This window comes from Chiloscyllium punctatum, chromosome 38 (assembly GCF_047496795.1).
Source record: "Chiloscyllium punctatum isolate Juve2018m chromosome 38, sChiPun1.3, whole genome shotgun sequence".
NCBI classification, from domain to species: domain Eukaryota; kingdom Metazoa; phylum Chordata; class Chondrichthyes; order Orectolobiformes; family Hemiscylliidae; genus Chiloscyllium; species Chiloscyllium punctatum.
In genome coordinates, this window is record NC_092776.1 from 18,335,671 (window position 1) to 18,624,028 (window position 288,358).

The 288,358-nt window shown below is 42.1% G+C and overlaps 1 protein-coding gene and 1 long non-coding RNA gene across 2 annotated transcripts; one reads left to right on the forward strand and one right to left on the reverse strand.

The window, feature by feature from the left end:
- Positions 1–65,400: 65,400 nt before the first annotated feature.
- LOC140463416 (uncharacterized) lies at positions 65,401–69,446 on the reverse strand. The gene is made up of 2 exons (XR_011954670.1): positions 69,309–69,446; positions 65,401–65,732 (listed from the first exon to the last, which is right to left on the reverse strand). It is a non-coding gene; the product is annotated as an uncharacterized lncRNA (long non-coding RNA).
- Positions 69,447–69,529: 83 nt separating this feature from the next.
- cacul1 (CDK2 associated cullin domain 1) lies at positions 69,530–188,774 on the forward strand. The gene is made up of 9 exons (XM_072557324.1): positions 69,530–70,081; positions 93,075–93,201; positions 117,730–117,832; positions 145,912–146,007; positions 157,437–157,539; positions 160,084–160,173; positions 163,079–163,217; positions 172,735–172,778; positions 187,330–188,774. The coding sequence occupies exons 1-9, from the start codon at positions 69,754–69,756 to the stop codon at positions 187,377–187,379; spliced, it is 1,080 nt and encodes a 359-aa protein (XP_072413425.1). The 5' UTR covers positions 69,530–69,753; the 3' UTR covers positions 187,380–188,774.
- The last annotated feature ends 99,584 nt before the right edge of the window (positions 188,775–288,358 follow it).

The following is a 288,358-nucleotide window of genomic DNA, read 5'->3' on the forward strand; positions in this document are numbered from 1 at the left end:
CCTTATTTATTAAATAATAAAGACAAGTATTCCATGTACCTTCTTAGCTACCTTACCTATCTGTTCAGCTACCTTCAAGAACTTAGGGATATACAGTAGAACCTCGATTATCCAAACGAGATGGGCAGGGAGTATTTTGTTCGGATAATTGATGTGCTGATAATTGAGGCTCTACTGTATTCATCAAGACCCCTCTGATCATCTTTACTTCCTAGGGTCCTACCATTCAATATATTAGCCCTCCTAACATGCACCACCTCATATTTTCAGCTTTAAATTCCATTCATCACTGTCTGTCCATCTGACCAGCCCATCCATAACACCCTGTAGTCAAAGGCTCTTCTCCTCACTATTTACCATACAACTGATCTTCGTGTTATCTGTAAATATACTGAGTCACAGAGAGTTGTACTGCACAGAAACAAACTCATCCATGCTGACCAGATATCCTAAATTAGTCTAGTCCCATTTGCCAGTATTTGGCCCACATTTCTCTATAAACCCTTCCTATTCATGTACCCATCCAGATCTTTTTAAATATTGTAATTGTATTCACCTCCCCCACTTCCTCTGGCAGCTCATTCCATTCACACACCACCCTTTGCATGAAAGAAGTGCCCCTTAGGTCCCTTTTAAATCTTTTCCCCTCTCACTTTAAACCTATGCCCTCTAGTTTTGAACTCGCCTATTTTCGGAAAATGATCTTGGCTGTTCACCCTTTCCCTGCCCCTCATGATTTTATAAACCTCGGTAAGGTCACTGCTCAGCCTCCGACGCTCCAGGGAAAATAACTATTCAGCTTTTCCCTATAGCTCAAACCCTCCAACCCTAGCAACATCCTTGTAAATCTTTTCTGAACCCTTTCAAGTTTCACAACATCCTTCCTATAGGAGGGAGATCAGAATTTAATGCAGTATTCCAAAAGTGATCTAACCACAGTCCTGTACAGCTTCAGCATGACAGCCCAACTCCTGTATACAATTCACTGACAAATAAAGGCAAGAGTACAAATGCCTTCTTCACTACCCTGTCAATCTGCGACTCCACCTTCAAGGAACTATGAACGTGCAATCCAAGGTCTCTGCCCAAGACCCTACCATTAACTGTATAAGTCCTGCCCCGATTTGCCTTTCCAAAATGCAGCATCTCACATTTATCTAAATTAAACTCCATCTGCCACTCCTCAGCCCATTGGCCCATCTGATCATGGTCCCATTGTACACTGAGGTAACTTTCTTCACTGTCCACTACACCTCCAATTTTGGTGTCATCTGCAAACTTACAAACCATTTCTCCTACATGGAAATTGAACCTCCTATATTTATATGTAGATCATTAATGTGCACCGCATTACATGTACATGACACAGTACTGAACCCGGGTTATGTCACTGGCCACAGGCTTCTAGTCACTAAAACAATGTTTAACCATCACCCTCTGCCTCCTTCTGCTAAGATAATTCTGGATTCAATTTACAAATTGCTCTGGATCCCATGAACTGTCTCTTTCTTAACCAGTCTCCTATGGGTTACCTCATCAAAGCATGACTGAGGTCCATATAGACTACATCAACAGCACTACGGTCATTTACATGCTTAGACAACTTTTTTAAAAACTCAATAAGAAACCTGTCAGATATGATCTTACTCTGACAAAGCCATACTGATTGTCCTTGATTAATCATTGCCTTTCCAAGTGGAAATTAATTCACCCCTCAAAAAAAAGTTTCCACACCACTGATCTTAGGTACATCAGTCTATTATTCCCTGGTTTATCCTTATCACCCTCCCAGGAGAATGGTAACACATAAGCCAGCCCCCAGACTTTTGGAATCTCTCTTGGGGCCAAAGTATTTGAAAATTAACATCAGGGCTCCTGCAACCTCCTCCCTAGCCTTCCACAGCAGCAGGGATACAACTTATCCAGCCTTGATTTCAAGCCTGTTAAAAATGTGACTACTTCCTCTCTGTCAATTTGTTCACATGTATCACAGTCTTCCTCCCTGATTTCTATACCTACATAGCTCTTCTCTCACATGTGTACAGATGTAAGTTACTCAGTTAAAACCTCATCTATGATGTCTGGCTCCACACACAATTTGCCCTTTAGGTGCATAATGGGCCTACTCCTTCTGTGATTATCCTCTTGCTCCTAATATACTTATAAAATGTCTTTGGATTTTTCTTTATTCTACCCATTGCCATGGCTCCTTTTCACTTTCCTAATTTATTTCTTTAAAAACCGTTTGTATTTTCAAGGTAGCCAATCAAGCTTACTAAGAGTTAATTATGGATGACCAATTTCCACTCAGCTTCTGGCTTCCCAGTGATCCATTTTGATTCCTCCAACTGGAAGAGAGGTAGTGTTTCGGGCAGCTGTGGAGAAATTCCCTGGGTTTTGCGGGAGTCACCCCTCTTCCTACTCTTCCTCTTCCAACCACCCACCCTTAGCATACAGTGGCATGGGTTACAAGAGGGAGTTTTTATTTAAAATCTAGGCAGGTTGGAATCAAGAATGAAGTGCTTCCACTTTGGAATGCCCTTTCCCTCACTTACCTTCCATTACATCCTGCTGCCATTTTCAGGCTGGAAAGTCTCTGATTATACTGTCATGCATCAAGGTGGAAGCTACCTCATAGGATAACAAGCCTGGCCTTTGGTTATGAATTAGACGCCCCTGAGGAAATTCACAGTCATGTGACTGTACCCTACACAGTGTGGATGTCTGACCCAAATTTGAGCCTAATGGTGAAGTTCAGAGGGCTATGAGGAAGATTCTACCCTGGGACAAGTGACCCCATAGAGGCATATCGTCATGCAGCATGGAAACATACCCTTCAGTCCAACTCGTCTGTGCTGACCAGACATCCCAACCTGAGCTAGTCCCATCTGATAGTACTTGGCCCATATCCCTCTAAAGCCTTCCTATTCATACACCCATCCAGACACCTTTTAAATGTTGTAATTGTATTCACCTTCACTGCTAGAACTTCAAAAATTCAGATTTGAAGCGGTGTACAGTATTTATGGAAACACTGGTACGGGCTAATCACAGGTGTTTAGCATGAATATCGCAATTAAAAATCTTGTCATTTCTTTGATTTTTGACTTTTTGTTTTCAAATGTTATCATTATGAAGTGAAGGTGTAGTGATTGTAACGAGGTCAACCAGTTGGACCTCATAGAATACGAGTTCCCCAATTGGGGCTGTTAATCCCGTCCAATCAGGGAGCCCCACCTGATAAATATAAACAGGAGTGAGTGTCGATCACACAGCATTGCCCTTTGATGTGAAGGGCAGTGCTTGTCACTGGCCACTCGGGTGTTTTTCATATCTTCCTGGTGGTGGAAATTGAATAAAGATTTGTGCACTTTGTGTCTTTCACTGTGTCGCACATCTACACACACGCACACACACCATGGGTGCTGGGGAATAAAAATAAGCACTACCGCACTTAGGCGGTAGTGTGGGGGTTAAATTAAAAAAAAAGAGCTGGTTGGGGGTGTGTGTGGATGGTTGAGTTGTTTGTGATCATGGGTGATTTTGTAGTGAGGGGTTTGTTCCCTAAAAAAAAAAAAAAAATAATCAGAGCTGTCCCTACCCTTCCCTAAAAAAAAGAAAGAAAAAAAAAAAAAAAAAAAATAAACAGGAGTGAGTGTCGATCACACAGCATTGCCCTTTGATGTGAAGGGCAGTGCTTGTCACTGGCCACTCGGGTGTTTTTCCTATCTTCCTGGTGGTGGAAATTGAATAAAGATTTGTGCACTTTGTGTCCTTCACTGTGTCTCACACCTGCACACACAAAAAAAAAGAAAGCAAAAGAAAAAAAATAATAAAAAAAATAAACAGGAGTGAGTGTCGATCACACAGCATTGCCCTTTGATGTGAAGGGCAGTGCTTGTCACTGGCCACTCGGGTGTTTTTCCTATCTTCCTGGTGGTGGAAATTGAATAAAGATTCGTGCACTTTGTGTCCTTCACTGTGTTTTACACCTGCACACACACACCATGGGTGCTGGGGAAAAAAAATAATAAGCACTACCGCACTTAGGCGGTAGTATGGGGGTTAAATTTTTTAAAAAAAGAAAAAAAAAAGAACACGAGTGTCTGATCACACAGTGTTGCCCTCTGATGTGAAGGGCAGTGCTTGTCACTGGCCACTCGGGTATTTTTCATATCTTCCTGGTGGTGGCAATTGAATAAAGATTCGTGCACTTTGTGTCTTTCACTGTGTCTCACACCTGCACAAGAAAGAAAAAAAAATAAAATAAATAAATAGAGGATTCACCAACGCCCTGGAGTTGTTCAGGGAGAGGTGGGCGCCGCAGGGAGTGGAGTGCATTATTTCCCCCTCCAACTCTATAGAAAAAAAATATATAAACAGGAGTGTCAGAAGTTTGGTTCAATCTGAGAGCTGGCTATGAGGAAGCCAGACCAGTGTCAAGTAATATGCATGTGTTTATAAAGAGTGACTTGGTGACAGGATACCGACCTCCAAGGAGTTATTTCAGAAGGCGTCTGGTCTGGGCAGGTTAAAATCCTGCCAGACTCCAGACCTGGGACAACTGTTCTTAGAGAAACATAGAAAGTGGCTACATGTTTAGCTTCGGAAGTTTAACTTAACTTCAATCTAGAAACTTTGACTGGTGGCGTTAATAAACACACATATTCAGATACTTTAAAGGAATTTGTTTTATAATAGGTTAAAATTTTCATTTAACAGTGGACGGCAGAATGTCATTTGAATGCATTAAATGTTCATGTACTGTTACTGCCACTAAGGCTTCTGAATTAATAAGCAGTGTGAGGAGGTCCAGAATATGATGTGTTTCTCTTATCTCCTTGCTTTTGTAGCAGTTAATTTCCATGTAATTCTACATTGACATGGAAAAGGGCATGGAAGCTGTTGAATTTTCCAACCAATCTCTGGCGAAAAGAAGGTTGCCTTGAGTTTCTGAGGGACAAGCTAAATGGAGTTCTAATTTTTCTGAAATGATTGAATAGCTGAAAATGAATAAAACTCATCACACATAAGGATGGAACATTCAGGCATTTAAGAAGCCCTTTAGGATACAAACAAATTACTTCTCAAATCACTTTCAAAGTTACAGAGCAGTTTTAACAATATATTTGTGCCCTCTTCGGCCAAAAATTCATCATGTTGCGTCTTCTCTGTCTCAACAATGTAGCTATTCTAGTCAACTGTGGAAGGCATCATACACAAGTTAAACATGCCCTTACCCAATGTTTAATTGTGTATCATTTCAGTAGGAGTGAAAGAATATTGATCAGGAGCCTTGCAGTTTATATTTCCAATTTCTCTTCCTCACTGCTCCAAGAACACGCCCAGCTGAAATTTATGGATTTTGTTCAGATATTAAACCAAGGATCTTTCCAATTTCTAAGCTTTAATGGGAATCACGCAGTGCCTTGCTCAGACCAAGCTGTCAGATATGTGCACACCACTGCCTTCGGTCAATGTTGACTGTGATTTTCATTGTTGGTGCAGAGGTTTAGTGAGAGTTAAGCAGATATCTGGGATAATAGATAACCCTTTTTTATGCAACAATACCGTGCTATTTTGGAGCATCAGCATACAACACTTGAGAGCATTGTTGATTCCTTCATTTAGCTCCTACATGGGGAAAGAGGCAACATTAATGTGAAAGATAAAGCCTTTCTTGAGGAAGCAGAGGGAGAGAGAGAGATTTCCTCTGTGTGTAACAAGAGGTTGTCAGCTCATTCATGCAGACCCCCTTTTTTGGCACATATTATATGGAAGTCTATTCTGATTGGAGCATAGATGAAGGTAGTCTGGCTAAAGGAGATGCATTGGTTGGAGGTAGCACGCTGAGGGAGACTTTATGTAAATAATTACTGAAAAAAATCTTCCAGCACTATTTAAAAATCTAAGTTACTTACTCTGACATTTTGTCAATTGAATTAATGTAGTTAGGCAGCAAGACAAAATGGGTAGTGAGCCAAATACAATCCAAGATACCAAATGGTTTGTTTACACTGTGTGGTTGCAGAATGACAGCAGGATAGAATTGCACAATGTTTCTACCAAATAAATTTGAATATTGTACTCTTGAGAAAGGTACATTGTATTGTTATTTGCCGGCTTATTCAATGTCATCATCAAGCTAAAAATATACTTATTTTAAAGTCAGAGTAACAAATAGACTCTGGTAGATTCTATAAAAAACTTCTCTTTTTTTTTGGCATAAACAAGAAGTGTACCATTCTGGAATGCTCAACAAGTACAAAAGCCTCCTGTGTTACTTTCGGGCTGGAAATAGTGTCTGAGACTCTGGGGCACAGCATCATTTTTGCAAACTAAGCAGGTTTCCATGACTCAAGGAAATGTCTAGGTAGTTTGAACATGGCACTTGAGAATGGACAAATAACTGTAGCAGGCTTTGTGAACATTACAGTGGACCAGCTGGGGGCCTGGCAACTCTCCAGACAGTATAATGGCTCTCTAACAGGAGGAGAGAAAATCACTTCCAAGGAAAAGCAAAACAGACCTCACTTGTTCACAAAGTATCTCAAGCTCATTGCAAACACTTCACGTGGCAATCATGATCTATCCAAGTGATTATTTATACACTCAAGTAGAAATATACAGGCTGGTCTCAAAAATGCCCACAATGAAGCTCAAAATTCAAAATATATTTCTACAGTTTGGATTGGAATGAAATACACATTCCTCCACATAGGAGTATGTTAGTTTTGATGGGGATTAGACTCATGAGAACAGGCAATTATTTTCTCCCAAGTTTTCGTGTCAGTTACCAGAAGGAACAAAAGCATCTGTTGGTAGGTCTCACCTTAGTTCTCCCTTTCTTCTTCATGAGAAGGCATTTGGAAAACCACAGTTGCTTGGCTTAGATGAAGAATTTAGGCAGCGGAGGAAGATTAGTGCTGTATTATCTATATTGTTATGCCCTCCATTGGGTAACTATCTACCAGAGCTGTTTTTATGTGTAAAATAAACAAGCCTATTTCATGATATATAATTTAATCAAAAAAATGCCTTTGGTGATGACTTGTGTGCTGATAACAGTAGGTGATGTCATTGTTAGAGATTGGATTATTTTCTCCATTTAAAGAATTGTTATCAGGATCCATCCCTCTTGGGTTAGGTGCAACAATGCTTCTTCTATATCACTATAATGTTCTCATTTTTCACACAGTCCAGCTGACTCCCTAGTCCATGCCAAGTATGGAATATTAGCGTCCAATTTTAACTCACTCAAAACCTAATCACTTCCATAAAGTTAAAATCAGGACTTTTTGTGTTTTAGGCCTGTACCTATTTCCATCTATATTGAGCTGGCAAACACATTTGGCATGGACCAAATGTTGGGAGATGTGAGGTTTGTGGAAAGGTGGAAAGAGTTAATTTATTCATTCAACTGTGTCACTTCCAAATTTTAGCCACAGAAATGAACGTACGGTCATTTAGCTTGAAGTGATAACTGAAAACTGTTAAAATTCCATGCGGAGAGGTACGGTTATGGGGAAAAGGTTGAACTCTGCATAAATCATTTATACATAATTTATACATAAACAAAAAACTTTTCTTTTTAAAATTGGTGCATGAATTAAATGCTTAAATATTGCATGAAAAGTTAAATTAATGAAATGGAATTGGTATAAATAACTAACCTCTGAAATGGAAATATATTTCTAATCATTAATGACTTATAGCACACTGCACAGCAACAATGATATCAACTACTTACGAATTGCAAGTCCATAAATACTGTGTCCTCCAAAGTACTGAAGTTTTCAATGATCAATTCTGGATGGTAATTAACATGACAAATTCCTGGTTTTTGCAATAGTCAGCATAATCAAATCTGCTTTGTAATTATATTTTCCTTGTCTATCTTGGTAATGCTGTAGGCTACATATATTCTTTTCATTTCTTTGTCTGCATTCCAATTTTAATCGAATGGGTGGAGTTTTCTTTGACAGGGTGGATTGCTGAGGTGTCTGTGGGTTAAATGAAAAGTGACAAGAAATTCCAAGTATTGTGTTGAAGTTTGCTGTCAATTCAATTTATCTGATAGTTTAAAACCTAAACATTTACTGAGCCATTTACCTATTTCAAATTATTGAGTATTTTTGGTTCTTTCGGTAATACTAAAGATGACATTGATGTACCAGGTTTAGATTAAGGTTTCAAACCCATAGGTAGAGATGTCCCCGCCCTGGTGTGGTGGGAGCTATGGCGAGAGTGCTGACATTTCCCAGTGAGAATGAAAAATCAGTTTCTTGGCAAGCCTTAAGTAGATACTTCAGAATTTTGCTCTTGTGTGGCTACTACCTTATTTCAGAGCACTGCATCTCACTAAATCCCCAATTCGCCCTATTTACATCCCACTTCCAATTTCCCTCTCCATCACCGAGAAAGTAGACAGATTCAGAGTGGGGAGCTGGCACCTGCAGCCTAATGAATGCACTGCTTCTTCACCACTACAACCGTGTGTGTTCCAAGACCCCCATCCTCCTCAATACTTCATCCAATGCAACTCCGCATCAGAAAACTGTATCACTGGGTGATCATGCCGACTGTCAGACCAACTCAATCACCGCTTTGTGCCACTGCTGATTCAGTAGTACCACCACATGCCTCAATCAGGAGCATTACATTATATCCACTAATTAAAAGTGGAACCTGGAGTTTCCATCAGCCAATGATATTCCATCCTGAGTTCTGATAGATAGTTCTTTACAGCTGATGGATTCTCACATTCAAGAAACTTGACCCCACCCAGGTCAAAGTTTGACTGGCACCACATCTACAAACCTTCACTCCCTCCACCACTGAAGCTCAGTAGCAACAGTGTGTACCATCTTCAAAGATGCACTGTAGAAATTCACCAAGGCTCCTTGGACGGCATCTTCTAAACCCACAGTCACTTTTCTCTAAAAGATCAAGAGCAGCAGATACACCATGTGCAAGTTTCCCTCCAAGTCATTCACCATCCTGGCTTGGAAATATATCAATGCCCCTTCATTGCTGCTGTTGCACAGCATCCAGAGAGAGAAACAGCAGATGGAGATTCCCCAGTAAGGCAGAAGTGGATGATGAGATAGTGGATCTAAGGGCTGGCCGTCATTTTTTTCAGCTCTCTGAAAGACAGGGCAGGTGCTGAAAACGAATGTCTCACCTCGTCTACACCAATCTGAGCAATCTGCCGGAGCAGGATGTTAATACATCTCAGTCAACATCACCAAAGACAGCTCAAGCTTTGTGGGAGATTGCTGTGCACAAGAAAATGGAGCCTATGGTTCCAGAGTTATAAACTATGGCAACACTTTGAAAAGTACTTCATTACCTGTAAAACATCTGCAACACCTCTTCCACCTTTTGACATTCCAACTCTATTAAACCCTTGTTCTGCTGTATGCTCTCCCACACTACAATCCTGTCATGTATTGCACTGAGACCATTGGCGACCCCTTTATCCTTTGTTTATTGACTGCCTCTGGTAAAACTGGCAGATATACCTGCGCCTGTCTCGGCAGTTTGACCAGGTCATTAATGGCTGAGAACTGGGGCACGTCTTCTGCCTTGGACTGTGCAGCAGACTAGTCTTTAATAGTCCGAGGAATTTCAGAGACCTGGAGCGTTTCTTCCTCGACCATGCATGGAGATGTGTCAGTGATGTTCTGATCAGATTGCGCAGCCAAGTCTATCAAGTGAGAAAGTCCACTGAGGTGAAAAGCATTGAGTCATAGAGTTCTACAATATGGAAAGAGGGCCTTCAATCTCTTGTGACTGCCCCTGTCATCAAGGGCCTGTTTACTTTACACCCACTATCCAGCACTTGGCATTTTATGCCATCGAGTGTAAAGTATTTTAATTCCATGTTAAGTCCACTTAAACTGTTAATACCTCCTGCCTCTGAATTATACTTGGTTGAGATATGTCACAGTCATCCTCCCTGACCTTTGTACCTATATCATAGAACATAGAACATAGAACATAGAACAATACAGCACAGAACAGGCCCTTCAGCCCACGATGTTGTGCCGAACTTCTAACCTAGATTAAGCACCCATCCATGTACCTATCCAAATGCCGCTTAAAGGTCGCCAATGATTCTGACTCTACCACTCCCACGGGCAGCGCATTCCATGCCCCCACCACTCTCTGGGTAAAGAACCCACCCCTGACATCTCCCCTATACCTTCCACCCTTCACCTTAAATTTATGTCCCCTTGTAACACTCTGTTGTACCCGGGCAAAAAGTTTCTGACTGTCTACTCTATCTATTCCTCTGATCATCTTATAAACCTCTATCAAGTCACCCCTCATCCTTCGCCGTTCCAACGAGAAAAGGCCGAGAACTCTCAATCTATCCTCGTACGACCTACTCTCCATTCTAGGCAACATCCTGGTAAATCTTCTCTGCACCCTCTCCAAAGCTTCCACATCTTTCCTAAAGTGAGGCGACCAGAACTGCACACAGTACTCCAACTGTGGCCTAACCAAAGTCCTGTACAGCTGCAACATCACTTCACGACTCTTGAATTCAATCCCTCTGCTAATGAACGATAATACTCCATAGGCCTTCTTACAAACTCTATCCACCTGAGTGGCAACCTTCAAAGATCTATGTACATAGACCCCAAGATCCCTCTGTTCCTCCACCTGACCAAGAACCCTACCATTAACCCTGTATTCCGCATTCTTATTTGTTCTTCCAAAATGGACAACCTCACACTTGGCAGGGTTGAACTCCATCTGCCACTCCTCAGCCCAGCTCTGCATCATATCTAAGTCCCTCTGCAGCCGACAACAGCCCTCCTCACTGTCCACAACTCCACCTATCTTCGTATCATCTGCAAATTTACTGACCCACCCTTCGACTCCCTCATCTAAGTCATTAATAAAAATTACAAACAGCAGAGGACCCAGAACTGAACCCTGCAGAACTCCACTTGTAACTGGGCTCCAGGCTGAATATTTACCATCTACCACCACTCTCTGACTTCGACCGGTTAGCCAGTTTTCTATCCAATTGGCCAAATTTCCCTCTATCCCAAGCCTCCTGACTTTCCACATAAGCCTACCATGGGGAACCTTATCAAATGCCTTACTAAAATCCATGTACACTACATCCACTGCTCTACCCTCATCCACATGCTTGGTCACCTCCTCGAAGAATTCAATAAGACTTGTAAGGCAAGACCTACCCTTCACAAATCCGTGCTGGCTGTCCCTAATCAAGCAGTGTCTTTCCAGATATCATCTTTCTCCGTAGTGAATACATCATCAAAACCTCACTACATCATCAGGCTCCAGGCAGTTTGTCACTTTGCTCCCTAATGGCCTTGCTCATTCCCTATTTATTCCTTTGCCTCTAATATGCCTGTAAAATACCTTTGGGTGTTCCTTTATTTTACATCCATATTTTTTCATGACCATTGTCATGTTCTTAATTTTTGTTTTAAGGAACCTCCTGGATTTTCTATCTTCCTCTAGTGGGTATCTACCATAATCTTCCCTTTATCCTTAGTCAACCGTATACATTCTCCTCACCCAGGGTTCTCTGCACCTTTTTTTCCCCTTAACCTTTACAGGAAGAGATGTATTATCACTAATCTTTTTTAAATATCTCCCACTGCTCTCTATACATTTTTCTGCAAATAGCTGCTTCCTATCCACTTTATCCAGACCCTGTCTGATCACATTAACATCAGCCTTCCCCTAATTCAAGAACCTTTAGTTTTGGTCCATTTCTTTCCTTTTCCATGTCTATTCCCGGTCTAACTGAGCTGATGGAAATGAGAGGTAAACATCATCGGAGCATTCTGTAGCTTTCTTCTCAAAGGTGGGGGTGGTGCTGAGGGTCTCTGCGACTTTTTGAGTAGAAATTCCCTGACCGATGCTACTGCCTGCATGAGAGAGGACAGACAATTGGAGAAGATGCTGAAAAACTTGAACAGAATAACAATGTGTGAACACTGGTGTTCATGTGGAAGTAGTATAACACAATGAAGCTTCTTGGGTTTATGGTTCATTGGTGTCTCATCCATCACCATATGAGTTTCTCCTAAACATATCTAGCCAAAACCCAGAATTCTTTCCTCCCAGAAAAGGAGGAACTGGTGTTTATTGCCACCAGCGCCTCCCCCTGGTAGGATTGCCCCTCTCATCCTGCTTATGGGCCACTTGTTCCTGTGATGAAGCAAAGGGAGGGATCGAGTATGATGGGAGTGGCCACTTTGCAGTTAGTGGTGATGCAGGTGTGGGAGAGATAGTGTGGTATTTCCAGTCAGGGAGTAGAAGGCACTGAGGGCAGAAAGGTTTTGTAGTTTCTGAAGATGAGCTGGGTGTGAGTCATTGAGTGGACATGATACACCAATAGTGAGAGCTGTAGTGAGATGTGAGTGGAGAGGCACAGTCAGAGTGAGTGCTTAGCTTGTGATTGTGAGGTAGCATAGAGAAGATGGTAGCACCTACCCTAGCAGAGAGCAGTGGATGACTGACCTTTCCATCCTGCTGGACATCCCATTTGCTCGGGGTCACAGCACTGGGGCATGCTGCAATTGCATCGAATCCAATCTGGAATAGTCTGTTGCTGTGGTCTCCTCTGGCATGTGTTGTGGAAAAGGATTGTGTTCCCCTCCATCAGCATCTCCAGATTATTGTGCTTGAGGTGGACTCTTAGCTTCCCTTCTGCACTGTGCAACACAATGTCAGAGGGCGTTCCTGACTTGTAACATCCAAGGTGGTGTGCTCAACAAGCCTTTCATTATGGGTCCAGTAAGTGGGTTGGTCCCAGCAGCTGGAAACATGTTCATCCCTGCTAACCACAGGGTGGTGGGGGTTCCCCGAAATACACAGCTCAACAGCTCAACAGCTCAGTGAATGAGAGAAAAAAACAGAGCATAATATGAGAAAGGTCAGCCTGGGCCATAATGGACTGAACACCATGCAACTCACTCACCACCACCACCACAAAAACTTCAAATGGGAAAATTCAGCCCCATCTGTGTCAATAACTGGCATTCAGACCTAGAATGATTGTTATTTAGTCAACCAGGTGCAAACGAAAATAACTCTGGGAGATAACAAGGAGTGAAGGAGCAATGAGATAACTGATTGAAAGTAAATAATTAACAACTTTAATTGATTGCTGTGATCAACAGGAGGTGTTGTCAATTTGACTGTGTGTCATCTCTGTTGAAACAAGTCAGACTCAATGGCTTCACATACACTATGGATCCTGACTCACAGATACAATTTGAGTCAGATTGTAAACAGTGAAATTATTTCTGTACTGCATATTGCTGGTGAAAATGATAAATAACAGGGATTTTACCAGAAAGTATCTGCTAAACAAAGAAACAAATAATATAAATGATATATTGCTAAACAACAAAGAGTAGTAAGCTGTGGTACATCATGGCATCACACTATTTAGTATCTCTGATTCTTTTGTGGCAAATTTCTGATACCAAATAGCAATTATGTTTCTCTCTCCACAGGGATGTTAAGAAAATCCATCTGGGCAGAACCTTTTTGTCCAGTATTAGGAGAGGCTTGGAAGCAACCTTCCTTGTCCTATTGCATTTAGGAAATGATGTGTTTTGAGATAGAAGTTTAAAGAGCAAATATATACGTATATACATTTCTTCTAAATTGCTCAGAAATGTACCGTGACATGGGATCTTCACAGATCTATCCTTTATTGAGTGTCTCTCTTTACCTATGTTTCAGTGAGGCCAATTGAGGACTGTCTAACGGGATACATTTTACACAGAGACTGCATCATGTGACATGCTGGACCAAATGATCATGATTTTAATGGAAACATTCTGTTTTATGAATTTGACTTACAAATCTGATTTTTCAAACTATTTTCTAATTAAGCTGTTCAGCAATGTTATTACACACCTGTAACATCAGTAAGGTGTTTGACAAGGTTCCCCATGGGAGACTGGTTAGCAAGGTTAGATCCCATGGAATACAGGGAGAACTAGCCATTTGGATACAGAACTGGCTCAAAGGTAGAGGTCAGAGGGTGGTGGTGGAGGGTTGTTTTTCAGACTGGAGGCCTGTGACGAGTGGAGTGCCACAAGGATTGGTGCTGGGCTCTCTTCCTTTTGTCATTTACATAAATGATTTGGATGTGAGCATAAGAGGTACAGTTAGTTAGTTTGCAGATGACACCAAAATTGGAGGTGTAGTGGACAGCGAAGAGGGTTACCTCAGATTACAACAGGATCAGGACCAGATGTGCCAATGGGCTGAGAAGTGGCATATGGAGTTTAATTCAGATAAATGTGAGGTGCTGCATTTTGGGAAAGCAAATCTTAGCAGGACTTATACACTTAATGGTCAGGTCCTAGGGAGTGTTGCTGAACAAAGAGACCTTGGAATGCAGGTTCATAGCTCCTTGAAAGTGGAGTCACAGGTAGATAGGATAGTGAAGAAGGCGTTTGGTATGCTTTCCTTTATTGGTCAGAGGATTGAGTACAGGAGTTGGGAGGTTCTGTTGCGGCTGTACAGGACATTGGTTAGGCCACTGTTGGAAAATTGCATGCAATTCTGGTCTCCTTCCTATCGGGAAGATGTTATGAAACTTAAAAGGGTTCAGAAAAGATTTACAAGGATGTTGCCAGGGTTGGAGAATCTGAGCTACAGGGACATTCAAAGTTTGTGAGAAGATTTGTAGCTCGGGTGCTTGTTGTTGTAGTTGTGTTCGCCGAGCTGGGAATTTGTGTTGCAGACGTTTCGTCCCCTGTCTAGGTGACATCCTCAGTGGTTGGGAGCCTCCTGTGATGTTTCCTCCGGCATTTATAGTGGTTTGAATCTGCCGCTTCCGGTTCAGAAGCAGCAGATTCAAACCACTATAAATGCCGGAGGAAACATCACAGAAGCGCTTCACAGGAGGCTTCCAAGCACTGAGGATGTCACCTAGACAGGGGACGAAACGTCTGCAACACAAATTCCCAGCTCGGAGAACAGAACCACAACAACTACAGGGAGAGGCTGAACAGGCTGGGGCTGTTTTCCCTGGAGTGTCGCAGTCTGAGGGATGACCTTATAGAGGTTTACAAAATTATGAGGGGCATAGATAGGATAAGTAGACAAAGTCTTTTCCCTGGGGTCAGGGAGTCCAGAACTAGAGGGCATAGGTTTAGGGTGAGAGGGGAAAGATATAAAAGAGACCTAATGGGCAACTTTTTCCAGCAGAGGTTGGTACGTGTATGGAATGAGTTGCCAGAGGATGTGGTGGAGGCTGGTACAATTGCAACATTTAAGAGGCATTTAGATGGGTATATGAATAGGAAGGGTTTGGAGAGATATGGGCCGGCAGGTGGGACTAGATTAGGTTGGGATATCTGGTCGGCATGGACGGGTTGGACCAAAGGGTCTGTTTCTATGCTGTACATCTCTATGACTCTATGACCTCTGGAGTAGGTGGGTCTTGAAATCTGTATCTATCTCTCTTACAGCGCCTTGTTTGCAATTCCAATTAAATTTCTATACCACACCTTCCACTCAAAATAAAACAATGGTATGGTCCAAAGCATAGTCACCATGTAGTTTTAAGGTAGTTGTAGTGCATTATCCCTCATCATCCCCTTTGGTTATCTGATACTATCAACCATACCATTCTCTTTCAATGCCTAATCCAAGCAAACCTCCAAATGTGGTGTTAGAAGCTGCCCTTCAGATTAGATGTTAAATTGAGGACTCTTTCCAGTGCTTCAGGTGAATGATAATACAAATCATGGCACTATTCAGCAAAGATTATCCTAAGCAATACTTCACCTCTAGTGCCTGACAGTATCAAAATATTTTAAATCAATTAAATCATGTCAGTTCTCCAATACCTGATGAATACTGATTTAGCATTGATGAGCAAGGATACTGCTTTGGGGAGTGCAATATCTGGTGGGTAAATCTTCATTTTATTAACTCATTCCCCTTGCCTCCAACAAAGTCAAGCCTGAAGCAATGTTGTTTGAGCAGTGCTCTTTTTAAAACAAAAATAGAAATAGAAGATATTAATTAAGTTTATATACATCCAAGAAAGGAATGCCTGTTCTATAGTATGCAATATTGTCAAACAACTATAAAAAGAATCTCATTTTTTTTGGAGCCAATTTTTTCTTTTGTTTGGAACACATTGACTCCTTGCTGGTTTTTGGACACTCTTATTTGAGGACAGCAGCAGCAATTTTTAAGAAAATTTTACATCAATGCTTACAACGTAATAAGAGATGAAACATTACACATATACCAGGCATTGCACTAGATGTATCACATTCTCTATTTGTATGTAGAAAGAATATCGGTTTAGCAGCAACTTGCAACTGGAAAGCACCACTCACATGTTTACTGCAAACACAAGATGATAAGTTTTATTCTTTACTTAAATGTTTGGGACACCTTCTGGGGTAACTTACTATGCTGAGCACCAACCAGGCCTTAGGCCCTTCTATTACCTTATGTGGTATATACTGACAATTGAATTTTTTTTATGCCTTACCTATAACAAATTGCTCAAACTCTGCTGAACCTCCCTAAAGAAAGCCATCATAAAGATATCTGCAAATTTCTCTTTGCCACACCAGTAAGTTCCACCAGGATATACTTTTCCCAAACCTACCTGCAGTATCGTAACAGCTTTTATTAGCATGGTATGTCCTCATCAGAAGTTTTAATCAATATGCCCAGAGATGTTATGACACACCACTGGCAAAGGTGGGCCTTGAACCCAGGTCTTGTCCCTCTGAGGTGGGGACACTACTAATGTACCACAAGACCATTCCTATGTCCGCTTAGATTTTTATGACATGTTTCTGGAGCAGACAGGACTTGAACTCAGGTTTTCTGGTCCAGTGGCAGGGACACTACCATTGTTCCATTAGAATGTCCTATGTTCTCTTAAGATATTTTTGAATCAACTTGCTCAGTGATGTTATTACCCAACACTGAAGCAGTTGGGACGTGAACATGGGACTTGGCCTAGATGTAGGAGTACTATCCTTTGCCACAAAAGATATGTTCCCTTAAATATTTTATAATCAGCTCATTCAGAGATGTCATGACACGCCTCTGGAGCAAGTGGTATTTGAACCCAGGCAAAAGTGAGGACTGCAGATGCTGGAGATCAGAGTCTAGATTAGAGTGGTGCTGGAAAAGCACAGCAGGTCAGGCAGCATCCGAGGAGCAGGAAGATCAACGTTTTTGGCAAAAGCCCTTCATCAGGAATGAGGAAACCAGGCCTCCTGCCTCAGAGGTAGGGATGCTACCATTGTTCTATAAGAGACCCCCATCTATGTTCTCTTAGTCCTTAATCAACTAATGACAATCACTTATGTATCTTTAACAACATAATCACCCAACCATTCATATCCAGGTCCAGCTGAAACTCCGTGTCAAATGTAAATTCAGTTGGCAATCTGCACAGTTCATGAATATTTATATCTCTCTCCCATTGAGAACTGGGACTCAACAACAATCTTCAGCTTTACCCTTTTGAACAGCCCTCTGCTGCTTTGTGCGTGACATCCATTTAGTATAATCAGCCTTCTTCACATTCCATTACGTATCCTGCACACAGGAGTATTGGGGGTTATTTGCACCTCACATCCAACAGCTGATGCAACCAATCCCAGTGAGACAAGGGATTCAACTCCTTTCAGGACACAATGGTTCGTTCCAGGCCAACATGTCATCCAGTATCACAAGCAAACAAGACTGTCGAAAAGCTTTGTTTTTCCCTATAAATGCAGCTCCCAGACCTCATTTGAAAATGTCACTTGACTAATCTGATTGGAGCGACCATCCTTGGTTTGCAAATCCCAAAGGAAACTCATTAGAATTTTGCGCATTGTGAATATCAGACGTAATTTTCATCATCTATGAATGTGATTACATTCACATACTGCTGACAACAAGGCCAGATGCTTGCATCATTTCATAAGCATCAGTTCCACACATCAGAGAACGGCAGCACCTTAATTATTAATTGTTGTCCTTTTAGTGACAAAGAAACAATTAACAAACAAAGAAATAATTAATGTACAATATTGGAGGAAGTGATAACACTATTGCTAACACAGTGCACTAAGTAAGCATTAAATAAGTTGAGTAAATGATTTTCATTTATACCTTAACACGTTGCAATTTCTTGTAACTGAATGAATCTTTTCTAACCTTTTAGCATCCTTTTGCAAATTATAGGGTAAGAACCTGTTACACGGTTACCTTAGCAGTAAGACCATGCTCAGGTGAATTTTAGAATTCAATGCCAATGATGCACTTTACCTCTGGCAGCCTTCAACAGCTTGTTGGGAATGCTGGTGCTGAGAGAGCAAACTACCAGTGTTGTGAAGGTGGGGGAGCAGTTTGGTGTCTGTTGTATACTATTAAAAGAAAATTCAAATCAAATCTTGCAGTCCCAGTGGTGCACAGAGCTGTCTAGCAATCTGCACAGTCACTAGATAATTGAATCCAACTTTGATGCAACAGCAGCTGTTGACTGAGTACTTGAGGTGGACTATCAGCAGCATATACAACAACAACAATGTACATTTATACTGCAGCCTTGACATTGTGAAATGCTTCTGTGCCTTTCACCAAAGAGTTTTGATGCCCAGCCACATCAAGAGATATGAGGACAGGTGATGAAAAGTTTGGTCCAAAAGGCTGTTTGTAAGGACCATCTTAAAGGAGGAGAGAAAGGTAAACAAATTGATTGACTTTGGGAAGGGATTCCTGAGCTTAGGATTTAGATACCTGAAAGTTTGGCTGCCATGGGTAAAAATCGGTGATACACAAGATGTCTCTAACACACCACAGATTCAGAAATGTAACTGTTTGGATTGATATGAAATTATGTACATTTTAGGCTACCATAATCATGTGACCTCTATCACAAGGTATGTACCCTGTGGACGGACATCATAAGCTTCACTGCAATAAAGTCCTCGTGTTGAACACACCATTGTTTTGTACACAGAGCTGAAAAAAAAAGCATAGCTGCAGAGCTACGAGACGCCACTAAAAAGAATAAATAAAGATCACAGTTAATAACCACTTAAGAGAAAATAGTTGCAGCTTTTCCCTTACCATCTCCTGTTCAAATTACTGGTGATATGAATCAGAACTGGGAACTCTTCCAAGAACAATGACAGATTTCTGCAATAGTTACAGATTTGTTGAGCAAACCACAACAAATACCAAGTTAAAAATCACACAACACCAGGTTATAGTCCAATAGGTTTAATTGGAAGCACTAGCTTTCGGACCGCTGCTCCTTCACAGCAGCATTCCACAAGCTAGTGTTTCCAATTAAATCTGCTGGACTGTAACCTGGTGTTGTGTGATTTTTAACTTTGCCCACCCCAGTCCAACCCCGGCACCTCCAAATCACAACAAATACAAGTAACCACACTCTTGTCAGTGTTGGGACATAATATATTCCACACTAGATCTCCCTGAAGAACAAAAAAAATAGAAATTTTAAAAGGTTTGAAGGCAAACTTTCAGCTTCAAGTGAATGTTACATACAAACAGTATGTATTAACACTAGTGATCAAAGTGAAAAGAAATCCATTAATTAATACATAACTTCATAAACTCAACTCGCAGAAACTTGTGAATTTGTGCATTTAAAAGATGAACTAATTAGGAATAAGGGATCCAAAAGTGAAAGTACACTTCCTAAGAGAAAACAAACTCAAGCTGAGAATATCCAACCTGCACAGACGTGCTGAAGTTTCAATCAACAGCTGGAGCATATTCATGAGAGAACAGACCAGGTCTTGCATTATGGCAACAGATACTGCAGACACACAGGAAACACAGTCACAACCAATAGCAGGATGCAAATGCTGTAGTAAACACAATGAAAAAGAGAAGGATGCCCAGTGTAGAGAAATCTGTATTCTCACTGAAAGAATCATTCTGCACACAAGGGCATGGCTGAACAAAAAGTAAAACAAATAGGTACAGACAGCCATTGAAGAGATAGTGGCTGAAGATTCCAACAAATATATACTCCGTGTAATAGATTGGTTCAGTCACGTCGAAAGGTCAGGTATGATTTGTGACGGTTGGAATGAAAACTGCAGAAGGAGAGCATCAAATGTCAGATGGACATTGGTGCAACATCAGGACCTCCATGGACCTGTGCAAAGTGACTCAACAATGAAGCCCTTGAGAGTAAGGTTACGACTATATGATGGCACCATACCCTTGCCTACTCTGTGTGCCATTACGATAACATGAAAGAGGATTTGGAGTTCCTATCATAGATTGCAAGCAAATACCACTCATCTCAGCCAGTGCCAGTGTAAAGTTTGATCTGAAAACCCTCAATGTGCCAAAGGAGATTTGCAAATTGCAGCAGCACACTAAATAATTGATTGTGGAACATATCCTGGATGAGTTCAAAGATTTGTCCAAGAGAATGTCATTTCAACAGAGATGAGAATTCAAGATCAGCTCAGCATCTGCCAAGGAAAATTTCAGCTGCTCTTCATAGCAGCTTGAAAGACAAGATCAAAGCGCTGGAAAAGAATGGGTTAGCAATAAAGCTGACAGTATGCATTGATCCACAGAATCCCACGAAAGAGATCTCCCTACCCTATGGCAACCATAGAAGGAATGTTGCCACAACATGGAAAGGCAAAACTCTCCATCACCCTCGAGGCAAATGATGGTGACTGGAAAGTGAAGCCAGATGACCTAACCACATTCAAGATGTTGTTACGGAGGCATCGATGGCTACACATACCATTTGGCATTTCCACCGCTTCAGAAGAATATTAATGCAGACAACTGGAGATAGTTGACAATCTTCCTGAAGTGGCGTCAATATGATCTCCTAGTTAATGGATGCAGAGACACAACAGATGAAGCCATTATTGGTCATAATCAAAATCTAACCCAGAAGGAGATCATTTGGCCCAAATTATTGGCACTGGTTCTCTAAGCATCTTTACTTCTGTCTTTTCACTGAAACCTTGTTTCTATTTAAATAATGCCCTCTTCAATGTCTCAATTGAATCTGTCTCCACTACATACCCAAGTAGTGAATTCCATACATTCTTGGGCCAAATTATTCCAAGCATCTGTTAGCAAAATTTAATCAAAACTAATAATTTAAAAGTATATTTTATTTTCTCATTTGTCATAAGTTTGAATGCATGGTAACTCATAAAACCTTTGGCTCATTTTATCTTTCATAAAAATGAAATGCTTTTTAAAACTCACTACAGTAACTTTAGTAATGCTACTGCTAAACCTATACGTTCTGCTGTATATTTTCTGTCAGGTACAGCTGCTTTTGAGAAGTTTCTCCTGCATTCCTGAGAATTTGCAGAGGTGACGGCTTAGCGATGTTGTCCCAAGCTGCTTTCTAAACTTGATTTCTATCAGTGGCAGTAAACCCAATTCTGTAGGTGCCATACTGAAGTGTAACATGGCAATTAAAAGACCTTGTTTTGTTTCTCAGCTTCACAATTAATGTCTGAGAGGAGGGAACCATTTATTGAGCAAAACTATAAGATGTGGAATGATGTGGTGAGGCTGTAACATTTAGCACACTTGCCTCTAAAAGACACACCGTAAACTAATTTGTAACACTCATCTGGTTTTCTTAGAACTAGGTGAAAATGAGGACTGCAGATGCTGAAGATTAGAGTCAAGATTAGAGTGGTGCTGGAAAAGCGCAGCAGGTCAAGCAACATCCGAGGAGCAGGAAATTTAATGTTTCGGGTAAAAGCCCTGGTTTTCTTAGAATATTACTGCTCCTAAACCTGCTGTTGGAGCTGCAGAATGACGTATTATTGGAAATGTCGAATTACAATGCACTAAGGCACCTGCAGACATCAACATTTCTTTAATCTTCTGAAAGGCATTCTCTTGATGGAAATTCCAACACTAAGCTTGCGTCTTCTTAAGCAATTGTTTCACAAGAATCTCTGGAGATGCTGAAGTTATTTTGAACTTGGAAATTCTTTGATAAGGCCTGAGTCTTCTTCAGATCCTCGACTATTCATCATCGACTAAAATCATTCATGGATTCACATGGATGTTACGCTCTTTTGTTACACTTTACTATTCAAGAATTTTATTAATGCTGACATCAAACTCATTGTGAAAGGCTTATGATACCTCTTTGAGTTTGTCTAATGTCGCATCGATCCCTTGAGAACATAACATCATCTGCTATGTGCCCAACCATACACTGAAACATATTTTCTTGTTCAGCTTTTGTCTTTGTATCCAGTTTAGAAGTTATTCTATCCCTCAAGAGTTGTCTTCTCCAAGATGTTCAATTTGGTGTTCCAATTAGCCCATCTCTGAAATTAAATCTCCCTGGCAATATTGTTTCTGATACCATAGAGTCCTTGTATGTTTCAATGTTTTATCTTCTTGAGAGATTTTTACTCTACACTAAAAGTGGTCCTACCATGGGTTGCTACTGTGCTCAATATCTCTCTGGCTCTTTCTGGCTATCTTGGGGGATTTGCTGCCCTACATGATCTGTAATGGAGGTTTAGCCATGCTTCAGAGCCTCCCTAAGACACCTGCTGCCCAACAAGTCCACAGCGACCTGCCGAAGCGCAACCCACCCTACATTTACCCCTACACCTAACACTATGGGCAATTTAGCCAGGCTAATTCCCCTAACCTGCACATTTTTGGATTGTGGGAGCAAACCAGAGCACCCGGAGGAAACCCACGCAGACATGCGGAGAATGTGCAAACTCCACACAGAGAGTCGCCTGAGGCGGGAATTGAACCCGGGTCTCTAGCGCTGTGAGGCAGCAGTGCTAACCACTGTGCCACCGTGCCACCCACAGTGCATCCCTTGGCAGCAATCCTTTACTGGAGCTGCAACTTGTTTTCATTTTACTAACTGACAGTCTGAATTTCTGTAGAAGGAACTTTTAACTTTGACTCACACAATCCTTGATATCTGCCAGCTCCCTGACTCAACATGGGCTCAGGACCACTTCCACAGCCTTATGATATAACCTGTATCCTTGCCTTGGAGCTGTAGATTTTGTTCTGTTCCTGTGCATCTTCTGTCTACTCTGAAATGCTTCTGTTCCATTCTCTGAGGTATTTATTCCTTTGTGTTGGGTTATTGCAAGTAGGCCATCTGTAGCTTTCTGATTCATGCTGGGGAATTTGTGCCCATCTTCCTGATGTTCCCAGTCCTTTACAGATACTGCTGTCTTACAGAGTATCTTAAACTCTGTACTCCATGGTAAAATTCAGCAATCCTGCTGCTTTAGCCCCTCTTTTTTAAGCTGCAATTTCCTTTTCTGCCACATTCATCCCTGTTTTGCTGTTAATTTGTTTTGCACAGTTTTTTTTTGTGTGAGAATAAAAGGACAGCTCATTGGTCTGGAGCTAATATTCATCATTGAAAAATGATGGCGTAGGACTGCGATGCATCAATTTGTTGCTCCAACCCAGTTATGCCAAAATGAGGTATTCACTGTTCTGCAAAGTATCTTCTGCAGAGGGATTCAGCCCATTGGGGTTTCAATGCAGAAGCGGCCTCTGTATTGTGTCAGATCTTGATTGAAGCTCCTCCTGTGGTCTTCAAACTCATAATACAGCTGCCATGTGGTGTTTCTGTCTTGTGTTTATACAAAATCTCACATACATGATTGGTGAATTGTAAATAGGTTTGATTTATCTGAAGGTTATAACTAATGTATACAAATAAAACAGGATCATTCAAAAGACAGACCTACACTCAGGAGTCGGCAGTCATAATTACTCATAGCAATCTGCACTAACACACTGCTGGTCACATGATGCTTTACAGCTTGGTTTCTCAATGACATCCGTATGTCGTTTGCATGTTGCCTTAAAGTGATATCAAAATGCAGCTCACTCAGTTCACAAGGATGAAGCCACGCATCCCAATTTAAGTAGACTCTCAAACAGATAGATTAAATCTGTAAAGAACCTATTGCTTGTTTCATATGCAGATCATGGGTGCTTATCCCAGAGCATTTACCAATATGTTGCTGTCCACATTTGCTGCATGGGTGCCCATTTTAAATTGAGAAGATGGTGTGGTGTAAATGAATTTCACTTTGGGGACCATGCTGTCTTATAGTTAGAGACCTACTGTGCACTCCAATCATTTTCTGTTTTAATTGCTTGAAAAGAATGGATTTGCTATGCTTGAAATAGGACCAGGACATTCAAGGACGACCTCAAAACCTCAGGGATTAACATTTAGCAGTGATACCAAATAAAAACTTCAAAATAGATTAATCGTCTCTGTGTTGCAGATTTTAGTGACTTCTCTTTCCAGACGACTGGAAGAACTAAAATGTCTGATCTGCCTGTGCATGAAATCAAACCGAACTTTCCAAATTCCCTAGATCACTCTCAATATCAATAGGTTTGATTCTTCTTTTCATTTTATCTGTTGTGCACTAAACTGAATTGATTCACATTTGACTTTATAATTAAAAGATGTAGTGAGACACTCAAATTTTGAAACAAATAAGTGAACTGGAGGACTTGTGCTGCATAAGGATGCAAACTAACTTGCATTAAATTTTATTTTCCGACACTATTTAACAAATAGTGCAAATAATGCATCATAATTAATTAAGGAAACCTGAAGTTTGTAAAAAGCAATGGGCATTTACAATAAGTAAAAGCATCATCCGACTTGTAATCTGGAAATGAAGGTGATCAGGAACATGAATAAATTAATTAGCTGACTTTTCAACTATACTGTTTCCATAACTGAAGAAAAAGTTTAGAATCAATCCTTAATAATGCTTGTAAATGATTTATGCCGAAACATTTATTGATTTCTTCAGTTGAATAATGACAAGGTTCTGGCATGATAAAAAATATAGAAAATGTTCAAAATAGAAAGCAGTTTAGGCAGCACCTGTGCGGACTAAAAAAACAAAGCTAATGTTTCATATTTGTGACCTTTCACCAGGCCAGCATCCAGAATCATGATGCTAAAGACTGAATTCAATTTCTCACTGACACAATAGGTTAATTGATGCTCTGATGTGTTATTCTAACAGACCCACCTTATTCTGCATTTTTGAGATGCTGCCAAATATTTTTTAAATTGTTGTGGAAGTTAAAGTTTAACCGTTGTGAAAAATTGAAATCACTTCTCAAAGTATTCCACCCACCATGTGGGATTTGCTCTATTTGCACATGTTTACCTGGTCTCAAAGTAATGTCTGTGGAATAAACCTATTGAAATGAGTTGACTGATTTATGTTTTACCAGGGGCATGCATGCTACTTACATGTCGAAATGAATCAATTTTTCAGAGTGTAAATAAAACCACGTGAACTCTGGCACTGCCCCAGTACAAGAGCCTTGACTGTAACACTAACAAACTTAAAAGTGCTTTCATTGGGCAGTTTTTACATCTCCTTGGGGCCACTGATCATACCATTCATGCTCATAATATGTATTTCTTGATGGAGATACAATAGCTAGGAGTCAAGCTTCACAGTATTCAATGCTCAGCCTTTTCCCTGCTCCAAATGAATCACAAACTATATACTGTACAATAACTCCTGAACCTTTTCTAAACCCGAGACCCTACCTTTGTAGGGCCTCCCGCCCAACCACCACCTCTAAACTTAAAGACCAGGGACACATTAGGTAAGCGTCTCTTCTTTTTTATTTTGTGATAAGGGGACCAACAGGGATGGCAGTGCAGGGGGAGGAATGTTCCTCCTGCATGGTGTTTGAGGTGAGGGACGCCATTAGTGTCCCATCCATCTGCAGGAAGTGCACCCAACTCTCACTCCTCCAAGACCTTATTAGGGAACTGGAGTGGGAGCTGGATGAACTTCGGATCATTCAGGAGGCAAAGGCTGTGATAGATAAGAATTACAGAGAAGTAGTTACTCCTACGCATAAAGAAAGCTAGGTGACAGTTCGAAGGGGGAGAAAACAGTCAGTGGAGAGATCCCCTGTGGTCGTTCCCCTGAAAAGCATGTATACCGTTTTGGTACGACTTACTAGGGGTAAGCAGTGGGGCCTAGGTCTCTGGCATGGAGCCTGTCCCTGTTGAACAGAAGAGAAGGGGGGGAAAGGAGGAGAGTGTTAGTCATTGGGGACTCAATAGTTAGAGGGTCAGATAAAAGGTTTGTTGGGAAAAAAACGAGACTCACGGTTGGTGTGTTGCCTCCCAGGTGCCAGGGTCTGTGATGTCTCAGATCGTATCTTTGGGGTCCTGAAGGGAGATGGTGACCAGCCTCAAGTCATGGTCCAAGTAGGTACCAATGACATAGGTAGAAAGAGGGATAGGGATATAACGTGGGATTTCAGGGAGCTAGGGTGGAAGCTGAGAGCTAGAACAAAGAGAGTTGTTATCTCTGGTTTGTTACCCGTGTCACGTGATAGTGAGGCAAGGAATAGGGAGAGATATCAGCTGAACACGTGGCTGCAAGGATGGTGCAGGAGGGAAGGTTTCAGGTACTTGGATAATTAGGGCACATTCTAGGGAAGGTGGGACCTGTACAAACAGGGAGGACTTCATTTGAACCAGAAGGGTACTAATATCCGAGGTGGGAAATTTGCTGGTGCTATTCAGGTGGGTTTAAACTAGCTCAGCAGGGGAATGGGAACCTGAGGTGTAGTTGCAGTGCACAGGAGGGTGAGAGTAGGGAGGATAGGAACAGGATTTCAGGGTCACGGGAATGTGCTGACAGACAGCAAGCTGGTTTGAAGTGTGTCTACTTCAACGCCAGAAGTATCTGAAATAAGGTAGGTGAGCTTGCAGCGTGGATAGGTACCTGGGACTTCGATGTTGTACCATTTCGGAGACATGGATAGAGCAGGGTGAGGAATGGATGTTGCAGGTTCCAGGGTTTAGATCTTTCATTAAGAACAGGCAAGGTGGTAAAAGAGGGGGAGGTGTGGCCTTGTTAGTCAAGGATAGTGTAACGGTGGCTGAAAGGACTTTTGACGAGGACTCGATAACTGAGGTAGAGTGGGCTGAGGTTAGAAACAGGAGGAGAGGTCACACTGCTTGGAGTTTTTTATAGGCCTCTGCAGAGTTCCAGGGAGGTGAAAGAGAGGATTGGCAAAATTATTCTGGGTAGGAGTGAAAGAAACAGGGTGGTCATTATGGGGGACTTTAACTTCCCCAACGTTGACTGGAAATGCTATAACTCTATTATGTCAGATGGATCAGTTTTTATCCAATGTGTACAGGAGGGAGGAGGGTTTCCTGACACAGTATGTCAAAGGGCCGACAAGAGGGGAGGCCACACTGGATCTGGTGCTTGGTAATGAACCAGGCCAGGTGTTTGATTTAGTTATAGGTGAGCACTTTGGAGAGAGTGACCATAATTCAGTTAGGTTTAGGTTAGTAATGGAAAGGCATAGGTTCATGCCACAGGTCAAGAGTTATCGATGGGGCAAGGGCAATTATAATGTGATTAGGCAAGAATTAGGATGCATAGAATGGGGTAGCAAAATGCAGAGGATGCTGACAATGGAAATGTGGAGCTGGTTTAAGGAACAGATATTGTCCTTGATAGGTATGTCCTGTCAGGCAGGGAGGAAGTGATAAGGTCAGGGAACTGTGGCTTACTACAGAAATTGCAAGTCTTGTTAAGCAGAAGTAGGCAGCTTTCATGTTGATGAGGCAAGATGGTTCAGATGAGGCGATGGAGTTACAGACCAGCTAGGAAGGATTTAAAGATAGAGTTAAGAAGAACAAAGAGAGGACATGAGCAGTCTTTAGCAAATAGAATAAAGGAGAATCCTAAAGCTTTCTATAGGTATGTGAGGAATAAAAGGATGACTAGGGTAGGAATAGAACCAGCCAAAGTCAGAAGTGGGAAGTTGAGTGTGGACCCTGTGAAGATTGGAGAGGTGCTAAATGAACATTTCTCATCAGTTTTCACTCATGAAAAGGAGAATATTGTAGAGGAGAAGAATGAGGTACGAGATATTAGACTAGAAAGGATCAAGGTTAGTTATGAACAGGTGTTATCAATTCTAGAAGGACTGAAAGTAGACAAGCCCCCTGGGCCGGATGGGATTTATCCGAGAATTTTCTGGAAAGCTAAGGAGGAGATAACAGAGCCATCGGCTTTGATATTTGAGTCATCATTGTCTACAGGTTTAGTACCAGAGGACTGGAGGATTGCAAATGTTGTGCCCTTGTTCAAGAAGGGCAGCAGAGATGACGGAGGTAATTATAGACCAGTGAGCCTTACTTCTGTTGTAGGAAAGGTTTTGGAAAGCATTATAAGAGATAAGATTTATAATCATTTAGCAAGTAATAATTTGATTTCAGATAGTCAACATGGTTTTGTCAAAGGCAGGTCGTGTCTCACAAACCTCATTGAGTTTTTTGAGAAGGTGACAAAGCATGTAGATGAGGGTCGGACAGTTGATGTGGTAAACATGGACTTCAGTAAAGCCTTTGATAAGGTTCCACATGGTAGGCTGTTGGAGAAAATGCTGAGGCATGGGATTGAGAGTGATTTAGCTGTTTGGATTAGAACCTGGCTTTCTGAAAGAAGGCAGCGAGTGGTGGTTGATGGAAAATATTCATCCTGGAGTCCAATTACTCGTGGTGTGTCACAAGATCTGTTTGGGACCACTGCTGTTTGTCATTTTTATAAATGACTTAGATGCAGGCATAGGTGGATGGATTAGTAAATTTGCAGATGACATTAAAATCGGTGGAGTAGTGGACCGTTTGGAAGAATGTTATAGGTTGCAGGGGGACTTGGATAAACTGTAGAATTGGGCTGAGAGGTGGCAAATGGGGTTTAATGCAGCTAAATGTGAGGTGATGCACTTTGGGAAGAATAACAGGAAGGCAGAGTACTGGGTCAATGGAAAGATTCTTGGTAGTGTGGATGTGCAAAGGGATCTTGGAGTCCATGTACATAGATCCCTGAAAGTTGCCACCCAAGTTGATAGTGCTGTTAAGAAGGCATACAGTGTGTTAGGTTTCATTGGTAGAGGGATTGAGTTCTGGAGCCGCAATATCATGCTGCAACTATACAAAACACTAGTGCGGCTTCTCTTCGAATGTTGTGTACAGTTCTGATCCCCATATTTCGGGAAGGATATGGAAGTATTGGAAAAGGTGCAGAGGAGATTTAGCAGAATGTTGCCTGGTCTGGAGGGAAGGTCTTATGAGGAAAGGCTGAGAGACTTGGTTCTGTTCTCATTGGCAAGAAGAAGGCTAAGAGGGGATTTGATAGAGACATACAAGATGATCAGTGAATTAGATAGGGTAGACAGTGAAAGTCTTTTTCCTAGGATGATGACGTTAGCTTGTACGAGGGGGCATAACTACAAATTGAAGGGTGATAGATTTAAGACAGATGTCAGAGGCAGGTTCTTTACTCAGAGAGTGGTAAGGGCGTGGAATGCCCTACCTGCCAATGTTGTTAACTCAGCCACATTAGGGAGATTTAAACAATCCTTGGATAAGCACATGGATGATGATGGGATAGAGTAGGGGGACAAGCTGAGAATAGTTCACAGGTTGGCGCAACATCGAGGGCCAAAGGGCCTGTTCTGTGCTGTATTGTTCTACGTTCTATCTGTAATTGTCAACATCGGCAATTGTATGTACATTAATTATTGACTGCAACATTTAGACTATAGAATAGGTATTTTGACCCCTCTTTAGAAACTCTGAGTTTACTCTATCATGCATTATCCTGGTTCCTGATTAACAATGAAACCAAAGGAAATCAAACTATTGCACATACAGTAAACCTTGTCTTACAGTGAAACCATAGCATGAAAAGTAATGCTTGGCTGCAATACTTAGGCTTTGTACGATATAGAGATTACATATTTCCTTACTTCCCATGATGGGTACGTTTTATAATGAGAAAAAATTTCTTTTTTGACCTTGGAATTTGGGAGCCAATTAAAGAATTTTGGTAGCAAGCTTTTATGAGTTTAAATAAAGACCATACTTTTCTCACGCCGTGTCCTGAAAGTCATGTAATCTTCACTTGCTCATCTCACACTCAATCTCACATATACAACATTTATACGCACACATGGTCTGACCATAATGTGGGTTTGGCAATCCTTGGCTTAACACCAAGCAGCAAATAGCACAGTACATCCTGACTGCACCAATCAGTCTAAGTATAGGGGTTTTTGGAGTATAAGAGTAGGTACAATAACCATTGAATGTGTCCAATTATGGAATCTGCCATGAGCCCCCTGTACTTGGGTGCTATAATGGGTTCAACAACTGACTTCATGACAATATTTTAGGAACTGAATATAACTCTATTGCAAATAAAAAACCTTTATAAAATATTATCTATAAAACAGCCCCCAAGTTATGATACGTATTTTCTGACTCTCAAAGAGAGCATCATGAAGTAGATTTATTGTGCGTAATTCAAGATTATGCATACAATCATGATTTAGCTAATTAAGGTCATTGGAATGGAAAAATGAGGCTGGAATCATAGGAATATAGGAATAGGAGTAGGCCATTCAGCCCCTCGAGCCTTTATGTGAGCCTGTATAAATTTTCAACTCTCTTATGCCTTTTAATCCCTCCCTCTGTTACATTGCTCTCCCTGCCCCTTGAAGGAAGAAGCCAGTGTATCTTCACTGGCTTCCTCCTTTGAAGAGCAGGGAGAACTATGAGTCTCTGGCACTGGCCTCTTCTTATTGGAGGTTTGTTGAGTGCTTTTTTTGCATAAGAGAGGGAATTAGTAGGAGAGTTTCATAAAACTAATGCAAGTGAAGAATAAGTTGGCATTGTTGGTAAAGGGAGAGCAATGTAGCATAGTGAAAGTGACTTTGTTGGTCACCCAATGATAACTTCCCATCCAAATGTCCTGTCATGCTCTCCTCTGGTCATATTGAGTATTTTATTCCTATGGCAGTGAGCAATCTGATACTCCAGCACTGCCCCTCCAGTCTTGGACCTGTTATGGATTGAGTTTTGCCTGCAATGAGACAGAGGGAGGGATTGACTCTGATGGAAGTGGATGCAAGAGCAGTGTTCATGTATGAGCAGTTGAAATGATAAGGTGTGCCCATAGAATGAATAGGAAGGGCACAGGGAAGAAATAGTTATCAGTTCAGGAGGTTCTCACTCTTGCAGGATGCAGGACATCATTAACCCTCTTGCAGCATTGCTGAATGCCCCTTGTGGTGCAGGGTGCAGCATTGAACTGTGTAACTTCATTGGTCCAAGCTCTCTGCGTCCGATGGTAGAGACCAAGGCTGCTGTCCTCTTCACAACCTGTCCATCAGTACCTCCAGGTCCATGTTCTGGAAGCAGGAAGCTAGCTTGCCTTTCCTCAGCAATCTCTTTAAACTTCTGAGTTGAGCAGTGCAGTGTGAGAGGTGGTTTCTGCCTTACAGCAGCTGAACTGGGTTGCAGCTGGACTTTAAAGAGGGCACTAGAGATGTGTAAACCAGAAGGTCATACCAGGGGTGTGATCCTCCATCCATGCAATTGCTCAATACCTGGATCCAACAACTCATTAATGTGCATCGTTAAAGTGGCGAAAAGCAGAAAATCATAGGAGAAAATTGGTCCTGGGCCAAGGTGGACTGGGAAACTCACATGCAATTACACTTTTACTGCAAATGGGAAATTTCAGCCCAGGTTATCTGTTTACACATGATTATGAAGTATGACAGGAAATGTGCAAAGCTACAGTATTTCAACAAACCAGAGATGCAAATATGTTGGCAGCATTGAAGTGTTCCATGATAGAAGCTGGGAAGATCCCTATTTCTGCCAGGTTATCAGGAACAGTGCCATGTGGAGCATAAACACTTTCTCAGACATTACACAGATGGAATATTAAAGTGGAGACATCTTTGAAGCTGGTGGAATTTAAATCCAAGCCTCCAAGCCCAGAGATATGGACATTACCATTGTGCTACTAAAGCCCTAATTGTTCAGTGTGTGATTGTATTAATTGGCTGGTGTACCTTACACTTACTGACCATCTACCAATGCACTGGGTTTTTTGAAGGCATAAATGATGTCAAAATACATTGCTTTGATGTATGTTGAATCATGGGTGCTATGTTGACTTAGTTAAGAAAAAGGAAGCAAAAGTCAGGTATAGACAGGAGAGATTGAGTGAATCCTTAGCAGAGTATAAAGGCAGTAGAAATATACTTAAGAGAGAAATCAGGAGGGCAAAAAGGGGACATGAGATAGCTTTGACAAATAGAGTAAAGGAGAATCCAAAGGGTTTTTGTAAATACATTAAGGACAAAAGGGTAACTAGGGAGAGAATAGGACCCTTCAAAGATCAGCAAGGCAGCCTTTGTATGGAGCCGCAGGAGATGGCGCAGACACTAAACGAGTATTTTGGATCAGTATTTACTGTGGAAAAGGACATGGAAGATATAGAATGTAGGGAAATAGATGGTGACATCTTGAAAAATGTTCATATTACAGAGGAGGAGGTGCTGGATGTCTTGAAATGCTTAAAAGTGGATAAATCCCCAGGACCTGATCAGGTGTACCCGAGAACTCTGTGGGAAGCTAGGGAAGTGGTTGCTGGGCCTCTTGCTGAGATATTTGTATCATCGATAGTCACAAGTGAGGTTTTGGAAGACTGGAGGTTGGCTAACGTGGTGTCACTGTTTAAGAAGGGTGGTAAGGACAAGCCAGGGAACTATAGACCAGTGAGCCTGACGTCAGTGGTGGGCAAGTTGTTGGAGGGAATCCTGAGGGATAGGATGTACATGTATTTGGAAAGGCAAATATGTATAGTCAACAATCTTTGTGTATGGGAAATCATGTCTCACAAACATGATTGAGTTTTTTGAAGAAGTAACAAAGAGGATTGATGAGGGCAGAGCAATGGATGTGATCTATATGGACTTCAGTAAGACATTTGACAAGGTCCCCCATGGGAGACTGGTGAGCAAGGTTAGATCTAGTGGAATACAAGGAGAACTAGCCATTTGGATACAGAACTGGCTCAAACATAGAAGGTGGTGATGGAGGGTTGTTTTTCAGACTGGAGGCCTGTGACCGCTGAAGTGCCACAAGGTTCGGTGCTGGGTCCACTGCTTTTCATCATTAATATTAATGATTTGGATGTGAGCATAAGAGGTATAGTTAGTAAATTTTCTGACGACACCAAAATTGGAGGTGTAGTGGACAATGAAGAAGGTTACCTCAGATTACAACGGGATTTTGATGAGATGGGCCACTGGGCTGAGAAGTGGCAGATGGAGTTTAATTTAGATAAAAGCATTTTGGGAAAGCTAATCTTAGCAGGACTTATACACTTGATGATAAGATCTTAGGGAGTATTGCTGAACAAAGACACTTTGGAGTGCAGGCTCATAGCTCCTTGAAAGTGGATTCGCAGGTAGATAGGATAGTGAAGAAGGCGTTTGGTATGCTTTCCTTTATTAGCCATGTTATTGAGTACAGGAGTTGGAAGGTCATGTTGCATCTGTGCAGGACATTGGTTAGTCCACTGTTGGAATATTGCGTGCAATTCTGGTCTCCTTCCTGTCAGAAAGATGCTGTAAAATTTGAAAAGATTCAGAAAAGATTTACAAGGATGTTGCCAGGGTTGGAGGATTTGAGCTATAGGGAGAGGTTGAATCGGCTGGGGCTGTTCTCCCTGGAGTGCCAGAGGCTGAGGGGTTATCTTATAGATGTTTATAAAATTATGAGGGGCCTGGGTAGGATAAATAGACAAAGTCTTTTACCTGGGGTGGGGGAGTCCGTAACTAGAGGGCAGATGTTTAAGGTGAGAGGGGAAAGACATAAAAGAGCTAAGTGGTGGAGGCCAGCACATTTGCAACATTTAAAAGGCATCTGGATGGGTATATGACTAGGAAGGGTTTGGAGGGATATGGGCCAGGTGCTGGCAGGTGGGACTAGATTGGTTGGTATCTGGATTAGTGGTGCTGGAAGAGCTTGAAGCCTGAAGGGCTTTTGCCCGAAACGTCGATTTTGAAGCTACTTGGATGCTGCCTGAACTGCTGTGCTCTTCCAGCACCACTAATCCAGAATTTGGTTTCCAGCATCTGCAGTCATTGTTTTTACCCTAGATTGGTTGGTATGTCTTGTCGGCATGGACGAGTTGGACTGAAGGGTCTGTTTCCTTGCTGTACATCTCTATGACTATATGACTTTGGTGTCAGACGTCCAAGGAAATAAATAAGCTTCTCCTTCATTGTAGTAAAAAAAACAATTAATTTCGTTATTGTCTGTTTATAGCATTTATAAAGATTAGTGTCCAAAATATTAAATGTTTATTTGTTTAATGTGAGGATCAAAAAAGGAGCAACATGCATATTTCTGCTTTAAGATAAATCACATAGCATTGCTCAGTAATCTGTTTACCATAGATGTGTCATGTCAATTTTTCCAAATACTGCACAATAGGTCTATTGATCAGCTCCTTTGCCTCAAAATCCCATGCAGGACTTCTAAGTTGTGATAATATACAAACCAATGCTAGTTGCCATAACAGCCATTAAGTGGGTATCAGTGGACTAACCAATCAACCTGTCTATCAGCATTGTTGCTGTAACAATAGCCCATTTAGTTCATATTGTCCTGTAGCTGGTTTTGTAAAAATAGATCCATGAATCATATTCTGTAGTCAGCAATTAGATCCTTTTCTTTTAAAGTTTATGAAAAAAGTAGCAGACATGCAGCTTATTACATATAGAGTATAATGTGTGAGATGTTGATGAATTGTGAAGTCAATATGACTTTATTTGTCAATGTCTAAATGGCTGCTTCCACCATAAATGTACTTCCTTCCATACAATATCATGGCCTTCCTGTATCTCAGACACAGGACACATAACTTGAGATGTCATTAAAAGGGTGTCATTCCATGAATATTTAATAGCATGGTAAAATAGCTGTATGTAAGTTCCTTTATTATTCTCTAACAAAGTTTTCTTCCCAAATATAATAAATTCTAACTGGAGTCCATAGTCACATGTTCCAGTATCCTTCAAATAATTTGTCCAAATGGCTATCTTGCAGGTGTATCTTTTGCCCGAAATGTCAATTTCGCTGCTCTTTGGATGCTGCCTGAACTGCTGTGCTCTTCCAGCACCGCTAATCCAGAATCTTGCAGGTGTAGCTTAGCCAATGAATGTTAACTAGTTCGAGACTGTGTAAGAAGTTCAAAGGACACATGTCTATACATGTGCCATTATCTGGGAAGTGTCATTGGATAGTCATCAGGAGTGAACTGTTCACAAAGGCGCCCTATGAATGTTGAGGTCATTTCTTTAAAATTTCGTTAAAATTGCCTACCTCAGCATAGACCAGTTTTATTCATGGTCTTTCTCAGTTCAATTGCTCAGCTCCATATCTGCAGTTCATTTACTCACTAACCAGGCAGGTGAGTTCATACTGTTTTTATAATGTGACTTTAAAGATGATGATTGATGGTGGTCCCCCCTACAAGGCTCAGCAGGAGCCTATGATGTTCAATTGTTTGGTGTTTGAGTTTTCTGTGTCTGTTCCCTATTCACTGTGTGTGATTAATTAGGCCTGGGTGTGGTCACTGAGAAAGGGAAGCTAAATTGTAAGTAAGTAGCTTCAAGCACAAGGGCAGACATTATAAAACGCTGAATCCAATTTCTCCTGTTGACCTTTAAGCTGGAAAGGATCATTCTGTACATTGATAAGGTACAAGACACAACAGATCCTATACAACAATGAGTTTTACTATTTCCCTCTATTTCCCAGATTCTGCTGGTTTGTGGCCAGCAGGAGATCTGAAAGTCACCATAGTCTTACCAGACTCTGACTTGTTAGAGAGAATTGACTGATGGTGGTTTAATTGAGGGTCATTGCCACAGGCAAAAGGAGAGGTTGTGATGGAGAGTCCTTCATTGTAACTTCAGCTGGCACAGCAGCTGAAGCTATGCTGTTGGCATTACCCTACTCCACAAACCAGCTTTCCAGCTAACTGACCCAGCAGCAGTGAGTGTGGCACATCAGGACCATTTTCTCCTCCAGGACATTCAGTGTATTTCTTCCCTAAACTGGTGTGTTAAAATATGAACTGCCAGAGGAAGTGGTGGAGGCTGGGACAATTATAACATTTAAAAGGTATCTGGATGGGTATATGTATAGGAAGGGTTTAGAGGGATATGGGCCAAATGCCGACAAATGGGCCTGAATTAATTTAGGATATCTGGTTAGCATGGACAAGTTGGACTAAAGGGTCTGTTTCTGCCCTGTACATCTCTATGACTCTATGAACCTTTGATTAAATGACCAGGTTGTACAAAAGAATTTCTTCCTACATATTTTTTCCCAGACTTGCACTAGCTGAAGTACCCAAGATGTTGATTTTTGACCCGATGATGTACAGTGCAGTCATGATTAACAGGCTGAAACAGCACTGAAGAAAAATGATTTATTCAGAAATGTGGCATTTTAACAATTTACAAAAATGAAATATAACAAACTATTCCCAGTAAGAGAAAATGCTACATGTAATAGTTTGATTCTGATCAGTAATTATTTTTTCACTTTGGTTATGTTAACCAGATCAGAAAAAGATAGTAAAATAGTGAGGTACATGCGATAGCAATGAACTGACAGTGATATCCAATACAGTGAGCTGTAACTTCCTATCATGATGTTGGTGTCTTGGGGAGGTCCTGACTGCAAATAAAGTGTTTCCAAAAGGGAAGGGAGAGGTAATCCTGGAATGTTTTCATTCATCTGCTTGTTTACAGAAGTCCATTGGCAGAAGCTGAAAGTGAGTTGTTTCTCCAATCTATTGGCCAGAGACTTAATGGAGGAAGGAATGTTGAAAACTAAGGGTCAAGGGTCACGTGCAATCAGAATCTTTAAAAAAAAACAACTTTTTAATATCTATGCATAAGTTCAACTTTTCCTGAATTTCTTTTGAATTTCCTCATGCCCATGTTTATAGGATTGTTGAGTTGGATTGTAAGTTTGATTAATTTATTAATTCGTAATCTACCTTGTTAACCATTTACTCTCACCATGTTGGCAATAAATAAAACTTCAATAGCCTGCTTTGATTTAAGCCATGACACTAATCATGGTTGCTAAGTGTATGAGATTAAGCAGTTCCACCACAGTGAATAAACATTAGTCTGCAAGTACTGTTCTGTGCCTGGTACAGTTACTGAGTAGCGGTATGTTTCTCATGTTAAAGATCCATTTTAGTTCATGTTAAGATTAGTTCAATAATTGACAATTTAATTTGAAGCCAGGTTTGAAGTTTGAATTGTGTAGAGGACAAGTGGTGGCAAATCTTCAAACCAAAACAGTATCAATATTGTACATGTATGAATGGTGGTTACAGGGTGGGGAAATTCAGTAGCTTGCTGTTGAGATAAGGGGAGGGTGGAGGTGAGGCATAGTGGATTGTTTTTCCACAGATTGGGCTGACCCTTACAGGCTTTTTGGCTGAGGCAGCTCAGTGGTTACCACTGCTGCCTCAGCGCTGAGGACCTGGGTTCAATTCCACCCTCAGGCGACTGTCTGTGTAAAGTTTGCACATTTTTCCTGTGTCTACATGGGTTTCCTCCCACAGTCCAGAGATGTGCAGGTTAGGTGGATTGGCCATGCTAAATTACCCATAGTGTTCAAGGATGTGAGGCTAGGCGCATTGGCCATGGGAAATACAGGGTTACATGGACAGGGTATGAATCTGGTTGGGATACTGTCAGAGGGTCAGTGTGGATTCAATGGGCTGAATGGCTTACTTCCACACTGTAGGAATTCTATGATTCTAAGTACATGATGCTTTGAGTTTGTTGAAGGATGTTTGCCATGAGGCTGAGTGAGATTTCTCACAAATTTTACCAAACTTGCTGCATTAATTGCCATTTTCACCCTCTGAGGCATGTATCAAATCTGATTGCTGTCTCACTTTGTCACGTGCCATTCACATATCTACTCATCACACACCAGAGGTCCCAGAATTGACTGATATCCCTTGCATCTACGCTGTGTTTCAAAGGCCATTGTGCACACAGACCAGCCTGGAGCTGCCCTGTACAGTCCCTGACATTTGCTCTGGTTATGGCAGACAGGGGAAATTGGTGTCTCACTTCAAAGGTAAGATGCTGGAGGTCCTGCGGGATGGCAGGGTGCAACAGATGGGACTTCCTCTTCCACAGGACTAGCAGTGAAAGCCATGACACCAGACCATGCCAGCCTGGTTCAAGTCTGCGCAAGTCTCAGCCATTTGGATGGATGCCCAGCAAGGTGGGAAGAAAGTGCACTGAGGTGCAGATGGGTCCTGTAAATGGGTTGGAAATATGCCATGAAGGTTCAGAAAGGCTACCATATATCAGATGCCAATGTTCATGGATATATGGGGCATTAACTGGTCCCCTAGATATAATAGTGTCAGTGTCCAATATGGGGGTCAATTGGAGCAGGTGGGAAGCTCAACCTGCCAAGCACCCTCTCTGCATTCCACATTGGGTTGTCCAACGTCTAGTTTGTTGGGTGTGTTTGGTAAGACTGGAAGTGAGGTGAGCTGGGCCATCAACAAGCATAAATCACTGTCAATTGGCAACTAACTGCTGTCCGGCAAGTATTGTGCCACGTCGATTGTAAAAAGCATATGAGATGGGAGAGGATGCAGCTCACTGAATGAATTGCTCGATTTGGTCATACACCTTGCCATAGGCCACGCACATCTGACACCAGGAGGATTCTACGCATTGTGTCACCAGATGCGATGATGCACTGCCAATTGACCATATGGCAGACTATGCTCCCAAATTAGGTAGTGCCTGGACCTCCGTGAATAACCACAATATCAGGGTGCCTGATGTGGACCTTCTCTGGGTGCTAAACTGACAGGACGCAATCCTGAAACAGCCAATTTGTATTGGTCAGTAATCTGTCTATATAAGCAAATTGTTCTGCTTTTCCACTGTGAGGCAGCAGAGTATTTGGCAATGCTTGTGGCTTGATCCTTTATATTGGCAAACCCAATTCCTGGAAACTAACAGATTACAGGACAATTGGAAATGTTTCAGAATCTATTTAGAATCAAAATAAAACCAGCACAAAGTTCCAAAAGCTCAAAATGGAACTGAACAAACCCAGAAGGTGTGTGGAGTTGGTTTATCTCAATGGTGTAGCTTATAATGTTGTTAAGGAAGATTAGTGGTGGAAATGATTGCTTCTTGATATATTGTCTAATATGTTCAGTGGTTATGTACTTTTGATTCTGGTGTTCATTTGTAGCCTCTTTATCTTGTTTCATAATGAAATGGAAATTCCAAGTGCCTATTGTTGAAATTATGCAAGTACAATTTCTAATGTGATTGCCTTGAAAATTATTCTGGAATGTGGTTCAATTGTTAAGCACATTGGCAAATGTCAAATAGACCTCAGCAAACCTGGGTTGTCAAGCTGAACTGCTGGCCTCACAGACAATGTGATCTCAGCTTGGCCAACATTTTGAGTGCTAAACTTGGACAGATTAGCCTGGCAAAGGAAACCAGCAGACATTCTCCTTTCTGAGTGTCATAAAAATGGAAAATGCTGGACAAAGCCAGCAGGCCTGGCAGCATCTTTAGAGAGAGAAACAGAGTCACAATTTTGAAGCAAATAAGGCTCTTCTTCAGAACTGAAAGGGGTTGAAAAATGGTGTTTTTTAATGTTCTGATGGCTGGGGGCGGGGGGAACAAGGGGAGCAGATGGTGTCAGTGCCCAAAGCAAAAGAAAAAGGCAGTGATGATTGTATAAAGGAGAACTAGCGATGTAAAACAGATGTAAATGATCAGTGTGAATAGGAGACAATGGGTCTGCTCTGCTGAGAGTTAAACCAATGAGACACAGTCAAGTATGTGTGTAAGGAGAGAATGACAGAGTGTGTATATGTAAGGAGTGTGAATGTGTTTGTCTGAATGTGTATGTGTGAGAGAGCGAATGTTAATGTCTATGTGTGTATTTTTTGTGTATGTACATTTGTATGTGCATGTATGTGCGTGTGTGTGTACACGTGTGTTCATGTATTTGTTTGTGCTTGTGTGTTTGAGTGTACATGTGCATGGCATGCATGTGAGTATGTGTTTCTGGCTGTGTACCTGTGCATGCTTTTGTCTGTGCATGTGCATGTGTGTGTGTATATGTGTGCATGTTGAGGGGAGAATGTGTGGAGTGGTGTGGTGTTGGTGGTGGTGAGGGATTTGTAATAAAAATGGAAGACAATGGTTGTGTTCTGAAGTTATTGAGGTTTGTTACTGAGTCCTGAAGGATGTAAAAAGTGGCAAATGAAGTGTTCATCTTCTAGCTTGCTTTGAGTCTCATTGAACTCATTACAGTGGCACAGTGGTTAGCACTGCTGCCTCACAGCGCCAGAGACCCGGGTTCAATTCCGGCTGTCTGTGTGGAGTTTGCACATTCTCCCCATGTTTGTGTGGGTTTCCTCCAGGTACTCCGGTTTCCTCCCACAGTCCAAAAATGTGCAGGTCAGGTGAATTGGCCATGCTAAATTGCCCATAGTGTTAGGTGAAAGGGTAAATGTAGGGGAATGGGTCTGGGTGGGTTGCTTTTCGGAGGGTCGGTGTGGACTTGTTGGGCTGAAGGGCTTGTTTCCACAGTGTAAGTAATCTAAATCTAAAATCATGAGAGAACTTTACAGCAGGCCTAGAAATATTAGCATGAGAGGAACAGGGTTTATTGATATGGCCAGCAACTGGAAGGTTGAGGTCATTCTTTTGGATTGATCAGAGGCATTGTACACAGTGTTTACCCAGTCTGTTTGATTTTGCCAGTGTAAAGGAGACCAAGTCCTGAGCAGCAAATACAAAATAAAGTGGTGCATCACCTGGAAGGTGTGTTTTAGGGCTTTGGACAATGAGGAGGGAAGAGGTGAAAAGGCAAGTATTACTTCTTCTGCAATTGTATGAGAAGGTGTGATGGAGAATGAAAAAGGATTAGTTCTAATGGAGGAGTGGACCAGGGTTTCACTGAGGGAATGGTACCTACAGAATGTTGACAGTGGAGGAAGGGGAAGATGTGTTGGTTGATGATATCTTGCTGGAGTGGTAGAAAGGCCAGATGATGATCCTTTGAACGTAGAGACTGATGGGGTGGAAAATGAGAATGGGGGAACCTTCTTGTTCTCAAAGGGTGGGAAAGGAGTGAGGGCAGAAGTGTGGGAGATGGGGTGGATATAGGATAAGACACTATCAAATAGAATGAGGGAAATCCTCAGCTGAGGATAAAGAAGGTCATATTAGAGGCAGCCTGGTGGAACATTGTATTGTTGGAACAGATATGACAGAGACAGAGAAATTGCGCAAATGGAATGGAATCTTTGCAGGAAGCAGGGGGTGAGAAGGTGTACTCAAGGTAACTGTGGGAATCAGTGGGTTTGCAATGGATATCAGTGGATGGCTTATATTTAGAAATGGAATCAGAGAAACCAAGGAAGGGGAGGGAAGAATGATGGACCAGGTGATAGTGAGAGTAGGCTGGAATTTGGAAGCAGAACTAATGATTTTTTTTTCTCCCAATTCCAGATTGTTGCTGCTTCTTGTTCCAATGTCACAATTGATGTATCTGTAGAAGAATTGTGAGAGGTGATCAGCCTAGTTCTGGAATAAGGAGTGACTCATATAACCCACACAGGTAGACATAACCATGCAGGTTACCCTTAACCATACCTTTTCATCTGTAGAAAGTGCAAGAAGTTAAAGGAATTGTAGTTTAAAGTGAGAAAGATCTTAGCCAGCTGAAGGAGGGTGGTGGCAGATAGGGACTGTTCTGGGCTCCTTCCAAAGAAGAAATGGAGAGCTTTCAGACTATCCTGATGGGGACTGGAACTTATAGAGGGATTATGTTTCCATGTTGAAGAGGCGGCTGCTGGGGCCAGAAAACTTCAAATTGTGCATCTGATGAAAAGTATCAGAAAAATCAAAAATATAAGTGGGAATAGATTAAACAAGGGGTCAACCCAGGAAGAAATAAGTTCAATGGGGTAGGAACAGGCTTAAATGATGGGTCTGTGGATTTTGGGAAGGAAGCAGAAATAGGGTTGGGGCGACTGAGGTTGGAGACCGTGGAGGGAAGATCTCTGGAAAAGATGAAGTCAGTGACAGTCATGTTTGAGGTTCAGTGGGAGGGTCATGGTTAAGGAGGAGATAGGAGGAAGTGTCTGAAATTGGTCCCCAGACAACAACAGCAGCACCACACTTATCAGCAGTTTCAGTAACAAAGTCAGGGTTAGACCTGAGTGAACGGAGTGCAGCAAATTCAGAGGGAGACAGCTTGAAGTGGCAGAGTGGAGCAGAGAAATTAAATACATCAGTAGGACTCAAGTGAAGAGATCAAGAGCCGGTAAAAGGCCAAAGAGAAGGGTCCAGGTAGAAGGAGAAAGGGAAATCCTATATAGAAAAGGAAAATGCTGGAGAAACTCAGCAGATCTGGCAACATTTGTGGAGAGAGAAACAGAGTGAATGTTTTATGTCTGATGTGACTTCATCAGAATTGTAAAGGGCTGTAAAAATGGTGGATTTTATGCTGTTGACAGATTTCTCTTTCTGATTGTCATCTGGTGACCCCTACTGGAAAGTGCACATCTGTGTAAATGCAGTACTGTGCTTGGCAGGGGCAATGCTCAGTATGGACAGAATTCTTCCACAGTACAAACAGCTACAGAGGAACTTTGATTATCTGAAGAACACGGCGGGGAGTATTTTGTTTGGTTAATCGAATTCCGGATAATCGAATGCTGGATAACATAGTTTAACCAAGTATTGGGACCTTGCGATCTTGCCGGATATTCTGATATTTAGATAATCAAATGCGGGATAATCAAGGTTCCTCTGTACTTGGTTGAGATGTTGGGGAAGGGCAGCTGGTATTTTTGGAATAGTGGCTTAACATAACCCGGAAATAAGCAGGGGAAGGTTAATCTACCCTCGGAAGATTAAAACTAGCCATGGAAGCTTAACGTTCTATTTGCTCATCAATGATCAGTATGCAATTGAGATCCTCTTTATTTCATAAAGACAATTTTAAAAAAGATTCTCCTTCATGAACAATGTTTGAAGTCAAGGTCTGGGTATGATTTTGGAAAAATATTTTCCTTTGTTTAAGATTTTAAAGGCAGCCCTGAAGGAAACCATTCATCTTGGGATGAAATTCTCTGTTTGTATTCATTGTTTTGTACTGGGCAAGCTAATAATTTATGTCTGGTGACATTTATTTAATAGAGAATTTTAAGACTTGTTAGGTGACAGCTTTCAATTCTGCCAAGCAATAGGTGAGAGGCTTATCGCAAGGTTTTTAGTAGGTCATCAAAGGAGTGTTCAAAGGTCACAGACATGGACTAAGTGTGGGAGATGCAGAAGCAGAGAGATGTGGACTTTATATTAGAGATATTGCAGTTAGCTATACTGCAGGAAAGACTACACAGATTCAATTTAGGGCACTCAGTAAGAAGGCAAGAGTAGTTGGATGGTGCTCTTAAAATGCAGGAAGAAGTACTAGGAATTAGTAGGTAGCTAAGTGTTGTCATCGGGACTGTAAAGAAGTCCTGGTGAGCCAAAAACAAGGAAGATCATTGATGGCATTGGGGGACCTGTGAGAAGCTTGGAAGAAGCCTGTGAGCATTAGTATTTGAATGCAGCTACGAAGGTTGGGGTTGAAAAGCTGACAAGCGTGATGCAACTGAGCAAGACTGAAGCTCTGGGAAAATCCACAGAATTATACCAACTGTTGGAGAGGGATCTGCGACCAGCAGGGCTGAGTGAACATTGAGATGACAGCCGAGCTAATCCTTTATGAAAATGACTGCTTGAGCATCCACTGGGGATCTGTATGTGATCTATCAATGCAAAAACTCACAAATATATCAAGGCTGTTACTGTTACAATTTTTGGCCAATGATATGATTTCATCTCATTTCTCAGTGACGAGGTCAGTGCTGTAGCCAGGCGGTAGACTGTACCAAAATAGCTGGCTTCCTCCAGGCTGTACATGCCTCCACCTGAGGACTAGAACATAATGCTGTAGACTTCATGAATGGAAAGGTATTCCATTAATTCAATGTCCAAGTCATCAGTTATCATTGATTCCACATCTTGGTTTGTGCCAGGTATCTTGGGAGCTGCCACAAGGCCAGTGTCCATGAGAACTCTCATGTTCCTGCTCTGTTTTGAATATTGAATGCTTTACAAGGATGGTTAATGAGTGGCAAAGGATACCCTGTGTAACTGTGGCTGATAACTCCATAATGCAACTCCCTGACTGAAGCTGAGCATGATACAATGCAACAGAGTGGTAACACAGAAAAATAAGGACATTGATGAGGTGGAACATCACCTAGTGTATGATAACACACTGCAGTATCAAGCACAAGCCAGACAAGACTTAATTGACAACTCATTCCAGTCGGTGTGAGCCTGATGTAATGATCAATCATTGACTGCAAACTTCTTACTGTTTGAAATGTAAATGATCCCTGTCTATTCCCAGAAGATAAGGCAATTTCTATTTGTTTTTTTACCCCCCTAGTTCCAGTGTTGCTGAATAAAAGTGAACATTTTCAACTATCTGAAGGCTTTCCAGTGTGTGATGGTCCCTTTGAGAATAATGGCATTATGGAAAGAGTTAAATAAGGTTCTAAGATGGGCTGATATTAAGGATGGGTAAACTGTGTAGCTGGGTCCTTAACTAGTGATGTATTTATGAGCACGCTGTTCGATTTTACAAGGAAGTCTCAGCTGTGCCAACTGTGCACTCTCAGAAATTTAGTTTTTGATTGCCCTCACCCTGTGCGCACTGTGCTGGTGGCACATGATCTGGCGCACAACTGAGCTTTATAGTTAGCACTAAGAATCCTAGAATGTTTCCCAGCAGTGGCAAATACTTTCACCATTATTGAGTGGAAGACCTGGCAAATGGGGAATGAGAGATATGGTGCATCGTTAATAAGGTGAGCTGAGGAGAATAGTGTGAGAAATCATGCTTGGGCTCATGGAGATGAATCCTCCACGAAACTAATGCAAGTTGACACTTCACCCATTTTTTGTAAAATTCAATCTGTAGGTTTCACCTCCAAGTTCTATATATGGACCAGACTACCGGAATATAAGCCTTTTGTTTTAATGAATGGAGTGATAGTTCTAATTGCAATGAATTTTGGATACTTCAATTTGGCTCCTGTTTAGCATGGATACACAGTTCAAACTTCCCAGAATGTTGTACTATTGATTTGAAACTAGTTGTGTCACATACAGCAACAACAAGATTGATTTGGTGTGTGCAACTGGAATATTATATATCAGTAGGGGCCGTGATAATTGGTAATCATTGAAAATGTTTTTTTAAAGGAGTTTGAGCCTTCAATAAAGGGTGCTTCTTGCAATAGAACAACATAGTGTACAGTATCCTCAGGGTTCTTCCACATTAGCTGTCAAAGAGTTGACCTTCATTGTTCTGATTGCAGCATTGACCTAGATTTCTTTCCCAAGAGGTAGTCTGGCATTTCTATTTAAATATAAAGCAGCCAGATTGCCTCATTTTTCTTTTAGCAGTGGGAATTGTGGTTCTACAGCTTTAACAGGAATGGTGACATGAAAAACAACAAAAACAAAACTTCACGTAAAACTTACAGACTGGCATCCCTTCACAAACGCCAAAGTACCATGTCGTGTACCTGACAGCATTTGATGCTGAGATGTACAAGTCCATTTTTGCCTTTCGGAGCTGGGAATGTAATATTTATCCATTTATTACCATGCTAATAGCAGATTACTACTCAGATTTTATATTCATTGAAAATTCCACTCATGTTATTAATATTTTAACATAATGGCCCAGATATAAGAAGATTAGAAGTGAAGAAAGATTTTCAATAAAATCCAGGAATTTTTAGCCATGGAAGTGGGTGGTGAAGGAGAGAAGAATTCATAAAGAAATTTAGGATTGCCAGTCACGTCAAAAAAATCTAAATCTGGGACATCAGTATATTGTGACATTAGAATAAAGGGGAAGTGGTAGACATTCTGACATCATTCCAAATTGTCTATCATCACACAGAATGATGAACAAGTGTAAAGACAGGAAGGGATGGTCAATTGCTTAATGTTGTGTTACAAGAGACAGCTGAATCAAATGAGACTTCCACCCTCTGTATTGACAACACAGTAAAACTGAACCTGTTAAAGACCCTAATAATTACTCAAATAGTTCCTAACCAGACATTTGTCCTGAAGAAGGGTCACTGGACCCGAAATGTTAACTCTGCTTTCTCTCCACAGATGCGGCTGGACTTGCTGAGTTTTTCCAGCAATTTTTAATTTTGTTTTTGAATGACCAATCCAGATGTTGTAAATAATTAATTTCCAGACATTGGTTTCAAAGAAAAAAGAATAATTTATTAATTACAAAATAACGAGCATGAGAAAAGTTAAACAACAAGGTAATCTGATTGATATATGTGCTTTAAACCTGAAATGTTTTCAACCCCCATTCACACAAAAGACAGACAAAAAACAGTTAAAGGATACATAAAAGAAAATAACAAAACTGACCAGATTACTTAAATGATTTTCATAATCTATTATTTTATAGGCATAGATGTGCACTTCCTGTTGCTTTTCAGTTCATTCAGATAAAGGCAGTCATTCTGTAATTCAGCTTTCTATTCTTTGGGCTTCTGGAAGCTGATGTGGGAGATTAGATTAGGCAGGGAACTTTCAAATCTTCATGCTGTGCCATCAGCTGCCTAGTTCATTTCCTCGAAAACATTATTCAAAAACCTAAATTCAAATATGGTTCGGTCCTGAGAGACCGACTGTCTTTTCAGGAGGCCTCAATTATCATTGGAAATCTACCAACTGCTTGAATGTAGGGTCTCTTCCAGACTTTCTAGAACCAATTCCCTGGTTATTGATCTTGTTAATAGCTAAATTCTGCTATCTGTTTAAACACAATGCTCTTTCCAGGTTGCAGTATATGTAGGAATCTTTTTTAATCAAGACTCTGCCGGCAATGACCTCCACACCTGGCCTCGCAAACAAACAATCAAAAACTTGGTAGATCTGTCCTTTTTATTTTACCACAAACTGCTTCAAAGTCCACAAGTCATCTCCAGCTCCAAACCAAAACTGATGGAAGAATAAAAAAATTAGAAATAATGAAAACTCAGCAAGCTGCAATGGGAGGTTAGGCAACTATGTTAGCTATCAATTAATGAGCTTTCTTATGTGGAAAACCAATATTACAATTAAATATATAGGCTGAGGGATGTGTCTGATGACTGGGCTATCATCATGTGATGTTAACTGGATAATTGAAAACTCTTCATGATCTTTGTCTATTGCAGGATGTAGAGTTCAACATTGCTAAATGAAGACAAAAAGTCAAAGCTTTTCACCTTGCACTCATAGAACTTGGATGCAAGAAATCAAAATAAGGGTCACCATTTCATACAGCATAAGAAAGGTGCTGTAGATTTCACTTTTAGAAGGTAATTACCTTAATTACAAGGGACTACTTTAAATAATGCCCACTGGTTATAAATGTTTTTCTCAAAATGGAAAACAATTCTTGATTGATTGAGCAGATTAATTGTGATTGCAAGAATATAATGATAATCAAGCCCCAGCACTTCATCAGTTTTGCCAGTAATATGTCTGTTGATTCAATGACCAAAATGGACAATTGTTTTTACTAAACTATTAGAAAAAAAGCAAGTTCACTAGGGTTCTTTAATGACCTCAAGATAATCCACTTATTATAGCAGAAACCTTATTCTAAAAGGAATGGCAAACATTGGTTAACATCTGAGATATAATGCTGATTTAAAATGATGCCAACTTAATCCCAAACATTGACACATTCACACAATATAAAAGGTCAACAGGTTCAGTATAGATGATAGTTTTAAAAAAGGCAAAAGGGAAAAGAACATTGGTCCTGAAGGTAAGCTGGAGCTGTCTGTAAGTTATTTTAGTATTCCAGTAGATAATTAACTTCTATTTATATTAATGATTCTGGCTCTAACAGTTTTAGTGGGGGCCAAATTCAACCTAAACACAACTTTGAATTTTCCCTGCCCCTCAATGACATGGGCCATGGTGAGACTGTGGGAAAAGTATGACGGGATCAGGGAGCAATATTCTGAAATGGCCATTGAGAAGGTGGAGATGAGTTGCCTTGTTGAACCATTGCTGTCTGTATAGCGTGGAGTCAAAGTATTGTCAGAAAGAGAGATCCAGGATTTTGATCCATTAACAGTTGAGGAAAGGCACCATGGGTTCCAGATGGTGGATAGCTTCGAGGGGGAATTCTGACAGTCACTGATCTATTTATTTAGACATCACTAGGATCACTGAGTTGAGTACAATGCAGGGAGGGACGTGAAACTGACGGGTTACGACATTTCTATTCAGTAAAACCAAAGAGTTCCAGTCCTGACCAGATGGGAATCTACTGTTGTTGGCATTCTTTCTCAGAATATTTTCAAGTGCTGATTATCCAATTCTTGGAAGTTACTTCATTCACCTTCATCTGCATTTCCCTACTACTAGATTTCACCTTCATTACGGCATGGGAGCAGCTTATCTGGTTCCCACTTACACCTTTGATGAAGATCAAGAGAAACAATGCTACACAGAGAACTGCAGCAGGAATAGTATCAGAATTCTTCTCTTTCAATCTTATGCAGTTCTGCTGTGCAGAGAGGATGGGCACAAAGATTGAATCCAAAGGAGGGGAAACTTTTAACAAAGGGTCTAGGGGCAGGATATCAATTCTCACACCAGTGAGTCAGAAAGTTCAGGTTTTTATGGCAAATCACTGTTAATCTTTGCAGCCTCCTTTCTAATGGGTTAGTTGGTTTCCAATATTAGTTGGCTGTCAAGGTATCTACCCTGAAAAATGTGTTGCTGGAAAAGTGCAGCAGGTCAGGCAGCATCTAAGAAGCAGGAGAATCGACATTTCGGGCATAAGCCCTTCTTCAGGAATTCTTCAGGCTTATGCCCGAAACGTCGATTCTCCTTCTCCTTCTCCTTCTCCTTGGATGCTGCCTGACCTGCTGCGCCTTTCCAGCAACACATTTTTCAGCTCTGATCTCCAGCATCTGCAGTCCTCACTTTCTCCAAGGTATCTACCCTTCCTAGGTTTTCTTTCGATTTCAAGTAATTGTTCCATTCAAGATCCATGAATAGGTGTATCTGAATTTAGTAACCCGAGAGTTTTAGTAGGGGCTAAATCAACCTAAACACAGATTTGAATTTTCCCAGCCGCTCAATGACATTGGCCATGATGAGTCTGTTGGAAAACTATGGTGGGATCATAGGCCAGCATTTCTGCACATTCCTAAATGGCCATTGGGAAGGTGGAGATGAGCTACCTTCTTGAACTATTGCTGTCTATATAGTGTACAGCCAAAATATTGTCAGAAAAAGAGATCCAGGATGTTGATCCATTAACAGTGAAGGAAAGGCACATGGTTCCAGATGGTGCATGGGTTGGAGGTGAAGTTTTAGGTGACATTCCTATGGTTCTGCTGCCCTTGTCCTTCTCGATGGTAGAGGTCATAGCTTTCGAAGCCGGTGTCAAAAAAGGTTTGAGTTCCGATTGAGAAGCTGTTGTATCCCATCGTCCGGTTAAATCTCAAACACTTCCTTTGCACATGGGGTCTCTATGTCTGGCTCTCTCAACATATACCTAAGCTCTTTGGACTCAGATATCCAAGACAAATTTGTTTGGGAAAACATACAGATTATAGTTGGAAATTTCTCAGTGACTTGCCACGCATCAATGATCCCCCTCCATCCACTCATCAATGTCTCACCTTCATCCCCCTCTGTCCACGCATCAATGAATTTAATACACGCCGTGACGTCAAACAATTCTTCCGTCGCCTCCGCCTCCGAGCTTACTTTCACAATCAGGACTCCCGCCCACCTTCCGAGGACCCCTTCGCCCACCTCCGAACACACTGCATCCACCTGGACACCCCGCGCTGGCCTATTACCTGCCCTCGACCTCTTCATTTCCAACTGCTGCCGGGACATTAACCACCTCAAACTGTCTAACACCCTCCCCCACTCCAACCTCTCACCCTCACAACGCGCAGCCCTCCAATCCCTCTGCTCCAATCCCAACCTCACCATCAAGCCAACGGATAAAGGGGGCGCAGTGGTAGTCTGGCGCACTGACCTCTACACCGCTGAAGCCAAACGCCAACTCGAGGACACCTCTTCCTACCGCCCCCTTGACCATGACCCCATCCCCCATCACCAAACCGTCATTTCCCAGACCATACAGAACCTCATCACCTAAGGAGATCTCCTACCCACAGCTTCCAACCTCATAGCCCAGTTCTACCTCCTTCCCAAGATCCACAAGCCTGACCACCCTGGCCGACCCATTGTCTCAGCATGCTCCTGCCCCACTGAACTCATCTCTACCTACCTCAACACTGTCCTATTCCCCCCTAGTCCAGGAACTCCCCACATACGTTCGAGACACCACCCACGCCCTCCACCTCCTCCAAGACTTCCGTTTCCCCAGCCCTCAATGCCTCATCTTTACCATGGATATCCAATCTCTCTACACCTCCATCCGCCATGACCAGGGCCTCCAAGCCTTCCGTTATTTTTCTCTCCCGGCGTCCCCAACAGTACCCTTCCACCGACACTCTCATTTGTTTGGCCGAACTGGTCCTCACCCTTAACAATTTCTCCTTTGAATCCTCCCACTTCCTCCAGACCAAAGGGGTAGCCATGGGCACCCATATGGGCCCCAGCTATGCCTGTCTCTTTGTTGGCTACGTAGAACAGTCGATCTTCCGTAATTACACCAGCACCACTCCCCACCTCTTCCTCCGCTACATTGATGACTGCATTGGCGCCACCTCGTGCTCCCGCGAGGAGGTTGAGCAATTCATCAACTTCACCAACACATTCCACCCTGACCTTAAATTTACCTGGACCATCTCTGACACCTCCCTCCCCTTACTGGACCTCTCCATCTCCATTAATGACGACCGACTTGACACTGACATTTTTTACAAGCCCACCGACTCCCACAGCTACCTGGGTTACACCTCTTCCCACCCTACCTCTTGCAAAAATGCCATCCCGTATTCCTAATTCCTCCGCCTCCGCTGGATCTGCTCCCAGGAGGACCAGTTCCACCACAGAATACACCAGATGGCCTCCTTCTTTAGAGACTGCAATTTCCCTTCCCACGTGGTTAAAGATGCCCTCCAACGCATCTCGTCTACATCCCGCACCTCCGCCCTCAGACCCCACCCCTCCAACCGTAACAAGGACAGAACGCCCCTGGTGCTCACCTTCCACCCTACCAACCTTCGCATAAACCAAATCATCCGCCGACATTTCTGCCACCTCCAAACAGACCCCACTACCAGGGATATATTTCTCTCCCCACCCCTTTCCGCCTTCCGCAAAGACCGTTCCCTCTGTGACTACCTGGTCAGGTCTATACCCCCCTATGACCCACCCTCCCATTCTGGCACTTTCCCCTGCCACTGCAGGAACTGTAAAACCTGTGCCCACACCTCCTCCCTCACCTCTATCCAAGGCCCTAAAGGAGCCTTCCACATCCATCGAAGTTTTACTTGCACATCCACTAATATCATTTATTGTATCCGTTACTCCCGATGCGGTCTCCTCTACATTGGGGAGACTGGGCACTTCCTAGCAGAGCGCTTTAGGGAACATCTCCGAGACACCCGCACCAATCAACCACACCACCCTGTGGCCCAACATTTCAATTCCCCCTCCCACTCTGCCGAGGACATGGAGGTCCTGGGCCTCCTTCACCGCCGCTCCCTCACCACCAGACGCCTGGAGGAAGAACGCCTCATCTTCCGCCTCAGAACACTTCAACCCCAGGGCATCAATGTGGACTTCAACAGTTTCCTCATTTCCCCTTCCCCCACCTCACCCTAGTTCCAAACTTCCAGCTCAGCACTGTCCCCATGACTTGTCCGGACTTGTCCTACCTGCCTATCTCCTTTTCCACCTATCCACTCCACCCTCTCCTCCCTGACCTATCACCTTCATCCCCTCCCCCACTCACCCATTGTATTCTATGCTACTTTCTCCCCACCCCCACCCTCCTCTAGCTTATCTCTCCACGCTTCAGGCTCACTGCCTTTATTCCTGATGAAGGGCTTTTGCCCGAAACGTCAATTTCGAAGCTCCTCGAAGCTGCCTGAACTGTTGTGCTCTTCCAGCACCACTAATCCAGAATCTGGTTTCCAGCATCTGCAGTCATTGTTTTTACCTCTTAAACATGGTTATGGATCACTAAATATGCCAGTTACCTGGGTAATCAAAAAAAAGCAGCAAAATTAGTCATTTTTTTATTATCAGTTTGGAATAAACTTTACCCATTTCTTACTACTTTGATATTTTTCATAAAAGCAGACACGTATTTTCATCATAATTGGATTACACTCTGAAGTTTGACCATCATAAAGTTCCTGAATCAATTCTTTCCATTGTAAGCATTTCCTGATACGTAATCAGCAATTTTGCACATAAGGACTTATTACTCAACTTGTTTTAGTCTCAGTGGTTAGCATTGCTACCGCAGTGCTAGGGACCCAGGTTTGACTCCATCTTTGTCTGTGTGGAGTCTGCACGTTCTATCTGTGTCTGCGTGGGTCTCTGCCAGGTACCCTAGTTTCCTTTATAAGGTCCAATGATGCGCAGGTTAGGTGCATTGGCCATGTTAAATTACCCCACGACATGTAGGCTGAGAATGCATTTGCCATGGTAAATGTGAGGTGGTAAGGAAGGGGCTGGGTCTGGGTAGGCTCCTCTTTGGTGGCTCAGAGCAGACTTGATGGGCTAAATGACCTCTTTTTGCATTGTAGGCATTCTATGATTCTAGTCAGAGTATTTCTGTATTTATTTTAAAATTGAGACTATTGTTGATCATCTTGTAAGTGGTAGCTTGAGGTTTAGCAAAATCAAAGCTTCCTACATTTTTGGGTTGTGTGTGTATACAGCTACCTTTTAAATTCCTGAAGAAGGGCTCATGCCCAAAACGTCGATTCTCCTGTTCCTTGGATGCTGCCTGACCTGCTGCGCTTTTCCAGCAACACATTTTCAGCTACCTTTTAAATAGCCATGGTATTTCTGCAGAATTGGGGCTATAACATTATTGAAGTTAAATTGCTGTCAAGCTATTTATATACGTCTCAGAGAGTTTGCAGACACTGAAAGTCAGATCCTGAGGTCATTAGTCAATTACTACTGGCAGCGCTGAAGTACTTAGCACATTAGCTGGAGGATCTTTGGCAATTTTTTTTAAAAAGGAGTTCCAATTACTATATTGGATTGTGAGAATTGTCAGCTGGTTAAGGGTTTAATTTGCTGGACATAGTTGTCCTATAAAATGCGAGTGTTTGCATCATTAGCCCTGTCAAATTTTTGGTTTTGTTATGAGGTGCTTGTTAGTTATTGTTAGTTCAGACAGGCCTCTGAATATTTTCAAAAGTACTACACAGTTTACAAGGGAAATGCTTAGACGGTCCTTATATTCGCCATGAAATTGCACAAATTAATTTTATTTTCTTTCCCTGTCTCACCTGTGTTGTAATAATAATAATAGGAAAATTATCAAAATTCACCAGCAATACTCCTCTGAAACTGATAGCAACTTCTGGAGTTCCTCTCAGTAACGTGACGGTTCCCTATAGGGTTGGTAATTGAAGAACTCACAGATTGCATTCAATTAGAAACTAGCAAACTAACAAGAACTTGCCCTTTCACATTACTAGTCTCATTCTAAAATCCCTTGAAAAACACTTGAAAGGGTTCAGAAAAGACTTACAAGGATGTTGCCAGGGTTGGAGGATTTGAGCTGTAGGGAGAAGCTGAATAGGTTAGGGCTATTTTCCCTGGAGAGTCGGAGACTGAGGGGTGACCCTATAGAGATTTTTAAAATCATGACGGTCATGGATAGGATAAATAGACAAGGCCTTTTCCCTGGGGTGGGGGAGTCCAGAACTAAAGGATTTAGGGTGAGAAGGGAAAAATTTAAAAGGGACCTATGGGGAAACTTTTTCACAGAGAGGGTGGTGCGTGTATGGAACGTGTTAGCAGAGGAAGTGGTGGAGGCTGGTACAATTACAACATTTGAAAGGCATCTGAATGGGTAAATGAATAGGAAGGGGTTGGAGGGAATGCTCGCAAATGGGACTAGATTAGGTTAGGATATCTGGTCGGCATGGACAAGTTGGACTGAAGGGTCTGTTTCCATGCTGTACATCTCTGTGACTCTACATACAATACAGTATATATTGAAAAGTCACATATATTAAATGGGATGGAACTGGGATTTTAAATGGTGCAAGAGGTTCATAATTGTTACTCTACATTGGTGAAACCAAACGCCAACTCACAGACACCTCCTCCTCCTGCCTCCTCGACCATGACCTCACCTCCCATCACCAAACCATCATATCCCAGACCACAGCCTCATCACCTCTGGAATCTCCCATCCACAGCCTCTAACCTCATAGTTCAGGAACCTCACACTGCCCGATTCTACCATCTACCCAAAATCCACAAACCCGACTGCCCCGGTCAACCTTTCTGTCAGCTTGCTCCTGCCCCACTGAATATGTCGCTGCATACTTTGACATCATCCTGTCCCCCTTAGCCCAGAAATGACCTTCCTATGTTTGGGACACCACCACCGTCCTCCACCTCCTCCATGATTTTCATTTCCTCAGCCCCGAATGCCTTACCTTCACCATGGATATCCAGTCCCTGTACACATCTATCTGCCATGACAGAGGCCTCCAAGCCCTCTGTTTCTGTCCCACATGCTAACCCAACCAGTACCCCTCTATTGCCACTCTCATTCACCTGGCTGAACTGTTCCTCACCCTCAACAACTTATTTTTTCAATCCTCCCATTTGCTCCAGACCACAGAAGAAGCCATGGGCACCTGCATTGGCCCTAGCTATGCCTACCTCTTCGTCGGGTATGTGGAACAGTCCATCTTCCAGAGCTACACTGGAACCATTTCCCACCTTTTCCTCTGCTACATTGATGACTGTATCGGCGGCACCTCATGTTCCCACAGGGAGGTTGAACAGTTCATCACCAACACCTTTCACCCCGACCTCCAGTTCAGCTGGACGATCTCAGACACCTCCCTCTACTTCCTGGACCTCTCCTTCTCCACAAAGACCCACAATTTCCCCTCCCACGTGGTCAATGATGCCCTCCAGCACATCTCATCCACTTTCCACCCCTCTGCCCTTGAACCCCACCACAACAATGACAGAACTCCTACCCACACCCCTGACCCCGGTGCTCACCTTCCAACACCAAACAAAAGGTGGAGGATAATACACCGCATCACCCTCTGCCATTTTCTCCACCACCAGAGATATTTTTCCCTCCCCATCTCCATCTGCATTTCAGAGAGACCATTCTCTCCATGACTCCCTTGTCAGGTCCATGCCCCCCACCAACCCACCCTCACCAGCACCTTCCCCTGCAATTGCAAGAAGTGTAAAACCTACGCCACCTCGCCCCTCACCTCCGTCCAAGGTCCCAAAAGGATCCTTGAACAGAAATTTACCTGTACTTCCACACATGTCATGTACTGCATCTGTTGCACATGATGTGGTCTCCTCTACACTGGGGAGACAGGACGCCAACTTGAGATCATTTCAGAGAACATCTCTGGGAACTGGCTTAACCAACCCCACCGGTCTGTGGCTGAATCCTTTAACACCTCCTCCCACTCCGCCAAGGACATGCAGGTCCTGGGCCACCTCCGTTGCCAAACTCTAACCACCCAACGCCTGAAGGAAGAAAACCTCATCTTCCATCTTGGGACCTTCCAACCACATGGGATCAAGGTGGATATGACCAGTTTCCCCATTACCCCTTCCCCCACTTTATCCCAGGATGGCACCGACCTCTTGAACGGGCCTACCTGCCCATCTTCATCCCAGCTATCAGCTCCACCCTCCCCTTCAAACTAATACTTTCACCCCCACCTTCATCTACCTATTGCATTCCCAGCTACCTTCCCGCTCTGCAGCCCCATCCCTTCCCATTTATCTCTCAGCCCCCTTCGCCGACAAGCCTCATTCCTGATGAAGGACTTATGCCCAAAACGTCGATTTTTATGCTCCTTGGATGCTGCCTGACCGGCTGTGCTTTTCCAGCACCACAATCTTTGACTCTGATCTCCAGCACCTGCAGTCCTCACTTCCTCCTGAATAACATTTCCAGCCTAAAAATGAAGTTTTATATTTGTAAAATGGCAATTTTCTACATTATGATAAAATAACATTTTAAAAGTGTGTTTGCTATTTCAGCCTCAACCTTACACATATATGTTCCAACCAGTTACATAAGAACATAAGAACTAGGAGCAGCAGTAGGCCGTTTGGCCCCTTAAGCCTGCTCTGCCATTCAATAAGGTCATGGCTAATCTTTTTGTGGCCTCAGCTCCATTTATTTGCCTGCTCACCATAACCCTTAATTCCTTTATTGTTCAAAATAATCTATCTGAGCTTTAAAAACATTTACTGAAGTAGCATCAACTACTTCACTAGGCAAGGAATTCCACAGATTCACAACCCTCTAGATGAAGAAGTTCCCTCTCAATTCAGTTCTAAATCTGCTCCCCCTAATTTTGAGGCTATGCTCCCTTGTCCTAGTTTCACCTGCCAGTGGAAACATCCTCTCTACATCTATCTTATGTATTCCCTTCATATTTCTATAAGATTCCCCCTCATTCTTCTAAATTCCAATGAATATAATCCCAGTCTACTCAGTGTCTCCTTATAAGCCAACCTCCTCATCTCCGGAATCAACCTGGTGAATCTCCTCTGCACTCCCTCCAGTGCCAGTACATCCTTTCTCAAGTAAGGAGACCAAAACTGCACACAGTACCCCAGGAGTGGCCTCACCAGTACCCTGTACAAATCGAACATAACTTCCCTGCTTTTACGCTCAACCTCTTTAGCAATGAAGAACAAAATTCCATTTGCCTTCCGAATTACCTGTTGTACCTGCAGACCAACCCCCTGTGATTTATGCACAAGGACATCCAGGTCCCTCTGCATAGCAGTGTGCTGCAACTTTTTACCATTCAAGTAATAGTCTTTTTTACTATTATTCCTATCAAAGTGAAGATTTTCACACTTATTAACATTGTTCTCCATCTGCCAGACCTTTGCCCACTCACTTAAAGTATCTATGTTCCTCTGCAAAGTTTCACAGTCCTCTGCACACTTGGCTCTGCCACTCACCTTACTGTCATCCGCAAACTTTGACACACTAAATGAGGTCACCAACTCCAAACCATCTGTGTAAATTGTGAATAATTGTGGTCCCAATACTGATCCCTGAGGCAACCACTAGTTTCTGATTGTCAACCAGAATAGCACTCGTTTATCCCCACTCTTTGCTTCCTGTTAGTCAACCAATCTCTATCCATGCTAATACTGTATCCCTAACGCCATGCATCTTTATCTTATGCAGCAGTCTCATTTGCAGGAGCTTGTTGAAGGGCTTTTGGAAATCTAGGTACATCACATCTACTGGGTCCCCGTTGTCCACCTTTCTCATGATGTCTTCATAGAATTCCAAAAGAATAGCTAACCATCACCTGCCCTTCATAAACTCATGCTGCGTCTGCCCAATAGGTCAATTTCTATCGAGATGCCTTGCTATTCCTTCCTTGAGAAACTCAAACATCTTCCCCACTACAGAGGTTAGGCTAACCGGTCTATAATACCCCATCTTTTGTCTACAGCCCTTTTAAAACAGTGGCATCATATTTACTTTTTTCAATCTGCTGGAATGTCCAGCGAATTTTGGAAAATTACTGCAAATGCACTTGCTATTTTTCCCGCCATCTCTTTAAGTACCCTGGGATGCATTCCATCAGGGCCAGGAGACTGGTCTATACTTAGATCCATTAGCTTGCCCAACACTACCCTTCTGTAATAATGATTGTTTCCAGGTCCTCATTTACCTTCGTCTCTTTGTCATTTACTGGCATGTTATTCATGTTCTCCACTGTGAAGACCGATACAAAATACTTGTTCAATGCCTCAGCCATTTCATCATATCCCGTAACTAAATGCCCCTTCTCATCCTCTAAAGGACCAACGTTTACCTTAGCCACTCTTTTTTTTTTGTTTTATATATGTATAGAAAGGTTTGCTATCTGTCCTTATATTCTGCGCTAGTTTTTTCTCATGTTCTATCGTACTTTTCTTTATTGCTCTTTTTGTGGCTTTCTGTTGACCTTTAAAGTTTTCCCAATCTTCTAGTTTCACGCTGATCTTGGCCACTTTGTCTGCTTTCTCTTTCAATTTGATGGCGTCCCTTATTTACTTAGACACCCATGGCAGATTACCCCTTTTCTTACAATCCTTCCTTTTTACTGGAATACACTTTTGCTGACCGCTTTGAAAGTCCTCCAATGCTCATCAACTGTCCCACCTTAAATACTTTGTTTCCAGTCAACTTTAGCCAAGTCCTCCCTCATCCTATTGTAGTTTCCCTTGTTTAAGCACAGGACCCTGGTATTGGATTTTATCATCACACTCTCCATTTGTATTCTAAATTCAGCCATACTGTGATTTCTCCTTCCAAGAAGATCCCTAACTATGAGGTCATTAATTATTCCTGTCTTATTACACAGGACCAGATCCAGGAATAGCTTGTACCCTCATCGGTTCCATTACATACTGTTCAAGAAAACTATTACGGATACACTCAATAAACTCCTCTTCAAGACTACCCTGACTCAGCTGGTTCGACCAATTGTCATGCAAATTAAAACCCCCCATGATAATACCCATACCATATTTACAGCTATTAGTTATTTCTTTGTTAATTGCCTGCCCCAATGTGATGTTATTATTTGGTGGCCTATAGGCTATGCCTATCACTGACATTTTTTTCCAACCGCTCCCCACAGACTGCTCCCTGATCTCAGTGAGGTTTATACTCACCCTGTGCTGCTGCTGGACCCTTCAACCGCTCCCCACAGACTAGGCCACGTTCCCTGAGCTCAGTGAGGTTTATACTCACCCTGTGCTGCTGCTGCACCCTCCAACACTCCCCACAGACTAGACCGCATTCCCTGAGCTCAGTCAGGTTTATACTCACCCTGTGCTGCTGCTGCACCCTCCAACACTCCCCACAGACTAAGCCACACTCCCTGAGCTCAGTGAGGTTTATATTCACCCTGTGCTGCTGCTGCACCCTCCAACACTCCCCACAGACTAGGTCGCACTCCCTGAGCTCAGTGAGGTTTATACTCACCCTGTGCTGCTGCTGCACCCTCCAACACTCCCCACAGACTAAGCCACACTCCCTGAGCTCAGTGAGGTTTATATTCACCCTGTGCTGCTGCTGCACCCTCCAACACTCCCCACAGACTAGGCCGCACTCCCTGAGCTCAGTCAGGTTTATACTCACCCTGTGCTGCTGCTGCACCCTTCAACCGCTCCCCACAGACTAGGCCACACTCCCTCAGCTCAGTCAGGTTTATATTCACCCTGTGCTGCTGCTGCAACCTCCAACCATTCCCCACAGACTAGACCGTGCTCCCTCAGCTCAGTCAGGTTTATATTCGCCCTGTGCTGCTGCTCCACCTTCTGATCGCTCCCCACAGACTAGGCCGCGCTCCCTGAGTTCAGTGAGGTTTATATTCACCCTGTGCTGCTGCTGCACCCTCCAACCATTCCCCACAGACTAGACCGTGCTCCCTGAGCTCAGTCAGGTTTATATTCACCCTGTGCTGCTGCTCCACCTTCTGATCGCTCCCCACAGACTAGGCTGCGCTCCCTGAGCTCAGTGAGGTTTATATTTACTCCGTGCTGCTGCTGCACCCTCCAACACTCCCCACAGACTAGACCGTGCTCCCTGAGCTCAGTCAGGTTTATATTCACTCCGTGCTGCTGCTGCACCCTCCATCACTCCCCACAGACTAGGCCACACTCCCTCAGCTCAGTGAGGTTTATATTCACCCTGTGCTGCTGCTGCACCCTCCAACCATTCCCCACAGACTAGACCGTGCTCCCTGAGCTCAGTGAGGTTTATATTCACTCCGTGCTGCTGCTGCACCCTCCCAACACTCCCCACAGACTAGACCGTGCTCCCTGAGCTCAGTCAGGTTTATATTCGCCCTGTGCTGCTGCTCCACCTTTTGATCGCTCCCCACAGACTAGGCCGTGCTCCCCTTTCCTGAGCTCAGTGAAGTTTATATTCACTCCGTGCTGCTGCTGCTCTGTCTTCCGACCACTCCCTGTAGTTATTCTGTTCCATAAAATATACTAAATTCTGAAGGGTATACTGTGGTACTGAGTTTGCTGCTATAAGAACATGTGATTTCCTGTTCATGCTGCATGATGATATTACTGTCACCTTCATATTGTTTTGATTTTGTGGCAAACACAAACTGAAGATCGGAAAGGGGTAGTCTATCCGACAGGTATTGCTAGACCTTTGTGGCAAGCTTTCTTTCAAGTCAGCAGCAAGCATCATCTCTGCACCACTCACTGAGAAATCCTGATCATCAGTTATTCTACTGAAAAATTGGGATTCTTTTTAAAATTACCTTGTTGCAACCAACTGAGGGAGGGTTAAGTAAAGACGGGATCGAGTTCATCCTTCCTCACCAGGATCATAATGAATTGGAGACTCTTGCCTTGGGACTGTTCATAACACTTCTTTCTGGGTTAGGGTGCCAAATCCCAATAATTTATTCATGATGGACTTGACTGGCATGTTGTGGTCATCTCTTAAAATCTATGACCTTCCAAGAATTATGTGTGCACAGCTTTTCACAGAACTAGAAAGAGGGTTAATATTGGCCGTTTCCACAAATGGGTTGTCTGCCTTTGGTTTTCAAGATGGCAATTATTACTCGACAGATCCAAATGTATGTAATGACCTCCTGCTCCTAGACACTGAAAGTTCCATTGCGAAAAGCTTTACAACATGCTTCCTTCCTTTAGACCTGCTGAATATGCTGGTCTTAAAAGAAGGCTTCTATTTCAAATATGCTTGGCTGAACATAGGATTGGGTATGACTTCATTTACTGATTTACAGTATTTCTGAGATCTTTGTTGGAGGAAATTCTCAAGGATTTCAAATCAGCTCTTTCATCTTTCCACTCACTGACCTGATTGATTTACATTGCCCACAAAATTTACATTACCTTAATATAAATTACAAATAAATTCTGGTTGTAACGAACTTGACAAATGACATCTGTAATTATTTTTAGGAATGCTAAAGTAAGGGGAAATCATCAGAAGAATTGTACACAGAAATTGTTTCAGTTCTCTTTGATTTTAATCCCAACATTAACCTTAACCAAGAATCAACCTTAAGCTGAATATTTCGTGAGAAAATTACAAAGTATTAGGTTAGATATAAGACTGTCTACTGCAGATAAAATATGAAAGGTTAGGACACTTCGTGAGCACTCATTTAACCAAGACACATGTGTAGATCAGAGATGTGATTGGAATGAATATGCAACAAATATGCCCCCTAGTGGTTAAGATCATATTTTACATTTACACAGTGAGCTAAATCTTACCATATTTTTGCAGTGTCACTTTTGTCAAGTTTCATGAAAGGTTTGCAATTTTTGAGAAAATTTGTAGCTCAGGTTAAGGTTCAGGTTGAAAGTTTGCTCACTAGCTGGTAGGTTTATTTTCAAATGTTTTATCACCATGCTCGGTAACATCATGTAGTATTTGATGCAGTCCTTGCAGGGTACTTTGTAAACGACATTCGTTTGCTGGTTGTTGGTACTGGGTCCTTTAGATTCATCAGTAGCTGTTTCAGTGTGTTGGTAGGTTTGTGGGCTGCCATGATGCCAAGGGGTCAGAGTAATCTGGTAGTTATCTCTGAGATGTTTTTGATGTATGGTAGCGTGGCTAGAGTTTCTGGGCATGTTGTGCCTTCTTGTTTGGGTTTGTTCTTTAAGAATCGCTGAACCACGTTCATTGGGTACCCGTTGTTCTTGAATATGCCGTATAGGTATTTTTTTTCTGCTGCTGCTGCTAGTTCCTCGGTACTGCAATGTGTTATGGCCCGTTTAAATAGTGTCCTGATGCAGCTGCGTATGTGGGTGTTGGGATGATTGCTCCTGTAGTTAAGTATTTAGTCTGTGTGTGTTGCTTTCCTGTAGATGCTGGTCTGCAGTTCTCCATTGACTGTTTGTTCCACTGTGACATCTAAGAAGGGGAGTCTATTGCTGTTCTCTTCCTCTTTGGTGAAATTTATGCCAGTAAGGATGTTGTTAATGATATTGTAGGTTTCCTCTAATTTGTTCCATTTCATGATGACAAAGATCTCATCCACGTAATGGATTGTGGGGAGGGCTGTTTATTTGAGACTCTGCATCACAGCTTCTGCTAAAAATCCTAAAATTGGTGATCCTGTGGGTGTCTTGTTGACTTGTTTGTAAGTCTTGTCATTGAAAGTGAAGTGGGTGGTGAGGCACAGGTCTACTAGTTTGAGGATGCTGTCCTTGCTGATGGAGTTGGTGCTGTTTGATGTTTGTGTCCTTGGTTCGTCTAGTAGTGAGGTCAGTGTTTGTTTGGCTAGGACAGATGAAATAGAGACACGCACTGGAATTCCTAGAGGCCTGGCATTCAAAACAGAACTCAATCAATAAACACATCGATTTGGACCCCATATACCAATGGAAATGATATCAACCACCTTAACAGACCAAGACACATAAACAGAAAGTAGGACAGAACACCAGTGCTTCACCGGAGGCTCACTGATGATGTTACCTAGCATGGTGATGAAACATCTGAAAACAAACCTTCCAGCTCAGTGAGCAAACTTACAACCTTCATGAAAGGTGTCTATCTATGAGGCCTAACAAGTATTCTTGTACAATCATCCCAAACTCACCCCATTAAATGTCCACCACATTCCTCTTGTCCAATGCTAGTCCGATTCTCCCACTCATTGTGACTGGAGGTACTTGCTGTTGTTGGGATATTGGGATATTATCCTTTTAAGAAGATATTGTACACCCAATCAAGCACTGTCAGTGCGGAGCTACCTTGTGTAGTTTCCTGGACATAGTGGACAGGCACCTAATGGCTAAGATGATGTAGAGTGACATCTCTTCCACAGGACCACACCATTCTGGTCCATGGTTTCCACCAGCGATCTCAGCTGTCTGAAGGAACACCCAATAAGGTCAATGACCTTCTCCGCTCCAGTAGAGTTAAGTGCCACACTCTTTTCTCTTTGCTATCTCACACTCAGTTACTACACACTATTCTGCCAAGACGCATGCTGTCACTCTTATGATAGTCTGCAATAACTTCATTCACACACCCTCACCCATTTAATTTTCCCATATCCCAACCCTGCATGGCTTCCATGCTGCATAGTTACTCACTCAGGATACCTCACCATCTTTCACTTCCTGCACTAGCAATAACAACTGTGTCACTCATTTTCATTTTACTCAATCCTTCCCTTCTTGAATTTCAGGGGAAAGTGGCCCATAATAGGACAGAAAGAGCCAACACTGGTGATGGAGTGCCTGATATTTAGTTCCTCACCCCTTAGGGTAAGAAGGTCCCGATCTCGACTACGTTGGGTAGCTGAATGACTGTGCCCAAGGAGTTTATCCTTGACGTACTGCGTGAGGATCCCTTGACTGAAGGCCATCTCCCTTGACTTGACTGTGGACTATTCGTTTAGACTTTGAGACATGGCCATTTATTTGAAGCACAGTCGGTGTGTTTATTGTATAGGGTACTGGCACATGGTGTAGATGGGAGACAGGTATAGGATGAAGCTGTGCAGCAACATGTCCACCTGCGTGACTGTTGAATACTGACAACTGTGATAAATCTCCTGGCTTTGTGCTTGTGCTAAAAGGGACAACAGTACTGTGAGCCTGTTAACTCTGGCTGAGGGCGCACAGTGCTGAAAGGCAAGGTGGAAATGCTGTGAACATCTAGTTAAGTGAGAAGTGAGGATGCACTAATAAGGAAAGTGAACAGCCCTGAGCAAAAAACACACTCTCTTAGTGGATTGGAAGTTGCCGTGATGGTGTGAAGAGGCTGGCTTGTGTTGAATGTCCGTCTGTGGACATGTGGTGCATATAGCAGCTGCCTATACAGCTTTTCCTAAGACACTGGTGCTGGGTGTACAAGATGGAGGTCTAGAAGAGCAAGCAATGAGCTAGAGTTCAGCTAACTTGATGTGACTTTCATTACAAGAATTCTCACTGTCCAGTTTCTAACTGGCAGGTAGGAGAATGGGAAAATGCATCTTAATAGAGTGAGATTAAGATTGAGGGTGATAAGAAAAACGATAATCCACATTAGTAGACCTCTTGCTGTTTATTACCAAGAATCTGGTTTTGACAGCTGGAATTTGGTGGGGAAATGCATCTTGTTGCTCTAAACGTTCACAATGGCCTTGCTTGACTTCTCATGTGATTCTTCTAAAATTTCTCCCATATTTTTTGGAGTCTGCGAAGTTTCTGCCCAGTGTTTAAGATAGATTTTATAATGGGATTCAATTTGCATAAACTTACATTTTTGGAAAGAAGTGCAAATAAATTAATTAGTAAGGACATTTCACAGTGCTAACAAATGGACTTATACAAAAACAATTCCTGTATCTGGATTCGTGATACTGCATCATGTCATTCATAATACCATGGCTAGGGAGGAGTTTCAGCCTGCTCGAATGCCCAGAAATACCCAGAATGAAGGTGACTCTAAGTTGCTCAGGTACATAGTGCTGCTGTGGTGGTCTTTTGTACAACCATCTTTTAGCATAATAGAATTAAGGTCTTAAAGTAAATCAGAATCCCACTGGCTTATGTTGGCAGTTTAGTGCTTCTTTATGAACAATGAACCTTTACTCATACTAACCATTTTGAAACAGGGTGGATAGTTATTTTCCTAAATGGCCACACACATTGAGAGGAGAAAATACTAATGGAAGCAAAGATGGCATCAATTTTGTGTCTCAAGTATACCTGTCATAATATTAGTGTAGCAGTTAGTTAATAGCTTTACTCAGAACTACAGTAAAAATTTGAAAGATTTTTTCTTTAATTCTGTTAACATTAGCAGTGGACAATTGTGTCTTTTTACTGTAGAGCATCTGACTAAATTTTGTTTCAATAATTGAATTGACATTGAGACTTGCTGTTACAGGTAGTTCTCCTATAACGCAGTAGTTGCGTTCTCGTGCGACACTGTCTTATAGAAAATTGCACAACATAAATAAGGGCCTATGGGAAAAACAAGGTTGGGGCGAACCATCAAAATTATCAGTAAAAATCCAAACAAAAATAGTAGTTAACCTAATACAAACGATAGCACTGTCTAAGTAAATCTTTAAGTCATATATTTTAATGAAATAACACAGTAAATTTTTAACACGTTAACACTAAAATCACAGACTACAGCACTGTACATTTCACAAAGCTCATCAGCAGAAAGTGCACAACCCAACTGAACACATGATGCCAATGTGGAAGTCCAGTCCTCCTGAAGATTCTCTCCCAGTTTGAAATAAAATTCCTTCTAAATGCACACTGCAATTCCCAGTTTCAAGCTACATTTCAAGGCTTGCAGAGCTGATTGCATTCCTGTTTTAGCTGAACACATTGAACGTGCATTGTGTAGACGGGGGATCCTGAGGCTGGGTTTTCCTGTTCGGCTAGTGCCAGGGATGGAATTGCATAACAGCAAATGAAAATTAACTTTATTTTAAAAAGTCTACAATTCACAAATCACGTTACAACCAAATAGCATTTAATAAATATAGAACTACCTGTATCATTCATACAATACTACTATTTTGTTTTTAATAATCTAGTTTGTACAATAACAGGTAGCCTTATTGTTGTCTTCTATCCACATGGTATGGTATTCCAATGGGAAACCAGGCTTTCACAATTATGTGCAAGGAGATAATCCTTTAACAGAATAAAAAGAGAAGGTGTTTGATTGTTTCATACTTTGCATATGTCCACCTTGCCTCCAGACTGAAAAGTCCATTGTTAACCCACTCATCCAAATCATGGCTGTTCCACTGTGACATTACACTGAGAGAAATCTTAATTGATTCAGAGTGGGATTTCCCCCTCATCTAGGAGAAAGACCAATTTGACTGGCCTGCAGCTCTGTAGTCCTGGCAGTACAAGGATTGAGAAGTAGCCACTGCTGAAACTACATGCAGTCTGAGAAGAAATGTCGTGCATCTAAGACTTCAGGAAAATTCAGGGATTTTCGAGAAACCTGCCAGACTTCAGAGTGAGATCTGTGTTTTAGAGGTTGTGGGAGGCTGCCTGCTATGAACACAGGGCATTCCTCTGAGACCCCACTCTCTGAAAGGAAGTACCTTACCCAGTTACCTGACAGCAATCCTTGCAGTGAAAGTTACTGGGATACTCACCTTCTCACTACCATTTCCTAGCTAAAATAGTAGCACAGCTGAAATGAGAACTTTAACTGGTCTGTAATTGGCCACTTAAGAATTACGATAAGCTTAAGAGCAAGCAAACTGACTGACACCTCACCCAGGCACTGTAATATGGGAGATTCATTGAGGATGGGAGGGTAGACCACAGATTTTGTGCACCCCCATTCAAAAATGTCAGGTGGCAGTGCTGGGCAGAAAATGGAAGCAGGTTAAATATTTAAATGTATGTACACCTACAATGTTCACCAGTAGCACTGGAGTAGCTTCCACAGCTAAAGATAACAGCCAACATAACATTCAGGCAAGTTTCATGATGTTGCATCTCATTAGCATTACTCAACAATAAAACTGGCTCCAGTGGAGTGGGTGTGTAGGTTACATTAAACACAGCTGAGGGATAATATAACAAAACAGAAACTCAAAAATCCATGCAGTCTTACACTAATATTGACATTATCTAATTGTTTTTGACAATTTTTAGTTTGCACGATTGAAAAGTTGCATCACAATGTACCATTATCACAATATAGTTTATACAAGATATCAGTCACAAAAATATCACATTTTTATTCTACATTTCTCATGTAGAAATCCCTGCTGAACTTGAGGACATAGTTAAGTAAAATGCTGACTAAGATTAATAATACGTTATTTACATGTCTTTTACAATTGTGCTGAAAATGTGTTGCTAGAAAAGCGCAGCAGGTCAGGCAGCATCCAAGGAACAGGAGAATCGACGTTTCGGGCATCAGCCCTTCTTCAGGAATGAGGAAAGTGTGTCCAGCAGGCTAAGATAAAAGGTAGGGAGGAGGGACTTGGGGGAGGGGCGTTGGGAATGCGATAGGTGGAGGGAGGTCAAAGTGAGGATGACAGGCCGGAGTGGGGTGGGGCAGAGAGGTCAGGAAGAAGATTGCAGATTAGGAAGGCGGTGCTGAGATCAGGGCTGAAGGGCTGATGCCCGAAACGTCGATTCTCCTGTTCCTTGGATGCTGCCTGACCTGCTGCGCTTTTCCAGCAACACATTTTCAGCTCTGATCTCCAGCATCTGCAGTCCTCACTTTCTCCTTTTACAATTGTGCAGCATACCAGCTGTTGGGCATGGTATTGCTTCAGAAAATTATGTAACATTAACATTGGCTGACTCGCTTGCAAGTAGACATGCATTATTTTTGTATATCCTCCTTCTGTGGTTGATACCGAAAATCAGGGACAGCTTAGACTGATCTTACATGTGAATAAAAATCAGTGATATGTTTTAAGGTCCATTGAAAAGAAATCCAAGATCAAAAATGAATTTCTTTTTAAAAGATCAACAATATTGGTAGGGATAGAATTTTAAGGGATTAATACTCATACCCTTATTGTTCAAAAAATTAAATTTATCAGCATCAAGCTAGTTGATATTATCAATAGCAGCTACAGTGGCAAGTTGTTAAGAGTCACCACATTTTAAAAAAAGCTCACTAAAGTTAATTGAAAATAATTATAATGACTACACTCATTATAATTATTTGCAAGTTCTGGCTGCCATAGTATAAAAAAACTTGAAGACACTGGAAAAAATGCAACAAGGATGTTATCAGAGGGTGAGAGGAATATGGAATTTATTGCTTTTAAGGGTGGTAAAGGCAGAAAACCTCATAATATTAGGAAATATTTAGATATGCATTTATGATGCCAGGACATACAAGACTATTGGCAAATGGAGTTAGAATAGTCAGGTCTTTTTGACTGGCATGGACATGATGGGCCAAAGCGCCTTTTTCTGTGCTGTAGATCTCAATGACATGAATTGTAAGCCTATGTGAAAGGGTAAATAGGCCAATTCTGTTTTCTCTTAAAAACAGAAGGCTGAGAGGTGAACTAAGTCTTTTTTTAATTATAAAGGGTTTTGGTGGAGTGGCATCAATTATTTGCAGTTGTGGTAATGAGCAAAACTCCAGGCCATCAATGTGAGATGATCACTAAGATTTCAAAAACGTAATTTAGAAGAAATTTCCAGTGTGGTGCGAAATTTTGGAACTTGACCAAAAGGGTGTTGTTGAAGCAAATAGTATGGACACAATTAAGAGGAAGCTAGGTAAAGTGCAATAGGGAGAAAGCAATTGAGGATTACACTAATAAGAGTTGGATGAAGTTAAAAATCACAACACCAGGTTATAGTCCAACAGGTTTATTTAGAAGCTTTTGGAGCGATGCTCCTTCATCAGGTGGTTGTGGAGTATAAGATCATAAGAGGTAGAATTTACAGCAAAACTTTGCAGTGTGTTGTAACTGAAATTATAGATTGAAAAAGAGCTGGATTGTTTGTTAAACCTCTCATCTTTTAGAATGAACATGTTGGCTTCAGTTCTTTCAAAGGTGAATCACAGAACTTTTTTTTAAAGTTACATTCTCAAGTGACCTTTAACAAACTGGTGTCATGTCGGCCCAGATAATGCATTGAAGGTGTGAGGTTTTAACTGTGGGGATCTCCAAATCAAGAGCTAGATGAGTGAGGAAGCTGGAGTGTAGCAGAGGTCAGTATGGGCTGGTCTGGCCAACTGGTCTTTATCTGTAAAATTAGCAGCACAATGGGATAGTAATTCGAAGAGTTCCAAATTGGGAACACACAAAACTGCGGAAAAGTTTCTACTCGTGAACAAGCTGACACTGAGACAGGCGGATAAACCGCTGAGAGCAGGTGCGGGCGGAATGACGCCCAAAATTCCGACACACGTCTTATTTTTTTTCGGCCGATACCAAAAAAAAAATCAACCGGGATTTGCGGGAGGCATTTCATGGAGAACCAGACGGAAAAGCTTTACTAACCGGCGACATCCCCGGGGGATGGGACCACTTCTCCGCAGCCAAGGCCCAGCTCACAACGGCGAGGTTCCCCAGGCGACCGTCACCAAGGGCGGGGTTCCCCGGGCAACCGTCACCAAGGAACGCCGCCGCCTCCCGGCAGGCGCCGGACCGAAGCGTCGTGAAAGTGCCGCAAAACGCGACGTCGAGCTGATCGGCGGCAAAAGGCCGTAAAGGAGAGTCCCGTCGCTAGGGGGTGGGGGAAGGGAGGAGGAGTTGGGTCGAACGAGGAATTCAGTCCGTTTGAGGGAGTGGGCAAGGCGCTGGTATTCATGTAGGAGGAAATACATTGAAATATAAAAGTTCAGCTGCAGATCTGGCTTAAACATCCCTTTCCCACCCCCTCCCCCCCCCCCCGTCCCCTCTCCCTTCCCCCACCCCTCCCTGACTCCTGTCCCCACCGTTAACGATGGAGGAGAACATGGAAGAGGACCCCAGCTACCAGCCCCTGATGATGGACGATCACAACCACAACAACTGGGAGGCCAACGCGGACGCTTATCACCATCAGCAACAGCAACATCGCCATCAACACCACAGCCACCATCACCCCAGCCAGCCCGCTCTGTCCGAGCCGGGGGGCACGCCGCGAGCACAGCAGGATCCCAAAGTGCTCCTTCCGCATCCCATGCCTCTTAATGGGGAAGAGCGAGTGCCGGCATCGCACAGGGAGCCTGACGCCGAGCCTGTGGCCGGCAAAGTAACCTTGAATATCAACAGCTCGGCCTCCAAGTTCTGTAAGTCAAGCAGGGAGAAACCTGAGTGTGAGACAGAGAGATAAATGCGTCGATAATCGATCGTTAAACCAATTAGGATTGCATTTTTTTAGATGGCTGTGTATGTTTGAAATCTACGATTAATCTTTTGGAGACCGTAGATTTTGCGTACTTTTTGGTAACTAGTGTTTGCGTTCTTCTGTCAGTTCTACAAGGGGCATGAGCCTCATTTAACTGCAGTGTGTATGTAACTTATTGTGATTGCAATTATGCAATCAAAAACTAGAATAGAAATGCAATTCAATTGGAAGGCCTAGTTTCCCAAATGTTAGTCATGAACTGAGTGCAAACGTGAATTAACAGCCCATTTGTAAACTTTAAAAGACTAATAATTTTATGTGTAATTTTAGTTTGAGTTATTAGGAATAAATCACTATCAGTATTGGATTGAAATGAGAAAACAGATTATTTTCAGCAGAATAGATTTTGCTGCCTTACAAAATGTTTGGATGTTTCCTACAAGTAACTTGTCTTTAGCATTAATTTAGATATTTTGGACATGTTGGATTTGCCTCATTGATGATTGATAAAGTGTAATTGATAACTCGAAGTGATTCAATAAGTTGACTCTATTAATGTAGTGTGAATGGTGTACTATTCTTTAAGTGGCATCAAAACCAGGAGATTGAAATTGCCTTAAGATCACTGGCGTCCATTGTAATTTTTTTTTGTTTTCTTAACATTTTAGGTGAGCTACGTTGTGAATAAGAAAAAGCATAATTATAACCCAGAATTAGGGGAGTTAGCTAATCTTGCTATATGTTATCCTGATGTTTGTGTCTCACTCCACTCTGACATTTAAATCTGCAGCTTCAAAATCCATTGTGGTGGTGAAACACACAGAACTGAAGGATTTGGGTTGATCCCCTACACTCTGTTGATTTACTCATTCCCCTGATTTTCCAGAGCAGAGATATAATCAATGGAATGAAGGCAAAATACTGTGGATGCTTGAAATCAGGAGCAAACACAGAGAATGCAGGAGAAACTTCGCAGATCTGGCAGCATCGCTGGAGAGAGAAACATTTAACATAGCAAGTCTGGTATGACTTCTTAAGAATGTTAACTTGCCACAGATGCTGCCAGATCTACAGAGTTTTTTCTGGCATTCTCTCATTTGTTTAGGTGTCATAAACAAAAACAGAAATTGCTCAGACACCTCCACAGATCTGGTAGCATCTGTGGAGAGAAAGCAGAATTAATGTTTTGGGTCCAGTGTGGCCCTTCAGAATGTTCTGAAGTAGTTCATTGGAGCCTAAACTTTAATTCTGCTCTCTCTCCATACATGCTGCCAGGCCTACTGAGATTTCCAAGCAATTTCTGTTTTTGTTTGCGAAAGAAGAGAGTATTATGTGATTTGGAAGTTACTTTTAAGGTTTTGAAAAGTGACTATAGTTTCCTTCTGCAGTCATTCAGTGCCAGTAAACATTCACTGTGTAGGCATTAGAATCGATTCTGTGGAGCTAGTTGAAATAACCCATGTGTGTTCAGGTCTTTTGGAGAGGTCTGTGACTGTTGTTCCACTTACACTAAACTTATTTATTATAGTTTACTCTTGAATAAGTAAATGAAAATTCAGACTGGTTACATCATTATATAATCTAGCAGTGAAGTACAGTGAATTCCTGTTGCAGTACTATAGGTTTAAGAAAGAAACAAAATAGTATTTTCTTCAGATGAAATGTGAATTATTTATAAAGCATTATTTATAAAGCATCTTGGGGGTCTCAAGGTGCTTTGTAGACAATTAGCAATTTTGCTGTAGTTACTGTTGTAAAACGGAGAAGCATGGCAGCTAACTTGTGTACAGTAAGGTCACGCAAACAGCAATGAGGTAATGGCAGTTATCAATAATGTTGGTTGGGGGCTAAAGATTGTCCACAATACTAAATCATGCGCCCCTGCTGTTCTATGTAATAGTACTTGAAGTCTTCGTTCGCTTGAGACCACAGGCCAGGCATCAGTTTAACTGCCTTAACTAAAAGATGGCACGAGCTGTGTAGTATTCCTTTGGTATTGCATGGGAAGAGACCACCTAGATTAGGTGAACAATATGCTAGATTAGGAAAAGAACCTGCAATTTTCTGACTTGGGCAAGAATCAGTTCAAAGCTTGAAGGAACTACTTGTTTCAGAATTACTTCAGTCATAGAGTTATAGAAGACCCTTTTACATTTTTCCCTTCTCACCTTCAAGTTTGGGCTCCCCAATCCTTGGTAAAAGATCTTGGCTATTCACATTATTTATGCCGCTCATGATTTTATAAACCTCGACAACTTTATCCCTCAGCTTCCGACAGCCCCAGCCTCTTCTTATAGCTCAAATCCTCCAACTCTGGCAATTCTTGTAAATCTTTTCTGAACCCTTTCAAGTTTCACAACATCTTTTCCTATAGCAGAGAGAAAGTCCTTGAAATGTTTTGGAGTTTAAACAATGGCTGGACACAAAGAAGATATTTTGTACCAATGATGTCTGTTCTTTTCTTGATGTATCCAAATTGAATATTTTGAAATGTTGTTTACTTCATCCGAAATTTTAAAAATTGTCTCTTATAAAATACTTTTTGACTTTTTACTTTTGCATGGAGCCTGTGACCAGTGGAGTGCCACCACGATTGGTGCTGGGTCCACTACTTTTCATCATTTATATAAATGATTTGGATGTGAGTGTAAGAGGTACAGTTAGTAAGTTTGCAGATGACACCAACATTGGAGGTGTAAAAGGTTACCTCCGATTACAACAGGATTTTGATCAGATGTGCCAATGGGCTGAGAAGTGGCAGATGGAGTTTAATTCAAATAAATGTGAAGTGTTGCGTTTTGAGAAAGCAAATCTTAGCAGCAATTATACACTTAATGGTAAGGTCCTAGGGAGTGTTGCTGAACAAAAAGACCTCGGAGTGCAGGTTCATAGTTCCTTGAAAGTGGAGTCACAGGTAGATAGGATAATGAAAAAGGCGTTTGGTATGCTTTCCTTTATTGGTCAGTGTATTGAGTACAGGAGTTGGGAGATCATGTTGCGTCTGTACAGGACATTAGTTAGGCTACTGTTGGAATATTGCGTGCAATTCTGGTCTACTTCCTATGGGAAGGATGTTGTGAAACTTGAAAGGGTTCAGAAAAGATTTACAAGGTTGTTGCCAAGGCTGGAGGATTTGACCTATAGGGAGAGCTGAATAAGTTAGGGCTGTTTTTCCTGGAGCGTCGGAGGGTGAGGGGTGACCTTATAGAAGTTTATAAAATCATGAGGAGCATGGTTAGGATAAATAGATAAAGTCTTTTTCCTGGAATGGGGGAGTCCGGAATTAGAGGCCATAGGTTTAGGATGAGAGGGGAAAGATATAAAAGGGTCCTAAGGGCAACTTCTTCACGTACATATATGGAATGAGCTGCCAGAGGAAATGGTCAAGGGAGGTGCAATTGCAACATTTAAAAGGCATCTGGATGGGTATATGACTAGGAAGGCTTTGGAGGGATATGGGCCAGATGCTGGCAATTGGGACTAGATTGGGATATCTGATTGCATGGAGTTGGACCGAAGGATCTGTTTCCATGCTGTACATCTCTATGACTATGTTCTTTTCCAAAAGTTTACTATTGCATTTGCTACAAGAAAGAAGTTTTTTTCCTCTATACTTGAAGGAATAAAATACTTAATGAATTGTTGACACCTACAGTGGAATATAGAACAATTAATATTTTTGATTTTCTTGTATTTTAGAGTATTCGAAGTTGGGGTATGATAACTGACTGCTTACTTGCCACTTTTCAAAGAGGAATGATATGTGGTTTCAAAGCATTGAAATTATGAGGTAGGACAGTGGATGTTGGCTGCATGGACTTTACTTAAACATTTGACAAGGTCCCTCAACCTTGTCAAATGCTTTTGTAAGATTAACTCATATGGATTCACAGTGAGTTGGTCAAAGAATAGTTGTGGAGAGGTGTTTTTCTAATTGGAGATCCGTGACTAATGGGTGTTCAGCCAGAATCTGTGTAGCAACTTCTGTTGTTTGTAATATACCTAAATGATTGGATGAAAATGTAGGTACTCTGATTAGTAAGTTTGCAGACGACGAAAATTGTTGGAGCTGTGAATAGTCAGGAGGAAGAAAGGACCCTGAACCCATCATGTGCAAGACAACCATAGTTTACAAGATTCCAAGCAAAGAGTGCATGAAACACTATGTAGGACAAACAGACAGACAGCTAGTAGTCCGCATCCATGAACACTAACAAACCATTAAATGTCACGGCCAGCTGTCCCTAGTAGCCATACACACAGATGACTAGGACCACAGATGTGACTGGGACAATACAACAATCATAGGAGAAGCTAAATAGAGGACAGCCAGACAATTTCTAGAAGCATGACATTTATGCACAGAGCTTAAAAATGTGTTGCTGGAAAAGCGCAGCAGGTCAGGCAGCATCCAAAGAGAAGGAGAATCGATATTTCGGGCATAAGCCCTTCTTCAGGAATGAGGAGGGTGTGCCAAGCAGGCTAAGATAAAAGGTAGGGAGGAGGGACTTATCCACAGACTCCATTAACAAACACATAGACCTAGACAAATATACCAGCCACTACAATGAACAACCGGAAGCAGCAGGAATGGAACCAAATAAGCTCCAGAAGACACAGTACAGCAGTGCTTCACAGGAGGCACCAAAGCACTGAAGATGTCACTGAGACAGGGGGGAAACATCTGCAAATCAACTTCCCAGCTCAGCGCACATACCCACAACCATGACAACTGGCACCTGAGCTACAAATCGTTACGCAACCCTTGACTGAGTAAGATTGTCAAAGGATACAGCAAGATATAGGTTAGTCGGAAAGGTTTGGCAGAAAAATGGCAGATGGATGGTGTGAGGTGATGCATTTTGGGAGTTCAAATGCAAGAGGAAAGCATATACTTAATGCCAGGACCCTAAGGAGCATTGTTATAGAGAGAGATCTTGGGATGCAAGTCCATAGCTCCCTGAAAGTGGCAACAGAAATGGATAAGGTGGTAAAGAAAATTTAATGGCATGCTTGCCTTCACTGGTCGGAGCATTCCTTATACAAGTTGGCTAGTCACGTGGCAATTGTGTAAAACTTTAGTTCGACCACATTTGGAGTATTGTGTGCAGTTCTGGTCACTGCAGTTAAGGAGGGATGCGGAGGTTTTGGTGAGAATATAAGAGGTTTGCAAGGAAGTTGCCTAGATTGGAATGTATTAGCTATAAGGAGAAGTTGGATGAACTTCGATTGTTCTTTCTAGAGCATCAGAGGGTGAGGAGACAACCTTATGATAGAAGTATACAAAATAAGAGGCATTGTTAAAGTGGATAATCAGTTTTTTTTCACCATGGTGGAAATGGGAAATACTAGGGCACATTGGTTCAGTGAGAGAGGGGAAGTTTAAAGGAGATGTGAGATAAAGTTTTTTTTTATTACACAGGGTTGTAGGTGCTCCGAACACACTGCCAAGGGAGGTGGTAGATACAGATATGAGAGCAACATTTGGACAGATACATGAACAGACAAGGAATAGGGGGATACAGACCATATGCAGGCAGATTGAATTAGTTTGGAATAGCATCAGAATGTTTGGTTGGAGGGCCTGTACCTGTGCTTTACTGTTCTTTGTGAGTAAAGATAAAGAGAAAGCAACTATAGAAAGATGATGTTGGTATGTTAATATTCCTTTGTGAGATTCTGCCAGATCACTTGTAATTCTACGAATGTCCTCGGCCCATTCCTGACTACTGCTGTCTTTGTGTTTATTTACTTCTGTCTGGAAGAGTGTAGTTGCTTCATTTCTAGCATCTTTACTTTTTTGTTTCTTTTATTCCCATTATTTTAATGGTGTCTTTAGTTCTGGTCATGGAGCTTGGTAAGTGAAGACACTTGGTGAAGAAATGAATCACAGAGGAGAGAAAGTGAATCTTATGATTAAAGAGATTATTTAAACAAAGATGACATTTGGACAAGAGACGGGGAAAAAGTAGTACTGGGGTCCAAGCTTACAGATGCAACTACTGCAGTTGAACAGCCCACAAAAAAATCAACAGATTGTTGAGAAGTGGGGTCTCTGGGGTCTTGAATGTGGAGATGGCTGAAGAATAGGTGCGAGGCGACAAGATCGAAAATGAAGCAAAAAAGTAAGCTAAAAATCTTGAGATCTATGCCTCTTCTGTTCTTGGTTGATTGAATTGGTTTGATTGCTGTGTGATCTGGCAGAATCTCACAAAGCAATATTAAGTCCTCCTTTCACCTCCCAGAATCACTTACTATTCTAAAGACATCTTGAAATAGAGATAACCATGTTCACTTATCTCTTCCAACTATAGTTTTAAACCCTCTCCAGCCTCCTCTAACAAGTCCTCTAACGGCCTCTCCTCTAACAAGTCCGAGTAACTCAGGGGTTTCTTATCAATAAGTGACAGACTATCTGATCAGTTGCCTCTGCCACTTATTTGGTAGCAAATTTAGTGCAGAAACAGTATAGTAGTGACCTGTCCATTCCATACTAATGTTTATGACCCACTCAAACCTCTTCCCATTTTTCTCAATTAAATCTACTATCATAACCATTTATTCTCTCTATGGATTCCCCTTAAAACGATTGTATTCTGTTCACCTCAGACAGTTACTGTGTTTGCAAGCTCCACATTCTTCAATTCTTCAGGTGAAGAGTTTCTTGTAAATTCCCTATTGGATTTCTTGATAAATGTGCTATATCAACTATTTCTAATTGTTCTGTTCCTCATGAGAAGAAACGGTCCCTCTGCATGCACTCTATCAAAATCTTTCCTTATTTGAAAGATGTCTATTTGTTCATCTCTCAGCCTTTTTTCTTCAACAGAAGAGACCCAATCTGTAAATCCTTTCTTAAAATGCATACCCACACACATCTGGTAATATTCTTCTAAATTTTAAACTGCACTGGCTTCACTGTCTCCAAATCACTATAATATGGTGACCATAATTATATGCATTTCCTTCCTTTTCCAAGCCAAATTTCCTAGGTTTCAATGTGTAACTTTTTCTCTTAATTTCTATCTTCCCTCGTGCCCTCATGAGCCCAGTCTCATTATGTATTCTTCACTGAGAGAACCATTTAAATTGTTGAAGCAGCTGCACTCTAGCTGGGTGCTCTCCCCCTCAGATTTATCAGTTTCACCAGGTTAGTTTGAAATGTTCAGTGGTTTCAAATATATTGTGACTTCAGATATTAAAACTTTAAAGGGTTTGGTTCATTGCTTTATTTTAATGTTTATTATTATCCAGTGAATGATTCTTTTAAAGTTCTAGTATTACCCATTCAGCTGCCATCTAGTATTACCCATTCAGCTGCCATCTAAACTGTGAAATGGATGAATTGACATGGAAGGGCCTGAAGAACCATGGGGATTGAAGAAGGGTTAGTTTGGAGCATGAGGAGCCACGAAGGTTTTGGGACCCCTTATAAGGTATGGTGAACATGGTGGCCCAAGGGCAGTTGAAGGAAGTAGCATATTTTGGCATGGTGGGATATTTGGGGTGTATGATGAGGCAAGGGACTGTCGGGAGTGTGAAAGCTCTGGCCTCTTTTTGCATATTGCAGTTGGGGTGAAATCCTAAAATGACAAGATAACCCTTTTAAGCAAACCATCTCTAATAGCCCTTGGTTCTCTGTCCAAAATGTTTCTCAGATAGAATGCCTGACTTCATCTGGTATCTGGCAATGAAGATCACATTTTTGGTGTAGGTGTCTCCCAAGATGGCTGTGCATAGCCAGGAAACACTCTCAATTTGCTTCCAGCTGAAAATCTGGCCTTGCATATCATAACAGGCACATTAATTAATTAGTAAACATTGGGTATTGTTAATGTTGATAACAAGCAAATAAAATAACAACAGTTGGGTGTCATTGAATTTTCAATATTGGGTTACTTCTGAATATTTTTAGAAATAGGAAACTTTCATTGAGCCCTGTCCTTTCTTGCAGTCAAACCATTATCAATCCATTGTCTTAAGATATCCCTCAATCCCTTCTTTTGCACCTGAAATGCATCATTTAAGGGCACGTGATAGCATAGTGGTCATATCACTGGATTTATAATCCAGATTTCCAGATTAGTGCTTTGGGGACATGAGGTCATATTACTCCATGGCAGATGATGAAATCTGAATTCAGTAAAAAAGCTAGCCTGATAGTGGCTGTGTAACTGTGTTTGATTGTTGTAAAAACCCATCTGGTTCACTAATGACCTTTTAGGGAAGGAGATCTGCTATCCTTACTTAGTATGGCCTGCTTGGCTAGACCCAAAACACACAGTTGACTCCTGAAATTGCTAATTTTTCAACTCTTGATTGCTGTAAGCTAGTTTAAAGAAGTTTGATAAGTCAGGGGTAGGAAGAAAGGCATAAAAATCCTACAAGATTTTCAGTTGTGAAAGGAAGCAGGATGGATAGAAGAGTGGATGCCACGATGGGGACGCATTTTACATGGGGGAGCTAATATGAGTCCATGTTAACTTATTTAAATGTTTCAGTTATTGTCACTATTCTTTTATCATGCGATTACTCCTAATTTCTCATTCTCCCTATCTCAGTTTACATTTTCAGATTCTCGGTGGTTATACATTTTACCTTTGTGCTATGAATGTTTACTTTCTCTCACTGTTCAGAAATGGGATTTTGTAAATTGCATGATGAATTGTTATCTTTTTGTCCATTTATATAGTTATGTTTGTTTTGAGTTTGATTAATATGCATCCAATAGTGCCCTTCTAATATCTCCACCACCAGCTATAGCAGGAGAATATAATACATTTAGAGGCATACCTCTGAATGAGAGAGAGTACAGTACATGGAAGGAGCTTTGTGTATGATACATAAAGCAATGCATGAATTTTTACTTGAGTATGAAAAGTATTATGTAATGGAAAGATTAACTCATTTCTCTAATTTTAACGTTTTTCTTTACCCAAGTTGTTTTATATGGATTTATTTGAAACCATTTTTCTTTCATTTCAAAAAGCAGTGCTTTCTGTTTCTGCTCAGATTCAACTGTGAAGATGACATTTTATTTTCCCCCTTGACTTCCACCAGACTTCAATCCACTTTTAAAACTGAACTTGAAATGTCATAGTGTCATAGAACTGTACAGAGTGGAAACAGACCCTTCAATCCCACTTGTCCATGCTGATAGGATATCTTAAATTAATCTTATCCTGTTCACCAGCACTTGGCACATAGCCCTCTAAACCCTTCCTATTCATTTACCCATCCAGATGTCTTTTAAATGTTGTAATTGTATCAGCCTCCACCACTTCCTCTGGCAGCTCATTCCATACACACACCACCCTTGGTTTTCTCTCCAAAATTTAAAAATGCAAATGCAGAACTTAAATGATAAGTTGATTCCCTCCAGAATGGCATTTTAGTCAACCCTCAGTAGGTGGATTGCAGTAGTTCAGGAAGGCAGGTCACAACCATCCTCTTAAAGGCACCTGGGATGGGGATTAAATACTGGCCAGCTCGCAATACCCACGTCTCAAGAATGAATTAAAAAAGAGCAATGGTTGTGAATTAATTCCCACCTCATTCTACCTTGAGCAGGACTCCCAAAGACAAACCGTAAAATACTGTGGAGAATGAAAATCTGAAATGAAAACAGAAAAGACTGGAAATACTTAGCTGTTTTGGCAGCAGCAGTAGACAGAGAAACAGAATTGTAGTTTTGAGTCAAGAACTAATTCTGATAAAAGGTAATCAACCTGGTTTGTTTCTCTTTCTTCCCAGATGCTGCCAAACTATTTCTAGTGGTTTTTTTTATTTTTCTCAAATGTGGCAGCAAAATATGCCATAACCCATTTGGTTGCAATTATGTTCTGATTTTTGAAGATAAATATGCTTTATTTTCTCCTTCTGCAATGTTAAAAGGAGATATTTGACACACATTTTCCAAGGGATCATTTTCATCCATGTCCAAAACCAATTTTCCTGGCTATTATCATGGTTGTGACCATACAGAAATTGGTGGATCTGTGGATTGTGAGGAAGGTTGTCAAGGGATACATCACACTATAAATCAGTTGGAAAATTGGTGGGAGAAATAGCAGATGGAGTTTAAATCTGGACAAGTGTGAGGTTGGGTTGTCAGATGAAGAAGAAAGTACTGTATACAATCAAGGGCAGCACCCTGATTATCATTGATATGCAGAGAAATCTTGAGGTGCAAGCCCATAGCTCCCTAAAAGTGCCAATAGAAGTGGATAAGATGGTAAAGAAGGCATAAGGCATGCTTGCCTTCATTGGTTGTCAGGTTTCTGGTTTGTGGTCCCTAATTTGCTGATTTTTAGGTGTGTTTGAATCACCCCCAGATCCCTGGTTCTAACACTGGACTTGTTTAGGGAATGTGAAATGAAGAAGGCAATAGACAGGTGTTTTAGGGCAAAATAATTATTTAACTATGAAAAGGTAAGTATAATACAAGAAATAAGGAAAAGGAAAATACAATAAAACAGTGAAATTGACACAATTATACAGAGGACATGAATTAGATACACGATCAAGTTAAACAGAGGTTTAAAACACTGTTCAAAGCTAAACAGCAGTTTTAACCACAGGCACTTTCTTGAGGCTTCCTACCCCTGGGGTCCCTGCAGTGTCACCACCTGCCTTCCCCTCCCTGCTAGCTAGGTTGGAAACTTTGGGGTCTCTGGAGTTTCAGCTCACCACTGGGGAAAACACCGTTTTAAAGACTGTCCAGTTGCTGAGGTTCTTGCTGTTGGTTCTCTTGGCTTGGAACATGCCTGTATCTGGAAGCTCTTCTTTGGATAGGGCTTGGTTGGCTTTCTAATCTCTTAGATGTCCATTGTTGCAATGATGCTCTTGATTTGGCATCCTGATTCAGCTTCTCGGTTCGCCCCCTGTGGTTCTTGGTTCCAAAGCTGCTTTCTGGGGCTAGAGCCTGTGGGAAAGCTGTTCTGCAGGAGCTTGATGTTGGGAAAAAACTCACTCACTCTCTCTCCCAGATCAGGGCGAGCAGTTATAAAGACTGTCTGCTCCTTATCTCCTCTCAAACCTGTGTTTGATTACAGAACATTTGTTACTCCTCTCTGGGCTGAATGAGCCTCCTGGTTACTGGATGAGATGTGAATGGGTTTCCGTTAGTTTTGAATGCCCCTTATTTCTCTTGGATGGAAGTAGGTTAAAGTTTTGCTGATATTAAAGGACTTCACGTTCAGAGGCACACAGGTTCGCATGTAGTAGAATGGTGTGGAATGTTCAGTATGTCTGGTCTGAGCAAATTGATTAGAAGTTGAATGGTTTGATATTCTTGTAGGCTCCAGAATGTCTCGGTTGTTTGGTCTGCAGGCTGGTGCTCATTGTCTGTAACTGAGATGTATGTTATGGGCTTCCTTTAGCGTTACAAGCTAAACCCCTGTTCTAGACAGCTGCCCATAGGTTTGCATATTGCCTTGTCTGTCTCAGCCAGAGAGCACAGTAAGTCTTGGTTCAAATGTGAATTCCACAAACTCGTGTCCCAAGCTCCGAGGGTTTGAATTCAGAGTATTGGATGGGGAGTTTTACCCCACTTTACAGTTGGGACATTGAGTATAAAAGATGGTGAGTCATGTTGAAGCTATATAAAACTTTAGTTAGGCCACATTTGGAGTATTGAGTAGAGTGTATGGTGCTGGAAAAGCACAGAAGGTCAGCAAGAATCTGAGGAGCAGGAAAATCGAGCAGGAAAAGAGCCCTTCATCAGGAATGAGGCTTGCGAGGGGGCTGAGAGATAAATGGGAGAGGGGTGGGTTTGGGGAGAAGGTAGCTGAGAGTTTGAGAGATAGGTGGGGGTAATGGTGGTAGATTGGCGAGGAGGGTGAAGCAGATAGGTGGGAAGGAAGATGGACAGGTCACGAGGGCAGTGCCGAGTTAGAGTCATAGAGATGTACAGCACGGAAACAGACCCTTCGGTTCAACTCGTCCATGCTAACCAGATATCCTAACAAATCTAGTCCCATTTACCAGCACTTGGCCCGTATACAAGTTGAAGTTCTAAATTGGAGAAAGGCAAATTTTGATGGTATTAGGCAAGAACATTTGAAAGCTGATTGGGGGCAGATGTTCGCAGGTAAAGGGACGGCTGGAAAATGGGAAGCCTTCAGAAGTGAGATAATGATAATCCAGAGGAAGTATATTCCTGTTCGGGTGAAAGGCAAGGCTGGTAGGTACAGGGAATGCTGGATGACTAAAGAAATTGAGGGTTTGGTTAAGAAAAAGAAGGAAGCATATGTAAGGTATAGACAGGATAGATCGAGTGAATCCTTACAGTATAAAGGCAGTAGGAGTATACTTAAGAGGGAAATCAGGAGGGCAAAAAGGGGACATGAGATAGCTTTGGCAAATAGAATTAAGGAGAATCCAAATAGTTTTTACAAATACATTAAGGACAAAATGGTAACTAGGGAGAGAATAAGGCCCCTCAGAATCAGCAAGGTGGCCTTTATGTGGAGCCACAGAAAATGGAGGAGATACTAAACGAGTATTTTGCGTCAGTATTTACTGTGGAAAAGGATATGGAAGATATAGACTGTAGGGAAATAGATGGTGACATCTTGCAAAATGTCCATTTTACAGAGTAGGAATTGCTGGATGTCTTGGAATGCATAAAGGTAGATAAATCCCCAGCACCTGATCAGGTGTCCCCTAGAACTGTGGGAAGCTAGAGAAGTGATTGCTGGGCCTCTTGTTGAGATATTTGTATCATTGATAGTCACAGGTGAGGTGCCGGAAGAGGTTGGCTAACGTGGTGTCACTGTTTAAGAAGGATGGTAAGGACAAGCTAGGAAACTACAGACCAGTGAGCCTGACGTCGGTAGTCAGCAAGTTGTTGGAGGGAATCCTGAGGGACAGGATGTACATGTATTTGGAAAGGCAAGGACTGATTAGGGATGGTCAACATGGCTTTGTGCGTGGGAAATCATGTCTCACAAACATGATTGAGTTTTTTGAAGAAGTAACAAAGATGATTTATAAGGGCAGAGCAGATGATGTGATCTATGTGGACTTCAGTAAGGCGTTCGACAAGGTTCCCCATGGGAGACTGATTAGCAAGATTAGATCTCATGGAATACAGGGAGAACTAGCCATTTGGACAGAGAACTGGCTCAAAGGTAGAAGACAGAGGGTGGTGGTGGAGGGTTGTTCTTCAGACTGGAGGCCTGTGACCAGTGGAGTGCCACAAGGATCGGTGCTGGGTCCTCTACTTTTTATCATTTACATAAATGATAGGATGTGAGCATAAGAGGTACAGTTAGTAAGTTTGCAGATGACACCAAAATTGGCGGTGTCGTGGACAGTGAAGAGGGATACCGCAGATTACAACAGGATCTTGACCAGATGGGCCAATGTGCTGAGAAGTGGCAGATGGAGTTTAACTCCGATAAATGCAAAGTGCTGCATTTTGGGAAAGCAAAATGTATATACACCAAAATGGACAGCAAAGCTGAACTGCATATTTCAGTGCATTAATCTCGACTGGGGGCCCAGGTTCTGTCCTCTCTCTTCCCCTAGCCGCCACGGAAGTTGCAGCTCACAAAATACCACTGACTCAGCGCTATGGAAACGTGCAAGGTTTGGTATCAGCTACGGATTAATCCATTTTTCACGTTCAATGATTATCATGAAAGCAATCTCCATTCTAAAGCATTGAATAACTGATTACTTCAAGCAAAAAATAACTTTTTCAACATTCTGCCAGTGTTGACACTGTTGGTGAGGCCAGTAGTTATTGTGCATTCAAAAAATGTTGGTGAGTTGCTCTCTTGAACCATGACGGTGCATCTGGTGTAGGTAGACCCACAGTGCTGTTAGGGAGGGAGTTTCAGGATTCTGACCCGGCAACACTCAATGAATGTTGATATCGACCCTTATCAAGATGGCATGCCCCTTTGGAGGGAACCTAGATGAAGTGGCATTTCCATGTGTCTCCTGCCCTTATCCATCTGATTTTCGAGGTCAGGGGATTGGTAAGAACTGCTTCAGAGCCTCTGAGTTGCTTCAGTGTATCCTGTGGATGGGGCACACTGCTGCTACTGACTGTTGGTGTTCAATGGAGTCATTGCTTGTGGATGTGGTTCCAGTCAAGTGGGCTGCTTTGTCCTGGGTGGTGTCGAGTTTTCTGAGTCTTCTTTGAGCTACACCCATCCAGGAGTATTCCATCACACTCCAGACTTGCGTCTTGTGAACAGGCTTTGGGGATTCAAGCAGTGAGTTACTCAGTGGTCGGTTCTGACCTGCTCTTGGAGCCACAGTGACTGGATTGATGAGGTGGCTGGCTGGTTTGGGCTTGTTCTGTCTTTTGTCACAGCACAGAAACAGATAAGTAAATAGTTTTAAGTATAACCTTGCTGTAAATTTGTGATAGTGAGTAGAGTGGGAGCCTTCCACATCCATCAAAGTTGCACCTGCACATCCACCAATATCATTTATTGTATCCGTTGCTCCCGATGTGGTCTCCTCTACACTGGGGAGACTGGGCACCTCCTAGCAGAGCGCTTTAGGGAACGTCTCCGAGACACCCGCACCAATCAACCAAACCGCCCCGTGGCCCAACATTTCAACATTTCAACTCCCCCTCCCACTCTGCCGAGGACATGGAGGTCCTGGGCCTCCTTCACTGCCGCTCCCTCACCACCAGATGCCTGGAGGAAGAACGCCTCATCTTCCGCCTCGGAACACTTCAACCCCAGGGCATCAATGTGGACTTCAACAGCTTCCTCATTTCCCCTTCCCCCACCTCATCCTAGTTTCAAACTTCCAGCTCAGTTACTGTCTCCTTGACTTGTCCGACCTGCCTATCTTCTTTTCCACCTATCCACTCCACCCTCTCCTCCTTGACCTATCACCTTCATCTCCTCCCCCACTCATCCATTGTACTCTATGCTACTCTCTCCCCACCCCCACCCTCCTCTAGCTTATCTCTCCATGCTTCAGGCTCACTGCCTTTATTCCTGATGAAGGGCTTTTGCCCGAAACGTTGATTTCGCTGCTCGTTGGATGCTGCCTGAACTGCTGTGCTCTTCCAGCACCACTAATCCAGAGTGGGTTCATTGTTGATTATATGTCTTTATTGGGATCTGTCTCTTGTCTAAATTTTAAAAATACAAGCCGTAAGTATTAAGCTAGCCTGGAGCAGTGTTTTGCAGAGCAATGAGACGGTGCTATTTTCTGGATCTGTAGATTGGAAGGAGCAAAATGGCCTAATGAGTGCTATGCTCTTCTTTGCAAAAGTGAGGACTACAGATGCTGGAGACTAGAGTTTAGATCAGAGTGGTGCTGGAAAAGCACAGTAGGTCAGGCAGCATCCGAGGAGCAGGAAAATCGATGTTTCGGGCAAAAGCCTTTCATCAGGAATATGCTCTTCTTGTCGGATGTGGGAGTTTCAGGAGAGTTGAAGGGTTACTGAGGATTATATCTGCAATAAATGTCGTTGGTTGTGAATCTTGTTGGATCAAATGGATCTTTTGGAGCAACAGTTAGAGGCAGTGAGGAATTTACAAGAGCAAGGGAGTGTGATGGAAGGCAGTTATAGGAATGGAGAAAAGCTGCAGATACAGTCAAATAGATGGGTTAACTCCAACAAAGGTATGAGAGGTAGGCGGGGAGTGCAGGAGTCTTCTGTGGCTATCCCCATTTCAAACAAGTATACTATTTTGGAAAATGTAGGGGGTGATGGACTTTCAGGGGAATGTAGCATGAACAGCCAAGTTTCTGGTATCAAGACTGGCTCTAATGTAATGAGGGGTACAATGAGTTCCAAGCAATCGATTGAGTTAGGGGACGCTCTAGTCTGAGGAACAGACACGTTTCTGTGGCCAGCAGCAAAAAAATCAGAATGGTGTGTTACCACCCTGGTGCCAGGGTTAAGGATGTCTCCGAGAGGGTGCAGGATGTTCTCAAAGTGGAGACGGACCAGCAGTAGGTCATTGTATACATTGGTACCAATGACATAGGAAGGGAAAAGGATGAGATTCTGAAGGGAGAATATAGAAAGGCTCAGCAGGAATTTAACAAGAAGGTTTTCATGGGTAGTAATATCTGGATTACTCCCCGTGCTACAAGCTAGTGAGGGTAGGAATAGGAGGATAGAGCAGATGAATGCATGGCTGAAGAGCTGGCTTATGGGAGAAGGATTCACATTTTTGGATCTTTGGAAGCTCTTCTGGGGTTGAAATGACCTGTAGAAGAAGGATGGATTGCACCTGAATTGCAAGGGGACTAATATACTGGCAAGGAGATTTGCTAGAGCTGCTTAGAGTCATCGAGATGTACAGCATGTAAACAGACCCTTCAGTCCAACCTGTCCATGCCGACCAGATATCCCAACCCAATCTAGTCCCACCTGCCAGCACCCGTCCCATATCCCTCCAAACCCTTCCTATTCATATACCCATCCAAATGCCACTTAAATGTTGCAATTGTACAGCCTCCGCCCTTCCTCTGGCAGCTTATTCCATACATGTACTACCCTCTGTGTGCAAAAGTTGCCCCGTAGGTCTCTTTTATATCTGTCCGCTCACCCTAAACCTATGCCCTCTAGTTCTGGACTCCCCAACCCCAGGGAAAAGACTTTTGTCCATTTTATCCTATCAATGCCCCTCATAATTTTGTGACCCTCTATAAGGTCACCCCTCAGTCTGTGACACTCCAAGGAAAACAGCCCCAGCCTGTTCAGCCTCTCCCTATAGCTCAAATCCTCCAAGCCTGGTAACATCCTCTTAAATCTTTTCTGAACCCTTTCAAGTTTCACAACATCTTTCCGATAGGAAGGAGACCAGAATTGCACGCAATATTCTAGCAGTGGCCTAACCAATGTTCTGTACAGCCACAACATGACCTCCCAACTCCTGTACTCTATACTCTGACTGATAAAGGAAAGCATAACAAATGTTGTCTTCACTATTCTATCTACCTGTGACTCCACTTTCAAGGAGCTATGAACCTGCACTCCAAGGTCTCTGTTCAGCAACACTCCCTAGGACTTTACCATTAAATGTGAATTTCACTGTTTGTTTAGTTTTCCTAAACACACTCCGATGTCCAGAGATACATGATTTCAACTGCGCAGATTCAAGACTGTATCGGTTAGCAGTTTGGGTTTCTCTCTCTCTCTCTATCTGTGTCTCTCTGTGTGTCTCTCTCTCCCTCTCTCCCAGACCATGTGCTTGCTGCCTTTGTCTGTCTCTCAAAAAAGGAGCAGCCTGTTACAGCCAAAAAAAATTCCCATTTTCCATCTTAGAGTTGGAAGGTTGGAACTGGGATAAGATGGGGGAGGAGAAATGAGGAAACTGGTGAATCCACATTGATGCTGTGTGGTTGGAGGATCCCAAGGCAGAAGATGAGGTGTTCTTTCTCCTGGCGGGTGGTTAGGGTGTGGCGATGGAGGAAGCCCAGGACCTGCATGTCCTTGGTGGAGTGGTAGTGGGAGGGGGAGTTGAAGTTTTTGGCCATGGGGCGGTGGGGTTGGTGGTGTGGTTGTCCCAGAGATTTTCTTTGAAGCGCTCTGTAAGTAGGCATCCTGTCTCCCCAATTTAAGGAGACCACGATGGGAGCAGCGCTTACGGCAAATGACATGTGTGGAAGTGCAGGTAAACTTTGATAGATGTGGAAGGCTCCTTTTGAGGCCTTGCACGAAGGTGATGGGGGAAGGTGTGGGTGCAGGTTTTGCAATTCCTGCGGTGGCAGGCGAAGGTGCCGGGAGGGGAGGGTGAGTTGGTAGGGGTGTGTGGACCGGACAAGGGAGTCGTGGAGAGAATGGTCTTTACGGAAAGCTGTTAGGGGTGGGGAGTGAAATATATCTCTGGTGGTGGGGTCTGTTTGTAGGTGGTGGAAATGGCAGAGGATGATGCGATGTATACGGAAGTTGGTTTGATAGAAGATGAGGACCGGGGCATTCTGTCCTTATTGTTGTTGGACGGGTGTAGTTCGAGGGAGGAGGTGCAGCATCAACCATGTAGGAGGGGAAATTATGGTCTTTAATGAAGGCGGCCATCTGGTGTGTTCTGCGGTGGAACTGGTCCTTCTGGAACAGATGCGGCGGAGGTGGAGGAGTTGGGAATAAGGGATAGCACTTTTGTAGGAGGCAGGGTGGGAGGAGGTGTCGTCCAGATAGCAAAGAACACCTCTGGGACACCCGCACCAACCAACCCCACCGCCCCACCTGAACACTTCAACTCCCCCTCTCACTCCACCAGGGACATGCAGGTCCTGGGTCTCCTCCATTGCCACACCCTAACCACCCAACACAAGCGGAAGAACATCTCATCTTCCGTCTTGGCATCGATGTGGATTTCACGAGTTTCCTCATTTCTCTTCTCCCCCACCTTATCCCAGATCCAACCTTCCAACTTGCCACTGCCCTCATGACTTGTCCTATCTGTCCATCGTCCTTCCCACCTATCTGCTCCACCCTCCTCTCCAACGTATTGCCATTATCCCTCTCAGCTACCTTTCCCCCATTTATCTCTCTGCCTGCTCAGCTCACATGCCTCATTCCTGATGAAGGGCATTGCCTAAAACATTGATTCTTCTGCTCCGCGGATGCTGCCTGCTCTGCTGTGCTTTTCCAGCACCATACTCTTGACTCATCTCCAGCAACTGCAGTGCTCACTTTCTCCATATTTTGGAGGATTGTGTGCACTATAGGAAAGATATGGAAGCTTTGGGGAGTCTGCAAAAGAGGTTACCAGGATGTTGCCTGGACTGGAGTGTATTAGCTTCAAGGAGAGGTTGAGCAACCTGGATTGTTTTTCCTAGAGCAACAGAGACCGTTGGGCTGACCTGGCATGGATAGGGTGGATAGACAGTCTTTTGCATCTGGTGGAAATGGGTCAAAGACTAGGACCGTAGGTTAAGGTGGGGAAGGGAAAGTTTAAAGATGTGCGAGGCTTTTTTTTTAAACACAGATGGTAGTGCCAGGGAGGTGGTAGAAGCATATGCAATAGTAAGACTCATATAGGCAGGGAACAGAGGGATATGGACTTTATGCAGGTAGGTGAGTTTAGTTTAGAATGGCATCGTGGTCGGTGCAGGCATGTTCCTGTGCTGTATTGTTCTATGTTCTGTGTTTGATAGAAGTGTCCTCATTGTTAGCTTGATGAAGTATTGCTTTTCATGAGGAAATGATGCAAATTTAAGGTATATTAGAGCTGAGGAAAATTTGTTTTAGGCAGAGTTGATATGGTCTGGAATGCATTATGAAAAAAGCTGATGGGAACAAATGTGATTGTAACTTCCAAAGGGTGATTAGGTGTGTATTCAGTAAAAGAAAGAATGCACTGGTAAATGGTGTCAGAGATGGGAAATAGAACAAGTTAGATTGCTTTTTCAAAGATCCATAACAGGCTCGATAAAACAAATGGCTTCCTGTGCTTTGTAGGTCTGAATTTGAAGTCATGTGATAGCTGCTGGAAATTGTGATTTGTGTGCCAACCTACAGAACTGAACTTGACATGGAGTTGATCCAGTTCTTTTAGATCTGCTGCTAAACCAACTAACTTGGGTCCAGTGTTTGTTCTTGCCTGCTTTAAGCTATGCCAATTCTATCTACTGGAGATACAAACTGCTGTAACCTGTAATTGTGGAATTTGCGGAATAATCTCTCAAGTTTTGAGATTTGTAGCGGACAAGATGTCACACCTTAGTTGAAGTGTATGAATTAGTTTGAATTGTTATGTCCATATGATTATAGGTGTGACTGAAATGTGGTGGCTTACGAGACATATTGTGTACAGTTCTGGCCACCACACTACCAGAAGAATGTGGATACTTCGGAAAGGGTACGGTGGCACAGTGGTTAGCACTGCTGCCTCACAGCGCCAGAGATTTGGGCTCAATTCCCACCTCAGGCGACTCTCTGTGTGGAGTTTGCGCATTCTCCTTGTGTCTGCGTGGGTTTCCTCCGGGTGCTCCGGTTTCCTCCCACAATCCAAAAATGTGCAGGTGAGGTGAATTGGCCATGCTAAATTTCCCGTAGTGTTAGGTGAAGTAGTAAATGTAGGGGAAAGGGTCTGGGTGGGTTATGCTTTGGCGGGTCGGTGTGGACTTGTTGGGCCGAAGGTTTACCAGGATATTGCCTGGTATGGGGGATTTTTGCTATGAAGGAAAAGGTTGGACTGGGTTTGTTTTCATTGGAATGCAGGAGTTTGAGCGGCGACCTAATAGAAATTTCTAAGGTTGTGAATGCTGTGGAAAGTATGAAGCTTTTTCCCAGGGTGGAGGTGTCAATTACTAGGAGACACAGGTTCAAGGTGTTGGGGGAAAATTTAAAGGAGATGTGCAAGGTAAGTTGATGGTCAGAGATGGTGGTTGAGGCAAACAAAATAGCAGTATTCTAGAAACACCTGGACAAATATACGAATGGGAAGGGAAAAAGGTATACAGATTCTGCAAGTGAAGAGAGTTTTAGCATGGAAGGGCAAAATGTGTTGGTGCAGGCTTGAAGGGCTGAACGCCCTGCCTCTGCTATAAAGTTCTTTGTTCGAAAGGAGCAATTAACTGAACTCCTCAGTGTCTAAGACTGTAAATTCACCGTGTTGTATGAGGCTAAGTGAATCAGACAAGGATTGTGTCGATTTTGTACTTATTTACTGAATTTGGTTGAGGTTATGATTGCTTTACTTGGCTTCAGGATCTTTGAGCCCAGCTTGTTTGTTGCAATGGGAGAAAGTGAGGACTGCAGATGCTGGAGATCAGAGCTGAAAAATGTGTTGCTAGAAAAGCGCAGCAGATCAGGCAGCATCCAAGGAGCAGGAGAATCGACGTTTCGGGCATAAGCCCTTCTTCAGGAATCCTAAAGAAGGGCTTATGCCCGAAACGTCGATTCTCCTGCTCCTAGGATGCTGCCTGACCTGCTGCGCTTTTCCAGCAACACATTTTTCAGCTTGTTTGTTGCAATCCCTTGTGGAAGTGGGCATGACTGAACATCGAATGAGGAAACAATCAAAACTTGATCTGGTGTGCCACATGCTTAATTAGGAGTGTCACTGAACAGTTGCTGACATGTATTGAGTCAGGGCTTTTTGTACAATGAGTTCGTAAATTCAGTCGAAACTCCATTGTTATCATTTGTCTCCTGATTATTTGACTGGGAATTTTATGGGATGAAACCTTAGTCAGGACATGACCTCATTGTTAACCCCAACGTGCTTGCTTTGAACATAAACCTAATGTGATTGTACAATTTTTATTTCAGTTTAGATTTGCTTTGTGACCAGGCATTATAGTACCAAATGTATGAAAATAAAATCTGGAGACTATTGATGACTCAATTCTGTATCCAATTCTGATACTGCAGTTTAGGAAAGATGTAAAGGATTTAAAGGAGGGTGAAGGCAATATCATAGAATCCCTACAGTGTGAAGTAGACCAGTCGGCCCATCAAGTCTACATTGACCCTCTGAAGAGCATCACACCCAGACCCACTCCTTTACTCTCCCCTTTAACACTGCATTTCTCATGACTTACTCACCAAGCCTTCATATCCCTGGATGTTATGACCAATTTAACATAGCCAATCCACCTTTCCTGACTGTGAGAGGAAACTGCAACCCCTGGAGGAAACCCATGCAGACCCTGGGAGAATGTGTAAATTCTGCACAAGCAATAGCCGAGCGTGGAATTGAACCTGGGCCACTGGTGCTGTGAGGCAGCAGTGCTAACCACTGAGACACCTTTATGAAAATGGTTCCCAGGAAGATAGATTCAAATTGGTTGGTCTTAGGGAAGAGAATGTTAAGAGGGGATTTAAGAAACGATGTTGGAAATCATGGAAGTGTAAGCAGAGTAGAAGGGGGAATATTATTCCCATTGACAGAGGGGAAAAGAAGCTAAGGGCTCAGATTTAAGGTGTTTGGCAAAAGTGGAAAAGCTCTTATTAATTCACTGCCTGAAAATGGTGGAAGTAGATTCAATCATAGCTTTCAAAAGGGCCGACACCAGAAGGAAAAGAAACTGCAGGGCCATGGGAAAGATTGGGGAAATGGAACCCGCTGAATTGACACAGATTTGACTTGCCAAATGGCCACCTTTTGTGTCCTAACCATTCTAGGATTGATTCTATTCAAGTTGGAACTGAAGCCTCTTGTCATGTTTACTTAACAATTTTTCTTATTTCAAGACATTTAACAAGTACCTATATTTGAGTGTTTATTTGCAAATTGAGCAATAGAGGATAGATGAAATTGTCCTTGTTTAACAAATAAGATATTTAATAATTAGCGCAGCAAATGATAACTAGCTTTAGGTTTAATTTCATGCAACTCCCATTTTAAGCAGTAAATCATTGATTTGAGGGTCTAAGCTGTACTAGAGATCACTTGGTCATCGCCATAGATAGTAAGGTTTAACTGTTTAAATGTAACTTTTGTGAAATGAGACTGGTTGTTAGAAAGAAATGGAATATTAATTTTCTTTTTCAGAAGAAACATTCTGACTGGAGTCAGTGTATAGGGGATTCTTTATTAATAACCTGCTAATATCAAATTGTTGTATCACAAACTCTATAGTTATTTTCTTGACTATAATTAATTTTAACATTTTAAAAAATGAAACTTGTGTAATCTTATCAGTACTTATCTTAAAATCCAATGCAGCAAATTTAATTGTCAAGTAGAAAGTAATATTTTGGTTAATGTTAGAACTATGTACATTGAATTAGAAGTTGTTTGGAGCGTTGTAATAATAATATTTCTTTATTATTTTTGCTACTACTGAAGTCACATCACTCACTCTTGTGACTTTCATGTCTGTCAGTGAGCCAGATAGCAGTCTTAGTTGTTAAGATTGGATGACCATTAGATAATAGGTCGCTCAAAGTACTAGAAATGATTATTAAAGTTTCTTGCACTCTTAAATTTCTTGTAGTCTGTGTCTAATTTGATAAATTGTGTTTGTATTTTTGATATTCTGTTTAGTGATGAACATTATAACAACAGAAGACTACCAGCGTACTTACTGGCCAAAATTGGACAGTGCCATTGATCAGCTTTTGACACAGTCTCCTGGAGACTGCATACCTATATCTTACGAGCAAATCTACAGGTGAGAAAAAGAAAATTTTAGGCATTGTTAAGACTGCAGTTAAAGAAATGATCAGAATTTAATGAGTTTATTTTATAAAAGTAATACTTCTGATGCTTAATTTTACAATGAAGACCAAAAATTAGTCATTTGTAATAAGTTTGAGAAACCCATTTATATGTGAACTTGAAAATGTAAACAAAAATGACAAATCTAATTCCCAAATAACCACAGAAAACAATGTTTTTTGCACTTATTTGCTCCTGCGATTTTCTTTAATTCTGTGCTCCCAAGTCGTGCCCCCATCCCTTTGCAGTGCCACCTTCGCATACAGTCCTTTGATAGTTGTGTTCTTTGTGATTCTGAATTGATTCCCAGACTGGTCTGAAGTTCTAACCCTGCACTGCAATGACTGGAGCTGACATTATTTGCTGTATACCCCTGGTGCATTTCCTCTATGTTCGAACTTATTTAAGCGATTTTCTTGATTGATAGACCATCCCATATTTGTTTTTAATCAACTTTTTTCTGAGATCCCATACATTTTGTTCACAAGTCTCTCTGAGCTGCTCAAATGTTATTAACATGCAACAACTCAAACCAAACTTAATTTGAACAGTAACAAAGATTGATCAGTTGTAACAAAGTGACAACTGAGCAGCCAAGTTATTCAAACTATAAAATCATAAATACTTTTCACTTTTATTTTGAACTTTTACCCATTTGTTTGCATGATAAGTGACAGCGTTTCAAAAGTAATTTGTTTGCTGTGAAGGCTTTAGAATATCTTGCATAATTTATTGAAGTACTGTGTAAATGGTGAATACTTAACATTGTTTGTTCACCTTATTCACCTGTTTTAGCTGTTAACTCAAATCTAAATTTTGTGTGGACCCAGCCTTTGCTTATGATGTTTCATTTGAATCCTGGGATTTACAAAAAAAGGAACAGATAAAATTGAGAGAGCAGTTAAATTAAAATTTTAAAGAATAAACAAAGTTGCTCTTTTATGACAATATATAATTTAAACTCAAAAATAGAAGCACATTCCCAGAAAGTTGTGTACTTTTATTCTTTTCTTCTTTCATGGATGTGGGTGTTGCTTGCAAGGTCAGCATTTGTTGCCCATCCCTAATTGCCCTTGAACTGGGTGGATTGCTCAATCATTTCAGAGTGCATTCAAAAGTCAGCCACATTGCTGGGGGTCTGCACTCTGATGTTCACTGACATTAGTGAAAGTAACTCATTTTATTTAAATGACAATGAATAATAGCAATCACTGAGACCAACTTTTCATAGAATCATAGAATTGCCAGACAAGGATTTTAATTCCAGATTTTCTTTAAGTTCTACCAGCTGCTGCGGGTTTATTGAATCACTGAAATTATTGGCTCTGATTAACTTGATATTAATTGCATATGCAATTCCATAAAACTTACAACCATTGTAACCAATGGCATAGGATATCTGGTTTGCTTATTGTATGTGCCTATGCCGAGCACGCATCAGAGGCCGTACAACTTCATGCACAAATTTGTTAAGTTCACACCTGAATGAATTAGTTTTGTATTCCTAGGGCTCAATTGAGCATTTAGTTTGGTATTCAAGAAATATAAATTGATCTCTGCCTATCTGTAGGGAGCTTGCCAATTAACTAGTAACAAACTTAAATGAAAAACACTTAATTATTTTCCAAAAATATCACAATGAATTGGTCAGTCAGCAAAGTTCTCATATTTTTAATGTATTAATTAAGATCATGAAGTCTTTCTTTGAACTGTTTGCAGTGCAAGTTTTAAAAAAAATCCTTTTGAGGTAAGAGTATTGCTGGTTAGGCCACTATTTACTATCTGTCCTTCACTGCTCTTGAGCCACTCCAGTGCATGTAATGTAGATATATCCAGAGTATCAATAGGGATTTTGATACTGCACTAGCGAAAGATTGGTGATATTGGATATGTGACTTGAAGGGCAACTTTCGGGTGTTAGTGTCCCCATGCATCTGCTGCTCAGTCCTTCTGGTTGATGGAGGCTGCAGGTTTAGTACTGTAGATGAAACCTCAGTGCATGACTGCAGCGATGTGTAGAAAGCACGATGCCTTTGTGTTTTGGTGCTGATGGAAGTGGATATTTAAGATGATAGATGGGGTACATAATAAATGGGTAACTTGGTCCAGGATGGTGTTATTGAAGCAGCGCACTTCCAGACAAAATTCCTGACTTGATAGCACTGTCAATTACCTCTTCAATCGTGTTACTGATGAAAGAGGATCAATTGATGGGGATAGTAATTGCCAAGATTTAATTTGTCCTCTTTGTGAACAGGACATACCTGGACAATGTCCACATTGCTAGGTACATGTCAGTATTGTAGCTGTACTGGAAAAGCGGAGTACATCTTAAATATTGTTGCTGGAATGTTGTCAGAGCCCTTAGTCCTTCACAATATTCAGTGCCTTCACTCATCTCTTGACATCGCGTAGGTTGAATTGACTGGCCTCTGTAATTTTGGGGATGTTGGGTGGAGGCACGATTGATCATCCACTTGATTACTTCTGGCTGAAGATGACTGCGACTGCTTCATGTTGCCTTTTGCACAGATATTCATGCTTTGAAGTTGTGAACCTGTTTAATTCTGAAAGCTGTGAAATGCATATGTATCAACGATTTAGGTAGTACTATAGGTGGTATAGTTAGTAAGTTTGCGGATGATGCCGAAATTGGTGGTATAGTGGACTGGGAAGAAAGTTATCTAAAGAGTACAACAAGATATTGATCAACTGGGCCACTGGGCTGAGAAGTAGCAGTTAAGAATTCAATTTAGATGAAAGTGAGTTGTTGCATTTTGGTAAGGTGAACCAGAAACCTGGGGACTGTTGTCAAACCGAGGGACCTAGGGGTGCAACCTAGTTCCATGAAAGCAGACTTGCGGTTAGAAGGCATTTGGCATGCATGTCTTTATTGGTTAGAACATCAAGTATAGGAGTTAGGACATTATGTTGTGACTGTACGAGACATTGGTGATGCCATTTTTAGAATACTGTGTACAGTTCTGGTCGCCCTGTTATAGGAAGGATCTTGTAAATTTTTTTTGTATCCTTTCTAGTTTAACAAGGATGTTGCTGGGACTGGAGGGGTTGAAGTATAAGGAGAGGCTGGATAGGCTGGGACTTCTTTCTCTGGAGCATCAGAGGCTGAGTGGTGAACTCGGAGAACTTTATAAACTTGTGAGAGGCATAGATAATGTGAATCTTTTTTCAAGGATAGGCAGTCTAAAACTAGAGGCCGTGGGTTTAAGGTGAGGGAGGAAAGATTTTAAAAAGGACCTGAGGGGCAACTTTTTCCAAATAGTGTGGTGCATGTATGGAATGAGTTACCAGAAGAAGTGGCAGAGGCAGGTACAATTATAATATTGAAAAGACATTTGAACAGATGCATGAACAGGAAAGGTTTAGAAAGATATGGGGCAAATGCTGGCAAAGTGGATTAATTCAGTTTAGGAAACCTGGTTGGCCTAAATGAGTTGGACCGAAGGGTCTGTTTCTGTGTTGTGTGACTGAGTCTATGCCTAAGCAGAAAATAAGATGGTGTTCCTCCAGCTGACATTGTGCTTTGCTGGAACACTATAGCAGGCTGAGGCCGAAATTTATAGCGTTGGAGCAAGATGGTTTATTGAAAATGGCAAGCACCTGAAAGGCCAGAGTCATTCTCATGGACAAAGTGAGCTGTTTTGTAGAGCAGAGGTATTTGGCTAAGCGGTCACCCAGTCTGCTTTTGGATCTCAACAAAGGTAGAGGTGGTCACTTTGTGAGCAGTGACTGATGTAAACTTGATTGTAAAAAGTACTAGTAAACTATTTCTTAACCTGGAAAGTGTTCAAAATATTTTGCTTTCATTCAATACCCCAGCTTTTTGGTAACAGTAGAATTAGGGTTATACCATACTGCTAGGAGGTTATCTTCTCAACATTTACCCTGTGTTGCCCCTTCAAAACTTTGCTTGTCTGATGGTATTATTAAAGCATCCAAGAATACAAGAAGTGTGGCAGGGTCATTGTTAAAAAGATGCTTCCAATCATAGGAGTATCTCAAACTGGGGGACATGGTTACAAATTAAGGGGACACTCATTTGAAACTGAGATGCATATGTATTTTGCCTCTCAGAGGGTGATGAGTGTCTGGAATTCATCAGAAGATTGTAGTGGATAGATCACAAAAATATTTAAAGAGGTGGTGGGTCAGGTTTTGAACTGTCAAGGATGGCTATAACTAGCTCAAACACAAAAGGGGTTGAGATTAGATAAATCAGCCATGATCTAGTGGAATGGCAGGACAAGTTTAAGAGACTGAATGGTTTAATCCTCTGGATTTTTTATGCTTTTGTATTCAATGACCATTTATAAGAACATATCCCTGCAGCTGCTAATAGTCCACTGTGTGTTGTGGGCGCTTCCTTTTTGAGTTGCTAGATCTGCTTAAAATCTATCCCATTTTGCTTAATGGGTGCTATACTATACAACAAAAGGTATTCTCACAAGGACTATGTGTTAGTCTCTACTGCCAGGACAGTCAATGGATGGCTGCATCTGTGACCGTTAGATTGGTGAGGAGAGGGTAAGTAGAGTTTGCCTCCTGTTGGTTCATGCAGCTGCACCGACCACAGCTGGAGCCGTCCAGCAATGTCTTTTAGGATAGCCTGCCTGATCACAGCTGGTGCTGATGAGTCATTCTTGAGATGAACATTGAAAGAACCCACTCATAACATATCGTGCCCTTTTCCCTGTTGCTGCTTTTCCCAATTGGTGTTCATCATGCAGGAGTACTGATTTATCACTTGACTGTTGGGTGGGGAAGTTGACTAGCATTTAGGTGGTAATCAGCAGGAAGTTTCCTTGGTCATGTTCAACCTTGTGTCATGAGAGTTCATAGGGTCTGCAGTCAACATTTTAGTCTCCCAGGGCACCTCCCTCCCAAATGTGTATGTTATTATGCAGCCAACAGGTGGGTCTGTCCTCTTGGTGGTCCAGCTTCTACTGAAAGATGGTGACGGTCATGTCTGGAAGCTTGTCTTTAAGTTATGACTCAGCATGAAGTTAGGATGTTGCATGATGTTTCCAGGTATGGAAGGTTTGAGTTTTGAAGAAAAGCTGGAACTTTGTTCACTGGAGTGTATGAGTTTGAGAGGCAATCTTGTAGGAGTTTATAAAATGAGGGGTATACGTAGTTACTGGTAGTTGTCTTTTCCCTAGGATGTGGAATGTCAGCACAAGACGGTACATTTTTAAGGTGAGAGGAGAGAGATTTAATAACTACATGAGGGGCAATTTTTTTACATAGAGAGTGGTTCACGCATGGAATGAACTTCCTGAAGAAGTGGTGGATGTGAGTACAATTACATTTAAAAGACATTTGGATAAGTACATGAATAGGAAAGGCTTGGAGGGATATGGGCCAGGAACAGGCAGGTGGAACCAGTTTAGTTCAGCATGGACTGTTTGGACCAAAGGCTGCTGTATCACCCTATGACTAGTCAATGACACCGTCTCAAGTTTGGCACAAATCTCACAGATGTTAATAGTGAAGAGTTTGTAGGATCGGCTGTACTGGGCTTGCTATTGTTGCCTAGGCCAGTGCTGAGTGGTTTTGTTCCTTTTTTGCGAGGATATTTTGAAGGATACTTAAATGTTGCTTGCATTTAATGTGGAACTGGTGTCACAGGTTGGCAGATCAGCTAAGCATGCCTAGTTTCCTTCCTTAAAGGACATTGATTAGTGAACCAAATGTATTTTTTTTTGCAGCAATGGATGGTCATTTCATGGTTGTCATTTTGACTAGCTTTGAGGTTTAATTAATACATTTTGAACTAAGTTCCACCAACTGCTGTGGTGGGATTTGAACTCAAACTCTTACGACGTGAGGTAAACCTTTCTGCTTAATTTAATACCAACAATACCAACATCTATAAAACTCGAGTGGCCAAGAAATATGTAAAGTAAAAATTAACTTTTAAAATTAAAAATTTCTTAAAGTATAACCGAGAATAATTAACTAACAACTATTTACAATTCCCTACTCTAAACAGGTACCCCTCAGTTCTGACTAGCAGTCTACATCTGTTGGTCTGGTGGCAGTTCTCCTCCCACCTGTTCAATTCTCCCTGAACTTGTATCCCAAAGCATCAGATTGTGTCATTGGCTTTTAAGATTGCCAATATATTCATTTCAGACTTGTTTGGCATTTGTTTTTTTTGGGTTATAATTTAAACTGATTGGCCTAATTTGAATCTGTGTTGTTGTTTCCAGACAACCAGCTACCCCAGTAGCTGGAGCACGTGTTACATTGTGCCTTATTAAGGACACTTGGTGCTGTCACTGCTAGTTTGTATTCTTAAAGTACACCCACATCTTCATAACAATACACACAGAGCAGTGGCTGGGACCTTGCTAAAGAATTTTAGAAGATTACAACTGAGGCATTATTTTTTCAACCATTATTAGAATGATGTTATTATGATGATGCTGATCGTTTAACAAAGTTTATGTTGTCCTTGTTCTTTTTTCAAATGTACAAGGCAGAGGTGCCAAGAGGTCTGGGTTGGATGGGTTTTAGGGCCAATTTGATTATACCTAACAGATACTGTCTCAGGCAAAAGGCTTTCAAGTTTAAAAACACTTATGCAATGAAGAGGGAGCGGCCAGTTCTCTCAGCTTAACCTTTCTCTAGTTTGGTTTGGGTTTTAGCAGTCTAGCTGTTCAGAGAAAGTAGGGTAAAAACAAGGATTGCAGATGCTGGAAACCAGAATCTAGATTAAAGTGGTGCTGGAAATGCACAACAGGTCAGGTAGCATCCGAGGAGCAGGAAAATCGACGTTTCGGGCGAAAGCCCTTCATCAGGAATAGAGTCAGGAAGCTTTGAGTGGAGAGAGTCAGTTTTGAGGCTACTGGCCAAAGAAACTGCAACATGGATCCATGCTAAATCTCTCTGCCATCCTTCTATCTGATATCTCTCTTGTAAAACCCTGTGTTTGATTTTCCCTTTTTTGTGAAGGAGTGTTTATGGGGATTGTTGTAAGTAGTTTGAATAGCATTAATTTGGGATAATCTGTTAGGTTTTTGGGTAGGTTAAGTTATTCTATATTTGGTTCTGATTTGTTTCTGTTTCATTTGGTAATCTTGGGGGCAAAAAATTGTGTTTTGTTGAAAACTGTTTTGTTGAATATGAAGCAGCTTGAGTTAGAGACAAAAGACAAGGGAAGGGCAACAGAAATGAAACAGTTTGAATTACAATCAAAAGCAGAGGAAACAGAGGGAAGAGAGTGCGCAAAGGAAAAGAGGGAGTTTGAACTTCAGAGATTAGTACTTAGACAGGAAAGTCAGCTTGACAGGATGGAGATGAAGGCTGAAGGTAAGCTTAGTGAGGGAGAGAGTGAGGGTGTGCAAACTCATGGTAGCCAAAGGCCTGGTGGGGTTCTGTTTAAGTATATTTACGCAATGCCTAAATTTGATGAGAAGGATGTGGAAGCCTTTTTCATCTAATTTGAAAAGATGGCAAAACAAATGAAGCGGCCAGTGACCATGTGAGTTTTGTTAACCCAAACATAATGTGTAGGTAGAGGAAGTGAGGTGAGAAAGCTGCACCAGAATGTACAACCTGGTTGGAGGTTGGTTAAGGATGAAGTGCCAGATCTTCTTTAACCATATACCTGCCAAAGTAAAGTTTACTCGCATAGGCCAGGAGCAGCAGATAATGAGGTTACAGTCATAAGAGATACAGGATCCTCTCAATCCTTGCTGTTGAAAGATGAAGAGATATGTACCTCTGAAGGACTGTTGTTAGAAAAGTTACTAGTAATGGGAATCCATGGTGAGACAAGCACTCAATTATGTGGAGTGAGGTTAGAGTGCCTAGTGAAGATTGGAGAAGTCGTGGTAGGGGTACTGACCAAACTCTCAGCTCCAGGAATACAATTTGTCCATCGTAACGATATAGCTGGTTCACAGGTGCCTACTGTGGTTGAAAAGCCAGAGGAAACTCAGGGCAAGTGAACTGTTGCAGGACACACATCCTGCACATCCTGGGATGGGATTTTTCCTGATTCTGTGATAACAAGGTCACAGTCACCAGTTGAAACAGGAGAGGTCAAAGAGCATAGATAAGTTGAAATGGAATTAGCAGAGACCCTGTTTGATCAAATGGTTGAGACAAACAAGGAGCAGATAGATGACAAAGCAGATGTCTATTGCTCAAATAAATTAACTGAGTTACGGCAAAAAGATAAAAATTCAAAGCAATTTATCAAAAGGTATACACAAAAAATGTATCCTTGAATGTTACTAACTTAAAAATGATGTCTTAATGAGGAAGTGGAGACCATCACATAGGCAGGTGAGAAATGGGCAGATGTTCATCAAGTCGTATTGCCATTGCGTTATGAAAAGCAGGTATGTGAATGGTGCATGAATTACTGATAGGGTGTCATTTATGAGTGAGAAAAACCCAAGCTAAAATACAAAAACATTTTTACTGTCCTGGACTGCACAAGGATGTAGTTGAATTTTACCAGACATTTCATATATGTCAGGTAGTTGAAGAACTATATGCAGTAATGGAATCTGCACCTTTAATACCTATTCCTGCATTTGATAAAGCTTTTACAAGAGTCTTAGTTGATTGCGTAGGACCCAAACCTAAAACATATCGTAGGAGTGAGTATTTGTTAACAATAATTGATGTCTCCACTACATTTCCAGAGGCCGTTCCATTATGCAATATCACAGCTAAAAGGATTACAGAGGAATTGCTCAAAGCTTTCACTAGATGTGGGCTACCCACAGAGATACAGTCAGATCAAGGGTCAAACTTTACATCAAAATTTTCTGAGGACGTTATGGATAGTTTAGGAATAAAACAATGCAAATCTACTGCATACCAGCCAAAGTTGCAGGGAGCATTAGAAAGGTGACATCAGATATTGAAGACCATGTTGAGGGCTGTTAGTCAAGACTGCCCAGATGATTCTGACAAGGGAATTCCGTTTGTATTTTTTTACGATCAGGGATGCACCAATGAATCAATCAATTAGTTTTTGGTCATGAAGTGAGAGGATCACGAAAATTGATGATGGAAAAACTGGGTAAATCAGAATTCAGAGACCACATATTTGGACAATGTGTTAAATAGAGCTGGGAGTTGGCTAGATAGCATTTAAAAGTATCACAGCATACAATGAAATGGGAAATGGATGAGCATTCAAAGACTCGCAATTTTGCTATCATCGATAAGGTGTTAGTGTTACTTCCAGTGTTAGGTGAACCCTTTAAAATCAAGGTTTAGTGGACCTTATCAAGTTGAAAGGAGATTGAGTGAGGTGAACTATTTGATAAGATCTCCAGACAAAGAAATCTCTGTGTCATGTGAATGTGCTCAAAAGGTATTTTGACAGTGAAGCAAAGCCAAAGGAGACTGTGTTATTGGTTACAACACAGAGGGTTCAGAGGATTCTGAATCGGACATTCCTCAAATTAAATTAGAAAATGAGAAAGTGTCAAAAATTGGGATAAATTATTGAGTTATCTTCCAGAGGAAATTCAAAATGACCTGAAAGAGTTATTGCTATCGCATGGGGAGATGCATGGAAATTAGTATAATGCAAGATGTAGATATAGGAGATATAAGAGATGTTTTTCCGATTAAGCAACATCCTTAAAGCATAACCCTTAAAAGTTAGCACGGGTTCAAAGAGAGATTGAACGCGTGCTCCAAGATGACATAATTGATGTGGGTTACAGTAACTGGAGCTCGCCCATAGTAATGGCGTCAAGACCAGATGGTACCCAGTAGTTGTGTGTGGACTATCGCAAAGTCAATGCAGTTACAAAGTCTGATGCATATTCAATTCTGAGTTTGGACTACAGTATTGAAAAGGTGCGACAAGCAACTAATGTTTCTAAGTTGGACTTGCTCACAGTGTACAGGCAGTGTACAGTGTACCTTTGTCTGAAAGAGCGAAGACAATTTTGACTTTTGTAACACTGAGTGGACTGTGTCAGTTTAAAGTTGTGCCATTTGGTTTGAAAAATGCGCCAGCCACATTCCAGAGACTAACCAATAAGGTCATTTCCAGATTACCCAATTGTGTTGTACACATAGAAGACCTGATTATTTTTAGTCACACATGGAAGGAACATTTGCAACATTTATTAGAATCATTCGATCGACTCTGGAGGCAGGCTTAGTGATAAACTTAACTAGGAGTGAATTTACCAAAGCCCAAGCCACATTCCTGTGCTATGTTATTGGATATGAACAAAAGGTCCAATGGAATACAAAACCAAGGAGGTATTTGGGGAGTTTCCCATACCATCGACAAAAAGAGCAGTACTACTACCGTTCCTGGGATTGAGTGGATTTTATCAGAAATTCATACCAATTTTTAGCCGTGTGGCTATACCACTCTGAATTGCTAAAGAAAAACAAGATGTTTTAGTGGACTGTCAGAAGGCATTTGACAGCCTGAGAGCTGTGTTAACCACTGCCCCAGTGTTAGCCAGTGACTAATGCACCCAACCTGCACATCAGTGAACACTACAGGACAATTTAGCATGGCCAATCCACCCTAACCTGTACATCCCTGGATACTACGGGACATGATTGCTTCATACATTACTGGTAACATAAACACTGAAATATTGTAACCCCAACAGCAAGCTCAAAGTCTCCTTCTCAACTGTCGAATATTTCCACTGATGAATGTTCAATTTCCTGGAGAAACACCTAATAGGTCTTTCTGTCTTTGCATCTTTCCTGTAAGGGCACCATATTGACACTCCCATCACTTACGAAAATTGTGCATGTGGCAGAATGAGAAAACGTGATTGCCGATGCATTGTCGGGACTTGAATGAGAAATGGAGGTGTTCGGTGACGGGTAAAACAGACTGAAACAGAATGTAGTAGGGCATGTTTGCATGATTATTGTCAATGAAATATATGGGTGTTGTCATGTCTTGACAATTTGAGATTAAGGAGTTTTAAAATTAAGCCATCTTTGGATAGTGATGGTTCATTTTCTTTAAGGGGGGAGGTATTGTTATGACATGCTCCTCCTGCCTCATAATCTGTTGAATTATGAGTGACAGAGAACACCCAAATACCACTATCTAAAGAAAATAGTTTGGATTTATTCTTTAACTCTTAAAGTGAACATTAAACAACAACTATTCACAACTCTAAGCCCCACTTTCTCTTAACTGCTTATTAGCTGTCTCCAACTCTATAACAATATATTGTTCCAATAAAACATTTATTAAACTTACATCAACTTAATGTCAAAAACCATAAAGCAACTGCTGTCTCCAATGTCTGTCGTCTTCCAGCTGAAGCTGTCCCTGAGTTGTCTTCTTTCTTTTTATTGTGAAGATGTTTCATATGAAAAGGTACCCTTATTAGAGGGTTTTTCAAATGGCAGTTGCTCTGTCTAACTTTCAAACTGCCTGCCTTTTTTATATCTCCAACGTGGGATCATCTCCTTGGCTCTATATTGGCAAAACAATAAATTCAAACTCGATTTGGTATTAGTATCCTGGTGCATAGTTTAAACTGGTTAAATTCAAATTGTTGTCAAAACAGCAACCAACTCCAGTATCTATTTCACAGCCAAGTGTTGCATATTTTCAATTTTCCAGTACACTCTGGAACTGGTTAGTCATATGACAGATGCTTGTAACCTCTCAGTGCAAAACAGCATTCACTCTCTCTTAAAGGTATATTATACACCTTCAACTCCATAACAGTATGATGATGCTGCTCTTTTAACAAGGTGTATGTTGTCTTGCTTTTTTTTCAAAAGTGTTGTACGAGGCAGAGTTGCTGAGAGCCCTGTTTTGGATGGGCTTTAGGGCCAATTTGATTATACCCAACAGATACTGTCTCAGGCAAAAGGCTTTCAAGTCTTAAAAACACATATACCATGAGAGGGGAGTGGCCAATTCTCCCAGCTCAGCTTTCGTCTGGTTTAGTTTGGTTTGAGTTTTAGCTGTTCAGAGAAAGCAGTCAGTTTTGAGGCTGTTGGTCAAAGAAACAGTGACATACTGAATCTCTGTAATCTCTCTTATAAGACTCTGTTTGATTTTTCCTTTTTTGTGAAGGGATGTTTGTGGGGATTGTTAGAAATAGCTGGAACAACATCACTAAATTGGGATAGTTTGTCAGATTTTCAAACAGGTTATTCTATATTTGGTTTTCTTTTGTTTGTGTTTCGTTTGGTAATCTTGCAAATAAACTGTTTTGTTTAAAACTAAGTGGTTGGGTCAGCCGCATCACTCCTAGAATATCTACCTAACATCTCCTTGAAACAACTAGCAAAGTTCGGGTCCAGGGTACTTTTTTGAAATATTTTGAGGAGGTCTGGCCCGGTCCATAACTATTGTCGAACTGGTAAAGGTGCAAAAATGGCTCACAAGAATGTTAGTGAGACTGGAAGGTTTGAATTACGAAAAGAAGCTGGATAGCCTGGGACCTCCTTCCTCCCTGGAATGTAGAATGTTGAGGGGTGACCTTACTGAGGTTGACAAAATCATGAGGGGCGTAGATAAGGTGAATATCCAGGGCATAGGTTTAAGGTGAGAGAGGAAAGATTTAAAATGGACCTGAGAGCCAACGTTTCACACAGAGTGTGTTGTGTATATGGAACGTGTCACTAGGGTAAGTGGTAGAGGTGGGTACAATTACAACATTTAGAAGATAGTTGGACAGCTGCATGGGTAGGAAAGGTTTAGAGGGATATGAGATAAACACAGGGAAATGGGACTAGTACAATATAGGAAACCTGGTCAACGTGAACAAGTTGGGCTGAAGGGTCTGTTTCCATGCTGTAGGACACTAAGCCTACATCATTGGGTCTTAAATGAAGTCAGTCAGGTACAGAGAATCTCTAAGCCATTAATTCCATTACTTTCTTTCACCTTTTTCTCTAGGACTATAAAGAATAGGAGCAGGTGTGAACCTTTCTGCCCATTGCCATTCAATGAGATCATAGATGATCTCCTAACCCTCAACTCTTTTCCTGTCTTTGCCCCATAATCCTTGACCCCTTTACTGTTTTTTTTAAAAAGCTCTCACATCCTTTAATATATTTACCATATCTCTGTCATGGCAATTATGTCATTCTTGACTATTTCTACTTATCTCTCAGTTATCAATCCATTTTATTATGAGTGCTGATTACATTCAGAAAAAGAGCCATTAATCATATCATTGTTTAGTTTGGCGATAAATGGTTGGCATGGGCGTGTTGGACCGAAGGGTCTCTGTGCTGTTTGACTCTGACTTTCTTTCCTACTCTGATATTATTTGCTAGTGAACCTGTTTTGTTTATACATTCTGTCCCTTCCAGTCGTTCTGTTACCTGTCGCTCTATTGCTGCCCTGCACTAAGGCCTTGTCTTGCATAACTCCAGTTTTTAAAAGATGTTATTTTACCCACCATTATCATTTTTCACTTGGTCCAATGTTGGAGATGAAGCATGACATGCAATATGCAACAATATGCCATTTAGAATAAAATGATTAAATTTAATTATGGAACTACTGCATATATTCGTATAAAAGTCGATTTTGTTTTAGACTATTTTTAAAGGTTCAATTTATAGGGTCAACTTATTATATGGGCACTAGTTTTGAGTGGTTGAAATTTATGCTGCAGTTCAAAACAAGTATTATTAGCAGAAGTCGATTTGATTGCTCAACAAATCCCGGGTAAAGAAAAAAAACACGATAAATTATGGTAAAAGTAATTACTGGATAAAAGCGATAGCTCCTTGAAAGTGGAGTCGTGGGTAGATAGGATAGTGAAGAAGGCATTGGGTATGCTTTCTTTTATCGGTCAGAGTATTGAGTAGAGGAGTTGGGAGGTCATGTTGCGGCTGTACAGGACATTGGTTAGGCCATTGTTGGAATATTGCATGCAATTCTGGTCGTCTTCCTATCGGAAAGATGTTGTGCAACTTGAAAGGGTTCAGAAAATATTTAAAAGGATGTTGCCAGGGTTGGAGGATTTGAACTATAGGGAGAGGCTGAACCGACTGGGGCTGTTTTCCCTGGAGTGTTGGAGGCTGAGGGTTGACCTTTATATAGGTTTACAAAATTATGAGAGGCATGGATAGAATAAATAGACACAGTTTTTTTTTTCACTGGGTTGGGGGAATCCAGAACTAGAGGGCATAGGTTTAGGGTGAGAGCGGAAAGATATAAAAGAGACCCGTAGGGCAACCTTTTCACACAGAGGGTGGTGCGTATATGAAATGAGCTGCCAGAGGAAGTGGTGGTGGCTGGTACAATTGCAACATTTAGATGGGTATATGAATAGGAAGGGTTTGAAAGGATATGGGCCGGGTGCTGGCAGGTGGGACTAGTTTGGGTTGGGATATCTAGTCGGCATGGATGGGTTGGACTGAAAGGTCTGTTTAAATGCTGTACATCTCTATAACTCTATGACTCTAATTACTCGTAAATTTTATTTATACCTTCCAGTACAAAAATTTAACACGTCAAAGATAGATTGGAATTCTGCAAAATCACACCCATCAACATCGTCATGGCCTGGTATAATGACACATTTAAAATGAAACATTTTAGTAAATTCTGAATGTGTAAACATCTTGAACTTTTCAGTCAAATTCTTTCGTTTCCCTCCCATTGTAACGAACCTCAGCAACATTAAAGATATGTGTAGCTAATATATCTTACTTTTATTCAGATAAAATGGCACAATTAAAATTATTAACTTTTTAACGGCATTAACTTTTGGATGTATAGTGAACAAAATGTGATAACTACTGATCGACTTAGTACCAGTCTGAATGAATGAATGAAAACGTGCTGTCGTAAATCAAGTGGGTTAAGTGGAGTTATGAATGAATGGAGACGCATTATAGTAAACAAAATGCGATCAGTAGAGTTACTGGTATAAATGAGTGAATGAATGTGATTTTAAGTGGGTTAATGAGAATATACATTTTCCTTTTGTAAGAGGTTTATAATGCGTTTATAGTAGGGTTGACGTTTACACGAGATATATGGAAAATACATGATTGTTTGGCCAAACATAAGGGGTTGACTTTTACATGAGATCGATTTTTACACTAATATGTATGGTAACATGTTATGGCCATGAGAAGCTGGAGCATTGAATTGCTATTAGACATATTACAGTAGACTAAAACCAGTCTGGCTGGCTCGGTTCTTGTTATGCACCAGTATGTACAGTTTGTGAAATACTTTAATGGTCAACACTCCTGATTGATCAGATTTGAGCTAAACCTTGCTTTCATACAAGTTGTTGCTCACCAGTCTACACAAAAAAAAATCAGTAGCTTACATGGTAACTTTGGAAAGCAAAGTTCATTCTGATGAAGATTGTGTGTATATGATACTCTAGAATTGTATGTTTATAATAGCAAAAATGTTTGTGTTTCTTGTTTCAGGAGAGCTACCTCCTTCTGCTTCATTTATTCTTTTAGCCCTTTGGCAGAAACACTTGTTTATATTTGCTGCTATTCTTTTGCTGGCCTAGGTTTAGTTGGGTGTGCCTTTAGCCTGTTTCTTCCTTTCTCCTTTTCCTGGTTTTTGTTTTAGTATGGTTTACAGAATCACAAAATTATTGTAGTGCAGGAACAGACCATTCAGCCCATCGTAAAAATCACTATCTGTCTGAATCAGCATTTGACTCAGTAGATGGGTTAGCCATGTTAAATTATAGGGTTATGATGATAGGGCGGTGTGCTCTTTGGAGATTTTGTGCAGATTCAATAGGCCGAATAGCCTCTTTAAACATTGTAGGGGTTCTTTGATTCAGGCAGTGCATTTAGATCTTAACAATTCACAGCGTGAATTTTTTTTTCTCTCCTATTGGTTTTGTATCCTTTCCCAATTACTCCTGACTCTCATTCTCGATCCTTTCTTGACCAGCAGTTGATTGCATTTATATCGTCTGACCTCTTGCTGAAAAGAAAAACTTGTGTAGGCAAAACTTGGAAAGGCAGGTCTTTGAAAGAGCGGTGTAAGATTGCTGAATTTCTTTAATTTCATCAAAGCTGTAAAATTTATTAAATTATTAAACTTGTTTAGTAAAATAATATAATGTGGTTAAAATTTGTCTAACATTGTGTTCCAAATAAATCTCAAAGACCTACATGGTTACATGCACTTAGTGATAGCACTATTGATGACACCTACCATCACTTTACTAATAATCGAGAGTAGACTGATGGGACAGTAATTGACCAGTTTGAAAGTGTCCTGCTTTTTGTGTACCTAGACAATTTTCCACTTAGTAGGTGTTGTAACTGATTAGAACAGCTTGGCTATGGGACCTGCAAGTTCTGGAGCAGAAGTGTTCAGTACAATGGCTGGAATATTGTCTGGACCCATAGCTTACACATTATTCAGTGCCTTCATCTGTTTTTTTGATATCATGTGGAGTGAGTCAAGTTGGTTGAAGACTGGTAGCTGTGATGCTGGGGCCCACTGGAGGAGCCCAAGATGAATCATCCACTTGGCACTTCTGGCTGAAGATTGCTGGGAATGCTTCAACCTTGAAATTTGCTTTGATGTGTTCGGCACTTCCATCATGGTGATTAGGGATATTTGTGGAGCCTTCTCCAGTGATCTATTTAATTGTCCACCACCATCCACAACTGGATAAGGCAAGAGCTTAGGTCTGACCTGTCATTTGTGAGATCGTTAAGCTCTAACACTTGCTGCTTACCCTGTTTGCCATGTAAGAAGTCCTGTTTTGTAGTTTTACCATGTTTGACATCTCATTTATTAAGGTATGCCTGATACTGCTTCAGGCATGCCCTCCTGCACTCTCCATTGAACTGGGGTTGCTTGATAATAATGATTGAGTTGAGGGGGAAGGGGGGCTGAATATGCCAGGCCATGAGGTTGCAGATTGTGCTGGAGTCTAGTTTTGCTGCTGTTAATGGCCCATAGGACCTCCTGGATGCCTAGTCTTGAGTTGCTAGATCTGTTTGAAGTCTGTCCTGTTTAGCATAGTGATATTGTCCCATTGTGTTATTGGCACTATTCTCAATGTGAAGGTGGGATTTTGTCTCCACAAGGAGTGTGTGCTAGTCACTCTTACCAATACTGTTTTGAACTGATGCATCTACAACTGGAAAATTGGTTAGGATGAGGTTCAGTATATTTTTCCCTCTTGGTTGCCTCACCAGTCGCTGCAGACCCAGTATAGCAGCTGTGTCCTTTAGGAGCTGGCCAGCTCAATCCCCCACCCAGAATGCAATTGCCACCCTCCGTGCTTTCTCCAAGTGTTCAACATGGAGGAGTACTGATTCATCAGCTGAGGGAGAACAGTACATGGTAATCAGCAGGAGGTTTCTTTGGCCACGTTTAACCTGAAGCCATGAGACCACCTTAGATAAGATGTAGTCTTATAGTTTTACCAAGACCACCCTATTTTTATACTCCATTTGTTTTGAATTAAAGTCCGACATTCCATTTGCTTTCCCTTGAACTTAGATACTAGCTTTTGTGATTCACGAATGAGGAGCCCCAAAATCCCTCTGCAGCTTTGAGTCTTTCCCCATTTAAAGAATATTCAGCTTTTCAGCTCTTCCTACCAAATGCATACACTCACCTTTTTCTACATCATTATATTCCATCTGCCTGAGACAATGCTTAAGGTATGAGCAGGTAGGGAAAGAGTTAAGTTTAGGTTGCTGGACAAAGTCTCAGCTAGTATGACTTTGACCAGATAAGAGCTTGCAGTAAACAATGAAGTGTTGGGGGCAGGGGTAGTGGTTTAACTAGGTAGACAATGTCCATTGTGTAATGCCAGATGGCTTGATCTTTACTGTTGATGCTCGCTGATTGTAACGGTCACCCAATCAATATAGATGTTGCCTTAATTGGATGCTGCTCCCTGTAAGTGACTATATAATTCCTTAAGAGTCTGCTGTCGAGAGAAGATTGAGAACTCATGTCTTTATGTACATGGGCGATTGTTCACTCTCTCCATTGCTCGGAATAAAGTAAGAAGGTAGAGCCATACTGTGTCTCTGAGTGTTTGCTTTGACTGATACGGGGATATGGAAATGGGATGACATGCCCACTCACTCAACCTGTTTATGTTCCTCTTTGGACTCTGTGCCATCCTCACTGTGTGACTTTTCACTTTTTTTTGTAACTTCTGCAAACTTGGCGATTAGTACATTCATTTCCATCATCCGATTCATTAATATATATTGTAAATAATTGTGGTCCAGGACTGATGCATGTGACAATCCACTAGTCTTGAGTTTCTACATTGAAAATGCCCACCTTTTATAAGTGAATATGAATCAAATTGATTGTAAAGTGTTAACTGTATGAACTCATTAAATAGATCATCAAGATTATATTGACAATGATCTGGAATGTGCAATCATAGAGTCATAGAGATGTACAGGACAGAAACAGACCCTTCAGTCCAACCCGCCCATGCTGACCAGATATCCCAACCCAATCTAGTCTCACCTACCAGCACCTGGCCCATATCCCTCCAAACCCTTCATATTCATATACCCATCCAGATTACTTTTAAGTGTTGTAATTGTACTAGCCTCCACCACTTCCTATGGCAACCCATTCCACACACGCACAACCCTCTATGTGAAAACTTTGCACCTTGGGTCTCTTTTATATCTTTCCCCTCTTACCCTAAATCTATGCCCTCTAGTCCTGGACTCCCCTATCCCAGGGAAAAGACCTTGTCTGTTTACCCTAACCATGCCCCTCATGATTTTGTAAACCTCTATAAGGTCACCCCTCAGCCACCAATGCTCAAGGGAAAACAGCCCTAGCCTATTCAACCTCTCCCTAAAGCTCAAATCCTCCAACCCTGGCAACAACCTTGTAAATCTTTTCTGAACCCTTTCAAGTTTCACAACATCCTTCTCATAGGAAGGAGATCAGAATTGCACGCTATATTCCAAAAGTGGCCTAACCAATGTCCTTTGCAGCCGCAACATGACCTCCCAACTCCTGTACTCCATACTCTGACCAATAAAGGAAAGCATACCAAACGCCTCCTTCACTATCCTATCTACCTGCGACTCCACTTTCAAGAAACTATGAACCTGCACTCTGAGGTCTGTTTGTTCAGCAACACTCCCTAGGACCTTACCATTAAGTGTTCTGTGGAGAAACTAGTCCAGTTTTACATTAGAAATCTCTATCAGGCCATTAATAGTCACCATTATTAAGGAGCAAATCAGGACATTGTCATCAGTGCCAAATAGTTAGACAGGGCTATCAGGAAGGTCTTACATTCAGCTGAATGCTAATCCATTAGGTGCAGAGAAAGTTTGGGTATGCATGTTCTTGTGTAAGTGAACATTTGACAGCATGATGAAACCCAATTTATGACAAGTAATTACTCTGCAACTAAAAATTTGATTAACCAATAAACTGCCATTACTTCAGATTTTAATTGTTGTAAATTTTTAAGATTTCAAATAATTTTTGTTTAAATTTGCTCTTTCATGACTTTTATCTCTCTCTTAATTCAATCTTTATTTCTTCCGCTCTTCCTCTTCTTCCTCTTCTTCCCCCCCCCCCCCCCACCACACACACACACACACACACACACACACACACACACACACACACACACACACACACACACACACACACCATGTTTTTTTCAGTCTCTGTGTACAATTTGACATTGAGTTAAATATTCTAACTTATAGTTCCTTGGTTAAGGCTGCATGTCTCAGTTTGGAGACTCCAGTCTACTTGGTTAATAAGATTTGCTGCTGCTTGCCGTATTTTCATATATCATACATTTCCTGGAGATGTTCCTTTAGCTTCCTCAGCAAGTACTAAGTTCTGTTGAATGTGCAGGACTGCTGCTTTTTGTAAGAACATTACTGAGATGAGATCCTAAGGCCATCTTGATTTATATACGTTTTCTTGCTCTTCCAGTTATTTATTTTACTTGTTTTAATTTCGAAAGACTAATGTTTATTTGGCAAGTTGTTGTACTAGCTGAGTTTAATGGCAAAACAAAGTACCTTAAATGTTGTACCTTGAATCATTTAAAAGGACTGGTGTAAAGCATGTGCTGAATAGAATGAGTAATGTCTCTCCTGCAGAGTGGGAATTTTTTGCTGCACCCATTAGCAATCTCACTTGCCAAAATGAGTGGAGTCCAGCAACACTCGAGATGCTCAGTGTCATCCAAGACAGAACAGCCCATTTGATTAGCTCCTCACCCATCACTTAAATGTTCATTTGCCATATTTATTAGTGATTTAAATGATCAGATAGAAAGCAACAACAAATTTGATGATGACACTAATAACAAGCAGCATTGTAAACAGTGGGAGGATAAAATTACCAACAGATATCAACACACTTGAGTGTATGGGTAAGACTGGTTTTAGGAGGTAAATACAACATGTGATCTACTTAAACCTAAGATGGACTAGGATGTTTTCTAAATGGCAAAAATCTAGAAACAGTGGAAATCTCAATCTTGGGAGTTGGAGTAGAGGCTGAAAATAATCAAAAAAACAAAAGAAATGCTAGACTTTTATTTGGAGGAACAGAATGCAAGAGGTTTGAAACCACACTATAGCTGTACATAGTCTTTGCAAGCAATGGGTACACCATCTGTTTCATCCGCTGATGTCTGTGCAACGGACAGTGCTAAGAAGACACTGTACCCACCAATACACTGGCCATCCTGCCCTATGTGAAGAATGTATTAGAATTAATTGCCAGGCTGTTACGACCACTAGGTATTATGGTAGCACACCAACCGACAGGCACATTACGCCAACTACTTATCAGGACAAAGTGTTAGGTTCCTTCCCTGAGGTTTCGCACATGAGATGGAATTCGCACAACTTCTGCAAACAGTTAAAGTTTATTAAAGCTTGTACAAGCTGGGTGATCCCCTTTGACACCCCCCCCCCCCTTGCAGGCTTGCAAGGTTGAGTCAAAATGACGCCCTGAACAAAGAAAACACCTCCCCTATATACAGGTTAATTGGCAATGCTGACAGAAACTCTGGCTGCTCCTCCATAGTCACATGCTACTCAAGACAGCCCCCAGTCATAATGGTAGGATGAGATCATAAGACCATAAGACATAGGAGTGGAAGTAAGGCCATTCGGCCCATCGAGTCCACTCCGCCATTCAATCATGGCTGATGCGCATTTCAGCTCCACTTGCCAGCGTTCTCCCCGTAGCCCTTAATTCCTCTAGACAACAAGAACCTATCAATCTCGGCCTTGAAGACATTTAGCGTCCCGGCTTCCACTGCACTCCGTGGCAATGAATTCCACAGATAATCGAATGCCCTAATCCTGGAGGGGAATCGTTATGTAAATTAGATTCCCTACAGTGTGGAAACAGGCTCTTTGGCCCAACCAGTCCACACTGACCCTCTGAAGAGTAAACCACCCCGACCCATTTCCCTCTGACTAATGCACCTAACACTATGGACAATTGAGTATGGCCAATTCACCTGACCTGCACATGTTTGGACTGTGGGAGGAAACAGGAGCACCCGGAGGAAACCCATGCAGACACTGGGAGAATGTGCAAACTCCACACATAGTCACCCGAGGCTGGCATCGAACCTGGGACCCTGGTGCAGTGAGGCAGCAGTGCTAACCACTGAGCCACCATGCCACCCCACTAGACTATTTCTTGGCTCAGTGATTTTCCCAAGAAAATGCAGGTGCAACATACCTCTGGCCAGAAAGCATTTCTGAATGAAAGAGATTGAATGAGAATTTAACTTGACAATAGCATAGGGTAGTAGTAGCAAATGACTGTCTAATTGGGTTGTGGGTGATTCGCATTCTTGTCTGACTGTTGTCCCCGCCCAAAGACAGTGTAATTTAACCCTTTAATATTACACTCCTGTCCAGAGAAATAGTCCCATTTAATCTTTTAACATTGCAAAAGGACCCCATACCCGCAACATGTAGGACCAGTGTGGTTTACAAATTCCTTTGCAACAACTACAACAAACATTACGTCAGACAAACAGGAAGAAAACTAGCTATCCAACTTCACGAACACCAACTGGCAACTAAACATGATCCACTCTCCCTCATCTCCATACACACTGACAAATTCAACTATGACAAAGTAACCATTCTAGGACAAGCCAACCAGAGACACACCGGAAATTTCTTGGAAGCTGGGTTTTCAACCAAAAAGGCCATCAGCAAATGCATACACCCAGTGTACAAACCGTTGCAGAGAAGACCTGGAAGTGACACTCTTCCCTAACAGACCAGACCACACAAAAACCAACCGGGCAGAACAGCAGTGCTTTACGGGTGTCGCACTGATGATGCTATCCAGCATGATAATGGAACATCTGTGCAATAACCTAGCAGCTTGGAGAGTTAACCAACTACTTGAGCTGTACATAGCTTTGGATAGAAGATATTTAGGAGTGCTCTGAGCAGTTCTGGTCACCACACCACAGGAAGGATATCCTTGAAAGGATGTGTAGTATAAATTTACCAGAATGATACCCAGATTCCAAATATTATAAATTGAAAGAACAGCTTTCGTTTTTGCCAGAATGGGGAACCTCTCCACTGTGATGAAATTAATGGAATCTCTCTGGAATTGAAAATTGCAATTCCATGTTGGACTCGACAGTGACTTTGTTTCTCTGTCCACAGATGCTGTCAGACCTACTATGGTTCTCCAGCATTTTGTTTTTATTTCGAATTTTCAGCATCTGTAGTAGTTTGCTTTTATTTCAGCTGGCTGCTTTGTTCTGGATTGATGTTGAGCATCTTGATTTGTTGTTGGAGCTGCAAATCCTCAATGATCAATGATGGACATGATAAGTGAAGGGGAAAGTGTGGTAGGTGGAAATGGGTGCTGTTGACAGAGGAGCACGAGGAACCATAAGGTTTGGATAAACAGACATAGGGTAACATAGAGATAAGTGGTTGAGAGCAGGAGATAGGTTTTCTGTTGAAATCTTTATTTTCAAATTTTGTATGCAGATCCAGAGCTTGGAAACAGGTTTTTCACCTAGCCCAGCCTTTCGGGCTTGTCCCTTATCACACTAGCCTGACTCAAGCTAGTCCCTCCCCCAGACTGGAAATCCAAATCTTGGTTGGACACTTATAAGTTACAGGATCATAGAGCTTGGATTTTTTCGACTTTGCACCCCCGCCCTGGAAACGAAAATTGGGGCCAGTGTCTATACTTTGTTGAATTTCGAGGTTTAGGTGTGATTTGATTTGAAATTGTCAAGAAGCTAAATGGAACTGAATTCCTCTTCCTCTTTATCTACCCTGCCTCTACTGGTTTAGGAATTTGGTTCCAGTCATTATCATTTAAAAATTAGAACTGGACCCTTTAAGGGTGATTTTATGAAATACTTCTACACAGGCAAAGTTTGGAAATCTCTTCCACAAGTGGCAATTCACTCTCAAGTAATTGGTCATTTTCAAACTGAGATTGATGGAGAGATTTTGATTAATCTAAAAGTATTAAGATATATGGGGGAAAGACACATGTTGATGGAGCCAGGATGTAGATTGTGATCTGTGCTATGACCTCTCTGAAAGGTGGAACGGACTCAAAGGGATAAGTGGCCTACTGCTGTTCACGTGGCTGCAATGTGTCACATCTAAATGATGCGCTAAAGCACCTCATGAAGTCCTTCAAATCCGCAATCATTACTTTAGAAGGATAAAAGCAGCAGATGTATAGAAATGCCACCACCTGCAAATACCCTTCCAAATTGCAGAACATCCTGATTTACAAATGTATGGCCATTTGTTTATTACTGCTGGGTCAAAATCCTGTCGCTCCCTATCTAATAGCACTGATAGACTGCAATGGCTCAAGAAAGTTCTTCACCACCATCTCCTCAAGGAGATGGTGCAGTAAATAATGCTCTTGCCTGTGACTCCCATATTTCAAAGATGAACTAAAACAAGGGAAAATGTAGCTGTGATAAATGCAGAATAAAACTTGCAACACTGCTTCAACAGTGCACTTTAATCTCTCCTGGTAATGATTCTTACAATCATTGCACTGTTGATTTTGTCAAAGTGAGATTGCTAAATTATTTTCACAAAGTTAATTTTGATGTGCATTGGTAATGACTGACAATACATATTGAAACTCTCATTGTTTCCACCTCCCATCTCTGTGGATGTACTTGCATGATGTGGACTGCAGTTGTGTAGGTAACACATTACCATCTTCTTGAAGGCATTTCACAATGAGCAATAAATGCTGACCTTTCTAGTAGCGCTCATAGTCTATGAATGTAGGTAAAGATATATATTCATCCTGTTCTGGATTTGAGCTGTGGTATTTGCAGATACAATAAAATGTTGTAAGCTGTCAAATCCCTTGGTCAATTAATGTGCCCAATTTTCAGAACCTTACTTTCTCTCTGCTCATCTGATGTACATATACAGGAATAGTACAGTGTCTAATGAGCAATGCTAAGGCTAAAAGCTAGATTATGTTTCTTTTTCTTTTTTTTAGCTGTGTTTACAAGTGTGTGTGCCAGCAGCATTCAGAGCAGATGTACTGTGACCTCATCACAAAGATAACCATTCACTTAAGACGAGTCTCAGAGGAGCTGCAGGTACTATTATTCTGGATATCTGATGTTTTCTTTGTGTACCTGCTTTTTGTTTTGGGCATTGCTTTTACTATGGTCATGATAATAAATAAGTGAAGTCACTTTCTTGGATAAAACCTGAGACTAGGGGTATTTCGCATGATAATGTTAATATTGAGTTGGAAACAGCAGAGCAGGACAGGCAGCATTTGAGGAGCAGGAGAGTTGACATTTTCGGCACAAGCCCATCATCAGGAATGTGGAAGGATAAGGGGGCTGAAAGATAAATTGGCGGGGGTTCGGGGGGTGAGGTTAGGTTGGGGTTGGAGGGAAGGTAGGTAGGATGACAATAAGTGGATGCCAGTAAAAAGTAATTGCAATAAGTTGGTTGGGAGAGTGGAGCAGATAGGTGGAAAGGAAGATGGACAGGTAGGTCAGGTCAAGAGGGTGGTGCTGAGTTGGATCACCCCCTACCTGCATTCACCTAACACCAATCCATCCACCTTTACCCTCGCCCTCCTATTTTTCTCCCTTTCCTCTTCACATTCCTGATGAAGGGCTTATGCCCAAAGCCTTGACTCTCCTCCTCGGATGCTGTATGACCTGCTGTGGTTCTTCCAGCACCACACCTTTTGACTTTGACTCTCCAGCATCTGCAGTCCTCATTTTCTCCTAATGTTAATATTGAGCCTCTGCACCTGGATCCAGTTAGATACATTGAGGATTGTACCAACATAAGCTATTATTGTCTTGATTTTGGTAGTTGGATATTGGACCCAATTGTTTCTTGCTAGTCGACATTCATTGTTGTAAATGCTTTGTTCCATTTTAGTTCATCCACCATCAGCTCACAAACTTTTGCAGCATAAATTTTGTCATCTAAAGCCTTTCCTTAATTTCATATTCTTTTGTGTGAGAAAAGAGAAATGATCACAATCAATTTTAAGAACAATTTCCTTTCACATAAAGTCTTTTGTTACCTCCGGATGTCCCAAAGTACCAAAGAAGGTCACTATTGTAATGTAGTAAATGTGGCAACTGTTTTGTGTTTAACTAGCCTCCATGAACTGCATTGTGATCGTGACCAGATAACTTTTGTGATGCTGATTTGAGGGGCGCCATTGGTTTGTGCATCGGGAATAATTTTCCTGCTCTACTTTGAAACTGGGCAGTGGTAAATTTCTTTTACCATCTACTTGAGAAGGTAGACAGGACCTCAGTCATTAAACTGATACTAAAGATGGCACCTCCAACAGTGCAGCCCTTTCTCGATGCTGTGGTCAGCCTTGATTTTCCATGTTGAAATTCTGGAATTGGTCTTCAACCAACTCAGCTGAGATTGCTACCAACTGAGCAATTGCTGACAGCAATTTGTCTTCTATGGTTTGCTTGGTGAAACTGGAAATGTTATCTTTAGAGATATGAGTGTTGAGAGGAGATGTGAAAAGTCAGGACACAGTGGATAGAAACTCTTCCCATTTGTGGAAGGGTTACAAATCAAAGGACACAGATTTAAAGTGAACTGTCAAAGGACTAGAGGCAGCATGAGGAAAAGGGTTCTTGCATATTAGTATTCAGAATTTTGAGTGCCCTTCTTGAGGATGTGATGGAGGATGATTCAGTTATGGCTTGCTTAAAGAAAGTGGATAATTGTTGGAAGAAGAGTTTTTAAAGAGCAGGGATTGAGTCTATTTGAGTAACTCTTAAAGAGAACTGATATGGACATAGGCTGAGTGGGCTTTGTTCTGTGTTGTTGGCATTCTGTTTCCTTTTCATCTATCTTTAGATGTGTGGTTAAGCAACATGTTGTTTTGAAAATTCTCCATCTTGTTTTTAAGCCCCTTCATGGTTGACCCCCATCCCACAATTGTGACATCCTGCAACCTCCCTGTGGTGTTGGTTTAATTCTGGCCTCTTGAGCTGCTTCAATTTTATTTGTTCCATCATTGGTCACCGCAATTCAGTTGCCTAAGCCCTAAGCTGTGGAATGCCCTTGTACCTACCTTTCCGCCTCTATATTTCACTTTAAAGCCTGCCTTAGTAACCAGATTTCAGTCAAATGTGGCCTGGTGTTACTTTAGTTTCATATTGCTCTTGTGAAGCACCTTGACATATTTTATGCTTTATACATGCTATATGTACCTAAGCTGTTAGTTCTGTTTAAATACCTTGCACAGTGTGTTTGAATGGTTTTGAAACTGTGTGATTGTCACTATGTATCTTCAAATTCTTGCTCGAGTGAAGCTTTAAGATCTCAAGAGTGTTGCCTTCCTGTTCTGCTTTAAATCAAGTTGCTGATGTTTGTGGATCCCATTGATGGGTTTCTGGATAAAAGATGCTTGTTTACTATGGTTTTTGTCTTTAATCATTGGTTTGCAAGTTAGGATTCCAGAGAATGGGTCATTTCCATCTGTGGCAATGTCATCAACAGTATGAGTTTCCTGTCAATGCATGGCATTAAAGTAAAAGTAGGATTTCATCCCATCAGCCAGTGCAGTGTTTCAAACTTCAGCATTCACATGCTCCTTGTTTGACTTGTACGACAGAAAATGCGATTTGTTGTATGGAGTATTTAAATTTGATTACACCGGATGTTTCTGAGGTAAGAACTTTTATTTCCTAAATTTAACTAAACAGAATTATTTTTATTTTGCAAGATGACTATCCAATCAAGGTAAATGAGTTAAAGGTGAACTGGGAAGCCCAATGCCGATCAGAAAGTAATCTTGAATCCCTGTTGTAATAGATGGAGGGTTTCTGGTATCAGTGGCATCTCTGGATGCAGCTCATACCAGTGGCACAATCCAGTCTGAGCCTCTGGATGAACTGATACCAATGTTCAGGTGAATCCCAAGGAGAAAAGAAGAGAGAGTAACAGAACATGTAATAGCCAGATTGAATTTAGACCCCAGATTCTCGTCTTACAAGTAATTTCTCTATATCTAATATTAAACTGCAATTAAGGAGCTTAAATTGGAGATGGAAGATTGTGGCAGTCCAAGTGGTCCGTTGTGCTGGGCTCTGTGCCATAACCCCTGGCAAGGTGAGCCTTTGCCCCCTATCATTAACCACCCCAGGAGAAAAATCAATAATATAAAGTAAAAATTACTGAACACCTGAAGTTGCTAAAATTGTGGCTTGACAGCCCTAAGATCAGGATAAAGGCAAATAGAGCAAAAGGGGTGAAAGAAGTACAGCAAGCAGGGTACCCCCTGCTGTGTCAGGGTGCCCGTAGCCATTGTTCAATCTCCACGGGTTGGCCCTTTGGATTTAATGGGGCAGCAGCATTTACTTTCAGACTTTGCCAAACTCCAAGAAAAGATCAAAGCAGCGATGGAGCCAATATCTGCCATGCTGAAAAAGCATGAGCAGGAGATTCAAACACTGGACTGAAGAGTAGAAGCAGTGGAGCAGCGGACAGCGGCATCAGAGACCGTGGTGGACGTCGTGGGAGGGAAGATCCGAATGCTGGAAGACCAGCTCCAGGTCCTTCAGGAACAAGTGGATGACCTGGAAAACAAAAGTAGAAGAAAGAACTTGCGGTTCGTGTGTCTCCCAGAGCACGAGGAAGGTGAGGACCTCGTTGGATTCCTGGAGAAGTGGCTCCCGAAATTCCTGTGGCTGGGGTTGGATTTGGGTCTGGTGAATGTTGTGTGGGCCCACCGGATCACAATAAGCAAGTCTGGGCCGGATCTGTGACCCCGCCCAGTCCTAGTGTGACTCCAGCATTATAAAGAAAAACAGTTAGTGATTGAAACAGCAGGAAGACTGGGAAGAGATCCACAGGCTTTAAAAACAAAGGCTGAAGAATAATGTTCTTTCAAGACTTCTCGAGCTGGAGTTAAGAGAAACGGTTACAGACAATGGTACAGTTTTTCTTTACTCTTTCTGCACCACTTTTTCTCCCCTCTCCCTGTTTTTATGGTTACCCATTTTATAGCTTTTGTACTGCCTGAATGTAAAACCTATTTATTTACCATTTTGGTTGGTTATTGTCTGGGTTCCTTTGCTGCTGTCTGTTTTGTTTGGATTGGGGGTGGCTATATCTGTGGTTAAGATGTATGGCGAAGAGGTGTGCAGGAGAGGAGGGTGGGTGTCCATTGTTAACACCCAGAATGTAAATAACATGTGTCCTTTATCTGTGCATTGCCTGGGACTCTGGTGCAGCCTCAGCTGGAAGGAGCCAGGATGGTCGCAAGGATTGAGAGAATTGCCCCCAATGGGCAGTGGGGGAGATCTCTAGTAAATTAGGGTTTATTCGGGTGTCTGTTTAAGTTAAATGTAGTTTTTCAGTTGTTATAGTTTTATAGGGGTCGTTTATAGACTTTATAGAGTTACTGTCTTTTTCGCTCGCCGCACCACAGGTAAGTTTCCTCCGCTTGGGAAACCCATGAACTGCCCTGGATGACCATGGCTAGTGATTTGTTCAGGTGGTGCATCTGGAATGTAAAGGGGAGTCATTCCCCCATTAAAAAGAAAGAAGGTGCTGTCAAGCCTTAGGAAGGAAAGGGTGGACATTGCCCTGCTGCAGGAGATGCTTTTAACTGATAAAGAACATCTGAAGCTGCAGCAGGGGGGTTATGACAGGGTATCCTTCTCCTCCTTTATCTCTAAGAGTAGAGGAGTGGTTATACTGGTAAGAAGGAACTCCCATTCCAGGTAACTGAGCAAATTAAGGACGAACATGGATGGTTCATCATTCTTAAAGCTCTAATACATGGAGAAGAGTATGGTGTCCCCCGGCACACCTTTTTAAATTTCTAATTGATGCAGTTGCTAAATTAATGAATCTTGGGGTGTGCTGCACAATCATAGGAAGAGATTTTAACCACCTAATGAATCCTGGGGTAGACAGGATGCCAAGGGGCCCAGCAGGTATGCCCACGCAATCTAGACAGTTGGTGCACTTGTGTGAGGAGTTGGGACGAGTAGATGTGTGGAGGCATCTCCACCCTAATGGAAGAGACTTTACTTGTTATTCCAACCCACAGGAGAATTGACATGTTCCTTATGCTGTCTGTTTGGACACAACATTAGCTTGCAAAATTGGGAATGTAACTATCTTGGACCATGTGCCAGTGTATTTAGATGTTAAAATCAAGGGTGGCAGTATAGATGCACGGCTCTGGCGCACAAACCCATTCCTGCTAAGGGATAGTAAGTTTGTTGAATATGTCACAAGAGAGTGCAGGGCCTTCTGGGATATTAACTTGGGTACGGCCAGTAATCCAGCAATACTTTGGGAGGCCGCTAAGGCATATTTAACCGGCCTGATTATTTTGTACTCAACAACTAGAAGGAGGCAGAGGGAGGAGCAACAATAGATGCTGGAGACCCGGCTGAAGGTAGCTGAGGAAGCATATTATAATAGGCCTTCGTTGGTCAAGCTGCAGTGAGTCATGGCTCTCCGGGCTGCTCTCAGCTCATTGCACACGCAGGTGGCAAAGGAAAGGTCTCCTTTGCTAAATAAAATTTGTTTGAATTTGGAGATAAGCCAGGAAGATACTTGGCATATGACTAAAAAGAAAAATGCTTCCCAATCCATTTTCTTCTGTTGGAGAGAAGGCTGGCATGACTATCCTTGAGATGAAGAAGATCAATGTTAGATTTAGGGAATACTTTGCAGAGTTATACCGGCCGGGGGGAGCGGTGAAGACAGAGAATGCAGTTCTTTTTTGAGAACCTGGACCTCTCCAGTATAAATGTGGAACATGTCTCCTTGTTAAATGCGCCTATGACGATAGGTGCAGGAAGCAAGGAAGCAATGAAGCATCTCCAGGGTGGCCAAGCACCGGGACCAGATGGATTTCTGTGCAAGTTTTAGAAGGAATTCATCAATGTGTTGGTGGAGCCACTTTTGTGGATGTATAGCTATTCATATGCACAGGATTGTCTTCCACCCTCTCTCAGGGAAGCTAATATCTCCCTCATTTTAAAGAAGAAAGACCCCGAAGAATGTGCTTCATACAAACCAATTTCATTGTTGAATGTAAACTTTAAAATTCTGTCAAAGGTGCTGGCCTTGAGGTTGGAAAAAGTGTTCTCTTATATTATAAAAGAAGATCAGACAGGTTTTGTTAAGGGCTGTAGCTCCTCCAACAATATCAGGAGGGTACTGAACATAGTGCAGATACGTCAGCAAAGATTGACCCTGGGTTTGGTGGTCTCCCTAGACACGGAAAAGACATTTGACCAGATAGAATGGCCGTACCTGTTTGGGGTCCTAGAGCGCTTTGCTCTGGGGCAACCTTTGCCAGATGGATGGCGGTGTCGTATAATGATCCTAAGGCAGCAGTCATCACAAATGGCACTAAGTTGGATAACCTTCATATTGGGAGGGGTAGTTGACAGGGGTGTCCTCTTTCACTGCTGCTATTTACAATGGCAATTGAGCTGTTAGCTGAGGCTATCAGGACAGATCCTGACATAGCGGCGCTAAGGGCGGGAATGGGGAAGCATAAGATCACCCTATACGCTGATCATGTCCTTTTGTTCTTGGCCAATCCGGAGGAATCTGTTCCCTGATAGATTCAAAAAATTTATTTATTTGGCAATTTTTCAGGGTACAGGATCAACTTCACAAAATCAGAAGCCATGCTGGTGGACGGATTAGTGGAGGTGCCTGATCTGAAGGATGGAATGCAGTTCCTGTTTAAATGGTCATCAAAGGTTTTTTTATATTTGGGAATTTTTATTACCCCTGCCTTCCTCCAGTTGTATAAAGCTAACTATGTGCAACTACTAGAGAAGATAAAACAGGATTTGCAGCGGTGGGAGAGATTACCGTTATCATGGTTAGGCCGAGTAGCCCTGATTAAAATGAATGTTCTTCCTCGCCTATTGTTCCCCATGAGAATGCTCCCGTTGTTGCTACCCAGAACAGTATTATGGAGGCTCAATGGTTGGCTTGGGTCCTTTATTCAGTGTCGCGGGCGCCCCCTAATGAAATTTACTAAATTGCTGCTGCAGGATAAGTGGGTGGGGGTGGACCTTCCAGACTTGAAGAGATATCAAATAAGCGCACTGTTAGCATACATGGGTGACTGAGTATTGGCGGGGAGGAGGCATTCGGAGTGAATTTTGTTTGGCGCTGAAGCCTCACAGTTGCAATGTCCCCTACTTATTCTATTATTCGTGGATAAGGTGAAATCTGTGAGCTGTGTAAGAGCCCAGTCATTTTAAATATGGTGAAAGCTTGGAGGAAATTGAGGCAAGACGAGGGCAATTGGCTCAAGGCCTTGCTATTTATCCCGTTGGTGGGAGCCCAAACATTTAGACCTGGGGCAATGGACTCTGGCTTTAAGCTATGGGAGAATAAGGGAATCTCTTGTTTGGGAGATTTATTTGAGGGGGAGGTCTTGATGTAATTTAGCCAGCTAAGTCCGAAATATGGATTGTCAAATAGGGGCCTTTTCTGGTACTTTCAGATAAGGGATTATATGCAGAAGAAGACCACGCTTCTGGCTCAGTCTTTCAAGTCAAACGTGGAGAAGCGTGCTCTGGTGCATGGGCACTCTTTCAGTTAGTATTTTGTATCATTTTTAGAAAGGACGTGCCTTAGGAGATGTGGAGAGACTCAGTAGGACTTGGAATCGGGAACGAGGAGAGGATATTTCATTGGAAACGTAGGAACATATATGGGAAAAAATGTGAAGGAAATCTCAATATGTTACAAAGCACAGGCCATTGCAACTGAAGATTTTATACAGGGCTCATATGGCGCCAGAGAGGCTAGCTAAGTTCAAGGAAGGAGTTCTCCAGGGCATCCCAAATGTAAAATTAGTAAAGGCACTCTCACACACTGCTATTGGTCATGTTGCAAGATCCAGAGATACTGGAGTGCCATAGTAAGGGAGCTGAAAGAATTCCTGGGGTTGAAGTCAAAGTGCACCTGGTACTACACCTGGGGTTGCTGAATTTGCCCTTTCTGGGGTAACATGCTAACCCACTGTGCAAGGAAGAACATTTTAATGAATTCGACATTGGACAAATCCCCAGGTCTTATGGGGTGAGGCAGGGTGGTGATTGAGCGTCTTCCCCCAAGACTACCTCACAAATATGGTGCACCACAAAATGGAGCAGTTTTATAAGATGTAGTGGCCCTTTCTAAATTATACTGATGCAGACTTATTGGCAATATTAATTAGGGCAGTGATAGAGCTGTGGGAATCAGCTTGGGTTCCTGTGGGGTCTTGGGAGGGGGAAGCTGGGTGGAAAAAAAATACAGGTACAATGGCTGGTGCCCTCTAGTGGAAGTGTGGTGAGTGAAGTTGAATAATGAGATATAATTTAAGATAATTTGAATTCAGCTTAATTTAATTTTTATTTAATTTGATTGAAGCTTAGCTTAAGTAAAGTAGATGTTTGTTCTGATAGAATACTAGGTAGTTTATTGTAAATGGTATTGTGATATGATATTGTTGTACTACCTGTATCTTTTTGTATTTTGGTATCGTTTTCTGTATGTAGTTATTTGTAAAAGATTTGAAAAAGTTTTTAATAAAAATATTTGTAAAATAGAAAAGGTGTTTAATTCAATTGATACTTGGATTCAGGGATGCCCAAGATTTAAACTCTTGATTTCTGTTTAAGGCATTAGTCTTAATTTGAACAGCAGTAAGGGCACGTGCATTACAACAGTGAATCCTTCAATTGTGCATTATAGGTTGTGAAAAGTTTTGGAATGCATTGGGATTGAGGACAGTGCTATATAAATGTTTTTAATTGGTATCAGTATCTTAGACTCAGAAGAAAATTGGTTAAAATTTATGTTCCTGATTTATCAAGTATACCCTTTCATAAGATCATGACTGATCTGCCCTAGCCCTCAGCTCCTCAAATCCTTCAACTCTTCGATTATTTAAAATATCTAATTACCTCCTCTAACTATCTTGTGATTCAGCCTCTATAGCTCTCTGGGGTAGAGAATTTAATGTATTAATGACTCCCTGGGTCAACCTATCCATATCCCCTTGCATATTACTTATATGCTCAAAGCAACACGTCCTCCCATCTATTTATGTTTCATCAGCAAATTTAGACAAATACCCTGTGCCCCCTCTGACAAATCATTAATATAGATGCTAAATAATTGGGGCTCAGATTGATCCTTATTGCAATCTACTAATTGTCTTTCCAACCTAAAAAAAGACCCATTAATCCCGACTTTGTCTTCTGTGTGTTCTCAAATCTTTGATCTATACTAGTAAATTACCCCAATACTATGAGCCGCCTTCTCCCGGACCCTGAAGAAATCCCTCCAGAAAGGCATCGATCCACCTGCTGAGCAAGCCACATGCTTATGATGCCTGGGTTCTCACTGACAAAGCAAATCTTCTTTGCCAGCACAAGGGACTCTGAACAAGAGGAGGACAAGGGTGGGCTTCAAAGGCTCTCTGAAGGCTTACCTCAAGAAATACAAGGTAGAAATCAATGCTTGGGACACCCAATTTGGAGGAACTTCCTGTCTGAAGGGAACTGTAGCTTCTAATCAAACTATAGAACAATGTATATGATTTTCACTGCTCGACAAACCCCTAGAGAAGTGTCAGAAACAACGTCCACCATGTTACATGATCTTCATTGATCTGACCAAGCCTTTTGATTCAGTTGGAAGGTGCTATGGAAGACCTTGTCAAAGGTTGGCGACACTGAGAAATTCATCAACACTCTCTGTATCCTCAATGACAAGATACTGGCACTGGTCCTCACTGATGGGAATATGGCATAAACCTTCGTGATAAAAGCTGGGGTCATGTAGGGAAACATCACCCCAATCCTTTTCTCCATCTTCGTTGCCGCCATACTTTACCTTGTCCAGAACAAGTGGTGAGGACATTGTCTACAGGATGGATGGATAATCTTTTGACCAGTTGAAATCCAAAGAAAATTATATGACATCGCTTGTGGAACTTCAGTACTTTATGCAGATGACAACACCATCTCTGCTCTGTCGGAAGAGCAGCAACACAAAATGCTTTCACAGAAGTATACTGAAGAATTGGTCTTGGCTTTAACCTCTGGAAAACTCAATTTCTTTCTCAACCTGACCCAGGACGTCTGGTCTGTCCATCCATTAAGATCAAAAGAGAAGTCGTCCCATATGTGGAATAATTCCCCAACCTGGAGAGCCATGTATCATCTAAGGCAGACATTGTTGCAGAGCACCGTGAGTGCTGCCTATGGACGCCCTAAGATGAGAGTCTTCAACAACTATGACATCTATGCTGATACAGAAGACTTTGTATTAACTGGCATCTTTGGGCACAGGCATGGGCCAGTTGTTCAAATATTCCGATTGATCAATCGGGTCCAATGGCAAAATGCACACTAAGTAATTGAATCATAATGCAGGAGGTATACACATCACTGTTGTACTTTATTTACAGCATAAATTACTTAAATAGTGATGCAGCTTTGCCTTAAGTAAAACTTACTGACAGAGTCTTCTCATTCACAGCCTCAACTGATAACTTGAACGTTGTGAAGATTGTGATAATGCAGTAAACTTAGGGTATTTCAAGATATAATTTTTTTTCTGGTTTATTGAGAGTGCAAGTTCATAAGAATCTGCTTCAAATAAAGCTTGCTGTGCTAAGATCCTCAATTATATGGAGGTCAGTGTTCCGATTCTTCTCTATTGCTTAGAATTGTGGACTATGTTTTTTTATGTGATGATGGGTTCAGAAAAGATTTCCAAGGATGTTGCCAAGGTTGGAGGATTTGAGATATAGGTAGAGGCTGAATAGGCTTGGGGCTTTTTTTTTCCCTGGAGCAAAGGTTTATAAAATCATGAGGGGCATGGATAGGGTAAATACACAAAGTCTTTTCCCTGGGGTGGGGGAGTCCAGAACTCGAGGGCATAGTGAGAGGGGAAAAAATTAAAAGACATCTAAGGGGCAACATTTTGGTGATACATGTATGGAATGAGCTGCCAAAGGAAGTGGTGGAGGCTGGTACGATTACAACATTTAAAAGGCATCTGGATGGATATATGAATAGGAAGGGTTTAGAGGGAAATGCATCAAGTGCTGGCAAATGGGACTAGATTAGGTTAGGATATGTGGTTGGCATGAATGAGTTGGACCGAAGGGTCTGTTTCCATGCTGTATATATAGCTCTAAGTGCTGGAGAACACTTTTGACACTATTCAACAATGTTTAGACACATTCTGTGCATCTGCTGGAAAGACAGGCGTACAAACATGTTTTTTTAGAAGCCAGTAGCACCAGCATTGCGAGTGCGATCATTCAAAACTTAACTCCACTGAGCCAGCCATTTGCTTAGGATGCGTGAGTTCTCACTGCCAAAGCAAATCGTCTTTGCCCAACTCAAGGGATGCGAACGAGTGGAGGTCAAAGGAAGTGCTTCAGAGACTCTCACTGAATCCTTACTTCAAGAAATACAAGATAGAAGTCAATGCTTGGGACACCCCAGCTCAGAAGAAACTAATTTGGGGGAACCTTCTGTCTGATGGGACGCAATTCTTCAAGTGCACCTGTTGGTAAGATGAGGTATGGAAAACGAGTCTGAGAAAGGAATGCCTGCGATCTCCAGTCCAAAGCACAATTTCAACACCTGGAAACGCATGCCAACTGTGCGGTCAGCATGCAGCTCTAGGATCAGGCTCATCTGCCACATAACCCACAGCACCTATGTCCAGTGACATGAAACCTTCTTGATGGACAGTTGGGCTTATCACTGATCATCTGTGAGCACCTATCTTGCACAGTAGCTTTTTTAAGTAACACCTTATCAAATGCTTCTGGAACTCCAAATACGTGCCATCCACTAGTTCCCTTTTAACAACTCTGCTTGCAATATTCCCAAAGAACTCTTGCAGCATCTTCAAACATAGTTTTCTGAAAGCAAGATCATGTTCACATTGTTTGATTGTCTTAAGCTTTTCTAAATGACCTGTTATTTATTTCTCTAAATGGACTTTAGAATTTTCCCAATGACCTGTTAAGTTTACTGGCCTATTGCTTCCTGGTTTCTGCCTCCCTCCCTTCTTGCATCGGGAAGCAACATTAGCAGTTTTCTAATCCATTGGAGCCATTCCAGAATCCTGAGTGTTCAGGAATTCCTCCACTATATCTTCAGCCACTTCCTTTAAAATCCCTTGATGCAGGGCATCTAGTCCAGGCAACTAGTCTGCTTTCAGTCTTTGTCAAATACTTTACCTTTCATGAATGTTAGAAGATCTTTCCTCCATTTGCACTTCATTTATTTGATATTTTTGGGATGTATAAGGTGTCCTCCACTGTGATGATTGCACAGTGGCTTAATTATCTGCCATTTTCCTATTTCCTATTGTCAGTTCCCCAGTTATGTTCTCCAAGGGCTTCATCCTCACTTCAGTTATTTTCTTTCTATGTACAAATTTAAGCTCAGAAGTGTTTTATATTTCTTGCCATTAAATAATTTATTGTATTTTTAAATTATTTATGTAGTCATCCACAGCAGGTTCCTAGGAAATTCCCAATTATCTGCAAAGTAGCTGTTTTTTGACGCTTTGTCTACCTCAGTTTTTGATTAGATTCACTGTTCAATCACCTTTTATTGATCATGGGTGAATCATCATTGTTATTGAGTACTTCTGTTTAACCAAGATAAGTTATTACTGAGTGGCATGAAATATTTGCTTTAATATCTGCCATTGCTTCAATAAAGACCTTCCCGTTAGGCTGTTTTCCCAACTGCTTTAGTTTATCTTCCTTTATGTAATTGCCTTTATTTAGTTCGAGGACAATAGTTTGAGATCTGGGTTGCACTCCCTCAAAAGGCATTTGAAATTCTATCATGTAGTGATTTCTTTCTCCTTTGCGACCTTTAACAAGAAAGCTGTTTTTGATTCTACCTCGTTACATATTACTAGATCTAAATTAGCCTCTTCTGCTGTTGGTCTATAACATTTAGCTCTAAGAACAATCTGTGATGCACTATATGAAATTCTCTTCCCATGTTATCCTTGCCCAACTGATTTGTCGAGTGAGTACACAGATTAAACTTATCCATGGCAATTGTAGTGCCCTTCCATGTCTCAATTTTTTCCTAATTTTATACTTTGTTTAACAATGAGACAACTCTTTGAGGGTCTATTGGTGACACCCACCTAGGATTTCTTTCCCTTGCTATTACTTATTTCCACAGAACTGATTCCACATCAAGGTCTGTTGCACCAAACTCATTACTCACGCGCTGGTACTACTGTCCTTTATTAGCAATGCTACCCCACCTCCTTTTCCTTTTTGCTTTTTCTTCCACAATGTCTCACGCTTCAGGCTCTCTGCCTGTATTCCTGATGAAGGGCTTTTGTCCGAAACGTCGATTTTACTGCTCATCGGATGCTGCCTGAACTGCAGTGCTCTTCCAGCACCACTAATCCAGAATCTGGTTTCCAGCATCTGCGGTCATTGTTTTTACCTATATACCCATGAAGGTTGAGACCCCAGTTTTGGTCAGCCTTAGTCATATCTCTGTAGCTATCAATCCTATTCATTTATTCCTGGTAAAAGCTGTATATTAAAATTTTTAGGCAGCAAAATTTAGAAAGATTATAATATTCTTGCAGTCTTGCCATCTTGAAACAATTCTTTGTTCCTTTTAAGTTGACTGCAATTATATTTACAATTCTCATTATTTACTATGCATTTATTCCATGCTGCACTGGTGATTTCCTTATAATTTAACAACATCTTGGTAACATATTTAAACAGTATGTATTGTGTATTAGATGATTGCTTGTAATAACTAGCAAATAAATTAAAGTTGGCTGACCAGTACACTAGATGGCACTGAAAATGAAATTTTGTGGAAAGGCTTTGCTGCTGTCTTAACAGTAGATCATTTTAGCCAGTAGGTGTCATTATAGTCTCATATAAAATCAAGTAGCATTGGGATGCAAACATTTCCAGGGTGTTCTCATGTACTTTTCTTTATCAGTTCTCCCTCAGGCATTTTCTTCATTTCTTGAAAGTGATCATTTCTGATTACTGCGTACTAAAAGTGGTTCTTTATTCTGTTTCCAAGTGGCCATTAAAATGCATACTTTCAGTGGTCAGTGGGTAATATACCAAAGGTGTTACATACTCCTCCCTTTAGATGTGCAGGCTTTTGCCCGAAACGTCGATTTCGAAGCTACTTGGATGCTGCCTGAACTGCTGTGCTCTTCCAGCACCACTAATCCAGAATCTGGTTTCCAGCATCTGCAGTCATTGTTTTTACCTTTAGATGTGCAGCTTAGAGCTATAGTATGTGATGAATTTCACCAAATCTATTCCTTGCATGTGTTTATTACCTACTGTAGTTCATTAGTGTATCTCCATTGTATTAAGAACTTCCGTAACATGGAACTGGTGCAGGGGCAAATATCAAACTTGTTAATGAGGACTAACCCTAAAGTGAAAATAATTTCATGAGGTTAATGAATCCTAGTACAATGGGTGTGAATCTCCACCAAAAGGGGTTAAATGTGTGCATTTTATTTTTTAACAGTAAACAATTGGGAATCTACTGCCAGTATAGTAACTCAGCATTAACATATAGTTAACACGCAGTTGATCTTGAATTATACAGAACACGCTTTGTTTTTAAAAAGAATGTATAGTAAAACATCTTTTGATAAAGTGTATGTCAATTGCATAGTTCTCCAAATGTTAAGTCTTTTTCTAAAGTTCGTAGAAAAACACGTGGATATTTTAAAACACTTTCTATTTAAAGCTGTTATTTCTCATCAACTGAATATCCATTTGAGTAGTATAGATTTGTGAGAAGTAAAGGCAACATTTTTCCAAGTGACTGTATAGTTTATCTTTCTGTGCATCCTCCCTGACTCTATAAAGAGTCAGAGATATACAGCAGGGAAACTGACAGTCTGGCACAACTGGTCTATGCTGACCAGGTTTCTTGTAAAAGGGGAACTAGTCCCATTTTACTGAATTTGGTTCATATCCCTCTAAACCTTTCCTATCCATATGCCTATCCAAATGTCATTTAAATGTCATAATTGTGCCTGCCTCTACCACTTCCTGTGGTAACTCATTCCATTTATGTTGCCACCCTCTACGTGACAAAAATGTATGTGAAAAATTTTCTCCTGAATGCAGCAATTTATTTTCAATGAAATTACACATTTTTACATTTGCATAATGCCCTAGATGATAAATTCAGCTCAATGTGTGAATAATTGAATGGAATGGTTATGTTAGTTACTATTAGATATGCAGAGTTTATTTTTATTGCTTTGCAATTACACTTCCAGGGTGTCCCTGAAAAGCCAATGGCTGCCCTCTGGGTCACAGTGTCATTGGCTGGAGGTTGTGTTCATGACTATATGGGACAGCAACAATATTGCAAGGGTTTAGGGAAGTGGAACTAAGTTACTTGTAAAGGTTTTGAATGAAATCTTCATCTTGAAGTAATGGAGCAAATGAAAATGATGCCTATTTTAGCATTCACCTAGTGAACTGCAGTACTCAGATTGCTGCCTAAGTTTTCTTAATAGGCCAATGGATGGGGAAGCAATTTGACACTACTAGTAATAGAGTTTGCCCCAATACTCAATAACTCCAGTTTTGCTAGGGCTCCTTGATGCCACATTCGGTCAAATGCAACCTTGATGTCAAGGGCTGTCACTCTCACCTCACCTCTGGAATTCAGCTCTTTATTTTTTTGTCTGTGTTTGAGGTGGTAATGAGGTCAGGAGCTGAGTGACCCTGGCGGAACCTTATCTGGGCATCACTGAGCAGGTTATTGCTGAGCAGGTGCTGCTTCATAGCTCTGTTAATGACATCTTCCATCACTTTACTGATGATCGAGAGTAGACTGATGGAACAGTAATCAGCTGGGCTGGATTTGTTCAGCTTTTTGTGTATTGGATGCACCTGGGCAATTTTCCATATTGTCTGGTAGATGCCAGTTTGTAACTGTACTAGAAGAGCTTGGTGAGGGGAGTAACAAGATTTGGAGCACAAATCTTCAGAACTATTGATGGAATTTTGTCAATGCCTACACTATCCAGTGTCTCCAACCATTTCTTGATGTCCTGTGGAGTGAATTGAATCAACTGAAGACTGGTATCTGTGATGCTTGGGACCACTGGAGGAGACCAAGATGGTTTATCCACTTGGTACTTCTGGCTGAAGGTTTCTGTGAATGCTTCAGCGTTGTTTATTGTTTATTCACGGGGGTGTGGGTATTGCTGGCTGGACAGCATTTATTGCCTGTCCCTCATTGCCATTGAGAAGGTGCTTTCTTGAACAGCTGCAATGCACGTACAATCCAGATTTTGAAACAGCGACAGTGATGGGACGATGATACATTTCCAGGTCAGAATGGTGAGTGCCTTGGAGGGGAATTTACAGATGGTGGTGTTCCTGAGTATCTGCTGCCCTTGTCCTACTAGATGGAGGTGGTCATAGGTTTGGACAATGCTTTCTAAGGATTTTTGGTGAATTTCTGCAGTGTATCTTGTAGATGGCATACACTGTTGCTAGTGAGTGATGGGAGTGGATGCTTGTGGATGTGGTTCCGATCAAGTGGGCTTCTTTGTCCTGGATGGTGTCACAGTTCTTGCATTGTTTGAGCTGCACTTATCTAGGCAATTGGGGAGTATTCTATCATATTACTAACTTGTGTCTTGTAGATGGACAGGCTTTGGGCAGTCAGGAGGTGAGTTACATGCTGGAGTATGACCTCCTCTTGCAGACATTTTGTTTATATGGTGAATCCGGTTGAGATTCTGGTCAATGGTAGCCCCCAAGGATGTTGGTAGTGGGGATTCAGTGATAGTAACATCATTGAATGTTTGCGATTTTAGAGAAGATTTGTAGCTCAGGATGTGGATCAGGTTGTAAGTTTGCTCTCTGAGCTGGTAGATTTGTTCTCAGACGTTTCGTCACCCTCTTCATCAGTGTTTGGATACCAGTGATAGTTGGTGATGTCTTTTGGTGTCTAGTTAACAGAATAAAATAGCAAGTGGGACAGGACACCAGTGCTTCATTGGAGGCTCACTGATGTTACCTAGCATGGTGACGAAACTTCTGAGAACAAATCCACCAGCTCAGCAAACTTACAACCTGACCATTGAACACCAAGGGGCAGTGATTAGATTGTCTCTTATTGGAGATGATCATTGCCTGGCATTGGTGTGATGTGAGTGTTACTTGCCACCTGTCGGCTCAACTCTGGATATTGTTCAAACCTTGTTACATTTGGGCGTGGACTGCTTCAGGATCTGAGGTGTCACGAATGGTGCTGAACTTTGTGCAACCATTGGTGAACATTCATACTTCTGACCTTATGGTGGAGGGAAGGACATTGATGAAGCAGCTGAAGATCATTGGCTGTAGGACACTACCCTGAGGAGCTCCTGCAGAGATGTCCTGGAGTCAGGATGACTTATTTCCTACAAGCACAACCATCTTCCTATGTGCAAGGCATGATGCCAACCAGTGGAGAGTTAGCCCCTTGATAACCATTGGTTCCAATTTTGCTATCTTTTGCATTGATGTGTTGGGCTCTTTCATCATTGATGGAACTATTTGTTGAGCTGCCTCCTCCAGTGAGTTGTTTTGATGTCCGTCACCATTCACAACTGGATGTGGCTGGCTTGTCGATCTTCAATTTTAATCTGTTGGTTGTGGGATGCTCAACTTTGTCTATCACTTGCTACTTATGCTGTTTGTCATGCAAGTAGTCCTGTTTGGTGGCTTCACCATGTTGACATCTCATTTTTAGGTATACCTGGTGCTGATACTGGCATACACTCCTGCATTCTCCACTGATCCAGGCATGATTCCTTAGCCCATTGTCACCCTCTAACAGTCTCCATCAGCAGCTATTCACCCTCCCAGCCAGATTTTTATCCACTCCTTTGTCTGTTCAACTGTTCTTCTCTTTTTGGACTCTATTTCCACACCTTTCATTTACACCTTACCCCCCCCACTTTATCTTCTGCATGAAAACCAACATTTCTCTAACTACCAACAGTTCCAAGAAAAGGTCAACAGACCTGACACGTTAACTCAGATTTCTCTTCACAGATGCTGCCAGATCAGCTGAACTTTTCCAGCAATTTCTGTGTTTTGTTTGATTCCTTAGCTTGATGGGTATGCTAGACCACGAGGTTGTAGGTTGTGTTGGGAGTACAGTACTGCTGTTGATGGCCTTCAGTGCCACATGGAGTTTTGAGTTACTAGATCTGTTCAAAGCCTTTTCCATTTAATACAGTGCCACACAACATGATGGAGAGTATTTTCAATGGGAGATGGGATTTTGTCTCTGTAAGAACTGTGCAGTATTTGCTGTTACCAATACTGTCATGAAAAGGTGCTATCTGCAGCCAGCAGATTAGTTAGAATGAGTTCAAATTGTCTGTGCTCCAGAATAAGAGAAAACTGATTCATACTGTCGTCCCTGCTGATTACACTTGCAGGAAGTGCACCCATCTCCAGCTCCTCCAAGACCATGTTAGGGAACTGGAGCTGGAGTTGGATGAACTTAGGATCATTCGGGAGGCAGAGGGGGTCATAGATTGGAGCTTTAGGGAAGTAGTAACTCCAAAGATTGCAACAGATGGGTGACAGTGAGGGGGACTGGGAGGAAGCAGTGCAGGGACCCCCTGCGGCCATTTCCCTCAAGAACAAGTATACCGTTTTGGATACTTGTGGGGGGGGAGAACTTACTAGGGGTAAGCAGTGGGGTTCAGGCCTCTGGCACGGAGCCTGTCCCCGTTGCTCAGAAGGGTAGGGTGGAGAAGAGCAGAGCAATAGTAATTGGGGACTCGATAGTTCGGGGCACAGATAGGCGGTTTTGTGGGGGTGAGAGAAACTCACGTTTGGTATGTTGCCTCCCAGGTACAAGGGTACTTAATGTCTCTGATCGTGTTTTCCGGGTCCTTGAGGGGGAGGGCGAGCAGCCCGAAGTCGTGGTCCACATTGGCACCAATGACATAGGTAGGAAGAGGGATGAGGATGTTTGGCAGGCTTTCAGGGAGCTAGGTTGGAAGCTCAGAATTAGAACAAACAGAGTTGTTGTCTCTGGTTTGTTACCCGTGCCACGTGATAGAGAGTCAAGGAATAGGGAGAGAGCAGTTAAATGCGTGGCTACGGGGATGGTGCAGGAGGGAGGGATTCTGGTATCTGGATAACTGGGGTTCTTTCTGGGGAAGGTGGGACCTCTATAAACAGGATGGTCTACACCTGAACCTGAGGGGCACCAGTATCCTTGGGGGGAGGTTTGCCAGTGCTCTTTGGGGGGGGGGGGGGTTTAAACTAACTCTGCAAGGGCATGGGGACCTGGACTGTAGCTTTAGGGTGCAGGACCTGGAGTGTAGGGAGGTTAGGAACATGGCATCAATCTCGAAGAAGGGTGCCTGTAAACAGGAAGGTGGCTTGAAGTGTGTATACTTCAATGCGAGAAGTATACGAAATAAGGTAGGTGAACTTTCAGTGTGGGTTGGTACCTGGGATTTCGATGTTGTGGCTATTACGGAGACATGGGTAGAAGAGGGACAGGATTGGCTGTTGCAGGTTCCAGGGTTTAAATGTTTTAGTAGGGTCAGAGGTGGGGGTAAAAGAGGGAGAGGTGTGGCATTGCTTGTCAAAGATAGTATTACAGCGGTGGAAAGGACGATGGATAAAGACTCGCCATCTGAGGTAGTTTGGGCTGAGGTTAGAAATAGGAAAGGTGAGGTCACCCTGTTAGAAGTTTTCTACAGGCCTCCTAATAGTCCGAGAGACGTAGAAGAAAGGATTGCGAGGATGATTCAGGAGAAGAGTGAAAGTAATAGGGTGGTTGTTATGGGGGCTTTAACTTTCCAGATATTGACTTGGAAAGCTATAGCTTGAGTATGTTAGATGGGTTGGTGTTTGTCCAATGTGTGCAGGAGGGTTTCCTGACACAATATGTAGACAGGCCAACAAGAGGTGAGGCCGTACTGGATTTGGTTCTGGGTAACGAACCAGGCCAGGTGTTAGAATTGGCGGTAGGTGAGCACTTTGGGGACAGTGACCACAATTCGGTGACTTCTACTCTAGTGGTGGAGTGGGATAAGTGCGCACTGCAGGGCAAGAGTTATAGCTGGGTGCAGGGAAATTATGATGCGGTGAGGCATGACTTAGGATGCGTGGCTTGGAAAAGTAGGCTTCAAGGCAAGGGTGCAATTGATATGTGGAGCTTGTTCAAGGAGCAACTATTGAGTGTCCTTGATAAATATGTACCTGTCAGGCAGGGAGGAAAGGGTTGTGTGAGGGAGCCGTGGTTTAATAAGGAATTGGAATCCCTTGTTAAAGGGGAGAGGGCTGCCTATGTAAAAATGAGGCGTGAAGGTTCAATTGGGGCGATTGAGAGTTATAAGGTAGCCAGGAAGGATCTAAAGAGAGAGCTAAGAGCAGCAAGGAGGGGACATGAAAAGTCCTTGGTTGGTAGGATTAGGGAAAACCCAAAGGCTTTCTATAGGTATGTCAGGAATAAAAGAATGACTAGGGTAGGAATAGGTCCAGTCAAGGATAGCAGTGGGAATTTGCGTGTGGAGGCTGAAGAGATTGGGGAGACCCTGAATGAATACTTTTCGTCAGTATTCACTCAGGAACAGGACATTGTTGCCGATGTGAATATTGAGTCACAATTAATTAGAATGGATGGCTTTGAGGTATGTAGGGAAGAGGTGTTGGAAATTCTGGAAAGGGTGAAAACAGATAAGTCCCCTGGGCCTGATGGCATTTATCCTAGGATTCTCTGGGAAGCAAGGGAGGAGATTGCAGAGCCATTGGCCTTGATTTTTATGTCCCCGTTGTCTACAGGAATAGTGCCAGAAGACTGGAGGATAGCAAATGTGGTTCCCTTGTTCAAGAAGGGAAGTAGGGATAACCTTAGTAACTATAGGCCGGTGAGTCTCACTTCTGTTGTGGGCAAAGTCTTAGAGAGAATTGTAAGGGATAGGATTTATGAACATCTGGATAGGAATAATGTGATCAAGGATAGTCAACATGGTTTTGTGAAGGGCAGGTCGTGCCTCACAAACCTTATTGAATTCTTTGAGAAGGTGACTAAGGAGGTGGACGAGGGTAAAGCAGTAGATGTGGTGTATATGGATTTTTAGTAAGGCGTTTGATGAGGTTCCCCATGGTAGGCTATTGCAAAAAAATACGGAGGTATGGCATCGAGGGTGAGTTGGAGGTTTGGATTAGGAATTGGCTGACTGGAAGAAGACATAGGGTAGCAGTTGATGATAAAGGTTCATCTTGGAGTGCAGTTAATAGCGGTGTTCCGCAAGGATCTGTTTTGGGACCATTGCTGTTTGTCATTTTTATAAATGACCTGGAGGAGGGGCTAGAAGGTTGGGTGAGCAAGTTTGCGGATGATATGAAAGTCGGTGGAGTTGTTGAAAGTGAGAAAGGATGTGGCAGGTTACAGCGGGATATAGATAAGCTATAGAGCTGGGCAGAAAGATGGCAAATGGAGTTCAATGTAGCTAAGTGTGAAGTGATTCACTTTGGTAAGAGTAACAAGAAGATGGGGTACTGGGCTAATGGTCGGATACTTGGTAGTGTGGATGAGCAGAGGGATCTTGGTGTCCGTGTACACAGATCTCTGAAAGTTGCCACCCAGGTAAATAGTGCTGTGAAGAAGGCATATGGCGTACTGGCTATTATTGGTAGAGGAATTGAGTTCTGGAGTCCTGAGGTCATGTTGCAGTTGTATAAGACTCTGGTGCGGCCGCATCTGGAGTATTGTGTGCAGTTTTGGTCGCCATACTATAGGAAGGATGTGGAGGCACTGGAATGGGTGCAGAGGAGGTTTACCAGGATGTTGCCTGGTGTGGGAGGAAGATCGTATGAGGAAAGGCTGAGGCACTTGGGGCTGTTTTCATTGGAGAAAAGAAAGTTTAGGGGTGACTTGATAGAGGCGTACAAGATGATTAGGGGTTTAGATAGGGTTGACCATGAGAACCTTTTTCCACGTATGGAGTCAGCTATTATGAGGGGGCATAGCTTTAAATTAAGGGGTGGTAGGTATAGGACAGATGTTAGGGGTAGATTCTTTACTCAGCGAGTCGTGAGTTCATGGAATGCCCTGCCAGTAGCAGTGGTGGACTCTCCTACTTTATGGGCATTTAAACGGGCATTGGATAGGCATATGGAGGATAGTGGGCTAGTGTAAGTTAGGTGGGCTTGGATCGGCGCAACATCGAGGGCCAAAGGGCCTGTACTGCGCTGTATTTTTCTATGTTCTATGTTTACTACCTCCTGTTGATTGACCTGGTTTGGTTTGTGTGGTACAAATAGGAGTATGCCTGAGGAGATAGTTTGGGTATACCACCTCTGAAGGGAAAGTTATTACTCAGGAAAAATGACATATGAACTTTCTACAGAGTACTATTATTTTCAAAAACAGTTGGGACTCCTATTCTCATGGTTCATCCGTAAGATGATGTGATTCATTAGTATTCTTTTCATGCAAAGTTCGTAGTTTTCACCATGTTTTTGTGTCAGGTGAATTGAATGTCATGGAAATGTGTGGCTACCTGCCATTATGAGTTGATTTCACACTAGTTGCCAAAACACACACAGTTTGTAGCGATTGCAAGTTCAAAACTGCTTCAAGGCAGCGCTTATTGTGTGTTAAGTAGTTTGGAAAAGATATCGAACTGGATAGGGAAGCGACTGTACACATGTACTGTTGGTAATGTAAAACCAAATAATAAAAATGAATAGATTAGGTCTGGACAGGAACAACACTTAAAAGTTTGCAATGAAGTGAATCTAGGCAAATTTCCTGCCTGTTGAAAATAAGTAACTGCGTAAAATTAACCCCATAAAGTCAGAAATCATCCATTTAGAAAGTACCCAATCACCTGGATGCCATCAAAGCTCAGTTGCGCATTACTTGGGGGGGGAAAACCTTGACAATATTCTGCCTCAGCCTGATAATTATCAAATAACAGTTGTGCCAAACAATAACCATCTTGAACAGGAGATAATATAACCACCTCTCCTTGCCATTCAACAGCATTATCTTTGAATCCCCTGCTATCCTACAATATGATGGTGAACTTTGTGATTGTGTGATATAGACATCACTCGGGTTATTTGAAATGAGGCAGCAGGCTAATGTCACTATGGGGCTGTCACCTGTCAGAAACTAAATAGATTGCTATTTGTTATTGAATGACAAGAAAATTGTGTTGCTGTCATACAAATATTGACATTAAGTAGTGATAAATACTGAGAAAGAGCTAGAGCGTAATAGTTCTGACAGATGAATTGTTAAATTGTACAGTAAAGGGGTTTTCAGCTTTCTTTGCTGCTGAGGACCATGATACTGTTGTAAAAATTCTGCAGAACCCCACGAACGCACAAGTTTGTGTTTTTTTTAGTATGTATGTTTCTTATATAGTTAAATATACATTTATTATGTTCAATTAATATCTATGAAATTAGATGATGCTAATAATTCCTTTTGTGTTTGAAAATACAGCATCATCCACAGTCAAATCTGGATAATTCCGCTGGGTCTGACAGCATATCAGAAAGCCAATACTTTGGTTACAGTACTAAGTACAAAGCACTGATTTTGTTTTTCTGGCAGTGTCAGAGGTATTGCCGCATTGCTTTTCTCTCAAACATGAGTTTGTGGGAAGTCTGAGTGTGGTTAATGTTTGATGTATGTCTTTCTCTCACTTACAATGGCAGCACTTGCCTGGTGTCTGATTACTGCTGGCATGATTCTGTGTTTTGTCACATCACAACATATACTCTGATTGGTTAACTTGATTGTCAAATAGAAAATTAATGTTTTAATCCCATCCCCTTTGTCACACTGGGCTCATTTATTTAAGACCACTTTTGTGCGACTTGAATTTTTCCATTGAAACCCACTGTCTGTATATTCATTTTAGCCCTCTCTGCTGTTCCAGAACTCCAGTCAAGCCCTTAACGAAGCTGTTCCTTCTAAAACCTGGAGCACAAATTATTACCCTTTTAGTTTAGATTAGATTCCCTACAGTACGGAAACAGCCCCTTCGTTCCAACAAGTCCACACCGACCCTCCGAAGAGTAACCCACCCAGACCCATTCCTCAACCCTACATTTATTCCTGACTAATGCACCTAACACTATGGTGTGGGCAATTTAACATTGCCAATTCATCTGACCTGCACATCTTTGTGATTGTGGGAGGAAACCAGAGCATCCGGAGGAAACCCATGCAGACACTGGGAGAATGTGCAAACTCCACGCAGTCACCCGAGGCCGGATTCGAACCCGCGTCCTTGGTGCTGTGAGGCAGTAGTGCTAACCACTAAGCCACTGTACTGTAGTTTACAGTCAGTCAGTTGAGGATCTTATGGTGCAGTGGTCATCCCCCTATCTTTAGGACAGAAGTTCTTTTCAAGTCCCCATCTGTCCAGGCGGTATATCATAAAATTTGGAGTACTGTGTCCAGTTTTGGTCCCCACACCTCAGGAAGGACATACTGGCACTGGAACGTGTCCAGCGGAGATTCACACGGATGATCCCTGGAATGGTAGGTCTAACATATGAGGAACGGCTGAGGATCCTGGGATTGTATTCATTGGAGTTTAGAAGATTAAGGGGAGACTTAATAGAGATGTACAAGATAATACATGGCTTGGAAAGGGTGGACGCTAGGAAATTGTTTCCATTAGGTGAGGAGACTAGGACCCGTGGACACAGCCTTAGAATTAGAGGGGGTAAATTCAGAACAGAAATGCGGAGACATTTCTTCAGCCAGAGAGTGGTGGGCCTGTGGAATTCATTGCCGCAGAGTGCAGTGGAGGCCGGGACGCTAAATGTCTTCAAGGCAGAGATTGATAGATTCTTGTTGTCTCGGGGAGTTAAGGGCTACGGGGTGAATGCGGGTAAGTGGAGTTGAAGCACACATCAGCCATGATTGAATGGCGGAGTGGACTCGATGGGCCGAATGGCCTTACTTCCACTCCTATGTCTTATGGTCTTAAAATGTCCAAACTGTTTTATTAAAAAAAATTTCTCTGGTAGTCAAGTGTTTAGCATTTAGTGCTTTCATTGATGTGGACCAGTTTAATTCTCAGTCAGGATAACTTTTCCTTGCCATTGTAAGCTGCCACAATAAACAGGGAATTCTTGGAGGGTTCTGGTGGCACAGTGGTGGTGTGCCTGCCTCTGGCCTGAAAGACCAGGTTCAGGTTATATTGGCTGCAGAGATACATTGTGTTATTGTTATGTAGATATGGGTGTACTGCACCTTTTTAACAGTTAAAAGCAACAGAACTACCTGACACAGCACCGGGTGTTCTGAAAAAGATATAATGTAACCTTTTGGTCCAGCAGTTAGGATAGCTCGTTGCCTAGAGAGAAAAACAGATTTTAATTAGACCAATCAGTTTAAATTTTGCCCCCCAAAAAACCCAAACTTCAGTCCAGTTTAAATGTAATATATTGACAATCTTAAAAAGTAATGACGCAATCCGATGCTTTGGGGGTACAAGACTGGGGAAAATTGAACAGTTGAGAGGAGAACTGCCAAGCTAGCATGTAGAGGCTGCCCGAAACATAGCTTTCTTAAAGATACCTTTATCAATCAGTAATCTATGAAGCCGAATCCCCAAGAGGTAGAAAAGAAGACCAGAAAACAGAGGAACCAAAAGCTGCCTGGTTTTGAGATAAGAAGTTTTGTTTTGCAAATCTTAATCAGAGGGTTTATTGGACTAGTATTATAGAAGGGAAGGTGAAAGATAGGTTAAAGGAAGGAGTTGTAAATCATTGTTAGTTAATTATTCTCTGTTTTACTTTAAGAAATAAAGTTGTTAAATTTTATTTTAAATAGTTCTTGGCCACTCTAAGTTTCACAGATTACTGCATGGGATAAATCTTTTGTGTGCTGCTGGGTTAAATTGCACAGGAGGGTTTACCCCGTGTCATAACAGATATGTTTGCATGGGTTGCTTAAAAGTATATACATTCAGTCAGCAGTAAGGTGATGGAAGGTGTTGTTGGTGCAATAATGCAGCAACCATTTGATATTCAACTTGGGTTCCGTCACACATGTTTAACTCTTGCCCGTATTAAAGCTTTGGTCCAAATATGGACAAAAGAGCAGCATTACAGTGGTCAGGTAAGTGAATGTCCAGACATTAAGGAACCAGAGTAAAATGTAAGACAATGGGAATCAGGAGGGAACAATTCTACACTGCTTAGAGTCATATCCACCACCAAGAAAAATGGTTGCCGTTTTGGAAACCACTAGTTTCCATCGAAGTACATTGGAGAGGTTCCTTGATTATAAGCTCAGCCATCTTCAGGTGCTTGGTCACTGCACTTCTTCATAATGTCAGAAAGGAGGATATTTGCTGATTATTACAGTCTGCTGTACCATTGGTAAATCCTTGAATACTGAACCAGTCAATGCCTGCACGCAACAAACTCTGCACAGCATAGGTACCAAGTAACATTTGTGCTACACAAATGCCAGGTAGTGGCCATCTCCAATAAGAGACCGTCGCTGTTCTTTGATATTCAATTATATTACCCTCGCTGAATCTCCCAATATCAATTTCCTTGGAGTTGCTATTAACCAGAAACTCAACTGGGCTCGCCACATAAACACTGGCTACAAGAGCAGGTCAGAGGCTAGAAATACTGCAATGAGTAATTCACCACCTGACTCCCAAAAATCTGTCCACCACCTACAAGGCAGAAGTAGGACTGTAATGGAATATTCCTCCCTTACCCAGAGAGTGCAGCTCTAACAAGCGTAACCACATCCAGGACAAAGCAGTCCACTTGATTGACAACACACTCAAACACCCATTCCTTCCATGAACTATGCTTAAAGCAGCAGTGCGTACTATCTGCAAGATGCACTGCAGAAATTTGCCAAAGATCTTAGACGGCACCTTTCAAACCCATGACGACTTTTGTCTAGAAGGACAAAAAACAGGTGGGAGTATCACCACCTGCAAGTACCCCTCCAAGTCACTCCCCATCCTTACTTGAAAATATATCTTCATACCTTTACTATGCTGGGCCAAACTTCTGGAATTACCTCCCTAAAAGCAGAGCGGGTCTACCTACAGCACATTATCTGCAATGGTTCAAGAAGGCAGCTAGTACCAGTACCTTCTCCAGGGCAACTGGAGATGAATAATAAATGTTGGCTAGCTAGTGATGCCCATGTCCTGTGATTAAAATTGAAAAAAACAACTCCCCAAAGCCTGTCTGCTAACAACACCGCACCAGTCAGGAGTGTGATGGAGTATTCTCCAGTTTCCCACATGAGTTTAGCTCCACCAATATTTAAGGAACTTAGCGGTGTCATATCGGTGTCACAGGTTGATAAAAACTGTCTCCGAGACAGAGCAGCCTGTTTGATGACATCAAAATTAACTTAAACCTTAAACATTTAGTCCTACCTAACACCACCATTCGTGCACAGTGGTAGCAGTATGTACCATTTACAAGCTGCTTTACTGTCACTTATCAAGTCTTTTTTTAACAATATTTTCCAAACCCCCATGAGTTCTACTACCTAAAAGACAAATGCATGGTGGCTCAGTGGTTAGCATTGCTGCCTCTCAGCACCAGGGATCTGGGTTCAATTCCACCCTTGGGCGACTCTCTGGTGAGAGTCTGGTGATAAGGTGTCAGGTGGCTAGGATTTGGCAGTGGAGGTGACCCAGGACTTGCATGTCTTTGGTGGAGTGGGAGGGGCAGTTGAAGTGATCGGCCACAGGGCGTTGGGATTGACTGGTGCGTGTGTCCCGGAGATGTTCTCTGAGTAGTCTGGCAGGGGGGGCTGAGGGGAGAGGAGTTATTCCCAGTGTTCTGGCTAATTTTTTTTACCCTCAATCAACATCACAAAAACAGATTGGTTCTCAGCACATTGATGTTTGTAAATGACTGCATGTTCCCTAGAATTACTATGGTGTCTGTACTTCAGAAGTACTTCATCAACTGTATAGCACTTTAGTATGCCCTGTGGTTGTGAACACTGCTATATAAATGATATTCTTTTTATGTACTGTGTTCATTGTAATATAATAGTATATTCCTTCGGTTTACTTAGGTATGCAGATTACCAATCCTGCATTTTCTCTGCAGGTCAGCTGTCCAGACGCATACATTGAGAGGTTTAATGCAGCACTCAGCCAGTACATGGGAGCTCTACAGAGCATTGTGCCTCTATTCATTTACATGGTGAGTAATGCTTCAGCAGCAAGATGTTCGTGATTAACTGCTATGGCAATGAATTGGTTTTCCTCTTGAAAATGAACAGCATTATAACAGTTCACTTTCCTTAACTCTATTCAAATATGAATTTGATGGAAAGTTATTGTTCTTCCAAATTAACCAATTGTAGAGTCCACAACTTTCAAGGTTAAGCTCTATTTAACTCGACATAATTGTTTTTGAGTTTGCCTGTTTGTTTTGCATCTCTGAGAAATTCTGTTGAAAGCGGGCTTCATTTGTAAAACTTTTTATTAAAGAATCATTCACGTCAGTTTTATTTCTTCAGACATGCATTCCAATTGTGTTTTTAATGCCACTCACCATTTATCCAGTTGCACCGAGTAGCTTTAGCTACTAATTTTTTCCTCTTTTTCTAGCTTGTGATAAATGTTTAAATGTTTAACCACATTCAATATTGATCCACATCCTCAAATCAGAAACTCGCTGTGTGAAAAGTGTTGACAAGTCCAGTGCTCTCCCTCGGTGATGCAGCTTTGAAGTGTACTAGGAGAAAGTGAGGACTGCAGATGCTGGAGAGTCAGAATCAAAAAGGGTGGTGCTGGAAAAGCACGGCAGGTCAGGCAGCATACGAGAAACAGGAGGATCTACGTTTTGGGCACAAGCCCTTCATCAGGAATGTGGAGGGAGAATGGGGCTGACAGATAAATAGGTGGATGGGGATGGATTGGGGGCAAGGTAGATGGGGATGGATTGGGGGCAAGGTAGATGGAATGGTAGGTGGATGCAGGTGGGAGGTATTTGTGATAGGTTGGAGTGGATAGGTGAGAAGGAAGATGGACAGGTCAAGAGGGCAGTGCTGAGTTGGAGGGTTGGATCTGGGATTGGGGGGGAGGGATGATTGAGAAACTAGTTAGGTCAGTGTTGATGCCATGTGGTTATTGGGTCCTGAGGCAGAGGATGAAATGTTCTTCCTCTAGTTGGTGGATGGCTTTGATTTGGTGGTGGAAGAGGCCCAGACTTTGCATGTCTTTGGGGGAGTGTGAGGGGAGTTCAGGTGGTTGGCCACAGGGCAGTGGAGTTGTTTGGAGCGTGCAGACCAGCGATGTTTCCTGAACAGTTCCGTGAGTTGGCATCTTGTCTCACTGATGTAGAGGAGACCACATCGAGAGCAGCAGGTGCAGTAGATAAGATGGGTGGATGTGCAGAAAAATCTGAGGGTGCAGGTTTTGCACCTCATGCAGCAGCAGGGCAAGGTGCCAGGTGTAGAAGGTGGGTTGGTGGGGGGTGTGGAGCTGACGAGGGAGTCGCAGACAGAATAGTTCCTGCGGAATGCAGATGGCGGGGGGAGGCAAATATATTTCTGGTAGTGAAGTCTGACTATAGGTGGCAGAAATAGCAGAGGATCATGCGCTGTATCAAGTGATTCATTGGGTGGAAGGTGAGGACTGGAGGTTCTATCATTATTATAGTTGGACGGGTGGGGTTAGAGGGCGGAGGTACAGGAAGTGAAGAGGATATGATGGATGACATTTTTGATCACATGGAGGGGAAATTGCGGTCCTGGAAAAAGGACAACATTGGGGATGTCCTGGAGTGGATCTTCTCCTGGGAGCAGATACAGTGGAGGCATGGAAATTGGGAGTAAGGGATCGGGTTTTTACAGGAGGGATGAAGTGTACTCCTTGCTGAAGCCTACCTTGAACCATACTTTAGAATAAGTTAAATATATTTTGTGGACTTAGAATTCACTGCCACAGATTGTTGTTGAATCTAACTTTGAACAACTCTCCATGTGAAGAAATTTAATTTTGGCCATCCCTTGAGTATTTGTTTTTATCTAAAATATGCATCGCCACAGGGTATCTGCCTGGCCTTTGGCGATTTTCATGAAACTGCTTGAAGGTTTGCAACTTAAAATATGTTAAATGCATTTTCTAAGGTTCTGACATGTGAAGCATTATTAAACTACATCAGATAACTTTAATAAATACTTCTTTTGACCTAAAGTTGGGTGGATATTCATAAAGTCTGTTGAAACTTACTATTTATTTAAGTAAAATAATAAGAAAACTGAAAGCATTCTCTGATCATCTGATCGCATTGCTATTGAAACTGTGCACTTCTTGCCTAGTTCCAACGCAAATTGTTCTGGATGCTTATTTTGTCTGTAATGTTAGAGTTGTCATATTCCTGTTTAATGAAGTCATTTTTTCATTTTATTTTTTAATTGATTCTCAATTTTGATAAAATAGTACACAAAGGATCTGTACAGGAATATTTTAACGAGAATAAATCTGATCTGCAAGTAAGAAAAGAGTTTTATTAATACAAAGCAGCTATCCACATAAGATCTATCTTTTTCTCTCTTGTATCCAACAGGTATTTGTTGATTGTGGAAATTATTGACAACATTGCTGGAGTAAAACGAATTTGTCATTGGGTTGGTTTATATTGCACAGGTTTTCCCAATTCGCATCTGTTCCTTTTTTAATGTGCATTGGGCAACTGACTTCCTGTTAATGATGGCCCTTGTCTCTTCTCCTAGCCTGTTTTAGAAAGGCCCCAGTTTGCAACCATTTCGTCCATTAAATCTTTACTTCAGGGTTTTTTTTTTTCGCTTTCAGTTGCCCACAATTCCACTCTATTATTTGGCCAATGCAGTTCACTGTTCCTGTTTTTCAACCTGTGGTATTATCCCTTTCAATAGGATTTGTTAACTTAATTTGAATAACATTTCAAGGTTGGAGTAAAAATAACAGTTTGTGGCATCAAATTTAAACTTCTGACTATCGCCCATGTAAGGAATTTTAATTCTAACCCCTTCTTGTGTCTTGAGGGTTATAGATTAGATTAGATTCCCTACAGTGTGGGAGTTGGAAGTTATATCCTATTACTTCTGTTTCTTCAGTTAGGTCAGTGTTAAAACCTGGTACCATAAATACAGAAGCTGTTACCTGTCACTAGTTAACACTGCATAGCAGGTGGTGGTTCAATAACTTGGATTTCAGTAACTCTGTAAAAGGATGATTGCACAGAAATGGTGAGTATCTGAAGGAGAGCCATTGTTGGCTGTCTTTTGATTCACTAATGATGTTTTCACAAGGTCATGAGTATTTTTTTAATGGGTTTTCACCAAGAAAATGTTAATGCTTTCAATGATGGGAGAAATGGCATCAGAAAGACATATGAGCTAATCCTTCAATTAGCCAATGACATCGTGACCTGCAACTCATAATGTTACACCACAAAGCATGTTAATGAAGCAGTAATTGTGAACTGTCTGAAACTCCTGCCTTCGTTTGGAGGGAACTCACAAAAGTTCTACCAATAGAAGAAATAATGGTGATCATTATTATTTCAGCAATCAGTGAACAGAGTCTTAACAGTGTTAAGTTATTTTAATCCTTCATCACATTGATATCTTTGGTCAGGATATCTTTCTAATCTCCAATGAAAAAGCCCTCATTTCTCCAATATCTGTTCCAAACTCTAATTCTTCATCCTGAGAAGTATATTAGTGAATCTGCAATCCACCTTGTGATTTTGTTTAGGAAAGATGCTCTCTCCTTCCTGCAAAAGTCTAGGTACTTGCATCCAATCATAGAGCCATAAAGATGTACAGCACGGAAATAGACCCTTCAGTCCAACTCAACCATGCCGACCAGATATTTTGCATTAATCTAGTCCTATTTGCCAACATTTGGTCCATATCCCTCGAAACCCCTCCTACTCGTATACCTATCCAGATGCCTTTTAAATGTTGTAATTATACCAGCCTCCACTGTCTCCTCTGGCAACTCATTCCATTCATGCACCACCCTCTGTGAGAAATGGTTTCCCTTTAGATCCCTTTTAAATCTTTTCCTTCTCACCTTAAACCTATGCCCTCTAGTTTTGGACTCCCCTACCCTGGGCAAAAAAAACCTTGACTGTTCACCCTATCCGTGCCCTCGTGATTTTATCAACTTCTATAAAGGTCACCACTCATCCACCGATTTTCCAGGACAAATGGCTCAAAACCTCCAACCCTGGCAATATCTTTGTAAATGTTTTCTGAACCCTTTCAAGTTTTGTAACATCTTTGCTAAAGCAAGGAGACCAGAATTGAATGGCAGTGATGACTTCGTTGATGACAGTGATTTATTACGCTGTTGTTGCTCTTTCTCATTTTTTTCAATATATTTGATTTAATCATTTATTTGTTTACTTGTTTTGTTTTACTTTTCATACTTTCTTTATTCAAAGTTTAGCAACTATCTTTAATTGCATTGCACATTGTCCAGTTCTGTTAGAAACCCTGCAATTCTAAATTGCGTTCCAGCGAAACCCCGCTTAACCGAAATAACGGGGCCCATGGAAAAAGTGGAGATAGAGGCAGACCAGCAAAAAAGATAACTCACGATTACTCAAAAATTACCCAAAAGTCTTAATGTAAAGTATAGCATAGCCTGAATGAAGGTTGAAATCATACTTTTTAACAAAACAAAACTAAATTTAACACAGTACATTTAAAAAATTCAAGAAAGCTGCTGTCTGTTCAGTAATTCTTGTAGAAAGCTGCTCTGTCAGCAGCTGACACTGGCACATGCGCAGAGATTTTGACGCGGACATTGGCGCATACGCAGAATGGTACGAAGACTGGCACCAACATTGCGCATGCGTAGACATCAGTGCATGTGCAGAGCGGCGCAGAGATTTTGGCACATGTGCAGAATGATGCATACAAACTGATCCCTGCTGGAATCATACTATTGCCAACGGAGGTAAGCGTTGTCCAAAGTACCATTCCCTAATTCTTCAGCGACATTATAGCCAGATTGCACTGCCAAAATGTGTGTTATCCCAGAACTACCTATACATGGTTTCAAGGCAATTGTCATATACTCCTGCATGCAAATAGAGTCCAAAAAAACAGAATCACATGTTTAATAGGGCAAAATTCAGTTACAAAACGTTGCTGGTGGTAACGGCTGCTGGATAGTCAGGCTATTTGACATAGCCAAAGCTTACAGCATTGTAAGTGTCCAGTATTCTTGCCGAAGGAAGAATAGATTGCAATTGATATGCATTAAAAGTTCACTTGACTTCATCTTGTGATGAGATTATTTTAATGAAGAGTGATTGAGTAGACTTCGTCTATGTTTGCTAGAATTTAAAAGAGGTGATCTCAAACATAAAATTTTTCAGCGGCTTGATAGGGTAGATCCTGCTAGGATTTCCTTGAGCTGCAGCATCTAGAAATAGTAGGCAGTCTCAGAATAAGAGGTAGCCATTTTAAACTGAGATAAGGAGATATGTCTTCACTTGGATTGTGAATCTTTGAAATCCTTTACCCTAGGGAATCATGGGTTAACATTGAGCGTGATAGAGATCAAAAGGATTTTGGATATGAAAGGGTATGGGGATATGGCAACAGCATAAAAAGATGGAGTTGTGGTAGCGGATCTGCCATCTTAAAAGGTAGAGCATGCTCGAAGGATCCAATAGCCTACCTCCTACCCCAGTTTCTTATGTTTGGTTCTTGAGCACAACAGCAATGGGCCACTTAGTTTCTTCCGTTGATCGTACAGGGACGTCGTCAGAAATGACTAACATTCAATTAGCCAACTTCAGTTCACTGGTTATGTCTGTCGCCAGAGCATTGTTAATTTGTAGAGAGTTATGATTTAGGACTGAATGTGTTTGAGGTTGGTGACAGATGCTAAACGATTACAGAGTTTGGCTCCATAATACCAGAGTGGTGAAAAAGGGGGTCAGTTTTGTCCACTTTTAGCATGAGCTGCAGTAGACATCATGATGTTGTGCTCGTTAGTATAAGCATTTAACACTCATCCCAGAGGTAGGGAGACTGAGACATCAGCTGCCCTTGCCATATTTAGCATCACTGCTCTATGTAACATCCTCACTTCAATATGCTGAGCTGATTGTGTATTTAGCACCATGAGAAGTGCCCTATTCGCGCTAATTAAAGTATCTTTAGTATTTGGAGCTACTATGTGTTTGCTGAAACTCAACGTTTGCTGGGAGCAGTGCTGACATTGGGACTATGGCTGTTTTCTTTTACATCAATCTGTTCAGAGATGTGATTGCACACCTCTGGAGCAGGTGCGAGCTGAACCTGGACATCCTGGCTCAGAGGTATGGACACTATAACTGTGCCATAACAACCCCCTTCCATGTTGGTTATTACTGAAAAGGTTCTGAGTGCACACTGTTCCCTATTATGGCAACTACATTTACAGTCTTCCTTACCTTGTAGTATCAGAAGGAGATAAAGCAGAGGCAGTGAAAGAGATCCTCTACTACAGAGGGAGAAGGAGGGAACAGGAGCTTTAAACCTATCTTAGGCACACAGTTGAAGCAATCCCTACAGACACTGTCTCCAGCTAAGTATTGTGTTTCATGGCTGCTATTTATCATGGACCTGGTCTTTAAACTCTGCCACCTTGAAACCAACCTGCAGCATATAAATTGCCATTGCTTACTGAGATGACTAAACTTTTCTTCAAGTGATCCTTCAAGATTGAAACAACATAGCAAATCTCTTGTTGGTCATCCATTGCTGCATCCTGCAGCAGTGACTTAGGAAGACTGTGTTAGGCAGGAGAAGGGTCTTTATTGTCCTTGCTGTGTGGAATATTAATCTGGTTGGTGCTAAAATTATTTGTTAAGTATTGCAAGGATTCCAGTTCACAAGAGCCACAGAAAATAAATAATGCTCCCTGATAATTGCAGCTCACCTGTAATTGAGTTGAGTAGTGGAGATATTGCTAAGGAGTTGTGTGTAGGTGTAACAGCTAGATACAAATAGGATGCTTCTCCTGGCTGATAAGACTAGAACTAGAGGACATAACGTTGGGATCAGAAGTAGATTAATTAAACTGAGACAAAGAGAAATTTCTTCACTTAATGGGTGAGAGCAATTCTGTACCCAGAGAACAGTGAAAGCCGAATCATTCAGCATGTTCAAGACAGAAGATAGTAGATTTCTGAGCACTAATGCCACCAGGGAGAACAGTGAAAAGTGATAATGAGGTGGATGATCAGCCATGATCTAATAGAATAGTAGAGCAGCTTGATAGGCTTATGTTTTTAGATCCTGTACTCTATTATATTTCATCGGTCAAAGGATTATGCTCGTTAAAATTCCAATGACAGATGCCTAATTTGATGACTAAACGGTGGAAGTACTTCAGTTTAAAGGAATTATTGAAACTTTCTACAAAGGTTGGAACACAACCTGTTTTGTGCAACCTGCCACCTTCATATTGGTGTTGGTTCTCTTCGCAACTTGGCAGACAAGGTGATTTCCATTTGTGTCAGTAATTACATTAATTGGTTTAATAATTCATGAGAAAATATGCAAGATGAAAAAGTGCAAAGCTGACCTTAAAATTGTTGAATGAATTTTGCTAGATCTTCTGAATGTCTTGTGGTAGACATTCAATATCTTACCATTTTGAATAGCTCCTTTATTTGTAATAGCCTGTGATTTGTGGCTAGTTTGATAGTTGGGAAATAATGCAAAAAAAAATCATATCATTTCCTCCTCTCCAAAAATGACTGACATTTGAAAATGAAGATATCCAGTATGAATCACTGCCTATTTCAGGGGCAGCTGAGAGCAGCAGTTAATACTTAAAAGACCCAAACTGATTTCTTTGTCCCAAAACCAGTGGCCCCTATCTACTGACTCCATTCTCTCTTCTTGACTGACTTATTTGTTGTCATGATGTTGTGCTGCATGCGGTGCAGGCAGATTGGACATAAAAAGTGCATCAGATTCACAGAACAGAATGCAGAATACAATGTTACAGCTGCAGAGAAGGTGCAGAGAGAGAGAGATCAGAATTAACATTTCAGAAGTTCATTCAAAAGTCAGATAACAGTGGGGAAGAAGCTGTTCTTCAATCTATTCATACGTGTATTCAAGTTTTTATATCTTCTGCCAGAAGAGGGTGAAAGAGAGTATACCTGTGATGCAAGAGCTCTTTAATTATGTTGTTTGCTTTCCCAAAGCAGCAGGGAGTGTTGATAGACTCATTGGGTGGAAGGCATGATGACTAGGTTGTGTCTAGTACACTCTCTAGTTTCTTGTGGTCTTGGGAAGAGCAGTTGTCATACCATGCTGTGATGCATTCAGATAAAATTCTTTCTATGGTGCATCTACTAAAATTGATGAGTCCTTGTAGACATGCCAAATTTCCTTCGCCTCCTGAGGAAGTAGAGATGTTGTACTTTCTTGACTGTCATGTTGATGGGGGTGGGCCAGTACAGATTGATCATCATTCCCAGGAACTTGATGCTCTCGACCATCTCCACCTCAGCACTATTGAGGTAGACAGGGGCATACTCTCCACTCTGCTTGTTGAAGCCAATGACCAACTCCTTTGTTTTGCTGATGTTGACTGAAAGATTATTATCTTTACACCATACCGCTAATCACTCAGTCTCTTTCCTGTATTCTGTCTTGTCATTGTTTGAGATCTGACCTGCAATGGTGGTGTTGTCAGCAAATGTGTACATGGAGTTGGGGTGGAATTTGGCCTGACAGTAGTGTGTGTATAAGGAGTATTATAGGAAGCTGGATACGCAGCCTTGCGGAGCACTGGTGTTGAAGATTATGGTGGAGAAGGTGTTGCCTATTTTTACTGTTTGTGGTCCATGGATCAAGAAATCAAATATCCAGTTACAGAAGGGGGAGACCTTACCTAGGTCTCAGAGTTTAGAGATAGGTTTGTTTGGGATAAATAGGATCCTGATGTACATATCCTTATTATCCAGATGTTCCAGGGATGAGTGTAGGGCCAGGGAGATATTGTCTTCTGTGAACCAGTTGTGCCAGTAGACTAATTGCAAAGGACCAAGGCAATCCGAGATGTCACCTCCAAGATGGCAGCGGAGTAGTAGGGCTAAGCCTGAGACATATCCAATCCTGTCTGCTTTCCTTCCCTTTTATTTTCCTTTTTCTTTTGCTCTTTTTTGCTTTCTTCTTTAAAGACCGAATAGTGGTGAGTGAAGGAGGAGACCTTTGACGGTAGCAACAACAGGATGAGCTAGATTCTGCTCCACCCCAACCCAGGCTCTCCTGGCAAGTGAGGAGCAGCTCCCTGGCTGACACCCCTTGCATAGACTTGCAGCCTGACCAACGACCAGCAATAGCATCTGGAGGAACGTTAGATGGAAGTCATGAGCCCCTATGTCCCCAGGCCCATGGCTTCAGCTCTGATGCAGTGGTTACAAGAGTCTGTGGTGGAGAGCCATAATCATGACCCCAGAGCCCATTACACAGACACAGAACTTGTTTTAGAGACCCCGGTCAATGTTGAGCTGCAGAGGAAGAACAAGCAGAAGAGAGAAAGATGAACTCTATTGCAGTATAATCTCGCATTATTTTCAGTGTTTCAAAATGGCACTAGAGTGTGGCAACACTTTGCATGTAACATGTGAAAAGACACTTTTTTTCTCCATATGTTTATATTACATGTGACAATAATCTAATTTAATAGACTGGAGTTGATGTGAGCCATGACTAAACCTCTTGAAGCACTTCATAGTTATGGAGGTCAGAGTCACATGGCATTAGTTGTTGAGGCACATTGCATGATTTTTCTTTGGGACTGGGATGATGGCGGTCTTGAAGCAGGTGGAGACTTCAAATCATAGGAAGGAGAAGCTACAGATGTCTGCAAATATTTTCACCATGGTTCTCACAGGATCTGAGTGCATGGTTGGGAATTCTATCCAAGCCAGTTGCTTTTCGTGGGTTCACTCTCAAGGAGGCCCATTTTAATGTCTGGCAGTGACTGTGGTATAAGTGCATCCAATGCTGTTGGGAAAGGTGATATGGTTTCGCTGACCTTCTGTTTTAAAGCGAACAGAAAGCTTTGAACTTGTCAGGTAGGGATGTACTGTAACAACCCCCCCCCACCCCCATTCTGTTAAACGTTGCTTTGTAGCTCGTTATGTTGTGTAAGCCTGGCCACATACGGGTGTCCATGTGGTGTTTTGGGTCTCGAGCTTAGTTTGGTATTGCCTCTTGGTATCTCTGGTCTTACGAAAGTTGTATCCGGATTTTCTGTATTGGTCAGGGTTGCTCGACTCATATGCCTCAGACCTGGGCTTAACTGGGACGTGGATCTCTCTGTTCATCCATGGTTTTTGGTTGGGAAACATTCAGATTAACTGCTTTGGTACGTCGTCTTCTACGCACTTACTAATGAAGTCTGGCCTCCTTGACATCAGGTCACTGTGGGTTCAGGTCTTGTTCTCCGCTGGTCAAGCCTCTGTTCCGGTTTCCATGAAGACGTCTGGCCTTGTGAGCCGTAGAACCTCCAACCTGAAAGTAGACTTAAGAGACCGTTGTTAGTCATTCTGATAGACTTAGACTTAGAATTGAGGTTTAAAAGAACAGAATAATGATAACATATCTAACATTAAGATGTACTGTAGACTGGCAACTGCCTCATGTTGAACCAGACTGTTGGTGTGATATTTAACCTGAGGTATTGGATAAATTTGTTTTTTTTTCACGTGAATGTCAGAGGCTGAGGGGTGGTGGCCTGAGAGAAGTTTACAAGGTTGAGAGGCATGGATAGAATATATAGTCAGAATTTTCTTTTTCCCCCAGGGTAGAAATGTTAGTTAATTAGGGACATGGGGTGAAGGTGAAATGGGGAAAGTTTAAAGGAGATGAGAGAGGCAAGGTTTTTATGCAGAGGGTGAAAAATGCCTGGAATGCACTGCCAGGGAGGTGATCAAAGTAGATACAATAGCAATGACTTTTTTTTTTGTTGAAAGAGTATCTCACTACATTTTTGTGGCATCATTAAGATTGCTATATCGATGACATTGTCTGCCTCCAAATTTCCTTTAGCTCATCTCTTGTTGAACCACCTCTCCATACCTCCACACTTGATTATTCAATGCACTGCAAGCTAGACTTCGACATTCTACCTTGCCTAAAGTGAGATCATCTGCTCATGTCCTTACTCACACCAATCTCATTCAGCTGTCATCCCTCTCCCTGCTAAGTAACACTAGTACCTGGTCAAGTAATACCTCACTTTTTCAAGAAAATTCTCATCTTGTTCTTAAATTCCTGTATATCTTTGCCCTTCCTATCTGTATGAATTCCTGCAGTTCTGTAAACCTTCAACATATCTGTTCTCTTCTCATTCTTGCTTTTTTATAATCCCCAGATTTAATTGCTCCACCATTAGTGACTGTGTCTTTAAGCTTCCTTTGTTTAGATCTTTAACCAACTTTTGGCCATCTGCCTTAAAAACCATATTTTATAAAAATAAATTTATCACAACCCTTGTAAAACACCTTGGGATGTTTTTATTGCATTAAAGTGCTACATAAATGCAAGTTAATCGTTGCAAGACCAAATGTACATGTTAATGATTCTGTCGTTCTCTTCTTTTTTGCAGAACAAATTTTACATTGAAACCAAACTTAACCGAGATTTGAAAGATGACCTCATAAAGTTGTTTACAGAACAGGTTGCAGAAAAGCATGTTCCTACCTTAATGCGTGAGTAGTGTTAATTTTGTTTGCACCCTACTTTGTGCCAAACGTGGGTCATTTCTGAAGCTGTGATGAAATCCTTTGTTCAAAATTGTGCTTTTAATTTCAACTTTTAGTCTTAATATTATCAAATATTTTCCTTGGATATTCTAAACTATATCAATAATTTGGAGTTGGCAGTCATAAGATTCCCGACTTTTTTAAAAAAACTGTCCTCTCCTGATCATCAATCTTTGCTGTCAGCACATATCAGCATTTTTGGGACATGTCTTGGGATATACAGTTTTCTACGAAAATCTAAGATTTATTGGACTTTAATTGTACCAAATCAGAAGGTTAACCTTTCATGACTAATTTGTTTGTGCTTCTGGCTGCTTCATTTCTATATTTCATTTCTTTTTTTCTTATTCATCAGAGAAAGAAAGTTCCAAAACAAATCAAGTTAAAAAGAAGGGTGTTTTTCTGGTAAATGAAAAGTCCCCTGTTTATATACACTAGCTTATTTTATTTTCCAATTATGCAAACCTGAAACAGTAAGATGCAATCACTAATCTACAGATGAATTTAAGTTTGTGTCCGATTGAGCAGACAAATTAAGTTTGGTACAAAAACAGAAACAGCTGGAAAAGGTCAGCAGGTCTGGCAGCAGCTGCAGAGAGAAAGCAGAGTTAATGTTTTTGGTCCAGTGATCCTTCTTCAGAATGAAGTTTGGTAGCTAGAATGTAAAATATTTCATATTGGAAGAAGCGAGTGAAGTAAATATAGAACGAAAGAGCAATAGAAATAGTCTCAACTACAGAAACTCTATACTAAGAAGGAAGATTGGCTTGTATGGTCTGAAGCAAAAAAGGTTAATACAGGGCCCTGTGAAGGAATGTTGAGCATTAAATATATCAATAACAAAAATATTACTTGTGGACTGAGAGGTCTAGGGCATGTAAATATTATAATCAATAAGGTTGAAATTTTCCAAGCAGTAACAATAACTTGCCACGTAAGGATATTTGAGCAGAATACCAAGGGGGCTCTCCCATTTTTGTATTCAGCTTTTGTTTTGTGAGTGAGAGAGCTTATGATGCTAACATTGCTGGGCTAAATGATCCTTTTATTTCTTTATTCTGTTGTTGTATAAGCTTGAATTGGCTGTTTACTATTGCTGATGAATGCAAAAGCTATGAGCCCAAGCAGTAGTCCAGGATTGAGCACATCATTTAGACTGACACTTTCATTTCAGTGCAATACCGAGGGAGCATTGCCATCAGTAAGTATCGTCAGTCAGTAAGATATTGGACCAGCCCTAAAACATCCCATGACACTATTTAAAAGAGAGCAATGAGTTGTTCTTGCGTCCTGTCCAGCATTACACCCTCAACTAGCCGCACTAAAAACAAACATAACTAGTCACTTCATCTTGTTCGTTACGGCTTTTCATTGGACAGTGCTGTGAGCAAATTGGCCACTCCATTCGCCTGCAGAACATCAGTGTCTGCATTTCGCAATAATTAGTTTTTAAGCATTCTGAGGACTCTTTAGGGGTGTGATAAGTTCCAAAGTTAACAATTATAAATTGCTGTATAGAAATAAGATCACAATTTTTGAGTTCGGTAAGTCATATGAGCTGACTTTGATTCTACAAATAAAGGTGAACAAATTTTATTTCATAAAATGATGCGCATTAACTCAGGATTGAGTAAACATCTTGAAAGTAAAGATTGCCTCTGCTCAATACCATTTGGATTGTGTGTATTCATACAGAACCATATCCACCAACTGCAATAATGTGGTTGGTAGAGGTCCATGTCATATTAAATTTTTTATCTCAGCCAGAGGGTTTTGCATCTGCATGCCTTGAATTACCTGGCTCAGGTTTCAAAATGCCAACAGCATGTGTGCATCTGTTTTTTTACATAAGATTAAAAAGAGAACTTTAACAAGGTTCTATTTGGGTTAAGTTCTACTGGAGGCACTGCAAACTTTGACTAATATGAACAGTTTTCTTGGCAGTATTCTTTGCATTTGGTTTTAATGGACATGTACAGGGTATTTGCTTAATAAGTCAGGATCTGGCTGTTCTTTTTGTTGCCCTTCAGGACAACATGTACTTGAAACCACTTAATTTGGCATAAAATATAACTGCAAATTTAATTTAATGCCTAGTGGAAAAAAAACAAAAGAATTGCAGATGCTGGAAATTTGGAACAAAAACAGAAATGCTGGAAAATCTCAGCAGGTTTGGCAGCATCTGTGGAGAGAAATCAGAGTTAACGTTTCGGGGTCCCATGACCCTTCTTCAGAACAGGGTTACTGGTTCTGAGCACAATCATGGGGCCTAAAACATTAACTCTGATTTCTCTCCACAGATGCTGCCAGACCTGCTGAGATTTTCCAGTATTTTCTGTTTTTGCTGCAAATTTAATGCTTCCTGCTGTTGGCCTCCTGACTTCATTACTTTACAGAATATCGATAATGTGATTCAACTTAATACTCTCATTCAGCTTGAGTACTATAGCCCTTGTTATGCTTTATCTGTTTGTTCTGCTTCTATTTCAGCTTTACTAATAGAAGCTCAGTCAACTCCATTTAAAGTCACCCCTTCAACCATGGCAAATATAGTTAAAGGCTTATATACACTTAGACCTGGTAAGTAAAGAAAATGAAAAAACAATTTGTAGCATGGAAAACTCAATGACAAGTTGCAGTGGCATAGTGGTTATATTGCTGGGCTAGCCATCTGAAGGCCTTGACTAATGATTGAGATATGAAGTCAAATCCCCAAAATTAATGTAAGTGTATATATGAGGAAAAGCTAGCATTAGTACTGGTAACCTAAAAAGTAGCAACTGGTTCACTAGAATCTGTCAACATGGAAATGGGACAGAACAAATCTCTTCGACAAAATGTCTTGATTCTAAAAAAAACATCAAGATAGAAGCCTGTTATGGGCGATATTGATTTAGTTAAATGCATAGACTTTGCAGGAGAGAAAAATTTAAAGGTCTATTACTCATTCAAAAATACAACCAGATTTTCAACACAAATGTAGAAAAAGAGATGTTTTGTCATTTTGTTGCCTAGTTGATAATTTCTAACTGATTTTTTTTTGGTTTATGTTAAGATTTATTATCTAAAACAATTACATTAATTTACTTGGTGTCAGAATGTGCTGCTTTCTCCCTGTTGTTTCCCCCGATGAGTTTAGAGAATGTTTTGCCTGTATAACAGGACAAATCTTATGATAGTTTGTTTCTTTCATTCATTTATGTTTTTATTATCACAGGAATGTAATTCCACATTTGTTTATAATTATTATCTTTTAATGTCTGAAAAATTTTCATATTCTGATTCCCCAAGGCCCCCCTGTACCACGGCTATTTGAATAATAGATCAGGTTTCTCATGTTGCATATGTCAGTCAGAAGTGGAGCCAGGCATTAGTTGAACAGCACTTTGCAGTCTACTCCTGTATCTAAAATGGAAACATCAAGGAGGGAGATTGCTCTATCACTACAATTTAAATCCAGATATTTATATAGACCTATATTAACATTTGCTGAGTTATTGTTGCCCTTGAATTTTTAATCACCATCTATACCAAATTTAAGTATGCGGATCTTTAACTGTGATCCTTTTAGATTAGATTCCATACAGTGTCGAAACAGACCCTTTGGCCCAACAAGTCCACACCAGCCCTCCGAAGAGAAACCCACCCAGACCCCTTTCCCTCTGAGTAATGTACCTAACACTACAGGCAATTTAGCATGGCCAATTCACCTGACCTGTACATCTTTAGACTGTGGGAGGAAACCAGAGCACCCGGAGGAAACCCACGCAGACACAGGGAGAACATGCCAACTCCACACAGACAGTCACCCAAGGTTGGAATGGAACCTGGGATCTGGTGATGTGAGGCAGCAGTGCTAACCATTGAGCCACTGTGCCACTCCTTTAAAGGAGAAGTTCTCTTGGAAGCCATCCTAGTACAGGGTTTTCCAAACTCTGCATGCAGATGTAGTCCATTCAGTTGAATTTGGCACAATAATTGGGCAGAGGGCTCAAGAAAGCTTTGTGACTGTCCAACAAGGCAAGTATCCTCCAACTCCTGTTTGTCCTCCTGTACGAATTTGCTGATTAGTACCTAGAGGCACATCTTTCAGCAGCATGACCATTACTGTGCTTAACCATATAATTCAGTTGCTAGGATGAATGTTCATTTTCTCTTCATAAGGGTTTTCCAAAATGATGTGTCTACTGCCAGAAATGAATGCGTAGCTGGGTCATTTGATAAGCCTATTTCATACTCTCCTGGCCTTGTACACATCAGCTTAGAGACATCTTAACTACAAGTAACTTGATAGAGGGTGGTGGTGGGTAGAGGAAGAAGCATCTGTTGAAACACTGAAGTACAAATGCAGAAGTGAAAATGGATATAGATATAAGGGAATGGAAACACAAAGAGCCAATTAATTTCACCTTTTGGGATCTGTTTGTGCAGAATGAGGCTCATCCCTGAGTAGTTGCAACCCGTTAAAGATATGCGTTGTATATCAAACTTGGAAAGAAACAAAATAAAAATAAAAACAGAATTCCAGACTAATTACATCGTGCAAAATCCTGTCTTTGTGTCATGCAGATGCATTTAGTTACAGAGTAATTACTTTGTTCAGGTATTATTTATTTTGAATATTTAAAATATTTAATTGATAATTAAAATTATTTCTTATTTGATACTGTAGAACCCATGGGAATTAAGGGATTGTTGAAAATGTTCACAATGCAGTAACTTGTAACAAAGTATGTAAATATTTTTGAATATGTAGGTTTCAAGATTTAGTATCTGATGGATATTCATTTCATGTAAAATGAAGACTAAATGTAGAAAATTTCCTTTCTAATGATCCTGCTTTAAGAAGGCTGCCTTTCCTGTTCACTCACTGAATAAAATTGAATGATGCATTTAATTGAATTTTATATAAGTATTAACTTTAAAGAAACTATTGATGACACTTGGATCAAATAAAATATTTCCATTTGTCTCTCAACATCATGAATTTTCTAGTTGGCCAGTGGTAGCTGCTACTGACTTTCTGTGCATTGATTTTAATTAATAAACAGTGCATTTGCCACAGTTTAGATTTGAGATTATCTATGTTTTCTGATAATATAAATTGTACTCCTCATATTAAGACAGCCATGTAAAATGGAATTTTTTTTAGCTTTTATTTGCAATTCGAATTTCTGTAGTTAGATTGTTTTTCGCAAAGTGCTTACAATCATAGAGATGCTTGTATTGCTTGTGGAAATTTGTGCCAAAGGTGCCTCCAGTTTAGAAGGAGCATTTAAAGTTGAGTGAAATCTGGTGTATTTTTCATAAGATCCCATATATATTATTGTAGGGAGAGGTTATCAAATGCATATAAGCATGGGACAAAAAGAGGAACATAATTTTTAATAGTCTTTAGCCGTCAATTGCATTTGTTATAGCTGAATAAAAATACAGATATTGACTATCTTAGTAACCTTGTTTGTTCTATATATTATTTTCCCAGATTGGGCACAGCTGGCACCTAGTCTCTTTTCTAAGTTTATCCCAAATATCCTTCCCCCTGCTTTGGAATCCAAGCTCTCAGAATATGCTGCTCAAGACCAAAAACTCCAGCGAGAACTGATACAGAATGGCTTTGCCAGGTAAAATTTAGTCTCAAATTTGGAATTTACCTGTTTGGAACCTGTCGTTGTCAATATGACTGCTTATTTGTCAAGGGGCACAGTTGTCATTTGGTTCATCCATCTTAAAAGACCCTAAAATGTCGGAATGTTGAATGTTTTGGATCTCTCAGCATCTGCCTTCGTTATTTTGATATCGTCTATGGAGTACTTTGTATTTTGTTTTTACAGTGTACTATTTTATACGTTCTCAAACTCTTATTTACTGTGCAATTCCTTATTCCATGGCTATTTGGTCAGTCTTGAGTTGCCTCCTTAATTTAGCTATTTTCCTGTTAAAATCTAACTGTTCCACTACAGCTTCCACAACTGTATAGACTGAGTGCCTATCTTTACATGAAGGAAGTTCTTTAAGGATCAGGGGATCCACTGCCTGAACCACATTCATGCTGGCACATAAGCCACTAAACCTGTCTGCTATAACAAAACAGGTGAAGTTTTACATGAACTGCTTTGTGTGAAAGGTTTCTTTTGAGGTACTGAAATCTTCTCGGTCAGGAGAATACCTGCAAATTTATCACTGTGGAGAGGCTGCTTCACATGGCAACTACCTTTTATATATGTTTGATCAATTGAACAAGGCTCAGAAAACCTTTGAACTAAAAGAAAATTAAACTAAGCTTTGTGTTCTTAATAAGAAACTTCAAACTGAGGCCCTGAGAATGTTTACCTTGCCTATGCTGGTCAGATGATTACACCTTTCCTTGCAATAGCTCTTTCTCCTCGGCATGATGAGGTTTTTGACCAAGATTCTGCTAATGCCTGTTGTATGACTACACTAATCTTAATCACAAAATATTCAGAAGTTGTTCATAATTCCCTCCATTTTTCTGAAGAAGATCCATAGGTCCTCCTGCCTAGATGTTTGGTATTTACTGGATTCTTGGAGCATATTTATATGGAAAAGTACATATGCAAAACTCCTAAATGCTTACTACCTTAATACATTCCAAAACTTTTAAACTTTTTGAGTTGCATGTCTCACCTCACAGTGCCACATCTACATCAAAATTGTTGTTTTACATTTTTATAGTGCCATGTGATTTGATTATAGAGCTAAACCATTGCACACCAGGCCATAAATACAATGTTGAAATTGCTGTGCCATTAACAGATCATTATTCCAGCAATTTGCAATGCAAATATAATGTGGTGACAATGATGAGGTGAACAATTCAGCTAGCATCATTCACCACTGAATTTGTCATTGGAACAATTTCTGGCTTATTGTTTGCCTGGTTACTGTGTTAGCTTTTTCATTCTTGAAAATGTAGAACATAATTAATTCAAGTTGACTTTTGCAACAATCTTGGAGGCTAAAACTGCCACACCGGTGTAACAATACAGTTACAGGATCAGTTGTACATAATTGCCATGCTTTTTTGTATCACTGTCCTGCTGACGTATATGCAGTACAGAGGAACCTCTATTATCCAGCAAGATCGCAAGGTCTCGATGCTTGGCTAAACTATGTTATCCGGCATTCAATTATCCGGAATTCGATTAACCAAACGAAATATTCCCTGCCCCTGTCCTTTGAATAATCGAGGTTCCTCCATAGAACTAATTTTAAAATGGAACATTAGGGTACTTAGGGCAAGTAGGTCTGAACAATGAATGCTGACTCAGCCAGTGATAGCCATATCTCAGGAATAAATAATTAAAAACTTCAAAGAAAACTTAAAAATTGCTATTCATTACTGACCTGGCCATTGTAGCTGCTTCAAAATATATTTACAGGGAATTACTGACTTCCAAGAAGTGGTGATTATACTAGCAATGACAAAACTGTGTGTTTTTAGGTTCTGAGAAGCTACTAAACATATTTGGACCTCTTCACAGTAGACGTGTGTTCTATGGTTTACTTTTCTGTTATATTGTTATTAAAAATGCTCTTTTTGGAAAGAGAAATTAAAACAAACTATCTCTATGGGTAGATGGAAGTACAGGTGACACTTAATTGCAAATGCAAGTTCATATTTGTAAATGTTTTTCTGCTTTTACGCTACCATCTATCTAATCGATTGTCATTATAACTGCAGATTCAAAAATTAAGTTGCACAGGCTACCTGTTCTTAACAGCATACCATTTCAGAATTCTGTCTGTGGGAGTGCTCTTTCTTTAACACCTAACATCTTGTCATTTTGAATGTGGAGACATCACACACTGGAAAGCCTTCAAATAGTTGAAAACGTTAACATTTATTCCACAAGAAAATGCAAACAAAAGAAAACTACATTTGCTACTATGAACAAACAAGGACTACTTGTTTTTTGGACCACTAGTGTACAATTAATCTATGATTGGTGCTTCCTGCTCAGAGTTATTGGAAAACTCAGTCTGGCTTGTTGCGTCTTCACTCTGTCATACTGAAGGTAATATTCCTGTGTCCTTATCTTCCTCTTCAGAAGACTGCTGTCATTCTCCAGCTCTTCAGAGTTCCCTCTTCACTTAATTTGTGCAGAGCACTCTGTCTGGCTACACACAGGCACTATCCAAGAATCAGAGCCTCTCTTTGAAGGAACGGAAGCCTTTTTGTTGATGAAAGTTCCTGTATTATGACCCTCTCAATGTGTTGTATATAATATTTTTGAATCCTGCATCTGGTGGCACAGCCTACTCCCAGGCTGCACCACTGACCTTGATATGAAGCATGGTAGCACAATGGTTAGCACTGCTTCCTCACAGCGCCAGAGACCTGGGTTCAAATCCAGCCTCAGGCAACTGTCTGTGTGGAGTTTGCCTGTTCTCCCTGTGTCTGTGTGGGTCTCTTCCAAGTGCTCCGGTTTCCTCCCACAGTCCAAAGATGGGCAAGTTAGGTGAAGTGGCCATGCTAAATAATCCATTGTGTTTTGGGATGTGTAGGTCAGGTGCATTAGTCAGCAGTAAATGTAGGGGAATGAGTCTGGGTGGGTTATTCTGGAGGGTCGGCGTGGACTTGTTGGGTCAAAGGGCCACACTGTAGGGATCCTATATAAAAGAAAAGCAGTGAGATCTCTGAATTGCACCAGTAACAGTCTTGATATATTATAGGTTGAGGTTTGAGACATTCCACATAGATCCCAATGAATCCTTGGAAATAGCTAGTTGCTTAAAATTTTGATGCAGTAGTTATACAAAGGACCACTGGGATAGGATGGCAACCCACTCTTTCAGTACTACTGCAGCAGACGATGCTGTTCCACAATGGTGTCCGTGAACATCCTCGGTCTGTGGTGACAACACATCCTGGTCATCTGGAGGAAATAACATCGAAAACAGTAGACTCTGGTCCCCCTTCACCTTTTTCACATCTTGAGGGGACCTTTAACTGCCACATCGTCATGTGGAGGCTGTTTGGCAGCTGCTCAAGGTTGCTACGGATCCTGGATTTCCTAATTTCTCAGCCAGAGTAAGATTGATCTGCGGAACTCACTTCCACAGAAGGCTGTGGAGACATAAATCATTAAGTGTATTTAAGACAGAAGTAGGTTTGTCGTTAGTAAGAGGGTCAATGGTTGCAGAGAGAACAGGGTTGAGAAACCTATCAGCCATGATCGAATGGTGAAGCAGACTCGACAAGCCAAATAGCCTAATTCCACTTGTATGCATTGTATTTTATGGCCATACTTTTTTTCATCCTTGGTTTCTCCATGCTGTTGTTGCACCACAGCCACAGTGTGGTTGCTGTGGCTGGATCCATTGGTCACTGTTCCAATGAACATGGTTGGGGAATATCAGAAACAGAACAATCTTTAGTAATGTAGCCATACCATCTACATGTAATAGAAGATTGTAAGTCTGATAAGATTACTGATATCTTTTCCACCTATCCTCCATATAAGAAATGCAGTATTGCATAAAAGAGCAAGATGAGAGCCCCTTGTGCAGTCTGTTATCTTGGATTAACATGTTGAATTGTTGCCTTTGGATGCCACCTTCAAGGTCACCTGTAATCACTTGTTCACAGAAGCAACTGTGATCAATCGACAGTGACCAGTGACATGCTCAAGATTGCCTGTGACCAGGATTTGTCTTCTACACAGCTGGACACTGCATGCATTTTGGATGCAGGATACTATGCTTGTAGTTACTTTCAACCTGTGGTCTGTAAGTGTCTGATTAAGGCAATTTGGCCTTAAAGGGCATCGCATTTATTCATGAACAGAGCCCACAAGCTCAGTCAGAAAACAAAATAACTCTGCCCACTTGATATGGAAAGAGCAGTTTTCTGGTCCCATTGAGCATTTATAATTTGCTGGAGTATGGAAGTCAGTGCAGTCCGTATTTGGCATTGACCGTTTCAATCTTAGCCTGATCATCGAAGGAGCCCGTTCCCCCACATACAATAACTCATGTCTTCCAAGGTGTGCTCCCTTCTCCTACTCTTATCTATTGACCTACCCTTTTTAATATTGTTGTCTCCTATGCATGCCAACCTGCTGCCTCCAATCCCCACAATTACATTCCCCATTATCCCAATCACTGCAGTGACCCTGATGAGCTCCCCCCCCCCCCCCCCCCCACTTGACTCTCGTGTCGATCCCCAAAACAATGACTTACCACAACTCTCTAATGGTTACACTGAACTGGCAGAACTTGCGGTAGACCACTCCCCACACTGCAATGATATAGTACTCCTGACCCTGACTACCTCTAACAGCCAGTCAACTATGTCCAAGGCCCTTGACTGATGGGAGTCCTCCTTGACTTGATCAAGGACTATTCCCCTTAGACTTTGAGATGCGTACATTTGGTTGAAGCACGTGCTGTGTGTTTACTGCATAAGTTGCTGGCACATGGTGCCAGTATGATATTAATGGAGCAGGGTGCCTTACACCAACATGTTCATCCCTTTTGACTGATCCCTGCTGAAAACCATGACAAACCACCTATCTTTGCATCTGTGTTAAATGGCAAGGCAAGATGGAAATACTCTGAGCTTTAAGTTCTGAATGAGGTGGCCTGGTGCGAAATGACAAGGCATAGATGCTGTGAGCATCCAAGTATGCACAAAGTGAGTGAGTGAGTGCTATTGGGGCAAGTGAGGGTCCCTGAGGTGCAGCCTGCTTCAGTCCTGCTTGAGTTGGTTGGTTGTTCCTTCCTGAGTGCAAATCCCATTTCAGCAGAGATCAGTCAAAGGGATGAAAGGTGTCAGTGCATTCCAAAGTGCAACATTAAAGAACAGTTTCCTGAGTAAGTTGCAAATGTGCTATGATGATGTGATGATGTCTGATGTCAACCTCCATAGGTGGTGGGTGGTGGTCACCCATGGAGGGTAATATCGCTATCTAAGATGGAGGTCAAGAGAAGCGAGCAGCAAACTGGATCTGCCAGATATAAATCTGACTCTCCTGTTGGGAATTGTTACTGTCTAGATTCTGTCCAGTGTGGGAAGATATGAAGCTGCATATCTTTGAAGTGAGATTAGAATCTACGAATTGTAAATGCTGCAAATAAGCCTTTTTTCCACTCATGAGCAAGGTTCTCATTATTATCATTCAAATCTTGGTTGCAGAATTGGTCTCTCTTTATTTTTGAAGTTTTTTCCAAGCTTGCGGTATTTTTGCAACCAATTCTTCATTGTCCATGTTGTTCAGCGATTCAATGTTTTGACTCATACTTAATAACAGATCAACTCCCATGTATTTAGGTTAAAGTAAAATATGTAATTACAATTCAGGATTACTGGATTTGGTATTTGTGAGGATTTTGATTAAATTTGGGCTTTCACCGTTTTAAAAAGATTGTATTTTAAGTTATAACCACGATTCATTGTGTGTGTGTCTGTTTATGATGCATTTAAGAATTGATTGTGCTATGCAGTACTTATACAATCAAGATGATGCAGATTATGCAATGATGAGAACAAGAGGAGACTTTGTCATGTCAGACACCAGATGGGAACTAAAGACCTCCGTCCTTGTAATACATTTGAGTACTAATTTCACTGCTACTAGTGCTTGATATTTCTTTTCTTCTTGCATTGTTTTGACCGCTTTCACTTTTTAAATTGTTTTCCCTTGAGCCTTTTGCATCAATTAAATGTGAATGAATGAACAATATAACATTTCTTTATGACACTATTGTTGCTTAATGAGGATGCACCAAGCATCAAATTGTAAACTTGGCTTTGGTGAACATCATTCACTGAAATGAAATATGTTAGATTTTAAATCACACATCTTTTTCAATTGTTTATCCTCACAAATACTGTATTCTATTTCTCTGAAAATTCTAGCTCAAAAAGCAGTGCAAGAGTTTGAGAGGGGGAGGTCTAGCACCCCTTGGGACTTAAAGCACCGAGAGTATAAATGGATAAGAATGTTGTGTTGAATCTGGTTTAATAAATTCTTGGGATCAATGAGCATCTTGTATGCAATGTACAGTTGAATGTTCCAGGTTATTTCTCTTTGCCAGAGATGCAAAGCAATATTTTGTTGCTAAATAATTGGGAGGAACACTGGGATTGTATGATTCTGCAGCCTGAAATTCTGTCAACTTCAGTTAAGTACATTCTACTGTTGAGAGTAGAGATTTCTTACCCCCAGGTCATTTCAAATGTCCTGCTGGCAGGGTTTCAGCTTGAGGAAAATTGCCAGCAAAAACACCTGGTATAATAAGTAGTCAGGCAGATGGCAATGTTGATCGATGTGACACTCTTGGTCCAGCAAAGCTCTTTTCCTCCCACAGCTGTTGTTTGCAATATGGCGCATTCGTAAGCAGGTCATGCTAAGTTGTAGATAAACCACTAGCTATTTTAACAAGGTTCCTCTTCACAGTTCTCTATCTTGCTTTCCTCTTTCAAGGCCTTCCTTAAAACCTCTTCCGTTTTCTAGACTTTTAGTAACCTGATCTAATCTGGTTGGATTTGGAAATGGGAGGTGAGAAAAAAGCATTTTTTACACAACTGGTTTAGAATAGACTGCATTGAAATATTATGGAGGCAGATTCAATTGAGACATTCAGCAGAATGTTGGATGATTATTTGGACAGAAATAACTTGCAATTGTATGGGGGGGAATAGCAGGTGATTGGTATTAGCTAATGCTCATTTGAGGGGTCAGTTCAGAAATGATGGACTGAATGGCTTCCTTCCGCACTGTAACAATTCAGTAATTCTGTGATGTCATACTGTGTTTCATCATGCTCCTGTCACACACATTGGGCTTTTTATTGTGTTAAAGGTGCTAAAGGAATGTGAGTTACTTTGTTATTGTTTTTGTGGTTGTGAGGCTCATGAAACACTGTTGTGATTAGCTTATTTAGAAGGACTCAAGACCTTGCTTTAAAAAGCTTGCTTTTGCTAAAGAAGAGTTGAGGATTTTTTAGACAGCAACGTGAATGTTTATTTCATTGAAGGATTGCTAGTACATCATGGAATTGAGACAAAACTCAAGTAAAAAGTTATATACCTCCACTAAATGAATGCTGTCAAATATGTTAAAATGGTGTTAAATGACTACTACTTAGAATCATAGAGATGTACAGCATGGAAACAGACCCTTCGGTCCAACCCGTCCATGCCGACAAGATATCCCAAACCAATCTAGTCCCACCTGCAGCACCCGGCCCATATCCCTCCAAACCCTTCCTATTCATATACCCATCCAGATGCCTCTTAAATGTTGCAATTGTACCAGCCTCCACCACATCCTCTGGCAGCTCATTCCATACACATACCACCCTCTGCGTGAAAACGTTGCCCCTTAGGTCTCTTTTACATCTTTCCCCTCTCATCCTAAACCTATGCCCTCTAGTTCTGGACTCCCCGACCCAGGGAAAAGACTTTTTCTATTTATCCTATCTATGCCCCTCAGAATTTTGTAAACCTCTATAAGGTCATCCCACAGCCTCCGACACTCCAGGGAAAACAGCCCCAGCCTGTTCAGCCTCTCCCTGTAGCTCCAATCCTCCAACCCTGGCAACATCCTTGTAAATCTTTTCTGAACCCTTTCTACTTTCGTTCTTCACTCTGGAAAGAACAAACATAGCTACAGAATTCAGGAAAAGGGGCTGTGAGGAACTTGCACAGTTGGACATAGGAAATGGGGAGGTATTGGAGGATCTGATAGGCTTAACAGTGGACAAATCTCTGTCCCAGGTGAATTGCGGCCTGGGCCGTTGCAGGTGAGGCAGGAACTTGCAGGGGCTCTGATATAAATGTTTAATTCCTCTTTGGCAGACTAGTGAGTCTCCTGTCAGTATAGGGAAAGAATTGGAGAAAATTCTGAAGGAGAGAATTAATATCCACTTGGAAAAGAATGGATTAATTAGGATAGTCAGTATGGCTTTGTCAGAGGGAGGTCATGCCTAACAAATTTGTTTGTGTTTTGAAAATATGAGCAAGTTCAGTTGATGTAGTTTATATGGACTTTAGCAAAACTTTTGACAAGGTATCACATGGGAGACTGATGAGGTGAAAACGCATGGAATTCAGGGAAACTGAGTGAGTTGGATCAAAAACTGGTTTAGAAATAGAACACAAAGGGTAATGGTAGAAGGCTGGTGTCCAGTGGTATACCACAAAAATCAGCACTGGGACCCTAATTGTTTCTTTTATAATGTGGGGGCAATGTGAAGCAAGTTTGCAGGGTAGACCAGCCTCCCCTACACACACACAGTTTGTGGTGGGGTGAATTTGTACTTGCAGAATTACATTTTATTTTGCTCAAAAACTGCATAAATCCATGTAAGATTCTGTAAATCTCACTTTAGAAATAGAATCAGTCTGCCCTAACATTGGGACACAGACAGACTTTAACTTCACACCTTCAATGAGCTCAGGTGTGACACCCATTGTTAATCTTGAGAATGTAACTTTATATGTAAATCCCAGAAATTTTTTAAAGGAACCAAAACCAACATGGTCCTTCTAAAAGATGAAAGACTTCAGCTAATTTTTTTTTAATATTACATTCCATGACACTGCAATCCTGTCGCTATAAAGTCTATGTCTTATGATTCTGCTCCACAACCACCTGATGAAGAAACAGCATTTTGAAAGCTAGTGATTCCAAATAAACCTGTTGGACTGTAACTTGGTGTTGTGTGATTTTTAACTTTGTCCATCCCAGTCCAACACCGGCTCCTCCAAATCATTATACATGATCTTCTTTAGTAATTGAGATATATGAATCCAGTTCACAAAAGCAAAATGTTTGGGGCACTGGAAATCGCTTCCCCACTTCAACAATGTCAATAATGCTCGGCAAAATTAATAACTAAATATCGCAAACATACTCCATATACCAGGACAATGTGAACAAATGATCAGGAAAAAAAAACACTTGTTCGTGACTGATGTCATTGTCTTTTCTCAAAGACTAAACACAAGCTATTTTTCTCCTAGACTGCAACAGATTCCTTACAATGGTGCAGTCATGTTGTTATTGTAGTATATGTGTTTTTATTTCAATTAATAAAACAGCTTGAACTGTTGCAGTCCCAAATATGTGGAGATTTTAACTGTTATTTTCTACTTTCTCATTTATTTAGAGGGGATCAGTCGCGGAAAAGAGCTGGAGAGGAGCTAATGTTTAGTAAGTGATTTTGGTTTTGAAGGTGTTTTCTCCAAGTTTGTTCTCGTAACATTACAAACTATGCTCATTGAATGTGAAACATACTGTTTTAGAGTTTCTGCCAAATTCCATTAATTTTTGATAAATTTCGATATTGACGAGTTTCAGGAACAAATTACGTTCACCATAAATGGGGTTTTCACAATCTTTTGGCCTAGGTTAAATATACACTATGCTATCAAACAGCCTTTCGAAAAAACTGGCCATCGTTCCTAAGCGAACCACCAACCATCAGGGGTTTTCACTTTTTGTGACTGTTTACTGACTATTGAAGGGATTCTTCACTTTAAGCTTTTTTTAAATTTGTTCCTTTTAATGATCTGACCACTCCCCACCAACAAAACTGGTAAATGGTTCTGTATAGTTTATAAAACCCAAAAGAACTGCAAATGTTGTAAATCAAAAACAAAGACAGAAGTTGCTGGAAAAGCTCGGCAGGTCTGGCAGCATCTGTGAAGGAGAAATCAAAGTTAACATTTTGGGTCTGGTGACCCTTCCTCACGCCTTGTTATTGCATAGTCTGCCATTACACACTACCTACTGTCAGCCGCTTAACAGTCTCCATTGACAGCTATTCACCCTCCCAGCCAAATCGTTACAGACCCCTTTATCTGTCCAATTGTTGTTCTCTTTCTTCGACCTCTGTCCCTCCTTATCGTTTACTCCTTATTCCCTCCTATCTTCTGCATACAAACCAACATTTTCCTATCTACCATCAGTTCTGAGGAAGGGTCACCAGATCCAAAATGTTCTCTTCTCAAATGCTGCCACGCTTGCTGAGCTTTTCTAGTAACTTCTGTTTTTGGTTCTACATAGTCTGTATGTTCATTTTAGCTTTTAACTATTGAGTTTCTCTCAGGTGATGGATTAGCCATTAATAAAAATGTAATATTGTTATAAATTAATTTGTATTAATAAAGCTACAGGTTACTTAACACTCTTGCGTAATTTAAAGAATATTTACGAAAACCTATTATTTTTTTTTAAATCCTTTAAAAATGTTGCTTGATTGCAATGGACTGTGGAAGATTTTAGGTTGGATTTTTGTTTGTGGACTCTGATCCTCCTATTGTTATGGACCAGGGTAGACAAGCAGGAGGCTGGAAGAACAAGCAGCATCAGGAGGTGGAGAAGTCGACGTTTCGGATGTAACCCTTCCTCAGGATTGCATCTGCAGAGTTTGTTTTTGTCTCTAACATTGTTATGGACCAGGCCAGACCCCCTCAAAACTTTTCAAGAAGGTAGCCCAGACCCTATTTTCTAGTTGTTTTGAACAGGTATAAAGTGGATATTCTAGGAGTGATGCAACTGGTCAAAATCCCTTGGTTTCAAAAGAAACAGTATTTATTTACAGAGTACTGAATGAAATGCAAACAAAAGAGAACCAAATACAGAATAACAGCCTATCTGAAAACCCAACAGACTATCCCAACTTAATGCTGTTCCAAATTCCTGCAACAAACCTATAAATACGTGTTGGCAAAAAAGATAAAATCAAAGACAGGGTTTTACAAGAGAGAGAGAGATGGCAGAGAGATTCCATATAGGTGTTTCTTTGACCAGCAGCCTCAAAAAAAACTGACTGCTTTCTAAAAACCAAACTAAAACCAGAATAGAGCTAACCTGAGAGAACTGGCAACTCCACATTCATTATTTGTTTAAAAACTTAAAATCTTCTTCAAGTGGCTAAGCCCAGACATTTCAGAATCTGTGGACGGATTTCCGATAAAATCCATTCAATCCCAGAAGCCGTAGTACTGCTCTTTTTGTCGATGATATGGGAAACTCCCCAATTACCTCTTTGTTTTTGCATTCCATGGGACTGTTTGTCCACGTCCAATAGCATGGCCCAAGAAGGTGACTTGCGCTTTGGAAAATTCACTTTTAGCCAGGTTTATCACCAAGCCTGCCTCCAGAAGTTGATCACATAAATTTGATAAATGTTGCAAATGTTCCTTCCATGTGTGACTTCAAATCATCAGGTCTTCTATATGTATGGCACAATTGGGTAATCTGGAAATTACCTTATTGGTTAGCCTCTGAAATGTGGCTGACATGTTTTCCATATCAAATGGCACAACTTTAAACTGATACAGTCCATTTGACATTACGAAAGCTGAACTTATCTTCGCTCTTTCAGACAAAGGTACTTTCTTCGCTAGTACCCTCTGAGCAAGTTCAACTTAGAAATATAAGTTGTTTGTCCTACTTTTTCAACACTGTCTTCCAAACTCTGAATCGGATATGCATCAGTCTTTGTAACTGCATTGACTACGATAGTCTACACGTAACCGTACCATCTGGTCTTGATGCCATTACTGTGGGCGAGTTCCAGTTACTGTAACTCACTTCAATTATGTCGTCTTGGAGCGTACATTCAATCTCCTTTTGAACCTGTGCTCATTTTAGAGGGTTATGCCTATAAGGATGTTGCTTAATCGGAAAAGCATCTCCTATATCTACATCTTGCATTATACTAATTTCTATGCATCTCCCCGTGCGATAGCAATAACTCTTTCAGATATTTTGATTTTCCTCCAGAAGGTAACTCAATAATTTATCCCAGTTTTTTAACAACTTCCTCATTGTCCAGTTTAATTTGAGGAATGTCCAGTTCTTCCCTCTGTGTTGTAACCAATAACACAGTCTCCTTTGGCTTTCCTTCGCTGTCAAAATACCTTTTGAACATATTTACATGACACACTGAGATTTCTTTCTGTGTGGAGTCCTTATCAATAATTCATCTCACTCAATCTCCTTGCAACTTGATAAGATCCACTAAACCTTAATTTTAAAGGGTTCACCTAACATTGGAAGTAACACTAACACCTTATTGATGATAGCAAAATTGCAAGTTTTTGATTGCTCATCTGTTTCCCATTTCATTGTATGCTATGATACTTCTGAATGTTCCCAATAATTTGACATACAGTCCAAATATGTGGTCTCTGAATTCTGACACACCCAGTTTCTCCTTAATCAACTTAGTGGTCCTCTCACTTCATGCCCAAAAAGTAAATTCATATGGATTGAATTTGGTTGATTCATGTGGTGCATCCTTGATCGCAAAAAGTACAGACAGAATTCCCATATCACAATCATCTTGACTATCAGCCCTCAGCGTGGTCTTTAATATCTGATGCCACCTTTCTAGTGTTCCCTGCAACTTTGGATGGTATGCAGTCGATTTGCATTGTTTTATTCCTAAGCTGTCCATAACTTCCTCAGATAATTTTGATGTAAAGTTTGACCTTCGATCTGACTGTATCTCGTATCTAGTGAAAACTTTGAGTAATTCCTCTGTAATCCTTTCAGCTGTGACATTGCATAATGGAATGGCCTCTGGAAATCTAGTGGACACATTGTTAACAAATACTGATTCTCACGATGTGTTTGAGGGGAGGGTCCCGTGCAATCAACTAAGACTCTTGTAAAAACCTCCAAATGCAGGAATAGGTATTAAAGGTGCAGTTTTTATTACTGCCAATAGTTTTCCAATTACCTAACATGTATGAACTTTCTGGTAAAATTCACTACATTCTTGTGCAGTCCAGGCCAGTAAAAATGTTTTTGTATTTTAGCTTGGGTTTTTTCTTACTCTTAAATGACCCCCTACTGGTACCTCATGTGCTACGTACAATACCACCTTTCTATAAACCACTGGCAATACAACTTAAACTTCTGCCCATTTCGCATCTGCCTGATTGTGATGGTTTCCATTTCATTATTAAGACATCATGCTGAACATTGTAGCATTCAGGGATATATTCAGATTCCTTTTCTGTGTATGCCTTTTGATATAATTGGTTTAGTTTCTCCTCTTTCTGCTGTAACTCTGTTAATTTATGAGCTAAAGATGTCTGCTTTGTCATCCATTGGCTCCTGTTTTGTCTCAACCATTTGATCAAACCGGGTCTCTGCTAATTCCACTTCAACTTTCTTATCTGTCCTCTGACCCTTCTTGTTTCAGCTGGTGATTTTGTGACCTTGTTATCACACAGTTGAGAAAAATCCCAGGATATGTGTCCTGCAATAGTTCAGTTGCCTGAGTTTCCACTGGCTTTTCAACCACAATAGGCAGCACACCTACCTGTGAATCAACTATATTGTTAGCAAGGACAAATTATATTCCTAGAGCTGAGAGTTTGGCTAGTACTCCTACCACGACTTCTCCACACTTCAGTGGATACTCTAACATCTCTCTAAATAATTGAGTTCTTCTTTTCTTACTGTGAATTCCCTGTTACTAGCACTTTTGCGACAACAATCTTTAGACGTACATATCTCTTAGTCTTCCAACATCAAAGATTTAGAAGATCCTGTATCTCTTAATATTGAAAACTCTTTACCTCTGGCCTACACGAGTAAACTTTACCTCAGCAGGTATAAAGTTAAAGACCTGGCCCTTCCTCCTTAACCAACGTCCAACCAGCTTGTTCATTCTGGTGCAGCTTTCTCGCCTCCACTGTGCTTTCCATTACCACTCCAGCAAAATTCACTGGCTTATCCTGTTTTCCTACATCTGGCTTCCTAACCCACCAACACTGATTTCATGTGGCTACTTTGTTGCAGTGAAAACACTGGAGCTTTTTAACTTCTCTTTCCCCTTCAAGGGTTTCCTTTTTCCCTATGGTAAGTTATCCTTGTAATCTTCACTGAGGTTGACCTTTCCCTTTCCATGTGAGGATTTCTCTTTTCCCAGATTTTTGTCCCTCCAGTTGTAATTGGTTTTTAAGCCAAACTTTGATTTATAGACCAACTCATATTCATCAGCCATTTCAGCTGCTAATCTTGCTGTTTTAACTTACTGCTCTTCATGAGTTCTCACTACTTCAGGAAGGGAGTTTTCGAACTCCTGTCAAAGTTGCAACTCCTAAGTTCAAATTTTCTCTTTTATTTCCTTTCTTCTCTCTCTCTCTCTCTCTCTCTCTTTTTCATTTTGTTCTGCTCATGCAATTCATTCCTTGTCTTTTGCCTCTAACTCAAGCTGCTTCAATTTCAATTGAACTTTAGTCATCTCTAAAGATTCTGATGGTTTGTCTAGCAAATTTAAATCATGAGCTATTGCTGTAATTATGTCGCCTTTTATCACGGAAGGAGGCAGTTCCAACGCCAGGTTGTCCTTTTTCTTATGCCTCCAGTCACTTCTTCCACTCCCAGAAAAGTCTTAGTGACTGAAAGAGCCGTTGTTATCCCAAGCACTGTTCAAACCAACTGAAATCAACACCCAGATCAAAAGGCACTAACACCTACTACTCGCTGCCTTTGAGTCCAGAAACCCAATCCCAATTTGGAACTATAGAACAAATCCCACAAAGAGTCCCCAGTCTGTTATAGACCAGGCCAGACACCCTCAAAACATTTCAAGAAGGTAGCCCAGACCCGAGCGTTTCTCATTGGTTTGAGTCGGTGTATGTGGATAATCCAAGAGTGCAGCTAGTCAAAACCCCTTGCTTTTAAGCAAAACAGGATTTATTTATAGAGTACTGAATGAAACAAACAAAAAAAGAGCTGAATGCAGAATAACATAACATATCTGAAAACCCAACAGATTCTCCCAACTTAATGACGCTGTTCCTGTAACAATCCCCATAAACACTCCTTGGCAAGAAAAGTAAAATCAAACACAGGATCTTGCAGGAAAGAGAGAGAGATGGCAGAGAGATTTAGCATGGAACACCTTGTTCCATGTAGCTTTTTTGTTTAATTTCAAAAATACTTTATTCATAAAATATTTTGATGATCTGTACAATTGGTGCCATTCATAGGCGCACCTTGCATTTCTTTATATACAGAGATCGGAATTAATCATTCTGTACGGTTACATATATTTAGCTGAGGCACCAGCGGAGCCCGCTTACTGAGTGGGCCCCCTGTGCTTCTTTGGCAGACAGACGTTACACGGTGGTCTTTCCCCACTGCTCCTTGGCAGCAGCTGCCCCCAAGCTTCAGCGTGTCCCTCAACATGTCGTCCTGGACCTTGGAATGTGCCAGTCCGCAACACTCAGTCGGGGTCAGCTCCTTCAGTTGAAGATCAATAGGTTTCGGACAGACCAAAGAGCGTCTTTGACTAAGTTGATGATCCTCCAGGCACAGTTGATGTTCGTCTCAGTGTGCATCCCGGGGAACAGACCGTAGAGCACGGAGTCCCGCGTCATGGAGCTGCTCGGAACGAACCTCGACAAACACCACTACGTTCCTCTCCAGACTTCCTTTGCATAGGCACATTCCAGAAGGAGGTGTGTAACAGTCTCGTCCCCTTCACAGCTGCTTCAAGGGCAGCGTACGGTGCGGCAGAGAGACTGGGCCTGCATAAAGGATCTCGCAGGCAGAGCCCTTCTCACCACCAGCCAAGCCATGTCTTGGTGCTTGTTGGAAAGTTCTGGCGATGAGGCATTCTGTCAAATGACTTTGGCAGTCTGCTCAGGGAACTGTTCGACAGGATCCGCCCTCTCCTTTTCCCGAAGCGTCTCAAGGACACTACGTGCTGACCACTTCCTGATGGAATTGTGGTCAAAGGTGTTTTTCTTCATAAATTTCTCTACGAAAGACAGGTGATACTGAATGGTCTATCCTTCGCAACACCGGGGACAGGTAGAATCTCGGTACATATTGACACTTGGTGTTTGCGTACAGGGGATCCACGCACAGCTTGATGCAGCCACACACAAAGGTGGCCATCAGGGTGAGGGTGGCATTGGGTGTGTTTTTTTTTCCCCCATGCCCAGCTCTTTATATATCGAGTCCCTTCGGACCCTGGCCATCTTTGATCTCCATATAAAATGGAAGATGGCTCGGGTGACTGCGACGGCACAGGTTCTGGGAATAGGCCAGACCTGTGCCACACATAACAACACTGACAGTGCCTCACACCTCCTGATGGCCAGATGTTTACCTGCGATGGAGAGTGACCGTAGCTTCCATCTGCCCAGTTTCTGCCTCACTTTCCTGATACGCTCCTCCCAAGACATGGCGCAAGCCCCAGCCCCTCCGAACCAAATACCCAGCACCTTCAGGTGGTCAGAGCTGAAGGGGATGGAGGATTGGTCAGCCCAGTTCCCGAAGAACATGGCCTTGCTCTTGCCTCGGTTGACCTTGGCCCCGAGGCCCGTTCAAACTGATCACATATGCACATGAGTCTGTGCACGGACAGTGGATATGAGCAGAAAACAGCGACGTCGTCCAAGAACAGGGAGGCCTTAACCTGTAGGCCCCCGCTGCCAGGATTAGTCACCCCTCTCAGGCTCGCATCCTTCCTGATGGACTCAGCAAATGGCTCTATGCAGCACACAAACAAGGCAGGAGAGAGAGGGCAGCCCTGCCTGACTCCAGATCTGACTGGGAAGCTATCTGATTCCCACTCATTGATTGAGACTGCACTGACAATGTTGGTGTAGAGCAGTCTGATCCAATTATGGATTCCCTCTCTAAAGCCCATTTTGGAGAGAACATCTCTCATATACGTATGTGATATCCTGTCAAAGGCTTTCTCCAAGTCCAGTCTGATGAGGCAGGTGTCCAACCCCCTGTCCTGCACATAGGTGATTGTATCCCTGTGGAGTGTGAGACTCTCGACGATCTTCCTGCCCAGTACAGCACAGGATGGATCACCGATCCCAGAGCAGACCTGACCTGGTTGGCGATGACCTTTGACAAGATTTTGTAATTCGCATTCAATAGTGAGATTGGTCTCCAGTTTCTGATTCATCCCTTTCCCTCTTCCGCTTGTAGATGAGGGCGATGATGCCTTTCCTCATGGATTCACTCAAGGTACCTGCCAGAAGCATACTGACATACATCTCCAGCAGGTCCTGGCCAATTAAGTCCCACAGAGCAGAATAGAGCTCAACCGGTAAGCCATCACTTCCGGGAGTTTTATTCTTTTCTAAGGACTCGAGGGCCTTGGTCGCTCATCCAGAGATAGCAGGTGGTCCAGCCTCTCCCGTGTTCTGTCGTCTAAGACCTCCGTGATAGAGGACAGGAACGACTGGGAGGCCGCGCTGTCGGTTGGCTTTGAGTCATACAGACTGGCATAGAAGGATTTGCTGATCCTCATGATGTCAGCCTGAGCCATCTTCTTCCTTCAGGCTGCTGAGCACGGAGCTGTCTGTGCACCTTCTGGAAGAAGAAACGTGAGCACGTTTTGTCCTGCTCCATGGAGCGGACCCTGGGCTAGAAGATTATCTTGGAGGCCTCTGAGGCAAAGAGCGAGGCTTACTGGTCCTTCACTTCATGGAGGTCCTCCGTGACATTGACCCCCATCATCTGCAGCAGGAGCAAGTTCTGCATACTTTCCTAGAGTTGGGATAGTTTTCCCCGCCTCTCTCTCACCTCCTGAACCCCTTTGAGGATGAAGAACCTCTTGATGTTCCCTTTTACTGTTTCCCACCAGTCCGCTGGAGACTCGAACAGGGGCTTCATAGTTCTCCAACCTGCGTAGTCCCTCTTGAGCTCCTCAATGTTTCCTGGGGTCAACAGCTTGGTGTTCAGCTTCCACGTTCCCTTGCCCGCCCGCTGCTCATCAGGTGACAGCCGGCCAGCAAGAGGCAGTGGTCAGAAGAGAACACAAGCTTGACGTCGGTGGATCTGACCGAGAGCGTTTGGGACACAAACAGGTGATCTATCCTTGAGCGGATAGACCCGTCTGCCTGTGACCAGGTGTATCTACGCTGCGCTCCATCTGCAGGGGTGCTGAAGACGTCATGCAGCTTGGCATCTTTGACCGTTTCTATCAGGACTCTGGACGCGACAGCCAGTTTACTGTTACCCCCCCCCCCCCCCCCCACCGGATCGTCCATCTGCATCAATGATACAGTTGAAGTCTCCGGCCAGAATGACCGGCCTGGAGGTAGCCAGCAACAGTGGAAGCTGCTGCAGGACGGCCAACCGTTCACTCTTGTGGCGTACACATTAATCAGTCTCAGGGGAGCGTTTCGGTACATGACATCAGCGACGAGGAGGTGCCCGCCCACTACCTCCATAATCTCGGAGATGGTGAAGTTGCCTCCTCGCAACAGGATACCCAGGCCGGAGGCGCGGCTATCGTTGCCCCCGACCAAACTGACGGTCCATGGGCCCACAAGGTCGACCATCTCCTGTAGCTGCTGAGGTGCAGTATCCCACACTCCTGCAGAAACAGGACAACTGCTTTAACGTTGGCCAGGAAGGCCAACGTAGAAACACATCGCGTAGCAGATTTAATGCTACGCATATTAATACTGGCAATTTTTATCCCCATTTTAACGGTTTGAGGTTACCAGTGTCCATTTGCTGCTGGTCCTGCCTCCCTGTGGTAGCTATCTTCGTTCCTGTAGTGAACGCAAAGTGCTGGACACTTGCAGGGCTACGGTAGCAGTCCGCCTCCACGCTGCGGACATTTGCTCGCTCTGGTGTCTTCGGGTCGGGACCAGGGTTCGCACAGTTAGTTCTCTGTCCGTCTCTGTCCCCACCCCCCAGAAACCCGAGGGGAACACGACCCCTGCTCATGACTCCACCCCCATTCCCCCCACCATCACACCCACAGGTTCCACCCCCACTCCCAGCTCTACACCCACACCAGATCCCAGCTCCCAAGCCTGCAGAGTTTTCACCATCCGCCGATCAGTCCTCAGCAAAGGACTCTCCTTCATCCCCGTCCGTCCATGCATCAATGAATTTAATACACGCCGTGACGTCGATCAATTCTTCCTCCGCCTCCGAGCTTACTTTCACAATCAGTACTCCCGCCCACCTTCCGAGGACCCCTTCGCCCACCTCCAACACACTGCATCCACCTGGACACCCCGCGCTGGCCTATTACCTGCCCTCAACCTCTTCATTTCCAACTGCCGCCGGGACATTAACCGCCTCAACCTGTCTACCTCCCTCCCCAACTCCAACCTCTCACCCTCACAACGCACAGCCCTCCAATCCCTCTGCTCCAATCCCAACCTCCCATCAAGCCAGCGGATAAAGGGGGCGCAGTGGTAGTCTGGCGCACTGACCTCTACACCGCTGAAGCCAAACGCCAACTCGAGGACACCTCTTCCTACTGCCCCCTCGACCATGACCCCACCCCCCATCACCAAACCATCATCTCCCAGACCATACAGAACCTCATCTCCTCAGGAGATCTCCCACCCACAGCTTCCAACCTCATAGTCTGGGAATCCCGCACTGCCCGATTCTACCTCCTTCCCAAGATCCACAAGCCTGACCACCCTGGCCGACCCATTGTCTTAGTATGCTCCTGCCCCACTGAACTCATCTCTACCTACCCCGACACTGTCCTATCCCCCCTAGTCCAGGAACTCCCCACATACGTTCGAGACACCAGCCACGCCCTCAACCTCCTCCAAGACTTCCGTTTCCCCGGCCCCCAATGCCTCATCTTCATCATGGATATCCAATCCCTGTACACCTCTATCCGCCATGGCCAGGGCCTCCAAGCCCTCCGTTTTTTCCTCTCCAGGCGTCCCCAACAGTACCCTTCCACCGACACTCTCATTCGTTTGGCTGAACTGGTCCTCACCCTTAACAATTTCTCCTTTGAATCCTCCCACTTCCTCCAGACCAAAGGGGTAGCCATGGGCACACGTCAGGGCCCCAGCTATGCCTGTCTCTTTGTTGACTACGTAGAGCAGTTGATCTTCCGCAATTACACCGGCACCACTCCCCATCTCCTCCTCCGCTACATTGATGACTGCATTGGCGCCACCTTGTGCTCCCGTGAGGAGGTTGAGCAATTCATCAACTTCACCAACACATTCCACCCTGACCTTAAATTTACCTGGACCATCTCTGACACCTCCCTCCCCTTCCTGGATCTCTCCATCTCCATTAATGACGACCGACTTGACACTGACATTTTTTACAAACCCACCAACTCCCACAGCTACCTGGATTACACCTCTTCCCACCCTACCTCTTGCAAAAATGCCATCCTGTATTCCGAATTCCTCCGCCTCTGCCGTATCTGCTCCCAGGAGGACCAGTTCCACCACAGAACACACCAGATGGCCTCCTTCTTTAAGAGACCGCAATTTCCCTTCCCACGTGGTTAAAGATGCCCTCCAACGCATCTCGTCCACATCCCGCATCTCTGCCCTCAGACCCCACCCCTCCAACCGTAACAAGGACAGAATGCCCCTGGTGCTCACCTTTCACCCTACCAACCTTCGCATAAACCAAATCATCCGCCGATATTTCCGCCATCTCCAAACAGACCCCACCACCAGGGATATATTTCCCTCCCCATCCCTTTCCGCCTTCCGCAAAGACCGTTCCCTCCGTGACTACCTGGTCAGGTCCACGCCCCCCTACAACCCACCCTCCCATCCTGGCACTTTCCCCTGCCACCGCAGGAACTGTAAAACCTGTGCCCACACCACCTCCCTCACCTCTATCCAAGGCCCTAAAGGAGCCTTCCACATCCATCAAAGTTTTACTTGTACATCCACTAATCACATTTATTGTATCCGTTGCTCCCGATGCGGTCTCTTCTAGATTGGGGAGACTGGGCACCTCCTAGCAGAGCGCTTTAGGGAACATCTCCGGGACACCCGCACCAATCAACCGCCCCATGGCCCAACATTTCAACTCCCCCTCCCACGCTGCTGAGGACATGGAGGTCCTGGGCCTCCTTCACCACCACTCCCTCACCACCAGACGCCTGGAGGAAGAACGCCTCATCTTCCGCCTCGGAACACTTCAACCCCAGGGCATCAATGTGGACTTCAACAGTTTCTTCATTTTCCCTCTCCACCCCCACTCCCCACCCCTTAGTTCTAAACTTCCAGCTCAGTAACTGTCCCCATGACTTGTCCTACCTGCTTATCTCATTTTCCAACTATCCACTCCACCCTGACCTATCACCTTCATCCCCTCCCCCCCCTCACCCATTGTATTCTATGCTACTTTCTCCCCATCCCCACCCTCCTCTAGCTTATCTCTCCAAGCTTCAGGCTCACTGCCTTTATTCCTGATGAAGGGCTTTTGCCCGAAACGTTGATTTCGAAGCTCCTTGGATGCTGCCTGAACTGCTGTGCTCTTCCAGCACCACTAATCCACAATCTGATTTCCAGCATCTGCAGTCATTGTTTTTACCTCGCTGCTCCCAGTTACCTGGAGCTGTGGGGCGGTGGGTACCTCCTGATTCTCACCAGGTGAGGAGTGGTCTTTACCAGTCCCCTCAGAGGGTTCGCCATTTGCTGTTTGGGAGGTGCTGTCCTCCTTTCTCCCCACGGCGCCTCTCTTCGTCTAGTGACGACCCTCCTTGCGCCCGTCCTCACCATCCGAAGAGCTGCCTGTAACCTCCTCATGCAGGTGTTGCTTCCCCCTTTGCTGGGTGGCTTTGGGGGCCTGATGAGGTTTCCTCTTCCTGCTTTTTACAGGAATCCACTCCTCTGCCTCCTGGGTTCACTCCTCCTCCATTTCCTCCGTCTGTCCTGTAGGAGCTCGGATTGGCTGCTGCACCTCCCTATAGGCTGCTGTCTGCTCCACTCCATCCTTCTGGGTGCCCCCAGATACCGTTCCCCTGCTGGTTTGTAGTACCTTTCTGGCCTTTTGCGGTCTATGGCTCGCATTGCCACCTCCAGCCATCTGTGCGTAGGTGGTGGCCCCTTGTCTTGGGCAGGCCATATACACGTGTCCCGCCTCTCCACACAGTTCTTGGCCTTTTTGCATTGCTTGGTTGGGTGACCCTCCTGCTTGCAGTTCCCACAGATAGTAACCTTACAATCCGCTGACCTTCCAAGGTTCGGCACACTTTCGGCTGTCCTGCGTACGTCAGGTACCCTCTGCTCCCTCTGATAGCAAAGCTGGAGGTGGATGGAGGATGTTCCCACTGGCATCGACCCTCAGGGTTACTCTTACCTGCCGTTTGCTGGTCCAGATCCCAAAAGGGTGGACCACATCGGTGCTTTCTCCCTCGACCTGGATGTACTTTCTCAGGAAGGTCAGGACGTCAGCTGCTGAGACGTAGGGGTTGTACATATGAATCGTAACCACCCGACTCCTCTATGCAGAAAACACACACAACGGGGCCGCCGATAAGATGGGGAACAGAGGCTCCCCTTCCTTCTCCTTGAAGACCTTCAGGAGCTGCTCGCACTGCTTCACACTCCTGAAGGTCACATCAAAATAGCCTGCCCCAGGGAAATCCTGCAGGCAGTATACGTCTGCTGCGTCAAACCCACAGCACTCCAGCAGAACCTTTTTGACAAACACTGTCCGATCAACAGGTGTACGATCCTCCACCTTCTTCATAGTCACTCGGACTGTGTTGCGAATGCCCTGGCCTGGGCTGCGGGCGCCTGCTGAGGCCATAGCTCCAAGGTTGGCTGGCCCCTGAATTGGCGTTAGGCCTAAGCCAGCATGAAGATCCACCAAGAGCAGGTCAGCACAACCAAATGATCCTCCAATGTCCAATCACAATCCAGCGATGATCTCCACTGGCTCTGGTGACTCAAGCTCCACTCTTGATCCTGGTATCTCCCCTACCAGGTAAGTATCTTGTAGCTGTTTCTATGACCAGCAGCCTCAAAAAATCTGACTGCTTGCTAAAATCAAACCAAATGCAGCTGGAAGAACTAGCCACACTCCCCTTTCTTTGTACAAGTGTTTATTTAAAAACTTCAAAAAGTTTCTTTGAAGAGATAAGCACAGACATTTTGGAATCTGTGTCTTTATGATCCTTCTGGAAAAAAACCCAAGAACAACATAAGCTTGTTAAAGGAGTAGCATTATTACACTTTCGATTGTGAACATGGCTAGAGAAGCCTCATATTATGGTGCTCAGAGCCAGAGGGCAATTTTTTGAACAGAGTGCCAATAAAGGGCTGCCTCTGGGAGCCTGGACCAGTTGAGCTTTTTGAGGCTGAGGGCCAATAGGAGGTATTCTCAGACTCTGAGATTAATACCTCCACCATCCAACAGGAAGTTGCAAGTGCTGGTAGGAAAAACAGAGGGTAGTGTTGAGATGGAGATCCCCTCTGGAGAGTTTATACTTTTTTAAGCTGATGGACCAACGCCATTGGGAGGGTGTCTTCATTCCTTGGCCTCAGCAAAAGGGCTGTATGCTGGCTGGAAGATTCTATATTGGGCCCTTTACTTGAATTAATTAACTATCTGCTGTTTGTGAGCGTCGCTTTTACTTGTCCCTTCCCCACTCCTGATCCCGAGTTCATGAAAATTGCTTGAAGGCAGGATGTTAGCATAAAATTGGCCATGAGCAGGGAAGTAAGGGTCTCAACTTTGCAACTGAATGATAATTTGGCCTCTTTGGTTTCATTGTTATACAAAAACTTGAGGTTTTTAAAAACCTCTTGAAACTTGAATAATTTGGGGCACAGTTTGTACCTGGATTGATCATTTCACCCAAAGCAATAACTCCTAACTACAACTTGAAGTCTTAAAATTTTCTGGAGGGAACTAAATTTTCATTTTTAAAAATATTGCAAATGTTTACTTTTTCTTAGCCTCCTATTCTAATCATGTTAATCCAATAATTCTTATTCTCTCTTTTGTGTTTTAGATGGGTCAGCATCAACATCATCATGTGCAAATACAAGGGGATTCAGATAGTGAAAAACTGAAGACTTGTTTTTTCTTGCCTTGGAAGAAGGACAAAACTGAAAGGCTCTTAAACTGTGCAGGGAGTCATGCAATGGAGGGGCATTTGCTGAAGTTCAAGCCTGTTTTACTCTTGCCCTCCCTTCTTAAGAGAAGGACTTGTCATCTTTTAAGTTTTGTTTCTGATGATCATGCTGCTAACAGACTTGGGAATATTCTTTCCAAAGGCTCATTCTATGGTGTTGTGCCTGGACTGGTTGTATAGTGTAAAAGTTCATATTGAGTGAACTTCAGCATCCTAGCAATGGTTTTTGAATGGAATTTAATCCTTTTTTGCAAGAAGCACAGTTTCCAGCAATCTTCTAACATGCTTGCCACTTTCATGACTTCTAATCATCCAAACACCCCGATTTAAAGGTGCTCCCTGTTCTGCCATGTTGGCCAGGGAATTTTTTTTGTCTTTAATTCCTGAGCGTTTGTTCAATTCCTGAGATTTTGTAACTCTGTCTTTACTGTCCACGTCAGCCCCCGTTCTCACCAAATTGTGTGTTTTAAAACTGTTAGAACACTCTTCTGTCAAGATCTTTACTAAATCTACTACATTTGCATCTAAGTGGTTTCACAATAGTGAGAAGTCATGCATATTCAAATATGGATGTATGGTGACACAGGGATTTTTTGTTTTTAAAAAAAATCTTGAGAATTCATTTTTGTTGGTAAAGGATTAACCAAAACGGTGTGCACAGCAGTAATCATAATTAGTCTTAAAACCCGATTGGGTTCACATATGTGAAGCCTCAATTGCATCATTTTTTCATTGAATGTATTTTTTATTGAATACAGTATCAGTCAATATTTATGTAACACTCTACTAAATAATGACTAAGCCACCATACCAATTCTGAAGCATTTTATCAATTTTAGTATTGTGATATATTTTGCTATTGTAGATATTTGACTGTGTGAAGACTGTGCCATTTTTTACCTTATTCCCCTTGCCTATCATTTTGAATCTGGATAATTGAGCAGGAGTCAGTATGTGAAGTATTTTTTCCTCATACAGTTGGTCTGCTGTATTAAATCTGAGCAGTTAATGTGTCATTGCATTTACTATTGTTTTCAATATTACCTGCTGCCTCATTGCGAAGGACATGAAATTTCAGGAAAGGACAAAAGCACAAGAGGGAAGATGTCCTAACAATTTCGCATTTAGTAATATCCTGCTATTACTCTTATTTCATGGGTAACTTTCTAAGTTGGTTTAGAATGACTAAAAACCTCAGCAAAAATGTGAGAGAACAAATAATTGTAATTTTGGGTTAAAATTTAGCAACTCTTGCCTGTTCGGCTATAGCAGTTATTTCAATTGTGCAATAAAACCCAAAATTGGTTTTGGTTATTAGATAACACTTTTTTTGCTCATTTGTGTAAGTATTTTAGTAGTAGCTTACCTTTGCAGCCTTGAATTGCAACCTGTTTGTATAACATAAATAATGCAGTAGATTTTTACCCGTGAGGGACATGTTAATGGTAAGGCATAACCATGAAAATCAGAGATAACCCATGGTCCCCGTAGAATGTAGACATCTATTTAAACTAATATCCAAGTGTTGCAAAGTGTAATTTCTCATTCTACAAAGCAGTGGAGTATGACTCCTCAGCAGGCAGTCTAAAATGCTTCTAAAAAGCCACTTCCATAAGTTAGAAGACATGTCTAACATTCTAGATGAATTGACTGTTAATTTGAAACATAATGATCTGTTTCCCAATAAAAAATTGGGGTTCATTGACAAAAATTAGAACAGGACTCTATGCATTTGGTCAAACTGATCTTGTGGCCCTAACAAACCAGTGAATGTTATTCCAGTTCCAAATTCTTCTTAATAATGCTTCCAGTCATTTTTGCTTATTTTTGAGAGATGTGTACAGATACATACTTTAATTCCAATCCTTTCCCCATCCTTTACTATTTGTAAGGAATTTCCGTGCTTTACTATGATGCAAGAAATTGATTAGACAGTTCCCTTTAGTCTAATGCACTATGTGCCAACAGAGCTGAGATCCTGAATGGCACACATTATTGTTTTCAGGGGGTTTTTGAGCAAACTGGCAATTTTGGTGGAACAGTATTGCACTTCTGACTGGTCCTTCAAGGCCACTTTGAATTTACTATAGAACTTATAGCACCAAAAATGGCCATTCAGCCTGATTGGTTGGTCATTGTTCATGCTCCACATGACTATCTTGCTACCCCACTTCATCAAAATAGCTTCTAATCCTTTCTATCTCATGTACTTAGCTAACTTCCTCTTGGATACATCTGGTCTACTCCCTTTAATTATTCCCATATGGAACATGTGTCACATTCTCACTTCTGTCTCAGTAAAGATGTTTTACTGCCTCTTATTGATTGGATTTATTAGTGCCTATCATCTATTTATGCCCATACGTTTTGGACTCATCCAGTTGGGGTAGTGAGGGACATGAGTTTTCAATCCTGTGATGGAGCTGGTAATTAGCTTATATGTCAAAAAACATAGTTTAAAAAGGCATTAGGGACTTAATTGCAGTTATTTTATATTTTTCCTCAGCACAGTGATGGAGAGTCTAAACAATCTAAGTATCCATTCAGCAGCATCTAATTTCTTGTCATGCGCACCATCAATTTAAAATATTTAATTACATTTTCTCCCAGTGATTATGGCCATCTGTGCTAATACTGCTGTGTAAACTGAAGATTTTTTTTTTCCTTAAATGCTTTCCTTTTACTATTTTGGTTAACTTTTTAAAGGAAATTCTTTTCATGTACAAGTATACATTCCAGATATAAATTGTAGTGCTTCATATAAAATTGGGAAATAATGAGGACACCAATTGACTTTCTGTCTTATCGAGATGATATTCAAATGAAAATAATTAATCTTAATTTTATAATGCTGATGCCAGTTTCTAATATTTATGACATTTGGTTAAGGGAAAGGGTATGATTTCCACAGTTATGTTCTTTGTACTGAAATTATAAGTGGGTATTTAAAGAGTGCATCTGTGATTTGACCACTCTAAGTCAAAATCGACAGACTAATTTCAATCATGAAATCTTCTGCTTGTTTCAGATATAATAGAAAAGCTGTTAAGATTCATAATTTATGCAAAGTTATTTTTTCAGACTGTATAATTAAGAATTGAGATAATTTGACTTATTCGCACAGTTTCCATGCATTAAAATATGTTAAGGACAGCAGATAGATGGGGTGATTCATAGTTGAACAAAGCTTTCAGGTTGGTTTGCATATCTATCTAAGTAAGGTCTAAATCAAAAGCATTAGTTTCTTATAACCTATGCAGCTTCAGCTTGCATTTCACCATAGCCCCCTCAGGGAAGACTCAAGGCTGCAGACAAAATCTATTTAATATGCTAAAGGCTTCTCTGTATTTAATTGCTGGAACAGTTTTGTCATCCTTTCATCCCTGCAGGCATTTTTCATTTATCAGGCAGATGCCCAGAAAGTGGCATGAAAAGGTTGTAACCTCTTAGGAGACAAAGACACAATGGCAGGTTTTGCTGAAAAGTGTCGCTTTAAAAAAAAGTTCTAAATGCTATTATTATCTTAAAAGTATAATAATTTTTTATCTTAAATATGTCAACAAAAGACCTTTTGCTTATGATGAAATTTCATGACTAAGAGTTCAATAAATTCGTATAGTTGTCAATTGGAGCTCTGGTGATCTAGCATGTGAATAGAGTTTCAAATCTTTCAACTAAACATAATAGAAGGCATTAAACAAAGTTTGAAGATGGCAGGAGATGATTGATAATAGGCTTCCTTCGTACATCCCTCAGTGAACGCTACGAGTGACACTGATAGTTTCTTATTGCCAAGTTGCCTACTCCATTTACAACAGGCACAATACTGAGACCTTGTATTGAAATTGAAAGTGGGAAATTTGTGAGAGGAAGGGGTTACAAATGAAGATAGTGCACAAAAAATGAGATATATGGATAGAAATATATATTCTGACCTTGTCTGCAGCTTGAATTAACAATGCACTTTTAATGTTTAAAGTTCCAAATTTATATTCTAAATTTTCTTTTCAAAAGTGAATGTGTTCCCTTTTCAATGTGAGTTATTCTGTTGCAGGTACATGTATAGTGCAAGGAAACCCACAGTGACTTAGGTGGACCGATCTATTGCCTCTTATTTTGAACAATTTAAATTTCAAGATTCCCAATGTTAAAATTGTAAAACTGTTTATATATTCAAAAACACAGGTAGGCAAATTAAAGCTAGCACATCATACGTGTCCTGTTATATGTTACAACCAGCATCGCAAGTCTCAATGCTTCCCACATACTGTGTATTTGTCCAGGAAAGGCATTTAGTTTTAAAACCCTAATCCAATTCAGAAAGAAGATAATTCTGGGAAATGCCTTTCTGATCCTAAAGACAATGTTATCCCATGGAACTTGTTTTCAATGTTTGCAAAGTAATTCGACACATACTCAACAAGCCAAGAACGTACCCTACATAATTGTGGTCCTCTTCAAATAGAAACACACCCTAAAATCTAAACTATGCAGACTAGTTCACATTTGGGGTGTGTAGTTCCTTTTTAAATAAGGCAGTTTTCTGATCTTCTACAAGGGACACTTCATTCTGAAAAGGTGGAATGCAGTATTTTCAATATAATATGCATATCTGTAAACCCTGTTAGAAAACTTGACTGATCGTCACCTGAACTGCTTTATAGGTGTTGAATTTTAAAGTGATTTTATTTTCAGCTTTCTAGAGAAAGATGACTGTGTAATTCACCTGATATTCTACATTCCCTATCCGAATACAGTGTCTGTAGATAGTTGGGCTATATTGTTTAATATGGAAGATCCAGAATGGAACTCATGGTTCTCCATGTATAACTTACCCCAAGTGAAAAGCCTTAACCCATTGGTATTTGATTGATATATATAGCACCATTGGTTTCTGGAACATCTGATCATATTTTTATTCTGGACTTCTGCACCTAGACAAAATAGGTTGCCCTCCTGTAACAGTGTTGGTGTCTTGATTGTTGCAAGCCAGAAAGCAGTCTCCATCTCTCAACTACGTTTTCATTTGGGAGAAAAGAACTCTTGCAGTGCCTCTACAGAGAACTAGGATTGGGCTCATTCCTTTTCCCAATTGATACTGAACCTTGAGATCATTGCAAAGATATATAGGTTTTAGGTCTCCAAACAAGGCTTCTCTAAGGGCTTACTGTATAAATATGTATCAATTGGTACAGAGCTAAAAGTACCAGGTTCAATTTCTGACCTGTGTTCAATTTACTGTTCAAAGTTTGGGAGTGGTTGGAGACCTAAAATACTAAGACCTGAAGAAAGATTAGTAGGGATTTCACTTCTTTTTGTTCTGTAGCTTCATTGTTAAAAATGGACATTGGGACTTGATGTGCATTTCGGATCTAAATACCCAGCTGATATTCTAGATATAGACTCTCACGTGAAGAGTGGTCACTTGATGAGCATCTGAGGGCCACTAATAACTAAAACCCTTTACCCAAGTGAGGAATCAACTTCAGGATGGAAGACAGGAGGAGGATGGGGTGGCAAAATTCTCTGTGGAAGGAGGGAAACACTATTCCTTTGAAAAGGTGTAGGTAAAAAGAATTAAGCCTCAAGTTATTTTAATGAGTTTCTTGCAGTATGGAAATGATGAGGCCAATTGAAATTTCATCACAGGCAGAAGTTACATTTTGCTTACCTTTTTGTAATAAATGTTTATGGACAGAATACACTGAAATTGCTTGCTTATGTTCTTTTTGAAAATATATTTTATTGTGTAGATTATATGATTGTATTTTAATTTTGAATGCAAACTTTCTAAACTGGATATGTTCTTCAATAAGGCACTTTAAGTAAATTGGTACCATTTTTGTGTTTCAGTTTATAGAGCCCATAAATACTACTTCCTTCCACAGATTTCCAAGGTTATTAGACTGTAAGAGTTCATTAAAGCTCCTAGGAGATTGCAGCATCGAGACTATGGGAATATCATTTTTTTCTCACGTTGCATATTGCAATGAGATGATATTCATTTAAAACTAAAACTTAGACCTCTGCAGCAGATCTTGGTTTCCGAAAGTGCTCAAGCCTGTAGAACAACATCCAAACAGTTCCTATCCAAATCTTGTTTGAGTACTGTAGTAGGATTACTTAGTGTATCTTCAAATAATGATGCTGCTGTGTTAATGTGGTCCTGTTAATGTATTTTCAAATATGCTTGGAGAAAATAATTGCAGGTTTAAAAAAAAGTGAGTTTAGTTGGTTTCAAAATGCAATCTGTAGAAAACAACAAAAGATCGTTCACTTTGAATAAAAAAATAATTGAAATTAAGGTGATATGTTGCATAAGAGAAAATAATTAATGTTTGCACTAAAATAAAGTCATACTATATGGTAAAGTCACTTATTTTATTAAAGGAAGATTGATTATTAATTTGGTATTGGGTGTCTGAAATGTGATCTGCAGTACCTTGGGTGTGTACCGCTCTTTCAATAAAAATATCCAGTTTGCTGCAAGTTTTCCAGGATTTATTTTCATAACCTTAAATAATGAAAATGATGGTGTTTATTTTTATTGTCTCAATTACTTTGTGAGACAATAAAAGTTTCAGTCAATTTTGTTTATATGAAATTGTAGCTTTGGTGTGGTTGTGTTTTTTTTAATTTACTCTTGGTTAAGTGGCTTTTGTTTTGCATTTATGATACCTAACTGCACTCCAGTTTGATCAGGGGCCCTCACGATTCAGTTCATTAATTCTGTTGTAATTCACACTCTTGTATTACAGCTTAAGACCTATCCTATATCATAAAATTTATCAAGCTATTGTTTTCTGCAGAACACCCAACAGCATGACTATTTTGGCTTTTCATTTACTCCGTGCCTATTAATTAGCCAAAAGATACATTAACCACTGCATTAGATGAAATATTACTTAGCTGGCTGAAATCTTATGACTAAACAGTATTGTAAATTTAAATTAAAATAAATACCTTTTGCAAATCAGAATTATTAATTATAGCAGGGATGAAATTTCCTCCCACTTTAAATGTGATTAACCTACCTAGCCAGTTGAATACTGGTTGATAGCCAACAGCAACAACTTGCAATTATGTAATTTCATTAATGTAATATAACATCTGAAGATGCTTCACTGGAGCATTATAAGCACATAAGAAATAGGAACTGGATTAGGCCATTCAGGCCTTTGAGTCTGCTCCATCATTCAATGAGGTCATGGCTGATTTATTTCAATATCTATTTGATTAAGTATCTCTATATTCCTTGATGTTTTTGAAATGTAGAAGTATATTAGTGTCAATTTTGAATAGGCTTAATGACTCCAAAGGTTCACCACTGTCTGAATGAACAAGTGTTCACCCCTTTTCTCAGTCCTGAGAGTCCTAACCCTTATTCTGAGACCATGTACTCTGGTTATGGTATGATTAGAAGAATGAGAGGTAATTTCATTTCAATTCTAAAATAAGAATGTAGGCTCAGTCCATTGAATTTTCTTCATGGACAGTTCTTCTGACCCAGGAATCAGTTTGGAATCTTAGTTACCTTCACTCTATATGGCAAAAATTACACATGATATTTCATTTCCTATCTCACCAAGGATCTAGTAATTGTAGTAAGACATCTTTGGTCCTGTACTGAAATATTAAAAAGCAACACGTGACTCGGGTACCAAACTGCTTGGTGTGTCTGTATATTAACATGAAACAAGAAACAGAAATTCCCTTTGAAGTTCAACACTTCCCATCTCTCACCATTTAAGAAAGTTTCCATATTCCTGTTTTCCTCCAAAGTGGATAACCTCACATTTCTCAACATTGTATTCCATTTGCTAACATTTCACACACTCACTTAACTTTTCCAAATTCCCTTAAAATGCATTTGTATCCCCACAGCTCACATGCCCACCTTGCTTTGTTTGGAAATTTGTTTAATCCCCATCTGCCAATGATTGATATGGACTGTACATAGCTGGGACCCAACCACTGATGCTTTGGTATCCCGTCAGTCACAGCTGTCAACCTGAAAATTACCCATTTGTTCTTTCTGTCATTTAAACTATTCTCAATTCATATTATTATAGTTGCTTCAAATCTTTTGTGGTCTAATTTTGTTTGCCAGCCTTGGGTAGGATCTTACCAAAAGCCTCCAGAAAAACTTAAGTCTACTACACCCACCAGTATCCCCACCCTTTTATCTATTTGACTGGTTACATCCATTGAAAATCTCCAGGTTAGTCAAGCTTTTCATAATAATGACTGTCATTGTTTTTACCCTGTTAGAAACCAGGACTACTACTATCTCATTTTTGATTTGGAACGGAGTTGAAGTTAAGAATTGAAATTTGAACAGCAGCTTGGTTTCTTTTTTAAAAAAAAAACAAAAGACTGATGTTAGCTGCTGAAAAGTGGCCTGGGAAAATGCTACAGGTTAATTATTGCTGTAAGAACACTCTAAATGATTTGACACATGTTATGCGCAGAGACTGGCAGCTGATTGGATGTTGAATTGGTCAATCAAGGGAGGATCAGTGCTTTAAAGCTATTAACAGAGAATGAGGAAAAGGATTTTTAAAAAGTGAACTGGGTTTTAGCAGGAGACAGATTTGCTTTAAATGCTGCCAGGGTGGGAAATATTTTTGGTTTCTCTCTTTCTTTCTTCCTTCCTTTCTTTTTTCTCCCATGACTATTTGTTAAAAGTTCCAAGAAAAAAGCTCGTGTGTAAGTCAAAACTCTCCAGAGGTCTGTGGAAGCTGTTTGCATTAACTTCTGAAATAAAGCAAGGCAGAGGGGTGTTGGGAGGAGTTGTACTTAAAGAAGATTGAGATGAGATCATAGGTGATATTGAGATTGCTGTGTTTCATCTGTGTTCTGCTAATGTTACATTATTAATAAATTAATTTTTGTTGAAGTTATAAATGCGGGAACTAAGATTTTGTTATTTGTAATGTCTGGTTAGGAACAATTGTGCAATCTTGAGTTCATTGAATGTTTTGATTTCACTATGTTTTGAATTCAGTGAGAGTGAGCCTGGTCTAATTTGACATGTGGTCACTGCATCATAACATAAGTCATTTTACAAATACTTGTAATATTGTTCGCATAAGCTATTAGGGCTGATGGCCTAAAGGTTGACCAAAGATGTAAGTTTTAAGGAGTATCTTAATGATGAAACAAAGATGGGAAGCATTGAGGAACAAAATTCCAGAATAAGGTCACCGTTGATGGCCTTATTGAAATTGCAGATGTTTCTGAAGATTGTGGGACTGGAGATTGAGTAAGAGAATGAGTCCATGGGGAGACTTACAATTCTCAATCTTAATTTTAAAATTGAGACATTGTTTAAGAAGAATCTAACCTCAGCACAGACAGGATTGGCAGATGAGTGGAATTTGGTGCAAATTAAGGCGTGTCCTGTGAAGTTTTGGATAAGTTTAACTTTCTGGGAGACAGAACATGAAAGAGTCAGCCAGGACAGCTTTCTAGCTGTCAGGTCTTGAGATAACAAGATTGTGGATGAGGCTTCTAATAGCAGATAAGCCGAGGCAAGGTTGGATTTAGCTGATGCCATTGGAGGTTAATATAGTCTTAGTGATGACTTGACCAGGTGGCTGGATACTAACCTTCATGTCAAATATGAGACTGGTTCCAAATATTCTAGCTTAGTTACAGTAGGGGATGGTACTGGTGGCTGAAGAATATACATATATGGTTCCGGTCATACCAACACGTAGTTGCTGCTCACTCAGTATGTCTGCGGATTCAGACATGATGTGAGTTATAGGTGCATTTGCTGGTCATTCATCGTGCAGTGAATGCATTTTTTGAATTCCTTTTCACTCTATCTTGTAATTGCTATTCTAAATTTGCCGCACCAGTTTCTTATCTCACTTTCAGTTAATGAATTATTTTTCTTTTGCTTTTTATTCCTCTTCCAATTAATGTTTTATTCTCTTCACTCTTCCCAATTTCCATCACCTCATTCCCATTCATCTGTCTGTTCCTTGCATCCCCTTTCACATTATTCCATTTTTAATTTTTTTAAACTTCCTGTTACTTGACCATTTTCCTGCATTTGCACACTAAAGTCTGTCTGACATCACGTGTTGTCGGTGCACTTTATAATAACAAAATGGTTTGGGTGGTTGAGATCATTAAAGTCATGTTTGAAGCCATGCTAAATGCATCGCTTTGAAGCTGCATTTGAATTTGACTTAGATTTTAATGGCATATTGAAATCATAACAGATGAATGTTCTTTCATGTATCTGAATGTTATTAGTGATAAATAGGCAGAAATCTTTAAAATGAAAGGTGATCTGCAAGGGCAGTAGAATGCATTATATGTGTTTCCTTCCTCATCAGTAGCACAGGGAATAATATCGGTTCCTTCAGTTATAACTCTCCACATCCTATTGAAATCTGGCTTTGAATGAAGTCAGGCATTTCCATTAGCACAATACAAAGTGCCCTGTTCCATTTCTCCAACTTTGTCTGCTCTTATTAACCTGTGTTTTTATTTTCATTTAAGTGTTGAGACTAAATATCTGTTTTAATGGACTATGTGAAAAACTAGATGGTATCAAACAGTTATGATACTTTCAGGATTAAAAAGAACTTTTCTTTCCCTCACGAAGAGTGAGGTGAACCCAATTGGTTTCTTGAAAATGAGATCAACATTTCAATGTTTACTGTGATCCATGTGCTGATTACAGAAAGTTAAAAGACTTTTGAAAAAAATAGCCAAGTAAAGCTTTTAGGAGACAAGAAATTAGCTTACTGCCTTTAATTACAGTAAAACCTAAACTCTGCAAGAGACTATGGTACCCTTTGCTGATGGGTTTTTGAGGTTCATTAGCAAAATTAAAGCACCAGGTATATGAAGTAATGTGCTGGAATGGATTAAAATGGCCTGACAGTCAGTAAACGGACAGTAGGACTAACTGGGTCACTCGCACGTTGACAGGTTGTGACTAGTGGGCTACTGCAAAGCTCCATAGTTGGGCCCCAGCTATTCACAACAAATCTCAATGATTTGGAGGTGGGGACCAAATATAATATTCCTAAATTTGTGGACGATACAACAGTAAGCAGGAATGTGGTGTTAGGAAGATGTACAGTTGCTTCAGGAGGGCTTAGACAGGCTTAGTGAATGGGTAAGAACAAGGTAACTGGGATATAATAAGTGGAAAAGTGTGAGGTTATCCTCTTTGGCTCAGGCGAAATAGGTGTGCAGAGTAATTCTTAATTGGTATGAAATTAGGAAGTGTGGATGTACAAAGGAATCTAATAAGTCAAGCAACGCTAACGGGCTGTTAGCATTTTTGCAAGAGAATTTATGTACATACATAGTGAAGTTATGCTTTAATTGTATAGGAGCTCAATTAGACTGCACCTGGAATACTGTATACAATATGGGTCACCTTATATCCAGAAAGATGATATCACCATAGAGGGAATATAACAACCTTCACTAGCCTTGTGCTTGGGATGGCAGGAGTGCCAATGAAGAGAGATTGAGCAATCTGGATATGTACTTTGATGTGTTTTGATGAATGTGAGAAGACATAACTGAAACCTATAAAAGATTTCAAAGGATAGACACAGATGGTAGATGGCAGGTATTTCCCCTGGTTGAAGAATCTTATCCAGGTGACACACATTTGTTTTCTTTAAAAAGGGGTGTCATTTAGGATTGAGATGAGATTTATTGTTTCTCAGAGGGTGGTGAATCTTTGGAATTCTCTACCCCAGAGGGCTGTTGAAGTTTAATGATTGGGTTTATGTAAAAGAAGTTGATGTATTTGTCAATTATCAATTATTATGACACAATTTAAACCAGCAATACAGAAAAGATTTATCCTGTGCAGTAATCTAAAAATTTTGAGTGGCCAAGAAATATTTAAAGTAAAAATTAACAACTTTATTTCTTAGAATAATTAACAACTATTTACGATTCCTTCCTCTAACCTATCTTTTACCTGCCCTTCTATAATACTGGTTCGATAAAACTCCAAATTAAGATTTACAGAAATATCCAAATTTTAAAACCAGCCAGCGGTCGAATCTTCTCTTTATTTTCATCAGTCGATTTTCTCCCAGGTCAGTGTTGAGGTTTTTCTCTGTGCAAGCTCCTTTTCTAGACAGGTACCTCTGAGAGTTCTGACTAGCAGTCTACAGCTTTTGGTCTGGTGGCAGTTCTCCTTCCAACTGTTCAATTTTCCCCAGTCTTATACCCCAAAGCATCGAATTGTGTCATTGGCTTTTAAGAATGTAAACATATTCAATTCAAACTTGATTGGAAATTGGTATTTTCCAGGGTATAATTTAAATTGATTGGCTTAATTCAAATCTGTTTTGTCATTTCCAGGCAACTAGCTACCCCAGTGGCTGGAGTACATTGCTACATTGTGTTTTGTTGAGAACACTTAGTGTTGTCACTTAACTTTTGCTCTCATAAGGGTACAGTACACCCACATCTTCATAACACCTCCCCCTTAAAAAATGAACCATTATAATGAAATGGCTTCATTTTTATCTCTACTTTTTAAATACATTACCATAACATACGGATAACTTTAATACAAGTTCACCTTAACTTCTTCCCATATACCTGTATATATGCATAACATTAAATAAAGACAAATCTCATCTAAACTCTCTAACAGTTAAATTCGCGATAACGTGTCTGAAATTACATTCTTTCGAACCGCAACATGTATGATTTTAAATTAAAAGTCTGTAACGTAAGACTCCAATGAAATAGTCTCATATTCTTGTCTTTAAAGTGTTCTAAGAATGTAAGCGGATTGTTATCCGTGTACACCACCAACTGTGATGCATTGTTCGTGACATATGCATTAAAATGTTGTAAGGTCAGTACCAAACTCAATAGTTCTTTTTCGATCTGGAGTATTTCCTTTGGTTGGTGTTGATCTTCTTCGAAAAGTAACCAACTGGCAGTTCAATCCCTTCCTCATATTCGTGTAGGAGTACAGCTTCAACTCCAATGTTACTAGCATCAATGGTGACCTTTAAAAGGTTTTGGAAAGTAGCTAAAACTGGTTTGGTGATTAACATGGCTTTCAAATGGTCGAATGCCTCCTGGCATAGTTTTGTCCACCAAAACTTTGTGTTCTTCTTCAGCAAATCGGTTAACAGTGTCATTACACTGCTGAAGTTTGAAACACACTTCTGATAGAATCTGATGAGTTCTAAGAATTGAAGCACCTCTTCCTTCAAGGTTGGTTGTTTCCTCAATGGCCTTCGTCTATGCGTTCTGTGGGGTCAACCTTCCATGACCGATATGTCCCAAGAACATCATGTCTGCTTTTGCGAATTCTGTTTTATTTAAGTTTATCTACAGTTTTGCTTCTCGTCATTCAAAGAGCTCTGCCAACTGTACCGTGTGATCTTTCCATGACTTTCTATTGTCCAAATAGAATGCACAGTTTGTTAACCCAGCCACAACTCTGCTCATGAATGTTTTGAATGAGGCAGATGCTTTCTTCATTCCAAAGGGCATCACTTTAAACTGATATATAGCCCATTGGGGTTACAAACGCGGAAATTTCTTTCACCGTCTCTGATAAAGGTACCTGCCAGTAACCACACATTAAGTCCAACTTGGCTTGTCCGACTTTCTCAATACAGTCCTCCAATCTAGGAATTGGATGAGAGTCTGATTTTGTAATGGCATTGACCATTCGATAATCCACACAGAATCGTTGAATTCCATCCGGTTTGGGAACGAAAACGATTGGCAAACTGCATTCACTCTGGCGTGGTTCAATATATCCTCATTGAGCATGACCTCCGACTCGATCTGGACCTGTCTGGCTTTGAAAGGATTAAGCCAGTAGGGGTGTTGTTTTGTCGGAGCAGTTTTCCCTTATGTCTACTTCATGTACAGTAGCATTGGTCCTCCCCATCTGATTCTTACATATGTTCTTGTACTGCAGTAGCAAATCTTTCAACTGCATTCTGTGCTCCTGAGACAGGTAGATAGCTTACTAAACTATCCCAGTCCTCAGGGTTTCATTTTCTAATCTATTTTGAGGCACCTCAAGGTTCACATCATCTGGATTTGATTCCTCAGTCTGCGGGCATTAACTAACACCTGTTTCTCCAGTTCTTTCTCTCTAGTACAATACGGTTTCAGCATGTTCACATGATATACGCAATGCCTTTTTTCCTATCTGGCATCTTGACTAAATAGTTCACTTAGGAGAAAGTGAGGATTGCAGATGCTGGAGATCAGAGCTTAAAAATATGTTGCTGGAAAAGCACAGCATCACCCTCACCTTAACCTCCTTTCACCTATCATATTCCCAGTGCCCCTCCCCCAAGTCCCTCCTCCCTACCTTTTATCTTAGCCTGCTTGGCACACCCTCCTCATTCCTGAAGAAGGGCTTATGCCCAAAACGTCGATTCTCCTGTTCCTTTGATGCTGCCTGACCTGCTGCGCTTTTCCGGCAACACATTTTTAAGCTCTAAATAGTTCACTTGACAACTTGTTCTCAATTTGATAGGGACCACTAGATCTGGCTTTGAAGGGATCTCCTATCACTGGTACCAGTACTAACACGTCATCCCCTTGGGAAAACATTAGAGTCTCTGAGTTTTTATCTGCCACCTGCTTCATTCTATACTGTGTCCTCTTTAGGTGCTGTTTAGCTAACTCACCTGCTCAGTTTAGTCTCTCCCTCCCCTCCAATACATAATCTAAATGTGAGATCTCTGACTTTGGTCCTATCAATTTTTCTTTAATTAATTACAAAGGGCCTCTCACTTCATGCCTGAATATTAACTTGAAGGGAGTAAACTGAGTAGGTTCATTTGGGGTATCTCCAATGGCGAACAATACGAATGGGCTACCTTTATCCCAATCATTCAGGTAGTCCTGACAGTATGCTCTCAACATGGTCTCCAAGGTCTGATGCCTCCTTTCTAAAGCTCCCTGGGATTCAGGATGATACGCACTGGATTTAAAGTGCTGTATACCTGAGCTATCCATAACCTCCTTCAACAGCCTAGCAGTAAAATTTGACCCTTGGTCTGACTGAATCTCTCTGGGTAGCCCATATGGTGTGAAGAAAGCTACTAACTCCTCTCCCAACCTTTTTGCCTTAATACTCCGTAATGGAATTACCTCCGGAAATCTGGTAGACACATCCATTATGGTTAGCAAGGACTGGTTCCCACTTTTAGTTCTCAGGAGAGGACCTACACAGTCAATTATAACCCGCGTGAAAGGTTCTTCAAATGCAGGAATTGGCAACAAAGGTACTGGTCTTATTACAGCCTGTGGCTTACCTACCATTTGGCATGTATGACACATACGGCAAAGGTTAACTACATCCTTGTGCATTCCAGGCAAATAAAAATGTTTTTGTATGTTAGCCTGAGTCATTCATACCCCTAGGTGACCACCTCAGGTAGTTCATGTGCTACCCGTAACACCTCCTGTCTGTGTGCTACTGACAACACAATCTAGTGCACTTCGGCCCATTTCCCCTCTGCACTAACCTGCTGTGGTCTCCATTTCCGTCTTAGGATTCTATCTTTCAGATAATAACCCTCTGGAATATTCTCTGCCTCCTTTTCAGATTACACATCCACATATATCTCTTTTACCATCTTGTCTTGCTGTTGCAAGTCTCTTAGCCTTTCAGGAGTAAACACTTCTGTCTGACCCTCTGCCTGTTCAGGTTTTTCCTGCACCACTGTGTCAAACAGGGTATCCGCTAACTGAACCTCAACTCCTTCATTTTACACTTTTTCACTTTGTGTTGTGACTTATGGTAGTGGGATCTGGTTACCACACAGTCTGGGCAAATACCAGGATATTTCTGTTTTCAATCCACAGTTTCTTGGTCTTCTTTGGGCTTCCCCACAACAAGGGGTGATACATCATTCCCAAGAACAAACTGAATTCCTGGAACTGACACTCGGTCAATTGCTCCCACTGTAACTTCCCCAGTCTTGGGTTGGCACTCCAACCTCATCTTACATAAGCTAAATTTCTGTCCATCTACCTCCACAAACGACCACTCTGTTGGGTAACAGATCAGAAAGGGTGTATATTCACTCATCTCTTACTATCAGCGACTGGTTAGATCCTGTATCTCTCCAAATCATAACTTCTTGTCCTTCTCCCTCTGTTCTTTGAGTAAACTTTACCCACAGAGGCAAATTCTTTGTAGAGATCAGGTACTAATTCCATACCCATCCCCTGCCTAGGCTGTGCACTCTGCTGCAGCTCCTCGGTTCTTCTTGGGGTTTCCTTTACTACTTTCAGTAATGCCATTGGTTCAGCTTCTTTTACCACATCTTTTCCCACAATGCCTTTCTTTAATGACCAGCGCTGTGTCTTTACGTATCCCACCTTCAGGCAGTGAAAACACCTTTGCCCTGTGCCCTTCTGAAACCACCGGCACTGTAATTTTCTGTGTCCCACTCCATTATAGTGGAAACACCTGAGGCCTTTCACCTCCTTTCCACCCTGTTGGGCTTCTTTTTTATCCTGTGGTAAACTCTTGGTTTCGTAGTGTAGGATCTCCCCTTCTCTCAACGTCTATCCCTCACAGGACCAAATTCTGGCCTGAAGCTTGTCTTATGCACCAACATGTATCATCTGTTAATTCTGCTGCCCTTCTCACTTCCTGAACTTTCTGTTCCTTCACATGAATTCTTACCACCTCTGGAGTTGTTAAACTCCTTCAGCAGAATAATCTCTCTTAGAGCCTCAAATGTCATATCTATTTTCAAAGCAGGCATCCATCGATCAAAATGACTATTCTTTCAAACTCAACATAAATCTGATCTGGTTCATTCTTTGTATTTATGAAGCACTGTCTATATGCTTCTGGTACTAATTCATAATCACTTAAAATAGCCTATTTCACCTCATCATAATCTCTTGACATCTCATCTGACAGTGCGGCGAATACCTCACGAGCTCTGTTTACTCTGAACTACCATTACCCACGAATCCTCGGAACACTCCATCTGCCTAGACAATTTTTCAAATGAAATAAAGAAAGCTTCAACATCCTTCTCATCAAAATGTTGCAGAGTTTTGACATTTATGTATGTCTTTTTGACTTTGCTGACTAAGTCGTAACTTCTCAAGCTCAAATTCTCTCCCTTTCTCTCTCTCTCTTTCTTTCTCTGTTTCTTCTCTCTCTCTCTCCTGTCTCTTTGCTCAGCCAAGAACCTTCTCTTTCTCTCTTTTTTTTCCTTTCTCTCTTTATCTTCTAACTCTATTTTCCTCAATTGTAAGTTAAATTTTTCTACCTCTACTGCACTTATCTGTTTCTCGATACACCTCAGTATGTGAATAACTCCCATGAAATTTCAGCATTACTTTTGTCCTTGGTTAAACCCAAATCTAACTTATTTGCTAATTCTAAAATTATGGCTTTTTTTCATTCCTTCTAAACTTGGCAAATTTGAGAATCAACTTCAAATCCCAGAACCTCTTTAGCAATTTTAAGAGCCATTTCTCTCATTTTTAATTTAATCAACCACAAGTCACCGAAATTAAATAAATTGCCTCACCTATGTTTTATTTAAAGACTAATCTGCAAGAGTTTAAATCTGCAGGGATTTTTCATATCCCCAAATCTATTCAAATCTGTCTAAACCAGTTCATCTCTGATGAAGGGCTTATGCCCAAAATGTTGATTTTCCTGCTCCTCGGATGCTGCCTGACCTGCTGTGCTTTTCCAGCACCACTCTAATCTTGACTCTGAACTCCAGCATCTGCAGTCCTCACTTTCACCCAGTTCAAATCCCGGACGAGCCTGCAAACTGTTACAACACTGGGTCAACCCTCCTGCTTAATTTAAACCAGTAACACAGAAAAGATTTATCCCGTGCAATAATCTGAAAAAATCGTGTGTCCAAGAACTATTTAAGGTAAAAATTAACAACTTTATTTCTTAGTTAATTATTCTCTGTTATACATTAACAACTGTTTGCAATTCCTTCCTCTAAACTATCATTTACCTTCCCTTGTATAATGCTGGTCCAATAAAACTCCCAATTAAGATTTACAGAAAAATTAAAATGTTAAAACCAGCCAGCGGTCGGATCTTTTCTTTATCTTTGGTAGATTTGCCTCCCAGGTCAGTGTTGAGGTTTTTCTCTGTGCAAACTCCTTTTCTAGACAGGTACCTCTCAGGGAGTTCTGACTAGCAGTCTGCAGCTGTTGGTCTGGTGGCGGTTCTCTTCCCAACTGTTCACTTTTCCCTAGTCTTATAACCCAAAGCATCGGGTTGTGTCTTTGGCTTTTAAGATTGTCAATATACTCCATTCAAACTTGAATTTGGCATTTTTCAGGGTATATTTTAAACTGAGTGGCTGAATTTGAGTGTGCTTTGTCGTTTCCAGGTAACTAAGTACCCCAGTACCTGTTACATTGTGTCTTATTGAGAACACTTGGTGCTGTCACTGCTAGCTTTTACTCTGTTAAAGGTACAGTACACCCACGTCTTCATAACGCAATAGAGTAAAGGATTATGTGGAGGGGGGAGAAGGCATTGGAGTGTCAATCTGATATGATTAACAGTCCCGACAGGCTGAGTAACCTAACTATGTTCCAATGACTGGCATCTATGATGCTGGGGAACTGAGTAGGAAGCCAAGGTGGTTCCACCACTTTGCACTTCAAGCTGAAGATGATTGCAAAGACCTTCAGACCCCTCTTTTGACATGGGCATGCTGGGTTCATCCTTCATGGAGGATGGAAACAATTGCTATGCCTCTTTGTCCTTCCATTAGTCATTTGAATATTCATCACCAGGTTTCCTTCCATAAAGTAAACCAGAGGTGTGCAACAATGCATTGGTAACATGATCATTACAGAGACTAGGATTTTTTTGGGATAATTTTAACCAATTGAATTTAAATTACTCTAAGTGCATTTGGTGGGATTGGAACTAATGCTTGATTTAAAAGAATTAAAAGGCTAAAAGATTGCTTCACCTTGGCTGTGGAAATAAATTAGTAGCTACTTAATATTCTGAGCTGTGTTAAATGCTGAAGTTGGGACTTCTATCCCAACAGAAGGGCTTACCTCAGAGAATCCCTGCCTCTGGGCCAGGAGGTCAGGCAGCATCCGAGAAGAAGGAAAACCGACGTTTTGGGCATAAGCCCTTCATCAGGAATTCCTGATGAACGTTGATTCTCCTGCTCCTCGGATGCTCCCTGACCTGCTGTGCTTTTCCAGCACCACATTCTCTATTCTGATCTCCAGCATCTGTGGTCCCCACTTTCTCCTCTGAACCAGGTTCAGAGGAGGCCCTGGTTCAAGTCCCACCTGCTCCAGAGGTGTACCATAACATTTCTGAACAGATTACTTAAAAATATCTATGTATGAAATGCATGCAGCTTAATGTTGATTTAATATACATGCTCCAAGGAAGATTCTTCACATAATGCAGCGGTCAGTCGACAATTTCTCTACTTATTCTATGAGGGTAATCTTAACTTTCTAACTGTTTCTCTGTGTACTTTGTACCTAAGTGTTTTTTTTCTCCCCAGGTATCTTTGTACCTAAGATGACGCCTCATATGATGACATTATACATTTTTCACAATACTCCTATACTTCCGTCCTTGAGTACATGTGACAATAAAACCTAAAATCGAAATCTTGTCGAGAGACCCAAACAATACTGCACATTACTAAGACATGTCCCCTCTACAGATTCATTCACCTTCAGCTCAGCAAAGGAGATGCTTATAAAGATTTGCCTCGGTCAAATAAAATAGCCGTAAACCGAGCCTGGAGTTTGGGGAATCTGGGGAGTGTTAGAATTCAGGGCAAAGAGAGACAGGGAGCTGCTACTTTTTTTGCCTTCAACGCTTGCGATGGTTTGTATAAACGAGCTTACTAAGTATCGAGCCCTATTATTCAGTGTCTTAGTGCTTAGTGTAAGTCTGCACCCAAAGAAAAACATTTAAAACAAATCTAAAATATGTAAATAAAAAATAATTTGGGTGAAAGTATGGCCAGGGAGGTTGTGTATTTGAAATGTGGTATGTGGCATAGTTTGTGGATTGTGAGACTGTCCTGAGCAAATATACCTCCAATAGATGTATCCAGCTTGAATTACTCTGGCTCCGAGATATTGAACTGAAGTGTGAATGGAAAAGGATCAGACGTGAGAGAGGGGAGACAATCCAGACTGTTCGCTTCTGACATTGGTCTTTTTGTGGAGTGGTGCAAGTTCGTAATTCATTCATCCATCGGTGATCCCTTGTGAACAAGGATGACTCTCTTCCACACTCAGGGTGAGTGCATAAGTGGCTGTACAAACTGATGCAGCTATCGCAGTGTCTGATATACTTGAGGAGAAGGCGGTCATGGGAAGGGGTGGGTGAGGCGTTAGTGTGGCAATGCACTCCTTACACTCCTTTTCTTTCCCTCCTGGTTTCCTCTCTTTTTTTTTCCCCCCAATGGCAAGTCTCGAGGTGCTCAACATTCATCTTGTTGCTGTTTGTGGGATTGCAGGGCATTGCTGTTGTGGGTCACTCATACGTGTCAAAAGCCCCTGCAGTGACAAGATCTTACCCCGGAAATATTTCTTTTGCTTTCTTGATTCTGCATCTATTTCTGGTTATGATCCTGCACTTCTCTGAGTGAAGTAGACTTTTTTTAAACACCTTAAAACAACTGAGGCTTCAAGATACATAAATGATAGGATAAGAGCCATTATTTATTTTACATTTGCAAACCTCTAGTGCAGGCAGACGCAGGCGAAGATTGACAGCCTTTGTTGGTCATGATGCGACAGCTAATGGCTTCACCTAGCTGGTTTCCTCCATGCAGGAACCATGTCCACTTTGAACATAGATTTGCTGCTCTCTTTTTTTTCAACCTGAGAGTACTCGGCAAAACGCAACCTGGATGTCAAAAGAAATGGCACAGCAGTGACCCCTCCACAGGAACAGCAAAATAATCATAAATGCCATCACTCAGGATTAACAAGCCTGTGCAAAACTAGGGTAATATGGCCAGAGACTCATCCTACTTTGTCACCTTGTAGTTCCAGTTACTACCATCAGAGGCAATAGTGTTTGTCTATGAGGCTGTTGTCGCTATTATTGGAGGGAGTTAACTTTTCATCTGAGAGGGAGTAAACACAATAAGTACTGTAATTGGCATCGCCAAATCGCTATTCATTCAAAAAAACTGCCCAGTTTCAGCATAATAACAATCATTTTCAATAGTGGGCATCAGAAACCAGATTCTCAGTTACACAGGTAGTCAGCCAAGCTAAACTCTGCCTTCGAATTTTTTATCATCCACAACTTCAACATGGCTGAGAAGAGATACGTGGTGTTCAGGCTTTTTGTATCTTGCACTCGCCAGGACCATTGCAAGATCGCCAAATTTCAAACACCTGCAACAATTTATACTCCAGGAGGAAAGGGGTGTTGGTAAGTGGGGAAGGATTTAAAAGGGACCTAAGGGGTAACTTTTTCACGCAGAGGGTAGTGTGTGTATGGGATGACCTGCCGGAGGAAGTGGTGGAGGCTGGGATCATTTAAACAGCATCTGGACGGATATATGAATAGAGGTTTAAGAGGGAGAAAGTGAGGACTACAGATGTTAGAGATCAGAGGCAAGTGTGTGGTGCTGGAAAAGCACAGCAAGTCAGGCAGCATCCAAGGAGCAGGAGAATCGATGTTTGTTTCGGGCAAAAACCCTTCACCAGGAATGAGGCTGTGAGCCAAGGGGGTAGAGACATAAATCGGAATGGGGAGGTGGAGCTGGGGGAGGGGAGGAGTGGGGGGGGGGGGGGGGGGGAAGGTAACTGAAAGTGCAATAGGTTGATGGAGGAGGGGTGATGGTGATAGGTCAGAGAGGAAGGTGGTACAGATAGGTGGGGAGGAAGATGGACAGATAGGGTAGGCCATGTGGTTGGTGCTGAGCTGGAAGGTTGGGACTGGGATAAGGTGGGGGGGGAAGGGAAGTGAGCAAACAGGTGAAATCCACATTGATACCATGGGATTGGAGGGTCCCAAGGCGGAAGTTGAGGCATTAATCCTCCAGGGGTCAGGTGATTAGGGAGTGGCCTTGGAGGAGGCCCAGGACCTGCCTGTCCTTGGCAGAGTGGGAGGGGAAGTTGAAGTGTTCAGCCATGGGACGGTGGGGTTGCTTGGTGCAGGTGTCCCCGAGATGATCTGTGAAGCGCTCTGCAAATAGGCGTCCTGTCTCCCTGATGATTGCATCAGGAGCAACGAATACAGTAAGTGACATGTAGAAGTGCAGGTAAAACTCTAATGGATGTGGAAGGCTCCTTTGAGGCCTTGGAGGGAGGTGTGAGTGCAGGTTTTGCAATTCCTGCGGTGGCAGGGGAAGGTACCAGGAGGGGAGGGTGGGTTGTTGGGGGGTGAGGCCCCAACAAGAAAATCACGGAGGAAATGGTCTTTATGGAAAGTGAATAGGGGTGAGAGGGAAATATCTCTCTGATGGTAGGTGGTGGAAATGGTGGAGGATAATGCAATGTAGATGGAGGTTGGTGGGGTGGAAGATGAGGAAATGCTGGCAAATGGGACTAGATTAATTTAGGATATCTGGTCGGTATGGGCAAGTTGGACCGAAGAGTCTGTTTTCATGCTGTATGGCTCTATGACTGTGATTGGCTGCCTTGGCTGACTGGAATCTATGTTTCTCCTCTGCATAGAACTTCCCTGCTCTAAAGGGATTGTACAGACAATGTTGCAGTGCTAAATTGAAACAGGAGTTGGAATAGGCTGATCCACACCAAATGCAGACTGTCATGCTGGGCTTGGATTCCTGAGCCAGATTGAAAAAGACCCAGATTGTTTTTTAGAATGATCATGTTGGTTTCAGTTCTTTCATATGTAAATCTCAGAACATTTTTTAAAGTTACATTCTCAAGTGAACTTTAACAATAGGTGCCATATCAACCCAGATAATGCTTTGAAGGTGTGAGGTGCCCTGTGTGAGGCTGTCTGTGCCCCAATGTTCAGACTGATTCTAATCTAATAAAGGGATTCACAGTGCCTTACATGGATTCATGTAATTTTTGAGCAAATTAAAATGTAATTTTGCAAGTACAAATTCACCCCACAAACGTGTGTGTGTGTGTGTGTGTGTGTGTGTGTGTGTGTTTGTGTGTGTGCGTGCGTGCACTCGCGCACAGAAGAGTATGAGTGAGTGTATGTATGTAAATGTGTGTGTGTAAAGGAGTATAAGTCTGTGAGAGGGCGCATGTGTGGGTGTGAGTGTATGTGTGTGCGAATGACAGACAGCTTGTGTTTGAGAGAGGGTCTGCATAAGTGTATGGGTCTGTAGAAGTGTGTGTGACTGTGGGAATGACTGTTGGAGTTTGAGTGTGTGTATAGTGAAATGGGGTCACCTGTAGTGTGACATGAACCCAAGGTTGAGGCCATCCCCATGGGTACGGAACTTGGCTCTCGGCCTCTGCTCAGCCACTTTGCATTGTTGTCTGTCCCAAAGTTCACCTTGGAGGATGGTTACCCAAAGGTCCCAGATTGAATGTCCTGGACCGCTGAAGTGTTTTCAGACTGTGATTTTTAACGTGATACGGAGAGATCTGAATCACAAAACATGAGCAAACAAGTGCAGGGAATGGTTATGAAGGCAATTGGTATGTTAGCCTTTATTGCAAGAGGGATAGGGTATACAAGTCAGGAAATCTTGCTATAATTGTACAGAGCATTGGTGAAATCATACGTCCAGTCCTGTCGACAGTATTTGTTTCCTTCCTTCAGAAGAATAGAATTACTTTGAAAGTAGATTAGAGAAAGTTCCCTCAGCTGACCGAGTATTATGAGAAAGGGTTGACCAAGTTGAGCTTGTACTGATTGAGGTTTCAGAGAAAGAGAGGTGATCTTACTGAAACAAATGATAATATGAGTGAGCTTGACACAACAGCTACTGAGGGGATACTTTGTCTTGTGATGGAATCCACAGCAAAAACAGGGGCTCTCCCGTTTTGGATGGAGATGGGCAGACATCTCTTCTCAGAATTTCGTTATCATTTGGAATTCTCTTCCACAGACAACGCTGAAGGCTGAGCCAGTGAATATATTCAGAGCTGAATTGGATTTTTTTGACTGATGAGGCAGTTAAGGGTTGTAAGGGAAAAGCCGGAAGTTTAAGGCCACACCCAGAAAGGCTACAATCGAAGTGAATGGCGGAACAGGCTTGAGAGGTTGAATGGATTAATCATGCTCATATTTCTCATGACGTTCCTTGAAGTTTACAATATTTCAGGCTGGACACTTGCAATTTGCAGTCTTGCAACCCTCTGAGCCTCTTTTTCACAAACACTAGCTTACTCTCTCCCTACGGCAGTGTTTTCAAAGCCTACCTCTTTTTTTGGTCATTATTTCCATCACCTTTTCTAACTATCCCAGATTGGAATCTATGTTTCTCCTCTGCATAGAACTTCCCTGCTCTAAAGGGATCGTACAGACGATGTTGCAGTGCTAAATGGAAACAGGAGTTGGAATAGACTGATCCACACCAAATGCAGACTGTCGCGCTGGCCTGGGATTCCTGAGCCAGATTGCGAGCTGCTTAACATAGTTTTTGATGAGGTGATCAATTCTATCATCACTTAGGACAGAGGAAAGTCACCAATGAATAATTCATGGAGACAGTGGTGAAAATGTGAGGAGAAAGCTTTGGTCCAATTTGTTATAGAAGGCACTGCACCCTGAGAAATCACCTTTTAGATGTTTCTTCAAACCCACCATGTTTGCCAAGTTTTTGGATGCCTGTTCTAACACTATCTCTCTTGATTGAGAGTCCATATTCTGTCTGATAAGTCTCCAGTTGCACACCTTGGAACGTCCTGCTACACGAAAGGCGCTATATGAATGCAAGTTATTATCGATTAGAGACAGCATGTATAGAACTTCAAACAATGGATCTTAATTCCCTCCAACAGACTTTGAAAATTCAAACACCATTTTTTTCTGCTTCATTTCACACTTTGCCCTCCACAATCCTTTACTACATTTTTCAGTTCAAAAGTGTGAACAAAGTCTATTTGGCCTTTCTGATGGTGTTTGCCTATTTAGTTCTAATTGCTGGCATTTTGTGCTGTAAGACAAGACACTTACAAATGAATCATGGAAACTTCTGATGCCAGCATAATCTTGTCGAATGGAGGTATGGACACATGTTAAAGAATCAAATGCAGAGCTTTCGGTTCCTATAAGTGACTTGATGTTCTCCCAGTTGTGATAAAAATGGTGTGTCGTGATTCGAGCAGATTGAATATTGCTGAGAGGAGGCACGTTGCTAAAGTTACTTGTCTTCCACTCATCAGGACAAATGGATGAAGGCCGAGTTTCAAATGATTACAGCAATTTCTACGGTGCTGGTTCATTGGTAGATCAACTCTGATTGACCAAAGCATTGTCATGGAAAAAGCAATGGGCAGCTGTTGACTCTGAGTTCCCAGATAACACAGAAATACACAGTAAGGCTTGAACATATTCTTCTTGTGTACAGAAAGGCGGTCTCTGCTCCTGAAAGTTCATCACTTCTGGCAAGTACAAATGAGTCATGTTATGAACTCAACCAGTTATTGTAAATTCAGAAAATGTTGTCCAATTGCTGACTCACACAAACAATGAAGATTTTGCTTTGGGTTTTGCAAGGGTGCACTGGTCGTATATGGTCAAGATGCATGTATACCCTATTCTTTAAACGGTATGCCAGTCAGCTTACAATCCTTTACTAATGCACCCTTTAAAATGATCAGAAAGTGGGGATTTTCAAACTGGAATAATCTAGTTAACAAAGTGAAAGGACAGCATGCTGACTTAAGGTATAATATTAGTTTCCTTTAAAAAAAGCAATGGGTAAGCACTCTCATCAGGAAAATTCAGATAAGTACTTAATCTACCACACACATAGAATATGAAGCATTGCTCACAACTCAGTAATTTCTATTATTGCTTTTGCATAAATATAATTTTGAAATGCCACATTTTTCAAAATAGAATATTAACTACTGAGTAGACTACTTACATAATTCTGAAAACAAAATTGCTGCTTTGCTTTTTTTTTATTCCTTATACCACCCATTGTTTCTTCTGAATATCTTTCTGGCCCTGTCTAAAATTGTAATGTTGGAAAGGGTCATTGTAAATAGACTTCTAAAGGGCATAGGAGCAAGTGAGGACTGCAGATGCTGGAGATCAGAGCTGAAAAATGTGTTGCTGGAAAAGTGCAGCAGGTCAGGCAGCATCAAAGGAGCAGGAGAATCGACATTTTTCCCTCCTCCTTCACCCTCCTCATTCCTGAAGAAGGGTTTCTGCCCGAACGTCGATTCTCCTGCTCCTTTGATGCTGCCTGACCTTCTAAAGGGCATATTTGTACAAAGCTTGTTCGATATCTATTGGTGGCACGGATCTGACATGTGAAGGTAGTCAGTAAGTGCAGGTTGAGTATCCTGGAAAATAGCAAGTTAGATCTCCTGTTAGTGGGAACTCATTTCTGCAGGTGAAAGGTCAGTCAGTCCTGAACAAGTAGAACAGGAATCCACTCTCTGAAAGCAATAACTTGGGGAAATTATGAAATGCTCTTGGCTGTTTCTTTGTTGAGATCTGTTTTAATCTCCTATAGTAATAGTGCAATTGACACCTTTTCAGAGGCTGAAAGGTCTTGTGACACAGTGGGCACCGTCCCTGCCTCTGTAACTGAATATCCAGCTTGGAATTTAACCCTGGGATTTGATCCACGAGGAATGAGCGATCATAATGTGGCCAAGCAAGTCAAGTATCAATCCACACATCGATGGCAGCCCAGGGGGAGAAAGAAAGTCATACTTGGAAATGAATGTACTGGTTATACTGGTGCTCCATTTTGAAATATACATGACACGTCAGACTAGTATGTCTTATTCACTGATTTTTCCATCTGGGAGGCAGTAAAAGCAGGGAAAATTCCTTGTCAGCCACAATATGAAAAAAAAACTTGGGAGCCTCTCTCAGACTATTCATCACTCTTGAATGTAAGACGACACGTTGCCACAGCAACCCGGTCTCCCTAAGTGATCTGTAACATTCAACACTAACAACTTTATTGCACATCTTGCTTCCTTTAGCAGACTATAATAAAGAAGTGACACCTAAGCTGTGTTTGGAATAGTTCTGACACATACATTTCCAAGTTTCTTTCCAGTTAGAGAACTACAGTGTTGCTTACATAATTCCCTCACATCAGACAACCGCCTGTGAAACCTTTTGCTGTTTTGTAGCTTTTGATTGCAGGAACAAGTCTTCTAACAACAACCTGCATTTCTCCGCTGCCCGTAAGTGAACTGTCCCAAAGTCCTTCTCAAGTGACCTAATGGATGCAATTTGACATCGTTCTTCATAAAGGAATATTAGAACAAATGACTTAAAAAACCTTGACAGTACGGATAGTTTTTAGGGAAGATCATAAAGTGAGGGGAAGATATAAAGCGTAGGTAGGCTTGGATTAGCAGCTGAAGGTGATGGTGGAACAATAAAAATCAAGAATGTGCAAGAAACTAGAATTGGAGCAGGGCAGAGACAAGATTTTTAAATAACATTCACGGTGGCTCAGTGTTTAGCACTGCTGCCTCACAGTGCCAGGGACCTGGCTTCGAGTCCCACCTAGGGCGATTCTCTGTGTGGAGTTTGCACATTCTCCACGTGTCTGCATGGGTTTCCTCCAGATGCTTCAGTTTCCTCCCACAATCCAAAGATGTGCAGGTTAGGTGAATTGGTCATGCTAAATTGCCTATAGTGTTAGTTTCAGGGGTAAATATAGGGTAGGGGAATGGGTCTGGGTGGGTTACTCTTCGGAGGGCCTGTCTCCATACTGTAGGGAATCTTATCTAACATTTTATCATGAGGTTTAAGATGATGATAGAAAGGACAATAGACAATCCAGTATAAGAATAACCAAATACAGGACAGCCAACTTCAACGGGTCAGATAGACTGGGATAAAAGCAATGAACAATGGGCTACTTGCAAAGAGCAGATGGTTCAGATACAGTCAAGGTACATTCCCTCTAAAAGGAAAGGGAGAGAAAATAAATCTAGAGCTCCCTTGATGAAAAAGAAGACAGAAATTTAAATTGAGCAGAAAAGGCGTACTTCTCACAGTTGTCAGATGGAAGATACGATTGAGAACCAATCAGAAGATACAGAGAGGAAGTATAAAAGCATGCTGTAGAAGCAAAGAGGGATTATGAGAAAAGACCAACAGACCAAATTCCAAAGTATTCTTTTGGGATATAAACAGTAAAAGGTTGATAAAAGGAAGAATAAAGCTAACTAGGAACAAAAAAGGGGCTTTAAACATGGAGGCAAGAAGCATGGCTGAGGTGTTAGATGAATATATCCAGGCCATAGGGACAGAAGAGAAGGCTCTAGAATGGCTCAAAACTGAGAAGGTGGAACTGCTGGATGGGCTTTCAATTCTTCAAATTGACAGGAGGACAGCAAAAAACAATTGCCTTATGTTTTAGTATATTGGGTGTGAGTATTTGATATGCATCTACATCCACCTCTTTCTTGTCAAAATGAGTATTTGTCTATTCTACAGGAACCTTTCCTATTTGAATCAAAGATGGTAGTGGGAAGTTGTGTGTAGAGTCAGAGGAGATAGGGGAAGCACTTAATGAATATTTTTCGACAGTATTCATTCCAGAAAACAACAATGTTGTCAATGAGAATACTGAGATACAGGCTACTAGACTAGGTATGATTGAGGTTCACAAGTCAGAGTGTGAAAATAGATAAGTCCCCTGGGCCAGATGGGATTTATCCTAGGATCCTCTGGGAAGCAAGGGAAGAGATTGCCAAGCCTTTGGCATTGATCTTTAAATCGTCATTGTCTACAGGAATAGTGCCAGAAGACTGGAGGATAGCAAATGTGGTTCCCCTGTTCAAGAAGGGGAGTAGAGACAACCCAGGTAATTATAGACCAGTGAGCCTTACTTCGGTTGTTGGTAAAGTGTTGGAAAAGGTTATAAGAGATAGGATTTATAATCATCTAGAAAATAATAATTTGCTTAGGGATAGTCAGCACAGTTTTGTGAAGGGTAGGTTGTGCCTCACAAACTTTATTGAGTTCTTTGAGAAGGTGACCAAATAGGTAGATGAGAGTAAACCGGTTGATGTGGTGTATATGGATTTCAGCAAGGCTTTTGGTAAGTTTCCCAACAGTAGGCTATTATACAAAATGCGGAAGAATGGGATTGTGGGAAATATAGCAATTTGGATCAGTAATCGGCTTGTTGAAAGAAGACAGAGGGTGGTGGTTGATGGGAAATGTTCATCCTGGAGTCCAGTTACCAGTGGTATACCGTAAGGGTCAGTGTTGGGTCCACTGCTGTTCGTCACTTTTATAAACGACCTGGATGAGGGCGTAGAAGGCTGGGTTAGTAAATTTGCAGATGACACTAAGGTCGGTGGAGTTGTGGATAGTGACGAAGGATGTTGTAGGTGACAGAGAGACACAGATAAGCTGCAGAGCTAGGCTGAGAGGCAAATGGAGTTTAATGCGGAGAAGTGTGAGGTGATTCACTTTGGTCACAGTAACCGGAATGCAAAGTACTGGGCTAATGGTAAGATTCTTGGTAGTGTAGATGAGCAGAGAGATCTTGGTGTCCAGGTACACAGATCCTTGAAAGTTGCCCCCAGGTTGACAGGGTTGTTAAGAAGGCATACAGTATTTTAGCTTTTATTAATAGAGGGGTCGAGTTCTGGAACCATGAGGTTATGCTACAGCTGTACAAAACTCTGGTGCAGCCACACTTGGAGTATTGTGTACAGTTCTGGTCACCACATTATAAGAAGGATGTGGAAGCTCTGGATAGGGTGCAGAGGAGATTTACTGGGATATTGCCTGGTATGGAGGGAAGATCTTACGAGGAAAGGCTGAGAGACTTGAGGCTGTTTTTGTTAGAAGAAGGTTGAGAGATGACTTAATAGAGACATATAAGATAATCAGAGGGTTAGATAGGGTGGACAGGGAGAGCCTTTTTCCAAGTATGGTGACAGTGAGCAAGAGGGGCATAGCTTTATATTGAGGGGTGATAGATATAGGATAGATGTCAGAGGTAGTTTCTTTACTCAGAGAGTAGTAAGGGTACGGAGTGCTTTGCCTGCAACGGTAGTAGATTTGCCAACTTTAAGTACATTTAAGTCATCATTGGACAAGCATATGGATGTACATGGAATAGTGTAGGTTAGATGGGCTTCAGACTGGTATGACAGGTTGGCGCAACATCAAGGGCCGAAGGGCCTGTACTACACTGTAATGTTCTATGTTCTATGTTGTATGTTTAATCAGGCAAACAATCTTGATTGATGGATATGAATTGCTAGATGTATGTGACCAACAGACTGTCAACACGGATACCACCATTACATGTGGGGACACCACCCACCTTGTCTGTGACAGTTATTCATGTGACTCGGCCAACATTGTAAACCTCATACACTGCAGGCAAGGATGCCCTGAGGCTTGGTACATGGGCGAGTCTGAACTGAGGCTACGGCAATGGAGGAACAAACACCGCAGAGCAATTACCAGTCAGGAGTGTTCCCTCCCAATCAGAGAACACTTCAGCAGTCAGGGACATTCGACCTCAGACCTTCAGGTGACCATCCTCAAAGGCGGACTTCAGGACAGGCAACAACGCAAAGTGGCTGAGGAGAGGCTGATAGCCAAGTTCGGTTCCCATGGGGATGGCCTCAACAGGGACCTTTGGGTTCGTGTCACACTACAGGTGACCCCATTGTACTATACAGACAGATACACACACACACACACATATAAGTTTGTGGGGTGAATTTGTATTTGCAGATTTACATTTTATTTTGCTCAAAAACTGCATGAATCCATGTATGAGTCTGTAAATCCCTTTTTTTAGATTAGAATCAGTCTGAACATTGGGGCACAGACAGACAGCCTCACACAGAGCACCTCACACCTTCAATGCATTATCTGGGCCGACTAGGCACCTATTATTAAAGTTCATTTGAGAATGTAACTTTAAAAAAGTTCTGGGATTTACATATGAAAGAACTGAAACCAACATGGTCATTCTAAAAGATGAGAGACTTAGCAAACAATCCAGGCCTTTTACAATATATAACTTCAGTTATATCACATTGTAAAAGTTTGCTATAAATTCTGTGTCTTACGATCTTATACTCCACAACCACCTGAAGAAAGAACAGTGCTCCGTAAGCTAGTGCTTCCAAATAAACCTGTTGGGACTGTAACCTGGTGTTGTGTGATTTTTAACTTTATCCATCCCACTCCAACACCAGCACATCCAAATCACCTTGGTACCACAGTATTTTAAACTTTCTCTCCATTTAAGTACTATTTTCCTTTTTATTCTTCCTGCAAAAGTGGACAACAAGTTTTCCATATTATACTCCCACAGGGCAGCATGGACACTCAGTGGCTAGTGCTGCTGCCTCATAGTTCCAGGAACCGTGATTCGTTTCTGTCCTCGGGCTGTGTGGGGTTTGTACATTCTGCCCTGGTTTTCTCTCACTGTCCAAGGATGTGCAGGTTGGGTGGTTTGGCCATCTGAATTATTCCACAGTGTCCAAGGATGTGCAAGTTGGGTGGTTTGGCCATCTGAATTATTCCACAGTGTCCAAGGATGTGCAGGTTGGGTGGTTTGGCCATCTGAATTATTCCACAGTTTTCAAGGATGTGCAGGATAGGTGGATTAGTGATGGGAAACTCTAGGTCACCAGGATAGGGGAGTGGGGTGGGTATGGATGGGATGCTGTTTGGAGGGTCAGTGTGGACTTGATAGGCTGAATGGACTGCTTCCATAATGTAGGCATTCTGTAATCTTATTCCAACTGCCAAATTCTCATCTAAAGTTTTAAAAACTTCACTGCAGGATCTTTCACATCTTCATTGCAACTTGTTTTCCTCCTTGTTTATGTATGATTAGTAACTTCTGGGCACAGATAGTTGGTCCCTTCATCCTCATCAGTAATATGAATTGCAAATAGTTGAAGCCCTTGCACTGATCCCTGTGGGAATCCACTATTTACAATTTTGAGCATGGAAATATCTAATTTATCCCAATCCTTTGCTTCCTGTTTGCTAATCTTCTATTCATGCTGATATATCACACCCACATTAGGAGCACTGAGCTTATGCATTACCCCTTTATGTAACACATTATTTTGGAAATCCCAATACATTATGTTTACTGGTTCACCTTTATCCACCCAGCTTACTACATTTTCACTGAACTCTAAATAGATTGTCAATTCCACTTTCACAAAACCATGTTGACAGGCCAAAGAACTGTTCCTGAAAGTAGTTGAACAAGAACAGAATGGGGCAGTCTATGGAGGTAATCTGTATGTTTATCAGCTGTGTTTTAAACCAGAAAAGGGTCATTATGCTACTTTTTTTTATTTCTGGGGAACCAAGTCGTTCAGATCATCATGCAGATTTTATATAATATTTCCAGCTTTTTCTTTACAAGATATTACAATCAGGTGAAGAAAGATTAAATTGCTGCCTTCCTTGCTTGACCATCACATTTGTTTTTTGTTTGAAGGGGATATGCTTGCCATTTCAGTAAGTACTTAAACTCTTTGTATGTTGTGATCATAAAAGAAGCATGGGGCAGTTTCTCTTGAGTTTCGGCAAAGAAAACAGTTAGGTTTATTATGCGTAAGCCAATCTGGGTAAAATAATAATTTGTATACCAAATTGTTCTCTCACAGACTTCCAAAGTTCTCACTCTCAAATTCACAAAATACAGTGTGGAGAATACACTGGCCAAACACACAAAATATTTCTGGAAAGAAGTGCATCTCCTTTGGTGATCTCAGGCTTGATTCAATGGTCTCACTGCTTCAAATTTCTCATCGTAGACGAATGATTAAACTTCAACCAGTCAGTTTGGCTGCATAAAGCACAATATCTTTCACAAAAATGTATAAATATTAGTTTGTAATCTAAGATTATCCTCGCCTCAATATTGTTGGGGGAGAGAGTTCCAGGCTCCCTACCCTTTATGGGGGGAAGTGCTCCTTATCATTACTAGTGAACAGCCTCTCTGTAACTGTCAACTTCTCACCTCTTTTCTTGGACTCACCATCATACAAAATATTTCAACTCTCTTTACCTTATTGATTTTTTTTGAATAAGAAATGAAAGTAAAAGTAAACCAAATGGCTGCAAGCCTCAAGACCACGATGGCTCAGTAGCTAGCATTGCTGCCTCACAGAGCCAGGCCCCTGGATTCAATTTCCACCCTGGGCAACTGTCTGCCTGGAGTTTATGTATTCTCCCCATGTCCACATGGGTTTCCTCTGGGTGCTCCGGTTTCCTCCCACAATCCAAAAGATGTGGAAGTCTGTGAGAGAACGATTTGGTATACAAATTATTATTTTACCCAGATTGGCTTACGCATAATAAACCTAACTGTTTTCTTTGTCGAAAGATGTGCAGGTCAGGTGAATTGGCCATTCTAAATTGCGATAGTGTTAGGTGCATTTGGCAGGAGTAAATGGAGGGAAATGAGTCTGGGTGGGTTACTTTTTGGAGGGTCAGTTTGGACTTGTTGGGCCAAAGGGCCCGTTTCCACACTTTAGGGAGCCTAATCTAATCTAATCTAATTAAAATAATCATCTTCCTGTATTCCTTGATTACCTGAGAGATCAAGAATCAGTATATTCCAGACTTGAATTTGTTACTTTATTTACTCATTCAATGTGGGAATCACTGGCTAGCTAGCATAGAGTCACAGTCAAACAGCATGTAAACAGTATTTATCACCAATTTCTAATTGCCCTGTGGTGAGTTGCTTTCATGAATCACTGCACCCTTGAGATGTAAGGATACACATGATTAAGAGAAAAAATCCAGGATTTCAAGGATACTGGAACACCCACAACTCTCTGGGATAGACAATTCCCTTTAATTAACAACCCTTTGAGTGAAGAAATTTCTCCTTACCTCAGTCTAAAATGAACAATCCCTTTATCCGAAACCTTTACCCTACCAGCCCCATTCTAATCTCCCCAGCAAAGAGGAGAATCTTCCACTGCCCATCCTGTCAAGTACTTCAGATTCCACTCAGAATCATGTCTGTTTTAATGAGATCATTTCTTATTCTTCTGAACTCCAGAGAGTAAAGGCCTAATTTATTCAAATTCTCTCCTACCTCCATGACAAGAATTTCCTTTCAAAGATAGACAAAATTGTGATCCCACCAAAACCCTGTTTAATTACAGCAAAGCTTCAATTTCCTGTAATCAAATTCCTCTAATAATGCCCAACATGCTAATTTCTTTCTTAATTGCTCTGTCTGAATGCTAACGTTGTGTTCCTTATACAAGTACAACTGAATCTCTGAACATCAACATTTCAAAGATGATTTTTTTAAAAAATGTGCTGCATTTCTACTCTTACTACCCAAGTAAATAATTTCACACCTCCCCATGTTATACACCATCTGCCATCTTGTCACAAACTTAACCCATCTACAGCTTTTCACAGCTTCTTTGTGTCATCCTTGGAGCATATATTGCATCTAGCTTCATATCAGCAGTGAACTTGAGTGCATTATTCTCATTACTCCAAGAGAAATGTCAGAGTAACTGAGCAGAGAAAGTCATGTCCAATTTTGTCTAACTACTTCCTGTGTGAAGAATCGTTTTCTCACGTCATCCATGCTTCTTTAGTGCATCACTTCAAAGCTTTTTGTTTTAATGCTGTTACTAAAATACTGCCAGTATATCGATTTAACGCAGTGAGTTTAAGTTGAATGTTGTTCTATGGCCTCTCTGCTCCAAAGACCTTTATCCAGCTCTCATTACGATTATTTGGGATTGCTCCACACCAGAATGGTTCCTATTTTGCACATGACTTATCTCCCATTACTGCCATTGCCCTGGGTCTCTTTTCCCTTCCCTCGCCCTCCAGTTTCCTGCCCTTGGTCCCTCTATGCAGTTACCAGCACTACGGACTTTATACACTGAATCTCTGTACTGGCTCCCACTCTGATCTCTCATGGAGGTCCCGGACTCCACCTATTGGCATAAGGTCAGAAATCACACAAAACCAGGTTATAATCAAACAGGCATATTTGAAATCACAAGCTTTTGGAGTGTAGCCCCTTCAGCAGGTGAAGTGAAAGGGAAGCACACAGAACACTGAATACATTAAGGACAAAAGGGTAACAAGGGAGAGAATAGGGCCCCCCAAAGATCAGCAAGGCGGCCTTTGTGTGGAGCCACAGCAGATGGGGGAAATACTAAACAAATATTTTGCATCAGTATTTACTGTGGAAAAGGATATGGAAGATATAGACTGTAGGGAAATAGATGGTGACATCTTGAAAAATGCCCATATTACAGAGGAGGAAGTGCTGGATGTCTTGAAATGCATAACAGTGGATAAATCCCCAGGACCTGATCAGGTGTACCCTAGAACACTGTGGAAAGCTAGAGAAGTGATTGCTGGGCCTCTTGCAGAGATATTTGTATCATCGATAGTCACAGTGAGGTGCCGGAAGACTGGAGGTTGGATAACATGGTGCCACAGTTTAAGAAGGGTGGTAAGGACAAACCAGGGAACTATAGACCAGTGAGCCTGACGTCGGTGGTGGGCACGTTGTTGGAGGGAATCCTGAGGGACAGGATGTATATGTATTTGGAAAGGTAAGGAATGATTAGAAATAGTCAACATGGCTTTATGCGTGGGAAGTCATGTCTCACAAACTTGATTGAGTTTTTTGAAGAAGGAACAAAGAGGATTGATGAGGGCAAAGTGGTAGATGTGATCTATATGGACTTCAGTGAGGCATTTGACAAGGTTCCCCATGGAAGACTGGTGAGCAAGGTTAGATCTCATGGAATACAGGGAGAACTAACCATTTGGATACAGAACTGGCTCAAAGGTAGAAGACAGAGGGTGGTGGTGGAGGGTTGTTTTTCAGACTGGAGGCCTGTGACCAGTGGAGTGCCACAAGGATCGGTGCTGGGTCCACTACTTTTTGTCATTTACATAAATGATTTGGATGCGAGCATAAGAGGTACAGTTAGTAAGTTTGCAGATGACACCAAAATTGGAGGTGTAGTGGACAGCGAAGAAGGTTACCTCAGATTACAACAGGATCTTGATCAGATGGGCCAATGGACTGAGAAGTGGCAGATGGATTAGATAAATGTAAGATGCTGCATTTTGGGAAAGTAAATCTTAGCAGGAGTTATACACTTAATGGTAAGGTCCTAGGGAGTGTTGCTGAACAAAGACACCTTGGAGTGCAGGTTTATAGCTCCTTGAAAGTGGAGTCGCAGGTAGATAGGATAGTGAAGAAGGCATTTGATATGCTTTCCTTTATTGGTCAGAGTATTGAGTACAGGAGTTGGGAGGTCATGATGTGGCTGTACAGGACATTGATTAGGCCACTGTTGGAATATTGCGTGTAATTCTGGTTTCCTTCCTATTGGAAACATGTTGTGAAACTTGAACGGGTTCAGAAAAGATTTACAAGGATGTTGCCAGGGTTGGAGGATTTGAGCTATAGGGAGAGGTTAAATAGGCTAGGGCTGTTTTTCCCTGGAATGTCGGCGGCTGAGGGGTGACCTTATAGAGGTTTATAAAATCATGAGGGGCATGGATCGGATAAATAGACAAATTCTTTTCCCTGTGGTCGGGGAGTCCAGAACTAGGGGCATAGGTTTAGGGTGAGGGGGAAAGATATAAAAGAGATCTAAGGGGCAACTTTTTCAGTCAGAGGGTGAGCTGCCAGAGGAAGTGGTGGAGGCTAGTACAGTTGCAACATTTAAAAGTTATCTGGATGGGTATATGAATAGGAAGGGTTTGGTGAGATATGGGCCAGGTGCTGGCAAGTGGGACTAGATTGGGTTGGGATATCTGGTCGGCATGGACGGGTTGAACCAAAGGGTCTGTGTCCATGCTGTACATCGCTATGATTCTATGACCCTAACTTAAGATCTATTCTCATGGCCTTGTCTTTTTGTGACTTTTCAATGTTACCACAAGATTGTGTTTCAATGCAACTTGAACTTTTTGTTGGTATTAGTTACACCTGAATAGCGTCCCAGTAATGCACAGTTATTTAGAATGGATAGGAAATGCATATAATCAGGTGTGTTCATATCACAATGAAACAAAATCAACACTGGCAATGCTGGAGTGAAATGGAAACCAGGTCTGATAATGCCTTTAAGACCCATGGGTAATCAGTAACTACCTTCCTTGTAGAAGGATAGATTAGATTCCCCACAGTATGGGAACAGGCCCTTGAGCCCACAAGTCCACACCGACCCTCCGAAGATGTTACCCACCCAGACTCATTTCCCTCCAACTAATACACCTATCACTATGGGCAATTTAGCATGGCCAAGTCACCTGACCTGCACAGGTTTGGACTGTGGGAGGAAACTGGAGCACCCGGAGGAAACCCACGCAGACACAGTGAGAATGTGCAAACTCCCCACAGAGAGTCACCCGATGCTGGAATTGAACCCGGATCTCTGGCACTGTGAGGCAGCAATGCTAACCACTGAGCCACTGTGCCACCCCAGGGATAGAATCCCTACAGCATGGAAGCAGACCATTCTGCTTGTCAAGTCCACACCAACCCTTCGAAAGGCATCCCACTCAAACCCACCCCACCTACCCTATCCCCATAGTCTTGCCTTTCCCATGGACACTATGGGCAATTTAACCTGGCCAATCCACCTAAGCTGCACATGGTTGAACTGTGGGAGGAAACCATGGCATCCGGAGGAAACCCATGCAGATATGGGGAGAAAGTGCAAACTCCACACAGCCAGTCACCTGAGGCTGGAATCGAACCTGGGTTCCTGTGAGGCAGCAGTGCTAATCACTGAGCCACCGTGCCACTGACGTGGAGCTCACTGAGTTCGAGTTATCTTGATGGCAGCCAATGGCCTGCTCAGGTGGAACTGCCCACGCTGGGGTTAGACTATGTACGCCATCATTAGTGGTGTTCAACAATAAACAACATTCCTTTCCACTCGAGCCGCCGGAGTTACTATACTGGGATTAGCATTTTCCATGCTTTGTTATCTTCCTAGAAAGGGCTTTCATTTTGTGAAGGACTGTTTTAATGCATTAGCTGGTGAATCTGATCCCAAGGACAGAATCTCTTTGCATCACATATATTAATGCACTCATGAAAATTTCCTCTGATGACAGTTTCAATCAAGTATTTTAAATGTATGTGTTAACACTATCATCAGGACTAAGGCATTCCATTTGAACGTGTCAAAGACCTTGTCACTACCAGCCCAGGTTAACACTTTAACTTACACATGTGTTTCCTCCTTCAATATATTCAAAATTTGTCACAATAACATCAGCATGCAGTCCTTAGGAAGACTATTGATTGATGTTGTTTGAAATTACCAGGATACATCTTATACACGAACATGTCAAGGATAGTGATGTCAAAAATAAAAGAAAGTCTGTTTATTATTCACCCTTGCCAATTATTTTAAGTTAAATATCACACAATACAACCAGGTTATAGCCAAACAGGTTTATTTGGAAGCAGTGGCTTTTGAAGCACTGTGAAAGCTAGCGCTTCCAAATGGACTATAACCTGGTATTGTGTTAGTTTTAACTTTGTCCATCCCAGTCTAACACTGGCATCGCCACATCGTGGCTACCATCAGTTAAGGGCATGAATAGATTTGTAGCTGAATTACAGAGAATTCTGTCCCAACATAATCCCAGAAATATGCCAAGATCTTGTATTAGACTAACAGCCAAGAACTTCAGATTAAATTTCCATTGAATGTTCAGTGGATTGGTTCCTGGGATAAGAGGGTTTTCCTATAATGAGAGCGTGTGTAAGTTGAATCTATATTGTCTAGGACTTAGAAGAGTGAGAATTGGTCTCCTTGAAACACCTATGTTTCTGAAGGAGCCAGTGTAGGTACCGCAAGGTTGTTTCCCCAGGGTGAGGAATCTAGATTGTGAGACACAGTCTCGGGGTAAAGTGCCCAAACATTTTGGACTGAGATGAGTAAAAGTTTCTGCACTCAAATGTTTGTGATTTTTTGACATTGGTACATCCAGTGATCTGCTAATGACTGCTGTAGGGTTTGATTGCTGTCTTTCAGTCTTCTTTCCTCACTATCCAAGGCCATAAACACACCTTCCAGGTGAAGCCTTGTTTTAATTGTACATGTTTCAATCTAGCCTACTGTATTTTCTGCTCACAATTTGGTCTCCAGTATTTCGATGATAGCAAGCACAGGCTCAGTGGCCATTTTCTGTCTGTAAGAATGACCCTGATCTCTCAGTTCCTTGCTTTCCCGTTTCGTGCCCTTGGTCCTCTGTTAATTTTCCTGTCCTGGACTTGCTCCAACAAAGCTCAAGGCTTGAGGATCACCTCACTTTTCCCTGAGGCACTTTAAAGCCTTTAGGACTCAATATTAAGTTCCCCAACCTCAGAGCATGACCTCTGACCTCCTGTTTGTTACAGCTCCCCATCCCCATCACACTCCGCCCATGTCTTCTTCATGTCTTGTTTTTATTTTCCCTTACAGGCAGTGATTGGTGGCGTCCTGTACTTTGAGTCCAGATGTTCACAGCATTCTGAGCCAGGAACAAATGCAAAATTTCCAAATTTGGGCATAACACAGAGTTAAGTGGGAATGTGTGAGGAAGACGTAAAGTGGCTTCAGGAGGTTTCAGGTGGATTTAATGAACGTAGCAGCTGGAATATAATGTGAAAAAAAAAGTGACTTTATCCAGAATGGTAGGAAAAATAGATGTGCAGAGTTTTTCATGAATAAAATGAAGTTGGAAAGTATGGGACCTAGGAGTCCTTCTCTAAAAATCATTGAAGGCTAACGTAAAGCTGCTCTGTTAGGAAGATTAGTGGAATGTTCACATCTGTTGCAAGAGGATTTGCATTCAGGAGTAATGAAATCTTGCCTCCTTTGAAGAGGAATTTGATTAGATCTCAGCTAGAGTACTGTCTGTAGTTTTTATCTTCTTGTTTCAGGAAAAATATTATTGCCAAAGAGTGAATGCTGTCAGAGTGCACCAGACTTGTTCTCAGGGTGGTGAGACTGGCCTGTGAAGAGAGATCGGCTCACTGGACATGGATTCGTTAGAGTTCAAAGAGTGAGAGGTGATCTCATTGAAACCCACAAAGTACTCAAAGAGATGGGCAGGGGCGATGTAGGGAAGATTATTTTCTCTGACCGGAGGATGTTTAGAACCAGGAACCACAATTTTAAAATAATGACTCAAATTTGGAGAATTTGTTTTATTCGGAGGGATGTCCATCTTGTACAGTTGGATGGGAAGGAATCATGGGGAGTGAGGAAGCCTAAGGAATGATGAAGGAGTAGACCAGGATGACATGGAGGGAATGGTCCCTGTGGAGGTGAAGATGTGACCTTGTGGTGGCATCCTGTTGGAGGTGGCAAAAACAATGGAGGATGATCCTTTGTGGGTGGAGAGTGGTGGATGGGAAGTGAGGTCAAAGTGAACACTATCATTACTCTGGGAGAGAGAGGGGGGGCTGCGGGCAGAAGTGCGTGAATGACTCAGACATGGTGTGGGGTGGAGTTGGGGGTTTCTTTGGTTGAGGGAAAATGTTGGTGTTACCTTGGTTAAAAGATGGCATCATCAGCACCGACGTACCATGGACAGAGAAACTGGGAGAATGGAATTAAATCCTTGCAGGAAGCAAGGTGTAGTCAAGGTAGCTGTGGGAGTCAGTAGATTTCTAATGGATATTGCTGGGAAGCCTATCCTCAGAGATGATGACAAATATCAAGGAAGGGAAGGGAAGGGTCAGAGATGGGCCAGGTGAAGGCAAGAGAAGAATCAAAATTGGAAACAAACCAAATAGATTTTGCCAATTCTAGACACGAAGAAGCTGTGAAGATTTCTTCAATGTATCAGAGATTTAGTTGTGGGTGTAGGCCCATGGATTGGAATAAAGAATATTCCACATATGCCATGGAAAGGCAGATATAACTGGGACCCCATGCAGGCAGCCTTTCATATAACCCCTACAACGTGGAAACAGGTTCTTGTGCCCAACAGGTCCACACCAACCCTCCCAGACCCTTCCCCTATATTTATCCCTGACTAATGCACCTAACATACACATTCCTGGACATTTTGGGCAATTTAGCAAGGCCAATCCATCTAACCTGTACATCTTTGGATTGTGGGAGGAAACCCACTCAGACACAGGGTGAATGTGCAAACTCCACATAGACAGTCACCTGAGGGTGGAATTGAACCCGGGTCCCTGGTGCTGTGAGGCAGCAGTGTTAACCACTGAGCTATCGTGCCACCCCAAATTTGGAGAACATGAGACAAGTTGAAGGAGTTATTGTTCGAAGTGAGAATGAGCTCAGGCAGGTGAAGGAGGACGGTGGTTTAGGACTGAATTGAAGGAAGAAGCACAGTTGTCAGACTATCCTGATGGGGTCTGGAAGTGTACACGGATTTACTATCGATAGTGAAGAGGAGGCAGCTGGGGCTAGGAAACTGGACATTGTGGAACTCATAATATAGCATCTGAAGAATCACTGGCACCTCCACATCATGGCGGATTGAGGGCATTGTACCAACATTCTGGACAAGGACAGTTACTCTCAATACTGAGTTTTTAACCAAACTCTCTCCAACTGATAATAGACAAAGTAAATGGACAAGATCTTATCCCTAGCATGAGGAAGACCAGGACTAGAGGGCATAGGTTTAGGGTGAGAGGGGAAAGATATAAAAGGGAGCTAAGGGGCAACTTGTTCATGCAAAGGGTTTGTACCTGTATGGAATGAACTGCCAGAGGAAGTGGTGGAGGCTGGTACAATTACAGCACTTAGAAGGCAATGGATGGGTTTATGAATAGGAAGGGTTTAGAGGGATATGGGCCAAGTGCTGGCAAATGGGAGTAGATTGGGTTGGGATATCTGGTCAGCATGGATGAGTTGGACCGAAGGGTCTGTCTCCATGTTGTACATCTCAATGACTGCAAGGAACTTTGTCCATTTGCTGCCACTGGCGTTGCTGGTATGGAAGGCCACTGTGGAACTGTCAGCGTAGAGCAGCTCTCTAGTGAGTACATCTTTGTCTCAGGCAGCGAAGGTTAAACAGACAAGTGGGAGGTAAACACCCTCTTCAGTCAAAATGAAGGCATACGACAGCAGCAAGGAGCAAACACAGCTAGTGCCACAGGTCAGCTGGTTTTGTGCTTGTGTGCTTCTGTTATGTACAACACAAATACTCGTGAAGTTTTAATTGTGGGGAGAAAATATATAAGAGAAGGACCAGCTTGGCTGTCAAGTTTAAACTGTCCTGTTCCAAACAGGGTTACTAATCATGGACAAAAGTGATATCCTTTGGCTAGGATGCATACACCTTTGAGTTACATTTGACTCTGAGCCAATAACATACATATCCAGGAACCCAGTATTCATTTAATCAAAACTTTAGAACAAAAAGATCCCTTTGAATGGGGTTCCCCAAAATGCTTACAGAGTTCTGGAAAAAGACCCTTGAACCATCAAATATGAGTTTCCTAAATTTCATAAACTGGATATAAATGCCCTCTAATTTCTAGAATCCAAGAGGAGGGCTTTGAACAGCAACCTCTCGCCCTGTCAATGTTGAAGATCTTCTTTGTATCTGATCAAAGGTCTCACAGTTTGTCAGTTTCACTGACACTTTCAACTGGGTACTGGCCTCAGTGACTCTGATGAGTTACGAACAGGTTGGGAAACCCATCAGAGGCTGCCATACCTAGGATTAAGTGTGATATAACTACAATCAATAATTTGAAACTACATACCCACCTACCATATGCAAAATGCTGGAGAAACTCAACAAATCTGACAGCATCTGTGGAGAGAGAAAGAGAGTTAATGTTTTGAGTCCAATGTGATTTTCTTTAGATTTGAAGGGACACGGAAACATTGCTTTTTTTTCCTGTTCCATGTTATCCCCTAAGAAGTAGATATAAGGCAGATAACATAAAGAAGTTATTGATGAAACAGCATACACAATATGAGAGGTAGGTTGGAAAATAATGACTGATCTAAAAGATTGGCTGAATGCCTAAATCGGAGAAGCTAATGGTTAGACCAATGACAACATAGTCAAGGTTGTTCAGTCAGAAAAGGACTCAACATTGCTATTGGTCTGATCAGTAACATACAGTTAGAAGCGGCTGTATTACTGACGATAAATTTTGATAAATGGTGATTTTGTCAGACAAGAAATTAGACTTGATGGATTTCATTTTTCAAAAGTTGAAGAGACCTGGAGAGAGTTATTTTGAGCAACAGGAGTGTAAAGTCTTGTGAATCAAGATGAGCAATTGGAAGTGGGAGATGAACATAAGCTTCTGTGTCTTTTTTGACCCAGAAACTGGCATTTTTCCAATAAATAAATTGCTTCATTAAAGGCACTAAGGCATGTTGCCTGGAGACCTCTTCCAACAAGGTTTGGAGAAAATCCAAGGAAATTCATCATTAATTCCATCCTTCTGTCTCTTCTTTAAACACTCGTCAATGTATTTAATTCTTTTAAAGATTGCAGCCTCTAAATTAATCTTGCCGATTAAGTAGATGACAGCTTTATGCATTCATGTGACCTTCCACTCTTTGTTCCCTTGTTAAAGGAAGTTAACCTCCTTGAATTAATGAGGTTAATGAATGTGTTAAAGTAGAGAAACATTGTATGAACGTGCCATCACTCACTTGTCAATACCACCAGCAGTAAGGCTGGGGTGTCTGAAACCTTAATCAATGTCCCAATGTGACGTTATCACTAATTAAAACAGAGATGTAATCAAAATGAAAGAGACATAATCCTGTTTGCTGAATGCTCTGAGGAATGGATTGTGTCTTGACAACAAGTCATGTGACTTTGACAGTGATCAGAGAACGAGGAGATCTCAGTGTAACAGTCAGCATAGCTAAACGTAGAATCCCACCCCTTCAGAAATGTGGTATTGTGGTATAGACTGCAACATATGCCTGATAATGAATTAAACTTTTAGAAGGGTTTGATGAACAGGTGAAAAAGCATGTTATTGGTAACTGTACATGCTGACGTGGTCCCTCAGGACATTACTGCTTCATGCTACTAAGAATTGCAATGTTATTTGTGATCAGGGGCTAGCTACGCTCTGAAAGCTAGTACTTCCAAATATAACCTGGTGTTGTGTGATTTTTAAATAATGTTATTTATGGCACAGGATGAATATTTAATGACATATTGGATTCAGGGAAATCAGGGAAAAATGTCACAGAGCTTTCTTTTCCTCTCGTTTCTACCCATCACCGATGTAGGGCAGTTTGCGGAAAGAAAGGGCTTGGAGAGAATAAAATTTATTCCACATTAGGCTTATAGCATTGTACATTCAAAAGTACTTGCAAATAGTTGTAGGAAGATTTCAAGACACTAAGTTAGTTTGATGTGATGCTGGAAAAACACAGCAGGCCAGGCAGCATCTGAGGAGCAGGAGAATCGACATTTTGGGCGTAAGCCCTTCTTCAGGAATGAGGCTGGTGTGCCAGGCGGGCTGAGATAAAAGGTATGGGGGAGGGGAGCTGGGAATACGATAGATGGAAGGAGGTGAGGGTGAGGGTGATAGGCCGGGAAGAAGATTGCAGGTTTTTTTTAGATTAGATTACTGACAGTGTGGAATCAGGCCCTTCGGCCCAACAAGTCCACACCGAAGCGCAACCCACACATACCCCTAACCGAACACTACGGGCAATTTAGCATGGCCAATTCACCTGACCTGCACATCTTTGGACTGTGGGAGGAAACCGGAGCACCCGGAGGAAACCCACGCAGACACGGGGAGAATGTACAAACTCCACACAGTCAGTCGCCTGAGGCAGGAATTGAACCCAGGTCTCTGGCGCTGTGAGGCAGCAGTGCTAACCACTGTGCCACCGTGCCACCCACAAAACACAATCCCTTCGACTACCTACAGTGTGGAAACAGGCCTTTCGACCCAAGAGTAACCCACTCAGACCCATCACCCTCGACCTAATACACCTAATTCACCTGCACCTCCACACACATCATTTACTGTATCCGTTGCACCCGATGTGGTCTCCTCTACATTGGTCAATAGGACGGTGCTGAATCCAGGAATTGGGACTGAGATAAGGTGGAGGGAGGGGAAATGAGGAAGCTGGAGAAATCTACATTCATCCCGTGTGGTTGATCGGTTCCTAGGCAGAAGATGAGGTGCTCTTCCTCCAAGCGTCGTGTGGTCAGGGTCTGGTGATGGAGGAGGCCAAGGACCTGCATGTCCTTGGTGGAGTGGGAGGGGGAGTTAAAGTATTCAGCCACGGGACAGTTGGTTTGGGTGAAGGTGTCCCAGAGGTGTTCACTGAAACGTTCCGCAAGTAGACGGCCTGTCTCCCCAATGTAGAGGAGACCACATCGGGTGCAACGGATACAGTAAATGATGTGTGTGGAGGTGCAGGTGAATTTGCGATGGATATGGAAGGATCCATTGGGGCCTTGGAGGGAAGTGAGGGGGGAGGTGTGGTCGCAAGTTTTGCACTTCTTGTGGTTGCACGGGAAGGTGCCGGGAGTGGAGGTTGGGTTGGTGAGGGGTGTGGACCTGACGAGGGAGTCACGGAGGGAGTGGTCTCTCCAGCACGCTGATAGGGGTGGGGAGGGAAATACATCCCTGGTGGTGGGGTCTGTTTGGAGGTGGCGGAAATGACGGAGGATGATACGATGTATCCGGAGGTTGGTGGGGTGGGAGGTGAGGACCAGTGGGGTTCAGTCCTGGTGGCGATTGGAGGGGCGGGGTTCAAGGGCGGAGGAGCGGGAAGTGGAGGAGATGCGGTGGAGAGCATCGTCGGCCACGTCGGAGGGGAAATTGTGGTCTTTGAAGAAGGAGGCCATTTGGGTTGTTCGGTAGTGGAATTGGTCCTCCTGGGAGCAGATGCGGCGGTCGTGAAGGAATTGGGACTCAACACAGACATTTACTACAAACCGACCAACTCCCACAGCTACCTAGATTACATCTCCTCCCACCCTGCCCCCTGTAAAAACGCCGTCCCATATTCCCAATTCCTTCGCCTCCACCGCATCTGCTCCCAGGAGGACCAGTTCCAATACCGAACAATCCAAATAGCCTCCTTCTTCAAAGACCACAATTTTCCCTCTGACGTGGTCGACGATGCTTTCCACCGCATTTCCTCCACTTCCTGCTCCTCCGCCCTTGAATCCCGCCCCTCCAATCGCCACCAGGACAGAACCCCCCTGGTCCTCACCTACCACCCCACCAACCTCCGGATACATCGCATCATCCGTCGTCATTTCCGCCACCTCCAAACCGACCCCACCACCAGGGATATATTTCCCTTCCCTCCCCTATCAGCATTCCGAAAAGACCACTCCAACAGTGACTCCCTTGTCAGGTCCACACCCCCCCACCAACCTAACCTCTACTCCCGGCACCTTTCCCTGCAACCGCAAGAAATGCAAAACTTGCACCCACACCTCCCCCCCACTCACCTCCCTCCAAGGCCCCAATGGATCCTTCCGTATCCGTCGCAAATTCACCTGCACCTCCACACACATCAGTTACTGTATCCGTTGCACCCGATGCGGCCTCCTCTACATTGGGGAGACAGACCGCCTACTTGCGGAACGTTTCAGGGAACCTCTGGGACACCTGCACCAACCAACCCAACCGCCCATAGTTGAACACTTTAACTCCCCCTCCCACTCCGCCAAGGACATGCAGGAACTTGGCTTCCTCCATCACCAGACCCTGACCACACGACACCTGGAGGAAGAGCACCTCAGCTTCTGCCTAGGAACCATCCAACCACAGGGGATGAATGTTGATTTCTCCAGCTTCCTCATTTCCCCTCCCCCCACCTTACCTCAGTCCCAACCCCCGGATTCAGCACTGCCCTCTTGACCTGCAATCTTCTTCCCGACCTCTCTGCCCCCACCCCCTCTCCGGCCTATCACCCTCACCCTCACCCTCACCTCCTTCCACCTATCGTATTCCCAGCACCCCTCCCCCAAATCCCCTCCCCCTTACCTTTTATCTCAGCCCACCTGGCACACCAGCCTCATTCCTGAAGAAGGGCTTATGCCCAAAACGTCGATTCTCCTGCTCCTCGGATGCTGCCTGACCTGCTGTGTTTTTCCAGCATCACATTTTTCAACTCTGGTCTCCAGCATCTGCAGTCCTCACTTTCTCCTTTTTCACTAAGTTAGTTTGTAAATTATGGAGGAGATGATTTGTCTTTCCATCCCGAGACACCCGAGAATCCAGTTTCCCTAAGAACATTGAGAAGGAAAGTATGATCCTGCTTTATTCAGCTTCTCAACTCCCAGCTCAGCTTCGTCCTGCTGTCTGGCACACTGAGCAAGGCACAGATAATGTCACCATAAATCTCTTGCTGTCCATCTTGACTTGCTTCCTCGCTCTAACCTGCCCTTTTTGATTTTCTGCTTCAACTCACCCAGGAACAGCCTCCTATCCAGCTACAGCAACCTCAAGAGGGAAGGCAGAGGAACAGTTCAGCAATGATGAAGATGCACCATTACACAGACTGTAACTTGATCGACCACCTCAGATTCTGGCACAGCATATACCTTGGAGTTGTCCAGTATAGACGTGATCAGCTCATGGGGAATCACTGGTAACTACAGCCATGGCAGGGGGTAAGGGTGGTGATGTGCCAACCTCCCAGAGATCAATTGGTGGACAGGTTCTGCTGGGGAGAACTTAGATGAGGACCTAAAGGGTACAGAGGAATGCTGATAGACATTCACACTGAGAGACTAACCTGCCAGACAATCTGCTCTCCATGTCAAGGAGTATGGAGGAGAACAGTTCCGAGTTGACAGCTCACAGAGATGTGCTGTCTCCTCAACCTCTGCTCAATCTCCCTGTTGTGCTGCCGACCCACAGCCATAGCCATTGCTGCTCCCTTATCTAATCCCTTCCAGCCTGAATAGAGCAGGATATATGGAAGGGATGTATCTGGGAAGGTACTTTCAACATAGAACTACACTCTCCACAGTATTTTACATCTTTAATTTAAAATGTATTCAGTAGACACCGTGTCATTTTGACAGAGTAGTTGGGGGGTAGGGGATGACTAATGCTCTAAAGGATGCTCTGTGATTGCTCTTGCATCCAATTATGAAGAGAGGGTCTCAAATGTAATGGACGAGGCCAGACCACTCAAAACATTCTTGAGCAGGCAACCCAGACAATAACTTTGCAATTTGTTTTGGTAAATGTACAGTGAGACTTATCCGGAGTAAGCTAGTGAGGTTGACTACTAGGTTTTAAAACAGACAGAAATTTATTCACAAAATTACACAATGATTCACACAGAACAGAATAAAGAACCCTAATAGAACTCAGTCTATCCAAACTAGATTTAAGTATGCTGTTCCAAATATACACGACAGTCCCAATAAGCAAACCCTTTCAAAGAACAGTAAAAACAAAGGAACAGATGCTTACAGGTTGAAGTTTAAAGGGCAGAAAGAGAGAGAGAGAGAGAGTTTCCACACAGCTCACTGTTGAATCCTAACTAGTTCTGGACTGAGCTGCTCAGCTAGAGAGCTGACCACTCCCTTTCCAATAGACAGGTCACTTCTAAAACAAGACCACTTTGACCTAAAGTCTCATCTGTTTACATATAAACAAAAGGCCTCTCAAAATCCTTTTCATCCCTGTACCAAACTAGTTTAGTCGGAGCCCGGCCCATTTATGACCCCTCTGAAAATAATCAAGGACACATTATCCTTGAGAAAAGGAACAGCTTTAGAATAAAGGGACCAGTTTTGTGACACAAATGAACGTTGCTGTCTGGCCTGCAGTCATGTAAACCATCCTCCGCCAACCCCTGCAGAGAACTGGATACCTTTGTCTCCTCCAACTGGATTCAACAAGGCTCTTCATGAAGGAGAAAGTGAGGATTGCAGATGCTGGAGGTCAGAGTCCTGAGGAGCAGGAGAGTCATGATGAAGGGCTTATGCCCAAACCATCGACTCTCCTGCTCCTTGGATGCTGCCTGACCGGCTGTATTTTTCCAGCACCACATTTTTTGACAAGGCTCTTCATGAAGCTGATTAGCACATTATCCCCAGCACTGTGAAGGAACAGCATGAACATTTGACTCTTATGTCTTTAAAGCTACAAAACCTTTTTTTCTTAAATTGGTAATATTAATCGCACACAAATACCTTGCAGAGTCATTCTAAAACACTGCAGAACAATTACAGTTTGTGTGTGGAATTTGCTGATTCATCAACATTCTGGTGCGGTTGTACCTTTTAGTTAATGCAGAGAGCTGGCAAACTGGCAAATTGGTAAATCTTAGAACTTAAAACAATTCTTTCAATCAGGATCATGATTAATGAACTACTTAAAACAAAGAGTATGGTCTGTTAATAATGAGAATGGGATCTGTTCCAATGTGATTAGGGAGAGCTCTTATGGTGTAGCAGTAATGCTTGGGTTCAAGTTTTGTCTATTCCAATGATGTGTCAAAACATGTCTGCACAGGTTGATTAAACATATCTTCCAATGTGATTAGACAGCAGACTTTTCAGTTGAGTAGCAGCACACTGAAGATCCTGCCCTGAATAACATATTGTTTAGCTAACATAGCTTTGGCTCAGTGAATAATGAATTTAATCTACTTAAATTTTAATTTAAATCTATTTAAATAAGCTGCTCAGCAGGTCATTAAAAAAAAAACTTCAGCTTTTAAAAGTGCCTTTCATAATCCCAGGAATATTAGAAAGCAATTCGCAGCTCATGATGTATCGAAGTATATAGGCTGTGAATTTGATCAAGGTCCCTCAAAAATAAATATCCTAATAATCTGCTCCGATGGTAATTGTTTAAAAATGAAGACTCACCAGGAGAGTGCTCTGTTTCTTTAAATAATGCAATGAGAATTTTTCTATCCATCTGAAAGGACAGATGGCATTTGGATCAGTGATCTGATATGAGGACTAGCATTTGATTGCTAACACTTTCATTAGTCAACTTCCCAATGCTTCCCAGCTGATGGTAATACTGGGGGAGTCAGATTCCCAAGTGAAACCTTCTAAATCCCTTTTGATTTAACCTCCTCGCCCCATTCCCTACATCGCCCTCACCTTTCGTGATCTGCGTTGCACTTAGTGGGCTTTGTATATATATATTAATCAATTGGAAAGAACTGATTATTGACTGGTGGTGGTTACCAAATGAAATAAAAAATGCTGTGGATGATTTGATGATGGGAAATAAAATCATTCAGTTGTGCATAAGAGCACTGCTAGATATAGAGAAAATAATCCTGATTTATACTTGATACACCATAAACTTTATCTTCTTTTTTTTCTCTCATGGAGGTCAATCATTAAATATATTCATAAATAGTTGCCAATGTACATGGAATGAAAGAATCTAAGCACTTATTGCACTAAGGAAAATACAAACTTTACTACATTATGCAGGAGTCATTGCAAATATCAGAGAGAAATATTCACAATAACTCTCTAATTAGCTTCACAATCAATGAAGAGTTCCTTCTGCTACACGAAAACTCCATGTTCAATTAATCTCTGCATTCACTCAATGTTATTGTCTTTATTCTGATTTTTGACACCTTTAAACAAGTTGCTAACTCAGCTCATTTACTCCTTCACATGGATTTTAAACCCGTCTCTTCTACAGCCTTAAAGGATATCTTCCTCTCTGACACCACAAAAACCTTATATTTCTGGCCTTCTACTAAGCAACTCAAGACTGTTCCTCAAGCCCTGATTGCTAATAATAACAGTCAAGAGAGTGGTGCTGGAAAAGCACAGCAGGTCAGGCAGCATCTGAGGAGAAGGAGAGTCGACATTTCGGGCAAAAGCCCGAAAGTTCCTGATGAAGCGCTTTTCCCTGAAACATCGATTTTCCTGCTCTTCAGATACTGTCTGACCTGCTGTGCTTTTCCAGCACCACACTCTCAACTCTAATCTCCAGCATCTGCAGTATTCACTTTTGCCTTGCTCATAATAACACCTCTGCTGTTAAGAACATCATTAATCTGAATCAACCTCCATCTCAGCCCACTTTTCTGTCTCTCTTCTGGTTGTTAAACTCAAATTTGAAAATTGTCTAGCACTCATCTCCTCAGCTGGCATGGAGTTCATTTATCAAGTTACACGGTTTCTCAGAAATGATAGTTTTACCAATTCACTGTTTGAAATAATTACTCATGTATACAGATCTAAAAATAAAAAATCCATTTTTCCTCCATTTTCATTTTCAAGAACCTATTTTCATTTCAAATTGACAACATCAAAACTTACATATTATCCTACATATGTGCTTAGATCTCTGAAAGAGGTGTGGTATTTGGAATAGTGTTTCCATTGAGCCAAGGTAACAAAGTTAGAGGAAAGATAAATTGAACATTATAAATTAAGACTGTATTTAACCTATGGGGTCTCTAAATTTTGTTTCATACCTGAAATTCATGAGATGTGTCCTTTGGCTACAAATGTCCTGAAATTTATCTGTGTAGTTCTGGTGGATGCTCAGTGAAACCAAACTGAAAGAAAGCAAGTTTCTTTTTACACCTCAGCCATCAACCCCAACCCCACCAACCCCCAACTCCACCAACCCCCAACCTCACCACCCCCAACCCCACCACCCCCTGTAATTCTAGGAGCTCCTTGTCAGCCTTGTAAGGGACAGAACCTCTGGCTGCATCTTCTCAGGTTATTAAAGAAAAAAATTGCAGTTATGTAGCACCTTTCACCAACAGCAGAATGTCTCAGAGTCAATGAAGGCTTGTGAAGTGTTCTCCTTCTCTGTTACAATAGAGAAAATTACAACTGACCAAAATAGACAGGCAGGAAGCTGGAAGAACACAGCAAGACAGGCAGCACCAGGAGGTAGAGAAGTCAACTTTTTGGGTATCACTCTTCTTCAGGACTGAGGATGGGTGTTGGGGGAGCAGCAGATAAAGGGGGTGGCAGGGGCAGGGTGGTGGATTGGGAATAGGTGAAGAAAGGTAGAGAGTCTGACCGGGTTGGCTAATGGGAGGAATGAATCCAGTTGGTGGCAGGGAGGAATGGAAGGGAGGGGGAAGGGGAGGGGTTGGGAAGGGAGTCGGGGGATGGGAAGGGAGGTTATTTGAAATTGGAGAACTCAATGTTGAGTCCTCCGGTTTGTAGGCTGCCGCGGCAGAAGATGAGGTGTTGTTCCTCCAATTTGCGCTCTGGATTATTCTAGCAACAGAGGAGGCCAAGGATGGTCATGTTGGAAAGGGAGTGGGAAGGGGAATTAAAATGGGCAGTGACTGTCAGGTCAGGTCAGCCCCTGCAGGCCTGGCTGATTTGCTCAGTGAGCCATTCCCTAAGTTTACTTTTGATCTCCCAAGCGTAGAGAAGACCACATTGGGAGCACCTAAAGCAAGTAATCTAGGTCAGAGGAGAGGCAGGTGAACCTCTGTCTCACTTGGAAAGACTGTTTTGGGGCCCTGGATGGAGGTGAGGGGAGTGGTGTATCGGCAGGTTTTGCAGCTTTTCTGGTTGTAGGGAAAGGTTCGGCGGTGGGGGAGGTGAGGGGTGGGGTGGATGCCAGTGGCATGAACTGTGGACTGTCAGAGGGAATGGTCCTTTAGGAAGGCAGAGAGGGTTTGGGGAGGGGAAGATGTTCTTCCTGGTGGAGTCTAGCTGGAGCTGGCAAAAGTATTTAAGGATGATGTGTTGGATGTGTACTCTGGTGGGTGGTCGGTTGAGACAAGACGGACTCTGCCTTTATTACATTGGGAGGGGGGGTTTAGATCAGGGACTGGAGGTAGTGTGTCTGGATGACAGCGGGTGGAAAGCACGTTGTTCAAAATAGGCAGATTTCTGGGATGTTCATGAGTGGAATGCCTCCTTGTCCAAGCAGATGCAGTGAAGGCAGAGGAATTGGGAGAATGGGATGGAGTTCTTGTAGGATACTGTGTGGGAGGAGGTGTAGTTCAGGTAGTTATGGGAGTCTGTGGGTTTGTAGTAAACGTCCAACTGGAGACTGTCGCCGGAGATGGAAATGGGGACGCCAAGAAAGGGGAGGGAAGTGTCCAAGATGAATCAAGTGAATTTGAGAGTGGAGTGAAAGTTATGGGTGAAGTCGATGAACTGCTCCAGCTCAGCCTGGGTGCAGGACGCTGCACCGATGCAGTCATCGATGTAACAGCTGAAAAGTTGGGGTAGGTACTGAAGGGGGACTGTTCAATGTAGCCGACAAAGAGGCAGGCGTGGCTGGGGCCCATCCAAGTGCCAATGGCCACCCCCTGGATTTGGAGGAAATGAGAGGAGTTAAAGGAAAAGTTGTTGAGGGTGAGGACCAGTTTGGTGAGGCTGAGAGGGGTTTTGGTGGAGGGGAACTGGATGGATCCTTTGGAGAGGAAGAAGCAGAGGACCTGGAGGCCAGTCTTGTGAGGAAAGGACTGGTATAAGGACGACATGTCCATAGTGAAGTTAAAGCACTGGAGGCCGGGGAACTGGAAGTTGCTGAAGAGATGGAGGACATGGTTGTGTCACTGATGTAGGTGAGAAGTGTCTGAACCAAGGGGGAGAGGATGGAGTCGAGGTCAGGTGAGATGATTTCAGTGGAGCAGGAGCACGTCAAGAATGATAGATTAGCCAGGGTAGTTGGGCTTGTGTTCAAGGGGGTCGGTGGGGAGAGTGGCACAAATTAAGGACTGTCGAAGGGAACGGTCCTCATGAAAGGCAGAGAGGGGTCAGGAAAGGAAGGTGTTCTTGCTGGTGGGGTCTAGTTGGAGTTAGACCTGACCAAAACAATCAATTGTTCACCTGACAATGGCAGAAGTGAAAATCACCATGGTTACTTTATAGACTGCAATGAAGCGTATTAAGCAGCCTTAGATAACAACACAGTATTTATTATGGCCTGCCCTTGTGGTAACTCATGTTAGTTTGTGCAGATTGTTTGGAAAACCCAAATGTGATTAAAACACTTTTAGCTGCTTTGCTTGCCTGAGCATTAAATCCTCCAAGTGTCACAGCAATAGACTGATAAAATAATTCCTCCTTGGATTCTCGATTTTGCCATTATTTCTTTGCCAAGCAACAACTCATCTGACAAACAAGGAATATTACTTACATTAAACCTTCGCTTGAATCCTGACTGTTTTACAATATCCGATAAGCACCATTAGAGTGGTACTTCCAGCAAAGAAGCTGATTATTCAATAAATCATAAACACACTGAGGCCGGAATGTTGAAATATATGGATATATTAAGGAAAAATGGAAAGGAGCATTTTCTAAAAGTGCATTCGTTAGGCTGAGAACAGATCTATTGAAAACAGATTTCAACAAATCAAAATGTAATTTTTGGACAAGAGAGTGAACATAGCGTTCAGCCTTTTGTACTATGATATTGATTTTCAGGATATTTTTCATTTCAAGTCTTTGGTTACATTTCTAATCTCTCACTGTCAGTGTCACTTGTTTCCTCTGCGAGTGGGTCCCATCTACCTTTTTTATTATTAGGAGTTGACCTTTTACTCGGAGAAAGTGAGGACTACAGATGCTGGAAATCAGAGCCGAGAGTGCGGTGCTGGAAAAACACAGCAGGTCAAGCAGCATCCGAAGAGAAGGAGAATCGACGTATCAGGCATAAGCCACCACGGTCTTGATATGCTTATCTTTTACTGTCCAATCATAAACTAGGGCAGTGGTATGGGAAATGGAGGGAATTCATAACAAAGTAACAACTTCTTAAGTGAACTGGACGTTAAATCTTCTATATGATCTGTTGAAAGTAGAATCCATGAGGTGAAACCAATGAGGTGATTTTGTTTTCAATATGGAAAATGTATCCCACAGCAACAACATAAAGAGATAGAACAGTATAAGAAGGGAGGAATATGATGTGAATATAGTGTTGAAACATATTTCTTCGACATTGCATTTTCCCTGAAACTAAGTCTTCTTATTGTTAAAGGTAGAACAGACTCTCTCTTTATTTGAGTTATTCGTGTTTTTACACAGTGGATGGTAAGTGTCTGGAATGCACTGTAAGAGGAGTCAGTAGAAGCATACAATAGCCACGGTTCAGAGGCAAGTTGACAGAGTCATGAATTGCCAGGGAATGGAGGGATACAGATCGTGTAGAAGTGAAAGGTTTTTAGTTTAGAATGGTGTTGTTTGTCAGCACAGGCTTGGTGTGCTGAACGGCTAGTTCCCATAGAGTCATAGAGATGTACAGCACAGAAACAGACCCTTCGGTCCAACTCGTCCATGCCAACCAAATATCCCAAACTAATCTAGTCCTATTTGCCAGCACTTGACCGATATCCCACCAAACCCTTCATATTCATATACCCATCTAGATACCTTTTAAATGTTGTAATTGTACCAGCCACCACCACTTCCTCTGGCAGCTCATTCCATACATGCACCACCCTCTGTGTAACAAAGTTGCCCTCAGGTCCCTTTTAAATGTTTCCCCTCTCACCCTAAATCTATGCCCTACTGTTCTTTGATCTTTTGATATTCAACACCCTACCTCTGTGGCCCCTTCCTTAATAAGACAGGGAGTTGAATATGTTTAATATGAAGGTAACAAAGAATTGTAAATGCTGGAAATCTGAAACAAAACAGAAAGTGCTGGTGAAACTCAATGAGTCTTATAGAGTGAAAAACAGACCAAAGGTCAGTGGACTCGAGACATTAACTTGGTGCTCTTCTGTCATGTGACATATGAACTCCCTCTTCACTGCACATCTCCAAATTGTCCATTTGAGCTCTCATTCATTCGATTCCTGCCTTTCTAGGCTTGAGCATCCCTACCAAAATTCACTGTTGGGCTTTGGGTTTATAGTAAGTGGAGCCACTCCAACACCTCACACCCAAGTTCCTTCCTGTGAGGAGTTATCAAGCTATACTACCCCAAATGAATATTAAAGGCAAGAAATATTATCCTGAAATAAAACAAACAACTGCAGAAGTCTGAAAGAGAAACAGAAATTGCTGGAGAAGTTCAACAGGTCTGATGGAGAGAAAGTGAATTTAAGATAGGATATAGGACGGAAAGTATCCAGGTGATAGACAGAGGATAAGAAGTGAGAGGGAACAGCTCATACAGGAAACTCCTCTGTGTCATTGAAAGGGCACAGAAGACAATTTCCTCAAATGGTGCAGGATATTGAAGCAGGGCTTAGTCAATGCCAACCCTCTGGACAGTAAATGGAGGTTGTTCATGAAAGGAATAAGCAGGTACGCGTCACTGGGAGGTGAATTCTGCCAGTGGTGTACACAGCCCCTTACACTGCCTGCAGCCGGACAGACTGGAGAAGTAGGAGCTCGGAGGGCCATGGAAATAAATGAATCTGTAAGTTAAATGTGTGAATGTCTAAGGTCATCGCCAGGTTGGTTCTTGCTTCATTTATCTCTCCACCCTTCAGGCACTTTGCCTGTATTCCTGATGAAGGGCTTTTGCCTGAAACGTCAATTTTCCTGCTCCTCGGATGCTGCCTGAACTGCTGTGCTTTTCCAGCACCTCTAATCCAGAATCTGGTTTCCAGCATCTGCAGTCATTGTTTTTACCTGGTTCTTGCAAATAGTATGATTATCTTCCGGAGACTGGAGACATATGATATTGCTGGTGGGGAAGAAACTGCTGACAGTTCCTCAAACACTTTTGTCTCTCAATTTTGTCCTGTTGTCTTTGCCCCACTTCAGTGCTCTCTCTACAGACTGGCTACCCTTGTAATCCATTGAATATTGATCCTCAGACAGCCCGATGATTTTCGTTGGACTAGGGTCCTGAGGGAACGTTCCAGAAGGTTTTACCAACAGTCCTGTCAGAGTGATCGGCTTCCCAAACATCTGGAAAAAAACACTTATATTGGAACAACATAGCCCCTCCTGTCTAATCCATCACTCCCATTGACATGAGATCTTTGGTTATGATCAGCTCTCTCTATATTCTCACAATTTTTAACCATTTACCAGCTTCTCATTCTTTTCCAATAACCTTCCTTGTTGTCTTCCTTGCTTTTCCATAATCTTTATTATTCTAGGATAATCTAAATTAATTCCAGAGTTGCTTTAGTATGTGACTGCATTTTGATACCTCACACGAGAAATCTAAAGCAGGTGTGAAACTGGTAAGAATCAAAAATATCTTATTCACATTAAGTTCATTTAACATCCTAGACACTTCAGAATAATGTTGCAAGAATAAAGCCACTGGTAACACAACTTGTGAGTTGTTGAATGACTGGAATAAAGCAAAGAGATAAAACATAGTGAGACATCTTGTCTCCATGTAGAGTAACTATTAATGAGTACAGATTGCTGCAATAGGTCAAAGGATCAGCTAGTTGGAGTGGACTGAGGCATGACCGTGGCAGCACTAGGGCTAATGGATGATGAGCAAGATTAGAGTGGTGCTGGAAAAGCACAGCAGGTCAGACAGCATCCGAGGAGCAGGAAAATCGACGTTTCGGGCAAAAGCGAATTTCCTGATGAGGGGCTTTTGCCTGAAATGTCAATTTTCCTGCTCCTCGGATGCTGCCTGAACTGCTGTGCTTTTCCAGCACCACTCTAATCTTAACTCTAATCTCCAGCATCTGCAGTGCCCACTCCCGCCTAACTACTGGATGACAATACTGACCGCAGCATCAGGCAGTCTTGGGATATAGCATATCCCAGAGGCTGATGAACTTTCTGCCAGGATTCGTTTCTGAACAGCAGAATCGGCCATCAAAGGACAGGAGTTGATGGATTTTGTACACTCAGGCCCCAACTGATGCTGTAAGTTAGTTTTAACTCAAAAACTTGGCTTGGTAATATGGAGATGATGCAAAAGAAGGAAACAGAGTTCTGTACAGTTACTCAGAGTCTTGAGCTTTCTGTGGAAAAAAACTGAAGTAATCTTCCCAGTATTCATTAAAACAGTGCCTCAGGGCAGTGGGAGATGGGTGGTTACTTTAACATATCAGGCACAGTTTAGAGTTTAAGTGACTCTTTTGGATCAGATAGTTGTCTTGACCATTTGTCTGTTAGAGGTATCTGGCCAAACTAAACAGTGACACTAGTTGGTTTTAGTTTCCAAACACGAATCTTAATGGTGTCAATGACTCAAAAATGTCATTTCTCAATGAAGCTGTATTTGATGAGCAGAGTACATTTGGCTGAACCTTCCTGCGAATTGGGCCAGTGATGATTTCGGAGAGTTCCACACGAGGTTTCCCTCTGTGAGTCCTCACGCAGTTTTACACTGCTCACTTCATTCAGTATCCACCCCCAGGCCTGCATGGTGCCACTCCTCATCATAGAATCTCCACAGTGTGGAAGCAGGCCATTCGGCCCATCGAGTCCAGGCCAACATTCAAAGAGCATCACACTGAGACCACCCTGTAACCCTACATCTCCCAGGGCTAATTCACCTAGCCTGCACATCCCTGGACTCTATGGGTAACTTACTTTGTGTTCAGGAGCAATGAATCTGGTGCAGACTGGTGCTAGGACCCTGGGAATTTCATATCGCAGGCTCCATGTTTAAACCTCAGTGCAGTCCATGTGCCCCATTGTCAGTCTGGTCTGAAATAGCCGGCCATGCTCTGGAGGAATACACAGCAATGCACCTTCCATATTCTGTCATGGTGCATTCTACAATCTTCTCTCTGCTACCTCTCACTAACTCCAATTCTGCCATTGCACCCACCTCTCATCAAGTCTCATGGTGTACCACTCTCACTATTGCATGTAGCATCTTCCCTCAATGGCTGAACAAAGAGACCTTGGAGTGCAGGTTCATAGTTCCTTGAAAGTGGAGTCGCAGGTAGATAGGATAGTGAAGAAGGCGTTTGGTATGCTTTCCTTTATTGGTCAGAGTATTGAGTACAGCAGTTGGGGGGTCATGTTGTGGCTGTACAGGACATTGGTTAGGCTCCTGTTGGAATATTGTGTGCAATTCTGGTCTCCCTCCTATTGGAAGAATGTTGTGAAACTTGAAAGGGTTCAGAAAAGATTTACAAGGATGTTGCCAGGGTTGGAGGGTTTGAGCTATAGGGAGAGGCTGAATAGGCTGGTGCTGTTTTCCCTGGAGCATCGGATATTGAGGGTTGACCTAACAAAGGTTTAAAAAATCATGAGGAGCATGGATAGACTGAATAGACAAGGTCTTTTCCCTGGGATTGGGAAGTCCAAACCTAGAGGGCATAGGTTCAGGGTGAGAGGAAAGATGTAAAAGGGACCTAAAGGGCAACTTTTTCACACAGAGGGTGGAGTGTGTATGGAATGAGCTGCCAGAGGAAAAGATGGAGACTGGTACAATTACAGCATGTAAGAGACATCTGGATGGGTTTATAAATAGGAAGGGTTTAGAGTGATATGGTTCAAGTGCTGTCAAATGGGACTACATTAGGTTAGGATATCTAGTCTGCATGTATGAGTTGGACTGAAGGGTCTGTTTCTGTGCTGTACATCTCTATGACTCTGTGAGTGAACAGTATTATTGCTGCTGGTAGGATTTCAAATATTGATCAGACACTGAAAATGCTGAGAACACTTAAAGTCAGACTGATCCTTGAGGAATGGAAAATGTTAACAGAGTGGAACGCAGCTGGAGAGGTGATATGGTGAAACAGCAAGAACAATAATCAGGAGGGCAATGAATCTAGTGAAGATGTCTATCAATTATTGCCATGATTCATTGATTCAAAGAGCAAAATCACATTCGAGAAGCTAATTTTAATTCTTTTGGTTTTCTTGCATTACACTGAAAGGAAGGAAACACTTTCTATGTGAACATACAAAGATTTAATGGAGCAGGAACCCATTTTCTCGCTTCAGTATACACTGACTCTGGTGGGTTTGATGACTCATTTTCATTACGGCTCAGAACCCTTAGTGCTAAGATTGATTTCAAAAGGTTATTGTAAATATTACAGTAATTAAAGAAATCAAATCAATCAGAACAACTTGTATTCCTATTGCATCCTTTTCATAAAATAACTTCCTGTGCAATTTCCTGACAGAGGCAGGAGATTTCTTACAAAGATTTATACAGCACAGGTTATCTGACAATTTATGCTCTAATGTTTGGTTTGAATGTTGGTCTTGAGGAAATTCAAACAACAATTTCTGGAGATGACAGTGGAGTTGAAGAATTCACCTATCTGAGAGTTTAGAAAGGCTTGTGCTATATTTGGAGGGTAATTCAATGTAGTGTTTCAAAATCATGGTCAGAATTAATAGGGGAGTTAGAGGAAAAACATTTCCCTTGAGTGGTGTTATGTGTACAGATAAATCGAGTCACAACTGACCGTGTGGTCAGGCTTGCTTACCTGTAGCCTTTTTAAGTTTAAGCATCTACATAGCCTGCTTGGTCTAATGTGGTAAAGGAAAAGCACTATCTAGTCTAACTAGACAAAGTTCCTGTATTGAACAGGGAATAGGTTGTTGCATGTTCACAACTGGTTACCTTGATATGGTAGACATTATTCCAGTGACGAGGAGATGGGTCTGGGTGTTAGATCTTACCCCTAAACTGTCCTGCCCACAAGTCTGTCATCATCATAGTGGGAGGTGCTTAAGGCACTGCTCAATTCAAGAATAGAAAAGATCTGAACCACTTACCAAACAGCTAACTGGTCCTCACCCTCAACAAGTTCTCCTTTGAATCCTCCCACTTCCTCCAGACCAAAAGGGAAGCATGCGCTCCTGCATGGGCTCCAGCTATGCCTGTCTTTTCATCAGGTACGTGGAACAGTCCATCTTCCGCAGCTATATCGGCACCATTCCCCACCTATTCCTCTGCTACATCGATGACTATATTGACACCACCTCATGTTCCAATGAGGAGGTTGAACAGTTCATCAACTTCATGAACATCTTTCACCCCAATTTCCAGTTCACCTGGACCATTTCAGATACCTCACTCCCCTTTCTGAACCTCTCCATCTCCATTTCCGACAACAGGCTCAACACAGACATCTACTTCAAACCCACCTCCTCCCACCCTGCCTCTTGGAAAAAGTTATCCCTTTATCCCAATTCCTCAACCTCCACCGCATCTCCACCAATTTCATCATAGAACATCCAAGATGGCCTCCTTTTTTCAAAAACCACAATTTCCCCTCCCACATGGTCAACTATGCCTTCCAGCCCATCTCCTCCACTTCCCACACCTCTGTCCTTGAACCCCAACCCTCCCAACACAACAACCCCCCCCGGTCCTCACCTTCCACCCCACCAACCTCCGCATCATCCTCCACCATTTCTGCCACCTACAAGCGGACCCCACCACCAAGGCTATATTCCCACCCCACCTCTATCTGCGTTCTGTAGAGATCACTCCCTCTGTGACTCCCTTATTAGGTCCACCACTCCCCTCCCCCACCCCCACCAACCCACACTCTCCTCTCGGCACCTTTCCCTGTCACTGCAAGAAGTATAAAAAATGCACCTACACCTCCCTCCTCACCTTCATCCAAAGCCCCAAAGGATCCTTCCACACCTGACAGATTTACCTGCACTTCCACCTCATTTACTGTATCTATTGCTCTAGGTGTGGTCTCCTCTACATTGGGGAGATAGGACGCCAATTTGTGGAACATTTCAGAGAACATATTGGGGACACACTTACTAAACAAGCCCACCGCCTGTGACTGAACATTTTAACACCCCTTCCACTTCACTAAGGATACACGGGTCATAGGCTTCCTCTACCACTAAATCCTAGTCGCACAACACCTGGAGGAAGATTGCCTCATCTTCTGCCATGAGACCCTCCAACCACACAGGATCAATGTGGATTTTACCAGTTCCCTTTGACCTTCTCCTAGATCCAACTCAGCACCACCCTCTTGACCTATACTACCTGTCCATCTTCCTTCCCACCTACCTGATCTACGCTCCTCTCTGACCTTGACCCCCACCTCCATCCACCTACCGCATTCCCAGCTACCTTCCCCTCAGCCCCACACCCCCCTCCCATTTATCTCTCAGCCCCCTTGTGCCACTCCCTCATTTCTGATGAAGAGCTTGTGCTCGAAACATTGACTCTCCTGCTCCTCGGATGCTGCCTGCCCGGCTATGCTTTTCAGCACCACTCTTTTCGACTCTGGTCTTCAGCATCTGCAGTGCTCACTTTGTCCTTGCTAACCCCTTTCTATACAGTGCTGCAGGGACCAATTCCCATCAGCTCCAATGGATCTGCTTTGTGCTATGCTGACTGCTTGTTTCAACTTACTCATTCTCTTCATCAGTCTGGACATCCTCATTCATCCTCTGTAATTGCATTATTGATGAAAGCAGCAGTTTCCCTTCCTCAGTTTTTTCTAGCTGAAGATTGTTTCTTGCTTGGCATGATCCCTGTCACTGTTGTTGATGATTCTTCCTGTGGAGAAAAGGATATGAAATATTCTGCTTGAACATGCCTCTTCCCATTCCCCTCAGCATCTAATACCAGATTTGAATCTGTCAGAACGGTTTGTTCACCAAATTGTGTGGCCCTCTGAGTCACTTCAGATTTATGTCAGTTAGTTGTCTCATTGCCTTTGCAGTCTGAACCCTCTTCATTGTTGATAGGAATAGAAAGCATTTTTGCTAAACCAGTATAGCCTCAGAAATCCAGCTGAGTGAAAGCATAACAAATCTCTTTAGATTTTGCTTTCTGATTAATTTCTTTTATGGAGTTCTATAAAATCTTGTGTCAATTGTTCCCTTACCTGGTATTCCTTGATTAGCTTGTCCTTGACTTTGACTCCATCTGCTACTTGAAGAAAGTGGAGGTTTACATCAAGTTTAAATACCAAACCTCTAGCAATAAAAGTCCAAAATGCCAAATGTGGCATGCACAGGAATGTCCAAATGCCTCAGTGCTGCATTTCTGTGGAGTCTCTCTCTCTCTCCATTTAAAGAACAGTCTGCCCTTTGGTTCTTTGTAGGAAGAGAAGTCCATGACCTCACACTTTTCTACATTAATGTACATCTTCCAGGTTTGTGCCCACTCACTCACTCAATGTATCTCTATCCCAGAGTAGACTCCTTATGCCCACTCACAAAATGCCCTCCCACCTATTTTGCTCTCATCATTATTTACAATGGTCATTATTCTGAACAATATTGATGATTGTCTGAATATCTTCAAAATTCCCATAATCCCTTTGTGACAAACTGATAATGTTTTACAATTTTTATGATTACTAACTAATTTACTATTTGTTTTGTACCAGATTAAGAAAAGCAGGTGCATACAGACATAATAGAGTAGATGAAACTGATTGAATAGATTACCAGCATCTTCAGTATTTTGCTTTTCTAGTCTGTAATAAAGCAGTAGTCCAATCTATGTGGGTTTAATGTGAGTGCTCAGAATTTTCAAGGAATTCTTTTAACAGTCCTGAGAACAGAAAATCAACCTTACTGTGATTGGCAGTGTAACAATACTAGAGAAATTACAATTAAGTCTGTTCTCTTGAGTACATTTAATGAACTTGAAGCGAAATTGCTGTATTTAATTCCAAGCCAGGCACTAACTCATGGTTACTTTAAGCATAGTGTCAATTGTAGCTTCTACCCCAACTTACCCAGCAATCTGTGGAAGGAAAGATAAATACAAAGTGGGATGCTTTCTTTACAAATATATAAGTAACGTTAATGAAATTATGAGCTGGACTTTAGCCTCACAGCGTACTGGGAGCTGGGGGAATGGGGGATATAGCGGGAAGCAGGGAAATGCACTTGTCAGTGGCTTTTGAAAAAGCCACCCCTTCAAGCTATGGATTGGATCTTTCAATCAAAGGTGTGGCAAGGCACACATGATGGCTGTATTTGGAAAGACCATTTGCCTTTCTGGTGAGTGTACTGAGAACTTGTACATTCATTTTTGGTGAGATTGGTGGGAAGGCCGAGTAGTGGTACTAGTCCAGCACTCTCTGACCCTCACATTAGCCCAGTATTGCGTTCCCCTCCCATAGCCCAGTCTCACCCACCACACCCACCCACCCCTCAGTCACTGTTGTTTTGGTTAATTATTTTTTTCTTATTGCCTTGAAAGTCATTTTCTCAGTCAATATATCAGCAACTGAAGATAAGTCTTGCTGCTGATTTTGGGGAAGTGCTTGGAGTGCAGTGAAAGTAACAGTAGTGACCGGGCAGAGCAAAGGTGGGCTATAGGGACAGGGCCAGAGGTGCCCAATGTGAAAAGGAAAGGGAATAAACAAAGAACAGCAGATGCAGTTGTAGATTCATTCAGCACAGAAACAGTCCAATTTGTCCAGGTTTCCCAGATTAAACTAATCCCATTTACCTATGATTGGCCCATATCCCTCAACCTTTCCTATTCATGTATCTGTCCAAAGTGTCCTTAGAATGTTGTAACTGTACCTGTATTTACCACTTCTTTGTTTCATATACGCACCACCCTCTGTATGAAAACGTTACCCCTCAGCTTCCTTTTAATTCTTACATCTCTCACCTTAAATATGCCCTCCAGTTCTGAATTCCCTATGTTTGGGAAAAAAAAACATTGCTATTCACCTTATCTATGCCTCTCATGATTTTGTAAACCTCAAAAAGGTCATCCCTCAATCCCTATGCTCCAGGGAAAAAAATCCCAGCCTGTCCAGCCTATCCTTGTAACTCAAACCCTTCAGTTCCAGTAACATCTTCCAATAGTGGATGCTGGAGACCTCAACCTAAAACAGAAAGTGCTGGAGAAGCTTCACAGGTCTGGCAGCATTTATGGAGTGAGAAATAGAGTTAACGTTTCAAGTCCAGTGACCCTTATTCAGAACTGAAAGTAGCTGGGAAAAGGTGGTATTAATTCTGACAACATGGGGTCGGTTTGGGGGAGCGGGTGTGGCTGATAGATAAAATAGACAGAGACAGTGTCTTCAGCGACAGAGAAAATTAAAAGCAAAGCAGGGAAAGGGATTGCTAATCATAAACTGGGGGAGAAGTAAATGCTGAATGGGTGCTAACAAGAAATGGGAATTGTTGAATTGGTTTGTGGGTTTGGCTAGATACTACAATTAAAAGTTCATTATAAAAAGATGTCTACAATTGTTGAAACCACTCACTGATCATTGAGTTGAAAGCAGTGTCCAGTTGCGATGTCATAGAAGGCAACCTTCCTGACGTTGATAGAGGGGGATTGAGTGATGAATTGTGGCAAGGATGTTGCTTGCCACTAATCAATCCGAACCTGAGTATTCTCCAGATCTTGTTGGATATGAACATGGACTGTCAGTATCTGAGGAGTTGCTATTTGGTGCTGAACGTTGTACAATAGTTGGTGAATATCCCACTTCTGACCTTATGATGGAAGGAAGGTCATTGATGAAGGTGCTGAAGGTGTTTGGGCCGAGGACACTGCCCTGAGGAACTCCTGTAGAGATGTCCTGGAGCTGAGATGACTGACCTCCAACAGCCACAACCATCCTCCTATATGTGATGTATGATTCCATGTATCGGAGAATTTGTCCCCAATACCTATTGATTCCACTTTTGCTAGGGCTCCTTGATGCCACACTCAGTTGAATGCAGCCTTCATATGAAGGGCTGTCACTCTCACTGCACCTCTGGAATCCAGCTCTTTTTGTCTATGTTTGAATCAAAGCTACACTGAGGTCAAGAGCTGAGTGATTCTGGCAGAACCCAAACTGGGTGTCACTGAGCAGATTATTGCTAATCCAGTGCTGCTTGACACCAATTTATTGATGAGAAGACTGATGAGGTAATAGTTGTTTGGGTTGGATTTGTCCGGCTTTTTGTACACAGGATATACCTGGGCAAAAAGCCAAACACATTGTCGGTTAGATGTCAGTATGTAGGTATAACAGCTTGACATGAGAAACGGTAAGTTCTGGAGTACATGTCTTCTGTATTATTGCTGGAATATTGTCAGGGCCCATAGCTGTTGCAGCTTCTGTCAGCTTATCCATTTCTTGATGTCATGTAGAGTGAATCAAATTGGCTAAAGGGTGGTATCTGTAATGCTGGGGAGCTCTGGAGGATGCCAAAAGGATCATCCACTTGCTACTTCCAGCTGAGGAATGTTGCAAATGCTTCAGTCTTACCTTTCACACTGGCATGTTGGGTTCCCCAATTATTGAGAACGGGAATATTAATGAAGTCTCCTCCTCCAGTGAGTTGTTTAATTGTCCACCACCACTGGATGTATTAGGACTGTAGAAAACTTTGATTGGATTGTTTTATAGTGGAAATCGGTTAACTCTGTCTATCACTTGCTGTTTATGCTCCTTAGCATAGTCCTGTTTGGTACCTGCATCAGGTTGGCATCTCCTGTTTAGCTATGCCTGGTGCTGCCCCCTAAATGGTCTTGCCCTCCTCATTGATCCAGGGTCCAGGGTTGATGCATGCCTTGTGGTGATGGTTGTGGTGGTAGGTGGGCAGGTGTTGGAAGGGTGATCTGTCAGGCCATGAGGTTGGAGATTGGTACAATTCTGCTGCTACTGATGGTCCTCGGCACATCATACATGCCCAGTCTTGATTTGCTAGGTCTATTTGAAATGTATCTAATTATATATCACAGTGGTCATGCCAGATTGGGCTTTGTCTCCATAAGGACTGTGCTCAGAGTACATTCTGTGTCCTTCTTACCCTCACTGTTTTCTCTAAGTTACATAAAACATGGAAGAGTTCTGCCTTAGCGGCTGAGTCACAGCAGTGTGTAGGAATCGACAGGAAGTTTCTACGTCCATGCTTGACCTGATGGACTGTGTTGGGGGAATCTAGCCAGAATCACAAAACCTATCTTTTCTTCCTGATCTCCTTCATCATTGACCTTATTGCCATGCTGTCCTCACTCAAGGCAGTGTGAAAGACTGAGAAGGGTTTTCAACAGTCCCTGTGCCTGGGATTCACTGAGATAAATCTTTGCTGATCTAAATGCTGCTTCTCAATCTTGTTTCTCCAGAGTTAAAAATCACACAACACCAGGTTATAGTCCAACAGGTTTAATTGGAAGCACACTAGCTTTCGGAACGACGCTCCTTCATCAGGTGATCACCTGATGAAGGAGTGTCGCTCTGAAAGCTAGTGTGCTTCCAATTAAACCTGTTGGACTATAACCTGGTGTTGTGTGATTTTTAACTTTATCCACCCCAGTCCAACCCCGGCATCTCCAAATCATTGTTTCTCCAGGTACTTTCACTTATTACAGGAACATAGAGTGATTGTTTCATATTTAATAAAGGCCTTTGACTTATCAGTTTGCCGTAACTGGAAAGAGGAAATAAACTGGCTATCTCAGGTTTGTGATGCTTTTTTTTTACATCAAAGCAAATACAACTGCTTTCCTTCCAGAGATCTAATGGTTTCTGCCAAAACATTCACATCACAAGTTGTTCAGCTACCTGGGAGCCAATCGTATTGTTGTTGACAGACAGAAGCCTTTGTAAATCAATAACTGGTCACCAGTCCCCTGACCAATCAGCTACTTGTTGACTATGCTTCATTCATTCACACCCCTTGGCTCCAGTTGGTCTGCAAACTAGGTTTCTGCTACTGTTTCAAAAAGCAGCTGTGTAAACAGTACTTAAAAGGAGAGGCAGATTATCTTCTTTTAAAAAGTGGAACAATCTTTCAAAAATCCTCGTGCTTTTTTTAAAAAAGCATTCATTTTTCCCATTTCCCAAAATCAAAAATACGGGAAAATTAAAAGATGTGGTCTTTTAATGGTGTCCATATTGGAAGTCAGACCGGCAAACCTCCAAAGTTGTGAAAGTAACCTCACACCACAAGGACTCTGAATGCAAAAGTCCTCACAATGAATCTTCTTTTGATTAAAAACCTTGAAGAAAGCCCATGACATTTCACATTGTGTAGAGCCTGGGTTTTGCTTCAGCATTGTTGGGAATGAGAAAGAGAAGTAAATTCAAAGAAGGACGAAGGAAAATTGCAGAGCTTATTCAAGGAACGAAAGTGTGCTTCGATTGTTACTCAGTCAACAAAATCTAAACCATAACATCTTTTCCATGGTAGTACAAATTACTTGTAATAAAATGTAATGAAAAGCTGTCGCATCATATTGTGCAAACAGAAATGTGTGGAACATTGTGAACAGGTTTGATGTTCTCATACTACTTTAATGTAATTATTACTTTCAGAAACCAAGGCCTTTTATCATTGTTCAGTACAGACACTCCAACCTATATCGGCTCGCAGTGACCTTCAGCAATAACGTATAGTTTCAGTTGTTTTGCAACAGATTCAATTTTTCTTTTAAAAAGTTTCAACTTGACTGACTTTCCAGAAACTTTTTCTGATTACAAATATTTCAACAGTGTAAATCATCACTCTTAAATCCTAGGTCAGCACTAGTAAAGACAAACTTTCAAGTTTATTATTTTTGGTGTTTGTATAACCTATACATATGGCTTGGTTTAATTTTTGCTTGTTTATTCACTCACTAGATAAGGATGTTGGTGACCAGGTTGGCATTTATTGCCCATCCCTAATTGCCCAGAGGGCACTTAAGAGTCAACCACATTGCTATGGGTCTGGAGTCACATGTAGGCCAGACCAGGTAAGGATGGCAGGTTCCTTCCCTAAAAGACATTTGTAAACCAGATGGTTTTTTTTCCAACAAGTGACAATGGATTCAATACACCCTTAATTCAGATTTTTATTGAATTCAAATTCCACCATTTGCCATGGAGGGATTCAAACCCAGTTCCTAGAACGCTACCTGGGTCTCTGGATTAACAGCTGAAAATGTGTTGCTGGAAAAGCGCAGCAGGTCAGGCAGCATCCAAGGAACAGGAGAATCGACGTTTCGGGCATCAGCCCTTCTTCAGGAATGAGGAAAGCGTGTCCAGCAGGCTAAGATAAAAGGTAGGGAGGAGGGACTTGGGGGAGGGGCATTGGGAATGCAATAGGTGGAGGGAGGTCAAGGTGAGGGTGATAGGCCGGAGTGGGGTGGGGGCGGAGAGGTCAGGACCTCTCTGAATGATGGAGGCTACTGTAACATAGGAACAAAGGGAGCGTTTTATTTTTGAACTATCCTTTGGATAAATGAGGAAAGTGCAAGGAATTGTTCCACCATCTGCATCCATGCTCTTTCCTTAAACAATATGATCATAAATACAATAGGTTAACTGACATTATTGCATTAATGTTGATTTGTTTTTCATTACTCGTTAAGGGGAGATGGATCAGCGTTTATTACCTCTCCCTGATTGCGCTTGACAAGGTGAGGGTGAGTTGCCTTCTTGAACTGCTGTCATCCATTAGGTGTAGGTACACCCACAACTGAGGTTAGGGAAGGAGTTGGAGGGTGCTGACCCTATGGGATATTGCTGGTACAGAAAAGCTCCTGTATTCACCCAAAGATAATAATTTTATTGGCTGTGGTATAGAGGTTAGGAGCAGGGAGGCTATACTAGAATTGTTTAAAAAGTTGGTTAGGGTACAGCTGGAGTATTGCAGTTCTGGAATCAACATTATCGGAGGGATGTGACTGTACTAGACAGGGTGCAGAGGAGAGTTTTAGTTAAAAAGTGAGGTTGGACAGACCAGGGTTGTTTTCCTTGGAGTCGAAAAGCGTGGTGCTGGAAAAGCACATCAGGTCAGGCAGCATCCGAGGAGCAGGAGAATCAATATCTTGGGCATAAGCCCTTCGTCGGGAATGTGGAGGGGGCAAGGGGGCTGGGAGATAAGTAGGGGGTGGAGGTGGGGCTGGGGGAAGGTAACTGGGAAGGTGATAGGTAGATGAAGGTGGGGGGGGTAGTGGTGATAGGTCGGAGGGGTGGGTGGAGCAGACAGGTGGGAAGGAAGATGAACAGGTGGGACCGTTCAAGATGGTGGTACTGAGTTGGAGGGTTGGATCTCGGATGAGGTGGGGAGAGGGGAGATGTAAACTGGTGAAGTCAATGTTGATGCCGTGTGGGTGAAGGGTCCTGAGGCAGAAGATGAGGCGTTCTTCCTCCGCTTGTCAGGTGGCTTGGATTTGGCAGTGGAGGAGGCCCAGGATTTGCGTGTCCTTGGCGGAGTGGGAGGAGGTGTTGAAGTGGTCAGCCACAGGGCAGTGGGGTTGGTTGGTGCGGGTGTCCAGGGATGTTCTCTGAAACATTTTGTGAGTTGGCACCCTGTCTCCCCAGTGTAGAGGAGACCACACTGAGAGCAATGTACACAGTAGATGAGGTGCTTGGATGTGTAGGAAAATCTCTGCTGGATGTGAAAAGATCCTCTGGGGCCTTGGACAGAGGTGTGGGGAGGTGTGAGCGCAGGTTTTACTGCTCCTGCAGCAGCAAGGGAAGGTGCTGGGAGTGGAGGGTGGGGTGGTGTGTGGATATAACAAGGGAGTTACGGAGGGAATGGTCTCTGCAGAACGCAGATAGGGGTGGGAGGGAAATATATCTTTGGTGATGGGGTAGGTATAGAAGACTGAGGGATGACATGTTTGAGACACATAAAGTTGCAAGGGGCATAGACAGAGTAGTCAGGAAGGAACATCTCCCTTGATGAAGTGACCAATGACCAGGGAGATCAAATGTAACGTAAGGGACAGGAGGTTTAAAGCGGATGTGAGGAGATTTTTGTTTCACTCAGAGGGTGGTGGGAATCTGGAACTCACTGTCTATAAGAATGGTAGAGGCAATAACGCTCACAATATTCAAAAGGTATTTCCATGTGCATTTGTGATGCAAGGTTATGGGCCAAGGGATTAGAAGAATTAGGTGCTTGTTCTTGACCAGTGTGGACACAATGGGCTAAAGGACCCTTTCTATGCTGCAGACCTCTGTGACTCTATGACACTAATTCATGCATTTAAATGCAATTCAATAATGCTTTTGCTTCCAATAATTGGGGAACAGGTTTAATTTCATAAGACACAAGAGGTAAACAGAAGTATGTTTGATGCTTCTGATATAGAGTCATAGAGATGTACAGCATGGAAACAGACCCTTTGGTCCAACCCGACCATGGTGACCAGATATCCCAACCCAATCTAGTCTCACCTACCAGCACCCGGCCCATATCTCACCAAACCCTTCCTATTCATGTACCCATCCAAATGTCTCTTAAATGTTGCAATTGTACCAGCCTCCACCACTTCCTCTGGCAGCTCATTCCATACATGTACCACCCTCTGCGTCAAAAAGTTGCCCCTTAGGTCTCTTTTATATCTTTCCCCTCTCACCCTAAACCTATACCTCCTAGTTCTGGACTCCCCAACCCCATGGAAAAGACTTTGTCTATTTATTCTATCCATGCCCCTCATAATTTTGTAAACCTCTATAAGGTCATCCCTTAGCCTCCGACCCTCCAAGGAAAACAGCCCCAGCCTGTTCAGCCTCTCCCTATAGCTCAATTCCTCCAACCCTGGCAACATCCTTGTAAATCTTTTCTGAACCCTTTCAAGTTTCACAACATCTTTCCGATAGGAAGGAGACCAGAATTGCACGCAATATTCCAACAGTGGCCTATCCAATGTCCTGTACAGCCGTAACATGACCTCCCAACTCCTGTACTCAATACTCTGACCAATAAAGGAAAGCACACTAAATGCCTTCTTCACTATCCTATCTACCTGTGACTCCACTTTCAAGAAGCTATGAACCTGCATTCCAAGGTCTCTTTGTTCAGCAACACTCCCTAGGACCTTACCATTAAGTGTATAAGTCCTGCTAAGATTTGCTTTCCTAAAATGCAGCACCTCACATTTATCTGAATTAAACTCCATCTGCCACTTCTCAGCCCATTGGCCCATCTGGTCAAGATCCTGTTGTAATCTGAGGTGACCGTCTTCGCTGTCCACTACACCTCCAATTTTGGTGTCATCTGCAAACTTACTAACTGTACCTCTTATGCTCACATCCAAATCATTTATGTAAATGACAAGTGGTCTCTGAGAAAGAAAGAATGAAAAATATCTCAATCATGCAACGTCAATAATGACCACAGAATGTCCCAAAACACTCTTCAGGTAATCAAGTATTTTTAAAAGGTAGTCACTGTTGTGATGTAAGAACCGTGACAAACAGTTAGCACACAGTGAGCTCACAAAGCGAGGATTGTCATGATTCTCAAATCATGTGTTGTCCTAATGATCAAGAGAGAAATTGTGGTGGGGACACTGAGGATAATTGCCCAGCCCTTCTCCAAAATAGTAAGCTGAATTATTTGGTATCCATTTGAAAGGGCACTTTATCATGGCATCTATAAGATCAGGCTCCAACAACGGTACAGCAATCCCTCAGTAGTACACTGGAGTGATTTGTTTTATGCTGAAGTCCAAAAATTGTTATATAAAACCATCATTTTCTACTTCCAAAGCTACTGACCGAGCCACTGCTGACTCTAAGGAATGGGGGTTGAATAGTTTACTCAAATGTCACCTGTGAATCAAAAGTTGTTGCATTTGGACATTCAAGATTTTAATTTCTATTTTGTTGAACCCAGTAAAGGATCTGGTATAACAACAGGGCACTGGAATATCAGCTGAAAATGATGATTGCCATATTGTTTATGGTTAGCATTGGCAATGCACTCAGATCTCTCATTTTGCAGTTAGTTATGCTGACCCTGTCATTTTAAATCAGCATTGCAACTTTCAACATAGTTATTTGAAGTATAAAGCATTCACACTCTCAAATCTTATTTATGCTTTCTGTACAAAGGATTCATGTCTGCAGCTAAATGGTCATGCTACTGATGTGCTTGAGAGGTTTAAGACTTCTCTGCTGCATTATTGAATCATTTAATGGTGTATGAGTGTGTATATTAGCACTAATGATACATCAGATGTTATTGTACTTGTCAATTAAGGAATGGTTAGCTGAAATAAGAAGGAGTTAAACAGAATAATTTTTTAAAAACACTTTGTACTCAATCAGTTAATACAGCACATCACAGAGAAGTAAAGGACCTGAGATTTTGTCCACTTAACCAGACGATTCTCTTATTCATTATCTAATTGTGCTCCAGTATATCTATAGGTGCTGAAGTGATTTCTGTGTTTCTCCTTGAGCATACATAACTGTATTCATGCATCCTCTAGGAGGTTCATGACATGTCAAACGTTCACTAATTCTAGTGGTAAAATGACGTAAGGTCACTGACTGAACTTGGTGCAGAGCTTCATAAATGTTAGAAAAGCTCTCTCAATTTTAAAGAAGATGTATAATGCAGTGTAACTGTACTATGGCATGGCAATCCTTGCCTCACTGGTTCACTGAGGGGAGGATAATTGATCTCGCACTTAGCCCAGATGTAGAGGCAGACAGCCACGAATAAACAATTTGCCAATTGAAACCCTGCTCTGTTTAATCAGATACCTTGAGAAATAACTCGAACAGACAATGTGCTCAATTAATTTATAATGGTACCTCAAGCCTTGCTACAGAGTCCCTTAATCAGTATGGTCCAGAATTTGCTGCATTTAGAATAATATATAAGATGTGGAGGGTTATGTATTTCTTTCTGCATTTGGAAGTCTGTTTTTATGGTTTAATCAGTCTGTAGCCTTGGAAAGATTTTTAATTGAATATCTTCAGGGAAGGAAAGAGTTCAGGAAAGCTGTGAGTTTATTTTATGCCACAGGCCAGGAACACGACGAGTGTTTACAATGTAATGAGGTTTTGGGGTACAATACAGATCCTTTGCTTTCACACACAGTCCGGTTACCACTTCGGAAAAGGAAGATGATCATGTGCAGAGGGTACATTGGTGACTGCTGCAGATGTTGCCAGGCTTAGAGCACTTTCACACGGAAGAAAGGTCTGAAGGGTTGGTTTGACTTTATTTGCAATTTGGCAGATTGAGGGAGATTTAGTTGAAGTATCCCAAATTATGAATGGCTCTGATAAAATTGTCAGGAGGGACCTATTTGGTAAACATTTTGTAAACTTACTTAGAATGCCTACAGTGTAGAAACAAACCATTCAGCCCAATGAATCCACACCAACCCTCTGAAGACCATTGCACCCAGACCCAACCCCTTACCTTATCCCTGTAAATCTTCACTCCCCATGGCTAACCCACCTAACCTGCGCCTTCCCTGAACATGATGGGGTAGTTTAGCACAGTCAATCCGCCTAATCTGCACATCTTTGAACTGTGGGAGGAAACCAAAGCACCAAAGGAAACCCACACAAACACAGGGAGAATGTGCAAACTCCATACAGTCACCCAGTCACCCAGTCACCCAAACCCGGGTCACTGGCACTGTGGGGCAACAGGGCTAACCACTGAGCCACCGTGCTAGGGCCAAATCTATCAAATCCCATTTTAGCCTTTTCCATTTAAGGAAACATTTCCAATCTATCCCCATTACTGATGTTCCTCATCCCTGGAACCATAAACTTGCTCTACAATCTTTCCAATGACACATCCATTGACTCCTATATATCCTTCTGAATCTGTGGCGATCAGAACTGCACACCACACACTGGGTGAGCCCTGACTAATGTCTTATATAAGTTCAGCATAAACACCTTGCACCTTTGCTCTGTTACCTTTTAATAAAATTGATAAAGTTTTAATAAAGCTTACGTAAATTAATAATTTCCCACTCTAGCTGTCCTGTTAGCTATAATGACTTAAGTATATATACACACCAAGATCTCTCTGCTCCAGCACATCCTTTAGTAGAATACTCCTTTTTAAATGCTTTGTACCAAATCTATCACCTCACATTTCTCCAGATTGAACTTCATCTGCCATCTATCTGCCCACTCCACCAACCTGTCTGTATCTTTTTCGAATTTTACACTGTCCTCAGTTTACAATGCTTCCAAGTTTTGTATCAGCTGCAAACTTGGAAATTGTCCCCTGCACACCAAGACCTAGATCATTAATATATTAGCAATTTTTGAGAAGATTTGTAGCTTAGGTTAATGATAAGTATGTAAGTTAGCTCGCTGAGCTGGAAGGTTTGTTTTCAGACATTTTGTCACCATGACTAGGCAACGTCATCAGTGAGAGACATGACCCACTATCGATAGTTTCCATACATACAGACAAAGAAGGACACCACTTTGACTGGGACAACACACACATACCCGAGGACAGGCGAAACAAAGACACACACAAGAATTCTTACAGGTATGGCATTCTAACCAGAACTCCATCAATAAACAGATCGATTTAGATCCGATCTACCTTCCCTTGAAAAAAAGAACCAGAAATGACATCACCCACCTTAACAAGCCAAGATCTATAAATAGAGAGGTGGGACATACCACCAACACTTCACCAGAGACTCTCACCAATGACCTTACCTAGTCATGGTGATGAAACGTCTGATAACAAACCTTCCACCTCAGCGAACTAACTTACACACTTATCATTTATATAGATCAGAAAAGTAGAAGTCCCAAAACCAACTGCGAGGGAATCCCACTACAAACCTTCCACCTGCCCAAGAAACATCTACCACCAATGCCCTTTGTTTCCTAGACCTCAGTTAATTTTACATCTATGTTGCTCCTGTCCCTTTTATTCCAGGAGCATCTCTCTCCCTCTCACCCAGTGTCTAGTTTCATTCATTTGTCCTATAACATGCTGTATGTTTCAGCTTTCCACTACTAAGTTCAAGGAGCCAAATTCAAAGATGTGCAGGTTAGGTGGATTGAATATGTTAAATTGTTTTGCAATGTCCAGTGAATTAGCCAGGGAAAAAGTGGGGTTACGAGTTAGGGTAAGGGACTGTGTCTGGGTGGATGTTCTTTGGAAGGCCAGTGCAGACACAGAATGGCCACTTCAGCACTGTAGGAATTCTATGATTCTGCTCTATGATTCTATGAGCAGTTTACATTGTAGTTGTTACCTAAAAGCCAAACTGAAATAGCACACAATATCAAATTTGCTATTGCCTCTAATGCCATGAATCAGCAGCTTCTTCTGCTATTACAGTCTGACAGAGCCCGGAACCATTCACTCACCCCCTCTTGCAACGCTACAAGTAGGGTAAACACATCTTAGAAATACTGACAGACTTTGCCCTCTGTCAATAGTATTTTGTGATTAGCTGGTAGATATTATGAGCGAAGTGTAAAGGGTAAAATACCTCAGTACTTCTCATTCTGTGTCGAAATCTTTCAGCGGGACCTTCCATTGACACCATCTCTAACATCTATATTAGATTACCTACAGTGTGGAAACAGGCCCTTCAGCCCAACCAGTCCATACTGACCCTCTGAAGAGTAACCCACCCAAACCCATTTCCCTCTGACTAATGCACCTAACACTATGGGCAAATTAGCACGGCCAATTCACCTGACCTGCACATTTTTGGACTGTGGGAGGAAACCGAAGCACCCGGAGGAAACCCACACAGACACGGGGAGAACATGCAAACTCCACACAGACGGTCGCCCGAGGCTGGAGTCGAACCAAGGTCCCTGGTGCTGTGAGGCTGCTAACCACTGAACCACCATGCCGCCCCTGTGAACGTTCACAGTTGAAGGTCTATTCTGTCAGTCTGCCAAACAAAAAGTTAAGTTGGCAGTTGATCATGTCTCATATCATGCACTGTAGCTCCCAATCAATATTTTTGTTTTTGATTAAATATTTATTGATGTCTTGTGAATGTTTTAAATTATTGTGCATTTGGAAATCAAGTGTGTTCTTTTTAAATGTGAGTTTGATGCTTTAACTTTACAGATTCTAATCTATGTTGAATTTGCAATAGACCAGATATTGTTCTAGCAGTGGGTTTCTGAGATTAATTAATTAAATCATACAGAACCCAGTCTGGTGAGTTGTAATGCACATTTCAAAAGCTTTGTAGTAACATAATCCAAATGTCAATATCACTTTCAAAGACAAAACATTACCATCTATATGGATGCATTTTTTGAAAAACATCCTTTTGAATACATTTAATCAGGGTTAAAAAGTTAGCCAGGTAATTTTTAGTGAATACATTTTAGTTAATCTACAGAACATCACTTTCTACCAATCCATTTTTGATTGTCAGTTTCATCTGAAGAAATTTCTTTAGAAAATGCCCCAGCATGGGGAAAAATAAAATTGGATTTCTGACAATTGATACACAGACTTCTAACAACAGGAGTATTCAGTCAAGAATGAAAGAACAGAGATTGCTTTTTAATGAAAACAGTTAGTTCTTAGGGCACACTCTCGATTGGAAGTCCTTGAAAATATTTAATCGTTTTCATGGAAGCACTAGACAGAGTTTCAAACTGTTTAGTCAATAAAGGCAATACTTGTCGATTTCTGAATTCTGAGTGTTTTTTTCTTCACAAAATGGTTCTTGCAAGTGACAGAATGTGTGATTGAGGACACCATACAGGAGATGTCAAATACTGCAAAGTTACAAATGCTCCATATCTATTAAACACGCAGTGAGAAAATTTAGGAAAGCTTATGCTAATGCAGTTGGAACTTACATTTATCATTAGGATGTTCCAAAATGCTTCACATGTAATGAGTTGCTGTGAAGTGTGGTCACTGTTGCTATGTAGGCAAATGAAACAGGCATTTTGCATACAGCTAAGTTCATAAAAGCATAAATGAAATAAATGGATAATTATTCAGGTGAAAGAGGACTGCTGAGAGATTACAGCCCTTTGAACAGTGTGAGGTCATCATTCATGTTGACCTGAGGAGACCTCTGCATAATAGCTCGTATTTGACAAGTCTGCCCCAGCTTTGATCATGCACTAACGGTGTGATATAGAGATCAAACCCATAACATCCTGACAGCAACTGACTCAGGCTGAAATTGCTTTGTAAGACTCAATGCTAAATGTAAACGTATTCTGAAAATGCTATGAGGTTCAAACTGTGCTGTGAAGTCTTCAATGTGCTTGGTGAATGACTGTTGGTGACTTTCGCGGAGAGATTCTGATCTGTTGCGGGTGAAGGAATTGTCATCCCTCCCTTCACTTGTCCTCTCTGCTTGTCCTTCTGGATGGATTCACCTGCTGCCTTGGCCAATCACTCACCAATAAACTCAGTGGGCCCCTGTAGCTTGCCCTCAATGATAACACGGAGGCTCAAGGATGAATTCCAGTTGGCGTTTGTGTTGTTCTATTCTGAATGTAACTGGGATTGAGTCTAGTTTCAGGTGCTGACAGATTTGTCTGGTACACCAAAGTCAAAGAAATAATGTGGCCTGGAACTCTCACATTCCTAGGAAGTGGTTAGGAAGTTCATGCGGGATAAAGGAAGAATGTAAAATTACATTCACTATCACTTCCGGTCAACTGGGATGACGGATATTAGATTAGATTCCCTACAGTGTGGAAACAGGCCCTTTGGCCCAACCAGTCCACACTGACCCTCTGAAGAGTAACCCACCCAAACCCATTTCCCACTGACTAATGCACCGAACACTATGGACAACCTACCATGGCCAATTCACCTGACCTGCACATCTTTGGACTGTGGGACAGTCCACACAGACATGGGGAGAATGTGCAAACTCCACACAGGCAGTCACCCAGAGCTGGAATCAAACCTGGGACCCTGGTGCTGTGAGGCAGCAGTGCTAACCACTGAGCCACTGTGGTGCCCTTGTAGATTTTTATCGGTCAATTTCCTCACTTAAGTTCATTATCTTTTGGAGAACCTAACTTTTTGATGTCGCAATGTGTCACATTTATTTCTAAGCTTGTCAAATTATTCTGTTAGTGTTCCTGGGCTAAGATCCCGGAACTTCTTCCCTGCGGCATTGTGGGTATATAACACTGCTGGAGAACTGCAGTTCAAGAGGGCAGCTCTCCAGGATAATTCGGAGTGGACAGCCTAGTCAGCGATGGTCACAGCCCATGAGCAAATAAATATTTTATTTAAAATGCTCAGATTTGAAAGGAAATCCCATCCCAGCATCATAAATAACCCACTCATGCTTGTCAAATATCTGATAAGTGGACTTTGCACTGCTTAACTAATCTCATTGACGTCAAACTTAACAAAAGATATGAAAATGTGTCTGAGCTGATATTCTTGCACAGGATGCTGGAACAAAGCACCTCCATAAGAACTGCTTAGACATGAAAATTCGAAGATCGTGTTCCTACTAGAAGCTTTCAATTACTGAAACAGTATGAAGCCAGGAACAATAGCAATGATAACACTTCACCTCCCTCATCAGCAAAACTCTCTGGTCCTTGTGTTTGGAACACAAACAGTTTTCATGCAGCATTCTAAGCACAGAATTGAAATCGAATTTTTTTTAGCAAAATTTAGACCTTTCTGATGTTGCCTTCGGAGTAAGTGAGGACTGCAGATGCTGGAGATCAGAGTCAAAAAGCATAAGCTGTTCATCAGGAATGAACTTTCGCTATGGGAGTCAATGGCTTTGCAGTAGATGTCTGTGTCTAGATTAGAGTGGGTGCTGGAAAAGCACAGCAGTTCAGGCAGCATCCGAGGAGCAGGGAAATCGACTGTTTCGGGCAAAAGCCCTTCATCAGGAATACAGGCAGTGAGCCTGAAGGGTGGAGAGATAAATGAGAGGAGGGTGGGGGTGGAGAGAAGGTAGTATAGAGTACAATAGGTGAGTGGGGGAGGGGATGAAGGTGATAGGTCGGGGGGGGGGAGGGTGGAGTAGATAGGTGGAAAAGAAGATAGGCAGGTAGGACAAGTCATGGGGACAGTGCTGAGCTGGAAGTTTGGAACTGGGGTGAGGTGGGGAAGGGGAAATGAGGAAACTGTTGAAGTCCACATTGATGCCCTGGGGTTGAAGTGTTCCGAGGCGGAAGATGAGGCGTTCTTCCTGCAGGCATTGGATGGTGAGGGAGCGGCGATGAAGGAGGCCCAGGACCTCCATGTCCTCGGTAGAGTGGGAGGGGGAGTTGAAATGTTGGAGCACAGGGCGGTATGGTTGATTGGTGCAGGTATCCCGGAGATGTTCCCTAAAGCGCTCTGCTAGGAGGCGCCCAGCCTCCCCAATGTAGAGGAGACCGCATCGGGAGCAACGGATACAATAAATGAGATTGGTGGATGTGCAGGTAAAACTTTGATGGATGTGGAAGGCTCCTTTAGGGCCTTGGATGGAGGTGAGGGAGAAGGTGTGGACGCAGGTTTTGCAATTCCTGCGGTGACAGGGGAAGGAGCCAGGATGGGAGAGTGGGTTGTAGGGGGGCGTGGACCTGACCAGGTAATTACGGAGGGAACGGTCTTTGTGGAAGGCGGAAAGGGGTGGGGAGGGAAATATATCCCTGGTAGTGGGGTCTGTTTGGACGTGGCAGAAATGTCAGAGGATGATTTGGTTTATGCGAAAGTTGGTAGGGTGGAAGGTGAGCACCAGGGGCGTTCTGTCCTTGTTACAGATGGAGGGGTGGGGTCTGAGGGCGGAGATGCGGGACGTGGGCGAGATGCGTTGGAGGGCATCTTTAATCACGTGGGAAGGGAAATTGTGGTCTCTAAAGAAGGAGGCCATCTGGTGTGTTCTGTGGTGGAACTGGTCCTCCTGGGAGCAGATATGGCGGAGGCGAAGGAATTGGGAATATGGGATGGCATTTTTGCAAGAGATAGGGTGGGAAGAGGTGTAATCCAGGTAGCTGTGGGAGTCAGTGGATTTGTAAAAAATGTCAGTGTCAAGTCGGTCATCATTAATGGAGATGGAGAGGTCTAGGAAGGGCAGGGAGGTGTCAGAGAGGTCCAGGTAAAGTTAAGATCAGGGTGGAATGTGTTGGTGAAGTTGATGAATTGCTCAACCTCCTCACGGGAGCACGAGGTGGCGCCAATGCAGTCATCAATGTAGCGGAGGAAGAGGTGGGGAGTGGTGCCGGTGTAATTGCGGAAGATCAACTGTTCTACATAGCCAACAAAGAAACAGGCATAGCTGGGGCCCATACGGGTGCCCATGGCTACCCCTTTGGTCTGGAGGAAGTGGGAGGATTCGAAGGAGAAATTGTTAAGGGTGAGGGCCAGTTCGGCCAAACGAATGAGAGTATCAGTGGAAGGGTACTCTTGGGGACATCGGGAGAGGAAGAAACGGAGGGCTTGGAGGCCCTGGTCATGGCAGATGGAGGTGTAGAGGAATTGGATATCCATGGTGAAGATGAGAAGTTGGGCATCGGGAAAACGAAAGTCTTGGAGGAGGTGGAGGGCGTGGGTTGTGTCTTGAATGTATGTGGGGAGTTCCTCGACTAGGGGGGACAGGACAGTGTTGAGGTAGGCAGAAATGAGTTTACCTAGTAGATGTCTGTGTTGAGTCTGTCACCAGAAATGGAGATGGAGAAGTCCAGGAGGGGGAGGGAGGTGGCCGAGATGGTCCAGGTGAACTTGAAGTCAGGATGGAAGGTGTTTGCGAAGTTGATGAACTATACAACCTCCTCATAGGAGCACAAGCTGGCACTGTTACAGTCATCGATGTAGTGAAGGAGAAGGTGGGGAATGGTGCCAGTGTAGCTGTTGAGGGTGAGGACCAGGTCAACCAATTGGAGAGTGTCAGTGGAAGTTTACTGGGTGGGTCAGCAAGAGAAGAAGAAACGGAGGGCTTGGAGGCTCTCACCATGACAAATAGAGGAGTATAAGGACTGGATGTCCACAGTGCAGATGAGGCTTTGGGGGCCAGGGAAACGAAAGTCATGGAGGAGGTGGAGGGCATGAGTAGTGTCCTGAACATATAGAGTCATAGAGAAGTACAGCATGGAAACAGATCTTTTGGTCCAACCTGTCCATACCGACCAGATATGTTAAGTGATCCTGGACCAAGGGGACTAGACGGTGTCAAGGTATGCAGAGATAAGTTTGGAGGTGCAGGAGCAGGATGAGATGATAGGTCGGCTGGGGTAGTCAGGTTTGTGAACCTTGGGTAGGAGAACCGGGCGGTGTGGGGTTCCTGGACTATGAGGTTGGAGGCTGTGGGTGGGAGGTTCCCTGAGGTGATGGGGTTGTGTATGGTCTGGGAGATGATGGTTTGGTGATGGGAGGTGAGGTCATGGTCATGGGGGAAGTAGGAGGAGGTGTCCGCAAGTTGGTGCCTGGCTTCAGCGGTGTACAGGTCAGTGCGCCAAACTACCACTGTGCCCCCCTCCCCCCTTGCCTGCTGGTTTGATGGCGAGGTTGGGGTCGGAGTGAAGAGGTTGGAGGGCTGCATGTTGCGAGGGTGAGAGGTTGGAATGAGTGAGGGGAATGGATAGAGTGAGGCGACCAATGTCGCTGCCACAGTTGGAGATAAAGAGATCGAGGGCTGGTAAAAGACAGGACACTGCTGTAGCCTCAAGAGTCTCCATGAAGGAGATCAATGGCAACTGGACCCAGATCTGTCCTGGGCATAAACAGAAATTGCTGCCGAAACGCAGGCAGCCTCTGTGCAGAGAAAACACAGACAACATTTTGGGTCCAGCGATTGTGGCTGGAAAAGGTGATTTGAAGACCGGGGATGGAGGGTGAGAGGGAGGTGGATGGAAAGAGAGTGAACAATAGATGGAGATGGAGCCCAGAGAGAGAGAACAACAGGCAGGCAAAGGAATGGACATTGGTGAGCCGGTGAGAAAGGAAAGCTGCTAATGGATTGTCTGTGCTGAAAGCACAGGGTCAGGGATGTGGGAATGGCTTAAAGGCATGGAAGAAGGTGTTCAGGCCCTAAATTTATTGAATCCAATATTGAATCTCGAAGGCTGCAATGTATCCCAAGCGAAAAATGTGATGTTGTTATTCCAGCTTACACTGAGCCTTATTGGGGCACTGTTACAAGCCTGAGACAGAAATGTTGCCCAGGGGAGCACGGTGGTGTGCTGAACTGGGAAGCAACTGCAAGCTCAGGGTCATTTCTGTTGCTAAGTTTTCCTCAGATCAGTTATGTGTTTTATCTTCCCAAGTAGAGAAGACCACATTGTGAGCAACAGGTACAGTAGATTATATTGAGTGAATTGCAGGTAAATCACTGCTTTACCTGGAAGGTATGTCTGGGACCTTGGATACTAAGGAGGGAGGGTGTAACCTGGCAAGTGTATCTGCAGTTCCACACCATAGGGGCAGGGTTGGGAGAGGGTGGTTTTGGATAGAAGGTAGTATGACAAAATTTGAGGAGGATATGATTGGGGGTTTGGGGGAGGGGACACGGGTAATGTGCCTCCAATTTGCACAGGATCTCGCCAACACCACTTTGCTTCCAACATTTGTCTGCCTTCCGTTGTCCAGTATATTTTTTCTTTTTTTTCTTTTCCCCCACTCTACTGCCTGACAGTGATAGTGCTTATATTTTCCCCAGCACCCATGTTGTGTGTGTACAGGTGTGAGACACAGTGAAAGACACAAGGTATACAAATCTTTATTCTATTTCCACCACTAATGTCCCTTGGGGCCATCCTTACCTGGTCTGGCCTACATGTGACTCCAGACCTACAGCAGTATGGCTGACTCTTAAGTGCTTTCTTTAGGGATGGGCAATAAATGCTGACCTAGTCAGCGACGCCCTCATCCTGTGAATAAATAAAAAAAACTCGTGAGTGCTTCAGGTATTACAACACTTTCATTAAAGACTTCTGAATCAGTTATAACCATAAAGTGTTTCTATTGCTCAAAGTATTACCTCACTAGGTCGGCCATGCTTTCTGACAATATGTTCTGATCGGTCAACATTCTTTTTCTCTGGTTCAAGCTTTTCTGATTTTCAGCGATTTATTCTCTGATGTCCGTAAGGTTTTTACATTTGGTTTAGTATCAGTGACCAAGCCTGAACACCATTCAGTGAGGTGCACTGTAATTGGTGAAGTTACCACCTGTGTTCCATCTTTTCAATGCTTACCTTCATTTTATTTATTTGTGGCTGTGGTACTTTCCTTGAAGTAAAACAAACAAACAAACAAACAGAGTTCTTTTGGCTGCATTGTAATGCAATGCTCATCTTTCAGCTTATGCACACCTGAAAATAATCTGGGGACCCTGGTTAGACCCCACTTGGAGAACTGTGAGCAGAGCTGGGCACCACCCTTAGGAAGGGTATATGGAGCCCTGTAGGCAGTACAATGTAGCTTTACAAGAATGATACCCGGAATTCAAGCATTAAGTTATGAGGAGAGCTTAAACAAATTTATGATTCGGAGATGCCGGTGTTGGACTGGGGTGTACAAAGTTAAAAATCACACAACACCAGGTTATAGTCCAACAGGTTTAATTGGAAGCACACTAGCTTTCGGAGTGATAATCACCTGATAAAGGAACGTTGCTCCGAAAGCTCGTGTGCTTCCAATTAAACCTGTTGGACTATAACCTGGTGTTGTGTGATTTTTAACTTTAAACAAATTTAGACCTGTTTTCTCTAGAATTTAGAAGATTAAGAGGTGATCTGATCAGAGACTTCAAGGCAAAAATACAAAGTCGACGAAGATAAACCATTTCCCCAAGTTGGGGAGTGTAACATTAAGAGTCATGGCCTAAAAATTAGAATCAGATTCTTTCATGAATTAGCAAATTAGGAAATAGATCTTAATGCACAAGGTGGGGTAAGTTTGGAATTCTGTTCCACAAAAGGCAATGAATTCAAGATCATTGGTAACTTTAAACCTGAAATTGAGAGATTTTTGTTAGCCAAAGGTATGAAGGAATATTGAGAAAAGATGAGCTTGTGGAGTTGGACGACATGTCCAGCCATCATGTCATTGAATAGTGGAATAAGCTTAAGTATCCTTACATACAGATGAGGAAGGACACCACTTTGGCTGAGACAACACATCCAACCTAGGACAAGCCAAACAGAAAATGCACGAGAATTCCTAGAAGCATGGCATTCCAACTGGAACTCTGTCATTAAACACATCAACTTGGACTCCATTTACCACCCTCTCTGAAAAAGAACAGGAAATGACATCACCACAGAAACTAACATCACCAACCCAAGGAAACCTAAACACGCAAATAGAAAGCAGGTCACTAATACGAGTGCTTCACTAGAGGCTCACTGATGATGTTACCTAGTATGGTGATGAAACATCTGAAAATGAACCTTCCAGCTCAGCGAGCAAACTTACATCCTGAATAAGCTTAAGTGACCAAATGGCTTACTCCTGTTCTTATGTTCCTAAGGTCCAAAGGAAATATTTTGTTCTCATTAGCTTCCTGGTTGCAGCTTGGTTCTAATAATAGGTTTGAGGTAAGAATGCTACCATTTAAGCATGCTCTATGATCCCTGGCAAAACTGCCACATTTATATTATGATCTGGAAAGGGACCAGCAACTTCTTGTTGAAACTGGACAATGATTGAGATCCCAAATACTTTCCAAGAGAGTAAAGTCAAAAGATTCCAACATTTTGAATACATATAATGAACTTTACTGAACTTCATTAGCAAACAAATGTATTAAACACATCCTACACTCTATCATCAAAAATCAACATGAGGTAACATGAGTTAACAGACAAACTCTAGTTGAACATGCACAGAACACATCAAATAACAGGTGTTATTGAAACAGATCCCAACAATTACCTCAGATATTGGTGGCACTATAGGTTACAAAACCTCATTAAAAACTCTCTCTCCTGCATTTTTTGAAGATATAACTTCAGAACTCCCTCAAAATCCATCCTGTCACATGAAAGCTCAAATACTTGTAGTTCAATTCCTTTTAGAGTCATAGAGTCCTGGAAATGTGTTTTGTTTGATTCTTGAATCTTCACTCCACCACCTAAGGATGGGTTAAATTCCATCCCTTTCACAGTTAGCATTACTAAGCTGAAACCCCTGGGGTTTCTCAGCTCCAATATTTCTCAGCTGCGCCAGGCAAATACTGTTTGTTGCCTTCTTTCAGCCTAATTCTAACTAAACTGAACTGAAAATGGATCTCAGACTTCTTCTAAATGAGACGACTTCTAGGACTTTCCCTGAGCAATGACATCAACTCTAAGCTGTATCTCCAAGTTCCCAGGAATTCTCTGAGTCTTATCAGCCTGGAGCCTGCTGTAGCAGCAGCTTTTCATTAGTTTGCTTTTCACCTGATTGACCAGCAGTCTAAAGCTACCAATCTTCTTCTTTAAATGTCTTCAATTAAGTGACTACAAATTGCTTGTTCAAACAACTCTTCAATAGTTGCGAGTGACCGATTGAAAACCTTGCATCAAGCCTTGTCCTTGGTGCTGGGCAGGTTCATAGTTAGCAGCCGTTGGAACATCCTGTGGCTATGCTACAATCTTAACAGGATGCCAGCCCAAATAGAAACCAAAAAGAATGGACTTTGTGACTCCTGGCTGTCACATAACTTTCTGTTCAGTTTTGTTGGTACTAGTTGCTGTCTGAAGCTCCTTTATAGTTTCAATCGACTGTAATAATAGCTTTGGATACAAGTTGCATACTGAATATGTCACATGCTGTTCCAGTGCTGTGCACATTTAGAGGCTGTACTTTTGCATGACAACTTCATTTGGGAAGATAGTAAGAGAATAATAGGTTCTGATGATACTTTGTGCCCGGCATAGTTGGGACAGGTACTTGTTATTGGAAATTTCTGGATTACATCAGCTGTCTGGCTGCTGTTTTCCATAATTGTGGTCAGACCTCTGGGTGTTACAGAGAACAAGCACCTGTGATTTTCTGCCTGGCATTTTAGGGTAACTCTTTGGTGAGGCAGGAATAGGGGGAAGCTGGAGAAAAGGGCTATTTGAATACAGCACTATCAGTTAGACATTGTTTTACTCTGTACAGCAGCTTCTCAGGACCATAGAGTCATAGAGATGTACAGCATGGAAACAAACTCTTCAGTCCAACCCATCCATGCCAACCAGATATCCCAACCCAATCTAGTTCCACCTGCCAGCACCCGGCCCATATCCCCCAATTCATATACCCATCCAGATGCCTTTTAAATGTTGCAATTGTACCAGCCTCCACCACTTCCTCTGGCAGCTCATTCCATACACGTACCACCCTCTGCATGAAAATATTGCCTTTAGGTCTCTTTTATATCTTTCCCCTCTTACCCTAAACCTATGCACTCTACGTGTCCCCACACCAGGAAAAACACTTTGCCTATTTATCCTATCTATGCCCCTCATGATTTTATAAACCTCTATAAGGTCTCCCCTCAGCCTCCGACGCTCCAGGGAAAACAGCCCCAGCCTGTTCAGTCTCTCACTATAGTTCAAACCCTCCAACCCTGGCAACATCCTTGTAAATCTTTTCTGAACCCTTTCAAGTTTCACAACATCTTTCCAAGAGGAAGGAGATCAAAATTGCACAGAATATTCCAACAGTGGCCTAACCAATGTCCTGTACAGCCGTCATGAACCACGAAGTGCAGTATCTGGAGGCTTTCAGAGCACAGCGGTAGTTTAGAGCTGCAGTGTCCTTCCCTTCTGTTCATTCCTGAGGAACTTCCTTTAAAGAGCTGTCATATCTTTTTAAACTCATGCTCAGTGCTTCCAAACCAGGTGGAAGGGAGTAATTGGAAATAGAAAATGTGGTCAAATTGTGTTCTTCTTGATGACCCTGCTGTGCTTTTCGGGTCAGTGAGACCATCTGCAGTGCATTCTTCCTGCCATTCACACACTAACAGTAATCTCTCACCTGACCCTCAAATAATAACACCACAATTACATGGTTCAAAAGTGCAACAATTCACCAACAGAAAAACCATGTTTCGAAAATGCTGAAGTGCTATTGTGTACAGTTTCAAGTGTTAATAACTGCTTTCTTATTCAACATAAATAAATAGTCACTATGAGCAGCCAGCATGTCTTTAATTCAACATATAGAGTGTGTACCTTGCCTACTGTTGTGTTCACATATTCAGTACATTTGGATTGTGAACTGTTCCCGTTTCTATCACCAAGTACACTGCAAAGTACAGGCACCATTAAAACAAGAACAGATAGGAAATCACACAGATAAGATATTTTGAAAGTTCTGAAAGGTCATGAGTTAATGATAACAGAATTGATAGATCTCAATATCTGCAGAATGCAGAATGCTACCAGATATTCATCATTAACCCCACGTTACGGGGCCACGAGGTCATGCTGCAGCTATACAAAACTCTGGTGCGTCCACACTTGAAGTATCGCGTACAGTTCTGGTCACCACATTATAGGAAGGATGTGGAAGATTTGGAACGGGTTTAGAGAAGATTTACTAGGATATTGCCTCGAATGGAGGGAAGGTCTTATGAGGAAAGGCTGAGGGACTTGAGGCTGTTTTTTGTTAGAGAGAAGAAGTTGAGAGGTGACTTAATTGAGATATATAATCAGAAAGTTAGATAGGGTGGACAGTGAGAGTCTTTTTCCTCAAATGGTGATGGCTAGCACGAGGGGACACAGCTTTAAATTGAGGGGTGAAAGATAAAGATCAGATGTCAGAGGTAGGTTCTTTACTCAGAGAGTAGTAGGGGTGAGGAACGCACAGTAGTAGACTCACCAACTTTAAGGGCATTTAAATGGTCATTGGATAAACATATGGGGATGAAAATGGAATAGTGTATGACTTCAGATAGATTCCACAGGTCGGCACAACATCGAGGCCCAAAGGGCCTGTACTGTGCTGTAATATTCTATGTTCTATGTTACATACTGACCTATTATCCCTCAGTTTCCATCTTTTTCTTTATTCTTTCATGAGGTGTGGATGTCATTGACAAGGTCAGTATTTATTGCCCATCCCTTATTTCCCTTGAATTGCTGTGTCCTGCAGGGTTTCCTGATGCTGGAGCTATTTCTAACACTCAGTTGCACATCAACCCAAAGGCTGTCAGTCAGGAGGTGGTCTTCACTGTACGTGTAGGAGGAGGCACATGGGGTGGCACAGCTGGCACGTAATTGCCAATACAAGTGTACATCTGTAAGCATATTTTGAATTAAGAGCACCAAGCTCTGCAGGTTACCCATCCTTTGCATCATCCCATCTTACAAACCTGTCTGAGAGAGAGTTACTCTTTCCCCAGTTCCCAGTGTAACCTAACACTTGCTTAATGTGGGACTATCACATTCTGGGAAGTCTCCAATGGATGGACAAAATTCCCATGTATTCAGCAACAGCCAAAACAAAGAATGAGCAAACAAATAGAATCTGTGTTTGCCTCTGGGAGCAGGCTGGGACCGCTGGCCTTTCCAACAACATCAATGTTACCATGTGGTCCCTGTACCCAGCTCAGGTCTACTGGAACTGGCTGTCAAATATGTTCTGTCTGACTTGTTGCACCTACCTGATGCTGGACCACTTTGCCATGCAAAAGGTGATGTTCCTCCTGCTCAAAATTCTCAGCTTCATCCTCAGACATCTATTCCTATACTCCCAGCTCTTCAGAGTCCATCACATCCCCTCTTTGCCTGCTCCAGTTGTGTCGAGTGCAGCACATGAGGATTATATGGCATACTCTGGACTTTTCTGCAAGACCCCCCTCATCCTGATTCATGCATCAGAACCTTACATTCAGCAGGCTTATCACCTGCTTCAAGATGCCCCGGGTGTAAAGTGGGCTGCATTGTACCTATTGCCATGACCAACAACTCACCAGAATCTGGACTGACTTACCATGAATCCCTGGACTGGCCACACTGTGCCTGCAGGACTGAGTATGGCCTACTCCCTGCACAGCAGCAATACTGACTCCCTGACCCTTGATACACCAAATGGCTGTCTGACCATGTCCAAACCCTGGGCTGATATCAGCCCATACAGCAAAGCATCCACTCCCTCGGCTGATTAATGTCTGCAACTAGTCTAGCTTCCATGCTTTCTGCCTGTGCTAAAAGCCAAGTCAAGACAGAACAACGGTGACTCTAGCTCTTGCTGAGGGGGCAAAGCACAAAGAGACATGACAAGGCTGAGGTGCAGTGAGCATTGAAATAGGTGCATAGTGACAGACCACTGAGAGAGCACGGGCAGAACCCTGCAGCATTCAGGAGTCCTAAGCTCTGATTCATTCCATTAGATATGTGCATGTTCCTGCACACTAAGTAGTTTATCAGCAGCACTCCAATGGGCAGCATTGAAGTGCAGACCTGTAACGTAAGCATGTCAGAGATGAGCCATGAGGGTGCAGTGAGACTGGTATGCGTCTAGTACTCTTTGGGCAGAGTGGTGCAAATGGCGAAGAAAGTTAGAAATCACATAACACCAGGTTATAGTCCACCAGGTTTATTTGGAAGCACTAGCTTTCGGATCACTGCTCCTTCATCAGGTGGATGTAGAGAGAGATTGTAAGACACAGAATTCATAGCAAATGTTTACAGTGTGATGTAACTGAAATTATAAGTTGAAAAATACCTTGATTGTTTGTTAAGTCTCCCATCTTTTAGAACAACCATGTAGGTTTCAGTTCTTTCATATGTAAATTGCAAAACTTTTTTTTTAAAAGTTGCATTCTCAAGTGAACGTTAACATTTTGGTGTCATGTTGGCCCAGATCATGTATTGAAGGTGTTAGCTCTCTGTGTGAGACTGTCTGTGCCTCAATGGTCAGACTGATTCTAATCTAAAAAAATGATTTACAGAATCTTACATGGATTCATGCAGTTTTTGAGCAAAATAAAATGTAATTCTGCAAGTACAAATTCACTCCACAAACTTATATGTGTGTGTGTCCATCTGTCTGTGTGTGTCCGTCTGGCTGTGTATAGTGCAATGGGATCACCTGGCCACTCCCCTTTCATTGTATAAGTTTTTTTAACTTGAAAGCCTTTTGTCTGAGGCAGTATCTGCTAGCTTTAATCAAATTGTCCATAAAACCCTTCAAACCAAACTTTTCAGAAACGCTGCTTTTATGATCTCTCTGAAGAAAAGGCCAAGGACAACATACCCTTGTTAAAAGAGCACTATCATCAAACAACCTACTGACAGTGAAGCTGCAGGGAGTGGTAGTGGTGGTGGGAAGTTGGGGGGGGGGGGGCACGGAGGTTTCCAATTGTAGGCTTACAGTAAAGCCCTGAACTGCCCAAGGCTTCAAGGAGACAGGTCAAGCGTTTGAAGTTGTCAATGGTGTTGTAAGATGAGCTCGAAGATGCTGCTTGTCAATTCCAGTGAGTGAGTTACTGAGTGAGTAGTTTCCGAGAGGTGAAGGATACTGTATTCTAACACTGTACGGGTCTTGTCAATTTAGTTCAGGGAAAGATGGTAAGCATGGCATGAACAGAGAGGATGGAACATAGCTTTCAATGTATTGGTTCTCATATCAAAATATTAAAAATAAAATCAATTGACCCGTCTGAATGTGTGGTAACTCATTTCTGCAGCCATCACATCCTGAGATGAAGCTTGTACATGAGCCTTCTGAGTCAGAGGTAGGGACATTACCACCGAGATCCAATGCCATATGAAAATATCACAATTGGGATATATATTAACCTGGACATAGAGGTAGAATAACACCCCGCCACCCGCCACCCCCACCCCCACCCCTACCCCCAACAGCACCACAGTTAATTTGCACCACTGACCATGAGTCTTGAGCTAGAGATGTACAGCACGGAAACAGACCCTTCGGTCCAACTCGTCCATGCTGACCAGGTATCCCAACCCAATCTAGTCCCACCTGCCAGCATCTGGCCCATATCTCTGTAAACCCTTCCTATTCATATACCCATCCAGATGCCTTTTGAATGTCGCAACTGTACCAACCTCTACCACTTCCTCTGGCATCTCATTCCATACACGTACCACTCTCTGCGTGAAAAGAATTGCCCCTTAGGTTTCTTTTATATCTTTCCCCCTCACTCTAAACCTATGCCCTCTAGTTCTGGATTCCCCCACTCCAGGGAAAAGACTTTGTCTTTTTATCCTATCCATGCCCCTCATGATTTTATAAACCTATATAAGGTCACCCCTCAGCCTCCAAAATGAGCTTAATTCCTCATGTTTGAGTCTGGTTTGGCTGAAAATATGTGATGTGGGCCCAACTGCATAAAAATAGTTTTGACCTTGTGTTCAAAACATACAATATTTGTGCATGGCTGACACCACAGCAGGCTGCTAACATGGGAGTTCTGGATGACCTTATTGTCTCTGGTTAAACTCTTCACACTTGCTACTTGCACTTCAACTGAGTGGCAGATCTCTGTTGCACTTCAGAAAGAAAAAAGGATGCACCAAGAGCCATCACCATGGTAACATAAGCTGTTACCAAGCACATACAGTGCATTATGCACATTTCAGTTCATGAGAACATTGCACTGAGCACAAATTAAGAGCCTGGCATAAGATAGAAATAAAAATGGGTGTGAAGCGTGGAAGGGCAGCACAAAACAGTTTGTGCTGGCCATTCTGTTCCATTATTCCTGCTGGGAATTCGAGCCAGAAATCTGTCACTCTTTGACTGGAAAAGGTGTTGCCTAAATCCCGGAGGCACGGCCGAATAGAGTCGGTCAGTACCTGGCATGTGTCCCTGAGCCTGAGGCAACTTATGATTGTGGTTCTGGAACTGGCCTTGCCTCTGATCTCTGCCCACTGGCCTGGATTATACAGTCTGCTCCAGGACTCAATGGCCTCGGGATGTGCTGTCTGAGAATAGGTAGTTACATCCTTTGTCTGCACCAAACATAATCATCTGCTGGAAATATGAAAGTTGAATACTCACTATTAGCAGCCCACTCCGAATGGTAAAATCTTGCACAATAAAATGGAGGCGTGGATGATTCCAGAGTCAGGACAAAATTGAATGGTTACATTGGAAATTTGAGTTAATTAACTTTTCTTTAACTACCTTGCTTGGGTGTTTTTTTAATATGATGACAGTCGATGACAGGGTTGATGACAGTCATTAATGTACACTTTCAAATGAGATTTAATAAAGCACAGCACAACATGATCTGAAATAGGCTGAGCAACGGGAAACAGAGAGTGGCAGTGAAAGATCGTTTTATGAAAAGAGGAAGGTTTGTAGTTGAGCTCCTCAGGGGTGGATGTTACAACCCTCTGTCTTCTCAAGAGATACTAATGATCTAGACTTTGGAGTACAGGGCACAATTGCAGAATGTATTGATGTTAGTGAACTGAGAATAGGGTAGCGTAGAAGGCTAATGTCAGAATGCTCAAAAGGACACAGACTGGCTGGGTGAAGAGTCAAATGTGCAGCAATAAATGTAATGCAGAGAAGTATGAAGTAATTCAATTTTGTAGAAAGAACACAGAGAGAGACAACATAAAATAAAGAATGCGATTAAACAGGTGTGCAGGAACAATGGGATCTTATGCATAAATCATTGACAGGACAGGTTAAAAAATGGTTAGTAAAGAATCTGGCACTGTGGGCTTCATCAAGAAGGACATAAAGGGCAAAAACAAAGATGTGCTGATGTCATCACACAAAACATGATGATGTCAGTAGCACATGCTCAGATGAGTCCTGGCCAAGTGACTATCGCAGCCAGATGACATCATTAACACCATCTGCTTGGGGGGCAGTGGCCATATTAGCAGCTGCTTTGACGTAATTATTTGCAGCAGCTGGTGTGGTGAGACTGTGGACCAGGGGGCTGGCGGGAAGGTAAATTTTCCCTCTTAAAGACTTACCTCATGGATAGTCAGAGCGAAGGCTCAACAGGAGTGGACGTGGACACGGAGATTGATATATTCAGGCTGTGGCTAAACCTGAGACATTACATGTGTAGTGTCTCCCACCATCCTCATATCAAAATATTAAAAATAAAATCAATTGACCCGTCTGAATGTGTAGTAACTCATTTCTGCAGCCATCACATCCTGAGATGAAGCTTGTACATGAGCCTTCTGAGTCAGAGGTAGGGACATTACCACCGAGATCCAATGCCATATGAAAATATCACAATTGGGATATATATTAACTTGGACATAGAGGTAGAATAACACCCCACCACCCCCCAACCCCCTTCCCCCAATACCACCACAGTTAATTTGCACCAATGACCATGAGTCATGATCTAGAGATGTACAGCACGGAAACAGACCCTTTGGTCCAACTCGTCCATGCTGACCAGGTATCCCAACCCAATCTAGTTTAAACCCTCCCAAAGAGCTCTAGCAAACCTCCTCCCCAGGATATTGGTACCCCTCCAGTTCAGGTGCAGCCCATCCTTCTTGTACAGGTCCCACCTTCCCCAGAAGGTATTCCAATGATCCATATATTTGAAGCCTCCCTCCTACACCAGTCCTGTAGCCACGTGTTTATCTGCACTCATGCACTATTCCTAGCCTCACTAGCCCATGGCATCGGTAGTAATCCTGACATTAGTACTCTGCTTGTCCTGCCTTCTAGCTTCCAACCTAACTCCCTATATTCTCTTTTCAAGTCCTCCTCCCTTTCCCTACCTATGTCATTGGTACCGATGTGTACCACGACTTCTGGCTGCTCTCCCTCCCCCTTAAGAATCCTGTAGGCTAGATTCGAGACATCCCTGACCTTAGCACCCGGGAGTCTCGTTCGCAACCACAGAATCTCCTATCTGTTCCTCTAACTATTGAATCTCCTATCACTATTGCTCTCCTATTATTTCCCTTCCCTTCTAAGCCACAGACCCAGGCTCAGTGCCAGAAACCTGACTTCTGTGGCCTTCCCCTGGTTGGTCATCCCCCGATTAACAGTATCCAAAGTGGCATACTTATTATTGAGGGGAACTGCCACAAGGGGTCCCTGCACTGTCTGTCTACTCCCTTTCCCTCTCCAGATGGTCACCCTGCTACCTTTATCCTGTAACCTAGGTGTGACTGCCTCCCTATTACTCCTCTGAATCACCCCCTCCATCTCCCAAATAATCTGAAGATCATCCAGTTCCAGCTCTGGTTCCCTAATGCGGTCTGTGAGGAGCTGGAGTCAAGTGAGTTACTCACAGGTGATGTCGGCAGTGGTGATCCTTACCTCCCACATCCTGCAAAAGGAGCATTCAACTGCCCTAGCCTCCATCTCCTCTGCTCTGAATTGCCAAGAGAGATTAAATAAATTACATTACCAATGCTCTACACTCGGCCCAGACAATCACAAAGGCCAACCTCCTATCTAGCAGGCGCTGTCAAGGAAAGGCCGCCAACATTCTCAAAGATCTAACCCACACTGGGGATGCTTTTCTACAACCTTTACCATCGGGGGGAAGGTACACAAGCCTGAACACATGTCCCAGTTGGTTTCATAACAGTTTCAACTCTACTGTTGTTAGAATATTGAATGGACTCACAAACCCTTAACATTCGCCTGTACCTGTGTTTTTGTTTTTGCAATGTTTACCTATTATTTATTATCTATGCTGCTTAACTATGTGATCTGCCTGTATCGCTTGCAAGACAAACCTTTTCACTGTGCCTTGGTATACGTGACAATAAATTCAATTCAGTTCAATTCATTTCTATAGACCCCCCCCAATAGCAACAGAGACATGGAGGAGCAGATTGGGTGGCAGATTTTGGAAAGGTGCAGAGGTAACAGGGTTGTTGTCGTGGGTGACTTTAACTTCTCTAATATTGATTGGAACCTAATTAGTTCAAATAATTTGAATGGAGCAGTATTTGTCAGGTGTGTCCAGGAAGGGTTCCTGATTCAATATGCAGACAGGCCGACTAGAGGGGAGGCCAAATTGGATATGGTGCTTGGCAACGAATCATGCCAGGTGTCAGATCTCTCAGTAGGAGAGCATTTCAGTGATTGTGATCACAATTCCCTGACTTTTACTATAGTCATGGAAAGGGATAAGAGCAGACGGTATGAGAAAGTATTTAATTGGGAGAGGGGAAATTACAATGCTATTAGGCTGAAACTGGGGCGTCTAAATTGTGAACAGATGTTCTCAGGGAAATGCACAACAGAAATGTGGAGGTTGTTTGGGGAGCACTTGCTGATAGATCTGAAGAGGTTTGTCCCACTGAGGCAAGGAAGGGATGGTAGGGTGTAGGAACCTTGGGTTACAAGGGATGTGGAACACCTCGTCAAGAGGAAGAATGAAGCTTACTTAAGGTTGAGGAGGCAAGGATCAGTCAGGGTTACAAGGTAACCAGGAAAGAACTGAAGAATGGACTTAGGAGTGCTAGAAGGGGGCATGATAAAACTTAAGCGGGTAGGATCAAGGAAAACCATAAGGTATTCTATACTTACGTGAGGAACAAGAGGATGGCCAGAGTGAGAGTAGGGCCAATCAGGGATAGTGGAGGGAACTTGTGCCTGGGGTTGGAGGAAGTTGGGGAGGTCCTGAACGAATACTTTGCTTCAGTATTCACTGCTGAGAGGGACCTTGACGTTTCTGAGGACAGCGTGAAACAGACTGATACGCTCGAACAGGTTGACGATAAGAAGGAGGATATGCTGGAAATTTTGATAACATAAGAAAAGATAAATCTCCTGGGCCAGACTGGATATACTCAAGGTTACTACAGGAGGCAAGGGAAGAGATTGATCACCTTTGGCAACGATCTTTGCATCCTCACTGTCCACTAGAGTAGCGTCAGATGATTGAGGGGTAGCAAATGTTATTCCTTGTTCAAGAAAGGGAATAGAGATAATCCTGGGAATTACAGACCAGTCAGGCTTCCGTCAGGATTTATGATTACTTGAAAAACTATAGCTTGATGACAGATAGTCAACATGGCTTTGTAAGGGGCAGGTCATGCCTCACAAAACGTACTGAATTTTTTGAGGATGCGACAAAACACATTGATGAAGGCAAAGCAGTGGATGTGGTGTACATGGATTTTAGCAAGGCGTTTGATAAGGTTCCTCATGGTAGCCTTGATAATTTGTGTCATCGGCAAACTTACGAACCCACCCTTCTACTTCCTCATTGAAGTCATTTATAAAAATCACAAAGAGCAGAGCTCCCCGAACCAATCCCTGCAGAACATCCCTGGTCACCGAGCTCCAGGCTGAATATTTTCCATCTACCACCACCCTCTGTCTTCTATGAGCCAGTCAATTCTGTATCTAGACAGCTAGCTTTCCCTGTATTCCATGCCTCCTTACTTTCTGAAGAAAGGTTGAGGGAGCTCGGGCTTTTCTCATTGGAGCAAAGAAGGATAAGAGGTGAGTTTAGATTAGATTAGATTACTTACAGTGTGGAAACAGGCCCTTCGGCCCAACAAGTCCACACCGCCCCGCCGAAGCGCAACCCACCCATACCCCTACATCTACCCCTTACCTAACACTACGGGCAATTTAGCATGGCCAATTCACCTGACCTGCACATCTTTGGACTGTGGGAGGAAACAGGAGCACCCGGAGGAAACCCACGCAGACACGGGGAGAACGTGCAAACTCCACACAGTCGCCTGAGGCGGGAACTGAACCCGGGTCTCTGGCGCTGTGAGGCAGCAGTGCTAACCACTGTGCCACCGTGCCGCCCAAAGAGGTTGAAGAGGTATACAAGATGAAGAGAGGCACAGATAGAGTGGATAGCCAGAGATTTTTTTTTCCCCATGGCGAAAGTGACTATCACGAGGGAGCATAATTTAAAGGTGATTAGAGGAAGGTTTAGGGGAATGTCAAAGGTAGGTTCTTTGAATGTCTTTGATAGGCACATAGAAGATATACACTGAAGGGTATGTAGGCTAGTCTGATCTTGGAGCAGGAGAAAAGGCTGGTGCAACATCGAAGGGTCTGTACTGTGCTGTACTGTTCTGTGCTCCATGTTCTATTTTCTCCAATACATTTTAGAATCTGGATTTTAAATAGGAGTAGATGAATTTGGCTCAGTTCTGTAAAGGTAATATTTTTTAAAGACACCTAGAAATAATTTCAAACAGCATGATCTATGTGCAGCCATACCAAGAAAGCAAGGCACTACACTCAAGTACCTGGTAAAATCCTCTGTGGTGTCAATGGATGAACAATTGACTGAAACCCATTGGATGTTGGAACAGAAGGTTCAACAGCTCAGTTCAGAAGAATCAGGAGTTCAGTGCAATAGGGAAATAAATTTCTGCTTACAGGAAGATGAAGCATTTAGTGCAGGGGAATCAGTTACCATCACCAGAGCATTTTAGTTTTGTGGAGCTTCCAAACCAGGAGAATTTGGAGAGAAATCTTCAAGTTGTTTGAACTGAAAAGGGTTTAGGCAATCAGAATTGGTTGAGATTCAGAAAGGAATTGTTGAATTGTTCACTCAAAAGAAAGTGGGAGAAGTCAGTTAAGTAAAAACTTTGAGGTGAAATGATTAGGTGAGTTGTGTAAAATAAGGTGCAGATGAAACCAACAGCACAGGTTCATTCAAAATACTGGCTGAAGTAGTTTGTAAGCCTTGTCAGCTTACCTTGCCTCATGCTTGTGGAATGGTTACCATCAAATGATACATAACCAATTGTGTCTCTGTGATGGGAGAAGCTAATGATGGGCCTTGTGGACTCTGGCTCCTTACGTATCCTTGTGTTCCTGATGAAGGGCTTACGCCCAAAACGTCAATTCTCCTGCTCCTCAGATACTGCCTGACCTGCTGTGCTTTTCCAGCACCACACTCCCGACTTTCCAGCGTCTGCAGTCCTCACTTTCTCCTATATCCTTGTGTTTACTTTAAATGTGCAAGGATCTAAAAGCAATAGTAAGGATCAGCATTTGGAAGATCAGTCCAATCCCAGTGATGATTGATATGCACATGTTTGGCTTCAGTACAGCCTTTGACAGTATGCATAGTGAAAAACTTCCTACATTTCCCACTCACTGCTCCTTAGCTGTGTCAGTGATTGGGTCATGATGTTCCAATGAAGATAATAACACATTCTGACTGCCTTGTTTCCCTCTAGCTACAATTTATTTCCACATTAGTGGAGTGCTTGAAAAAGTCTTGATTGGAAAGTTTTGCAACTGCTATCACTTTGACATTAGCAATTTGATATTTCTCCCCTCACAAATAACTCTTATTTCACGCTGAATTTCAAATAGAATTCAGAGCAAAACTCTCAAGTTTCATATATCAATCTGGATAAAGTGATAGCAAGGAATTTAACTGATATTGTTTCCCTTTTGAAAAGTTGAGACAGTAAGAAGTGGTTTAACTAGGAAGACACAGGATTCCAATAGGATTATGAATGGAGACCACAACTGTATTCCCTGGAATTTAGCAGGTCAAAGGATGATTGGATCAAAGTTATCTCAATATGAAGTGGGACAGAAAGGTTAGATTAAAAGAAACTACTTCTGGTTGGGAACTCAAGGGTGAAGTACCATGAGTTAAAAATAACTGTCCACCCTTTGATGAGTGGTGGAAGTTTGGAACTCTTTTCTGCAAATGATAATCTTAAACTTGGTAGATTTTTGTCGTGCAAAGAAGTATGGGGCAAATGTGTCCACGTAGAGTTAGATACACGTTCAGCCACATTCTGACTATGTGCTGGAAAGTCTCAAAGGACCAAATGGCTCAAGGTTCCCTCCTGCTTGCATTGATACTGAGATTTCAGTGTTAGCATTGTCCAAAACTTCAATTACAACTTGATTGGACTCTGGAACAGAATTTAGGCAAAAGTAATGTCGAGAATCATAGACTCATAGAGATCTACAACTTAGAAAATTGTCCCATCATGCTTGTGTCAGTCAAAAAATTCAATTTAAAAAATCTGGAATTAAGGGTCAACTGATGACCATGAAACCATTGTCAATTATTGGAAAAACCCATCTGGTTCACTAATGTCCTTTAGGAAGGGAAATCTACCATCCTTCCCTGGTCTGACCTACAAGCCACTCAGTTGTATTAATTGCTAGAAAGTCACAACAACGAAATGAAACTGGATGGACCATCCGGGGACAAGTGCCGAAATTGGGAAAACTGTCTCACAGACTAGTCAAACATCAGCCTGACATAGTGGTTCTTACAGAATCATACCTTACAGATAACACCCCAGACCCCACCATCACCATCCCAGGATATGTCCTGTCCCACCGGCAAGACAGACCCAGCAGAGGTGGTGGCACAGAAGTATACAGTCAGCAGAGAATTGCCCAGGGAGTCCTTGATATCGACTCCGGACTCCGTGAAGTCTCATGACTTCAGGTTAAACGTGGGCAAGGAAACCTCTTACTGGTTACCACATACCTCCCTCCTTTGGTTGAGGGTGGCAAGGGTGCAAAATATATTCTGAGTGGGGGATTTCCATGTCCACCACCAAAAGTGGCTCAGCAGCAGCATTCCTGATCGAGCTAGTCGGGTCCTAAAGGATATAATGGTTAGACTGGGTCTGTGGCAGGTGGTGAAGGAACCAACAAGAGGAAAAAAATATACTTGACCTCATCCTTACGAATTTGCCAGTTGCAGAAGCATCTGTCCATGACTGTATCTGTAAAAGTGACCACAGCACAGTCTGTGTGGAGACGTAGTCCCGCCTTCACATTGAGAATAACCTCTATCATGTTGTGTGGCACTATCACCTTGCTAAATGGGACAAACTTCAAAATGATCTAGCAGCTCAAGACTGGGCATCCATGAGGCTCTGTGGGCCATCAGCAGCAGCAGAATTGTACTCCAGCACAATCTGTAACCGCATGGTCTGGGATATCCCCCACTCAACCATTACCATCAAGCCAGGGGATCAACCCTGGTTCAATGGAGAGTGTAGGAGGGCATGCCAGGAGCTACATCAGGCATACCTAAACATGAGGTATTAACCTGATGAAGCGACCAAACAGGACTACATACGTGCCAAATGACATAAACAGCAAATGATAGACAGAGCTAAGCAATCCCACAACCAATGGATCAGATCTAAGCACTGCAGCCCTTCCACATCCAGTCATGAATGGTGGTGGACAATTCAACAACTCATTGGAGGAGGAGGCTCCACAAATATCCCCAACCTCAATAATAGAGGAGCCCAGCACATCAGTGCAAAAGTTAAGGCTGATGCATTCGAAACAATCTTTTCGTCAGAAGTGCCGAGTGGATGCTCCCATCTCGGGCTCCTCCAGTGGTCACCTGCATCACAGATACCAGTCTCCAGTAATTCAATTCACTTCACGTGATATCAAGAAATGTTGGAGGCACTGGGTGCTGCAAAGGCAATGGGCCCTGATAATTCTGGCAATAGTACTGAAGATGTGTGCT

Excerpts from the sequence above, each read along its gene's own strand:
- cacul1 (XM_072557324.1), top strand. The coding sequence starts at position 69,754 with ATGGAGGAGAACATGGAAGAGGACCCCAGCTACCAGCCCCTGATGATG. Across the intron at positions 157,540-160,083 it reads GCATGTTCCTACCTTAATGC|CTTTACTAATAGAAGCTCAG; the intron begins GTGAGTAGTGTT and ends CTTCTATTTCAG. Across the intron at positions 163,218-172,734 it reads ATACAGAATGGCTTTGCCAG|AGGGGATCAGTCGCGGAAAA; the intron begins GTAAAATTTAGT and ends TCATTTATTTAG.